At 42.3% G+C, this 288,358-nt stretch overlaps 5 protein-coding genes, 1 long non-coding RNA gene and 2 pseudogenes across 10 annotated transcripts; 4 read left to right on the top strand and 4 right to left on the bottom strand.

Moving 5' to 3' along the window:
* Positions 1-1,018: 1,018 nt before the first annotated feature.
* On the top strand, positions 1,019-2,476 carry LOC119537930 (annotated as a pseudogene).
* A 40,267-nt stretch (positions 2,477-42,743) lies between these two features.
* LOC119538058 lies at positions 42,744-56,592 on the bottom strand. Its single transcript, XR_005217502.1, has 3 exons — positions 56,440-56,592; positions 56,112-56,257; positions 42,744-43,051 (listed from the first exon to the last, which is right to left on the bottom strand). It is a non-coding gene; the product is annotated as an uncharacterized LOC119538058 (long non-coding RNA).
* On the top strand, positions 55,620-62,612 carry PLAAT4 (phospholipase A and acyltransferase 4). The gene is made up of 4 exons (XM_037840778.1): positions 55,620-55,830; positions 58,252-58,360; positions 60,007-60,275; positions 61,868-62,612. The coding sequence occupies exons 1-4, from the start codon at positions 55,822-55,824 to the stop codon at positions 61,964-61,966; spliced, it is 486 nt and encodes a 161-aa protein (XP_037696706.1). The 5' UTR covers positions 55,620-55,821; the 3' UTR covers positions 61,967-62,612.
* Positions 62,613-88,916: 26,304 nt separating this feature from the next.
* On the bottom strand, positions 88,917-121,666 carry LOC119538035 (phospholipase A and acyltransferase 3). 3 transcript variants are annotated; one of them, XM_037840732.1, is made up of 5 exons: positions 121,446-121,666; positions 120,978-121,055; positions 105,506-105,608; positions 98,555-98,823; positions 88,917-89,187 (listed from the first exon to the last, which is right to left on the bottom strand). In XM_037840732.1, the coding sequence occupies exons 2-5, from the start codon at positions 120,990-120,992 to the stop codon at positions 89,086-89,088; spliced, it is 489 nt and encodes a 162-aa protein (XP_037696660.1). In that variant the 5' UTR covers positions 120,993-121,055; positions 121,446-121,666; the 3' UTR covers positions 88,917-89,085. The 3 variants fall into 3 exon arrangements, with proteins under 3 accessions (XP_037696660.1, XP_037696662.1, XP_037696661.1); XM_037840734.1 differs by lacking the exon at positions 121,446-121,666 and adding an exon at positions 121,224-121,356; XM_037840733.1 differs by lacking the exon at positions 121,446-121,666 and adding an exon at positions 121,185-121,331.
* A 3,612-nt stretch (positions 121,667-125,278) lies between these two features.
* On the bottom strand, positions 125,279-198,172 carry ATL3 (atlastin GTPase 3). 2 transcript variants are annotated; one of them, XM_037838461.1, is made up of 13 exons: positions 198,034-198,172; positions 185,976-186,190; positions 185,695-185,838; positions 155,708-155,812; positions 155,168-155,218; positions 147,949-148,005; positions 147,012-147,104; positions 146,192-146,330; positions 139,628-139,755; positions 138,977-139,033; positions 138,094-138,165; positions 131,648-132,079; positions 125,279-129,736 (listed from the first exon to the last, which is right to left on the bottom strand). In XM_037838461.1, exons 1-13 carry the CDS (start codon positions 198,158-198,160, stop codon positions 129,650-129,652), a joined length of 1,707 nt encoding a protein of 568 aa, XP_037694389.1. In that variant the 5' UTR covers positions 198,161-198,172; the 3' UTR covers positions 125,279-129,649. The 2 variants fall into 2 exon arrangements, with proteins under 2 accessions (XP_037694389.1, XP_037694390.1); XM_037838462.1 differs by lacking the exon at positions 198,034-198,172 and adding an exon at positions 197,683-197,881.
* LOC119535830 lies at positions 171,207-172,255 on the top strand (annotated as a pseudogene).
* A 5,061-nt stretch (positions 198,173-203,233) lies between the features above and the next one.
* Positions 203,234-258,591, top strand: RTN3 (reticulon 3). Its single transcript, XM_037838291.1, has 7 exons — positions 203,234-203,558; positions 249,296-249,503; positions 252,983-253,121; positions 253,543-253,612; positions 254,105-254,151; positions 254,995-255,053; positions 256,423-258,591. The coding sequence occupies exons 1-7, from the start codon at positions 203,417-203,419 to the stop codon at positions 256,466-256,468; spliced, it is 711 nt and encodes a 236-aa protein (XP_037694219.1). The 5' UTR covers positions 203,234-203,416; the 3' UTR covers positions 256,469-258,591.
* Positions 258,592-258,597: 6 nt separating this feature from the next.
* Positions 258,598-267,260, bottom strand: C6H11orf95 (chromosome 6 C11orf95 homolog). Of its 2 annotated transcripts, XM_037838289.1 has the most exons (5): positions 266,951-267,260; positions 264,279-264,773; positions 263,351-263,737; positions 262,532-263,098; positions 258,598-262,322 (listed from the first exon to the last, which is right to left on the bottom strand). In XM_037838289.1, the coding sequence occupies exons 1-5, from the start codon at positions 267,087-267,089 to the stop codon at positions 261,865-261,867; spliced, it is 2,046 nt and encodes a 681-aa protein (XP_037694217.1). In that variant the 5' UTR covers positions 267,090-267,260; the 3' UTR covers positions 258,598-261,864. The 2 variants fall into 2 exon arrangements, with proteins under 2 accessions (XP_037694217.1, XP_037694218.1); XM_037838290.1 differs by lacking the exon at positions 263,351-263,737.
* Positions 267,261-288,358: the final 21,098 nt, after the last annotated feature.

The raw sequence follows: 288,358 nt of genomic DNA, 5'->3' as shown, positions 1-288,358 counted from the left end.
TTAAGTATGATATTTGCTGTAAGTCTTTGATCGAGTCCCTCTATAAGTATAAGGAAGTTCTCTTCCATTGCCACTATGCTGAGTATTTTTTAACTGCAAATGATTGTTGAATGTCATAGAATTTATTTTCTGCATCCAATGATATGATCCTATGGCCTTTCTCTTTTCATTTGTCAATATGGTCTGTAGTTTCTCTGATACTAATTTTTTATTGGCCTTGTACTGTGTCCACTCAGCTAAGCTGAAACTCTCTGAGAATTCCTTTCCCTGAGCAGTTCCCATGAAAAATTTGGACAGGAATTAGGAAACGGAAGTGAGAGAGCAGCCACTTCTGTGCTCTGAAGGTGGGTGTGGGGAACCAGTTGCTATGGCGACTCACGTAGCTCACCTTTGATCTGCTGGGTCACCGCGTTGGCATGGGGAGGCACCTGGGCCCGGAGCGCCTACAGCTCCTGCTGTGTTTCCTCTCGTGGTGCCTCCAAGTCCCGGGCAAAGGATGTGCAGCTCTGGGGTAAAGGGCACCAGGTTCTCCTGCACGTTCCTTGCATCCCTGAGGTCTGCTACTGGGGTAGTAAGAGACCAACATGTGTTCCAGTTTAGTTTCATGGGTTCCATTTTCATCCTCGTGGATTCCAGTTTGTCCTTGGTCTCCCTCTTCACATCCAGCTTTCCTTTCCAACTGTTTCCAGCTGGCCAGGCTGACCTAGAGTGACTTTAGACCCAACACCTAACGCAAGTTCCACAGCCTTACTTTGTCTTAACCAGCTCCTACAAATACATACAGTCTAATTTCCATAATAAATGTCTTTCTCCACATCAGTCACAGTGACTGAACCCTGACTAATTAAAAAATTATTTCCAGAAATGGATCTAGATGAACACAATCCTAAGGATAGGTTCTCATAATTGGTTCTGGGTTATCTGGAATTGGTTCTTTGAACTGACTAGATTTAAAGGCATTGATGATGCCATTTCTAGTGGTAAAAGTAACATTGGGTGGTTTGTCGCCAGAAGGAAGATGGCGGATCGGGAGGAGCAGTTGTCTGATGAGGGGAAGGTGCATAAAGCAGCAAAATTCATCCTTCATGCCCCTCCTGGAGAATTTAATGAGGTGTTTAGTGATGTTCGGTTACTGCTTAACAACGATAATCTTCTCAGGGAAGGAGCAGCTCATGCATTTGTACAGTATGACTTGGACCAGTTTACTCCAGTAAAAATTGAGGGTTATGAAGATCAGGTATTGATAACAGAACATGGCCACTGGCAGATGGAAAGTTTCTGGATCCCCAAACAGAATCTGTTTCAAATTTGATCACTTAAGAAAGGAAGCAACTGATCCAAGACCCTATGAAGCAGAATCATGGAGAACTTCCATAGAAATTGCTCTGCGAGTTTATGTAAAAGAACATTACCTGAATGGAGTGTGCACTGTGTATGGGAAAAGAAATAGATGGACAGCAAACCATTATTGCATGCACAGAAAGCCATCAGTTCCAAGCAAAAAACTTCTGGAATGGTCACTAGAGGTCAGAGTGGAAGTTTACAATCAATTCTCCAACCTCTCAAGTGGCTGGCATCTTGAAAATTCAGATTCATTATTATGAAGCTGGTAATGTTCAGCTAGTGAGTCATAAAGATATACAAGATTTCCTAACAGTGTCTAATGAGGTACAAACAGCAAAAGAATTTATGAAGATCAGAGAGTCTGAGAAAATAAATACCAGACTGCTATCGATGAGAATTATCAGACAATGTCAGACACTACTTTCAAAGCCTTATGTCAACAGTTGCCAGTTACATTCACCAAGGTTGATTTGTAACAAGATCCTTAGCTACAAGATTGGCAAAGAGATGCAGAATGCATAAGATGAACTTTGCGTGCCTGGATCATTTTAGTGTCTTTGCGTTAAAAAAAAAATTATTATTGCCAAAGTATTCAGAATTGTCAATCTGCTCATTCAGATGGACTGTTGCCATTTAAAATCACTGTAATTAATTAGTTTGGTTAGAGCACAAAGCTTAGCTAATCAGCCATTATTTTTCATTTCTTTTGTTCAAAAAATATTGAAAATCAGTTTAGTTTAAACATCTTTTACTTTCCGTTAAGCCCTTCTTTCTTACAATGAAGATATAGATGATTCTTCTAGCTTATGGTTAAAAGTTTTTGATGTGTTTCAAAAATATTTTACTTACTGTAACCCCAAAATTGTTGTCTTTTGGTTTACAAAGTGGGAAACTTTTGATATTTGCCCAACTCTTTTTAATGGGGTCAATAAATGACTTTCTAGTTTAAGGTGGTTGATAGATTTAGCCATATATGCTGCTAAAGAAATTGTCTTTTCTCCTCACCTCCTTCATGTATGTAAGACTGAGATCAGAAAGAAAGCATTTTCTATATCATGTTTAAACCTTTCGAGGAGATTATTTAGCTAGCTTAGTGTTTAACTAAACTTTTTTTAAACAAGGCCAAGGTCTAAAGCTGTTTTGAGATTCTGAAATTAAATGAAGATTATTTACTTCAGAAATGCATTTAATGCTTTTTCTTGTGAGTTATGCAAATTAGCTTGAATTCCTTATGTCTGAGTTATTTTTATCATAAAGCTACAAATGTACTATAACAGCAAATTATAATATATATATATATATATATTCCTGAACTCATGACCATGTCTCAGTTTATTTTTTTTCTTGGATTGAAAAGTACTGAAATTCAATGTACCATTAAAATGCAAATTTTCCTATTTATTCGAGTAGAAAATCACCAGTGAGTCATACACTATTTTTAAATACTTTCTTTGAATATTGTGATTCTTAAGTGATTGTAAAATAGAAAAGCTGGGAGTACATATGGTGTGCAGTAAACGTCTAAATTTTTCCATCTTCCTATGCATAAAATAAGCATGTTTGTAATATTTTAAAAAATACATTCACTGATGCTACAGGAATTTCAAGCCTGTGGAGAACATTAGTATTTACCATAGGGATGGATTTAGGTTTCATTCAATAGAGTATTGCTTATTATACTTGAGTGAAATCCTTTCATCACATACTCCTGCACACGTCTGGACCTGACAATATTTTTGTTTTTGTTTTAAACACCAATGGATTATGTACAATGAAATATTTCATTAGCTTGGAAAAAAAAAGTGACATTGGTGGTCCATGACGTGGTGACAAATGTTACTTAAATTACCACCTTTGATCAAGAGCCACAGAGGGAAAGGCAAATAGTTACTGTCATAGATCATTTTAATATTTAGGAGTAAAATAAGTTGGGTTAGTGGCTTCAAACTGCACCAGAGAGCTTGAGGAAACAGAATTATGAACCCAGGACTTTCAGACCTCATCCGATCCGTTAGGGAGAACGGCCATCCCCCTGATCTGTTCAAAACCCCCAGGGGCTTCCCATCCCATGAAGAGTGAAGTCCACAGTCTTCCCCACCTCCCCACACACTGGCCTCATCTCCTGCCATGCCTCACTGGCCTCCTGTTCCAGTCACTCTGACCTTCTGGCTCTTCTTTGAACCACTCATTCTCCTGCCTCAAGAACTTTGCACCTGCAGCTCCATCCGCCTTAAAACATTTTCCTGCAGCTACCACACAGCTAAGCCCTTGATTTCCATGGAAGATTGGACCCTTGCTCCCAATTAGAGTTGTACAGCCTCATTCTGACCGTGATTCCCTCCCCCTCCCCATGGGTGGGCTGTGTGTCCATTGCTTAAGGACAGGGCCTTGGGAACTGCCGTGGCCAATGTGCTGTGCAGGTATATGCCATGGGCCTGAAACACTCTGGTGTGCTTTGGCCTGGCTCCTGCACCCCCACGGCCTGCCACGGGAAGAGCAGGCCCCAGGAGCTGCTGCTTCCTCAGCCTGGGCCTCGGAACAAGACCCACCCAGCAGAACCATGTCTGATGCAGCCTGGAACCAATCCAGCCGAGCCCAGGGACCTCCAGACTCCAGGGACAAGAAAAATGAACGTCTGTTGTTTTTTGCCACTAAGATTTGGATACTCTATTATTACGTAAGAGTCTCAACGGAATTTAGCCTCCAAAAAGAGGTCCAGCCTTTGTCCATGTTCTTAGGGGGCAACTTCCCAAGGGATAGAAGTGGCTCTGTTATTCACTGGGGAGGGGGAGGCTGGACCACCCCTGATAGTTCACCCCAAGGAGATGACTTGTGATGGAGGCTGGCCACACCAGGAAGATCAACTGTGGGATTGAGGGTTGGGGTGTTGAGCGTGACCTCCAGGGAGGAGAGGGGGGCTGGAGACTGAGCACAGCCTTGTGGTCATTGGTTCAATCAATCCAGCTTACATAAATCCCAATAAAATTTCTGGAAACCAAACCTCAGGAGGGCTTCCCTGGCTGGTAATACACAGTGATGTGCCAGGAGGGTGGCACGTCCTGACTCCGCATGGAGTGGACATGGAAGTCTCGTATTTGGGGTTCCACCCAGACCTCACTCTATGCATCTCTTCCTTTGGATACTTATAATAAAACTTGTCATCTTAAGTATAACTGTAGTCATAAATTATCTGTGAACATATTTATATAAATATAAAGCTTTCAGTGAGTTCTGTGCGTTGTTCTAACAAGTTGTCCAATCTGACAGGGTGGTGGGAACCTCTGATTTGAAGCCAGTTGATCAGAAGTGCATGTGGACTGGGAATCCCCAAATTCAAGGCTAGTATCTGAGAAGAGGGCAGTCTTGTGGGGCCTGTGAACTTGACCTAACTCTGGGCAGAATCAGAATTGCATTGCAGTTGTGTCAGAAGTTATTGTAACAGCAAAGCTGATGAATACAACGTCCTTCACCTTTTCTGAGGGGCTGATCCTGGGTAGAACATCTAAAATAACCCCCTCCCCTCACTCTCCAATCCCTAATTATACCACATTATATTTGTTCATTGCATTTATCACCTCTTTATATGATATTTGTTTGTTGTCTTTATCTTCCTATAAAAATATAAACAGCTCAAGGGCAGGGTCTTTGTCTCCTTATTCCCTGCTGTATCGCCACAGCCTAGAACAGGGCCTGGGATTGCAGGTATTTAATGAATGTATGAGGGCGGGGTGCACCTGTGCCAAGCTGCATGAGGCTTGGGCTCACTAGGGATAAAGGGCTGAGTGCTGTCACTGTGGCCCCCACAACAGCTGTAGGAACCCCAGGAGGCAGCACCCAGGGATGGGAGTCGGGATTCTCATGGAGGCACCAGGTCCAGTGGCAGAGGTGAGGTGGCACCTTCAGGTGACTCAGGGGAACAGTGGACCTCAATGAGGACTTCAGAGAAGAGGACCGAGAGGTCTGCAGAGCCACGTGGAGCACCCCCAGATTTTACCTTTAGATGTTCACAAGATCTTATGAATCCCACACGCAGGTGGGGGTCTTTGGATCTCCAGTCCCCACCCCGGGCTGGGAAGAAAAAACAAACAAACAAAAAGCAGAAGACAGATGGGCTTCCAGAGATAACCATGGGGAAGAAGGCTAACTGGATGGTAGATCCTCTTTCTCCTGGACTCCTCTCATCCCTGAGCACCCCTGGTCCTGGGTGCTCTCCAGGAGGTAAAGGGGTCCTATCTGGGTCCTGGGTCAGTCCAGGACAGCCCGGAGGAGCTCCCTGGAGCTGCCAAAAGATCTGGGCTCAGAGACAAAGAATCCCAGATGGTCAGAGCTGGCCAGGTCCCCAGAGCTCCTCCATCCAACCCCTCATTCTGCACTTGGAGAACCAAGGCCCATAGGGGGAAGTGACCCATCTAAAAACACTTGGTGGATTAAATGTAGATCTGGATTAGAGCTCAGGTGTCCCGTCTCCCTTTTGAAAGTTGGTATCGGCATAATTTACAACTCTTCCCTTTCGGCCAGTGGATCTCAACCCTGAATGGACATTTGAACCAACACCTGGGCACATCCCAGAAAAGAATCTGTGAAAGCAAAGGCAGTTTTCTGAAACTCCCCAGGAGATTGAAATGTGCAGCTAGGCCAGAAAACCACTGCTTTAGACACCAAAGAATCTGAAGTCTTCCAGGTCTTCTTTCCACGAGCAATTGCCCCTGGGAGATGAAATACCTCATCCCAAGGCCAGCTTGCTCCTTGGCAGGGATTAGTTACACCTCAGCTGAGAACTAGACCTGAGGGACTCAGACCCAGGGAAAGGAAGAAAGCAAGTTGAGATGACGATGGCCGAGAAGTTGAGAATCAATGCATGTCACAAGGGGAAGTGTTGATTGCCAATGGATGGAGGTGGCCCAAGATTACATCGATGATGAGCTGAAGGGTGAACTGTGGTGTACACATACAATGGAACAGTGTCTGGCTGCAGAAAGGAATGAAGTCGTGAGGCATGCAATGAGGTGAATGAATCTTGAGGACATTATGTTGAGCACAATAAGCCAGAAACAAAAGGACAAATATTGTATGGTCTATGATATTGTCTGTATGTTAAAACTTCAACATCTGCTTGAGACCAAAGGAAGAGATGTTTATTTTGTTTAAAATTTAATTTCTCTGTAGCACACTACCTAACTTAATCTGTCTGGTCAGTTTATTTAAACATCCTAATTACATGGGACATGGAATAGGGAATGAAATCCTGTTATTCTATTTAGGTTAATGTAATATCCTGATACATTCCAGAGTAGGGCAGAAAATAAAAAATATATATATTTGCAAAGTCCCTTGAGGGACTGGAGAAAAAATGTGGAACTATTAAACTTTCCCACCTGAGGAACTCTTGATATTCTCTCAAACATTAGGGATTCTCAATTTAATAAGCCAAGCCCTCAGTTTTGAGGCTTGCCCTTATGAAGCTTGTTACTGCAAAGGAGAGGTTAAGCCTACTTATAATTATGCCTTAGAGTCACCCCCAGAGAACCTCTTTTGTTGCTCAGATGTGGCTTCTCTCTCTAAGCCAAACTCTGCAAATAAACTCACTACCTTCCCCCGCTATGTGGGACATGACTCCCAGGGGTGAACCTGGCCCTGGAATCATGAGATTGACAATGGCTTCTTGACCAAAGGGTGGGGAAAGAAATGAAAGAAAATAAAGTTTCAGTGCTAAGAGATTTCAGATAGAGTTGACAAGTCCTTCTGGAGGTTGCTCTTAAGCAAGCTTCAGCCAGTTATTGCAATTTGCCACAGAATGCTAAGCCCCAACCAACAATATTCATGAAAACCCTAAAGAATATTCTGGGCTTTATCTAAGACTCTTTAAAAGTTTTACTTATCAAGTTTATTTTTTTCAGAAACTTAAAACCTCCAGATTACTTCTTTGTTAGATAAGCCCTGAAACCCAGTACATCGAAGAACATCAACCAGTTTCATTCCTCTACCTCATAATGTCGACACCCCTTTTGGGCACAAAGAATTTGAAATGGTCATGGTCCAGATATCCCTGAAGATTGAAAGAATGAACAAATGAGAGGGAGGAGTTGTAACTTAGAAGTTAGGATTTAATAAATGATTATGACTACTGACTCATTATATAATATTTCTTTTTAGTTTCTAGTGCATTAGAATAGCCAGAAGGAAATACCTGAAAATGTTCAACTGCAATCCAGTAGCCTTGATCTTTAATAACGATTGTATAACTGTATAACTTTTATCTTGTAACCATGGATTGTAAAAACCTTTATCCAGTATATGGGTAGATGAGTAATAAAATAAAGACGTGCATGAAAAAAAAATAATAGGTCAGGAATATGGGGGATGGGAACACTGATACATAAACTATGGACGATAGTTAATAGTACTACTTTAATAATCTTTCATCAATTGTAATAAATGTAACTATTGTTTAAAAAAATAGAGAATTACAAAAAAGTGCTATCATCAATTGTAAAAAATTTCCACTCCAATGCAAGTGTTGGTGGTGGGGTGGTGTGTGGGAATCCTGTATTTTATGCATGATTGTTCTGTAAACCCACAACTTCTCTAATAAAAATAAAAGAGGGGAAGTGAGCTAGAACAGAAGTGAGAGGATCTCGACTTGAGCCTTGAGTGAATCATGTGACATCTTGAACGTCAGTTTTCTTCCTCAGCAGAAAAGGATAACTAATAGTTGACCCGTTCACCTCACTGCATTATCAGGAAGCTCTACCCCTGATAACAGGGTCTCACGCGGAAACAGATTTATGGTTTCCACACAGCACATTCCTGCTTGTTTAATTTTTACGAGAAACTGAGTCTCGGACAGAAACAGCTAGTCCACCATAGAGTGTTTTCTGACTTGAGTGCACATTGTTCCATATTGGAAAGAGCTATCCCAGGGGGAAACTGGCTTGAGTTCAAGTTCTGACTCTGTTACCAGCTCAGGTGGCTCGAGCAAATGATGCAGCTGTGGGATGCATCATGTCCTCCCAAAGATATGTTGAGACCTAACCCCCAGTACCTTGGAATGTGACCTTATTTAGAGATAGGGTGGTTGCAGATGGAATTAGTTAAGTTAAAACGAGGTCATAGGGAGTCGGGTGGACCCTGCATCCAATAGGACGGGTGTCTCTGCGAGAAGATGAGAAGGACCCAGAGGTGGCCCAGGGGAGGAGGCAGAGGCTGGAGCAAGGCAGCGACGAGTCACAGAACCCAGAGCTGCCAGCCAGTGCCAGAAACTCAGAAGACGCAAGGAAGGATCCTTCCCTAGAGCCATCTGAGAGAGAATGGCCCCGCTGATGCCTTGATTTCAGATTTCCAGCCTCCAGAACTGCAAGAGGATAAATTCCTGTTGTTTGAAGCCACCAAGTTTGTGGTCGTTTGTTATGACAGTCACAGGAAACTAAGACGCACGTGAACTCTCTGGGCTTCAGGGTCCCCATGTGTAAAATGTGCTACATACCAACGCTGCAAGGCTGTGTGAGCAATTATGAGACAAAGGTATTTCAAAAGCCTCTTATCTAGTTGGAGTCAGTAAATGAAGGTGCTTTGATGTATTAAAATGAGAAATTGCATGATGGTTACCCTCCCTGCTCAAAGTCGCCCCCCCACTCCCAGGCAGAACTCCGGAAGGGGAAAGAATCACCCCCAAAGGCAGGCTGCATCTTCCTGCCCTGGAGCACATGACATCTCCGAGCTGGGACAAGGCGCTGACGTTTCCTCTCTTTTTACCAATCTGCTCCTTTGCTGAGCTGATCATCTCACAAACAGGTCTTGGTTGATCCTCATGGTTCCCATAGGGGATGGTCTGTTTTCAGCCTCTACCAATGCCCTGGGGTCAGAGCTGAAGAGCAGCCATCCATTGACGGGGGCCCCCTCATGGGCAGCACAGGGGGGCATTTCTGGGGAGACTGCAGGATGCAGTGGAGAAAAGGGAAGAGGAAAAGGCAGGGAAAACAAGGAGCTCCATGGTTGACCTTTCAGTGCATCCAGGCTTTTCAGGCAGTCTTCATTTGCCTCTTACCATATAAAAAATTAATTAATATGTGATAATACAGTATAGTATTTTTGTCATCTTTTCTATTCCCTTAAGTGGCTAGACAGCACACTGTAAATACTTTCCATGCCAATAGAATGGCTGCTAACGGCTGCCCTCCTCGTATTCCATCGTGGGATAAACCAAAACTTAATTGACCAATTCTCTATTATTGGGCATTCAGGTTGTTTTCAGGTTTTCCTTATTATTAACAATAATGTAAATCTCTTTGTGCCTTTGTCTGATTAAGAAGGACATTTTCTGAGTAGTTCCCTTGTGCCAGGAACTTAATACTGATTGACTTTTTTTTTTTTCCCCTTATGTCTCAACTGTGTCCCTTTGAGCCTCCTGTCCTCCATCCTCAGATCCCATCCAGGGTCATCCTTGGCATTCAATTGTGATTGACTTTTTATCTATTTTCTTACTTGATCCCTTCCCTATCCCAGAGGTGTACGTATTACCATTCCCACTATATGAAACGGACTGTTATACCTCAGAGATGAAGTAGCGTACCCAAGGTCTCTGCTGAGAGGCAGCCGAGCCAGGATCTGGAACCGGAGTTCTAAGCTCCAAAGGAGCAGCTCTCTCTGTTAAGCCAAGGCTGACACTCTGTGGACCACTGGCCAACAAGTTCTGGTTGTGACATTTCATTTCTATCCTATCACCTGGGACATTTAGGACACATGCAAGAGGTTTACCAGAAGTTGCAACTCATTGATGTAGAATAAATCCCATTCTACTACGAATAAAGGTATATAGTATTTTCATAAAGGGAGAACAGTTAATATGCTCATCAGAGAAGATCCTAATACTGGTTAGTTTAGCAAAGGTTCACACTTCTAAACACAAGGCTAGTGTTTAAACAGAAAGCTGTGTCTCACCCAACTGGAGAAGCCACATGGACTCAACGACCGTCTTCCACCCAGATGGCCCTGTGATGGCAGCCAGGGTGACAAGTACCATCAAGTCTCCTGACTCTGGGGCTGCCTGCAAAAGAGAGCCTGGGAGATGAACAAAGGGGAAGGTGTGTGGACGGAGCCACAGCTCCCTCAGGGAGGGTCTCTGTTGTTTCCTGGGGGGATCTAACAAGGGAAGAGCTCACCCTATGTCACACGTAGGACGTTCCAACCCTGCTGTCACTCATGGGAGGGTGCCAAGGACTGGAGCTCAGACAAAGGCCCTCTAAGAGATGTAAGAGAGGAGGATTTCTCCAGCAAGCCTGTGTTTTAGGTGCAAGTATGCACCTAGCTGGTTCTGTGCGGGTTGATATGTTTCTGAGCATGTGTATACCTGGGCCTCATGCGCAAGCACCTGGCACCACCGGGGAGAATAGGGAGTCAGCTGCTTCCCCCTTCCCTCTCTTCAGACCGACCCCCAGGGCCCCAGCATGTTCCTCCTGCCCATCGTGATCTGTGGCCCCATGACATGAGGCTCCCCTCCCTTAGATTCCCTCTCCAGCCTTGGGGTGCCCATCCCCAGACGCCGATGACCCAAGAAGAAAAATTAATGGGATCTTAATGCTGTGCTCTCACCTTCACCCCCAGAAGGAGCCTCTCTTGCCATATCCAATAGGTGACTGCAAATCCCAGAAAATATTTGGTAGGAAGGGAAGGGTGCAGACTGGAGGAGACCCTGCCTCGCCACAGGAAAATCCTATGAGTGCAGGGTATTACACTGCTTTAGTGAGAACACTCCAAGTCCCTATCAGAATCTTTTTGGCTCCAACATTCAGAACTAAACTGAAAGTTGCTTCCTTGCTCAGATTTTGCTTTCTGCAAAATCTCCAAGCAATGGACTGCTAAAAGAGACCAGGCCCCTCAGAGAAAGTACAAGTTGAGTCTGGAATATATCACTATAGCAGAAGGTAAGGAAATTCTCAAAGAATGATGTAGACATATCAAAAGAACACAGATGAAATGAAATGAAATGAAGTTTCAGTGGCTGAGAGATTCCAAAAGGACCCTAGCAGTCACTCTGGTGGGCACTCTTACACACAACATAGATAACTCTTTTTTAGGTTTTAGTCAATTGGAATAGCTAGTAGCAAATACCTGAAACTATCAAACTACAACCCAGTAGCCTTGAATCTTGAAGAGGATTGTATAACAATGTAGCTTACAAGGGGTGACAGTGTGATTGTGAAAGCCTTGTGGATCACACTCCCCTTTATCCAGTGTATGGATGGATGAGTAGAAAAATGGGGGCAAAAAAAAACTGAAGGAAAAATAGGGCAGGGGGGATGATTTGGGTGTTCTTTTTTTACTCTAATTTTTTTATTTTTACTTTCACTTTTTCTGGTACAAGGAAAATGTTAAAAAAAATAGATCGGGGTGATGAATGAACAATTATATGATGGTAATGTGATCAATTGATTATAAACTTTGGATGAGTGTAAGGTATGTGAATAAATCTTAATAATAAAAAAAAAAGAACACAGAAGGGGGGCCCCACTGGCAAATGTGAGACAGTTTGTGCATCAAAATAAATAATGATACCAAGTTAACACGCATTGAACAAAAATATCCACAAGTCCATACTAATAAAAATTAATGAATGAACAAACAAATAAATTTGAGAGAAGGGAAGTTCTTCCAGTAGAATGAAAAATAATAATTATAGAAAAAAATGATGGAATTAGAAAATCACCATTTGCAACCAAAATAATCAACTATCAGTAGACGCTAAACCTAGTGTGCAAAAATTTGTGAACCATAGTTCACAAAGTATCACCCTACAAATGGCTTATTGATGATAACTTTACAGTGGAGAAACCTGATGGACACCATTTTATCCAAGTAAGCAAAGTTACTATTATTAATAATCAAAGCCATATCATGTGCCTCTGATATGATGCACTGAGGAGGACACGTGTCACTTCTGTGACATTCTTGCAGAAAATGTTGAACTTGAGTCTTACCAGGAGGAAACATCTGATGAACCCAAATCAAGAGATACACCATAAAGCAACTGGCCTGCACTCCTCCAAATTATCAGGATCACGAAAAACAATGGAAGGCTGAGGAGTTTCCAGATTAAATGAAACTGAAGAGACTTGACAATCAAGTGGGAAGCTTGATTCAGGACGGGATCCAGAACGGGAACTAGTCACTATAAGACATTATTGGGACAAGTGATAAATTTTGAAAATGGACTCTAGATTAACATAACACATGAGTGTCAAAATTCCAAAATCAGTCATTGCACTATGGTTATGTAAGATAATGTTCTCCTTCTTGGGAAATGAACACGGAAGTATACAAGGGTAAGAGGGCATTATGTCTGCAACCTACACAAAAATAGTCCAGAAAATATTGAGAGAGAGAGAGAGAGAGAGAGAGAGAGAGAGTGCAAATGGGACAAACTGAATCTGCATAAAAAATATACAAGAATTCTTTGTACTATTTTTACAACTTTTCTGTAAGGTTGAAATTATACCCAAATAAGTTTGATTTTTCCCAATAACTTGAGCTGTTTACTGTGAAGACAGTTCTTGACTCACTGAACAAGAATACCATCATGTGCAGCCTAACATAATGATTTAATCACTCTCATCTTGTCATTTTCTTAAAAAACTTAAAAATCAATAAAATCCTCTCTGCCTTACAAAAAAGCCTCCCAACACTTCCCCGCTCTCATTTTCATGTTAGAGCCTCCTCTTTCCTCTCAGATACTGTGGGGTGACCGTTCTATTAAGGCCTAGCTTAGGCCCCCTTGCCAACCCTCCCACCCCCACCAGCCCCTCTTGGCCCTGGGACTAAGCTGCTTGGTCCTGGCTAGTGCAGGCCTGCACTTCCCACGCCTCCCACTGGCTGCGTCCTGGGCCCCAAGGGCAGCAGGCAGCACAGAGGGTAGAACACAGGCTCTGGAACCAGGCTGCCCGTGTTGGAATCCCAGCCCCTGCACCCACTGGGTGTGCAACCTTGGCTAAGTCACTAAATCTTTCTCTGAGTCAGTTTGCCATCTGTGAAATGGAGATAGCACTACAAATTCCTAACGCTGCAGTTGTAGTTCCTAAGTTAATCTTCTGAAACACGTAGAACAGTGCCTGGCATCTAAGAAGTGCCATGCAAGCAGGATGGCCATCTGTCCTGTTTGCCTGGGATTGTTTCAGTTCACACTTGCTGTCCTAGAATAATTATTAATGATGACCCCTTTTATGATCAGAATTGAGAAGTAGATGATTCTCAAGTGTCCTCTGCTAAACTTGTAACTTAATTCCAATTTCTCAGATGTTCTCATTCAACATATGTTTACCAACTGCATATTGTGTGCTCATCCCTGTTCTAAGCACAGGAAATCAATAGCAAACAAAACAGCCCCTGCCCTCATGGAGATCATATTCTGATACACACACACACACACACACACACACAGAACATTCCAGGCTGTGGTAGATTAAAATTGGCCGTAAATTACTTGCAGGTTCTCCCACCAAGAGATGGAGTCTATTTCCCCAGCCCCTGAATCTAGGCTTGCCTTATAACTTGTTTTCATCAATGGAATATGGCAGTAATGACATTGTGCAAATTCTGAGCTACTTTTCCAAAGCCCTTGCTTCCGCTCTCCCTCTCTTTTGCAGCACTTTGAACCCTAAGACTACCACAAGCAAAAGCCCAGTTTAAACTGCTGAATGACATAGGATCATGTGCAGAGAGATCTAAGTCTTCCAGCTGTCCCAATCGTCCCAGCTAAGACATCAGACATTCAAACGAGTCAGCTTAGAACATATAGCCCCAGACAAGGTGACAGATGACTGCAGGCACATGAGTGTCCTCAGGCAAGACCAGCAGAGCTGCCCAGCCAAGCCAGAACCAAAGTGCTCATCCACAGAATCGACAGCAAAGAAAATGGTCATTGTTTTAAGCTACAAAGTTTGGTGTGGTTTGTTACGCAGCACTAGATAACTGATACACAGGCAGAGAGCTCAATGAGAGCCAAGGTCCCAAGGGAGATCATGCTTATTGTGTTCAAGGAACATGGAAAAGGTTGGTGTTTTTGGAATGGAGTGAGCATCAAGGTAGTGGAGAAAATGTCAGAAAGAGAGTCAGATCTGCTTTGGCTTTTGATCTGAAAGAGCTGGGAAGCCACTGGCAGGCTGTGTGATCAGAGGAGATATGTGATCTACCTCCATTTTAATGGGACGTCTCTGGTTACTAAATGGAGACTAGATCAAATGGGTTGATTGTGGATGCAGAGAGGCCAGTTAGGAGACTAGCTCAGACATCCAGGAGAGTGAGGACAGTACAAGTTACAAGGAAGGTTCAGAGAATCTGAAAGTGGATCCAAAAGATTTGCCAAGGGAATGAATGACGAGAAAGGAGTGGATGATGCCAAGATTTTTGACCTGAGCAAGTGGAATGATGGAGTTGCTGTTGACTGAGATGGAAAAGATTGTGGGAGGAATTTGGGGTGAGGGGAGAAGAACAGGAGTTCTATTTGGGTAAATTAGGTTTGCAATGCCTATTAGAGTAGGGAGTTGGATATAGAACTCGAAAGTTCTGTGGATCAATTTGGGCTGAGATATAATGGTATTTAATTTTAGGAGTCATTGGCACGGAGACATAGTGTAAATGTTGCAGTCTGGGTTCTCAGGAAGCTGAATCTGAGATAGAGACTGGTGTGTGGGAAGTTTATCAGAGCGTGCTCTCAGGATCAATACTTTTGAGGGTGGAGGAAGGAAGAAGCTGGGATGTGGCACAGTCTTTGCAAGGTGAGCCGGTTTGAATGTATTATGTCCCCCCAAACACCATTATCTTTGATGTACTCTTGTGCGGGCAGACATATCAGTGTTGATTAGATTGTAATTCTTGAGTGTTTCCATGGAGCTGTGCCCCACCCAACTGTGGGTGATAACTCTGATTGGATAGTTTCCATGGAGGTGTGGCCCCGCACACTCAGCATGGGCCTTGATTGGTTTACTAGAGCACTATATAAGCTCAGACAGAAGTAGTGAACTTGCTACAGCCAAGAGGGACACCTTGAAGAACACACAGGCACTGAGAGAGTAGCTGCAGTTGAGAGACAGTTTGAAGACAGCTGTTGAAAGCAGACTTTTGCTCCTGAGAAGCTAAGAGTGGACAAATGCCCCAGAAGCAATGGAGAGTGACATTTTGAAGAGGAGTGTGGCCTAGAGAAGAACGTCCTGGGAGAAAGTCATTTTGAAACCAGAACTTGGAGCAGACGCCAACCACGTGCCTTCCCAGCTAACAGAGGTTTTCCGACACCATTGGCCATCCTCCAGTGAAGGTACCCGATTGCTGACGTGTTACCTTGGACACTTTATGGCCTTAAGACTGTAACTGTGTAACCAAATAAACCCCCTTTATAACAGCCAATTCATTTCTGGTGTTTTGTAATCTGGCAGCATTAGCAAACTAGAACACAAGGCTTCAGCCCATGTCACAGGGAGCTCAGAAGCTGAGACAACCTTTGGGAGCTGTCCACAGTTAGGGCAAAGGGCTGAGCATTTACCCATCCATGCTGACCAGTTGTTGGATGTGCACTAACTTAGGAAGGGACTGTGACCTTGGGAGATACTTTTTTCTTCTTTGGAGGCATTCTCAGAGAAGGCTGATGGCTGAGAGCTGTAACTGACAAACGTCCCAGCAGCTGTGAGAATAAGTCCTCCAGTTCTGAAAGGTGGGATCTGGGTGGTGCAGCCCTAAATCCATGACAGGTGGTATTTAAAGCGAAGAAGCTGAATGAGACCACCCAGGGGAAGGGTAAGTATCAGTATAAATATCTGCTCTGAAAGGTGAAATCACTGCCCTCCCCCCTACGTGGGATCAGACACCCAGGGGAGTGAATCTCCCTGGCAACGTGGAATATGACTCCAGGGGAGGAATGTAGACCCGGCATCGTGGGACGGAGAACATCTTCTTGACCAAAAGGGGGATGTGAAAGGAAATGAAATAAGCTTCAGTGGCAGAGAGATTCCAAAAGGAGCCGAGAGGTCACTCTGGAGGGCACTCTTACGCACAATTTAGACAACCCTTTTTACGTTCTAAAGAATTGGGGTAGCTGGTGGTGGATACCTGAAACTATCAAACTACAACCCAGAACCCATGAATCTTGAAGACAATTGTATAAAAATGTAGCTTATGAGGGGTGACAATGGGATTGGGAAAGCCATAAGCACCACACTCCACTTTGTCTAGTTTATGGATGGATGAGTAGACAAATAGGGGAAGGAAACAAACAAACAGACAAAGGTACCCAGTGTTCTTTTTTACTTCAATTGCTCTTTTTCACTTTAATTATTACTCTTGTTATTTTTGTGTGTGTGCTAATGAAGGTGTCAGGGATTGATTTAGGTGATGAATGTACAACTATGTAATGGTACTGTGAACAATCGAATGTACGATTTGTTTTGTATGACTGCGTGGTATGTGAATATATCTCAATAAAATGAAGATAAAAAAATAAATAAATATCTGCTCTGTTATTCTTTGCCAGCTGTCAGGCCTGGATGAAGGCAATTAATTCAGCCATCTGAGCTGATTTCATTTCTGGCAGCAGTTCATTGTCCAAGGATAAATCCACATTTGTGATGATGTAGCTTGCTTGGTATCCAGTTTCTGTTTTTAAAAATGAACCACCCATAAATAATATTAGGTCAGGGTTGCTCAAAAGAATCTCTAGCAAATCTTTTGGGAGCTCAGATAACTCTGATTAAGCAATGGTGAGGTTCTTGCTCCATCTTCAAGTAAAGGAAGGAGTGTGGCTGGGTTTAGGGTGTTGCAGCAATGGATAGTGATATTTGAAGAGGAAAGCAATAATAATTCATGGTACGTTGAGTGCCTAGAATCAATAAAAGTGTCTGTACTGCAGGGGGAATCATTAAGTTTAGTGGAGACCCCAGAGCTAAGCTGGTTGAGACTCTTACAGTTTTGCTGCTCCTGCCATAGCTCGTAGATGAGGAGGGTAGGCCTTACCCCCACTAGATCTAATGAAAGACTGAAACAAACAATTGGCCTCTGGGTCAGTATAGTGCTGGTCCAGATCTTTCATGAACAAAAAGGATAAAAGGGTTTATGATGGTTAGCAACCCCAGGATTAGGGGTTATTGCAGAGTTTGCTTTAGGTTGCAGAAAGCTTGCTCATGTTTATCTTTCCAGGTTAAAGGTTCAGAGACTGAGGACTTGGTTTATTAAAATGAGCTGCAATCTCAAAAGAAATTTGGCACCCAGTGCTTGCAATATCCAGTCAGCACCAGGAATCTTTGAAGCTGCCTGTTAGTTACTGGTCTTGGAAAATTCTGGCTAGTTTTTCATCTTTAGGTAGTGAAAGATTTGCTATTTTTTGACATCTCATGGCCTAAATAATTAACTTTTCAAGCAGAAATATAACAAATACACAGACTCTATCTTAGAGGTTTGCTCATTTTTTAAACACAGTAAAAGATCATCTAAATCTTGCTTTAAAACAGAGTCATGAGGACATTGTAAATCTGTAAGCACTTGATTAAGAATTTGAAGGAAATAAGAGGGACTTCAATAAATCCCTGAGGCATAGCAATCCAGGTAAATTATTGATTTTCCCATGAGAAGACAAATAAATATCAGCTTTCTGAATCTAATGGGATACCAAAGAAGGTGTAGCATAAATCCACCACAATGAAGTGGGTGAATTCAGATGGTATTAAGGGCAAAATAATATTTGATTTAGGGATCACCAGGCAATGAGGAATTACAACCTTATTTATGGCCCTAAGGTATCACCTACTTAGTATCCACATCCATGAGGCTTTTTAACCAGCCACACTGGAGTATTATGAGTACTAATGTCATCTTATAAAGTCTTTCATAATGGACCTCAATTCTGCCTTAGCTTTCAGTTTGAAAGAAAGAGTATTGAGCAAGTTTAGGGATAAGGGTTTAGAAAAGTCCATGTCTACTTTGATGGGTTCAGCCCCCAGAAATCTTTCCACATTAGTATGCTGTTGGCCCAGAGAGTGTCAAGGACCACACATTCATTCTGAAATTGGTATTGGTTTAAACTTATTGGGATAGGGGAAGCAACATTTAACTGTACTATTAAAGGGTCATGCATGGAAGAGTCTTCAGCTATTTCTAGAAATAGTTCATCTGAGCAGCATTTGATTTGTCAGTTCCATTTACATAAAAGACCTTTCCCAGTTAAATGTACTGATGTGCTGTCACAAAAAAAAAAAAAAAGAAATGTGTGGTGACTAGTGAGAGAGTCACAAGTTGCAGTCACAGATTGGGTGATGGGAAGAGTTTGAAGATTGTTTGACATTCCTACCACCCAAACAGTGTTATTACTCCAAGAGAGATAAGTAGAGATTGTGTCATAGTTGACATTATTGTACCCATATCTATCAGAAAGTTTTGTTTTTGTCCTTTTATTATTAAGGATAGTTCTCCTGTTGAATTAAAAAAAATCATTGGAAATTGGTGTCATTTCATTATTCCTCAGGAGGGGAAGGAAGGAATCATTAGTCCCTTTTCCCTTTTTTTCTTTAAATTCAGTTTTATTGAGAAATATTCACATACCATATAATCATCCATGGTGTACAATCAACTATTCACAGTACCATTTCATAGCTGTGCATTCATCACCCCAATCTATTTTTGAACATTTTCCTTACACCAGAAAGAATCAGAATTAGAATAAAAAATAAAAATAAAACATAAAAAAAACACCCAGATCACTACCCCCCCATCCCACCCTAATTTTCATTTAGGTTTTGTCCCCATTTTTCTACTCATCCATCCATACACTGGATAAAGGGAGTGCAATCCACAGAGTTTTCACAATCACACTGTCACCCATTGTAAGCTACATTTTTATACAATCATCTTCAAGAGTCAGGCTACTGGGTTGGAATTTGGTAGTTTCAGGTATTTATATCTAGCTATTACAATGTATTAAAACCTCCCTTTTTCTTTTAACTAAGATGGGTCAGTTATTTTTTCCAGTGACTTTTTTATGGTATCAACAACTATTTGTCAAAAGGGGCATTTCTTGTTCTTTCTGGGAGAAGAGGATCTATTTAACTGTTTTAATTTAAAACCAATAGTTTATTTAATGCAATGGAGTGGTTTGCAACCAATATTTTGTTTACAGACCTCATCTGATTTCTGGCTTTAAGTAACCAACGTAAAAATATAGAAAGGGGGTGATGACATCAACATGACAACATAAACATCCCTTGAGAAAGCATCCCCAGAGATTTAGCAAATAAAAAGACAAATTCCACTTGTTTAGAACTCCTCAGCATGATAGAGACTGGAGAGCAACTCCACAAAGGCTGAATCAGAGAAACAGAAAAATCCCAGTAGGAGAAGTCCATTCTGGACATCTGGTCAGTTCTTGTTTCCCCTCCCCCTCATTCTGTCCCATACAACTTGGGAGCCACACAGAGGCAGCTCAGCCCCGGGTCCCTCTCACTGTGAATCTATGGACTGAATCACAGCGGCACATTGGAACTCAATGCATATCCAGGCACAGGGACCTAACTCCTCAGAGCTGTGAGAAGTGCTATGTACAAAAGGGTCCTCAGTGGGGGATAAATAAGGGATAGAGATGGCCATATAAAGGCTTGTAAGAACTGTTATGACTGGTCAGTTTCAGTCAGCTGGAACACCTAAAGGCAAAACAGATTTCTCTGAAGTTGATCCACCTTTCTGGTTGACTCCATCTGGCTCTTTAGGGTGAGATTCCCTAATGGGGAAGAAACTAGAGGCAGGAAAGCCTCACAGAGAAAAAATGGGAGTGGGTGGGGGGTAAACCGAATGGCTGTAAGATAGAACAAGTCCTGGAACTGAGAAGTGTGAGGAAAACAGGGCACTGAGTGAGGGAGATAATTTAAACAAATAATAGGAGCTAGGGAGAAAAGTCCACACAAAAACAAACAGAACAGATCAAGATTCTTAGAGAAGGAATAGAGAAAAGGAAGCTGTCTCTTGGTGGTGAAACAATTGCACAAAAATTACAGTCTTAAAAATCGTACCACATATCCATGGCAAGAATCATATGAAGAGCTGAGAAAATCTGAACAGTTAAACAGGCTATTCTAAAGGTCTAAAATTACTTGGACCAAGCATCAAAGAAGAGCCTTAACACAAAGCCAATCAATAATAAAGCCCTAAACCTTCTGAGTTAACCCTCAAGAGAATCATATGCCAAGACATCAGCAAAAAATCACAAGCCATACTAAGAAACAGGAAGATGTGGCTAAGTCAAGGGATCAAATTAAAACTGCAGCAGAGTTTCAGAAGTCAGAACAACTTGTCAAAGGTGTTCAACCAAATCTCCTAGATCAATTCAAGGAGACAAAGGAAAATATGCATAGAGATAAAAGATATTAAGAAGACAATGTGTGAGCATAAAGAAAAAATTAGAAAGTATAAAAAGAAACATAACAGAAATTATGGGGATGAAAAGCACAATAGTAGATGTGTCAGTTTGAATATATTGTGTCCTCCAAACACCATTATCTTTGATGTAATCTTGTGTGGGCAGACGTTATCAGTGCTGATTAGATTGGAATTCTTTGAGTGTTTGCATGGAAATGTGCCCCACCCAACTGTAGGTGATAACTCTGATGAGATAATTTCCATGGAGTCATGGCCCCAGATCAGTGGAGCCATATGAATGAGCTGACAGGCAGAGGGAACTCAGTGCAGCTGTGAGTGACATTTTGAAGAGGAGCTACAGCCAAGAGGGACATTTTGAAGAAAGCACAGGAGCTGCAGATGAGAGACATTTTGAAGACGGCTGTTGAAAGCAGACTCTTGCTCCAGAGAAGCTGAGAGAGGACAAATATCCCAAGTGCAACTAAGAGTGACATTTTTGAGGAACTGCAGCCTAGAGAAGAACATCCTGGGAGAAAGCCATCCTGAAACCAGAACTTTGGAGCAGACACCAGCCACATGCCTTCCCAGCTAACAGAGGTTTTCCGGACACCATTGGCCATCCTCCAGTGAAGGTACCCAATTGCTGATGTGTTACCTTGGACACTTTATGGCCTTAAAACTGTAACTGTGTAACCAAATAAACCCCCTTTTATAAAAGCCAATCCATCTCTGGTGCTTTGCATTCTGGCAGCATTAGCAAACTAGAACACTAGAGATTTAAAAATACACTGAAGGCATATAACAGCAGTTTTGAACAGGCAGAAGAAAGAATCAGTGAGCTAGAAGACAGGACAATCAAAATCATACAACAGAAATCAGAAGAACAGATAGAGAAAAGACTATAAAAAATTGAGCAGTGTCACAGGGATGTGAGTGACAGAATCAAGCACACATACTGCACACATGTCATGGGTGCTCCAAGAGGAAAAGAGAAAGGAAAAGGGGCAGAAAGAATATTTGAGGAAATAATAGCTGAAAACATCCAATGCATATGAAAGACATAAATATACATGTCTAAGAAGCACAATGTATTTCAAATAGAATAAATCCTAGTAGACCTAGTCCAAGACACATACTAATTAGAATGTCAAATGCCAAAGATAAAGAGAGAATTCTGAAAGCAACAAGAGAAAAGTGATTCATCTCATACAAGGAATTCTCAATAAGACTAAGTGCCAATTTCTCATCAGAAACTATGGAGACAAGATCACAGTGGTCTGATATATTTAAGATATTGAAAGTGTAAAACTGCCAACCAAAAATTTTTTATCCACAAAACTGTCCTTCAAAAATGAGAGAGAGTTTAAAGTATTCACAGATAAACAGAAACTGAGATAGTTCATCAACAAGGAACCTCTCCTACAGGAATTACTAAAGGGAGTCCTGCAGGTTGAAAGGAAAAGGCAGAAGAGAGGGCTTGAAGTAGTGTGAAGAAATTAAGATCTTTAGTAAGGGTAACTAAAAGTGTAAATGTAAAACCCAATAATACTATATCCTCAATATATAATTCTACTCTTTAATTCATATGGGAATCAGAATACAATTCAATAAGATAAAAGGCATATTTCCTGATAATGGACATGAAAAACATAAAGTGGTAAAGTGGGATAAAAACAATATAAAGAGGGGAAACAGAGGGATATGGGAGCAACTATGCTATTGAAGCTAAGTTGGTATCTTTTGAACTTCACAAGCTACAGGTGTAGGTTCTATAATATAAATCCCACACAGAAAATATTTAAAATATATACAGAAACAGAAATGAGAAAAAGATTAGTCAGACACATCACAAAAGATCAACTATACAAAAAAGAAGTTTGCAATAAAAGAAAAGACAGACAAAAAAAAAAGTATGACATATAAAAACCAAAGAACAAAATGGCTGAAGTAAGTACTGTCTTTACAGCAATAACACTGACTGTTAATGGATTAAACTCCCCAATCTAAAGACACAGATTGGAAGAAGAATGGATTTTTAAAAATGTGATCCAACTATATGTTGTTTACAAGACTCATCTTAGACCCAAAGACACAAACAGGTTGAAAGTGAAAGGGTAAAAAAATATATTCCATGCAAATAGTAACAAAGAGAGACCTGAGTTAGCTATACTAATAATGGACAAAATATATTTTAAGTCAAAAGCTGTTATAAGGGACAAAGAAGGACACTATATATTATACATAATAAAAGGGGCCAAGAAGAAATGACAATCATAAATATTTATGCACCTAATGTTGGTGCCCCAAAATACATGGGGCAAACTCTAGCAAAACTGAAGGGAGAAATAGACATCTCTGCAATTATAGTTGGAGACTTCAAAACACCACTCTCATCAATAGATAGGACATCTAGATGAAAGATCAATAAGGAAACAAAATTTGAATAATATGATAAATAGACATATATAGAACATTGCACCCCAAAACAGCAGGATAGACATTCTTCTCAAGTGCACATGGATCATTCTCCAAGATAGACCACATGTTGGGTCACAAAATAAGTCTCAAAAATTTTAGAAAGATTGAAATCATACAAAGCTTCTTTTCTGACCATAATGGAATGAAGCTGTAAATCAATATCAGGAGGAGAACTGGACAACTCAAGAATATATGGAAGTTAAATAACATGCTCTTAAACAATCAGTGGGTCAAAGAAGAAATTGCAAGGGAAATCAGTAAATTTCTTGAGACAAATGAAAACAAGAACACAATATATCAAAATTATGGGATGCATCAAAGGCAAGCTGACAGGGAAATTTATAATCCTACATTAAAAAAGAAGAAAGAGTTAAAATCAAAGACCTTCCAGCACACCTAGAGAAACTAAAAAAAAGAACAGCAAACTAATCCCAAAACAAGCTGAAGGAAAGAAATAACAAAGATTAGAGCAGAAATAAATGAAATCCAGAATAAAAAAAAATAGAGATAATTAACAAAACCAAAAGTTGGTTCTTGGAAAGGATCAATAAAATTGACAAACACTTAGCAAGACTGACAAAGAAAAAAAAGAGAGATGATGCAAATAAATAAAATGAGAAATGAGAGTAGGGACATTGCTATTGACCCCCACAGATAAAAAAACCCCACAGAAATAAAAAGGATCATAAGAACAACTGTATGCCAACAAATTAGATAACCTAGATGAAATGGACGAATTCCTAGAAACACACAAACACCTACACTGACTCTACAAGAAATAGAGGACCTCAACAGATCAATTACAAGCAAAGAGATTGACTCAGTCATCAAAAACCTCCCAACAAAGAAAAGCCCTGGACCAGATGGCTTCACAAGTGAATTCTACCAACCATTCCAAGAAGAATTAATACCAATCCTGCTCAAACTCTTCCCAAAAACTGAAAAAGAGGGAACACCACCTAAATCATTCTATGAAGCCAACATCACCTGAATACCAAAGTCAGATAAAGATCCTACAAGAAAAGAAGACTACAGACCAATTTCCCTTATGAATATAGATGCAAAAATCCTCAACAAAATGTTTGCAAATTGAATCCAACAGCACATGAAAAGAATTATACACCAAGATCACGTGGGTTTTATCCCAAGTATGCAAGGGTGGTTCAACATAAGAAAATCAATTAATATAATACATCACATCAACAAAATGAGGGGGAACAAAAACCACATGATCATCTCAATTGACACAAAAAGCATTTGACAAAATTCTGCATCATTTCTTGATTAAAAAAAAAAAAAACTTAGAAAAATAGGAATAGAAGAAAACTTCCTCAACATGATAAAGGGCATATATGAAAAAACCCCAGCTAACATCATACTTAATGGGGAAAGACTGAAAGCTTTCACTGTAAGATTTGGAAAAAGATAGTTATGTCCACTATCACCATTGTTGTTCACCATAGAACTGGAAGTTCTAGCCATAACAATTAGACAAGAAAAAGAAATAAAATGAATCCAAATTGGAAGGGAAGAAGTAAAACTTTCATATTTTCAAATGATATGATCCTACTTCAAAAGTCCTGAAAAATTGACAACAAAGCTACTAGAACTAATAAACAAATTAAGCAAAGTTGTGGGGTACAAGATCAACATGTAAAAATCAGTAGTGTTTCTATACACTAGTATTGAAGAAGAAATCAAGAAAAATTCAATTGACAATTGCGGTCGCAGTTGACTCGTCTGGGGGAGGGTGGCGGCCGGTTGCTAAATCCTAGGCTCTCAGGATTGCTCCGAGGGTACCGGCGGCGGGGGCTCTTTCCCGGAGGCGAAGGCGAGGCGGGGGACTTGGCCAGGTCCCCAGCGGGAGGCGTGCAAAGTATGGAGGGCGGCGAGAAAGGAACAGGCGGGACACGGTTCTTTTAGGGTGAAGAAACTAAGAGAGTTTATTAGGGGAGAGTACAAGCTTATATCGGGCGTTTAGAGGGCGGGGTAGCTGTAGAGGTTAAAGGCTTGGATTGGTTCTGAGAGGGCGCGGAGGTTGATTGAAAAGGGGTGAGAGTTGCTCCGGTAACGGTGTCTGGCAACAATGTATGCGCACTGGTGGTGATGGGAGTTGCACTGGCAACGGGGAGTGTCCGGGCAAGATAAGGGGGTGGGGAAAAGGCGGTTCCCTCCGGCAAGCCTCCCCTAACAGTGGTGTATTTTGGGTGAGGAAATGGGGCCTGCCTCCGGCCTCACTTTCCCAGGCCCGGGGGGCTGTAGAGGGCGCTGTCGCCCGTGCCCACTACCCTCCCCAGGGGTGGATCCGGTCCCCCAGCCCAGGCCCGCCAAGTTGAAGCACGTAATCAGTGTCCCGCAGACAATAGCATCTAAAAGAATAAAATATCTAGGAATAAATCTAACCAAGGATGTGAAGAACTTATATGCAGAAAACTACAAAACATTGCTAAAAGAAATCAAAGACAACCTAAATAAATGGAAGGACATTCCATGACTATAAGTATCATTAAGATGTCATTTCTACCCAAATTGATTTACAAATTCAACACAATCTCAATCAACATTCCAACAGCCTACTTTGCAGAAAAGGAAAAGCCAATTATCAAATTTATTTGGAAGGGTAAGGGGCTCTGGATAGCCAAAGACATACTGAAAAAAAAGAATGAAGTTGGAGGACTCACACTTCCTGACTTTAAAGCACTGGTCAAAACAGCATGGGACTGGCACAAGAATAGATGTATTGACCAATGGAATTGAATTGAGAGTTCAGAAACAAACCTTCAAACCTATGGCCAATTGATTTTTGACAAGGCGGCCAAGTCCACACAATTGGGAAAGAACAGACTCTTCAACACATGGTGGTGGGAGAACTGGATATCCATATGCAAAAGAATGAAAGAGAACCCCTATCTCACACCATAGAAAAAAATTAACTCAAATTGTATCAAAGACCTTAATATAAGAGCCAGGACTATAAAACTCCTAGAAGAAAATATAGGGGAGCATCTTCAGAATCTTATGGTAGGCAATGGTTTCTTAAATTTTACACCCAAAGCACAAGCAATGAAAGAAAAAAATATATAAATTGGACTTCCTCAAAATTACTTTTGTGCATCAAAGGACTTTGTCACAAAAGTGAAAAGACAACCTACTCAATGGGAGAAAATATTTAGAAACCAATACCTGATAAGGGTTTAATACCCAGAATATATAAAGAAATCCTACACCTCAGCAATAAAAAGACAAACAACCCAATTAAAAACGGACAAAAGACTTGAATACACATTTCTACAAAGAGGAAATACAATGGCTAAAAAGTACATGAAAAGATGCTCAATATCACTAGCTATTAGGGAAATATAAATCAAAACCACAAGGAGATATATTTCACACAAACTACCATTAAAAAAAAAAATTGCAAGTGTTGGAGAGGATGTGGATAAATAGGACACACATTCATTGCTGGTGGCAATGTAGAATGGTGCAGCTGCTGTGGAAGACAATTCAGTGGTTCCTCAGGAAGCTAGGTATAGAATTACCATAGAACCCAACAAAACCACCACTAGGTGGTATATTTATTTGGAAGGGTAATTCTAAGAATTGAATTTTCAGTTCAAGAATTGAAAACACAGACTTGAACCAATATTTTCACACTGATGTTCATAGCAGTATTATTTACAATTGCCAAAGGATGGAAGAAACCCAAGTGTCTATCAACCAATGAACAGATAAACAAAATGTGATATATACATACAATGGAATATTATTCAGCCATGAAAGGGAATGAAGTACTGATGCATGCAACAATGTGGATGAACCTTGAGGACATTATGCTGAGTGCAATAAGCCAGGCACAAAAGGACAAACATTGTACAATCTTGTTTATATAATCTAATTATAATAAGCAAACTGATAGAGATGGAATCTTGAATATAGGTTATTAGGGAATAAACTGGAGTCACGAATGAAGAGCTGATGCTTAATTTGTTCAGAATTTCTATTCAGGTTGATTGTAAAGGGTTTGGAAATGGATGGTGGTGATAGTAGCACATTATTGTGAGTGTATTAGCAGTGTTAAACTATGTATGTGAATGTGGTTGAAAGGGAAGGTTTTGAGTCATGTATGTTCCTAGAATGAAAGTTAGAAAATAAAAAATGGGACTGTATAACTCACTGATCTCTTTTGCAGTCAATGGACTGGGGTTAATAGTACAAGTATAAATAAGTTCTTTCATAAATTATAACAAATATACAACACGAATACAAGGTATTAATAAGAGGGTGGTATATGGGAAAAATACACCTAATATAAACTGTGGACTTTGTTAATAGTACTATTTCAATAGTCTTTCATCAATTGTAGCAAAAGTACCACACTAATGCAATGTGTCAACAATAGGAGGTATATGGGAATGTTGTATTTTTTTTACATGACTTTTCTGTAAACCTATGACTTCTCTAATTAAAAATCATATTTAAAAAAAAAACATTATGCTAAGTGAAAGAAACCAAGCACAAAATACTACATATTATATGATTCCATTTATATAAAATGTAAATATAAATAAGTCTATAGAAACAGAAATAGGTTAGTGGTTATGTGGTTATATAAGGCTGGGGAAGGATAGAGAGATTGAGACATGACTGCTGAGGGGTATAGGGTTTTTCTTTTTTGAGTAATGAAAATGTTCTAAAATTGTTTGTGGTGATGAATGCACTCTGTGATTATACTAAAAGATATTGATTGTAAATTTTGGATGGATTGTATGGTATGTGAATATATCTCAATAAAACTGCTTTAAAAAAAGAAGTAGAAAGGGCATTGGAAATGTCAACAACCAGAGTTAATCCTGTATACCCTCTAAAAGTGCCAACTAATCTGCCTCAGGAAATCTCTCATGCATTCATTCTTTTGTCACTTACAAGATTGAATCAAAGTCCAGTTTATTTTAGCAAGAAAGACCTGAGGTATAATTTCCAAAAGGTTCTGCCAATTTTATGTGCGTCAATGTGTTCTGATTGAGTCTAATGTATTTTGTTTTCTATGTCATTTTCTGGGTCTTTCCCAACTAAGTTCTTGCATCTCCTGGCCCACCAAAGGGTGGATTGTTGGGTAGAGGTCAGGGAGGCCTGTGTTGTATATGCCCAATTGGGAAGTCCTTAACAATTTCATGGAGATATGAACATGACCAACGCTTAAAATCTATACACTGGAGTGTGGGGCAAGATGGCAGAGTGGTGAGGTGCAGAATTTAGCCTCTCCTCTAGAGCAGCTGGTAATTATCCAGGAACTGTATGAAACGGTGTTTTCAGGTTCTCAGGTAACTAGTCACACATTGTACACAAGTTTGGAACCTGAGGTAAAGCTGAGATCACAGCAAATTCTGTAAGTTCCCCCGACCAGGGGTCTGGCTCCCCTCCTCACCAAGACCCTGTGGACTGTCTTGCAGCTGGCTCCCTGAAACGGAAAAAAAAAAGTCAACAACCTGCTGAAGGCAAGAAGGGGGACTCAACACAGTCTCAATTGCAGAATTCATTAACAAATTAATTAACTAATTTTTTGAGCTGGGGGTGCTATAGAAGGGCTCTGAGAAGGGGGGGAGCAGGCACCCATTCCTTGGCTCCAAAAAAGGCTCCCTCTGCTCCCTGAATTTTGTCCCTTCCTCTGACTCTTATCTTTTTGCACTTCTGTAGCCCCCTGCGGGGGCAGAATTGAAGTTATTGGAGAGTAATTATCAGACAATAGCCCAAAGTACATCTTTAAATGCTCTATTCTGACACTGATGAAACATCCAGGCTGGGAAAGGCTTTTAAAAGGGGCTTCATTTTTTTTCTTTTTTCTTTTTTTTCTTTTCTATTTTTTTAATTTAAAAGTAACGTGGTTATTTTCTATCAGACAGCCCAAGTTGAAGGTCTAGGCTAGTCTTGGGGGGAGACAGAGTACACAGAACTTCTTTGAATTCCAGATTCACTTCTGAAGAAGGTCTCCACCCCAGTCTTTAATTGCCAACTCAGGCTGACCAAGAAATCAAGCTGGAGTTGCCCCAAAGAGCAGAGAGGAGAAGGGAATAGTGCCCCTGGGAGACAACTGGAGTTCCTAGAATTGGGAGAGTGAAGGGAGGTCCAGCTCAACTGGCAGCTCTCCTTCTGGAAACTCAGACCCCAGGGGCTGGAATTCAGATTCCAGCTTCAGTCAGCCAAGCCCCCAACAGGACCAGAGTCACTGGGAGAACTAAAGTCTCCATACCTCCTTACACTGGTAGGGGAGCTGGGTGCTGGCAAGAGCCACCTACCAGACAGGATAGGAAAAGCATCAAGTCTAAAGGCCTCACAGGAGGGTCTCATTTTCAAGGAAATCCATACCTCCTCATGAGGCCTGGCCCCCTCTAGACTTGGAAAACCTGACTGGGGTTGACCATATCTGAGGAGACCCTCTCACAAAAAGGCTACATAGAGGCAGGGCAAGAAACAGAAAAAAACAAAAGGTGAAAAATTCTGATCAACTAAATGGAACCTAAGTTAGAGGTCTAGAATAAGTTGAACTGAACAACAAAGGCTAGAGAACAAAGCCAACCAACAAGAAACCCCTAGGTAAAAGAGTGAAAACAAGTTCCAGAATAAACTAATCAAAAAAATCAGATGCCTAGTCAGCTTAAGATAATGAGCCATACTAGGAAACATGAAAACATGGATCAGCCAAAGAAACAAACTAATAGTTCAACTGAGATATAGGAGTTGAGGCAAACAATGCTAAGTCAATTCAATTAACTGAGGGAAGATATGGCAAAAGAGATGAAGGATATAAAGAAGACACTGGATGACCATAAAGAAGAACTCATAAACTTGAAAAAACAAAAGGCAGAATTTATGGGAATGAAGGCCACAATGGAGGAGATGAAAAACACAATGGAGGGAAACAACAGTAGATTTGAACAGGCAGAAGAAAGGATCAGTGAACTAGAAGGCAAGGCATTTGAATTCATACAAACAAAAGAACAGATGGTGGAAAAAAATGGAAAAATATGAGCAGAGTCTTAGGGAGCTGAGTGACAACATGAAACACATGAATACAGGTGTTATGGGTATCCCAGAAGGAGAAGAGAGGGGAAAGGGGGCAGAAAGAATAATAAAAGAAATATTCACTGAAAATTTCCCAACTCTTATGAAAGACAGAAAATTACAGATTCAAGAAGTACAGCATACTCCAAACAGAATAGATCCCAATAGACCTACTCCAAGACACTGATCAGATTGTACAATGTCAAAGACAAAGAGAGAATTCTGAAAGCAGCAAGAGAAAAGCAATCCATCACACACAAGAGAAGCTCCATAAGACTATGTACAGATTTCTCCACAGAAACCATGGATGTGAGAAGACAATGGCCTGATATATTTATGATACTGAAAGAGAAAAACTGCCAACCAAGAATTCTATATCTGGAAAAACTGTCCTTCAAAAATGAGGGAGAGATTAAGATGTTTTCAGACAAAAAGACACTGAGAGAGTTTGTGAATAAGAGACCAGCACAACAAGAAATACTAAAGAGAGTGCTACAGGCTTATAGGAAAAGACAGGAAAGAGAGAGTTGGAGAAGAGTGCAGAAATGAAGATTATTAGGAAAGGTAAAAGGAGAGAGAGGAAAAAAATAAGATATTACATATAAAATCAAAAGACAAAATGGTAGAAGAAAGTACTGCCCTCACAGTAATAACACTAAATGCTAATGGATTAAACTCCCCAATAAAAAGACACAAACTGGCAGAATGGATTAAAAAACATGACCCATCTACATGCTGCCTACAAGAAACTCACTTTAGACACAAGGACAAAAATAGACTGAAAGTGAAAGGTTGGAAAAAGATATTTCATGCAAACAATGACAAGATAGAAAGCAGGAGTAACTATATTAATATCAGACAAACCAGACTTCAAAATTAAAACAATTAAAAGAGACAAAGAGGGACACTATATATTAATAAAAGGGCTAATTCATCAAGAAAACATAACAGTCATAAACATTTATGCACCAAGCCAGAACGCCCCAAAATTTGTGAGGCAAACACTGAGAACACTGAAAGGAGAAGTAGATACCTCTATAATAATAGTGGAAGACTTCAATACACTGCTTTCATCAATGGATAGAACATCTAGACAGAGACTCAATAAAGAAATGGAGATGTTGAATTGTCCAATAAATGAACTAGACTTGACAGACATTTTAAGAACACTACATCCAGCAACAGAAGGATACACTTTTTCTCAAGTGCTCATGGAAAATTCTCTAGGATAGACCACATGTTGGGTCACAAAGCAAGTCTCAGCAAGTTTAAAAATATTGATATTATACAAAATACTTTCTCAGTCCATAATGGAATAAAGTCAGAAATAAATAACAGGCAGAAGATCATAAAATTCACAAATATGTGGAGGCTAAACAATACCCTCTTAGAAAACCAGTGAGTAAAGGAAGAAATTACAAGAGAAACTAGTAAATACCTCAAGGCAAATGACAATGAAAATACAGCATATCAAAACTTATGGGATGCAGCAAAGGTGGTGCTGACAGGGAAATTTATTGCCATAAATGCCTATATTAAAAGAGAAGAGAGAGCAAAAATTGAGGAATTAACTGTTCACCTGGAGGAATTAGAGAAAGAACAGCAAACTAACCCAAAGCAAACAGAAGGGAAGAAATAGCAAAGATTAGAGCAGAAATAAATTAACTTGAGAACAGGAAAACAATAGAGAGAATCAACAAAACCAGAAGTTGGTTCTTTGAGAAAATCAATAAAATTGATGGACCACTAGCTAGGCTAACAAAAAAAAAGAGAGAATGGATGCAAATAAATACAATCAGAAATGGGAAAGGAGACATAACTACTGACCCTGCAGAAATAAAGGAGATAATGAGAAGGTACTATGAGCAACTATATGCTAATAAATTAGACAACTTTGATGAAATGGACAACTTCCTAGAAAAACATAAACAACCAACATTGACTCAAGAAGAAATAGATGACCTCAACAAACCAATCACAAGTAAAGAGATTGAGTCAGTCATCAAAAAGTTCCCAAATAGGAAAATCCCAGGACCAGATGCCTTCACATGTGAATTCTACCAAGCATTCAAGAAAGAGCTAGTACCAATCCTACTCAAACTCTTCAAAAAAATTGAAGAAGAGGGAAAGCTACCTAACTCATTCTATGAAGCCAACATCACCCTAACACCAAAATCAGGCAAAGATACTACAAAAAAAGAAAATTATAGACCAATCTCTTTAATGACTATAGATGCAAAAATCCTCAACAAGGAGGTGGGGCAAGATGGTGGAGTGGTGTGTTCTAGGTTGTAGTTACTCCTCTGGGGCGGTTGGTAGAAAGCCAGGAACTGCACAGACTGGACACCACAGAGGAATTTGAGATTGGACAAACTTCATACAACACTCACGGATGTGTGGAACAGCTGAGATCAGTGAAATCTTGCTGACTGTGGTGAAAAATGTACAACTATGTGATGATGCCATGAACAACTGATTGTACACTGTGGATGGTTGTATGTTATGTGAATATATCTCTATAAGATTGTAGGAAAAAATATAAATGGAGGTAAAAGTGCTGAAGAAAACATGGAAAGAGGGATGTACCTATCTACTGTTGATGAGGCAGAATGGTGTAGCCTTTCTGGAGGTCACTGTGGTGGTTCCACAAAAAGCTAAGCATGTAGGGGCCATAAGGTCCTGCAACCACATTATGGGGTATGTATTAGGAAGATCTGAGAGCAGAGACATGAATGGACGTTTGCACGCTGGTGTTTATGGAGGCAGTATTCATGATTTGCAATGCGTGGAGGTGGCCTAAGGGTACACTGACTGAGGAACAGAATGGTGAACTGTGGTGTATGCATACAATGGAATATTGAGCAACTACGAGAAGGAGTGAAGCTGTGAGACATGCAAGGAGGTGAATGGATCCTGTTAACAGCATTTTGAGTGATGTACATCAGAAACAAAGGCAAACACCATAATGCCTCACCAATATGGACTAACTACAATGTGTAAACTCAGAATTGAATCTTAGAACACAGCCTAACAAGGGAATGATTATTATAATGGTCCCTAGATTGTAAGCTCTTACAGCAGTCAAATCTATTCCTGAATTGTAATGGCTGTCTCCAAACTCTGAGATGCTGATCCCTTTGTGTATAACCTGATGGGTCTCTGGAACATTGGGTATCTGTGTTATACCTGAAACTCAGAGCTAGAACTTGGCAGATATGAATGTCAATGTTAGCACATACAGCAACTGTTGAAAAAAAAAAAAAAAGCTGAGAAAGAGCCCAGACTTCAATAGAGATATGAATGAAGCAGATCTGGTTAAGACTAGGGCAAATAGGGCCAAAGGGTAAAGGACGATACTGACTGTGTTTTAAAACTTCAACTTCTGTGTGAGACCAAGGGAAGAGATGTTTATTTGGTGCAGGATCTATATTTTCTAAACAGTATAACTTCTACAGTTTGTTCAATCACCACAATTACATGGAATTTTGAATAGGAAGTGAGATATGGTAGGTTTGTATAGGTTAGAGTGAAATAATGACATATGCCAAAGTAATTTGGGCAGAGGATAAAAATATATATGCACAGCCCCCCTGAGGAGCTGGGGGAAGGTGCAGAAGTGTTGGACTTCCTCTCCTGGACTGTTGTCAATGTTCTCACAAACATTAGGACTGGTGGTTTGATGTGCTGAGCCCTCTTTCACGGTACTTACCCTTATGAAGCTCGTTACTGCAAAGGAGAGGCTAAACCTGCATATAATTGTGCCTAAAATCTCCCCCTGAGTACCTCTTTGTTGCTCAGATGTGGCCCTCTCTCTCTAGGTAAGCCACCTCAGCAGGTGAACTCACTGCCCTCCCCCGTACATCCTACATGGGACCTGACTCCCAGGGGAGTAGATTTCCCTGGCAATGCAAGATTTGAATCCCAGGGATGAATTTGGACCCAGCATTGTGAGATTGAGAACATCTTCTTGACCAAAAGGGGGATGAGAAATGAAACAAAATAAAGCTTCAGTGGCTGAGAGATTCCAAATGGAGTTGAGAGGTTACTCTGGTGCGCATTCTTATGCACTATATAGATAACACTTTTTAGGTTTTAATATATTTGAACAGCTAGAAGTAAATACCTGAAACTATCAAACGCCAACCCAATAGTCTGGACTCTTGAAGATGATTGTATAACAATGTAGCTTACAAGGGGTAACTGCGATTGTTAAAACCTTGTGGATCACACTCCCTTTATCTAGTGTATGGATGGATGAGTAAAAAAATGGGGACAAAAACTAAATGAAAAATAAGGTGGGATGGGATGGGATGGGGGGGGATGATTTGAGTGTTCTTTTTTACTTTTATTTTTTATTCTTATTCTGATTTTTTCTGATATAAGAAAATGTTCAAAAATAGATTGGGAAGAGGAGGTGGGGCAAGATGGCGGATTGGTGAGCTGTATGTTTTAGTTACTCCTCCAGGAAAGTAGGTAGAAAGCCAGGAACTGCATGGACTGGACACCACAGAGCAATTTGACCTTCAGCATACTTCATGCAACACTCATGAACACGTCAAACTGCTGAGATCAGCGAAATCTGTAAGTTTTTGCAGCCAGGGTACCTGCGCCCCTCCCTGCCAGGCTCAGTCCCGTGGTAGGAGGGGCTGTCAGCTCCGGGAAGAAGAAGGGAGAACTGCAGTGGCAGCTCTTATCAGAAACTCATTCTACTGATCCAAACTCCAACCATAGATAGACTGAGACCAGACACCAGAGAATCTGAGAGCAGCCAGCCCAGCAGAGAGGGGACAGTCATAGCAAAAAACAGCAAGAAAAACTCCAAAATAAAAGCAGAGGATTTTTGGAGTTCTGGTGAACATAGAAAGGGGGAGGGCAGAGCTCAGGCCCTGAGGCTCATATGCAAATCCCGAAGAAAAACTGATCTCTCTGCTCCCTGGATCTTTCCTTAATGGCCCTAATTGCTTTGTCTCTTAGCATTTCAATAACCCATTAGATCTGGGAGGAGGGCTTTTTTTTTTTATCTTTTTTTTTTTTTTTCTGTTTCTAAAACAATTACTCTAAGAAGCCCAATACAGAAAGCCTGAAAGACTTGCAATTTGGGCAGGTCAAGACAAGAGCAGAACTAAGAGAGCTCTGAGACAAAAGGCAATAATCCAGTGGCTGAGAAAATTCACTAAACACCACAACTTTCCAAGAAAAGGGGGGTGTCCGCTCACAGCCATCATCCTGGTGGACAGGAAACACTCCTGCCCGTCACCAGCCCCATAGCCCAGAGCTGCCCCAGACAACCCAGTGTGACGGAAGTGCTTCAAATAACACACACACACCACAAAACGGCATGGACATTAGCCTTCCCTGCACCCTCAGCTGGTTGTCCCAGAGTTGGGAAGGTGGAGCAGTGTGAATTAACAAAGCCCCATTCAGCCATCATTTCAGCAGACTGGGAGCCTCCCTACACAGCCCAGCAGCCCAGAACTGCCCTGGGGGGACAGCACTCACCTGTGACATAGGACAGTCATCCCTCAACAGAGGACCAGGGGGTGCACAGCCTGGAAGAGGGACCCAATTGCAAGTGTCAGGAGCCATACGCCAATACCAAGGACTTGTGGGTCAGCGGCAGAAACAAACTTTGGCAGGACTGAACTGAAGGATTAGACTATTGAAGCACCTTTAAAACTCCAGGAACACCAGGGAGATTTGATTGTTAGAGCCACCCCCCTCCCTGACCACACAGACACACACCCCATATACAGGGCAGGCAACACCAACTACACACGCAAGCTTGGTACACCAATTGGACCCCACAAGACTCACTCCCCCACTCACCACAAAGGCAAAGCAGGGGAGAACTGGCTTGTGGACAACAGATGGCTCGTGGATGCCACCTGCTGGTTAGTTAGAGAAAGTGTACTCCATGAAGCTGTAGATCTGATAAATTAGAGATGAGGACTTCAATTGGTCTACAAATCCTAAAAGAACCCTATCAAGTTAAGCAAATGCCGAGGCCAAAAACAGCAGAAAATTATAAAGCATATGAAAAAAACAGATGATATGAATAACCAAAACCCAAGCACCCAAATTAAAAGATCAGAAGACACACAGTCCCTAGAGCAACTAATCAAAGAACTAAAGATGAACAATGAGACCGTAGTATGGGATACAAAGGATATCAAGAAGACCCTAGAAGAGCATAAAGAAGACATTGCAAGACTAAATAAAAAAATAGATGATCTTATGGAAATTAAAGAAACTGTTGACCAAACTAAAAAGATTCTGGATACTCATAGTACAAGACTAGAGGAAGTTGAACAACGAATCAGTGACCTGGAAGATGACAGAATGGAAAATGAAAGCACAAAAGAAAGAATGGGGAAAAAAATTTAAAAAAAATTGAAATGGACCGCAGGGATATGACAGATAATATAAATCATCTGAATATAAGACTCATTGGTGTTCCAGAAGGGGAAGAAAAGGGTAAAGGTCTAGGAAGACTATACAAAGAAATTGTTGGGGAAAGCTTCCCAAATCTTATAAACACCATAAATACACAAATCATAAATGCCCAGCGAACTCCAAATAGAATAAATCCAAATAAACTCACTCCGAGACATATTCTGATCACACAGTCAAACACGGAAGAGAAGGAGCAAGTTCTGAAAGTAGCAAGAGAAAAGCAATTCACCACATACAAAGGAAACAGCATAAGACTAAGTATTGACTACTCAGCAGCCACCATGGAGGCGAGAAGGCAGTGACACGATATATTTAAAATTCTGAGTGAGAAAAATTTCCAACCAAGAATACTTTATCCAGCAAAGCTCTCCTTCAAATTTGAGGGAGAGGTTAAATTTTTCGCAGACAAACAAATGCTGAGAGAATTTGCTAACAAGAGACCTGCCCTACTGGAGATACTCAAGGGAGCCCTACAGACAGAGAAACAAAGACAGGACAGAGAGACTTGGAGAGAGGGTTCAGTACTAAAGAGATTCGGTATGGGTACATTAAAGGATATTAACACAGAAAGGGGAAAAAATATATATGACAAACATAAACCAAAAGATAAGATGGCTGATTCAAGAAATGCCTTCACGGTTATAACGTTGAATGTAAATGGATTAAACTCCCTAATTAAAAGATATAGATTCGCAGAACGGATTACAAAAAATGAACCCTCAATATGTTGCATACAAGAGACTCATCTTAGACACAGGGACACAAAGAAATTGAAAGTGAAAGGATGGAAAAAAATATTTCATGCAAGCTACAGCCAAAAGAAAGCAGGTGTAACAATATTAATCTCAGATAAAATAGACTTTAAATGCAGGGATGTTTTGAGAGACAAAGAAGGCCATTACATACTAATAAAAGGGGCAATTCAACAAGAAGAAATAACAATCATAAATGTTTATGCACCCAATCAAGGTGCCACAAAATACATGAGAGAAACACTGGCAAAACTAAAGGAAGCAATTGATGTTTCCACAATAATTGTGGCAGACTTAAGCACATCACTCCCTCCTATAGATAGATCAACCAGACAGAAGACCAATAAGGAAATTGAAAACATAAACAATCTGATAAATGAATTAGACTTGACAGACATATATAGAACATTACATCCCAAATCACCAGGATACACATACTCCTCTAGTGCTCATGGAACTTTCTCCAGAATAGATCATATGCTGGGACATAAAACAAACCTCAATAAATTTAGAAAGATTGAAATTATTCGAAGCACATTCTCTGACCACAGTGGAATACAATTAGAAGTCAATAACCATCAGAGACTTAGAAAATTAACAAATACCTGGAGGTTAAACAACACACTCCTAAACAATCAGTGGGTTAAAGAAGAAATAGCAAGAGAAATTGCTAAATATATACAGATGAATGAAAATGAGAACACAACATACCAAAACCTATGGAATGCAGCAAAAGCAGTACTGAGGGGGAAATTTATAGCACTAAGCGCATATATTAAAAAGGAAGAAAGAGCCAAAATCAAAGAACTAATGGACCAACTAGAGAAGCTAGAAAATGAACAGCAAACCAATCCTAAACCAAGTAGAAGAAAAGAAATAACAAGGATTAAAGCAGAAATAAATGACATAGAGAACAAAGAAACAGAGAGGATAAATATCACCAAAAGTTGGTTCTTTGAGAAGATCAACAAGATTGATAAGCCCCTAGCTAGACTGACAAAATCAAAAAGAGAGAAGACCCATATAAACAAAATAATGAATGAAAAGGGTGACATATTGCAGATCCCAAAGAAATTAAAAAAATTATAAGAGGATACTATGAACAACTGTATGGCAACAAACTGGATAATGTAGAGGAAATGGACAATTTCCTGGAAACATATGAACAACCTAGACTGACCAGAGAAGAAATAGAAGACCTCAACCAACCCATCACAAGCAAACAGATCCAATCAGTCATCAAAAATCTTCCCACAGATAAATGCCCAGGGCCAGATGTCTTCACAGGGGAATTCTACCAAACTTTCCAGAAAGAACTGACACCAATCTTACTTAAACTCTTTCAAAACATTGAAGAAAATGGAACACTACCTAACTCATTTTATGAAGCTAACATCAATCTAATACCAAAACCAGGCAAAGATGCTACAAAAAAGGAAAACTACCGGCCAATCTCCCTAATGAATATAGACACAAAAATCTTCAACAAAATACTTGCAAATCGAATCCAAAGACACATTAAAAAAATCATACACCATGACCAAGTGGGGTTCATTCCAGGCATGCAAGGATGGTTCAACATAAGAAAATCAATCAATGTATTACAACACATTAAAAATTTGAAAGGGAAAAATCAAATGATCATCTCAATAGATGCTGAAAAAGCATTTGACAAAATCCAACATCCATTTTTGATAAAAAAAAAACTTCAAAAGGTAGGAATTGAAGGAAACTTCCTCAATATGATAAAGAGCATATATGAAAAACCCACAGCCAGCATAGTACTCAATGGTGAGAGACTGAAAGCCTTCCCTCTAAGATCAGGAGCAAGACAAGGATGCCCGCTGTCACCAGTGTTATTCAACATTGTGCTGGAAGGGCTAGCCAGGGCAATCCAGCAAGACAAAGAAATAAAAAGCATCCAAATTGGAAAAGAAGAAGTAAAACTGTCATTGTTTGCAGATGATACGATCTTATATCTGGAAAACCCTGAGAAATCGACGATACAGCTACTAGAGCTAATAAACAAATTTAGCAAAATAGCGGGATACAAGATTAATGCACATAAGTCAGTAATGTTTCTATTTGCTAGAAATGGACAAACTGAAGAGACACTCAAGAAAAAGATACCATTTTCAATAGCAACTAAAAAAATCAAGTACCTAGGAATAAACTTAACCAAAGATGTAAAAGACCTATACAAAGAAAACTACATAACTCTACTAAAAGAAATAGAAGGGGACTTTAAAAGATGGAAAAATATTCCATGTTCATAGATAGGAAAGCTAAATGTCATTAAGATGTCAATTCTACCCAAACTCATCTACAGATTCAATGCAATCCCAATCAAAATTCCAACAACCTACTTTGCAGACTTGGAAAAGCTAGTTATCAAATTCATTTGGAAAGGGAAGATGCCTCAAATTGCTAAAGACACTCTAAAAAAGAAAAACAAAGTGGGAGGACTTACACTCCCTGACTTTGAAGCTTATTATAAAGCCACAGTTGCCAAAACAGCATGGTACTGGCACAAAGATAGACATATAGATCAATGGAATCGAATTGAGAATTCAGAGATAGACCCCCAGATCTATGGCCGACTGATCTTTGATAAGGCCCCCAAAGTCATTGAACTGGGTCAAATGGGGCTGGGAGAGTTGGATATCCATATCCAAAAGAATGAAAGAGGACACCTACCTCACACCCTACACAAAAATTAACTCAAAATGGATCAAAGATCTCAATATAAAAGAAAGTACCATAAAACTCCTAGAAGATAATGTAGGAAAACATCTTCAAGACCTTGTATTAGGCAGCCACTTCCTAGACTTTACACCCAAAGCACAAGCAACAAAAGAAAAAATAGATAAATGGGAACTCCTCAAGCTTAGAAGTTTCTGCACCTCAAAGGAATTTCTCAAAAAGGTAAAGAGGCAGCCAACTCAATGGGAAAAATTTTTGGAAACCATGTATCTGACAAAAGACTGATATCTTGCATATATAAAGAAATCCTACAACTCAATGACAATAGTACAGACAGCCCAATTATAAAATGGGCAAAAGATATGAAAAGACAGGTCTCTGAAGAGAAATACAAATGGCCAAGAAACACATGAAAAAATGTTCAGCTTCACTAGCTATTAGAGAGATGCAAATTAAGACCACAATGAGATACCATCTCACACAGGTTAGAATGGCTGCCATTAAACAAACAGGAAAGTACAAATGCTGGAGGGGATGTGGAGAAATTGGAGCTCTTATTCATCGTTGGTGGGACTGTGTAATGGTTCAGCTACTCTGGAAGTCAGTCTAGCAGTTCCTTAGAAAACTAGATATAGAGTTACCATTCGATTCAGCGATTGCACTTCTCGGTATATACCCAGAAGATCTGAAAGCAGTGACACGCCAATGTGCATAGCACGCCAATGTGCATAGCAGCATTATTCACAATTGCCAAGAGATGGAAACAACCCAAATGTCCTTCAACAGATGAGTGGATAAATAAAATGTGGTATATACACACGATGGAATACTACACGGCAGTAAGAAGGAACGATCTCGTGAAACATATGACAACATGGATGAACCTTGAAGACATAATGCTGAGCAAAATAAGCCAGGCATAAAAAGAGAAATATTATATGCTACACTAATGTGAGCTTTGAAAAATGTAAAACAAATGGTTTATAATGTAGAATGTAGGGGAACTAGCGATAGTGAGCAATTAAGGAAGGGGGAACAATAATCCAAGAAGAACAGAAAGCTATCGTGGGTAAATTTAACGTTCTGGGAATGCCCAGGAATGACTATGGTCTGTTAATTTCTGATGGGTATAGTAGGACCAAGTTCACAGAAATGCTGCTATATTAGGTAACTTTCTTGGGGTAGAGTAGGAACATGTTGGAAGTAACGGAGGTATCTTCGGTTAATTGTCTTTTTCTTACTCCCTTGTTATGGTCTCTTTGAAATGTTCTTTTATTGTATGTTTTTTTTTTTGTTTTTTGTTTTTTGTTTTTTTAATTCTTTTATTTTTCATACAGTTAATTTAAAAAAAAAAAGTTAAAAAAAAACAAGGAAAAAAATATGCAGAGCCCCCTTGAGGAGTCTGTGGAGAATGCAGGGGTATTGGCCTACCCCACCTCGATGATTGCTAACATGACCACAGACACAGGGGACTGGTGGTTTGATGGGTTGAGCCCTCTACCACAGGATTTAACCCTGGGAAGACGGTTGCTGCAAAGGAGAGGCTAGGCGTCCCTATAATTGTGCCTAAGAGCCTCCTCCCGAATGCCTCTTTGTTGCTTAGATGTGGCCCTCTCTCTCTAGCTAAGCCAACTTGAAAGGTGAAATCACTGCCCTCACCCCTACGTGGGATCAGACACCCATGGGAATGAATCTCCCTGGCAACGTGGAATATGACTCCCGGGGAGGAATGTAGACCCGGCATCGTGGGATGGAGAACATCTTCTTGACCAAAAGGGGGATGTGAAAGGAAATGAAATAAGCTTCAGTGGCAGATAGATTCCAAAAGGAGCCGAGAGGTCACTCTGGTGGGCACTCTTACGCACACTTTAGACAGCCCTTTTTAGGTTCTAAAGAATTGGAGTAGCTGGTGGTGGATACCTGAAACTATCAAACTACAACCCAGAACCCATGAATCTCAAAGACAATTGTATAAAAATGTAGCTTATGAGGGGTGACAATGGGATTGGGAAAGCCATAAGGACCACACTCCCCTTTGTCTAGTTTATGGATGGATGAGTAGAAAAATTGGAGAAACAAACAAACAAACAAACAGATAAAGGTACCCAGTGTTCTTTTTTACTTTAATTGCTCTTTTTCACTTTAATTATTATTCTTGTTATTTTTGTGTGTGTGCTAATGAAGGTGTCAGGGATTGATTCAGGTGATGAATGTACAATTGTGTAATGGTACTGTGAACAAACGAATGTATGATTTGTTTTGTATGACTGCACGGTATGTGAATATATCTCAATAAAATGAAGATTAAAAAATAGATTAGGGTGATGAATGCATAACTATATGATGGTACTGTGAACAGTTGATTGTATGTCATGGATGACTGTATGGTATGTGAATATATTTCAAAAAAACTGAATTTAATTTTAAAAAAAACATCTATACACCAGTCAATGTCAGGCTCCCCCTCCCATGGGAGTTGCAATTTTAAGGGACACTGTGTTACCATCAGAAAACATGGCCCTAGTCAGGCCCACTGATCCCACATCAAACAGAGAAACAAGTCTCTGTTTTGATGAGAAGGAGAGTTTATTGAAGATGCATCAACAAGGAAGTAGAGGGGTTAAAAATTTTCCAAGATCAGTTCAGAGTGAGAAGAGTGGTTTGGGTTTTTATAACCCCAAACAGACCAAAAAAAAAAAAAAAAAAGGCCAGGATTCAGAAGAAAGCAGAAGGGAAAAAAAACAGAAGAGAAAAAGCTGTTTGGTCATATCTCCTATTATCTTGTAGTCTTCCCCTCATTCAGGCTTGTTTTTCAAGAAGGAACTGATTTTCAGACCACATGGTGAAATCCCTGCATCATTCTGCAGGCAATGCTGGGAGAGTTCCTGGGAATAGAAAGTAAATTGTTGTTGTTATTGTCATTGTCATTGCTGAGATTAGAGCAACAGCAAGTTATTTTAACAAGGGCTTTTTATGCTTAGAATAACTCAAAGCTGCTTGACTGACATGATCTTGATAAACTTTTTTTTTTTGGTTGTTTGGTTGGTTGGTTGGTTTTTGGCTACTGAGGACTATTTTAAGCATTTTCTAGCTAAAGAATTATATTGAGTATTTTTTCTACTTATCCAGCTATCAATTACAAGTGATTTAGAAGGAAGATGAGGGAAAGGGAAGGAACCAGAAGGGTTGAATGAGATTCTGAGGGTAAGACCAGGAGGTAAGGGAGGGGAGGGCTGTAGTTGGGAACAATTAGAACGGGTTCTTGGTAGGCCTACAAGGGAGCCGCTTTAAGTTTCCCACATTTTGCATTACCATTAGCTAAAGAATTTTTTAAGGAGAGAAGTTTTTATCCCAACTGAGTTTGGAAGCCTCCAAACTTTCATTAATAAAGGCAGACTCTTGAAACGTCAGAATTTTGTCTGGAGATCTCCTCAGCTAAGTATTCCAGGTTGTTGCTTCCAAATTCTTCCTTCCTTCAGACACCAGGACTCAATTTTGCCAAATTCTCTGCCACTTTAAAACAAGGATCACCTTTCTTCCAGTTTGCAACAACACATTCATCATTTCTGCTCAAGTCCTCATCAGAAGTATCTTTAGATTCCATATTTCCATAAACAGTCTCTTTAAAGCAGTTTTGACCTTTTCTATCAAGCTCCTCACAATTCTTCCAGAATCTTCCCCTTATCCATTTAAAAAGCCATTCCAACATGTTTGGTATTTGCAAACTCAGCAGCAAAAGCACCCCACTTCTCTGGTACCAAAATCTGTTCTGGTTTGCTAATGCTGCAGAATGCAAAACACCAGAGATGGATTGGCTTTTATAAAAAGGGGGTTTATTTGGCTACACAGTTACAGTCTTAAGGCCATAAAGTGTCCAGGGTAACACATCAGTAATCGGGTACCTTCACTGGAGGATGGCCAACGGCATCCGGAAAACCTCTGTTAGCTGGGAAGGCACGTAGCTGATGTCTGCTCCAAAGTACTGGTTTCGAAATGGCTTTCTCCCAGGACATTCCTCTCTAGCAAGCTTGCTCCTCTTCAAAACGTCACTCACAGCTGCACTGAGTTCCTTCTCTTTGAGTCAGCTCATTTATATGGCTCCACTGATCAAGGCCCACCCTGAATGGGTGGGGCCATGCCTCCATGGGAATATCCCATCAGTTATCATCTACAGTTGGGTGGGGCACATCTCCATGCAAACAACCTAATCCAAACGTTCCAACTTAATCCCCACTATTATGTCTGCCCCACAAGATTGCATCAAAGAATATGGCTTTTTCTGGGGGACATAATACATTCAAACCGGCACAGTGACCTTGTCTTAGTCTGTGCTTAGACAAAACTGTAACCTGATTTTCTTTTATCTCACTCTGTCATATTGCAGAGTGACCTTGACTGTATTTTCTGAGATTGTTTATGCTCAACAGGAGAAATACATAGATTCACTGCGAATGCCAGACCAGTTTACAAGTATCAGGGTCTGCTCTTTTTTTTCCCCTCATACTTCATTTTAAAAAAATAAACAAAAATGAAAAAATCTCAATTGTGCTATGATTGTATTTTGATAAAAGTATAACAATACAAATGCAGTTCACAGTTATCAAATAAGAAGTCACCCTCAGGAAATAATACCTCTCAAAGATTTCCCCTTGTCTCTCTCTTCTTCTGGAAAGTCAGCTGTGAAACCAAGGGCCAACAGCGAAACTGCACCAGAGTGATGCGAATGTGTGCACAAACCATAAACCACAGGAAGTAGCAAACTATCAGTGGGCCATGTGATCATTCTCAGAAATGGAGAGCCATCCCTGTTTAAAGTAAAAAGAGCAATGTTTTCACTCTAACCTACCCCTGGTTCAAAAACCCAAGGGTTGTGCCAACTCCCAACGCAGGGCCTCCTGTGCTCCCATCCATCCTGCAGAATATTGGCAGTTAGTTAATGAATATGGGGAGAGAGGCCTCTTCCGGGGGTAAGAAGGCATCTCTCTGCCTCTAAGGACAGCCCTTCCCCAGGGCAGGGTTCCCGGCTGCCCCCCATCCTTTTCCTGTCCACCAGGACCTTGAGTTTCTCAAGTAGGAACAGAGCCAGTCCTTTTCCTTATTTTTTAGGTCATGTGATCAGACCACCAAATGCAATTTTCTATGCACTTTATCAGTCTTTCAGTATTTAATAAACACTTGGTGTTGTTTTGTTTTGTTTTGTTTTGTTTTGTTTCACAAAGCCGAGAGCCAAGAGCCCCTCCCTCACGGAAACCTCGTGGTGCTAGAGAGCAGCACTCTCTGAACAAGCTAGTGGACCTCAGCCCAGCTCCAACTGGGGCTTTAATGTTAACTGCTCAATACAGACAGCGAATCCTCAACAAGCAGACAGAGGCTTTGGGTGACAACTGACCTTGGGAGAGTCAGGGGTCATATCTGTCTCAGGACAGGGAGCCCAGAGGATCAGGTGCTATCTCTGGCTGACGGGTGAATCTGGGAGTTTTCTGTCCCTTTCTCTCTCTGTGGAGAAAGCCTCAGCCATTTACAGCCCGCAGCACTTTGCAGTAAAGAAAGCCTCAGCCATTTTTAAATCGCAGCACTTTGACCGGCAGAGTCAGAGAAACAAAGAACTTACTGATATGCAGATGACTTCTTTGGGGGGGCATAGCTTCCCAAGAGGAAAGGGAGGAGCCCAGCTCTACTGCCTGCCTTACTGGAACCAGACCCCAAAGCCTGGGGGAGGAGAGCCACCGGCCACACCCCCTTACACCAGCTGGTGACAGGCTGACAGGTACACTTGTTGGGCAGAAAAGCACAGGATGCTTTCCATCAAGGAAATATATTTCCTCCTTCTGTGACCTGAGCCTGTTCTCATCTAGGAAAACCTGATTGGGGTGGCCTAGGAGGGTAGATGGCTAGACAACAGAAAACTACAACCTACACTACATAAACAGTAACAAATGTACTATACCAATACTATGAGTCAACAATTGAGGGCGGTTGGTTAGGGATATGGGAGGATTCGAGTTTCCTTTTCTTTTTTCTTTTTTCGTCTTTGGCTTTATTTCTTGTCTGGAGTAATGAAAAGTTTCTAAAAATTTAACAAAAATTAAGTGTGGTGATAGATGCACAGCTGTATGAGAGTACCAGGGGCAATTGATTGTACACTTTGGATCTCTGGATAATTGTATGGTATGTGAACAATCTCAATAAAAATTTTGGAAAAAAAAGAGAAAATATATTTTTTAATTAAATTTTTGTCCTTTAAGGATAAAATAGAAGATAAAAACAACCATTTTTTCCCTCAAGCATGCAATAATAAATAACATATACAGAACTGTAAAACATTTCATTAATTGTTGTACTATGAAAACCTGTGCAGCATATATAAAAGGTCTAAGTGTTTTAAATACAACTGGAAACCAATTTTTGATTGAAAGTCATTGATTGGTAGAAATAGGAACATATTTCTTTGAATGTAAAATATTTAACTTTAGCTGAAATCAGGTATCAAAAGTAAAAAGGAAGAACGAAACATAAGAAAAGGTAGCCAATGTGCTATAGAAATGTTATATCACAATATATAAAAAACATGATGAAAAATTGTTTTCCTTAAAATATAAATGTAATAAAATATATTTCTGTGAAATAGAATTCAAATAATATACATGAGTTGACAAAGTAGCAAATATAAGGCAAAAACTGATTAATAATGAGGCAATGAAGCTCATATAATAAAGAGAGGAGAAAATAATATAATAAAGAAAACAATGTTTAGCAAAAAATTAGATTAGAAACAGCCAAAAATTGTTATGAACTGAAAAAGAGGCTTAAAAATATCCTTTGGAAAATAAAACAAGAAACCTAAAAAGAATAAAAAGTTTATGATAGATTTGGAAACCACCAAATGGTGGCAGACAGAATTATGAATCATAAGTACTATGATAAAAGCATAACTGTACTAATAAAATAAATCCTGGATACATACAGGACAACAAGCATAAATTGAGACTTCTCTAGAAATGTTGGTAAAATCATAGTCCCTCATACAGAGGTAAATATCAGCCTGATCTCTGAATTTTTATTAAGAATATCAAATGACAGAAAAATTGAGCAATATTTACCAATATTTTAGTGTAATATATTCTAAAAAGTTTATTCATTCTGCATGTTTTAATGCCTGGTTTTGAATTAGATGTTTTTCTGGACGGTGTCAGCAGGAAACTGCAAGTGGAGCTCTCAGTGTTGCTACAAAAGGCTGGAGAGATGTCCCGGTCCTCCCCGCTGGCTTCAGTAAGTGCTCCTGGAACTTTCTATTATTAACTCCACAGTGAGTGGCTTCTCCCATTCAAATGGCTCAGCGTGGTTTGCTCTCTTGGACGGACTGAGCACAGCAGCTTGCCTTTTGAAGGCTTTCTCGGAAAACTGTATTTGTTGATTAACAGTCCATTTTCTCTGCTGGACTGGGAGGTCTTTGGGCCGTGTCTGAGTCCTCTCGGAGCCCCCAAGGTGGAGCACAGGGCACGAAGCAGGGAGCACAGAGCACATGGTGTGAAAGGGGCCCCGAGTCTGGGCTGAGGAGAGGAATTCCCAAGCGGGCCCTCATCTGGCCTGCCTCGTCTGCTCTGCCCCAAACAGCTACTCGGAGCCACCTCTTCCTCCTTTGTAAAGTCCACTCTCAGCCCAGGGCTTCTGGAAGTTCCAGGCAGGACTGTCCAGCTAAGCGGGGCCCAGCTGAACGGACATTTCAGGCTGGCCTCCCATAAGAGGGAAGCACGACATTGCCAGGCAGGGGAGCCCTGGCTTCTGGGGGAAGGAAGCACCTGGCCCCCTGCCCACGGTCCCTCCATGATCCCTGGGCCCCTGCCCCTGTTTTCTGCCCCCAGAAGGACAGCTCCCTGCCTGAGCGCAGAATCAGCTGACCTCCAGCCGCAGGTGACAGGGCCCTGACTTTGCCTTACACGGTCTGGCAGGCAGACCCTTGGGTGCCCCACGGGAACGTCTTGCCGTACTCTGTCTGGATGAGACTGAGGAGGGGTGAGCTGGGCACTAGCACTTTATTCGTCTTTCAGTATTTAATAAATTCCTCCTTTCATTCCATGCATGTTTCTTCCACATCTACCTGGCACCAAGCAGTCTCATGTCACGGCCAGGCCCGGAGATACAGGGAGGGAAGGGACCACCCCATCTGACACCCACCTCCCACCCCAAACACAGCTCAAACCCCAGGGCAGGTAGGCAGATGCAGGCAGCCACACCGTTCCCAGTGAGGAAAGTAGAGGCCCCACGAGAGGCAGCCAAGCCAGGCCGGGCAGTCAGGGCAGGCTGCTGAGGGTGGGGGTGCTGGCAGGAGGGCAGTTTGCGTTATGGGTGGGAGATGGGGAGAGACAGCACGGGCTGGGGGAACTGGCGAGGCACCTGCTGAGCCTGGAGGGCAGGTCACGGGGAGGACGGAGAGGACCGGACTGGAAAGGGGCCGTGAGCTTCCCCCAGGAGGGCAGCATGGTCAGATGTCCCCTTTGGGATGGTCACGCCAACTGTGCTCGAGACCAGATGAAGCGTGGTCAGGGCGTGTGGTGGGTCAGGAGGCTGCCGCCGTCCTCCGGGGAGGGACGGGGGTGCCCGACCGGAACCAAGGCAGGAAGAGGGGGGGGCGGAGAGAGGACACAGGAAACAACTCGCCCCCGTTTGCCCAGGACTTTCCTAGTTTTAGCCCTGAAAGTCCCAAGTCTCGGGAAACCCCCTAGACCCAGGCAAATGGGGACAGTTGGTCACCTTAGGAGAGGGAATGAATTCAGGAGAAACTTCAGGAGTTGCAATCCACAGGCCTCGGTGATGGGTGTGGGCCCGAGGAAGAGAGAAGAGTGAAGGCTGACCCCTGGCTTCTGACTGGGTAACTGGGGTGAGGGGTGGTTAGGGGAGTACCAAATCAGGAACATAGGGAGAGGGAGAACCAAATGTCTCAATTCATAAAGGCAGGGGTTTCTCGCAGTGGGCCATTGAGAACTGGTCAGGAGGTACGGGAGGGGAGGTAGAAGGGGAGACCGGGGACAGAAGTAGCCAGAGGGAAGACCCTGCTCAGCCTCTTCCTAGCTGTGCATCCTTGGGAAAATCACTCAACCTCTCTGAGCCTCGACTTTCATACTTATGAAATGGGGACAATGACTCCTTTGCTCTGGAGCTGTTGTGAGGATTGGATGCACCGGGTGAAAAGTGCCCAGCAGCAGTCCTGTTCCGGTATGGCGGCAACCACCCACTGCTGTCACTGTGGGACCCCCAGATGAAGTGGGCCTGCCTGAGCCACTGGGTTGCATTAAACTGGCTCCCAGGGACAGGCATCCGAGGCTGGGGAGGGAATCTGAGGGAGGAGAACCTCATGCGGCCATCACCAGTGCCCAGGCAGGAGGAGGTGGTGCAGCACTGAGGGCTGGTCTGCCAAGGTGGAAGGGGCTCGAGAGCTCCAAACGGGGGGTGGGGGGGGCGGCACCCCCCAAAGCAGGGAAGGTGCTTGCATGCAGGCACACATGGGCCCATTCTCAGAAGCACTTGCACATAACCTCATATAAACACATGCACACACCAACGCTCACGAAACAGACTCTCCTCTTGGGCACACCCTCCCCGCTCACTTTTCTCAAGGGATGGTTTTTCCCGGGTTCCAGCCCTTTGCACTCCCACACAGGGAATCCTCTGAGAGTGACAGCAGGGCTGGGCGACCTGTGATGGGAACTTGCCCCGCCCTGGGTTCCCCCCAGGTGAGGACAGCAGAGAGAAGGGCCTGCAGTCTGAGCTGCATCCCCCACTCCCCCAGGCAGGGTCTCTGGTGCTTCCTAAAAGGGCTCAGATTTGTCTGCGTTGAATCTGGTTTTACCATCACAGGTGTACGAAGCGCTGGAGACAGGAGACATAATTGAGACACTTGACCCTGGCCCTGAGCACCGTGCCGTCTACATAGGAGATGGCTGTGGGTCCATCTGGCTCCTCCAGGTAAGAATGAGTCTCTGTTTTGATTGTAAAAAAATGTAGCTTATGAGGGGTGACAATGTGATTGAGAAAGCCATATGGACCACACTCCCCTCTGTCTAGTTTATGGATGGATGAGTAGAAAAATGGGAAAAGGAAAACAAACAAACAAACAAAGGCACCCAGTGTTCTTTTTTACTTTAATTGCTCTTTTTCACTTTTATTCTTGTTATTTTGTGGTAATGAAGGTGTCAGGGATTGATTTTCGTAATGAATGCACAACTATGTAATGGTACCGTGAACAATTGAACGTACACTTTGTTTTGTATGACTGCATGGTATGTGAATATATCTCAATAAAATGAATTTAAAAAAAAAAGAATGAGTCTCTGTTTAAATGCAAACCTTGAGGCTTTCTATAAAAAGGGGATAATCATATTTACCCTCAGGAATATGGAGAAAAGTGTGATAATATGTGTAAAAGCAATTAGCATTGTGCCTGGCAAATAGAAATTGCATTCAGATGATTTTCTCCTAATCAGACAAGTATGCAAAGAATATCCCAAATGTACAAGGAATTTTGTAACAGCATTTTTAAAATAACGATCAAAAATGGGAAACAATCCAAATGCCCAATAATGTGGCTTGGTTAAATAAATTGTGGTACATGGTTATAAATGGAATTCCAGAAGAGGCAAAGCATGAGATGTTTCTATATAGACATGGGGGAAATATTAAGTGAATAGAGCACATTACAAATTGGATATAACATATTAAACCTTCATTAATTGTTATACATAGCAAGAGAAAAGAGAAGTATGATATACAGACACACCAAAAAAATCAAGAGTGGAGGTTTTCTTACTTTCCATCTTTCCCTCCTTCCTTTCTGCACTGCACCCCGTGGCCTCCCAATAAGGATATCTTTATGATATCCAGATGGCTACCCCACAGATTTCTCCAGCTTATCTTCAAATCTGATACGCCTGGGAGAAATGAAACAAGAACCCCTGGAAGAGGTGGTGGAGGGTCAACTTAACTGGGTCAGCAACCATTTGGATCAAGAGTTCCCACCACTTCCTGTTTATGGGATCATTAGTTCTACAAAGGAGAAAATTGATGAGAAGTTGGACTACACCCTTCTGTACAGAAACGCTGAGCGCTCTGTCACTAATCTGAAATATAGTGTGGCTTATGACAGGCAGGTATGACCCCCGCTTCTGGTGTGATTCTTTTCTTTCCTGAACTGCTTGGAGTGGTTGGAAGAGTACAGGCAGGCATCAGTAGATCCACCATGGTCTTCCTCATATTTATACCGATAATGGCCACCATTTACTGAGCTCCATCTAAGTGCCAGGCATTTTATACCTTTTGCTTGTTATTATTTCTCTCACTTTATATATAAGGACACCGAAGTTCAAAAGGTTTATGTGACTTGCCTAAGGTCATAAAATGTAAACTAGTAGAGGAGTCAGGATTTGAACCTAGACCTACCTCTTACTTTACAGTCTGAAAAAAGAAATTTCAACAAGCGTCAGTGTATAACACAGAAAAGTGAATTGCACAAAAATTCAGAAAGGACTGATTTACATTCTGGTGCTACGGCGAGCCAGCAGAATGATCTCTGCCAAGTCACGTTACCAGTCTGAGATTTAGTTTCCTCCTCCAGGTATCGAGGAGAGCACCCTGTGTTCTGTCTATCTCAAAAGGTGAGAAATAACTGGGTTATGAGATCACTCCTCCGACTCCAGCTTCCAATGTTGCTCTTAAAGCTGGCGCTTTATTTTCATTCCTTTGAATGTGATCTGTCATTTTTCTCTGGCCTCCTCTAAGATTTTCTCCTTGTCTTTGATGTTCTGTAGTTTTGCTTACAGTGTGCTACATTGGACACCTCTTGGCACCACTTCTCTTCCTTTCCACCTCACCTCTCATTATCCAGTCACTACTGCAGCAACCTGTTCCATGCAAGCTTGAACCAGCTTCTGCAGGTGCAATCTGAGAGAGCTTTGCGTCAGGTCCATGCCACATGCTTCTCATTTCCTGACCCAGGGATTCTGCTGGAATAAATGGGATGCCTGCAACCCCGAACTTTAGGGGAGTTAACCACAATGGTTGAGAGCAGCTGATAAAGAAATATTTCTTCCTTTCCTCCTTGTGTAGATGTCCCTGAGATACTCAACAATGATATAATTTTGCTTTCAGCAGTCATACATATTATAAAGGATTTAAAAGGAAAAAAAAATAGTCTATCTTATTTGTCCAGATCCTTACCACTTCTGTTGCTCTTCCTTCATTCCTGACGTTCCAAGTTTTCCTCTGGTGTCATTTTCCTTTTTTCTGAAGAACATCCTTTAGCAATTCCTTTAGTGTATGTCTACTAGTGATAGATGCTGGTGGTTTTCTTTAACCTGAAGATGTCTTTTGTTCACTTCGGTAAGTACCTAAGAGGGGTATTTCTGGGTTATATGCTACACGTATGTGTCTGAGTAGTAAGTGTATGTTACATGTGTATTAAGGGGATTGGGGATGGGCATGGGAAAAAAGGCATAGTGTAAGCAGCAGGGGGTGGGATTTGGGTGAGCCTGGGAAGAAGGGACAGCAACTGAGGCAAGTCCCTTCTCCACTGATATGTGTGAAGAAAGCATTTAATCTCAGCACACAGAAGTCTTTTTATGCACTATTTGCTAAGTAGGCCAGGGCTTTACAGGTGCAGCTGCACCATCCCAAAGCCGACAGCAGACAGGCAGTCAGGCTAATGCAATCCAAGTATCATTTGAAGGGAAGACCCAGCAAACATTCCATAATCCTCTTGCATTTCTCAGTCTCTGATACATCCCATTCTTTTAACATTTTCTTACAGTTCACAAGCCATAGTGCAAATTTGTCCAAGCAGGCACTATTCCATACCTCCATCAAATGCCCTTGGCTTTCTAGCTTAGTAGAACCCAACACACATATCACTGACTAATGGTCACCTGTCCCATGAGTCCAGGGCCCACCAGTAAATCCAATATTTCCTTGAATCCCCAACCAACACTAAGGTGGCATAGGGAGGTCAGACACCAGTCACTCTCACTGCTTGTGTTGATAACATAAGACAAATAAAACATTGAAAACAGAAAGCCAGGGAACATAGCTGAGCTCAAAAGCATGAATGGCATCTCAAGCACAAAGCATAGGTCTGTGGGGCTCTAGACACAGAAGCAAACATCGGCAGCCCAAAGTGCAGACTCTGCAGGCTCAAGGAGACTAAGATAGCTCCAGGAAGATGGGACACAAAGGAAGTATCACAGACAAAAATGTAAGATGAAGATAGGCTCTTCAACTGAGGAAGAGACTGGGGGGAAAAACCTGAGGTCAGCCCCCACCCAGGAAGTATGACTTTTAGCAACCAACAGCTTGCAGGAAGCACAAAATGCAAACACAGCCTCGTGACCAGGATCAGAACCAGTCACCAACTCAGGAGCTCTGTATGTGATATCTCTCACTCCACCATATACCAGAAGTCCAGAAACTGGGTGATAAGACCTGGCTCGGGACTGGGAACCTAAGGAGCCAGTTGGAGGCACCTGCAAAGCCACCAGACACAGAGGAGGGAGCACAGAGGGTGAGAGATAAGAAAACAGCACTCACTCAAAATAAGTTTAACTTCTAAAATCACAAACGCACAAAGCAGCCCAGGGCTAACACTGATTGAGGGCACACAGGCATCAGGCAGTGTGCTGTGCTGTGCTTAATCGGCTTTGCTGAATCATAACCCATAGACCTCACTGACTCCCAAGAGTAACCATTTATTTCTCAACCCAGCTGTGCCACATGTGTTCTCTCAACCTGGATCCAGGCTGAGGGAGCATCACGTACACAGTATGTGCCTCTCCCGTGGCAGGAGTCAGAAGTGCAAGACCACAGAAGTGCATTTCAAGCCTCTGATCAGATGTGGTGTGCACCACACCCACTCGATCCCGGTGCCGGAGCAAGTCACGTGATCAAGCCCAGGTCAATGGGTCAAGGAAGTGTGCTTCTCCCATGGAGGGAGAGCAGTCCCCCACAAATGTTTTTTCATTAATTCATATAATCCTTACAATAGTCCTGAAAAATAGATGTTATTATTATCTCCCATCTTATGTAAGTAACTTGCCCCAGATCTCAGGGCTTTTAAGTGTCCGCTCTCAGCTGCCATCTCCTATGACTGTCTCCGGGGCTCCAGGTTCACTGCCAGTTACGGCTGTTTCCTCTACCTGGAACACCTTCTCACCTGTGTGCAAAGCTCACTCTCTCACCTCCTTCAGTTCATTACTCAAAAGTCACCTTCCCAGTGAGGCCGTCCCCCAACCACACCATCTAAGATCACACGGCCCCGTCACCCTTATCACCATCCTGTTCTTATTTTTCTCCTTAGCATTTTGGCCATCTAGCATATTATCTATTTTACCAAATTTTTTGTGTTCCCCAACAAGAAAGTTCCACAGTGGCAGTGAATCTTACCCATCTTGTCCTCTGGTACATCCCGAGTGCCTATAGCAGAGCTTGGCACGTAGTGGGAGCTCAGTAAATACTTAAAAGAATACGAGGTGAGGTCCCTCTGGGTTAATCACCACGGAGTTACACTCTGCGACAGCCGGCCTCCCACTTGCTCACCTGCATAACCTCTTCCCTCCCACGCCTTATCCTCCCTGCTCTCCTGGCTGACAGGGGAACTGATTCCAGTCTCGTCTTTGCCTTATAACGAACAGGGATGATAGTAGGTGAGTGTGCCTGGTGTGTTGGTTGCCTGCAGATAGCCATTTCTCCCCAACCTCCCTAGCACAGCTTCTCCCAGGCTAAGAGGGTCCTGAGGTTGACTGGACAGTGAAAAGACCCCTGCCCCACAGATTCAGGGGGCCCAGCAGGAGTGCCCCAAGCCGGTCAGGTGGCCCGTCTGCGATTGATTTAGGGGTGGAAATACGACCCAGGACTGACCACAGAAGGGTGGAAGCAAGTCAGCCAGGGGGTGATGGAAAAGATTTTGTTCCCTGATAAAAAGAGTGAGAGGGGAAAAGAAACACATTTCTTTCCTGAGTTTGGGCACCGTCCTCTGAAAATGTTTCTTGAGACTGCTGCAGCCATATCGGACCACACAGGGAGCCACCGCTGATAGAGGGCCAGCAGGACGGAGAGACGAAAGGCCTGGGTCTCTGGTGGCCTGGGTGAGCTGCTGGACCAAACCCAGGTCACCTGCCTCCTGTCCAAGTTACTGAGGTAATGACCTTCCAGATCATGCACGCCACTTTTCGTTTAGTTCTGCATCTTGCAGCCAAATGCACCCTAACAGGGCCAGTGAGTGCCGGAGCCTCACTGGGCTAAGGCACCCACTACCTGCAGTCCTTTTCCGTGGGTGCAGGCTCTCACCTGGGCGGTCCCCATGCCCTCTGGCTCGGTACTTCCAAGTGACTGCTAGGGGGAAATGTCCCTTGTGGGTGGGATGGGGGTTGGCGTCTCTCTGCCTCTTGCCGGGCTAGGAGAGACTGTGGTTCCGGGGACCTTCAAGCACCAGTGATTCCATGGACTGATGAAGGTGCTCGAGAGCCTTTGCATTTGGAGCAAGTATTTTGCTTTTAAATAGTGTCTTTCTGAGAAGTGTTGGAAGGAAACTGAAAGTGAAATTCTCCAACCTGCTATAAAGCTGGCCCGGGAGCAGCCACGCTCCACAGACCACAGACGCCACCCTGGCTCCCAGATGGCTTCGGTAAGTCCCCCCAGAACTTTTATATTATATATCTTTTCAAGACTTTCATCAAAACTTGTTGTTTAAAAGTCCCATTTCCTGCAGGACAGCGAGATCTTCCGGCCCCGTCCGCTTCTTCTCTGAGTCAGGCACAGAGCCAGGGGAAGGGGCTGCACGATGGGAGCTGTGTCTGCCTGAGCCAGGGGGTGCAGCTCCCCACAACAAGCTGGGGAAGAACTCAGGTGGGGGACTGTGAGGGAGCCAATCCCGGGTCTGTGGGAAGCTGCAGGTCCCCTCCTTACCTGCCTCTGCTGTTAGTTGAGATCCTGTCCCTTCTTAGCCTCAAACAGCCCTTTCCTTTGTCCTTTCTCTTCCACGGCCATTTGTGCTCCCTGATAAAGTCTTGCAGAAGTTGCAGGCAGGTGGGGCCCAGCTCCCTGTTGTTCAGCTTAAAGAGAAGAAGCCGACCTCACACAGTTACTGGAAAGGGGACAATTCTAGGAAGGCATATTTTATGCTCTGAGGGGAAGGAAAATCCCCTCTCTGTGCAGCACCTGCTTCCGGGGAAGAGGCTTTACTGCCACCCAAACAAAAAGTTGGGCTCTGATAAGCAAAGAGCCATTTCCTTACCCAGGAAGAGTGCCTAGTTCAGATTTCATCTGCCACCAGCTGCGGCTGTCTGTGCCCAGGCCGGGACCTTACACATTTAGGGGACAGAATACAAAGTCCCCTCCTTCTCCCCAGAAGGAGAGCATCTCCGGGCCCTGCAGAGCCCTGGCTGACATGGCTGTCGAGCTGAGATAGAGAAAAACCTGGCAGAGGTCCTGGCCCTGCCCATGCCCACCCTTTTCTGTAGCTATTTATATCTTTGCCCCTTCCCTGCCAGGCCTTCGTTGCACCCTCAGATGCAGGGCGGGAGGGACGAGCTGGCAGGATCCTATCCTGCGTGGAGCACTAAGGGGGAGCAAGGAGAGGTGGACACCCTGGAGGACCTGGGGGCCCAGCGAGGGGCAGCCAAGCCTGGTTGGGGCCCTCAGGGCAGCTGCTGGGGGAAGGGGGTTCCGAGAGGAAGGAGACGAGGAAGAGTGGGCGTGGGGACGGTGGTGGAGGCGGAGAGAATCGGATGTGCAGAGGAGCAGAGCCAAGAGAGAGCTCTGTAGGGAGGAAACAAGGGTCATTCAAACAGCCCGGAGGGCAGAGCACAAGGAAGCTACAAGGAAGGGCAGGTCCTGGAGGGCCTGTGAGCACCCAGAGGCTGTGCATGGGGCCCTGAGGCACGGGGTGCTCTTTGGGAGACTGGTCTGGGCGTGGGAGGGGCTGCAGGTGGCGTGGGAAGGACAGGGAGGCCAGGAGGCCAGTGGGGAGGCCGCGGTGGTCACAAGGTGAGGCCGGGGACCCCTGGACCAAGTCAGCTGAAAGGAGATGGGATGAGGAAATGCATTCCGAGAGACGCCCCGAGTTGGCACTGCCGGGGCTGGTGATCAGACGCAGGGAAGAGGCAGCACTAAGGGTGACCCTGGGTTCCGACTGGGCAGCCTGGGAGGAAGGATGCAGAGGCTGTCACTCACTGAGACCAGGCACAAAGAGGGAGAACAGGAAACTTCTCAATTCCAGAAACCGGAGTGCCCGGGGGGAGGGACACAGGGAGGGGAAGGAGGTGGGGGGGAGAGGAAGGCGGGAGAGGCGCAGAGAAGCCCTGCTCGGCCTGCCTGGCCCCAGTGCTCTGGGGAAGTCCCTCCACCCGGGCCATGGGCTGGTAATTCCTTCCTCCTGGGCTGGAGTGGCGATGGCTGTTAGTGTTGGAAAAGTGCCCATCAGAGGGCTGGCTCTGTGCCTGCAGCCCACCCCCCTGGGTGGTCCCACAAGAGTCCCACTCGGAGCTCACTGAGATGCCTTCAGCTCGTTATCTCTCAGGTTGGTGGCTCCAAGGGCTGGGCAAGGGGCAGTCTGAGGAGGAGATGGTGCCTCAAGTGGCTACAGACAACCCAGGGCTGGGGGACAGGCCGAGGGTGGTTCGGTAAAGACCAAAGAAGCTCGAGACTCCACTGACGGATTGTGCTCCAGCTGGGCCCGTCTTCCCAGGCTCGGAGAAGGAGCTTGAACACACCGGCCCACATGTCAACACTCAGAGTCCGTGCCCCTTTCAGCCCTGAGTGCACAACACACATGCATAACGTACACTCAGCCTGGACAAACCTCCTCTTCCACATTCCACAAGGGCCATTTTTTTCCACATTTCTGGCTCCTGGTGCCCCATCGGGAAGAACATCTTAGAGCACCTGCCAGGCTGAGGATCCCAGGGGCGGGTCTCGCCACTGCCCAGGTTCTCACCAGGCAAAGAGCATCAGCAAGGGGGTCTCAGCCCAGCAGCGGCTCCCCCAGCCAGGGTCTCCGATGTGGCCTAGAAGGCCATTGACACCAGCCCTTGGGTTTCTGTTGCAGACACACCGCGAGCCCCAGCCTGGAGACCTGATTGAGATTTTCCGCATTGGCTACGAGCACTGGGCCATCTACGTGGGGGACGGTTATGTGATCCACCTGGCTCCTCCAAGTAAGGGCTGTCAAATACATCATTTCTATATATTTGTTAAGAGAAGAACAGTTGAAAGACAGAGCTGAGCAAGGGACATCTGATGGAGACAGGGTCTCCCCGAGCCCTGCAGTAAGCACAGAGGATTCCGGGGGTCCAGAGAAGCAGGGAAGAGGCTGATTTGCCTCCTGCAGGGAAGCTGGGCTGCTGCAGCTTTCTGATCTCCCCCAGCTTGAAGCCAGTTTCCCCTGGACTTGCTGAGTCTGAGATGACTTAAAACATCAAACTTTCTCAACATCTATGTTCTTAAAGAGAAAGGTTTCTCATAAAGAAAAGGTTTCTCAGTGCTGGGTCCTTCGTGCTGATGTGATTTCACAGAACAAGTACTTAATCCTCTGTAATTAGAGCAGCTTTCAGGGTTTATGCATTAAAAAAAAAAAAAAACCTCAAACAAATGCCCGTATCAACAGCTTATTTAACTCATTAATAACAGAAGCAGGAGGAGAACAAAACCAATTCAAAGGAGAATGCAGGAAACACAAATATGTATCGACAATGACAGAGGGAAAAAAAAACAGAATGCTGGCATAAGAATGTTACCTTAGATGCAAAACTTGGATTTCCCAAGGCTCAATGCCACACTTGGTTTTCTCTTCTGCATTGCCACAGGGGGGAATAAATCATCACTGCCAGAACAATACCTTTATATCTTGCCAGATTTTGCAGTTTACCATCTCCCCAGAGTTATATAAACATTTGAACCGATAGGGAATGGTAAATCATCCCAATAAATCCACATGACCCTGACAGGGCTTGTAACAGGAAGAATGAGAATGCGAAACCGCAGTGTCCTTTTGTGCCTTACTTTCAGGTTTGAATCATTTTTCCCAAGAGGATTTTCTTAAGAGGATTCTAAGGGCGAACAGTGAACATCAGCTTTGTGATTAGAAATACAAACCAAAACATATTTAATTATTGTTCTCATTAGCGACTGTTCCCATAAAAATGAATAACCTGGACTGACTCACTGTAGAATGGCATTTTGACACCATCGCTTTATGACCCTTTCGTGAACTTATGTGCCCAGAATGGTACAAAATCACAGGATACAAGACAGTTACGCAAAGACCTCCAGTGCAGTGGAAAGAATCTGACCTGTGCAACTTAAAAGAAGCAGTTTCAAACTCCGGCTCTACCATTTTTTCAAGGCAAAGAGCCTAGGTCTGAAACTCTCTCTGGTTCCAGTATTTGTTCTGCAAAACAGAGATGATAATATCTACCTTGAAGGGCAGAAAGAGAATTAAATTAGATAATATACGAAAAACAGCACAGCCTAGTGCTGAAGCAGAGTAGATACAAAGCAAATTTGGTCCCTTTCTAAATTACACAGGTGGACAAAGATGAAATTTTTGAAGCATCTAGATGCCCAGTAAGAGGGGATTGGTCAAATAAATTATGCCATGCATGCAATGAAATACTATGGTGATCATTGAGAATCGCAGGGTTTCTTGAGGCGAAAAAATGTTCATATCTTGTTACATGAAAAGAGCAACATCCGTGACTCTTCCAGTCACACTGGTGAAAGGATAATCACCAGCGCTCAGTAGTGGATTCCTTTTGTCCTTCTTTCATATCTAGGGCCCCCCTCTCTCCCTCCTGACTTCCAGGTGAGTACCCCGGGGCTGGCTCCTCCAGCATCTTCTCCATTCTGAGCAACACGGCCGTGGTGAAACAGGAGCGCCTGGAGGACGTGGTGGGGGGCTGCCGCTACCAGGTCAACAACCTCTTGGACCACAAGTACGTACCTCGGTCTGCCGAGGTGATCATCCATGCTGCCAAGAGTAGGATTGGGGAGGAGATGCCGTACAGTATTCTGCGCAGGAACTGCGAGCACTTTGTCACGGACCTGAGGTACGGCGTTCCCGAGTGCAGGCAGGTAAGGCCCTCTATGGGGTAGCCCACCCCGCTCTGGGTTTCTGCTTGGGGTGGGGGTTAGGTGTCTTTTGTCCAGCTCCCCAGGTGACTGGGCTGTGTAGCCAGAGGTGAGAACCACGGGCCCAGAGAAATGTGTTAAGCTGATGAAAAGTGGGCTCTCAGAGACCCATGGCTGGGAGTCAGGACACCTGAGCTCAAATCCCAGCTCTACATATAATTTGGGATGTAGACGTCTCTGGCCAGGTCACTTTCCCCTCTGGGCCTCAGATTCCCTGCCTGCAGAATTAGGGGTTGGATGGAGGAGCTCCGAGGGCCTGGCCTGCCTCTGATCCCCTGGGATTCTTTGTCTCCGAGCCCAGCCCAGAAGGCAGCTCCAGGGAGGCCCTGCCTGTGGTGGGAGAGTCTGAGCCCACCCAGGACCAGGACAGGTCTCCCACACCCCCAGAGCACACCCAGGGCCAGGAAAAAGTTCTCATATGTGGGATCTGGGCACAACTTCCTCCCCCTGCCCCTTCACAGTCTTCCTGAGTTATTTCTGGGAGGCCCCTGAGGGTTCCCACAGTTGCTAAACTGTGCTAAACTGCTGCTCTGCTCCCCTCATTAGTTGCCTGGGGGTGGGGCCCGCCCACTGCATTAGCAGGAGAATCTCACCTCCCCAGGGACCCCCAAAACCAGGAGGTGCCCATGAGTTACCAGAGGGCTCAGCCCTGTGTCCCCAGGGAGCCTGAGCCAGTTGATCAGGACTCAGAAACACTGCCCCTTCCCCCCCTCCATCCCCTTATTCAACAAATACTGAGGAAATCCCTTCCTTCTGCTAGGAAGGAGCTCAGCCTCCATCTCTGAACAACAGTGAAGAGTCCCTGCCTCAAAGGCACTGACATTTAGTGTGGGGGAGCCGACAAAAAACTCATCACCCAGTGAAATCTGGATTTCAGATAAGCAATGAATACTTCTTTAGCATACATATATCCCAAATATTGCATGGGATATTAACTAAGTATTCATTATCAGAAATTCAGATTTCACTGGGTGTCCATTCTAATTTGTAAAACGAAGCAGGGTAAGGGAGGATTTTAGAGTGGCTGATCAGGGGCGGCTCATCAGGTGAAGTGGCATCTGAACAGAGAGCTGAGAGAATGCGACGAGCCAGCCCCGGGCCAGTGGAGAGGAAGCGCAAGGCGGGGCTGAGGCGGGCGCGCCTGCCGGGTCGAGGACGAGCCGGTGGGCAGAGTGGTGGGAGGACGTGGGCGGGAGACGAGCGGGGCTGGGGAGGTGAGGTCTAAGAGGCAGCGGCGGGAGGAGGGTTTACTCTGAGGAGGCGGGGACACGTCAGCTGAGACCTGATGTGAACCAGCTTATTGCTTTAAAGGATCCCTGAGGTTGCCGTGGGAAAAACAGACTAGATAGGGCAAGGCAGACGCCCGGAGGCCGGCTGAGTGCTGCGGTAATCCCAGTGAGAGGGGTGGTGAGATGGGCCAGCGGCGGAGGGGGTACAAAGTAGTCGGATTCGGGGTCTCCCTCCCTCCGAGGCGGGGCTGAGAGAACTGGCGGCGGCACTGGGTGTGGCCGTCACTGAGACAGATGGCTTTGCAGGTACAAAATTTCTTGGTTGGAGGAACTGTGACCCTGGGCCTCGCACTAGCGACTGCCTTCACGTACTCGGTTGTGACTAGGAGACGCCAAAACCAGTGAGAGTCTGAAGGAGGAGTCACAACCTCGGGCCGTGACGCAGCCCTGGAGGCCGCCCTGGAGGCGGTCCCCGCTCCGCTCCCCGCCTGCGGACGCTGGCGCCGCCGTCTGGCTCCCTCCAGTTCACGTGGCCGCTTTCCCGCTCTCCCTGGCTATAGCACGGTCTGATTGTAACTGCTAGGTCTGGGCCCGGGGCCCCTCCCCCGGGGTCCGTCCCCCATTTCCCTCTTTTGTGAAGCCGGGGCTCCGGCGCTGCCTCCTCCCTTTCCCCACTTCGCGCCACTTCCTTTGTTCGCGCCCATCACTGCCCCCCATCCTTTCCCCCACTTGGGCGCCGGATCGTTCCTCCCTCCCTCCCCACCAGGCATTGCCAAAGTTACAAGACAAACTATGTGTAATCCCCTGTTGGCCAAAGCTCACATACCTTATGTGTCCAAGACATCCTTTAACCTCCTAATGGACAGAAAGCCCTATTAATAAAAGGAATCCTGCCACCCAACGGTGTGGTTTCTGAGCAGCCTTCCTCTGCTAGTTGGGGCCACCCTGTGACTTCTTTGAATGCACCTTTTATTGTTGCCTGCCATTTGGCTTTGTTGTCTTTGGATCCAAACTGCCTTACAAGGCTCAATAAATGTCTCTATCCCTCCAGAAAGGACTTCCACTGTGTATTTTTTAGCTTCTGACAAAAGGAAGAATGTAATATTCATGGAGCACCCGCAGATTGGGTGCTTCCAGCAGTTCCTAGCAGTGTGACCTTGGGAAAATGTCTTGAAAGTCTCAGTTCTTTCCTCTCTGAAATGGGGGTAATAATTCACTTCACAGTGGCATGAGGACCAAATAAGACGATGTGTCGGAGGCACCTAGCACAATTCCTGGGATGGAGCAGATGCTCAATGAATTTTCTATGTCATTCTGCGTAGACGTAATATTGAAGTAATTCCATGTCATTAATTTACTCTCAGGGCGCAAAAACAAAGAAAAAAATGTAATTACCTCCAATATAAGCACATCAGCTGACTTTCAATACATAGACGTCTCCCTGCATCCTTCCAACGACCTCCTTCACTTGGACTCCTTTTTAGAAAGCTTTTTCTTATTTGACTTAAGGTCTAGTCCTCACCTGCTGGTGACAACCGGAGGAACTTCTGTTATGTTCCCATGCCCAAGTTGCCATGACTTGGGCTGCCCCTTAGTTGAGGGCTAAAAATTAACCACCTCAGAATATCCCTCACTACCTCCCAGCATGCCCCCGGCGTGATCTCAGAAGTGCCCGAGTCCCCGCGTTCTCCCGCTCGAGCCTCCCCCGTGGCCTCTACCACCAGCCACCCTGCTGAATGGCCTGTCCACTGGGCCGTCCTCCGGTGGTGTCACCACAGCCACCAGCCCTCTGGCTACAGGAGTAGGGATGTCACCCTCCTCTGGGCCCCATCTTCCCAGAAATGGAAGATTCCTTTATCCCCCCAGCACAGGAGAGACCAGGCTTAACTATTAAGGCTCTGCTAGAATCTCTGCACTTTCAGAAGGTTAAAGAACAAAGAGAATAACTTATAATTGCTACTTCCAAAAGGGTCATGCTCAGATCCCAAGCTGAAATGCCAGCCTCCCTTTGGGGTCCAGAAGGGTCTGTACCCACCTTGCCTCGTGGCTACCCCAGATCAGAAGGCCTGGCTACTCCATCCTGAGTGCAGGGCCAACAGAGAGAGGGGGCGGCTTTTCACTTCTTGCAATGTAAGGCTGACTCTCCCCCAACTCATCTCCTGTCCAGGGTCCATCCATTGTTTCCAGGTCCTTCCAGGGTGGAGTCCAGCCTCCCTTCTGGTCAAATCCCCCTTTTGGGGGCCTCCAGTGTCCATGTCCCTGCCCTTCAAAGCTCTGTTCACAATTGCAGTTGAACACTGTTCTATGCGGTTGTTTTATTTGTAATCCCTCTCACCGACTAGAAGCGCAGGGACCCCCGAGAGATGGGCCTGTGTAGGTTTGCTATCTTTGCGACTCCAAGTTCAAACACAATGCCCAGGTCACTCGAGGTGCTCAGGAAATAGATGTTTACTTCATTCATCAACCCATTAACTAGTATGTACGGAAACCCAACCACTCTTCTTTGCAATTATGAGAAAAAAAGTTGATACAAAAAAAAAAAAAAAATGGTTGTACCCCTGACAACCAACATTAAAGACAAAACCAAAATAAGGCAGTATTGGTAAACATCCATAATGTTGTTAGAGAATTTAAAAATTTTAAAAAGCATAGGAAAAACATACACACCGCCCCCCGCCTGTAATGTTACTGCCCTCTAGAAGAGTGCTGCTCTGAAGTTTAAAAATATCCTGAACCAGTTCCAGGCTCCTGGCCCCTTGGCTGACTTCCATGAGCTGGCTTCAACAAAAGTGTGAAAAAAATATACAAGTAATAAAAGCATACTTCATATTTTCATAAGCTCATTAAAATGGTTGTGCCAACATCTCTGGACAGCCTTCTTTTCTTGGTCTCAGCAAAATCTTCTTCATGGTTTTAAGTTGCTTTAGAGAGCAGATATATATAGATATATGTAATATATCTATATATATTCCATAGACTATTTTTGAGCTCAAAAAAGTTTAAGATAGCTGTGACTGGTGATAGAGAAACATGACACTAGAGTGTGTGCAGAATGACCCTGGTTGCCCTTTGGATGTCACCCTCCCTACTCCCAGAGCTGCGGGACAGCTGGCAGGACACAAGAAAGCCACCAGGCTGCTTGCCCTGCCTCGTGGGAGCTGGGAGCTTCCTCTGTGTGCATCTACCAGAACCACCGGAATGTTCCAAACAGGGTTGGGCTCTGGTATGACCAGGACATAGGAGGAGCAGAGAAACTCTAAGGCTGCCAGCCATATTATCCTCCCTCTTTCTTCCTCTTTCCCTTCCCTGGGTGGCTTAAAGTCTGCTTTTGTTGCTGAACTAAATAAAGCCAATTTGAAACCTTAGTTGGGAAGGTCTTGGTTTCAACTGAAGATCTAATAAAACCACTTGGAGTCACAGGCCTGGCTCACCTGCTGGCTCCCTCACTCCCGTTCATCACCTGCAGGGAATAGGGAGCAGGGGGTCCCCTTCACACAGGTGGGAAGCCCCTCCTTTTTACTGAGGGTACTGCTGCTAGAAGTGTGCTCGAGGCGGGGTGAGGGGTGTGTCTATGAGGTGCAGCGTGGGTGGGTGTGGAGTGTGTGAAAGTGTATGGGGCCATGCACCAAGCTGGGTATGGCGTGTGTTAGGCCTGGAGCACGTGAGTGTGATTCCCAGGAAGGTCTAAATGCCTCTTAAAGGGCCACCTGCAGCTCACCTGCCCCTGAGCCATTCTTGCAAGTCGTAGAGTGCGGACACGCCAAGCCCCAGGGCCCAGACAAAGGGCTGAACACTTGACATTGTCCATTACTCCTTTGAGTTAACTCTCCTTGCTCCATTTGACAGATGAGAAGACTGCATCTCAGGAAGGTCAAGTCTCTGGCCAAAGATTCTGACCTAGTGAGAAGAGCATGATGGAAACCTAGGACTCACTGCTTCTAACATTTATGCCCTTAATGATCTCAGAAGGGCCCAGGCAGGCCTGGGGCATCTGAACTCGGGCTCCAAGCTCACACTGGGGCAAAGGATCTCAGGGGAGGGTTGGGAGTCGGCAGTGGAGTCTGTGTGAGCAGGAGGCAGTGTTGCCCTGGCCACATCCAGAGCCACAGGAGCTCCGTTTCAGGAAGTCTCAGGGGCAGCCTGCACTCCTCCTCCCCCCGACCCTGCTGGGCCAGGACCACCCTGGCCCCTGGGAGTGGAGCTGCAGCTGGGAGTGACGAGGTGACCAGTTGGGAAGATGTGGTTGAAAGTAAAGCCTTTGATGACAGGGATTGAGAATCAACCTGCCCAAGACTTGGCTCAACATGACCAAAGATGCTCAAAAGACAACTTGAGCATCAAAGAGAATAAACTACACAGAGACTGAAACACATCAAATAGGTTACAATCCATGCATTCATAATGCTATTTAGAAACTCATTAGACATCTTTGGAAGATGCAAAGGAATCAAGACATTATTCCCAAAACTGGTAAAGAAAGGAAAAGATTCAAGCATTTCCTAAATGAACTGTACTTGGAACCATATTACAAACAAAACCCAAAGCCACCAAACAATGCTTTACATATAAGGGAACTGTATCTAGATACACAAGTGTGTAGGAAAAGATCTGGAAGGATGTACACCAAGCCATGGGGAAGGGGCAGTGTCCACAATGGGGAGGGTGGTGAAAGGAGAACTGTAGCCTCAATCCTAATAGGAGTTTTGGTGTTTTGTTTTGTTTTTAAACAAGGAGAAAGTATTCACATATTTATTGTGGAATTAAAGAAATCAGTTGAAAAAAGAAAAATGAAAGGCTTGGAGTCAGAGCCACCTGGATTCGAATCCCGTCTCTGCCTCTTGAGTAAGTTACGTTTATCAGAGTATCAGTCCCCTCATCTGTAATATTGGGAGCAATTTTATTCCTACCTTGCAGGGTTGTTGTCAAGGTCAATAAAAGCCTTTCACGTGCTGTCAAGATGACGTGAGCGGCTGGGAAACGTGGCTGTTGTGAAAACTTGAGGAAAAAGGAACAAACAGAATGGGAAGAAAGGAACGGAGGGGAATGGAGAAGTCCGACACTGTTTGGAGGGGAGGAAAGACAAGAGCACCCTCCTGACAATCCCCACCACATCCCCACACAGCATTTTCCAGAACCTTCTCTCCCCAGCAACTCGCAGCAATCCTGCAGAGCGTGACTGAGGACAGGCGCTCTGGGCACTGGGCCTGGGCTGCCCTCCCTGAGCCCACTGCTCCCCGGGTGCCTGGATAAGGGCTTGGAAAAGCACAAACCCAATACCAGGGCATGTGGCTCCTGAGCCTCAGTGGTCCACACTGCACAGCAGCTGAGGCAGGGAGGCCTCTGGGCTCACGGCCCAGCTCCCTGGCACCTTCCCCTGCCCTGTCTGAAAAGCAGACACTCAGGCCTCAGCAGGGAGTGTCCCCTCTTGTGCCAGAGCTGCAAACAAGGAAAACATGCATAATCACACTAACAGGGTAGTTGTTTCTTTGAAACAAAAGCTTCAAAAACCCTTCCGGGACACTTGCCAAAATCATCCTTCTGTCAAGATGATGTCTTGTGCGTTGCTGCCTGTTTGTCCAGCCTTTTAGCTGTAAGAGTTTCATTTTCCTTCTGACCCTGCCCAGGCCTACAAATATTTAAAAACATAGGTCAAGTTTCACATAAACATTACCCTGTCTTGAAGCAAGGCTCGAGCACATGCCCAATAAACCATCAGCCAGGTAAGGAATCAGAGCTCCAGTTTCGGTGGTGGCTGAGGTCAGGAGCCTGAATCACCAAGGGTCAGGGTGGAGAGGAGAGGGGGAGGGGGGCAGGCATGGTCAGATGGGTGGAGGGCCAAGGCAGGATGGAGGGACAGAAACCAAAGGGGAAGAGTTTCTGGAAGGGTGGACCCTGAAAACCGAGCCCTGAAAACTGGGACTGACCTTTGCCAGGACATGCAAGCATTTCCACCAGTTTCAAAGTTGATGGAACTTGAAAAAACATGTCATCAGCAGAGCATGGCCCCCATGATGGCCAGTAGCATGGAAAGGACCCACAGCCCTCTCTCCCTCTTGCCCACTGTTCAGCAACACATGTTCTAGACCCACTGGAAACCCAGAATCCATTGCCCCCTCTGTGGGGATTGGGAGGGCTGCTTTTTTGAGGCACCAGAGTGACAGCCCATCCAAAGCCCCAAAAGAGTATCTCTTTTCTGACATCCATCTATAGGTTGCATCATCCTGGCAAACTGGACAGGAAGAGGTGGGTGGGGCTAGAGGGTGCCCTTAGCAGCCTCACCATGGAGCACGTGGGCAGGGAAACAAGGACCGCAAATACACCCTCCTCGGGCACTTAGCAGAAAAAAGAACAGCTTTATTGTGAGGATACATGTGGAATGGAAACGATTTAGGATTCACTGCCTCTGCAGACACAGCTCTCTCGCTCCCCAGGAGGGTCGGCCTCTCTTAGCATTTCCACTCCACTCTCCTCTGGGTTCCAGTGGGACCATCCTTGGAATATTCTCCATCCTCAATTCTAGGAGGAGATATTGGGGTTGACTTAGCTAATCTCCTTCTGCTGCCACTGGCCAGAGCCCATTGGACCCACCCCCACTAGGATGCTGGGCAACTTTGAAGAGTCAGGTGACTGTGAGTCAGGTGACCTGGAGTCAGGTGACCTCGGCTCATCCCATCGGCAGCACCCCCTTGCCAGGACACCACATTCCAGTTGCCCTGAGTGGGAGGATTTGGCCGGTGCCTTCGGTGGAAGGGTCCCTGAGTGGGGCCAGTACCGAGACCAACTGGAGTTGGGAAAAGATGTTTCTGACCCCATTCTGGGGCTTGTAGCTTTTCACCTGATCCAACCCATTCAGAAGGTCAGAAATCAGGTGGAAGAGCCACATTAAAAGAGGGTCAGCAAAGCTGGGGCAGTGGACTGGTGTGCTGTTTTGGATGTATTATGTCACCCAAAATGCCATGTTCTTTGATGCAATCTTGTGGGGGCAGACATATTACTGTTAATTAGGTTGGAACCTATTGACTGAATGTTTCCATGGAGATGTAACTGAATCAACTGTGGGAGAGATCTTTGATCGGCTAATTTCCATGGAGGTGTTACCTTACCCATTCAGGGTGGGTCTTATTAAATCACTGTAGTCCTATAAAAGAGTTCACAGACAGAAGGAACTGACAGCAGCTGTGAGTGACATTTTGGAGAGCAACCGAGAGAGACATTTTGGAGACAGCCATCGAAAGCAGACTTACGCTAGCCCAGAGTTTGCTCTGGAGAAGCTAAGAGAGGACAAAACGCCCAACAGCAACATTTTGAAGAATGCACAGGAGCTGAGACAGGAGTTGGAACACAACCCAGGATCAGCAGACGCCAGCCACGTGCCTTCCCAGCTAACAGGTTTTCCGGATGCCATCGGCCTTCCTTCAGTGAAATACTCATGTTGATGCCTTAATTTGGACATTTTCATGGCCTTCAGACTGTAAATTTGTAACCAAATAAACCCCTTTATAAAAGCCAATCCATTTCTGGTATTCTGCATAATGGCAGCATTAGCAAACCAGAACAGCGGGAATTCTTGTCCGCCTGTCGGCCTCCCAGCTCCGGGCCGGGAAATGGGCCAGAGCGTCTCAACCAGGCAGAGAGTGGGGCTGACATACACAAAGGCTACAGCCTGGAATACATAAAATCTTGGTCTTTATTTCATATATGCTTTTATTGAATAAAAGGTTCTAAGGAGAAAAATAAGCTTCCATGCTCCTCACCCCCCAGCCACCCGCTTCCTCTCCTTGGCGGCAACACTATCAAGTCCCTCTTCTCCTTCCAAGAATATCCTGGACTACATATACTTTTTAATGGGTTTCATTAAATCATACATATATGAATATTCATAACATAAGTGTAAGATATTAACAAATAAAAAAATTCCCAGGTACCAACAACCTAGCTAAAGAAATAAAAAATAACCAGAATTTTAAATCAGCCCCTTGTCACACAAAAACTTGTACACAAATTTGCATAGCAGCATTATTCACAAGAGCCAAAAGGCAGAAACAATCTAAGTGTTCGACTGATGAATGGATAAACAAAATGTGGTCTATCCACGCAACAGAATATTATTCAGCGTAAAAAGGAAATGCTGCCACATGCTACAACATGGATGAAACTTGGAAACACTATGCTAAGTGGAAGAAACCAGTCACAGAATGCGGGACACTGATTACGTGCTTCAACTTGGCGGGCCTGGGCTGGGGGACCGGATCCACCCCTGGGGAGGGTAGTGGGTACGGGTGACAGCGCCCTCCACAGCCCCCCGGGCCTGGGAAAGTGAGGCCGGAGGCAGGCCCCATTTCCTCACCCAAATTACCAATGTTAGGGGAGGCTTGCCGGAGGGAACCGCCTTTTCCCCACCCCCTTATCTTGCCCGGACACTCCCCGTTGCCAGCGCAACTCCCATCACCACCGGTGCGCATACATTGTTGCCGGACACCGTTACGGGAGCAACTTTCGCCCCTTTTCAATCAACCTCCGCGCTCTCTCAGAACCAATCCAAGCCTTTAACCCCTACAGCTACCCCGCCCTCTAAACCGCCGGATATAAGCTTGTACTCTCCCCTAATAAACTCTCTCTCTCTTGGTTTTCTTCATCCTAAAAGAAACGTGTCCCGCCTGTTCCTTTCTCGCCGCCCTCCATACTTTGCACGCCCCCGCCGGGGACCTGGCCAAGTCCCCCGCCTCGCCCTCGCCTCCGGGAAAGAGCCCCCGCCGCCGGTGCCCTCCAAGCAGTCCTGAGAGCCTAGGATTTAGCAACCGGCCGCCACCCCCCCACCCAGACGAGTCAACTGCGACCGCAACTGGCGCCCAACGTGGGGCACCTGGAATTAAAAGTCCTCTCTACGCAGCGGTCCAGTGAAACCACCCGCTCGCCCGGACGCCTCTCCAGCTCCCCTTCTCCTCGCCTGCAAAGTAAGGGCCGCCTCTCCCTTGCCGCCCCGCGGAGCCGCCCCTCCCTCGCCGCTCCACGTCTGGAGCCGCCCCTCCCACGCCACTCCGCGCCCGGGCCGCTCTTCCTTTCCCGCGTTAACCTAACTCTTGCCCCCGACTACCTTTCGTCTTCTCTTCCTATGTCCCCCCATTCCTCCTAACACTCTTCCTCCAGTAGCTTTCCCTCTTCCCCTCCATTACTTTGCTGTGGTCCTCTGTGTCTTTGTTTCTTTGTTTAGCGCGGTGTGCCTCTTTGCAACCGCCCCCCCCCCCAAACTGCTCTCGCTACTAGAGGGTCCTGCCTTCTATTCTCACCGTCTCCTTCGGCCTCGCGGCCACGGTTTACCTCATTTTCTTTACTCAATAATCAACCCCCCTTTTTTTTATTTTCTCACTCCGCTATGGGTAATCGTCTATCTGCACGCCAAGCACTCCAAGTTCGCGCTCTGGCGGGTCTCCTAGACACACATCGCTGTAAAGTGTCTGTCCGGCAGCTGCAAGTATACTGGGACCTCCTGCTGCCCTTTAACCCATGGCTCACCACTTGCCATCTTTGGGACCCTGTTACTTATGATCGCCTTATTGATCGGGTCACCAACGCCATAGAACATGAGAGCAAGCGCTTCCCTCCCGGCTTGCTCCCCACCTTAATAACCGTCCGCTCCTGCCTTCAAGGCTCCCTCCCCCCTGATCGAGGCCCCATTAAATCCAAGGAGGCCCTATCAACCCAGTCTACAGATTCAGACAGCGATACTAATGTAGACCACGATTCGGACACAGAATCCTTAGTCGAGCAAATTAACAACGCGCTCGAAGTCGCCCCCCAAAAACAAAGCAATACTAAGCCTCACCAAGATGGCGAACTTCCTCCTCCTCCTTCTTCTTCCATCGAGGGGAGGAAGTGCTCCGGCGATGACGTCAGCCCTAAGCTGGGCCGGAAACCGCAAGCGCTTTACCCCGCCCTTTCACAGGGCGGGGCTGATCCACCATCTTATGCCGTAGCCACTCCCACCGCGCCGCCGTCTTGCGACGCTTGGGGCCTCCCACTTCCGCCTCCCCCTCCAGCAAGCTCCCCCTCGGAGCCGCTACCGGCAGCTGCCGCCGCTCCTCCCACCCTGCCGACTAACAACCCCTGGCTGCCTTCTACACCTCAAGGCAACCCTTGGGGCAACGCTCCCCCTACCCCCACTCCCGCGCCAAGCCCTCTGCAAGCGCGTCCTCCTTTCTCTCGTGCCTTTCGCTGCTTTCCTCTTAACCTTACCCCCACACCACAGAAACCGTATGACTGGTATCCCATTGACTCTGATACTATCAAGCAGCTTCGCAGGGCCGTCAAGGAAGACGGGTTAGGTAGCCCATACGCTTCCCAATTACTACAGGATATCGCCATGAACTTTTGCCTCCCCCAAGACTGGGCCTCGCTTGCCCGTTCCATTTTTAACCCCGGCCAGTTCGTTGATTGGCGTGCTCACTTCCAGGCGGAAGCAGCTAAGCAAAGCGAGCAAGACGCAGCCACTGGAGTCTATCATCACCCCGAAGCCTACTTGGGCACGGGAGCGTTTATAAATGCATCCGTCTATATTAATGCGCCTGCCGCCTTTTGGCCTATCCTTCGGGGAATCGCCTTGCGAGCTTTTGCCAACTGTTCCGCCTGTCGGCCTACTAAATTCACCAAGCTCCTCCAGGAGCCAAATGAGCCTTTTGCCACCTTTGTCTCTAGGGTTGAGGAAACCTGCGCTCGAAAGGTTAATGATCCCCAGGCCCTACTGGCTCTCGCTCGAGAACTCATTCTCGAGGGAGCCAATCCCCCTTGCAAGCAGGCTATTCTTCCCTTGCGGGAGAAGAGCCTATGCGATTGGATACTCGCCTGCAGCGCCTTTGACCCAGCTGCCGCGTCCCTAGCCCAGGCCGTCTCTGGCGCTGTCACTGCCGCCTTAGCTGCCACCACCGGTTGTTTTAAGTGCGGGCAGAGCGGTCATTTTGCCCGGGAGTGCCCCAATGCAGAAGTCAACCGCCCGCCTTTCATGCAGCGTAATGGGCGCCCCCCTCCCACTCCTTGCCCATGCTGCCAGCGTGGCTATCACTGGGCGCGCGATTGCAAGAGCAGCCCCAGAGATCTTAGCAAGGATAGCTTAAAAAACCTCTGCTATCCCTGGTGCCCTGACGGCAGTCAGCGCCAGGGCACTGAGCAAGCTTTAAACTCCAAGCGGGGCAAGCCTCAGCCCCGCCCCTAAGAGGCAGCATGCCGGCCGGTTCTAATAAAACTAATCACTTCACCGGCAGTAAAACGCTTCTCTGGACAGTCCCTATCACCCCAGAAAAGCCTACTCGTAAGTTAAGAATAGAGGGGCAATGGTACACGGGCACGCTCGATTCAGGGGCAGAGGTCTCTTGCATGCCCGCTCAGTATGCCACCATGTGCATGGTTCTCGATGGTCCCTCGGTAGTGGGAGCCACTGGTTGGAATCAAGCCCAATATTATATGTGCCCATCCTCAAATCCTGGAAAACAGTACTGCAATTCCCCCAACAAATACTACTGTGCATATTGGGGATGTGAAACATTAGCCACTCAGTGGGAGACTTACGCCACTGATCATTACCTAACTCTAAAATGGGCACCCTTTAACTGCAAACCACCTCAAGAACCCATTAACTGGGGTATCTATGGAGGCCATCACCAGATTGCACCTACAGGTACCTGCTCACATTTAAATCTCAGTGTGCAGCTCCCCAATGATCCCTCCTGGTTACTCGGTCGAACCTGGGGCTTCAGAATTTATTTGAAAGGAGTCGACCCAGGTTCCCTTATTCTTGTAAAAAAGGAGGCTGTACAAAAAAACCCCTCTGCCATTGGTCCCAATAAAGTCATTAACCCCCTTTTTCCACAGCTCTCCAGCCGCACCTCAGCTCCAACCAGCCGCACCTCAGCTGCAAACGGCGCGTTGCCAACACCACCACCCCAACCTCGTCCGCCCCCCGCCCGTTACTCCTCTCCCCTCCTCAGCCTTATCCAAGCGGCCTTCACCTCAGTGAATTCCTCCAACCCCAATCTTACCTCCTCTTGTTGGCTTTGCCTCTCCACCTCCTCCCCCCTGTATGAGCCAGTTGCCTCCAACCTCTCCTTTTCAGAAAACACAGAGGACAGCCCCTCGGAATGCAATTGGAATACCTCTGCCGTCCCCCTAACCTTTCATTCAGTCTCCTTTACAGGAAAGTGCATCCGCCCTCGCTCAAGTAACTCTCCCAACCTCACAGCTTGCGCCGACTACTCATCTCCCAGCAGCTCTGCAAAATTTCTCATTCCTCATAACTCCTCCCAATGGCTCTGCTCCTCTACAGGGCTTACCCCCTGCCTTAACATGCAAACCCTCAATACAACTAATGAAACTTGCCTCCTAATTGTCCTCATCCCTAGGGTCCTATACCACAGCGAGGAAGACTTCTTCCTCCGCCTGGAAACAACTGCAGCTTCTGCCCCACTGCAAAAGCGAGAGCCCATCACCGTCCTCACGATTGCCTCCCTCCTAGGTCTTGCAGGCGCTGGCACCGGAATCGCTGCATTAGCCAGTCAAGACTCCGCCCTAACTCACCTCCGGGCGGCTGTTGACGAGGACATTCGTCACCTACAAGACGCTATTTCCCATCTTAAAAATTCTGTCAATTCCCTCTCTGAGGTAGTGCTCCAAAACCGCCGAGGTCTCGACCTTCTCCTCCTCAAAGAAGGAGGCCTCTGCGCCGCCCTAGGAGAAAAGTGCTGTGTATATGCCAATTCCACAGGTCTCGCCGAGGACAGCCTAAAAAAGGTCCGAGAGGGACTGGAACAACGCAAAAAAGGACCGTGAAGCCACCAGCTATTGGTCCCACATCTTTACCCCCCTCCTCCCATACCTCCTCCCTCTCCTCAGCCCCCTACTAATGATTATTCTAGCTCTCACCTTAGGACCCTGCATTATCCGCAGAATTGTCCAGCTTGTAAGGAAACAAACGGATGCTATTTTTCCCTCGTTCGTGCAAGTCCAGTACCAGCGACTCGCCACCTCTGACGCTCCCTACTCCGAGATGACAACCAACCCTCCGCGACCTCGCCGCCACCGGTCAACCCGCCGACCGCGAGGCCCTTCTCGATCGCCTGAACATCGCACCAACCTTGAGCTCCAGCTTCTCTGAACCTCCAACTTTAAACCCCCCACCCTCGTCCATCCCGCAAGCAGCAAGGCCCCTGTCGAGCGCCCGGGCGCCACACCAACGCCGAGCTCCAGCCTCGCTGAGCCACCGTCAACCCCTTTTCCCCTCCCCGACCTCCCCCTTCCCTCATCCCTTAGCGGACCTCTCCGGTAAGCTTCTTCCTTTAATTAGAAAAGAAGGGGGAAATGCGGGACACTGATTACGTGCTTCAACTTGGCAGGCCTGGGCTGGGGGACCGGATCCACCCCTGGGGAGGGTAGTGGGTACGGGTGACAGCACCCTCCACAGCCCCCCGGGCCTGGGAAAGTGAGGCCGGAGGCAGGCCCCATTTCCTCACCCAAATTACCAATGTTAGGGGAGGCTTGCCGGAGGGAACCGCCTTTTCCCCACCCCCTTATCTTGCCCGGACACTCCCCGTTGCCAGCGCAACTCCCATCACCACCGGTGCGCATACATTGTTGCCGGACACCGTTACGGGAGCAACTTTCGCCCCTTTTCAATCAACCTCCGCGCTCTCTCAGAACCAATCCAAGCCTTTAACCCCTACAGCTACCCCGCCCTCTAAACCGCCCGATATAAGCTTGTACTCTCCCCTAATAAACTCTCTCTTGGTTTTCTTCATCCTAAAAGAAACGTGTCCCGCCTGTTCCTTTCTCGCCGCCCTCCATACTTTGCACGCCCCCGCCGGGGACCTGGCCAAGTCCCCCGCCTCGCCCTCGCCTCCGGGAAAGAGCCCCCGCCGCCGGTGCCCTCCAAGCAGTCCTGAGAGCCTAGGATTTAGCAACCGGCCGCCACCCCCCCACCCAGACGAGTCAACTGCGACCGCAACAGAATATCACATGATTCCTGTATATGAAATGTCTGGAATGATAAAATCTATAGAAACAGAAAGTAGATTCATTGCTGTTTATGGCTGGGGCGGGTGGGGAAGGAGTGACAGCCAAGACGTGCAAGGTTTCTTTTTCATTGTTCAACGACAAACTGCAAGTTATGTTTCCATGATAACAAGGATTGAGAATGAGTTATTTTTAATTTTTTTTTGAGGAGGGGGGAGTCTTCCTAAAATTAGGAAAATGTTCTAAAATTGATTGTGGTTGCACAACTCTATGACCATTTTAAAACACATCGAGAGATTGCCAAGATCCAAGAGTAATGGCTACTTAGGGTGAACCCACTTAAAACAGGGGCCAAAATATCACTTATATTGTGAAAATAAGTAAATAAAGTGTAAGAAATAGTAACTAGGGAATGAAGGAAGAAAAGGGAAGGAAGGAAGGGAGGGAGGGAAGATGGAAGGAAAGAATTGGAAAATTATCTTAAAAATAAACTAAATTTAAAAAAATTTAAAAACTCATTGTAAACTTTGGGTGAATTGCATGATACATGGATTATATCTCAATAAGTCTGTTACTTAAAAAAAAAAAATTAACCCCATGTTCCCTTCTCTCCAACACAGTTGTAGCCACTTTCCTGAATTTCATTATCTATTACTCTTGCTTTTTAAGAATGTTTTTACACATACAAAGGTATCTGTCACAACCCAGCTTAGCCCTAGGGCCAAGAACTCGCTAGACACAGAGCTGGACATGAGTTGAAGAGGACTTACTTACAGGAGATGATTTGTTCCACGGCAGCGGGCAGGGAAAGATGGAAGTTAGGGCTCCACAAAAGCAGGGGGTGCAAAGGGATGGTTTATAAGGGTTAGCACAGGGAGGGTGTGAGAACAGAGTCCCAGCTGGGTCTCGTGATACAAGGTTGTAGTGATTGTTATCAACAGTGATCAGGGGAGGGGAGTTTCAGTGCTTTGTTAACAATACGTATTTCCTCCCCTGGGGAGGTCTGATGACTTTTAACCTCTGCCGGGGTCAAGTAGACGCCTACGTGAAATCACTATGGAGGGGAGGGGTCGGGGCCCTGGGTCCCCACAGTATCTCTTCAACGTGTATTTAGTTTCACATTTCTTGAACTTTGTAAAAGTGGATCAAGCATCATGCATTCTACAACTTGATTTTTTTTTTGCTCAAGATTAAGTTCCTAATCCATGTCGATGGGTTGCAGCCATCATTCATTCTTTTCCATAGTATTCCGTTTGTAGAATGTAACACAGTTTTATCTAGTCCCTGTCAATGGACATTGGGGTGTTCTCCGTGTGTCATCATTCCTGACAAGACATCCACAAGCATCCTTACACCAGCTTCCTGGTGTACCTGGGCGGGTGTTTCTCGAGAGCAGTGGCTTTAAAACATTTTTGCCCAGACTCAACGGTAGGAAATACATTTTATAATGCACCCAGGCGCAGCTGTGCATACATAACTTGAGGTCTATAAATAAAACAGGTCTTACAAAAAAAATCTTAGCTGTACTGAATGAGATAAACACTGACAAATTATGTTCTCTGCCATTTATTTAATTTTTTTTAAATGTGATTGTGACCCACTAAATTGAAGTTATCACTCATTAAACCTGAGTTGTTGGATTGTAGGGTATGAACTTCTTTGGTTTTCTTAGAGAAAGTAGGCAAAATTAAGCTTCCCACCAGCAGCATACAAGAGTTGCAATTACTCAACATCTTTTTTAATATTTGCCAATATCATAGCTATAGGATAATATTTTAGTGGCATTCAATTCATATTCTATAATTACTTATGAAGTGGCCCACTTTGTCATATGTTTATTGGCCTCTTTTGCCCGTTTTTCTGTTAATGTCGTGTTCCACTGAACCAGCAGCAGGACTCACCTCGAAAGAAGAAATAGGGAAAGGCAGCCGGGACTGCCCCAAACCACCCTGCAGCGGGGCCAGTTGCAGTTCCGGAGAAAGAAGCACGAAACGCCAATATGCTCAGTCCAAAGAATTTTTTAGGGGAACTTTACATAGAGAGCTGCAGAGCTGCAGCATCCTGGTGACAGACAGCGAAGTTCACTCAAGTATGTCCACACGATGACAAATGCTCTTTAGATTATATAGGGCTGGGGACAAAGGTGGCTGAATGCCAGAGGCTCGTGTGCAAGCATTGGAACAAGGTTTCAGTATGTGCTCTTTTCTCAAAACAAAATGTGCTTGACTCGGGTAGCATTCAAGGTTATAGCAGCTAAAGCTGGGTGTCTTTCCAAGGAGTTATGGAGAGATACCTGGGGGAGGGGGTTGCAGGGAGAAGGGGCGAGGTCATCCTCAATCAGGTAGGAGATGATATTTGTACCACACAACCCTCCCCCCCGAGCGGCCCTTACAATCTTACACAACCCCTTTCCAAGAGTCCCTGTGCCATGAACAAGGTGGGAGTATAGCTTGCAAAACTGTTTTTCCCACTTGTAAAGAGCTTTGGAACTAGAATCAGCACGAATAGTATATGCAAGTGCAGAGAATAAGTCCAGTCGCCACAAACCCAGGAGGGTTATCAACTATTTTCCGCCTGCTACCCCCACGCTGCGAACCAAGCCTTCAACCCACGCCACTGTGCGTCATCATTCCTCTGATCTCCGAGTCGCAATTGTCTTTGCAAGAGAACTAAGGACTTACTCGCTTCGACTTCTTCATCTGAAATGTAGATGCAGCACTCAATTTTTAATAAAGTGCATGTTCCCCTCAGGCTGTGGTTGAGATTTTGTGGCATCACTTTGCACATAGCCAGAGCTGCAGTTTCTTGATTTAGTGTAGAGAGGCTGTGTTTAGTATTCCTGAGGGCCGTGGTTACAAACTTTCAGAAGGTTTCTATCTTGAGAATGATGGCAATTTCACCTCCATGGGGTTAAAAAACAGAGATCAAATAATCCCACCAAGAGAATCTGGACCTGCTCCACCTCCCTTTCCAAATAGGCTCGTTTAAGTGCATCCAAGGGAAGCCAAGAGCGCTTCTCCCTATCCATGTGGGGGGGGGGCAACCACGCCACATGTTTGCCTTATAACCACTATGTGCCGTTAGGGGGATCCCGATACCTACTGGGGCACCTGTCCCAGGCAGCAACAAACCAGTCACTGCTGGTTAGGACACTGGTATGGGAGACATAGCCCAGATACCTAGTATTCCAGTTTGCTAATGCTGCCTTTTTGCAAAAACACCAGAAATGGATCGGTTTTATAAAGGGGGTTTATTTAGTTACAAAGTTACAATCTTAAGGCCAGAAAGTGTCCAAGATAAGGCAGCAAAAATCGGGTACCTTCACTGGAGGATGGCCAATGGTATCCGGAAAACCTTTGTTAGCTGGGAAGGCACATGGCTGGTGTCTGCTCCAGAGTTCTGGTTTCAAAACGGCTTTCTCCCAGGATGCTCCTTTCTAGGCCGCAGCTCCTCAAAAATGTCACTCTTAGTTGATCTTGGGGCGTTTGTCCTCTCTTAGCTTCTCTGGAGCAAAATCCTGCTTTTAACAGCTGTCTTCAAACTGTCTCTCATCTGTAGCTCCTCTCTCAGTGACTGTGCATTCTTAAAAGTGTCCCTCTTGGCTGTAGCAAGCTCACTCCTTCTGTCTGAGCTTATATAGTGTTCCAGTAAACTAATCAAGGCCCATGCTCAATGGGCAGGGCCACAGCTCCATGGAAATTATCCAATCAGAGTTATCACCCACAGTTGAGTGGGGCACATTTCCATGGAAACAATCAAAGAATTACAATCTGATCAAAACTAAAACGTGTGCCCACACAAGATTGCATCAAAGATAATGGTGTTTGGGGGACATAATACATTCAAGCTGGCATACCCAGTATTAATTGGTTCATGGTCTTCTGTGTGGTTTCTTTGTTCCCAACCCAGGGAGGCAGGTGATAGTAGTGTCCCATGTTAATTGTTAGCCAAATGACCGTATCCCATCACTGGGCATAGGACTCCCACTGGGGATGCTGTGCCCTCTTGTTGTCTTCTCTTTCTGAGGCTTTGCTGGAAAAGGTTAGGTTGTGCCCTGGGGTGTTTCGCTCCACCCCCCATCCCCTCCCCCATGAATTAACAGCATCACCTGTGATGCTAGCGGTGTTCAAGGTTAACGTTTCCTTCTGTTCTCAGTCCAGTGTTGGACCACCTCCCCATCCCGACCTCTAAGTGGGTTGGCCCACCAGGGGGTGCCTCCTAGCTGCTCAAAGGCATGTGGCCGCAAACCCAACAGCTGGACAGGTTGTGTGTGTCCACCATGTGGGGGGCTTAGGCTAAAAACATATATTCAGGGGTGCCCCAAGTTTAGCAGAAGCAGCTAGCCACAAAAAACAGCATAAGCCAGCAGCGAAAAGATAAGAACTTGCTAGCACAGATTGGGCTATCTCGCCCTCCCGGGAGACTGGTATCGGTTCCTCCCCCTGCAATGACCTCTGGCCGCCCCAGGGACTCGCCCTGGCTGACTGCACCACACCTTTCGTCCCCCCACGAGAGGGGTCGCCACGTCTATGCTAACAGTGTTGACAGTAATCCAGCTCACAGGAGTCATGGCCCTGCCCTTCCAGGTTGGATGCTTGCCTGCCCATTGCCACCATGTCTCTGAGGTCCTCCCTTTTGCAGGAGTGTTGGGGGGAGGGAGGACTTTAGAGTAGCAAGAGCCTCCTGCCTTATTGGCTAGAAGATCCCAATCCATCCCTTGGGTACTGTCCACCCCAGTCCCCAAGGTAGCATCTGGGGTGATGGGGAGAGGAGTTCGTATTGTTATCCCATCTCGGGGAGCATTTAGCTCCGGGCTCCAAACCTGCTCTGTCCGTTTTCAAGCTTGCATGGCTCATGGAAGGGCTGGCACTGCAAGGATCCTTTCAAAAGCTGGCTTACCTCCCTTGGTGGGCACTTCATTAGGGTTTCTGAGGGGCTTTGGTAGGGCTGCTGCGCATCCTTTTAGAGCTGTCTGTCCAGTGAGAAGCTGGATCTGTTCTTTTAGTACGCTGTTTTTCCTTTCTAGTAGGTCAGTCCCTTGAGGGTTATAAGGCAAATGAAACTGCCATGCCTTCACCTCCTTTTGTGCCCAGTCTTGTATTAGGGTGACAATAAAGCAGAATCTTAAGCTTGAGTTTTTTTATTTGGTTCTAGGTTTTCTGGAATTGGCTCTCCATTCTGATTAGATTTAAAAGCACTAGTGACTCTATGTTCGGTAGCAAAGAGGGCACTAGCAGCCCTTAACGGGATGTGGCAATACAGATTGGCAAAATACCGCTGCTGAATACTCCTAATCAAGTACTTCTAAAAGCCAGGGTTTAGGTGACCTTGTATTTGATATCTCAGAACATTTTAGTCAGTCTAAGGAGAAGAACAAGATCGGCACATTACTCCCAACTGGGCTGGAAAAAGTGGGAAAAGAAAAGAATGAGCTCGGGACTTCAAATTCCCAACCCAAGCTCTGCATAAATGACCTGAAAGCTTCTATAGCTGCCCTGAAAGAAATCTTACCTCCTGTAGCCACAGGGCTGAGTTTTCTGAAAACCTCATCCTGTGAATGGCCAAATTACAACACAAATTAACAAATCCCCTGGTATATAGGTATTGATGTGGCAAATGCTTTTTGCCTGATACCTATCAGTGAGGACCACCAGAAGCAGTTTTCTTTCAGTTGGCTAGGCCAGCAATACCTCTTCCCTGTCCTTCCTCAAGAATATATCAAGTCTGCAGCCCCATGTCACAATTTAATCTGCTGGAAACCTGGTCACCTTCCCCTTCCACAAGGCAGCACAACTGGTCCATTACACTAATGATGCTATGCTAGTTGGTCCTTGTGAGCAAGCAGTAGTAACTACTCTAAACACATTGGTAAGACATGTGCATCTTAGAAGGTGGGAAATAACTCCAACAAAAATTCAGAAAACTTTCACCTCAGTAAAATTTCTAGGGGTCCAGTGGTGGGTCATGTCAAGATATCCCTTCTAAGGTGAAGAATAAATTGCTTCTGGCCCCTCCTACAACCAAAAAAGAGGCACAACGCCTAGGGGGCTTCTTTGGATTTTGGAGGCAACTTATTCTTCATTGGGGTGAGCCACTCCAGCCTATTTACAGAGTGGCCCAAAAAAGATGATTGTTTTAAGTGGCCCAGAACAAGAGGAGGCTTTGCAACAGGTCCAGGCTGCCATACAAGCTGCTCTGCCACTCAGGCATGTGATCCAGCAGACCCTACAGTGTTGGATAGAGATCCTTTCTCAAGCCTCTGCCAGGTCACTTTACAATTTTGGAGCAAAGCCCTGCCATCTTCTGTGGCTAACCACTCTCCTTTTGAGAGACAATTTTTAGTTTGCTTCCGGGTCTTAATAAGGACTGAACAGTAAACCAGGGGCCACCAAATTACCATGAGACCCAAGCTGCCCATCATGAACTGAATGATGTCTGACCCACCAGACCATGAAGCTGAGCATGCACAGCAACACCCCATCATCAAATGAACTAGTGTGTATGAGATCCGGCTCAAGCAGGCCCTGAAGGCACAAGTACATTACATGAGAAAGTGGCCCAAATGTCCATGGCCCCTACTCTTGCCACATTACGTTTTCTATCCCAGCCCTCAGCTATGGTTCCTTTGGGACGTCCCCATAACTGGTTGACTGAGGAAGAGAAAACTTAGGCCTGGTTTATAGGTGATTCTGCATAATGTGCAGGTACCAAAAGTAGACAGCTGCAGCACTGTAGCCCCTTTCTGGGACATCCCTGAAGGACAGCGGTGAGGGAAAATCCTCTCAGTGGGCAGAAATTCAAGAAATACACCTGGTTATTCATTTTGCTTGAATGGATAAATGGCCAGAGAAGCATTTGTATACTGATTCACAGGCTGTGGTCAATGGTCTGGCTGGATGGTCAGGGACTTGGAAGGAACATGATTGGAAAATTGGTGACAAGGAGGACTGGGGGAGAGGTATCTGAATAGATCTCTGTGAATGGTCAAAGGATGTGAAGATAGTCAGATCCCATGTGAATTCCTACCAGAGAGTGACCTCAGGAAAGAAGCATTTTAATAATCAAGTAGATAGAGGACATGTTCTTTGAATACCAGTCCTGCCATTGCCCAATGGGATCATAAAAAAACTGGCCACGTTGACAGGGTTGGAGGTTATGCATGGGCTCAGCAACATGGACTTCCACTCACCAAGGACAAGCTGGCCACAGCCACTGCTAGGTGACCAGTCTGCCAACAGCAGAGATCAATATTGCATCCCTGATATGGCACCATTCCTCAGGGTAATCAGCCTGCTACTGGGTGGCAGATTGATTACAGTGGATCCCTTATATCAAAGGGAAAGGGGAAGCACTTTGTTCTTATTGGAATAGACACTTAATCTGGGTATGGATTTGCCTTCCCTGCAGTCAGTGCTTCTGCAAAAACTACCGTCTGTTTGTTGACTTACAGAATGCCTTACCACCATCATGGTATTCTACACAGCATCACTTCTGATCTGATGACAGCAAAGTGTGTCAATGGGCCCCTGTTCATGGAATTCAGTGGTCTCACCAGATTTCCCATTATCCTGAAGGAGCTGGCTTGATAGAATGGTGAAATGGTCTTTTGAAGACTCAGTTCCAGTGCCAGGTTGGTGGAAATACCTCGTGGGGCTCTGGCAATTGTCCTTCAGTAGGTTGTGCATGCTCTAAATCAGCCAGGATTCATGGGTCCAGGAATCAAGGGGTAAAAGTGGAAGTGACATCATTCACTATTACCCCTAGTGATCCACCAGAAAAAGTTTTGCTTCCCGTCTCTATGAACTTAGGCTCTGCTGGTCTGGAGATCTTAGCTCCAGATGGAGGAAATCTTTCCCCAGGAGATACAACAATGATTCCATTGAACTGGAAGTTGAGAATGCTTACTTCTCAGTCACTTTGGGCTCCCCATGCCTCTGAATTCACTTCCAAAGAAGGGAATTACTGTACTGGCTGGAGTGACTGATCCTGATTACGAAGAGGAAATTGAACTGCTACTACACAATGGAGGTAAGGAAGAGTATGCCTGGGATACAGGACTCTGGTTAAAGTCAATGGAAAATGCCAGCAACCCAATTCAGGTAGGGCTGCCAATAGCCCAGGCCCTTCGGGAATGAAGATTTGGATCATCTCACCAGGAAAAATAACCATAATCAGCTGAGGTGCTTAGTGAGGACAATGGAATATGGAATGAATACTGAAAGAAAATAATTATAAATACCAGCTATGACCAAACACATGCCCAGTTGCAGAAATGAGGGCTGTAATAGTTATGAGTATTTCTTCCTTATAATAAGCAAATATTTTTGTTTTCTCCCCTCTCTTATCCTTTATCATCTAAGATAACATGTATTAATGATAGTGTTTTGGTTTGGTAAAACTGACAAGATGCAATATATCAGAAATGGACTAGCTTTTAACAACGGGAATTTATTAGCTTACAAATTTATTATTCTAAGGCCATGCAATTGTCCAAATTAAGGCATAAACAGGATGATACTTTTTCTGAAGATCAGCTACCAGTAAGCTTGGGCTCCTCTGTCACATAGCAAGGCACATGGCGATGTCTCCGGGTCCTTCTCTCCCGGGTTTTGTTGCTTCCAGCTTCTGGCTTCAGTGGCTTTGTCTCTCAGTTTCTGTGGGTGTGTCCTTGTCTCTCAGCTTCTCTGGGGCTTTTTCTGTGAGCTTCTCTGGGATTTCTGCATGTCCTTTATCCTCCTATAGAGGACTCCAGTAAAAGGATTAAGACTCACCTTAAATCAGGTGGGTCACATTTCAACTGAATTAACCTAATCCAAAGGTCCCATCTACAATAGGTCTGTACCCAAAGGAATGGATTAAAAGAGCATGATCTTTCTAGGGTACATAACAGCTTCAACCAAACACAGATAGTTAACTCTACATCATAGTACCTTAAATTGCAGGATATCAAGGGAAAGAGTGAAGATTACCCAAGGACTTTGCAACCTCTTCTGGAGAAAGGGGTGACACATTTTCAGCTGTACACAGGATAGTTTTATCATGTCAGATTGAGGTGTGACTCTGTTAATGTCTTTATTTGGAGATTAAGCATCATTTAAGAACATGTGTGTGGATGCCAAGATGACAAGGGGTGGACTGTGATGGTCAGTTTTATGTGTCAACTTGACTAGGCTATAGTGTCCAGTTATTCAATCAAACACTAATCTAGGAGTTGATGTGAAAATGTTTTTGTAAATGTGATCTAATGTTCATAATTATATCTTTACTTTTGAGTAAAGGAAATTATTCTAGATAATCTGGGTGGGCATGATTCAATCAGTTGAAAGGCCTTAAGAGCAGAACTGAGGCTTCTGTGAAGAAGAAGAAATTCCACATGTGGACTGATTCTGCCCAGGAGTTCTAGTCTGGCCTTCCTGATGGGCCAAGCCTACCGATTCCAAACTTACCTAGATGGCCTCCAAAATTGTGTAAGCCAATTCCCTGCAATAAACCCCTTAATAGATATTTTCTTCTGGTTCTGTCTCTCTGGTTGAATCCTTACTTATTGGCTGGTGAGAGCGAGGGTCAAGTCACTGGGAGCAGGGAGTCGGCTGCTGGAAGGTGAAGTGAGCCAGACTGCAGAGGGCCTCAGGGGCCACACCTGGGTCTACCACTGTGCCCAGACCCACAGTCTCTCCCTAGAGTTGGGGCCCCCCAGTGTCTTCCTGAAGTCTGCCTTGTTCCATGGATCTCCTGTCGGTGCCGAGAGAGGCCTCCTGTGGGTCTCCAGTGCAATCAGAACCCCAAACATCTGCTGCACACCCCAAAGTGAAACAAAACAAACAGGACAAACCTCTGAGCTTCGAGAAGGACCTGTCCGGGGTGGGGGCCTATGCAACATCCCTCTGCTGGGTCAAGCTCACGTCTTCTCAGGAGCTCCCTTCACCCCAAGTCCCACTCCTGGGGCCCCCATCCAGGGTTCCCAGACTGAAAGACCCTTGGCCTGCTCCAAAGCCCCCACACTATTCTTTTCTTTATTTGTTACTGCCCGAACCCCCACACTCCACCAGGCCATGAGCTTACAGAGGCCCAGAAAGGCATCTAGCTCAGCTCTGTGCTGCCCTGAGCCCAACCCAGCCAGGGCCGGGCAGTAGAAAGCCACAAATAAAGGTTGCTGAGTTGGCCTGAACAAAGGTGACTGCTTAGAAATGCCGTATTTGTCACTAGATAAGAGCAGAGTAATCAGGTGGCTTGACTCTGAGCCCAGGTCAACAGTAATAAGATGAATGGGGAATACTTAGGCAGATGACATTCAGGGAAGGGGTGAGAAAGTTTCCAGGATGAACCTGCAGCTCCAAGGTTTCAACTCAGCTTGAGCCAGGAATAGGAATTCAGGGTGAACCAAGGAAGTGGTTTCCTTGGTGACCTGCAGAGCTCAGAGGAAACCAGCAAGGGGGTGGAGCTGAGGGCAGCCCACAGTGCTCAGGCCGCAGGAGGAGAGGGTTGGCCGGGGACCAGCTGGACATTTGTGTGCAGGCTGCAGGGTCTCAGAGTCAAACTGGCTGGGCAGAGACCTGGCAGACCAAGGGTGCCTACAGCTGCCCTGAATCCTCACTACCGTGCCCTACTCAGGAAGAAAGGCCAAGCAGAGGGAGGGGCACAGGGATGGGAGGAGTCTAAAGCCCTCTTGGGAGGTAGCTTTGCTGACAGGGAACTCGGTGTTTGCCCAGATGTCCCATGGAAGGGATCTGGCCGGCTGGGGAAGGAGAGCAAAGCCAGACCCAGGTGGGGTTCACAGGACCCACAGGCAAAAGGAAAGGCCCAGGGCCCTGGGAGATTCCGAAAACCCTAGCCTTCACTCTGCTAGTCGCGTCTAATCCCAAATAGCCCCTCTTGGAGGGCAGGCACAGAGCCATCTCCTTTCTGTCTCCTCTCTTCGCTTCAGCCCTCCCAGATACAAGCTGGACTCCTCCTGTTCTGTAGACTTCACAGGGTTCCCAGGAAAACTGAGGGTGGGCTGTGTCTTCAAGAGGCCCCCATCGTCACCCATTAGCACCTAGCACCCCTAAATCTCCCCTTTGTGTGACTTAGAAGATGGCACCCCTTCCAAGTGGAAGGCTTGGCCAATGGATGAGGAGTCTTCATGTGAAATTTCAAAATAAGCATCTTCATCTGAGCCATTGCAACCTCACTCTAGACTGCTTGGCTCGGGGAGCAGAGCAGGCCAGGATTTCAGTCCCCTGTGTCCCCCTCAGCTGTGGGGTCCTTGCGTACTGAACGCTGGTGTGAGTGGGTCCTCTCAGCATCCCTCAGCCCTAAGACCTGGCTTTCTCCTCCACCCCCTTCCCTTCTCGCTCAACCCCTCCAAATAGGCCCCACCAGCCTGAACTTTGATTCCAGGTCTGCACACACATGGGTCCACAAACCCACATCCTAATCTGTCCTGACCCCTATTTCCTGCAGTATCTGACTAGATATCATCTGCCAAATTACTGCTGACTAAATTTCTAACGATGAGTAAATGTAAATGTCTGGGAGGCACCTTAACGAGATACCAAGAAAATAATCCATCGTGACCGCAAAGGAGTGAGTGAACTTGCCGTGGTAAATGTGAGGCTCCAGGACAGGCAGGTGAAAGGGTGTGGGGTTGGGGAGCCTCAATTCCCAAACTCCTGAGTGGTGCTGTAGGTTGGAAAATGCGTCATCGCCCCCTGCCCTGCCCGGCTGGATATGCCCACGTTCTAATCCCTGGGGTGATCCCAGAGACCCGGGCACGTGGCCTTATTGGGAAGACAGATACTTGCAGGTATAATTCAGTTCATGATTTCAAGATGAAAAGATTGCCCTGGATTATCCAGTGGACCCTAAATGCCATCACAAGTGTCCTTATTTGTGAGAGAAAGGCAGTGGTTGACACTGTGACCATGCAGGGAGAGGCTGGAGTGATGCAGCCACAAACCAGGAAAGGCAGCAGCCCCCAGACGCTGGGCAGGGCAAGGAACGGGTTCCCCCAGGTCCTCCGAAGGGAGCACGGCCCTGCCGACACCTGGGTTTTAACTTGTAAAGCTGCTTTCTGACTTCTGGCCTCCAGAACTGTGCGAGAATAAATTTGTGTTGCGCCAAGCCACCAAGTCTGAGATTTGCTACGGCAGCCTCAGGGAACGAATACGGCGGGGATCCACTTCCAACAGAGGAGTGGCAAACGCCTTAGCTTCTCTGATCCAAAGCCATCCCGTCCGTGAACTTGGGTCCTGACCCCCCACCTCCCCCAGGATGAGGATCAAGCACTTTGCAAAAGCGGCTGCTTGGGTGCCAACCTCAGTCGGCACTCACAGGACCTGACTTCCCCTTCACCCAGACAAGGGCTGAGCACCTGGAGGGATCTGGAGGGGTGGGGAGTGGGTAAAAGGGGATGGGGGGGGACAGAAGCCATCTTGCTTCCCTGTCAATGTTCCCAGCTCTGCTTAATTAAATGGGTGTTGGGTTCCAATTCTTTCTTCCAGCAAAAGAAGAGGCTGGTTAGATATCATACTTCACAGAGGAGAGCTTCAGACGTCTGATCCACTCTCCCCTTGGCCAAAGCCCAAGCAGCTCAGAAAGGACTAGGGGGAGGAAGGTGCCAAGCTCAACCCCTTCCAGGAGGACATCCCACAGCAGGGATGTCCACCATGGGACCGGCCACACCCCCAGTCCCAGGAGGTCTGAGGCCATGTTTGTACCATGTGATCCTGGCCCCATCAGGCAGAGCTGAATGGTCTAGTGGGTCACCTGACCCCAGGCAGCCAATCGGTGGGCTGAGCTAGGATACGGTGAGCTGAACCAATCGGAGCCTCTCTCAGGAACCGGACCTGGGAGCACAGAGAGGCACGGGCAGCTGGCCAAGCCACGAGAGGGGATGTGGCATCAGAGACCTGAAGGGAAGCAGGAGTGCTGGGGGCATGAGGGGGTGGGAGGCAGAAGCTACAAGGCAGAGGAAAGATGTAGAGAGCAGAGGGAAATAAAGGAGGTTTTAGCAAGATTGGCAAGTGCAGGTAGAGAGTTTTCTTAGTGGCAGACTTTTTTTTTTTAACTCCAGTGGACATCTGCAGGCCACAGCTGCCGAGGCCCCAAGAGTCCGGCTGTCTGATGGCTTCTGTTGTTGAGTAACAATCAGCTCTTTCTGTCTCTCTTGCCACCTCACATGTATCACAACCAGAAGCTCCCAGTTGCTTCAGATAGCTGGAGTCGGACCTGTTTCCTTCAGGGCAAAGAGCACGAGGAACAAAGCCCTCAGAAAGAAGGTGAGAGAAAATCACAGAAGGGCCAGGGCACTATCAGGTGATGTCAGGAATAGACAGCCCAGCCCAGCTGTAGCCTGAACAGACTTCACACCAGGCAATTCTTGTGCATTTTCCCCAATAAAATCCTCCCTTGCTGGGCTTTATTTTAGTTTGCAAAAATAAGCCTTGTTATAAAACAGAATGAAATCCACAAATCAGACCCCAAAGGCTCTAACAAAATGAGATCCCCTTAATTTATAAAGTCATTGCTGATGGGACAGTCCCTTCAACTTATTGCTTTTGCCGCCTGTTTCTCGAGAACATCACTCCAATGAGGCCAATGGCCGCCAAGCCCACGCCCGCGATGCCTGCCGCCATGACGACATCTCTGACCTGCAACAGAGAAGAAAGAGGGTCAGGCTTTATGTTGGGAATCTGAGTACAGGCTGGACATCAACAAGAACATTCAGCTCAGGGAGCCTTTATGCCTCTTGGCCTCCTCCGCCAAACTTGGGAGTCAACAAATATTGGTAGGGAAGAAGGGAGGAGAGAACCAGACAGAGAGAGAAGCAGTGGGCAGAGCCTGCTGGCCTGAAATGTACACCGACCCTGTGGGTATTTAAAGCACATAAAACCCCCAGAGGGTGGCTGTGGAAAGACAGGGGGATAAAGCCAGGACAGTTGAGATCTGGGCTGGCCAACAGGGAGCCCTTGAAGCAAGTATGAAGTCAGGAAGGGACTGTCATACTGAATCCTCAGGAAACCACAACCTCCATGAGGACAAGGACTCAGCTGTCTTGTTCAGCTCTGTATCTCCAGTGCCCAGTCCTGCCAGGCACAGGGCCTCATTATGGGTTCTCAAATAAATGACTCAACCCTGAACAAGAATGACGATGTGATTAACATGATTAGGATATCTGAGTTGTATTTCTTGTAGTGGAAAATCAGGCTTTGAAAAAGTAAGAGCAGACTTCAGGGTAAAAAATGGAACATGTGTCAAATTTTTTTTCTCCTGAAACCCAACTAAAAGTAAAGTGAGGCAATTGTTTTGGGCATAATTGCACAAGGACAGAGAGAACCAAAGAAAAAAACCTTAGCAACAAAATATGGAAACTATAAAATAGATGGGACAGTAATAACTGACCTAGCAGACCCAGAGAAAATTAGATCCTAAGGCAGCAATGGGAGATGCTGAGAATCAACCCTAATTATGACAAAAGAATCCTCAAAAAGGATCATATATTAGCAACCCTAGGTCCTTCTGAAAGCATGAGAGAAGGAGAAAGAGTTTTAGCTTGGTCCCTGGACCTTCTCTCACATGTCAACAGAAGTCTGAAAGTTTATTCTCTGGAGACGGTAACACAGAAGATTTGGTGTCCTGCAAATCTAGAAGCAAATGTGATGATGTGGGTATCATATCACAAACAAAGGGATTGAGAGACCATATGCTAAATGTGAGATGCATATCTGCCTGCAGAAGTCCAGAAGACATTTCTGGGGAATCTGATTAGCCCAAGTGGAAACACCAATATTGGTGACTCCCAAACTAACAACCCCACCCAGATAACCACACAGTGAAACTGAAAGTCAACAAATCACTTCCCACCACCACCATCCCCACTCAGAGCTTCTGTACAGTATTGAGTCCCCACTCTTAATCATAAATCTACCCCAAAAGGTACAGACACCTGGGGAAGACCTCTAAAGTAGATTACAAAGAGCAAAACAGACAGAAAAAAGCAACCTGGAGAAACAGAAACAATTCCTGGAAAAGAAAACTTCTTCAAAAAAAACTCTACGTAGAGAATAAGAAAACACATTCATCCAATAGATAAGAACATACTGCTATAATAAAATATAATGTTAAAAGACTAAGAACAGCTCTTGGAAAATAAAAGTATGATAACAGAATTGACACACTTGACAGAAAGGTTGAAAGACAAACTTGAGGAAATCTCTCAGAAGGAATAGAAAACAGGAGCCAAAGATTTAAAATAAGGGACAATCCAGGAGGTCTAACATCCACATAACAGACATTCCAGGAAGAGAGAATGGAGGGGAAAAATCAAGACTGAAATAATTCATAAAAATTTTCTAGAACCAAAGGATTTAAGTATTTAGATTGAAATGGTGCTCAGCTTTACTGGATGAAAGTAGACCTACACCAAGGCACATAAGTAAAATTTTAGAACACTGGGTAAAGATATTATAGCTTCTAGAACAGAGGATAAAAACAGGACACAGAGAAAATATCAGGAATCAGGATAGTTTCAGATCTCTCAAAAGTAACATTGGAAGCAAGAAGACAATAGAGCAATGCCTCCAAGATTCTGAAGTAAAATAATTTCTAACCTAGAATTCTATACCCAGCCAAACTATCAAACTGAATGTGAGGGTAAGATAAAAAATGACACATGGGGTCTAAAAATTTACTTCCATGCATACTTTCTCAGGAAGCTACTGAAGGCACTTCCACCAAAACAAGGGCATAAACCAAGAAAGAAGAAGGTGTAAGAAACAGAAGACAGGCTCTCCAGTACAAGAGAGAATAGAAGGGACTCTCTCTCTCTCAGGATGATGGTGAAGGAAGATTCCAGTGTGCCAAATTGGTACCAGGTGTAGAGGTTAATTGTGGTAAGCAGAATAATGCCCCACCCCCAAAGTTGTCCATGAACTTATCCCCAAGCCTGTGAATATGTTCTGTTACATGGCAAAGGGGAATTAAATTTGCAGATGGACCTCAAAAGAGGGAGAGTTCCTGAATATCCAGCTGGGCCCAATGTAATCACAAGCATCCTTAAAAGATGGAACAGGAAGGCAGAAGAGTCAGTGCCAGAGTCATGTGATGTGAAGAAGATTTGTCTGGTCATGTGTGCTGGTTTGGAGCTGTTATGTACCCCCAGGAAAGGCCATGTTCTTTTAATCCATTCTTGTGGGTGTAGACCTATTATGGGTGGGATCTTTTGATTAGGTTGTTTCCACTGAGATGTGACCCAGCCCATTCAAGACGGGTCTTAATCCTTTACTGGAGTCTTATATGAGAGGATAAAAGACAAAAAAGTCAAGAGAGCTCAGATGGAACACCCAGAAAAGGCTGGGAAGAGAGAAGGAAAGACCCCCAGAGGAGCTGAGAGAGCCAATGAAGCCAGAAGCTGAAAGCAATGGAACTCAGAGTGAAGGACCAGCAGACGCCAGTCACATGCCTTGTTATCTGACAAAGGAACCCTGGATGCCAGCAGCCTTTCTTCAGAGATGGTATCATCCTACTCTTGCCTTAATTTGGAAATTTTAATAGCCTGAGAACTGTAAATTGTAAGGTAATAAATTCCCATTGTAAAAGCCAACCTATATGAGTAACGTCTCCGGGAACTTAAGGACAAAATGAAATGCAGTAACGTATGTGTCATTGGTGTCCCAGAAGGAGAAGAGAAGGGAAAAGGGTCAGAAATAATAATAGAGGAAATAATCATTGAAAATTTCCCACCTCTTGAGAAAGACCTAAAATTACGGACCCAAGAAATGCAGCAAACCCAAACAGAATAGATCTGAATAGGCCTACGCCAAGACACTTAATAATCAGATTATCAGATATCAAAGATAAAGAGAGAATCCTGAAAGCAGCAAGAGAAAAGCGATCATCACATACAAAGGAAGCTTGATAAGACTATGTGCAGATTACTCAATAGAAACCATGGAGGCAAGAAGGAAGTGGGGTGATATATTTAAGATACCGAAAGAGAAAAATCATCAACCAAGAATGCTATATCTGGCAAAACTGTCCTTCAAGTATGAGGGAGAGCTTAAAATATTCTCTAACAAATAGACAATGACAGTTTGTGAACAAGATACCTGCTCTACAGGAAGCACTAAAGGAAGCACTGCAGACAGAAAGGAAAAGACAGGAGTGAGAGGTTTGGAAAACAATTTTTGAGATAGTAGCACAGCAATGTAAGTACACTGAACAAAGAAGACTGTGAGTATGGTTGAAAGAGGAAGGCTGGGACCATGTGGGACACCAGAATGAAAGACGAAAGATAAAGACTGGGACTGTATAACTCAGTGAAACCTAGGGTGCTCAACAATTGTGATAAAAGGTACAAATATGTTTTTACATGAGGTAGAACAAATGAATGTCAACCTTTCAAGGTGTTAAAAATACAGTGGGATTCGGGGGAAAATACAATCAATGCAAACTAGAGACTATAATTAACAGAAACATTGTATTATGCTTCCTTTAATACAACAAAGGCAATATACCAAAGCTAAATGCATATGGGGGGGGGGGAGACATAGGGGAAGGGTATGGGACTGTCAGCATTGGTGATGTTGTCTGACTTTTTATTCTACTTTAGTTTAATGCTATCTTTCCTTTTGTTGCTTTCTAGCTGTTGTGTTTTTTTTTCTCTCTCTTTCTTTTATCTTTTTCTTTTGTTCCTCTACCTTCTTTGACTCTTCCGCCTTCTTTATGGAAGAAATGGAGATGTCCTTATATAGATAGTGGCAGTGATGCTGAATACATAAATATGTGACTATACAGGGAACCAACAATTGTTTACCTAGGACGGAATGTATGGTGTTCGAACAAAACCACATTAAAAAAAGTGGGATGATGAAGAAATCTTGAGGGCACTATATTGAGTGAAATAAGACAGACACATAAAGACAAATGTTGCAGGGTCTCGCTGATATGAACTAATTATAATATGTAAACTCATAGACATGAAATACAAGTTACAGGAGATAGAACAAGGCTAAAGAATGGGGAGCGGTTGCTTATAATGAGCAGAATGTTCAAGTAGGGTGAACTTAAACATTTGGAAATGGACAGAGGTGATGGTAGCATGTTGTGAGAATAACTAACAGTGCTGAATGGTGTGTGAAGGTGGTGGAAAAGGTAAGCTCAGACTCATGTATGACACCAGAAGGAAAGTTGGAGGTTAAAAGATAGGAATGTATAAAACAGTGAATCATGTGGTAGACAATGTCCGTGATTAACTGTACAAATATTAGAAATCCCTCTCATGAACTAGAACAAATGTATGACACTATAACTAGAAGTTAACAATAGAGGGTCATATAAGAAAAAAATGTATACCTATTGCAAACTCTATACTACGGTTAGTAGTATTTTAACATTCTTTCACCAACAGTAACAAATATACTATACCAAAACTATGAATCAATAATGGAGGGGGTGGTGGTTAAGAGAGGATTGGAGTTTCCTTTTTTTGTCTTTATTTCTTTTCTGGAGTAATGAAAATGTTCCAAAAATTGAAAAAAAGTAATTGTGGTGATGGATGCACAGCTGTATGATGGTACCATGGGCAACTGATTGTACACTTTGGATCTTTGGATAGTTGTATGGTATGTGAACAACCTCAATAAAAACTAAAAAAAAAATTTTTTTTAAAGCCATCCTATTTCTGGTCCATTGCATTCCAGCAGCTTTAGCAAACTGAAACAGCAGGCTAGCTTTGAAGATGGAGGAACGGCCCATGACCCAGGGAAGGCCGGCAGCCTCTAGAAGCTGGAAAAGGCAAGAAAACAAATTCTTCCCTAGAGCCTCCAGAAAGAAACACAGCCTTCCCGTCTCCTTGAGATCCATTTTGGACTTCTGACCTCCAGAACTATAAGACAATAAAGCTGTGTTATTTTAAGTTACTATATTTGTGGTCATTTGTGACAGCAGCGATAGGAAATTATTTCATCAGCCCATCAATGCTGGAGTGGTATGACTCAGATCGTGACACATTAGGGACTGTAACTGCCACTGTCCTCTCCTGCTGTTTGACCTTTCTAACCCACGGCAACTCCCATATGACATGGTCCCCCTAAATAAGAGGCCAAGCAAAGAAAGAGGAAACCAAGAGATCACAGAACAGGGACTCTTAACTCAGGAGAAAGGCGAAGGAAATCCCAAGGCTGCCAGCAAATGGAAGTCCCAGGATGACAGGCCAGGAGCAATCGCCAGATGGGAGAATGGCATCTATGGGAGGGATGTGCCCAGGGAAAAAATTCAAGAACTGATAGATTGCTTGATGTGATTTCCCTTGTGAAAGAATGTGGTGAGGGGTGATTGGACAGTGTGGGGAAAACTGGCCACAGATACAAAGAAAGCTACGTAACTAAAAAGGAAGGTAATTATTTTCAGGACAAGATTATATCTAAAATTTCTGAATACAAAGATAGTAGCCTACAGACATTATTTAGAAATAGATACATGCCAAAATAAACAGCTAAAAGAGAGAAGTATTGTTGCCTCTTGGGAGGGGGGCTGGAAGGAGAAGGGAGGGGCGGAACAGGGAACCACACATTTTGTTATAAATCGTTGAATACTAGTTGTTCTTTCAAATTGTGTACATGTATTACTTTGGAAAATTAAAAATTAAATTTCCAAAACTTTTCCAGAAAGGAGAACCAAAAGACAAAGAAACAGAGGCATATGTAGTAATCCTAAAAACTTGCTACCAAACCTTACTGCACCCACCAACATCAAACATCCACACTATGTCTACAAAATGTGAGAGGCAAGAACATGATGATGAACCATCTTGGAAATGGAGCAAAGACTATAAGCAGTTTAAGGAAAACAAGCAGTTCAGCATCCTAGTGAATGACCACAAGAGAACTTTGCTAATATATAACAGGCTACTATGCTGACACAAATAATTGGAGCAATTGACTACTGTTCTGATATTTTGGCTTTATCCAGTGGTGAGTCATTGCTTTGAGGACACACACACACACACACACACACACACACACACACACACACACACACACAGCTAAGATTTGTCCTTTACTTTGTCACCTTCCTCTTTACCTTTGACATCTGACCTTCAACCTGGTTTATCTCAGGTACCTAAAAGCACACTCAGCATCATGTGTTACTGGTGTTTCTGTTTTCAGTGATTTGTTAATTTGAGTAAGCGTCCAGTAATCAGATTCGGCATGGCAATTTTGTCCCTCAACATTCAAGTATGTTTGACATACATAACACTATTAATGTACAACTCAAGGGCCCACCTGACAGTCTGCTACCCAACTGGAGCCTGGTAGCCCGTGGACTTGAACTCCAATCTAAGCTTCAGATTCAGTGCAGAAGAAAAGTGCCTGCTGCTGGGGTTGAGGTTGCACTCCAAAGCTTAGAAACCATTTCCAACACAGAGGTCCTGGCTCTCATTTGCAGTCCAGTGGGTAGCCAGTGTGCCCAGTGGCCCTTCTCCAGCTCCTTCCCAGTCTCTTAACCATAGTGTCCTCCCATCCACTTCTCCAGCCCTTCATGTTTTATCAGACTCATCAGTAAGCAATAGGGAGAAAGTCCAGCCTCTTCCTACTTCCTGCATTATACCCAACCCTGGGGGCATCTGCTCCTGCGACAATGCAAAGAGAGGACAAAATGTCTCTTTGGCTCATGGCAATTGTTCCCAATGAGGCGCAATGCCCAGAATCAGCCAAAACTGTACTTTTGTGCACTAAAGGCATGAAAAAGGATCATGAATATGGATCAAGAAATCTCACCCTAAAACTAAGCCAGGCATTGAAACATTAAAAACAGCAAAGAAAAAGATTCTTAGCCATCATGTTGTGCCAGAAAGACCAATAAAGATCAAAAATAATATTAAAAAGAGGATGAAAATGTGGACATGCTACCCCAAATCCATGTACTTACATGCCACAGCCAAGCCTGCCCTTGCTACTTACAAGCACAGAGATTGCCTAGACAGCGTATGTGGTAGTTGCCAAACATAGAGAAGAATTTGGACATATTCTATGGCTAAAAAAAAATTCTTGGGGTGCTGCCCAGGTGTATCTGAGCCCTCGATGGGTCCAGTGTGGCTGTGTGTGATGTCAGTACACACACCAGTGTAATGATCATTACCAGGGGCCCAGAACTGAAGCTACAGACATGAGGCTCAACTCTTTCATTCTAAAAGGGAATCAGGCACGATTTTGTAGCAACCTTGGTTCTGTGGAGTGAACTTGCTGGAGAACCTGCATCAAATCACTTGCATCCAGTGATTTCCTTGCTATAAACTCTGTGTAAGGGTGGAATAAAGGGTTTACAGATAACGAAGCAGAAACAACATGTCCCTAGTTCTTTACAGAACCTCACAGTGTGAGAACAAATGCTGATGCAACTGATTCATACAAAAGATATTTTGTCAAGGAAAATAACAATAGCCTCATTGTTTGTGGCCGTGCTTTGTACTGTAGTCAAAGAGTTTGATGAAATACAAGGAGCCTGGTGGGTTCTTAAAAAATTCACCTCCCACACAACCTTTCTCAGGAAATTCTTAGAGGACCTATTCCACCAAAACAAGACAGTAAGCCAAGAAAGAGAAAAAAGTGAGCTACAGAAGACATAAGCATTGGTACAGGAGAGAATTGAAAGGAATTTCTAGGATGCTAGCGAAGGATGATGGCTATGCACGTGTGACTCAAGACACATTTTTTGAAGGTCATTATGCCTGAAACACAGATGTGCTAAGTGCCATCGTCCCCCCGAGTCCTTCGACCATTGCACCATCTTTTAACCTAGCAATATCCACATTACCTCCTAGATCAGCACTGTCCACTGAACTGCCTATGATGGTGAGAAGGTTCTAAATGTTCTACATCTGTGCTGTCCAACATAGTAGACAAGTGGTGACTTGAAAAGTGGCTAGTATGCCAGAAAATGTGGATTTTTAAAATTTTATTCTATTTTAATTTCATTCATATTTAAGAAGTCACATGGCTGGTGCTACCATATTGGATAGTACAGTCCTAGAGGCTGAGAAAGCCCATGAGGAACCCACACCCTACACGGAATCCCACCCACCCAGCCGCTAGCCTCACCTCCAACCACCTCTCTCTCCACTTTGCCCCAGAGCCCTGGGACCAGCTGTTCCCTCCACCTGGCTCTCCCTGCCCACCAACCTTCCCATAGCTGCCAACCTCTCATCAGTCAGGTCTTAGCGTCCTTGGCTCATAAGTCCCTTTCTGGCCATCTGACTGAGTGTTGTCTGTCCCTAACTGGCCCATTGCCCTGCTCAGTGTGTGCTGAGGTGTTGTAACTCTCCTTGCTGTTTATTTCTTGCTTCCCTCCACTAGACTCTACATTCCATGAAATCAAGTCCACTTTATCCATTGTATCCCTGGTGCTGAGAGCAGTATCTCCCAGCTTACACTGCTCCCTCAGCCTTTACTCTGTATTGCCTCTGTTTACTTGGATTCAATTCATTATAGGCTCAACTGAAAAAACAAGAGAGGCTCAAATCAGGTGTTCCATCTTCTGTGACTCCTTCTCTGACCTGAGCCCTGTGTCAGACCTGGAATTCCAATCCCACCTCTGCTAGTTAGCACCACTGCAGGCAAGTCCCCAAGAAAGGCAAATATGCCCTGGAGATGCCATAAAGATTTGTTTGAGGAAGTGAATGGCCATAGACAAGTTACTTAAGCTCTATGAGACTCAGTTTCCCCACATGGGGATAATAAAACCTGCCTCTAGGGTTGTGGTGAGGGCCCATCTCAGGGCAAGGCGGCGAGGTGGGGCTCAGCCATGGAGGCTGTGTTCCTAGCTGTGCAGGGCTTTGCACTGCTGACTTGCCTACCTGCCCTGCTCCCCTCACCCCATCCCATCTGTGCGGTTCTCCGGGGCAGGGATTCCAGCTCTTGTTCAAGTCTCTGTCTGCAGCCAGGCCTGGCCCATGGCAGATGACCAGCAGCGGAGGGTACAGCCTGGTTCCAGGGTAAGGGACACAGGCGGAGGACGCACCTGGTCACTGCGGGCGATTCCGTAGCGCAGCTCGTTCACGAAGTGCTCGCAGTTCTCGCTGGTCAGCTTGTAGAGCACCTCCTGCCCCACCAGCTCCAATGCCCGCTGGACAATTTTGCTGGGAGGCAGTGGCTGGTACTTGTCATCGTGTTTATTGTTGACGTGGTACTTGTCTCTTCCAGCCACATCGTACAGCAGCTCCTTCTTGATTAGGGCCTTGTCCGTCAGGGCAGACATCACACTGGCTGCACCAGCCCCAGCGATTTCACCTATGGATCCACAAAGAGGATACAGTGGGCTTGGGCAGGGCCACAAGGACTCAGAGCTGGCCTCCAGCCTGGCACCCACCCTTTGCCCCCTCCGCAAGGGCAAGAACAAGATGTGGGAGGGTCTAGCGGGAAGGGTTAGACAAACAGCTGTGCAAATCTGGAGAAGGCACGCTGGTCTCTAGGCCCTGGTTTCCTTAACTGAAATGAAGAGTTCTAGAGTTGCATACTTTGTTGTGACCTTTTTTTTCTTTTTTTTTTTTTTTTGGCTATCTATATCCCATGACACCTCAGTGACCCTCTAGATTGTGCAAACATAGGCCAAGTGCACACCCATCATTGGGGGTGGGGGGATGGGGTATGAACCTCTTGTGATTCCTGCAAGGTTACAGCTCCTTGACATGCAAAGCTGATCTCTGCAGAAAAGGTGGGTGGGTTTGCAGAAGGAGTCTCCACCTTTCTGGAAGCAAAGGGACAAAAATGCCACAGCTGCTCCCTGAGTTGAAAAGCTAGAAAGACCCCAAGGGGCACCCACACTTTCCCAGCCAAAGCCCTGGGGCTGGAAGGGGCAATGTGCCAGTTATCTTTGATGCAATCTTGTGGGGCAGACGTTTTTGGTGCTGATTAGATTTGCATGGAAATGCGCCCCACCCAACTGTAGGTGATAACTCTGATGAGACATTTCCATGGAGGCATGGCCCTACCCATTCAGGGTGGGCCTTGATCAGTGGAGCCATATAAATGAGCTGATGGGCAGAGGGAACTCAGTGCAGCTGTGAGTGATGTTTTGAAGAGGAGCTACAGCCAAGAGGGACACTTTGAAGAATGCACAGAAGCTGAGAGAGGAGCTGCAGATGAGAGAGAGTTTGAAGATGGCAGTTGAAAGCAGACTCTTGCTCCAGAGAAGCTAAGAGAGGACAAATACCCCAAGTGCAACTAAGAGTGACATTTTTTAGGAACTGCAGCCTAGAGAGGATCATCCTGGGAGAAAGCCATTATGAAACCAGAACTCTGGAGCAGACGCCAGCCACACGCCTTCCCAGCTAACAGAGGTTTTCCGGACACCATTGGCCATCCTCCAGAGAAGGTACCCGATTGCTCATGTGTTACCTTGGACACTTTATGGCCTTAACACTATAACTGTGTAACCAAATAAACCCCCTTTTATAAAAGCCAATCCATCTCTGGTGTTTTGCCTTCCGGCAGCATTAGCGAACTAGAACAGGCAACAAAGCCCCAGAACTTAAATGACTCTGAAGAGAGTCTGGGCTCAAAATGAGGAATAGGATGGCTGCGAGGGAGAGCAGATGCCAGCACAGAGACTGGACGTCCCTCCCGACCCAGCCAAGCTAGTATGGGAGCGTCCTGCTCTGGGCATGACAGCGGAACAAATGGGCGTGAACTAAAGAGATGGAACCCAGTAGCCCAGGCAGCATCATGAGAGAAGGCTCGTGCTCCCTCAAAGAGCTGCTGCTGCCCTGCAGGGACCGGGACCCCCAGGGCCCTTCCGGGGTAAGCGGCTTCCTTGGACTGGACGGGACCTGACTTCAACTTGTGACACTGTGTGGCAGCAGCAAGTAAGGGCAGGAGGGGCTGATCAGACTCCAGCTCCTGTCCTGCTTGGCTTTCCAAAGCGTATTGAACCCCCTTCGCCCAGAGTACAGTCCTGAAGTTTTGGGAATTCTAGGGGATTGGTGCTTGCAATGAATAGGGCAGGTGGTGCCTGAGGGATTCATTGAAGTAAATAAAAGAGAAGGCGCCATATCTGAGCCTTGAGTTTGTGGAGAGAGTCAGCACGGACAGAGAGAGTGGGACTAGGCGAGCTCCCGAGGCCCCTCCAGATGCAGCCCCCAGGTAGGGTGAGGGACTGAGCCGGGATTACAAGGAGGCAAGCAAGGGACTTGGGGCACATTTAAGGAGGCACTGGCTCTCCCAATTGTGTGAACACAGGGCCGGCATTTCAGAACATGGGCCTCCTTAAGTCGTGTGCAAGGGTACAAAAGTGCAGAGGCAAATGGTCCGAAACCCTGAGTTCTTCACTTAACCTTCCTGGGCCAACGCTGTGGGAGTCCCCAGACACACACTATAACTGGTCCACAAATACACATCAATACACTTGTTTAAAGATCCTTTTAAAATAAGTAAGTTTAAAAAGTGAGTCTTTTCAAGAAAATATCAATTAGACAATCATGAAAAGGGCATGTGGATACGGAAAAAAGCTGGTGACTGAATTTCAGGACACATCAGACCGAGGAGGATGGCCCCAGGGTTAAAGGCACTTAAAGGCACCAAGTGGAGAGTCAGACTGCCAGATCTAGGAACTCGGGCAAGTTCCTTGGCTTCTCTGAGTCCCCGATTCCTCCAGTGTGGGAAGGAGATAATAACAGTCCTGGTCACACAGGTTGCAGTGAGGACTCCAGGATTTGGCCACGTAAAGTGCGTCTGCAGTGCTGGGCCCAGAATAGGTTCTCAGCAAGTGTTAACTGTTACTATGATTGGAGTTGTCCTCTAAGCTTCCTCCCAACTCTAATGTCTACAAACTTCTCAGGGAAGCTAAAGTGAGAAGGTGCAGGTAGAAGCATCTCTTACCAGTAAGAAGCAGCCAACACGTGTGTCACCACTCACCCCAAGAGCCGTGACACACCTGTCCACTTGGATCCCTGTCCTGCCTTCCCCCTGACTCCAATCCCCCAAGAACACCTATTGGGTGCAGCCAGTTATACTGAAGGCCTACTATGTGCCAGGCCTTATGCCCAGAGCCAGAGACGGTGGATGCATTAGACAGAGCCCCTGCCCACAAGCAGCTCACATTCTGGTAAGGGGGCACTGACAATGAACAGCCAAACAAAAGAAGATCTTTCAGGTACTGAAAAATGCCATGGAGACGATATGTGGGGTAATAGAGGGGAAGGGGACTAGCAGACGCCACTCTAGGTCAGGTTGGGCAGGGCCACCCCAAGGAATGGGCATGTGAGTTTAGGTCTGAATGATCCTTGCCAAGAAGGAACAGCATCCCAAGCAGAAGGAACAGCAATGACAAAGACCCTGGAAGGAAAGCACTTGGCATGCTTGGGAGGCAGCAAGGAGGCTGTGCCAGTTTGAATGTATTATGTCCCCCAAACGCCATTATCTTTGATGTAATCTTGTGTGGGCAGACATATCAGTGTTAATTAGATTGAAATTCTTTGAGTGTTTCCATGGAGATGTGCCCCACCCAAATGTGGGTGATGATTCTAATTGGATAATTTCCATGGAGGTGTTGGCCCGCCCATTGGGTGGGTCTGAATTAAATTACTGGCGCACTATTTAAGATCAGACAGAAGGAGCAAGCTGCTACAGCCAAGAGGGACACTTTGAAGAAAGCTCAGGAGCTGCAGATAAGCGACAGTTTGAAGACGGCTATTGAAAGCAGACTCTTTCTCCGCAGAAGCTAAGAAAGGACAAATACCCCAAGTGTAACTAAGAGTGACATTTTTGAGGAACTGCAGCCTAGAGAGGAACGTCCTGGGAGAAAGCCATTTTGAAACCAGAACTCTGGAGCAGACGCCAGCCACATGCCTTCCCAGCTAACAGAGGTTTTCCGGACACCATTGGCCATCCTCCAGTGAAGGTACCCGATTGCTCATGTGTTACCTTCGATACTTTATGGCCCTAAGACTATAACTGTGTAACCAAATAAACCCCCTTTTATAAAAGCCAATCCTTCTCCGGTGTTTCGCATTCTGGCAGCATTAGCAAACTAGAACAGAGGCCAAGGTGGCTGAAGTCTGGAGACCCAGAAGGAGAGAAGAGGAAGACGAGCTTGAGAGAAACAGGCAGAGGCCAGAGCAGTTCAGGCCCCACGGGCCACAGAACAGAATTTGAATCTTATTCTAATTTGAATCTTATTCTTATTCTTATTTGAATCTTATTCTAAATCAATGGAGAATTTAAGGATCTGATTGATACTTTAGAACAGTCACCTGTCCACCCAGTGAAGGACAGACTGACCATGAGGGGAGAGAGGTGGAGAGAGCAGCTGGAGGCTGCAGTAGCATCCAGGTGAGAGAGGATGACAGCTAACACAGGGGTGTGGCAATGGACCTGGTGAGAAAGTCAGATATAGGAGGAGAGCCAACAGAATGTCTCAATGGATTAGATCTGGGGTAAGGAAAGGAAAAGAATCAAGGATGATTCCTCGGTGTTTGGCCTGAGCAACTGGGTGGTATCATCCCCTGAAACGGAGAAAGACAGGGAAGAAGAAAAGAGTGGGTTTAGGTTTGGTGAAATCAGGCCTTCCATTTAGAGCAAGTCAAGCTCGAGATGCTAATTAGATACCCAAGTGGAGATGCCAAGGAGGCAAGAGGTTATACGAGCCTGAAGGTGAGTGGAGGGGACCAAGCTGAGAGTAGGTTTTAGGAGACATTGGCAAATGGGTGTTGGAAGTCAGGGGACCAGATGAGGCCACCTGGGGGAGAGTGAGGACTGAGCCCCATGGAGGGGGTGGGGGAGGAGGAGAAGTCAACATAGAGACCAAGAAGGAAGGGCCCAGCAGGGGGGGACGAAAGACAAGTGCCACAGGTGCCAGGTGAAGAACAGAGCGAGAGGCCATCTAGGTCAAATGCTGCAAAGAAGCCAAGTGAGCTGCCGGAAAACCGACCCTTGGGCTTTGGCAATATGTGGGTGTTCTTTTGCTCACCTTGGTGAGAGCTGGTCCAGTGGAGGAGTCGGGGCAAAAATAAAAGCCTGGGTGGACGAGACTGAAGAAAGAATGAGAAGTTGGGAACTAGAGACGGTGATGGTTGACATCACTGTGATGAGATTTGCTCTGATGAGGGATTAGCTAGAGAAGAATGTCAGGCCAGAGTGTGTTTGTTTTGTCAACAGAAGACTTTACCATTATTTCTATGCCAAGGGAATGACCCAAAAGAGAGGGAGAAGGGGGAGGGAAATTTGAAGACAAAGTGCTTACAAAAGTGAGAGAAACAGGGTCTGGGGTCCACACATAGTGACTGGCATTTTAGATAAAGGCAGGGGCACAATTTTGCATTTTAACAGAAGAAAAGGCAGATGATGTAGCTGTAGATGTTGGTGGTTTGGTTCATTGGGGGTTGGGAAGATGAGGTCGACTCTGTTACTTCTGATTTTTCATTAAAGCACCAAGTGAGGGCATCAGTCGAAAGAGAAGTGGCTCCTGAACACTGAGAGAATGATCAAATGAGAGGGAGGAGGTGTAACTAACAAATTGGGATTCAACAAATGATTATGACTACTGACTCACTATCTAGATATTTCTTTTTAGTTTCTAGTGTATTAGAATAGCCAGAAGGAAATACCTGAAATTGCTGAGCTGTCATCCAGTGGTCTTGATCTCTGATAATGATTGTATAACTACATAGCTTTTATCATGTGACCGTGTGATTGTAGAAACCTTGTGACTGACACTCCCTTTATCAGTGTATGGGTAGATGAATAATAAAATAAAAACATGCATAAAAAAAGAAACAATAACAGGTCAGGAATATGGGAAAAAATGCCCCTGTGTATACTATGGACAACACTATAGTGCTACTTAAATAATCTTCTAGCAATTGTAACAAATGTAACTACTGTTAAAAAATAGTAGAATTATTTTTAAAGTTTATCATCAGTTATAACAAATTCTTCACATCAATGCAAGTGTTGATGGTGGGGTGGTGTGTGGGGATCCTGTATTTTATGCATGATTGTTCTGTAAACCCACAACTTCTCTAATAAAAAAAAAATTAACTAAAAAAAAAGGGGGTGGGTGGGTAAAAGACAGATTTAGGAATGTACATTGCAGCTTTATTCATGGTAGCCAGAAACTGGAGACAATCCAGTGTCTACCAGCAGAAGAATGGATGACAAATTAGGGGATTAACATATAATAGCAAACATGCACAACGAAAAAGAAGGAACTGCTGGCACAGCCAACAATGATGCCCCCAGGCGTACCGTGGAGTGAAAGGAGCCAGATACAAAAGGGCACAGACCATGTGACTCTTTCTATACCAAGTTCTAGAACGGGCAAAATACCATATGATGACAGCAGTTAGGACAGTGGTGGCATTGGGGGCCCGGAGGTTACTGAAGTGGTAGGTGCCAGGGGCCCTTTGGGGTGGTAGAGATGTCCCACAGCTGGGCTGGCATTACACGGATGGAAACATTAAAAAAAATTCCCTGACTGTACATGTTTATGCATTTTACCATCTTTGCATATACCTCAATTTAAGGAAAAATGTTAAGAAAAGGCTGAGGAATTCTCCCAACAGTTCTCCATGTTAAGTATTCTCAGCTTTGGCTTACAGATAGGGAAACAAAGGCTGGGGATGGAAACCAGATTCCTAACCAAGTCAATCTGCGGAAACACCTGCGCTCTTTCCAGGGGTTCTACACTTCAGAGTTGAACCTGTTGTCTACAAAGTCATATTCTATAAAGCACATAAAAGCAGAGCTGCCCACTTGCACACCCACCTCAGCCCCTCTCAGAACCCCTGAGGTTCCAAGGAGCAGAGTATGAAAACCATTGCCCAACACCAAACTGCCATCTGGTAATACTCAGGAACCAACTGCCAGTTGGGGTTCAGGAAGAATGTTGGGGTCACCTGCTCCCCACAGTTCCCCCCACCTCCCTCTCCTCCCAGCCTCTGGGCCCATCACAGTGGGGGGGCCTGGGCATCCTTACTTGGCGGGGCCAGGTGGACCACATATCCATCACCAACGTAGATGGCCCAGTGTCTGTAGAAAGGGCGGAAAATCTCAATCAGGTCTCCAAGCTTGGGCTCTGGCTGCAAAACCAAGAACAGGGCCGTTACAGGCAGCTCAAGACTCCAGAACCAAGGGCAGGGCTTGGTTAGGAAGGTGCAGCTCAGCGGTCCCCATGACCAGCTCCTCTGGACATACGTCCCAAGCCCTGCCTCACCAGTCCAGTCCAATGCTGGACTGGTTTCACAAGCCTGGGCCACAGACCTGCAGGAACCATGGGCCCGTCCACCTGTCATTACAAACTGCAAAGTGCAAACCTAAATATCTCTAGGAATATTATTTCTTGAACTCTTACTCTGAGCCAAGCACTCTACGAGGTGTTACAGGCATCAGCTCCATAAATCCACACGCCATCCCGCAAGGTGTGTACTATTATGAACCCCATTTTATGGATGAGAAAATCAAGTCCCAGGGGTGTGAGAGAATTTACTCAAGGTCACACAGCCCATGAGTGACACAGCCAGGATTCGATGCCAGGCGAGCAGATTCCCCAGCCCAGTGTCTTGACCACAACCCTGCCCTCCAGGCAAACCCCATGGGTTACTGGACTAAAGCTGTCCTCCCAGGATCCCTGCCAGGGGCTGCAAAGTCAGGAGGGCGTTCCACAGACACTCTGCCACTTGGCTTGGGCCCTGATGGAGAGTGCTGTTGTGCCAGTTTCGATACATTATGTCCCCCAAAAAGCCATATTCTTTAATGCAATCTTGTGGGGACATATTTATTAACCTTTCTGATTAGGGTGTAACTTCTTGATTGAATGTTTCCATGGAGATTTGGCCCCGCCCATTCAGGGTAGGTCTTGATTAGTTTACCGGAGTCCTTTAAAAGGAGCAGACCCAGACACTTACTGACGCTTTGAGATGCTGGCCCAAAGTTTGCTCTGGAGAAGCCAAGAGAGGACAAAATGCCACAAGAGCAGCTGAGAGGGACATTTTGGAGAGAAGCTAAGAACTGACGCTGATGCTTGGAGACATTTGGAAATGCAGGCAGAAGGACGTTTGGAGATGCTAAGCTAAGAGGTGCTAGCCCAGAGTGTGTTCCGGAGAAGCTAAGAGAGACAAGCCCAGAGACATTTTGGAGAAAGCCATTTTTAAAACCAGAACTCCGGAGCAGATGCCAGCCACATGCCTTCCCAACTGACAGAGATGTTCCAGACGCCATTGGCCCTTCTTCAGTGAAGGTATCTTCTTATTGATGCCTGAATTTGGACACTTTTTATGGCCTTAGAACTGTAAATTTGTAACCTAATAAACCCCCTTTATAACAGCCAATCCAAAAAAAAAATAAGAGGACATAAGTATACATGTGTGAGTGTGAGTGTACACATGGTTAAGAGAGTGTATGAGAATGCATGTGGGTAAGAATGCCTGTGAAACTGTGTGTGCAACGGCATGTATGAGAGTGAATGTGTGTGAGACCGTGTGTGACAGTGTGTGAGAGTGAGTGAGAGCGCAAGTATGCAAGAACATGTGTGCCTGTGTGCGCATGTGCATGAAAGAGCATGTGTGTAGGTTTGTGTGTGAAAGCATGTGTGAGGTGTGTATGTGACAGCATGCATATGTAAGAGAGCGTGTGTGAGAGCACGTGTGTGAAAGCATGTGTGTGTGAGTTGTGTGTGTGTGAAAGCCTGAGTATGTGAGAGGTGTGTGTATGTGAGCGCGTATGTCTGTGAGGTTTGTGTATGTGTGTGTGTGTGTGTGTGTGCCTGTGCACATGGGAAGGGGACTGCAGGAAGGGTCGAGAACAAAGGAAGTCAGCTGTAAATGCTCCCCGGGGTCCAACCCTGTTGGGAGAATGTGGAGCAGAGTCTGAGAAAACTTCTGACAGGTTCAAGATCACTCTTCCCCTATAGGAAGGAGGTACTGATGTCAGACACTGCGATATATGCCAGTGAGGGCAAAGGGTTCACACTCTGAACAGACCCAGGGGCGACAAGCGTCTGGGATCCAGGCCAGCCTTAAATCTCTAGCATGAGCAAGGAAACTAACCCTCAAGATTCCATTGTCCTGGCTCAAGGCTTCTCCACCACACTTGTGGCCGCCCTGCCCTTCAGCGCAGTGAAGTGGGGCAGGGCTGGGCTCTGGCCCGTTTGGTCCTGGGGGCAGACCCAGAGGGGTTTGTCCACATCCCACAGCCATTTCCTCCCCTATTGGCAGTGAGAATAGCCAATCACAACCCCTATGAGGCAGGGTCTTGGGCGGTTCCCTTCTAGTCCACAGAAACAGTAAAACTGCAAGCAAGCGCCACACATGGCAGGACAAAAGGAGCTTTCACAGGGATTTTTCGGATAGGTCATGTTCTCTTATTGCAGGAAGTATAATTTATCTTCCAAAAAAGAGGGCACCCAGATCTTACTAAGAACCTTTTTCAGGACAATAGACAATGGTCACAATTTATGATTCCCATTTGCTTCCCAGAATATAGGAAAAAGATTATTAATTGTTTGGTGAGAGTTAGGGGGTCTTTGAGTATACCCCCATAGGGGAACTTAACCAGGGGGCTCCCCAAACAGGCGAAGACATGAAAACAAGGCAGGGTCCCAGTCCTACCGGAAGCTGCAGGTTGAAAAGGAGACACATGATGTCAATAAGAAGTCAAGTAATAAAAATCCAGTGGCTCGCACAGCTGTATGATGGGCAATTGATTGCACACTTTGGATCTTTGGATAGTTGTATGGTATGTGAACAATCTCAATAAAATAAATATATATATTAAACCAGTGGGTACCAGACCCAAGGAACTCATTGTGTTCCAGACAAATAGCAATGAAAAGAGGCTTACACAAAGAAACAATGCAAAAAGGAAAAAGAATAAAACTTATTAAAATGACAAAAAAATAACAATTAAAAATACAACGATGAACCTCTAGAAGCTGTTGGCTGTGGGTTCTCGGTCTGGCCTGAGCCACTCGTCCTGCGCCAGGTTACTTCGAAGCCCGACTAGACCCAAGTCTACCTGGAGATTTGGGCACAAATGGTTTGACGGGCCTCATTGTTTATAAAATCAGGAGTGCTGATGAGAGAAGTAAAGCCTTGGAAGCTTCGAGCCCTGAGCCTGCTCACGGCCAACACTACCCAGCTCCACGTGGAGGGTGCGTCAGCCCAGACGCCAGCCTGGCTGTAAATGGAAGCCGGCCGTGCTAGATGGGAGTGCTGGATGTCGCTGTACACTTGTGTGAGCACTGTTGGCTACAGGGCATGAATAAACATATCTGTAAGGTAGAAAAAAATACTATGATGGTTCAGGCAGAAAAAATATTTAGTTATCTCCAAGGAACTCAGATTTTATCGCTGTAACACTGTTCTAGTTTGCTAACACTTCTGGAATGCAAAACACCAGAAATGGACTGGCTTTTATAAAGGGGGTTTATTTGGTTACAAAGTTATAGTCTTAAGGCCATAAAATGTCCAAAGTAACACATCAGCAATCGGGTACCTTCACTGGAGGATGGCCAATGGTGTCCGGAAAACCTCTGTTAGCTGGGAAGGCGTGTGGCTGGCGTCTGTTCCAAAGTTCTGGTTTCAAAATGGCTTTCTCCCAGGACGTTCCTCTCTAGGCTGCAGTTCCTCAAAAATGTCACTCTTAGTTGCTCTTGGGATATTTGTCCTCTCTCAGCTTCTCCAGAGCAAGAGTCTGTTTTCAACAGCTGTTTTCAAACTGTCTCTCATCTGCAGCTCCTGTGCTTTCTTCAGTGTCTGTCTTGGCTGTAGCTCCTCTTCAAAAGCTCACTGTCAGCTGCACTGAGTTCCTTCTGCAATGTCAGCTCATTTATATGGCTCCACTGATCAACTTAGACCCACCCTGAATGGGCAAAGCAACACCTCCATGGAAATTTCCAATCAGAGTCATCACCCACAGCTGGGTGGGGCATATTCCAAAGAAACACTCAAAGAATTATAATCTAATCAACACTGATAACATCTGCCCACACAAGATTACATCAAAGAATATGGCTTTTTCTGGGGGACATAATACATTCAAACCAGCACAAACCCCAAACACCCAAAACTAGTGGAGCGGCAAATGCATTATGCAAAGAGAATGAAGTTATACTCAAAGAGCTACATAATGTACAATTCCATTTATTCATTCCAAAATGGGCAAAACTATATGACAGAAAATTAATCAGTGACTGCCAGGGGCTGAGGTTTTTGGGGGCATGATAGAATTTGGGGGAATTAATCTCGCGATATTGTTCTATATCTTGATTGTGGTGACGGTTATACAATTGTAAGTGTTTTTCAAAACTCATAGAACCGAACACTGAAAAGTGTAAATTATATCTTAAGGTGTTTTGTTTCGTTTTGTTTTTTAAAAAGAAGGAATAATCTTTTAAAACAACGGAGTGATATCTACAGTTTGGAAAAATAAAAGTTATGATTTTCTTATACTCAGTAAAGTTGCCTGTCCCTTGTAATGGCAAAAGATACATATTCCCAAATACATATGTGCTCAAAAAATAATACCACTCAAGGAAACTTCTTTTTAAAAATGAAGTAAAATGTGGGGCACTCACCCATGGAGTGAAGCAAGGACTCAATAAAACATAGTACAAAGAATAACACCAAGACACTTACATAAATTATCGGTACACACACAAACTAAGAAGACACATCTTATGAGCACCAGGCCCAAAAAAATAATTTTTAAAAAGCAACAGCAACAACAGCAAGACAACCTTACAAACCAAAGGACACACACTAAACCCATTAGCGTGGATGCCGCTGGGGAGACGGACATAAGGAATGCTGACAAAAGGGAGCAGATAAGTGAAAAGTACCCAAGAGTAAAGATGAAGCCAGGGAGCCAAGATCTGAGGACACCAAAAATTCACTGTCTCCCACTACAATCCAACTAAAAAACCAATTCCATCATGATCCACATTTGCCACCTCAGCCAAATCAAAATTCAGAACTCAAGAAATCATGCTATCATATCAGAAGCATGACATGGGCCCACTGCCCGCTTTTCTGCAGGCACATGAACTAAGAATGGTTTTTACAATTGTAAAAGGTTGGGGAGAAATCAAAAGAAGATGACTATATTGTAATACATGAAAATTATATGAAATTCAAATTTCAGTGTCCATAGTTTTCCTGGAACACAGCCACACCCATAAGTCTACATTGTCAATGTAGACAATGTAGACCATGGCTGCTTTCACTCTGGCAGACCCCATGGCCCAGAAAGCCTAAAATATTCACTTTTATAGAAAAAGCTTGCCAACCCCTGTTATAAAAGGAGCTACAGCTACCTGTCCCTTATTTAATTGGAACCCCAAACCAAGAACTCGGCTGTGGGTGCTGTCTGGTGGCTCTGTGTGATCTGGGGACAGGCCTGTGCCAGCAGGTGCTTCCAGACGGGGGACGTGAAGAGCGGAAAGAGCTGCCTCCTCCAGGGCAGTGTGCGGTAACCAGTGCCCTCCTACGCAGCACAAGCAGTGACTGGGGCAAAGTGAGACTCGGCACCCACGGGATCTCGGAACAAAAAGCCTTTATTCCACCCACACACAAAAGCAGAGTAACAAAGCGCTGTATAACAGCCATTTTCCTTAGCAAGCAAATTGAGGAATAATTTCTGGCCTCCGATATTCATACTTGAAAACCAACCCAAATGACCATCAGCAAGGACCAGTTAAATAAATCATCCATAGTAGGCAGCCATTAGAGAGAACAAGAGGGGTTGTACGAACAGACCAGGGAATAACTGGAAAAAGCATGCTGGAAAACATTGTTATCAGGAGATATTTGGAGGCTAGAGAACAGGGGCGGGGGGGGGGGAGGCGGTTGCTTAATATGTGCAGAATGTTTAACTAGGTCAAACGTAAACATTTGGAAATGGATAGCGATAACAATAATAAGTTATTGTGAGAATAATTAACAGTGCTGAATGGTGTGTGTCTGTGGTGGAAAGGGGAAGTTTAGAGTCATGTATGTCACCAGAAGGAAAGCTGGAGGTTAAAACATGGGAACATATAACATGAGAATCTTGTGGTGGACAATGTCAATGATTAACTGTACAAATATTAAAATTTTTTTTCATGAAGTAGAGCTAAATGTACAACACTTACAAGGAGTTAATAATAGAGGGGTATTGGGGGAAAATGGACCTATTGCAAACTATGGACTATACTTAACAGTAATAACAGTAATATCTTAGTATTCTTTCATCAACAGCAACAAATGTACCACACCATTACTAGGGGTCAATAATGGGGGGGGGGGGTATGGGATGTTTTGGGTTTTCTTTTTTATTTTTATTTGTTTTGGGAATAATGAAAATGTTCTAAAATTGATTGTGCTGATGGATGCACAACTATGTGATGATACTATGAGCCACTGACTGTATACTTTGGATGGATTGTACGGTGTGTGAATATGTCTCAATAAAATTGCATTAGAATACATATTTTTGTACATTTCTAAGTAAAATTTATTATACACTAGGTGTGATCTGAGAAAAAGACACAAAACTATTATATATTATGTACAGTGAAGGGTGGGATTATAGGGCCTTTCACATTCTATGTTACATTCATTTAATGATAGAATGTTTTAAAAGCATGTATTACTTTTATAATAAAAATTCAAATGGTTTTTAAGTGGGAAAAAATAATCCCTCACATCGAAGAGTTTGCAGTTTTTTATTTGGAAAAGATAGATATCATCTGTCACCAAAACCTCTTTGAATCACCTCCCATCTGGAACCCGTGAATAAATCCATGTTAATGATGCTAAAAATTCAGTGACACTTAAATGTAACATATAAAACCATGAAATAAATAGAAAAATAATATAGATAGACACGTATCCAATCTCGTGACAGAAGAAGACACTTTAAAAATAAAGGCAAAAGAAAAAGGCATAAAGGAAAAAATGAAAAGTTTTTACAGTTTAAAAAATGTTGAAGCTCTTATTATTGAAAGTTTCAGTTATTGCCTATTATGTTCACACTCCCTTTTAAGGGAAAATGTTCACCTACAATCCCTGCTACCCAGGCAGCCATATTTTATACCATGTGACCACCACATCCCCAGTCTCAACCAATCGGAGTAGACGAAGGAAACTGCCCCAAGCAGTTCAGCATCCCCTGATCCGCCATGAAAAGTGGAGCTGGACCAATCAAATCCTTTCCCTCTCCCTCTTCCTGCCCCCCTCTCTCCTCCTCAAAAATTTCAACCAGGAAACATGGAAAGAAATAGATATTTGGCAGTAAGGGCTAAAATTGAAAAGTCATGACACAGAGGAAGCAAAAGAGACCTCAGAAAACCCCAGGCCAAACCAAAGGTGGAGGGAGGGAACAGCAACTAACCGAGTAGAAGTCCCCTGTTGGTAGTGGGAGGGAAGGAAGCAGGCACGTCAAGTGTAGCTGAGTCACAGCGACAGGGGAGCACTAGAGTGAAGACAAACACCAGAAACCAACTATCCTGAACCACCTCCCAGCTCTAGGATCTTGGAGGCCCAGCCTTATTATTAGCCTCTATTTTTAGATTTTCATGAGAATCCCCTTACCACTCCACAAGTGTCCTTAAACTTTATTTATTTGAGCTAGCTTAAGTGGCCTTCTTCTTTCTCATAACCAAAAGACCAAAATGTTCTGTGCATCAAAAAACAAAACAAAACAAAACAAAAAAAAAAAAAACCACAAACAAAACTATTGTGGCAAACTGAGAGAAAATCACAGAACAGTTAATGTTTTTAATATGTAAAGAGTTCTTATGAATCAATAAAAAGTTTCAACATTAAAATAGAAAAATAATGGGCAGAGGGCATAATAAATCATTTGCTAAAGAGAAATACCTATTGCCATCAATATAAGAAAGCATATTCTACCTCACTAGTAATCATTTAAATACAAATAAAACCAACACAATACTGGGCTGGGGGAGCAGGGATTTTAAAACTGATACCAAATGTAGGAAAAGATGCAAATAAACACGCACTCTCGCTCACACCTGATATGAGTATCAATCAATACAACCTTTCTGGCAATACAGATTACAAACCTTAAAAATATTCAAAACTTCTGACCTGGTAATTTTATTTATAGACCAGATCTGAAGGAAATAATCTGAGATGCCCATAAAGGATGCCCATCACAAAGTCACATGTAATGGCAAAACACTGTATACCTATATATCCTGCATAAAAAGATTAAATTTTGGCATAGGAAACTAGATAGTCTTAAAAATCACATGTTAAAAGACTATTTAACAATAAGATAATGTCCACAATATAATGACAAATGAAAAAAACTTTATACAAATCAGGATTTTAATTTTGTTTTAAAAACAAACATACATACACATAAAAGAAGAACAGCAGAAACACACCAAAATGTGAACAGTGGCTATTACTAGGTAGTGGGATTTGGGGTATTGATTTTTTTTTTTCTTTTCTGGTTTTCCAAAATGTTTAAATAGGCATGTATTAGTTTTTGAATCAGAAAAAAAACTTAGATTTGACCAACATCAGTGTGTTCAGTTTGGGTAATCCACGCAATCACTACTATTTGAAAAAGTTATGCACAGCAAAAAGACTGGAAAGCTACACACCAGCACCCTGAAGGCGATTCCCTCTGGGTGCCAGCACTGCGTGTTAGTGTTGTGATCATGTTGCTTCCTTCTATTTTTCAGTGTTTTCTAGCTTTCCTACAAAAAGCATATTTTAAGTGTATAGCATTCTTCCCAGCATCTTATCGTGACAATTTTGCAAACATACGGTTTGAATTTTCAAACATATAATGTTGAAAGAATTCTCATGGACCCCTCTACACCTACCACCGAAATTCTACCAATATCATCACCGCACTTGCTTTATCACAAATTTGTCCATTTATCCATGCCTCTAGTATCATATTTTTTAAACTTTTTTTTTTTTAAGTGATCAGTGTCCTAAGAGAGGCACAGGTACAGCAGGGTGGAAATCCAGGGCAAGCGGAACTAGCGTGTCTTGTGCTCTATCTCCATGCTCTGGAGCCCTCTGGGTCCCTGACCCCAAGGCTGCCTTTATCCCCAGCTCTGGTTCTCAGACTCAAGCCTGCCCTCAAATTATGGGGGAGGGGGTTGCTAACATGTAGAATCACAGCCCCTAACCCAAAAGATTTTGATCTGTGAGGTCTGGGGTAGACTCAGGAACGTGCATTTTTAACAAGCTCCCCCATCCCCAACTCAGGGAAATGCTGTAAGTGGCCAGCGACACCCCGAGAGAACCCCCCATGGTGGGGCTGCCTACCTCTGCCTCAGAGGGTCAAGGAACTCATTCATTCACTCATCTGTGCAACAGATATTATTAAGCACCTGCTGTGAGCTGGTACTGACATAGACCCTGGGCTGCATCTGAGAACAACACAGAGTTCCCTGCCCTGGGGGACCAGGGAGTACTGGGGAAACAGACAATTTTTAAAAATAGTAAATAATAATGTTACCAAAAGCAAAAAAGAAAAAAGAGTAGAGCAGGGTAAGGGGGATGGAGTGCTGGCAGGGTCGTTATAGGGGGGCTGCAATTTTAAATGGGGGCTCAGGGGAGCACTCACTGAGCAGCAATCTAAAAAGGTGAGGATGTGAGCCCTGCAGGTGCCGAGAACATCCAGGGAGGGGTGCCGGGGAGAAGCGTGTTTGGGAACAGCGAGGAGGCCAGTGTGGTGGAATGGCGCGTGCTGGGGGAAGAGCATTGGAAGGGAGAGCCAAAGAGGCCACAAGCAGGAAGGCAGGTGCTGGGGTGTCCTGATGGCCACTCTAAAGTCTGTCTCTGACTGTGACCGAAAGGGGGTCAACACAGGGTTCCGAATGCAGGTGAGACATGATCTGTGGCCGCTGTGTTGAGAAGAGAGCTTATATACATAGTGTGCAAGGAAGAAGTCCAAGACCTGGTAGAAGGCAATTGTAGCAACCGAGGAGAGAGGCAGGTATTGCTCACACAGGGTGGGAGCAGGGCGTGATGAGAACTGAAGGATTCTGGATCTACCACAAGGATTTGCTGATGCAGTGATGTGGGGTGTGAGGGAAAGAGGAGTCACAGGTGACCCCAAGGTTTCCGGCCAAAGCAACTGGGAGGTGGGAGCTGCACCCACCCCTGAGGTAGGGCAAGCTGCAGACATCAGTCCCTCGTGCCTGGGCGGCTGGGTTGAAGGACCTGTTCAACAGCCAGATGGAGAGGGTGGTAGGCAGGGTCTGAAACATGGGTCTGGAGCTAGGGGAGTGGTCATTAGTGACCTGGACAAAGCAAACAACTCCCATGGTGCTGGGAGGCAACAGCCTGGCTGGAGTGGGTTTAGGAGAGAATGAAAAGAGGGATTGGAGATGATGCTCCAAGACATAGCACTTCAGAATTTTGCTTAAGTCTTAAAAGATGAGGGAGAGCTTGACTGTGGAAGAGACAGGATTCAAACCCGGGTCTGAGGACACCCTAACCCTACTGCAATCAGAGAAGACGGTGGGGAGGAGGAAGACTTTAAGGGGTTAAGTGGAGAGAGGTAAGCAGGGAAGGGGCTGAGAGGGTATGCGGGGCAGAAGGTTCTACAGGAGCAAAGACCCAGACGTAGGTGGGGATCTTGGGATGATCAGGGGTTTGGCCAAAGCAGGATCTCTGAGTATTTTTTAAAGATTCCCAGGTGATTCTATTGTGCAGCCCAGAGAGAGACCCACAGGAGGTATCTGAAGGGGAAGGAGGAAAGTGAGACTGAAAAGCTAGTACCTCATTTGCAGGTGAGGAAATTGAGACTAAGGGAACTGAGGTCAAATACCCAGGGTCAGCCAGAAAGTGGCTGTTGGGAACTGAATCAGGCCCCCCACAAGGCATGTCCAAATCCCAAAACCCCTGTTTGTGGGTGTGGACTCATTTGCAAATAGGATTCTTCAAAGATCCTATTTAGATGAGGCCAAATTGAATGAGGGTGGGCCTTCAGCCATTATGAAGGGGTCCTTAGAGGCCCAGACGCCTGAGCAGAAGTGGGTGGGGGGGGGGGGGTGAGGAGGATAGAAGGAGAACAGCCACGGGACAGAAGGCAGAGGTCTGTAAGCCACGCCAGAACGCTACAGACTTCGGAGAAAGCACAGCCTGACCGAGACCTTGATTTTGGACTTCTAACCTCCAAAAACGTGAGACAAAAAAAATTCCTGTTGTTTTAGCCCCAGCCAATGAAGACAGTGGCAAAGGGAAAACTTGAACCCCAGCCTCTTACCCAGCAAGAAGTAAGGGGGGCTGCCCAGCTCCACAGATGTCACCCCCTCCCCATCCAGGGTCCCTGCACAATAACCCACGTTCCCGTCTGCAACTCGGATACAGAGTGAGACCCTCGGCTGCAGGCACTGCAAAGAACCAGGCAGGAAAATGAGATCATTTTTAGAGCAATTTTCAACCTAAGAGTTGAAATACAGCAAAAAGAGTGTTGTGGTTTTTTTTTTTATTTAAGACCATTTAGGAAGCATTCCAATCTACCCACGCTTGGCCCAGTTTGTTTTCTTGGGACTTTTGGGTTTTGCTTTTTTCATGAAATATTTCAGGCATGCAAAAAATACAGAAAGTAGGATAATGAATGTGACTGCTGTGGTTTTAAATCAAAACAGATTTAATTTTCAAAAACAGTATATCGTGATGACACCCTCCAGAGCCAGATAGCCTGGGTTCAGGGCCTGGACCCACTAACTGCATTGCTTTAGGCAAAATACCCAACTTCTCCTTGCCTGAGGTTCCTCCTTTGTAAAATAGGGATCATTATTGCATGTGATTCATGCAAATATCCTGAGGATCAAATGAGTTAATACCAACAAATCACTCAGCAAATAGCAAACACCCTGCCACCTGGGAAGCATTCAGTAAATAGCAGTTGTTGTTGGCAACTTTTTTTAATTTGAAAAGGTCACAGACAGTTCCAGGCTCAGCTGGAGACACTGTGGAGGCTGTGAAACAAAAACCAAGAGCAAGTGCTCCCCTGTCCTGTATTCCCAGAAACCACATGATGTGCTAAGTGTGGCAATCCCCAAACTCACTCCCTTCACTCTGACTCTCTGGGGAAAATATCTAGAAGCTGTTACAAAAGGAAAACCTGGAATCTGGGGTGAGGGTTGAGAAGGGATTTCCCCACAGGGAGTTGTAAGTATCAGTGACAAGATTTTAGGAAGAGAAGAAACGTGGGTGGAACCAGGCATACATCTAAGGCGGCATCCCCAGAATCCAGCCACGGGGGCCTCGACTGTCCTCTTTCTCCTGAAACATTCGATGGAAGCCACTCTGTGTTCAATTGCTGTGTGACCTTTGAGAATCACTTAAGGTCTCTGAGCTTGTCTGATAAAACAGCACTGTTAAGACCCAACCCGGAGGGTTTGTGTGAGGAATAAATGAGATGATGAGGGTGAAAAGGGAGTGTGAAAGCTGCAAACCCACTTATGCCTGGGAGAGGTTGAGACCGCACACCCCGCAGGCTGTGGGGGGCCAGGGAGGATGGAGGTGGAGGCCCGTCTGCCCACAAGCCCAGCTTCAGACCCAGAGAGAAGGTGGAGGGGATGAGCCGACACATCCCTTCACCCCTTCCCCTCCTGCAGCCAGCAGCTGAGGCCTCCTGGACTGGCCCCAGCCCAGCCTTTGGGGCAGGGACAGTGGCAGCTCCAGCGGGCAGCCGTCCCACCCTCAGCAGCCCAAAGGGCACAGGCATCCTGGAAAACAGAGGCAAAAGTCATCCGCCCTCCCAGGCTCTTGGATGACCTCCAGGTCCCAGTCCTGCTCTCCTACACAAAGAACCTCACCCTGCATGAAACAAAACTGGGAATCACAACCGCCACCAGCAGGCACTTCTCGGGGTTTTACACACTACCCCCAAATCCTTACAACAGTCCCATTGCACTGACCAGGAAACCGGTTTATTGATGCAGAATGCCCGAGAAGCAGTACTAGCATGCCACTGCAGGTCTGCTTGAATTCCAAGGCCAAATTCTTTCCACTACAACAAATCATTCACACTAAGGTACTGACGTTTGTTCAATAACAACTCCACTCGCCCCTGGTGAGCTTTGCCCTCGATCACGGTACTGTAGGACTAAAATGTCCCTCATCTTTCACCTGGTTAACTCCTACTCATCCCTTAACATGGGCTCAGTTTCCACTACCTCCTTGCCTTCCCCGATGCCCTACAGAGGCAGTTACTGCTGACTGGCTGCCACGCTCTGTTATTGCTGAGCTGAGCCCGTGGGAAGGAGTGATCAACCTCCACGCCCACAATGCCAGCTAGACTTGGGCTGTGTGCTGAACCACCAGGGGCCCCTCCCAGCCCAAGACCCCTCCAGGGCAAGGACGAAGCCCTGCAGGATGCTGGCAAAAGGGGGTGAGTTGTCCATAGAGAATTTAAAAACTATAATCACCAGCCAGCAGACAGTCTGCTTTATATATCACCATGTGCCAGCAATTTTAAACATCAGTGATAAAATACTACTCCCCAAAAGACAATTTATTGGTCTAAGATCTAGATAATTATGGCAGGTACTACTAAGATTCAATAATGTTATATATGTGAACCTCCAATTAGCACCTTTTTATTTCTTATTCTTTTATTTTATTTTATTTTTGGGAGTCCATTCGGAGAACACTCAGACACAGTGTTACATGGGTTTGTTTCAAGAAGAAGTTCCTATTGGTTCAGAATGGTTCGAGCCCACTTTGGGCAGGGCATCTCCTTCCCTATGGTACTCTTCCTGAATCTAAACAGAATGCAAAGGAGTCTGGTCTTACAGTGCCAGAAGAAACTAAAAGAGCAATGTTTGAAAGCCTAGAACATTTTCATCAAGTACTAGACACTCGTGCTGAAGCAATGGATCAAATAAGTGTTAATGTTCACTATCATTCAGCCATTTTCTGACTTTTGCAGAAAAAAACTTTGGGAGTTTTACCAAATACAATAAAAATTTATGATGAATTTTCTGATGAAGCTATTTTAGGGGAAATGTTTCAAATGTGGAGATATTCGAAAGCCACTAGAATTGAGATATATATTAAAAAAAAAGACATGGACAGCATGGCAATTCCTGGAATTTTTTATGAAATGGAATTTTTATGAATCTTTGACAAACTTGTCCTAATGTTTAAGGCTTTTCTTAACTATTTGTATCTCTGTTATTTCATGTGAAAGAAACTTTTTGAAGTTAAAATTAGTGTTAAATCAACTGTAAACAAAGATGGATTGACAAATCCAGCCCTACTGAATATCAAATATGAAAATACAAAGATCTCTTTTGACAAAGTCACTGATAACTTTTCAGAAGTTAAAGTTCCAAAAACAGAAACTGTTATGTTATTGTTATTCATTACTATAACCAATCTATACATAGGAATAAGCTTTTCCCTTTTTTCCAAAAGATTTTGCTGCAATTCAGAACTATGAATCCATTACTTTTCTCTGGTTTTGTACAGTAAAATTTATTTTACTTTTCATTTTTTGTTTTTTTACTGGCATGATGACATATACGAAATTCAATAAAAGGAAACTTTTGCTGCCTGCATTTCTTTCCCTGGCTATTATTGTTATTATTCATGACTATGACTGAATATAATATTGTCAGATAGAGAAGGATATCTTAAAATGACTGCTTCCGGAGTCAAATGTGCCAGGTACATCCTGATGCAAAGCACTTAAGATTTAAATAATAATAGTGAATTACGCGTGAGCAATTAAATGAGTGCCAGGCGCTGTTCTGAGCCCTTCCTGAGGGTTAAGTCATATACTCTTCAGTCTGAGGTGCAGAGTGGACTGGAAACTTGGCAGTTCCACAGCTTGCAGGAGCTGAGTGGGCACATAATCCCGGGTGGGTCTAACCCCAAAGCCCGTGTTCTGAACCTCTCTGCAGCAGGTCCTACTAGGTCGAAGGGAGGTGTCTGCTAAGCCTGAACCACTTCATAATGCTTTCTGAATCACAACAAAGGTTAGAAAAAGGAAAAGCCAGAGCTGGGGATTTGCTGGCAGAGCTGGTCAGCAGGTGAAGCAGCTGAACCCAGGAAAAGCCCCTGGGGTGAGGCCAGGACAGGGCTGGGGCAGCAGTTCCAGCCCCCTACACTCGGCCCCAGGAGCCCGTACAGGTGTCCTGGTTTGACTCAAGAAGGGGCGCACCTGACCTGGGGGGAGAGGCTCGCCCCTTTCCTTCTCCCCTATCCAGAACTCGCCGCCTTCCTCGGTACCTGTCGCGTGCGGCCCAGCCGCCCAAGCGGCCTACGCATGCGCACTAAGGAAACACCCTCAACAGGTGGCGGCTGACCCACATCTCAGGCCTGATGCCCGCAGGTGATGGAGGCGTGGTCCCCACATCCTCCAGGCTCCTCTCTTTTAAGTAATAAATCAGAATTCAGGACAAGGAGTCACCATTAAAACACGGCCCCCCACCCCTCTCCCCACGGCCGCCCCACACTTACAATGGGCGCGCGCATCTTCTTTCTCGACGTGGATCCCCAATTTCAGGCGGGATTTCGCTTTCTCAGCAGGGTAGAGGCCTGAAACAGAGGGAGCAGGGATTCATTATACATTAACAGGAAACATGCGGCCCCAAGACCCCAGGGGACAGTGGCTTCAAGCCGGGAGGGGACGCGGCGCGGCTGGTCTCTGACCCCTCCAAGTCTGACCTCACTCCCTTCAGGTTTCTCGCCCGCGCGTCCCTGCACCTTGCCCTTGGCCATCCACGTCGCGCCATTCCCGAGAGGCAGGCGAGTGGTCTGCCCCCCGCACGCGCAGCGCCCCGGAAAGTCGGCGGGGGGTCTGCCGGGGCCTCCTCCCTCCTCCAGGCCTGCAGGCTCCCGGCCTGCCTGGTTTACTCCCGCCTCGCCCCACGGCTCCATCCCCAGCACAGCCCTCGGAGCGGGGAAGAGCGCCCCCGAGCGTCTCACCCGTCCTCCAGGTCGCCGAGAGAACCCCTCCTGGCTCCTGGCGGACTCGGGAGGCAGCGCGGCCGCCACCGCCCTGGACACGGGTTTAATGGCCGCAGAGCCCCGGCCCCGCGGGCGGGAGATCACCTCGCCCCTCCCCGCGTGACTGGCTAATGAGAGCCTCGCAGAGATCCCTGACAGGACGACAGGCACGGCCCGCTCCGGCCTCCTCCGGGGACCGACAGGCCAGGATGCCTCTCCCCCACAGTCTGCGGGGTGCTCCCGCCTTCCTCTGCATCACGGAGCTCTGTGCGCGCCCGTGTACTTAAGGACGTGTTGTATATACTAGATTTCTGTACATGCTTCCTATTGGAGTGTTTACTAATCTCCTCCACTGCGGCGTGGGTTTTTAGAAGTCAGAGATGGGGTCTTAAGCCATCAGATAGCCCCAACTTTGCACAAAACCTGGCACAAACTAGACGTTCCATGAATGAATAAATGATGACCAAACATCCCCAAATGGGCTGTGACTCCACAAGAACGGAACCAGTTCTTATTCTCCAAGACCGCCCAGGGCCAAATCCTGGTCCAGCCCTGGTTTTTGCTAGATTCGTGGCCCAGAGCACATGTCCCTCCTTGAGCCTGTTTGTTCATCTGTCAAATGGGGTGATGATGATATAAGAACACGTTCCCCAGAGGGAGAAGAATGAATGAAATGACACTTTTAAAATGCTGACCTTGATGCCTGGCAGGAAGAACATGTCGGCTGTTGTAATTATTGTTAAGAAGATTGTCTGGAACGTGACAAACATTCACCACCTTCCCTATAAGGAAGTGAGGGGCATCATAAATAAATGCCAGTGCTCAAGTGCAGTATTACTCACCCAATATACTGTTGGACATATTGAGTAAGACAGTTCAAACCCAGGATGAAGGAGAGGTTCAGTTTTGAGGAAACCAGACTGATCTCTGTCCCTCAGTATCCTCTGCTTCCAGAATTGCCCAGATACGGCCTCCCTTAATTTTCTTTTTCCTGTTGCTGTGCTAGGAAAAAAAAAAAAGAAGCATGTGGGGGAGAGGGGTGTCAGGGCCACATGCTTTTACCTTCCACGCGGCTCTCAGAAGAGGAGCCCATGGGAAAGGCCCCGGGACGTACTGGGATCCAACTGTGGGATACCAACCCCCCACCATCTCCAGCACCACTGTACAGAACATCCCATACCTGACCCCAAAGCCACCAGACTTTTCCATATACCACAGCTGAGTCCCATTCTTTGTCACGTGCCAGGGGAAAAAAATATTACTTTTTAAGTATTAATCTCTCACCATTTGCTGCCCTTTAAGGACAATGGATCCTCCAGGAGAAACCACTGTTTTGCTGAGTCTCTGAGGAAGAAGCAACCCAGCTAACAGGATAGAAAATGGCACAAGGCTACATTGCTGTGCAGGCATAAGAGACCCTGAGGGGAATTCGAGCAGATAGGATGGAGTACGAGGAGGAGCAAGGCCACGGCAGAAGGGGGAAGGAGAGAGGAGAGATAATAGGCAGGCAAACCACATTTAAGGAGAGGCTGTTTGCCATGCTGTTTACACACAGGGAGCAGAATACATAAAAATATTTTACAGGAATATGAGGGTTTCCGTTGCTTCACAGCAATTTTCAGTGTCAGCCATCCTCAGTCAAGAGCTCCACTGGCTTTTCACATAAGTCCAGGCCACTTGGGTGAGGCTTTGTGAATATACCACTTTTTGGAAGGTTGTCTGACCAGAAAAATCAGAGCTTTGTGAAAGAAAAGGAATTCCCTATCACTGAAACCCTTCAAGATGCACAACTGAAGAAGAGAGAGAACAAATCCCTGAGAGGCCCTGAAGAGCTTTCACTGCTTCAATGTGCAGCACAATCATCTCTATTTCCCCTTCAAAGAACATTCCAGGACCTTTAACTGAGGAAAAGTCCCAGGCTTTCTCATTCAGTCTCCATATGTTTGTTAAATGGTCATATGGCTCCATATGTTTGTTAAATGGTCATATGGCTGGGGAACTGTAGCAGTGGACATTCATTTTTGTCTGCCCAGCATCTTCCATTTGATGACTCCCTGTGGTTTGGATGGAGCTTCTGATCAGTGTCCCATCACCCTGGCTACAGGGAGGCATGGGACCTAGGTCCCAGCCCTCAGGCTATAGTGATGACCCTGACTGGGGCATATGACCCATGCCAGACCAATCAGAAACCTCTCTGGGATGGAGCTCACATGTGTACACACACAACTTTGTGGGTTTTTTTAAAAATAGGCAGTGTGTATACACACACACACACACATACACACAAAAAGTCTCTATCCTCTGCGGACATTAAAGTGGGATGATATAAGTCTGAACTATTTGTGCCTGCCCTCCCCTGCAGCATGGAGGAAACCTATTTGCAAGAGGAGATAATGTAGTCACTGCACACCAGAGATAACCCCCATGACGTTTGAGTTCTTTCATTGCCTGCTGTCACCTTTGCCCCTAGGCATCAAGTTACATGAGCCTTTCCCAGTTTTTTTTTCTTAAGCTAATTAGAGTTGGATTTGTCTTTTGCAAATTGATACATGATGACCAAAGGAAGGAATATCAAGGCATTAAAGGCAAGCCATAGTTTGCTTGACTTCTTCCCGTCCATACATGACCACTTTCCCCACCCTGGTCCTTCCTACTCCCCAGCATCAACACTGCTGAGAGCACCCTAGTAAGAAATCTGTGGTCTGAGGATCCTCTTTGTATCAACCTGTGAGTTTGCTCCTCCCCTTAAGACTGTGATGGAGCTCAAGTGAAGCACCTCGCATGGCATCTGATATATGACCGCCATCAGGGACGGATGAATAGACGGACAGGTGAAGGCTGCTGACCCCAACCAGTATACGTTTCAAACTAGGAAAGTAGTATCTTTACTGTGCAGCTAAGTGGGGTATGCTGAACCACCAATCCATACCAGAGTAGCTGCATGCAACCTCCCCAACTCCAAGGTCACCAGCAGAAGGGAAAGCTCTCAGTAGAGGTTTGCTGGCCCCCACAAAAAGGAACTCTGGTAGACTGTATCATGTACCACAAAAAAAAAAATGTTCTTAATCCATTCAGTGTATGAGTGTGAACCCATTTGTAAATAGGACCCTTTGAAGATGCATTATCAGTTAAGGTGTGGACTCATTTGTGAGTAGGATCTTCTAAGATCCTATTTAGATGTGGTCAAACTGAACCGGAGTGGACCCGAATCTGTTTCACTGGAGGCCTTTTAGATAGAAGCCTAAGGTCAGAGAAAGCCACAGGAAGAGACCAAAGACATAGGCAGGTGATGGAGCCAAGATGGAAGTCAAGGATTGTGGCAAGCCATGACCAAAACACTACAGACTCAGAGAGAAAGTATGGCCTTACCAATACCTTAATTTGAGACTTCTGGCCTCTAAAGCCATGAGCCAAAAAAAATGGTTAACACCAACCCCATTGCGTGGTATTGTCATAGCGGCTCTGGCAAACTAAGACAGGAGCCATTTAACCAGTTGGCTCTAAATGAGGCAACCAGATGAAAGTGCTACAAACACACAGGTCCTCACAAGATCCGCATTACTATAAATGAAATTTGTGTTGGTTTCTAAGCAACACTGACAACGGCACAGCCTTCTCCAGCACTTGAGTAAGAAGCTAGGTCAGTGTTGTTTTGAAAGGCAGAGAAAGCTAACTGAAACCACATTTCCACTACCTTTGACACCCAATTATCCATCCCCTTAGGGATCCTATTATTCACTTCGCTAAACCCAATTCAATTTCTTTCACAGACCTTCCCTCAACCAAGGAAGGAAAGAAAAAACACAGATAACTTGGTATTGCAATCTTTATTCCATTAAATATCCTTACAAGTAAAACAGAAACGAGCTTTTAATATACTAATAGCATAATCTCATCCTGTTGCACTTTTTAAAAGCTATATTACATTTTAAAGTCATTCAAAGGCAAGAGTCTAGCAGAAAGTACTTTTAACAAAAATCAAAGGGACAAAAGGAATCTGAGGGGAAAATCTATATATGTTCAAGATTAACATTAACTCCTTTAAGGCTCAAGTCCGTGACAGCATTTACTTGCCTAAATTAGAAAACTTTGGAAATCAAATGCAACCTTTCCTTTGTCATTAAAACATCACATTTAAATTTTAGTTCTGGCACATTACATTCCTTCCCAAGGAAGAAACATCCCTTTCAAAACCTTTCCACCCTGGATCTATTTTGAAAATTCCTGATATGGGGTACTTTTGTGCAGGTGTCAAAGTTATGGTCCTGTTCTTTCCCTTTTGTTCACTATTTCTACTTGCAGCTTCAAGTTTTATGTGTGTGAAAGATAATTCAGGGGTTCAAGTCACAGTGCTGACTTTGGCTTTCAAAAGAAAAATAACTATAAAAAAAATCTTCAATTGTAATTACACCTGTTAGGAAAAAAGATACTTATACATTCAGTTTTCAGTGAAGGCACTGACATCTTAATTTAGAAAAACAGCTTTGAGAAGTTTATGTAATCCTGTGGATTAAAGTTCCTCCACTGCCTGCTGTCTTATTACTCTGAACATAGTAAACTTTCAGTGATTGTATCTGGCAGTAGACCACCACCCTATTCTGAGCCTTGGGTAAAAGCTGTCCACTTGCCCCCCAATAACACTGAAGAGCACTTTCTTGTTAATACTTCCCACCCCATGGAACAGACTCTCTCATTGTGGTCTCTGAACCAGCTGCAATACTGTCTATAAAAGTGGTGATCCCAGGACCACAGCCCAGACCAACTGAGGCAATCCCTGGGTATAAGGCTGGGAATCTGAATTTTTTATCAAGCTTCCCAGTTAAGTCGCATACACTCCAAGAGAGATTATAGTACCACCACCCAAAACAGAGCTACAATATGGCTTGTCATAACATAAGGGAAACTACTCAATTACAAATTAACTTTTACAATGGACTTCTTAATGCCATATAAGAAATCACACAAATAGTTTATACTTTCATAAATGACGTTTGTCTTCCTAATACCCTTGGTCCCTTGACAAAAATTTTGTTGGATCAAAATGTATGGCAGAATGATGTAACCCATATTGGCTACCTTAGATGGAAACACTAAATCATCCTCAATTACATTTCAAGACTAGTACTATGAAGACTTCCATATAAGTTACATAGTTAAAAAAACAAAACAAAACAAAGCAAAACCCTAGGAAAAAGTAAAACTATTTATGTTTTATTGCTTTTGTCTGGACTTCAATCAACTCTACTTAATTTCTCTGTAACTCATACATAGTCACCCTAGCCAAGGCACTACTTTTATAAGCCATGTAGAACATTATGTATAATCTGCTAAAGAAACAGACTGCCAATAGAGGGCAGTTATTTTTTGTTTGCCCAAAGCATTTTATTTCATGTAAGAGAAAAGAGAAAGAACAAGTAAAGCACAATCAATAGTCACAGGCAATTTTACAAAGCATACAGTTGGGTTTAATACACAAACCTCCATGGAACAAACAGATTTCTTAGTATACTGCTAAAATAAGATATGACTGTAGATGCTTTATCATCATACATGATAATTTTGTCCTCATTATTTTGTCTCCAAATCAACCTAGAAAGATTTCTCAGTATCACTTTGATTCTATTATTTTTAGTATAAGAAGTTAATTGGAAGTATAAAAACAAAAGCTTTGCAACAATGAGATTCTTCTGATATGAAAATTCTGGAAACCTCCTTTTTCAGTGTCAGTAAGTATGTGCTTCATATATTGATAGGAATGTGCAAATTAAAAATGTTTACATGGAAAGGCCAGCCAGGTTGGCAGAGCAGCAAACACTAATGTCCCTGACTCACAAATTAAAGGCGGAGGGAAGTTAAGAGGTAAAAGACATTCATTTTAACCTTGTTATAAATCTCCCCATGATTATTTACGGCTAGCACTCAGAATGCATCTTTTATCAAAAAAGTTGATATAAAATCATCAATTTACTGTTAGAAGAGAGGCCAAAGAAAACTTATAAGAACGCTCACTGAAAAAACTTTGTAAACACTTTCCAGAAGCAGAAAAAAAAGAATAATAATAATAATAATAAGGCTTACCCAGAGTAATTAACCCAACGCTACTCCTTTATAAGATCAAAACAGAAACAGTAAATCTAAACAGTAAATAAACCTTAAGATTTAATTAAATCATATATTATCAAATATTAAAAAAAAAAAAAAAGACCTAATACTTGAGTATTAGAATAAGCTTTGGACACATCATCTTTTCTCACCATTAAAAGTAGGACTATATTTGATATTTGATACTTAATTATTCCGAAACTTCTAAATATGCTTACAAAATGCATTAAAAGAATTAAGTATCTTAAAAAAATATAAAAAAGCTAAGTATCACAACAGTTGTAAGGCCTGCTAATAAGTATGAACTCTCAGGAAGATGAAAGTCCCTGAAAATACATCAAAAATTTCAGAAACAAACTTGAAATTTAACAGTCAAAACTTATCATCACTGATTAGCAAGTAAACAATTTTTAGAACAAGCCAGAATTTCTATAAGACTTAATGGCAAATGAATAAAACAGAATAAACTACAGGGCAAGATTGTATGTAAACATGAAAAAAAAAAAAAAAGAATGCTTGGAATTAATTGAGGACTTGTCATAATACTTGAGGAGTAAAAGGGTAAAATAGTCAAAAGAAAATTCTTTGATAAAGAGATTAAATGCTAAAGGAGACCTCTCCCACCTTCCATTCAGACTTCATGTATATATAATTTACACTCAGATTTTGCCTAAGCTTTCCTACCCACCTCCCACAACAAAAACTAAGTTCTCATGGAAAATTAAGGCTCATACATCTGAATGTTTGTATAGATACTTGCAGGCAAGTTTTAAGAAGTTTTAAAATCCTCACTAACTCACCATTACAAATCAAAGACGAAGACAACTAATCAGATAAAAAAAATTTTTAGCACACAATCAAGGCAAATGAAAAGAATTCTTAGAAATTTCTAGATATTGTCTATATTTGGGTAGGACTTTGGTCCTTACCAAGCCAAAGCTTTTTAAATCTACCAGACAAGTAGCAAGGAAAATTAAAGATTTTCTAAATAAAATTGACAATTGTAGCTTCATTATTAAAAATATTTGACAGTGCATAAGAGAACATACATAAACATTTTGGACAAAGACCTGAGTTATTGCTAAACTACATGAAAAAGGAAATTAATTAAAGGCAGTAATGTGTGACAATGTTTTTCCTCTAATTGCTAATAAAGTTAAGTCCTTAGGCAGCACTCTCAAAAAAAGAAAAACTCTCAAATGGCAATTGTGTGTGAGCATTGTACATAATATATACAAACTATGAACAGTGAATCTGAACAAGGCACAAGTTCAGGTGACTTATCAGAGGTCACATGGTTCATTTAAATTCAGGCCTTTTTCTTAAACTATCCAGCTCATTCCTTTAATTAGGAGCTACTCTGGCTTTTTCAGGCCTGTATGCTTTCTTTTCTAGAACAAAGGCAAGGAAAAAAGAGAGCATGCTGCAACAAAACTGTCAGCCAGTCAGGTAAAAGACCTTAAATTTCAAAGTATGGTATATTTAAATATGATATGGTTTTTCCAAACTATATGGAAAATAGGATCCTCTAATATTGTAAATAAAAATTTTAAAGTCTAATGGCATCATTTTCGGCCAGTCTTTAGTTCCCAAGCTTTTGCAAGTTTGGTAAACTTAAAAAAACTCAAAAGAGTAACATACAAAAGAACTGGCAAGTTTCACCCAAAAACAGAATCTATCATGAGGTTATCCTCCATCTCCCCTCCCCATCGGGTCCACAAAAGCATGGATTCAATCTCAAAAGGCACTAAGTGGCACATAAAGGAATTAAAGCTGTGTTTACATTTTTTTCATTTAACTTTTTCCATCATAAAGTGCACAAAGCAGAGAGTAATAAGAAAACAGACATAGGCTTGGATCTATATCAGCAAGGAAAGAAACGCTTCCAACAGAAATGGAAGTGTATTTAAGAATTCAAAACCACAGGAGAGGCTGTTTCATTTATTACGGTGCCACGTTTTAGCTCTTCCTGGATGGTCTCAGCTCCGCCGTCTCCTTGGTACCTGGACCTGTGGCCGTGGCATACACGTAGAAATCAGCAGGGGCTGGCCGCATTCTCGCCGGATCCTCACATTAAGATGCTACTGAGCTTTTTTATCCACGGGTGGTCTCCCAGCTACTGCGTCCCTCACAGCAGCCTGAGTGGAATTACCCACATGAGAGGTAGCCTGCAAAAGTCCGTTTATTCCACATGTAAGTTAATAAAATACAACACTGACATCACGAGTCTAAGTCGTTGGAAACAACTTTCAAAAGTCTGTCTCTGCGATACTGACTGTTTTAAAACTTCAAATTCCGTATGAGACCAAGGGAAGAGATGTTTATTTGGTTCAGGATCTATATTTTCTAAATAATTTAACTTGTACAGTTTGTCCAAACACCAAAATTACATGGAACTTTGAATAGGAAGTGAGATCTGGTAGGTTTGTATAGGTTAGTGTGAAACAGCGACACATCCCAAAGTAATCTGGGCAGAGAATAAAAATATATAAGCAGCTGGGGGAAAATGTGGAAGTGTCGGACTTCCTCACCTGGATTGTTGCTGATGTTGTCACAAACATTGAGGACTGCCGGTTTGATGTGCTGAGCCCTCTATCATGGGAACTTGCCCTTATGAAGCTCGTCATTGCAAAGGAGAGGCTAAATCTGCTTATAATTGTGCCTACGAGTCTCCCCCTGAGTATCTCTTTGTTGCTCAGGTGTGGCCCTCTCTCTCTAGCTAAGCCACCTCAGCAGGTGAACTCATTGCCCTCCCCGCTATGTGGGATCTGACTCCCAGGGGTGTAAATCTTCCTGGCAACGCAGGACATGACTCCCAGGAATGAATCTGGACCCGGCACCGTGGGACTGAGAACATCTTCTTGACCAAAAGGGGGATGCGAAAGGAAACGAAATAAAGCTTCAGTGGCTGAGAGACTTCAAATGGAGATGAGGTCACTCTGGTGGGCACACTATATAGATATCCCTTTTCAGGTTTTAATGTACTGGAATAACTATAAGTAAATACCTGAAACTACCAAACTCCAACCCAGTAGCCTTGACTCTTGAAGACAATTGTATAACTATGTAGCTTACAAGGGGTGACAGTGTGATTATGAAAGCGTTGTGGATCACACTCCCTTTATCCAATGTATGGATGGATAAATAGAAAAATGGGGAGAAAAACTAAATGAAAATAGGTTGAGATGGGGGGATGATTTGGGTGTTCTTTTTTACTTTTATTTTTTATTCTTTCTGCTGTAAGGAAAACGTTCAAAAATTGATTGGGGTGATGAATGCACAACTATATGATGGTACTGTGAACAGTTGACTGTACACCGTGGATGACTATATGGTATGTGGGTATATCTCAATAAAACTGAATTAAAAAAAAAAAAACTCTGTCTCTGCCTTTAGTACATCACAGAAAAGCAGAGGAATTAAAATGTAGAGGTGAAGGGAAGCTGCGGCAGCAGCTAACACCCAGGGAATGAGCTGTGCACCTGCTGTCCTAGCGGTGGGTGGGCAGCAACCCTGGCTCCACCACAAGCTTCTGACCTAACTGATCTGTTTATGATATTTAGAGAAAGAAAGAAATCGGAGTTGCAAGGATCTACAAGACTGGAGACCATGTCAAAGACTAAAAGCCGTCTTTTTTTTTTAAAGATTTGAATTGAAAAAGATGCCATCCTTTTTCAAACCTAATAGGCCTCAAACAAAAATCTTTGTTAAGTTCATATTTTTCAAAGCTCATAATTTGCAGCGAAACAAATTAATCTTGGGGGAGAAAAAAAATCACACATTAATCGTGTCTGAAGAGCATGTAATTAGTGGTTTCCTGTGAGGAGCAAAATGTGTCTAAGTTGGAAATTTTTCTGCATTAAAAGGTAGTCTCTAGGCATGGAAACAAAATATTAGGAATAAATACTAATATCCTAAAGAAGTATAATAAAACGAACACCTGTCAGAAAAACATAGCCAAGAAAAGTTTCTCTTTCTCATTCCTTCCTTCACTAGGAAATTTTACCAAACTGAGACGGACAACAGCAGCACTGTTTGCCCACGGCCAACCTTCGGCCTCCTCAGCCGGCACCACTTACCTGTTCTAATAAATAGGCTGCACCAGAATCTATGGCTCCACCCAGCTCTCGGTATTGGCCGGAATACCTGATGTACCCCCAGGTGAGCAGCGCGATCAGCAGCAGTCCAACGAGACAGTTGAACAGCTGGGCCACGACCTCCAGGCCCAGAAAGCCCGTGACGCCTGAGGCCACGTACAAGGCTGCGATGCCCGTGAAGAGCACCGCGGGGGTTCGGAAGGTGCTGAAGACGTTCTTGCTGCCGTTGTGCTTGCTGAAGTTCTCGTAGAGTTCCTTGATTTCCTCCTCCAACTCCTGCTCATAGCGAAGGCTAAAATTCTTCCCACCCATCTTCTTGATCTTCTTAAAATGGTCTAGAGCAAGCTGTTTGAATTCACAGTGCTTTTCCTCTAAAATGTCTGGTGATAAATAAGGTTTCTCTCCCCCACAAACCTAAGAAATAAAAAGACACACTACATTTAAGATCCCCTGAAACTAGGAGGGGCAAGACAGCGGCATAGAGAGCTGTGGAATTTAGTTAGTCCCCCTGGAGCAACTAATAAACAACCAGGAACAACTAGTAAATAATATGGAACAACTGCTGGGGGACAACCACGACTGTCCACAAATCGTATATCAACCTGGAAGAGGTGGAATGGCTGCGATTGCAGCATAAAAAGCTGTAAGTAAAAACTACGGAAATGTGCCGGGAGCCCCTTCCTCCATGGCAGTCTGAGCTGCAGGACCTTGCTGTGGGAGAAAGCAGCATTCTTGGAGCAAGCAAATGTAGCTCAGCCCAGCTCCAACTGGGGTTTTAATTAACAAATGTGGACTGCTGAATACAAGCTACAAACATAGCCAAACCCCTGAGGTTGCTCCCAGTGGAGAGGAGGTGGGGCTGACAGAAAAAAAAAATGTAATTAAAAAAAAGAAGGAAAAATACAGAGGATTTTAGAGATGACTGACCTTAGAAAGCCAGAAAACACCTGTGCCCCAGGAAAGGGAGCCCAGAAGACTGGGTGCTCTCTTTGACCAGTGGGCGAAACTGGAGGGCCATGACTGGTTCTGAAAGGGGACTTTCTTTCCCTTTCTCTCTCTCTCAACCTGAGTGGCCCAGTGGAGACAGCCTCAGCCATTTTCAGTTCGCAGCGCTCTGACCCAGACAGGGATGGAGTTAACAGAGTCAGAGAGACAAAAGGAGTAATTCAACTGCAAAAGATAACTTCCTAGGGTGTGTATCTTCTGTAAGAGGAAGGAGGTGGGGCCCAGCTCTAGTGCCGGCCCTCCCCTCAGAACTCAGACCCCAGGGCCTGGGAGAAAACAGTCAAAACAGAAATAACCTAAGCTAAGAACTAAAGGGGCCACACCTCCTTACACCACTCGGGAGCGACAGGCTGACAGGCTGACAGGCATCAGCTGCTGGGCAGGTTAGGAAAAGCACAGAGGCTACAGGCCTCATAGGAAAGTCTGTCAATCTTCTAAGACACAACCTCAGGGAAACGTGACTCTGAATATAGCTCCACTCTGAGACCTGAACCCGGTCTGGTCTGGGAAAATCTGATTGGGGTAACCAAGGAAACCAGATGCCTAGACAACAGAAAACTACAAATTACATTAGGAAAAATGAAGATATGGCCCAGTCAAAGGAATAACTTACACCTCAATTAAGATACAGTTGAGATATTGTTTTACTTTAATGAAACAATCAATTAAAGATTTTCAAAGAAATATGCTAAATCAACTCAAAAACCAAATCAACAAGTTCAGGGAAGATATGGCAAAAGAGATGCAGGACATAAAGAAAACACTGGCTGAACATAAGGTAGAAATTGAAAGTTTGAAAAAACAACTGGCAACTTGGCATGTGAAATCACTGCCTTCCCCCACTACGTGGGATCTGACACCCAGGGGAGTAAATCCCCCTGGCAACATGGAATATGACTCCCGGGGAGGAATCTAGACCTGGCATCATGGGATGGAGAACATCTTCTTGACCAAAAGGGGGATATGAAATGAAATGAAATGTTTCACTGGCTGAGAAATTCCAAAAGAAGCCAAGAGGTCACTCCGGTGGGCACTCTTATGCACAATACAGATAACCCTTTTTAGGTTCCAATGACTTGGAATAGCTAGCAGTAAATACCTGAAACTATCAAATTACAAACCAGAACCCTTGAAACTTGACGATGATTGTGTAATAATGTAGCTTATGGGGGGGGGGGTGTGACAATGTGATTGGGAAAGCCATGTGGATCACACTCCCCTTTGTCCAGTGTATGGATGGATGAGTAGAAAAACAGGAGCAAAAAAAAAAAGGGGGCACCCAGTGTTCTTTTTTACTTAATTGTTCTTTTTTACTTTAATTTTTATTCTTATTACTTTTGTGTGTTTGGTAATGAAAATGTTCAAAAATTAATTTTGGTGATGAACACACAACTATATAATGGTATTGTGAACAACTAACTGACTGTATACTTTGTATGACTGCATGGTATGTGAATATATCTCAGTAAAATTGAATTACAAAAAAAGAAAAAACAACTGGCAGAATCTACAGAAAAGAAAGACACAACACAAGAGCTGAAAAACGTAATGGAGACATACAACAGCAGACTTCAAGAGGCAGAAGAAAACACTCAGGAACTGGAGAACAAGACACCTGAAATCCAACACACAAAAGAACAGATGAGAAAAAGAATGGAAAAATATGAGCAACATCTCAAGGATTTGAATGACAACATGAAGCACATGAATGTACATGTCATGGGTGTCCTAGAAGGAGACAAGAAGGGAAAAGGGGCAGAAGCAATAATAGAGGAAATAATCAATGAAAATTTCCTATCTCTTATGAAAGACATAAAATTACAGATCCAAGAAGTGCAGCGTACCCCATACAGAATAGATCTGAAGAGGCCTACGCCAAGATACTTAATAATCATATTATCAAATGTCAAAGACAAAGAGAGAATCCTGAAAGCAGCAAGAGAAAAGCAATAATCACATACAAAGGAAGCTCAATAAGACTATGTGCAGATTTCTCAGTAGAAACCATGGAGGCAAGAAGGAAGTGGTATGATATATTTAAGATACTGAAAGAGAAAAACCACCAACCAAGAATCCTGTATCTGGCAAAACTGACCTTCACATATGAGGGAGAATTTTAAAATATTCTCTGACAAACAGACAATGAGAGAGTTTGTGAACAAGATACCTGCTCTACAGGAAATACTAAAGGGAGCACTACAGACAGATAGGTAAAGACAGGAGTGAGAGGTTGGGAACACAATTTTGGGTGATGGTAGCACAACAATGTAAGTACACTGAACAAAGATGACTGTGAGTATGGTTGAAAGAGGAAGGTTAAGAGCATGTGGGACACCAGAAGGAAAGAGGAAAGATAAAGACTGGGACTGTGTAACTCAGTGAAACCTAGAGTGCTCAACAATTGTGATAAAATGTACAAATACGTTTTTACATGAGGGAGAACAAATGAATGTCAACCTTTGCAAGGTGTTAAAAACGGGGTGGTATTGGGAAAAATACAATCAATGCAAACTAGAGACTACAGGTAACCGAAGCATTGTATTATGCTTCCTTTAATGTAATAAAGGCAGTATACCGAAGCTAAATGCATATAGGAGGGGAACATAAGGGATGGGTATGGGACTCTTGGCATTAGTGATGTTGTCTGACTCTTTTATTGTACTTTAGCTTAATTCTATCTTTCCTTTTGTTGCTTTTTAGCTGTCATTTTTTTCTTTTTCTTTTGTTTCTCTACCTTCTTTGACTCTTCCTCCTTCTTTGTAGAAGAAATGGAGATGTCCTTATATAGATAGTGGTGATGGTGGTGAATGCATAAATACGTGGTTATACAGGGAACCACTGATTGTTTACTTAGGATGGAATGTATGGTGGGTGACCAAGCCATCTTTAAAAAAAAACTGGTTGATGAAGAAACCTTGAGGGCACTATATTGCGTGAAATAAGTCATACACAAAAGGACAAATATTGTATGGTCTCACTGATATGAACTTATTATATACGTAAACTCACAGACATGACATGTAAGTTACCAGGATATAGAATGAGGCTAAAGAATGGGGAGCAGTTGCATATTATGAACAGAATGTTTAACTAGGTTGAATTTAAGTGTTTGGAAATGGACAGAGGTAATGGTAGCATGTTACTGTGAGAATAACTAACAGTGCTGAATGGTGTGTGAATGTGGTAGAAAGGGGAAGCTTAGAGTCACATATGTCACCAGAAGGAAATCTGGAGTTTAAAAGATGGGAATGTATAAAACAGTGAATAATCTTGCAGTGGGCAATGTCTGTGATTAACTGTACAAATATTAGAAATCTTTCATGAACTAGAACAAATGTATGACACCATAACTAGAAGTTAATAATAGAGGGGTATATAAGGAAAAAATATACCTATTGCAAACTATGTAATACAGTTAGTAGTATTTTAACATTCTTTCAGCAAAAGTAACAAATGTACTATACCAATATTATGAGTCAATAATGGAGGGGGGTGGTTAGGGGTATGGGAGGATTTGAGTTTTCTTTTTTGTTTTCATTTCTTTTCGGGAAAAATGGATGCACAGCTACATGATGGTACCATGGGCAACTGATTGTGCACTTTGGATGATTGTATGGTATATGAACAATCTCAATAAAATTGAATTAAAAAAAATTTGTAAAACAAGTGCCAGTACTGGCATAAGGCTAAACATACAGATCAGTCTAATAGAATTCAGAGCCCAGAAATAAACCCATACATTTATAGCCAAGTGATCTTTGACCCAGATGCTAAGTCCATTCAATGGGGAAGAACAATCTCTTCAACAAATGGGGCTGGGAAAACTGGACTTCCACATGCAAAAGAATGAATGTGGACCCCGACTTCACACCATATACAAAAATTACCTCAAAATGGATCAATGACCTAAATGTAACAGCTAGAACTATAAAACCCTTAAATGAAAACATAGAGGCAAATCTTCATAGCCACAGATTTAGCAATGGATTCTTAGTAACAACACCAACAGGATGAGAAACAAATGAAAAAAAAAAAGAAATTGAACTTCATCAAAATTTTAAAAGTTTGTATATTTAAGGACATTATCAAGAAAGTGAAAAGACAATCTACAGAATGGGATAAAATAGTTACAAATCATATATCTGATAAGGGTTTAACATCCAGAATATATAAAAGAACTCCTACACCTCAATAGCAAAAAGACAATAAAACCCAATTAAAATATGGGCCAAAGACTTGAATAAACATTTCTCCAAAGAAGATAAAACAGTGGCTAATAAGCACATGAAAAGATACTCAACATTATTAGTCCTCAGAAAAATGCAAATCAAAACCACAATGAGAAACCACTTCACACCCACTATGATAGCTATCATTAAAAAAACAGAAATTAACAAGTGTGATGAGGAGTAGAGATATTGAAACCCTCACGTATTGCTGGTGGGAATGCAATATTATACACCTGCAGTGGTAAACGTTTGACAGTTCTCAAAAAGTCAAGCACAGAATTACCATATCACCTGGCAATTCCACACCTAGCTATACACTCCAAAGAAATGAAAACAGCAACTCAGACTGTTGTACATCAGCGTTCACAGCAGCATTACTCACAGTAACCAACACTAGAAACAACCCAAGTACCCATCAAGAGATGGATAAACACGATGTGGTGTATATCCATACAACAGAATTTTATTCAGCCATAAAAAGGAATGAATTTTTCATATACACTGCAATATCAAGGAACCTTGAAAACATTATACTAAATGAAATAAGCCAGACATAAAAGGACAAATACTGCATGATTCCACTCATACGAAATACCTAGAACAGGCAAATTCATAGATGCAGAAAGTTGATGGGAGGGTACGAGGGGCTAGGGGAAGTGGGGAATGAAGAGTTATTGCTTAATAGGTATGGTTTCTGTCTGGGATGATGAAAAAGTTTTAGAAAAAGACAGTGGTGACGGACATACAGCACTGTGAATGTAATTAATTTCACTGAATTATACTCTTAAAATGGTTAAAATGACATTTTATTTATATTTTACCATAATAAATTTTTAAGTGTCAAATAAAACAAAACAAGTGAAAAGATAATGAAAAGGTTAGGTTAGAATATTTTAAGGTATTAGTAATTAACTGTAAAATGATGGCCAAGACCAATAAAGCTTAGGTTCACTTCATCTGAAAAGCACATTAAAATAACCAGGGTGGTACCAATCAGAGAGCAGTGATACTGGAAGAAAGCCTTGGTTGGACATGATAATGACTGGAAGACGCCAATGACCAGGATGACCTGAAAACAGCTTTGATGCCTCATCGGCTTAAGATACATTACAAAAGGGATGGTGTTTGCCTTTGGAAGTCGGCAATGATGCTCAAGTTACAGATATCTCAGAATAAGGCATGTGCCCCACATACCTCCTCCATGTTGTTATAATAAATGTCCTTGGCAGAAGCTGCAGCTGCTAAATTGTTGGCTTCAGCAGTGGCCTTGTAAGAAAAGAAAGCATGAACTATAAATTCTTCCTCTTTTAACACTCTTCCACAAATAACCAAGTGAAAATTTCCTCTCACTGTATAACCTATTATTCCTTTTTTATTATCCTTCTGCTATTTTTTTGGTTTCCATATAGCCCAATTTGTGAAATAAAATCTATATCTTCTGCCAAAATTTCTGAAGAAATATCTATTCTTAGACGTAACAATCTCTAGCATAAATTAAACCTCCAAAAATCAATGAAAGCATAATTTTCTTTGCTTCAATTCTAAATACAAGAAATAGATGTGAAGCAAAAAAGAAGAAAAAAAATTATCTTTGCGATGTTAATTCCAGGCCCTAACTCCCTTTGTGAAAATGTTTTGCTACTAAACAAATCACTTGATAATAACTGGCCTTATATTCAGCATAAGAAAGTCAGAAATTACGTATATTAACAAAATGACATTTTCTAGTCAGGGGAAAAAAATCTCGATTAGAAAATAAAAATATGTCAGGACCAAAGTAGACAACAGATCAAATAATAGGGTATGTTTTACCTAGGTGTAATAAGACAGTGTTTTCTAAAGTATGTGTAGTGGGAAGACCAGACCCAGTGAGGTCATTCTGTTTTAAATGCACCACCATAAATACAGACAATAAGAGCTGGAGGCAGCCATAGTACAGCAAAATGTGCTAAAAACGAACAGGCCTCAGGCTTCTCCTAGCCTAACAGGAAAGGAGGGCAACAGCATTCTCTTCTTAAAATCCTCTGCTTACCGAGTAATCAAAGACTATCATTTAGGACATTAAAGACTTGCTTACCTGAAGCATGGATTTAGGGTGAGGCAGATCTTCCCCTTGGTAAATTTTAATATATGCCTGATAATGTAAACATAAAAACAAGTATTTTACTCATACTCTAATTTTTAGAAACAATGACCATCAAAACTGCATTTTCCAAAAGACTTAGATCAACAACCAGGAATTAGCAAAAACACAGCACACCTCTGAGCACGTGTTAGCATTTTTAGCTAACCACAAATGTTCTCAAGCAGCACAAGCCCACAAAGGCTGGGATTTCCATCAAACTGCCCCGCGCACACTGGCCTCACCACTACCTGCGGGCAGAGTGAATGTCTGCCTTGTCAGATCTAGATGCCATGTCCTCCTACGCACAGCAACTTCCTAACCACCTCCTGTCCACATCATCTCCGTTGAGAAGCAATCTTCCTTTAGCCATGATAATTATCTCTTCTAAGAGAGTGCAAAGAACAGCCATTTGGTGCTTAGATCCACACTGCCACCCAGTGGCTCATTCCTGGAAAGACACTGAGGTCTCTGAAAAGAACACTCACCTTCTCCCCCAGGAAACTTTTCCCCCAAGCTTTAAAATACAGAAGTTTAAGTTAGTCTACCACCTAGATCAGTTTTTACCAAAAAGCAAACATTTTAATAATTAAAACCCATATTTACCTTAAAATACTCCAGTAGTCCCCGACAGGTGACTTTTGAGCCATTGATCTCCTTTTCCATTAAGTTAGATGGGTCTAATACAAATGGAATCAGTACCTGTAACTGCTCTTTGAATTCACTGGCAATATCTGTTCACAGGACCATGAAATGAAGAAGGAAACAATAAGCCAAATAGCCTTGTTCAACTGAAGTGAGCATAAAACTTTGTCTAATCATTTTAACATTTGCTAGTTGAAAATGGGGAGAGACAGTACATATTTGAAACTTTCTGGTCATCATCAAGTTACTAATGAATCTCTACAAAGTACTTTATTTCTCGCCTTCCTTTCTGCAGTAGAAAGGTCTCAGAACAGAATATGCCAAGGACACTTATCCTGGTTTGCATTCTGGCATACTCAATCTACTCCCCGGCCTTTCAAGAAATTTCACCTGTTGGGGAATTTCATAAACAAGGTCTTCAAAAAGCCCAACCATCAACCCCTCAAGTTGTCTCAGGCTCTTGCTTCACCCTCACATTGCCCCTTAAATAAATTAGAAATCACTGTTCACCCTGTTGCTTTATTTTTGTTAATTCTTTAATGTCAGAAGTAGGAGCATCTGTGCCTCATGATATTTATTTCCTGTGTTCTGCTCAGAGGTCCTCTGGGCCACCCCAAGGTCCTATTGACTGAGAGGACTACCTTTTCAGAAAACGTGACAGATGCTTTGCAACATCTACAAAGTCTCCGCAGAAGATTCGGGAGAGCTATTAGGCAGAGCTACTTATTTCCTCATAGTGAGAACTAGCTAGTCCAACTATGAAGAAACGGGAATAAAAATCCAAAGAATCTAATCTATTTAATCACCTAACATCTTCCTGGGCTCCCAACCAACTCAATCTATCAACTGAAATCTTGAATGGGTGGGGTCATATCTCCCTAGAAATGATCTAATCAAAAGGTCCCACCCACAATTGGGTGGGTCACATCTTCATGGAAACAACTTTACAAAAGTTCCCACCCAACAATAGGTCTGCCCCCACAAGACTGGATTAAAAGAACATAGTCTTTCCTGGGGTACACAACAGATTCAAACCAGCACAGTGTCTAATGCATGGTTTAACATGATAGACACAATGCATTGTGTAGCTACAGTTTTCTGAAAAAGACAATCTTTTAGGAATTGTTTTACAGATCTTCAATAAATCTTTTCTTTAAATTCAAAACAAAACAAAAAAAACACCAAGCATTTTCCATGCTCTTAACATAGTCTTCACAAACATCTTAACAGCAGCATTTTAAAAACAGCATGATGTAGTGGTTAAGAAAATGAATTCTGGCATCCAACTGCCTGAATTCAACATTTGCTCTGCCACTTACAAGCTATGCAATGACACTGAACAAATTAACTCACTCTGTGCCTCAGCTTCCTCATCAGTTAAACAGATGACAATAACAATAACTAATTCATAGGGTTGTTTAAATTATTTAATACATATAAAGCACTTATACCAATATCTGCCACACTGTGTGCACTATAAGGGTGTCTGCTATTATTGTTGCTATTACTGTTATTACTAACCATATAAAAATACTCTCTAGCAGATGTACCATAATAATTTGCTAACCCTTTTCTTATCACTGGTTATTTAAGTGGTTTCTAAATTTTCCCAATTACAAATATCACCACAAAAAAATCTCTGTAGAAAAAAACTTCGGTTACTTTTATTTCTTTGCATTATATGGTCCTCTAAGAGGAATTACTAAATCAAAGGTAATCAACATTTTTTTTCCAGATTATAATGACAATGTAGACTTTGGGAAAATATTAAAAGTTATAAAAAATAACCACCTATAAAGCTCATCACCAGATAACTATTAACATTTACAAATATTCCCCTTCATTGTTAAGGCTCTTATATACTGCTAAATTGTTTTTGTAAAAGATTTTACCAATTTATATCCCCACCACCAATGAATGAGAAGACCTGCTTACTGTACTCTAAATAGAACTAGAAACTTTTTTTTTTTTTTAAATCTTCACTGACTTGATGATGAAAAATGGTATCTCAAGACTTCTGCTTCTATCAGTACTGCAGACTGGAGAATCTGAACCTCCTTCTTAACATTATCCTACAAGAAATATATTTTATTACATTGCTGGACTTAGAAGTAAGAGATCTATCTGCAAGGGGTTGAGCAGGTGGCAGGAAGAGTGAATAGTAAGCTAAATACATGTGAAGCAGTGGCTGGTTTGCAGACATACACTGCAATGGGGAGATTAAACTTTGAGTTAAATTAACCCCGGAAATGAAACTATAAAATTTTAAGAAAAAATAAAACAGGACAATTTCTTTATAACCTTCGAATGAAAAAATAAAAAATAGTATACATAATATGTTATCTGTGTATATTCATATTTGTGTGCATATACTAAAGAAACTCTGGAAATCTGCAAAAAAAGGAGGAAAAACCTTTCACTGAATATCTTGTAATCCTTTTTGGGTTTTCAAACATGTGAATATAATACCTATTCCAAAAAAATTGTTTATATTTTTAAGGTTTCAACTTTCATCTCACTGGAAGTTCAAAAATATTTCACATGAGGGAGTAGGAGGATCCAGACACTGCTAATGTCTATGTAGGCTGCACTAAAATATCAGCTTTAAAATCAGAATGGACAAGAACTGTCTCATGACAGGGACGACCCTGATCTTTCATGATGTCAAAGAAGTCTGTGTTCTACAAAACCTTTCTGTTTAGTCTCTAGCTGAACTACTCAGTACAGTTACTGTTTTAGGTCTCCCTGCTATGGTAAATAAGAAGAAAACCATTTTCTTTATGCTGATGACACAGTCATCTTTTGTCTGATGAAAATGCAGCTAATCTCCTAGCTAATTACTGCAAGAAACAGTAGTTCAGTATTGATTACACCAAAACTAAGATCATCAGGTTTGGCAGATGTTCACTTCTGAATAAATGGTCAATCTTTAAAAAACAAAAACAAAAGAACAGTTCCTAATTTATTTGAAGGAGCATTTTGCAAAAATAGCTCCAGAATGTAGTTCATATTTAATTTAAATGTTCTACGCTAAGGACTTTTTATGGATTAGCATTGTCTCTTCCGTGTTATATAGAACAGAATTGCAGGATCTCAACCAAGTAATTGTATAAGTACATACCTGAGAAAATATGTCTAGGTTTTTTTTTTTTAACTCTGAAAAATACATCAGCTCTACTTACAAGTTCCCCACAATAAAGTTTGTTTGATTCTCTAACACCTGCCAAACACACACAAACCACCTGCTATTTGCAATTTAGCATCCAATTTACCCTTCACTGAAAAGAGTAAAAGGTTCTCTAAAATTACAAAATATCACCTTTGAAGCCAAAAAGTACATAAATCTTGCAGAGCTAATGAGAAGTTTTCATGAACAATACTTGTAATAACTGTAGTTCCTTAAACAGACACACAAGGGCAGACTACTAACATTTTTAAAGTGAGGGGAAAGAAAAGTTTCTGCACTCTTTCCGTTTAAAAACCTACTTTTAAATAAATATTTCTTAAATAGGATCACACAACATATGCTACTCAGTAATCTTTTTTACATGTAATAACATATCACAGGCATTCTTCCACATAAATACATACAGATCCATCTATCTGTCTTATCCTTTTTTAATGGCTGCATTTTATTCTTTTGTGCAAAATATACCATGATTTAATCAATCCCCCCCAAACATACATTTAGGTTGTTTCCTATTGATTCCTATTATAACAATGCTGCAGTAACATACATTCTTGTACACATATTTTTGCCCACTTATTCAGACGGTTTCTTAGGAAAAATTCCTAAAAGTAGATGCTGGGTCAAAGGATGTAAACATTTAAAATTTTGATACTGTCACATTACTATCCATAAAGACTACACAAATTTATGCCTGTACAGTTGTGCTTTCTTGGTTATTTGTGATGCTACAGGTAGTATACTCTATATATGCTATACTATAGCATATAGGTATGTAATGACCATTTGTATTTCTTCTTTATGGATTTGGCTATTCAAGTAAGAAAAGATTTTAACCCTATAAATATAACTTATTATAGTTCCATCATGAATGAGGGAACCAAATAGTTCATAATTATGAGATCAAAGGTTATTTATAGTTTGTTCTCTATTCTATAAATGTAATAAATATGAAATCGGGCACACCTATATTTAGTGATAAATCATTATCTGTAAACATATACACCCAAAAGTGATATGAAATACAAAAGTAAAAGTTACAGAATTAAAAAAAAAAGCTCTCCCTATTTCCTGGAGTAACATGATAAACATAAGACTGAATTTGAGAACAAAATGCTTTGAAATATTAAAATGCTTGAAAATCTGGAGGAATGCCATTGGCACAAGAGGAAAGGAATGAAAAGCCACTTGTGCTGGTTTGAATGTATTATGTCCCCTAGAAAACAACATATTCTTTGATGTAATCTTGTGTGGGCAGACATATCAGTGTTGATTAGATTGTAATTTTAGTGTTCCATGGAGATGTGACCCACCCAACTGTAGGTGATACCTCTCATGAGATAATTTCCATGGAGGCATGGCCCCACCCATTCAGTGTGGGTCTTGATTACCGGAGCACTATATAAGAGCTCAGACAGAAGGAGCAGTTTGCCACAGCCAAGAGGGACACTTTGAAGACGCACAGAAGCTGAGAGAGGAGCTGCAGATGAGAGACAGTTTGAAGACAGCTGTTGAAAGCAGACTCTCGCTCTGGAGAAGCTAAGAGAGGACAAATATCCCAAGAGCAACCAAGAGTGCCATTTTGAAGAGGAGCTGTGGCCTAGAGAGGAATATCCTGGGAGAAAGCCATTTTGAAACCAGAACTTTGGAGCAGATGCCAGCCACGTGCCTTCCCAGCTAACAGAGGTTTTCTGGACGCCATTGGCCATCCTTCAATGAAGGTACCCGATTGTTGATATGTTACTTGGACACTTTATGGCCTTAAGACAGTAACTGCGTAACCAAATAAACCCCCTTTATAAAAGCCAATCCATTATGGGTGTTTTGCATTATGGCAGCATTAGCAAACCAGAACACCACTCTAATCCTCCCTCTCCTAAATATCCTCATTTAAGAATCCCACTGATGTCTCCCCTTCCAGTGAGGAGCAAATCAGTTTAGGTTTAGTAAACCTGTGTGCCTGGTAATGGAGCAGAATCCCAAAAGAATATATCACCCACAGACATACACATACAAATACATACTACTGTCTCTCCATACTCAACTCTGAAAATTCACTCAACTATTGTTGCAGTAAAAGGTTCTATCTAGCTCCAGCGCTTGCCTAAACAGATTTCTCTCCCAAATCCAGGTCTCAATCTTTGATTTTTAAATTGCCATATATCAACAGGCTCTAGAGTGTCCTGCTCCAGAAAGCTGCCAACCACATAAAAATATCATACAAATTAGAAATAGCAGAAAAAGGTATTTCTCAGACTCAGTTTCTTTTGCAATATTAAGACCAACCAGAATATAAATCTTGAGTTGAACAATTATATAAACTTCCTCAGATCAACTGAATCAAAAAAATTGAAAATGATGCATATTATGTTTAATATGAAGCTGTGAAAAACTTCTACTCCAAAGAGCAAGCATTTTTCCCTAGTAACTAAACAAGGCATATCCTTCAAATGACTTTCCTGATACAACAGAAGAAATTCTGTTTTAGCACAATATGGCTTTGGGGCGAGAAGGACATGGATATGAATCTCTGCCCTATGGCTTAACTAGCTGAGCACTTTCAGCAAGTTACTTAACTTTCCTAAGCCAGTTCCTTCATCTGTAAGATAAAGGAAATATTATCAACCTCATGGAATTATGAGGAGCACCAGATATGAAAGTACCTAACACAGTGTTGGGAACTCACCTGGGTCTCTAAAAATGGCAGCTATTATTATTACTACTATTTTACTGGAAATCTGAGAAGTTCAGAGAAGTTTATAAACAAAAACGCTCAGTTTAACACCTGGGTAAACTGAGGACCAGCCATTACATGACTCAAGGCCCAGATGAATAAGGAACAAAAATAAGAAAATGAGACCCAAGGGTCCCAACACTGACTACATAACCTACCATCTAGTCAGCACTTCCTGTAATAACTCATGACCCAGCCTCAGATGATGCTACAATCACAACTAAGATGAAAACAATAGTTATGCCATGCATCACATTACCTTTCCTTGGGAAGCAAATACTATTTGATAAATATCAGCTGACTTACGTTTTATCTTCCCTTATTTAGCATTTTCATCCCCTTATAAACCAATAACCATAATCGGTGTCTTGGAAAGATCATTAATGGATATTATCACCACCATTTCAGATAGACAAACCAAGGGAAACTAATTTGATGGCCAAAGTAACACAAAAGTAAAACTTGAACGAGATTTTAAATACTGCTTTTTCTAAAAGACCCTATTTCTCTTAAGAATTCACTAGATTCATAACTGACATTTTCTGATCATTCTAAATTCCAAAGATCAAATCACATGTTTAAAACAACAGCATCTGTAACACACCTTTCAACTTCCCATCAAAGTCAGGGCTTGTGGCCACCTGGAGTCCTGGATGTGGTAGGAGAAAACAGTTGACATTGGAGAAACATGAGTGAATGTGATTCCGGACGTTCTGAATTTCTTCATGTTGATGCTCCTTCACCTGCCAAGGAAGAACAAAAAAGTCCATTTCTTTTCCTTCATTAGGAACCACTAGTATAGGATAAAGGAAAGGAAACTTTTCAACTCCAATGGATAATAGTAGCCTATGTTTTGTCCGGTGAGAAACTCAGCACCGTAAGAAGCAAGAAATGCACACATTTAATTAGCCACAGCTTGGCTTCTTTAGTGAATAAAGGGTAGGTACTAAAGAGTTTCTGAAAAAGAGCATTGCACAATACTTAGGAAGAGCAAGGGAAGGTTTGTGGGCATGAAGAAGGATCAAAACAATTAGTAGTGAATGACAAAAGACTTTTATTATGATTCTGGAGAACAGGCTAGACCTGTTTATATCCATTCCAAAACATATAAGAATTTTGGATAAGAACAGAATTAAAATTCTGAATGGGACACTCTAAAGGCACAAATACAATCTGGTATAAAATGTGAAATGGAAATTACACTCAAAGCTTGGGCTTTTGCTCAAAGTTCTCTACAGTCCCTATCATTATATACCCAGGTCCTTTAATCAAGCCACAAATAAATTAGTTTATGCTAAGATACTGTGTAAGTATTTAACACATTTAATGCAATTTTCAATAACTGGTAAAAAATACTTTATCTAATGAGAAAATACCATCACCTACCTTTAGGTAATGCCTCAGAAGGTTATAGTGCCACTTACCTGTAGACGCTTATCCAAAAAAGCCATTCCCCCTTGTTGTCCATAGTTGTATTCATAAGGGAAACTCCAATCTCGAACCAAAAACATCAGTGTCTACTTAGAAAAAGAGTAGAACATACTGTAACGTTGCATGAATGCATTTTCAAGGTAACTATTGCAATACTTCTTTTCATAATGCCAGGGCTTCTTCAAAGGGAGCAAGGAAAAGTTCTGAAGGATTTACCCATTCTGTGATGTCTTAGAAACCTTACAAACACTACAAGGGCACCTTATATTTGTATAAGCCAAATATGAGGTCAACACATTCCATCTGCTGTTTTTGTTCCCACAGGTTAGAAGGAAGAGATTGATGGGAAAAATTAAACTCAGGGCTCAGCCCGAAAGGCAGGTATGGGGAATGTGGTAAAGGACGAAACAGAAAAACAACACACAGGACCAATTAATAATAAAAGCAGGTCTACATTTTACTTAAGAAAGGAAAACTAAATTGAATAGTGCTCAAATACTTAAAGCACCTCTAATCTTATCAAGTTTTCTATACATTCTCATTCTCAAGAAATGATTCGCTAAAGCAGGGGTCAGTAAACTTCCTCTGTAAAGGGCCAGAGAATAAATACTTTAGGTTTGGCCAACCATACATCCTGCTGTAACTACTCCATTTTGCTGTTGTAGAGAAAGCCACCACAGACATTACAAATGAGGGTGGCTGCGTTCCAATAAAACTTTAGCTATGTACACAGAAATCAGAATTTCATACAATTAACAGGTCATAAAAATTCTTTTTTTTTTTCCTCAACCATTTAAAAATGTTGAAATCATTCTTAGCTTGCATGTCAAATAAAAACAGACAGCAGGCTGGCTTTGGCCCATGGGCCATAGTCTGTTAATCTCCAAACTAAAGCAAAGACATGAATTACAATCATAGTAAATACTCTACCTGGAAAGGTTTCTGGAAAATTTCATCCATTGCCAGACGACCATATTCCGTGAAGAGCTTTAAAAAAAAAGAATTATGGTTGGTAAGGTAAAATTACTTAAAATATTTCTATGGCTTATTCTTCAGCAGATTGAATACTACTTATGTTGAGACCAAAATTCTACGTTTTAAAAGTCCACAGGGGCCATGAACCATAAAATAACCTTGGTTACTCTCCTCTCTCACATCCCACATCCCAATCTTTCAGCAAATCCAGAATCTGACTCCATACTACTTCCCTGTGGCTTAGAACATTGAAAAGCTTCCTAACTGGTGTCCTTACTTCAGCCCTCTACTCCATGCAAACTATTCTCAATACAGCAGCCAGAGTGGCTCTGTTATAAAGTTTGAGCCTCTGTTCAAAATCCTCCAACCTCATTCAGTATAAAACCCAATCATTACCATGTGACTGGCCACACTGGCCCTCCTTGTTATTCCTCAAATATGTTGGGCACGCTGGGGTCCTTCCTCAGCCTATAATACTTTTCCCCAAAATATCTGTATGACCTGCTCCCTCACTTCTTGAGGTCTTTATTCAAATAGTTCTTTCTCAATGAAGTCTTCCAAGGCCACCTACCTAAAAAGATTACAACTCTGCATACAATACCTCCGATCCCATGTCCCTTTTAAATTTTTCTCCTAAATACTTATCACTATCAAACATACTGTATATTTATTTACTTATTTATCTGAGTAGTGCCTGTCTTCACTGCTAGGATTTAAAAACCATGGGGGCAGGAACATTTGTCTGTTTTGCACACTACTATATCTCCAGCAGCAAGAAGAGTACTGGGTCCACAGCATAAATGCCACTCAAATGATTGAATGAATAAATTCTTTAAAGTTAGGGTTTATGTGCACATTTATCTCTATTTCTTCAAGCAAGATTTAAAAGTTATATACTCACAAGGACAAAGAGGAGAGGAAATAATAGGACAGCAGAGAAGAGTTGTCAAAAACAATCTGGAAGGGAACAGAAAATTATACTTGTCTTGGGTTTTGCCTTTCTCTGCTAAGAAATCTGGAGACACAGGGACAAATAAGAAATAAGTACTGACACCAGGACAGACATATAGACCAATGGAACAGAACTGAAAGTTCAGAAAAACCCTCACTTCTATGGCCAACTTATTTTTGACAAAGGTGCCAAGTCCACTCAAGGAGAAAGAACAGTCTCATCAACAAACAGTGCTGGGAAAACTGGATATTCGCACACCAAAGAATGAAGTTGGAAGTCTACCTCACACCATATGCAAAAATTAACTCAAAGTGGATCAAAGACCTAAATATATTAACTAAAACTATAAAACTCCAAGAAGAAAAATAGGGAATCATCTTCAGGACCTTCCCTTAGGCAATGGTTTCTTAGACTTTATACCCAAAGCATGAGTAACAAAAGAAAAAAGATAAATGAGCTTATCATCGAAGAAGTTTATCATAAAAATAAAAAGACTTCCTACAGAACAGGAGAAAAAGACTTCCTACAGAACAGGAGAAAATATTTAGAAACCATGAATCTGATAAGGGTTTAATACCCAGAGTATATAAAGAAATCCTACAACTTAACATCAAACCGACAAATAACTCAATTTAAAAATGGGAAAAAGACTTGAATAGACATTTCTCCAAAGAATGTATTCAAACAAACAATAAGCACATGAAAAGATGCCATTAGGGAAATGCAAATAGGAACACTCATTGTTGGTGAGAATTCAAAATGGAGCAGCCACTGTGGAAAACAGTTTGGTGGTTCCCCAGAAAGCTAAGTATAGAATTACCATATGACCCGATCCCACTTCTAGATGTATGTCCAAAAGAACTGAAATAAGGACTCGAACAGATATTTGCACACCAGTGTTCATAGTGGCATTATTCACAATTACCAAAAGATAGAAGCAACCCGTGTCCATCAAAGGATGATCCATACAATAAAATATTATTTAGTCATAAAAAGTTCTGATGCATGCTACAACATGGATGAATCCTGAAGCCATCATGTTGAATGAAAGAAGCCAAACACAAAAGGACAAACATTTGTATGAGTTCACTAATATGAAATAATTATAATATGCAAATTCAAAGTCAGAAACTACAATATAGGATACCAGGGGCTGGGATGGGGGTAGGGAATGGGAAGTTAATGCTTACCTGGTACAGAGTTTCTGTTTGGGGTGATGGGAAAGTTTTGGTAATGAACAGTGAGGATGGTAGCACAACACGGTGAATGTAAGTATCACTACATAATTACATATTTAAATATAGTTAAAAGGGGAAAATTATATATGTTACCAGAATAAAAAATTTTAAAAAACTCCAGAATTCTACTACACAGTGAATCCTAATATAAATTATGGACTATAGATAATTGTATAATTATATTAATAATGTTAAAAAAAAAAAGGCTCAAAAATTAGAAGCACCAGCTATCGTGAAGAGTGGGGCTAACAACTAAATATAGGTTGAAAGTCTGTGGAGAGAGCCCTTACACCCACAGAACCACCCCCATCTTCATCATGACCTCGTAGATGAAAAGTGTACTAGCTAGAAAATAACCACCAAAAAATAAATAAATAAGAGGGAGGGAAAGCGGTATGGGATGTTTTGGGTGTTATTTATTTATTTATTTATTTATTTATTGGAGTAATGAAAATGTTCTAAAATTGATTGTGGTGATTAATGCACAGCTATATGATGATACTGTGAGCCACTAAAAATAAATAAATAAGAGGGAGGGAAAGCGGTATGGGATGTTTTGGGTGTTATTTATTTATTTATTTATTTATTTATTTATTGCAGTAATGAAAATGTTCTAAAATTGATTGTGGTGATTAATGCACAGCTATATGATGATACTGTGAGCCACTGAATGTATACTATGGATGGATTATATGGTATATGAACATATCTCAATAAAATTGCATTTAAAGAAAAAGTGTACTGTCTGAAGAAGTTAAACCAAAATAGAATCTAGACTTGGATACCAAGCTCAGTTGAGGATAGAAGTCAGTCCCCTGACTTACTGGAGAAGGGGATTTAAGTCAAAGTCTGCATAGGGAACAGTGGAGCCCCTCAGCCTGACCCCCTGCTGGGCACCACAGCAAGCTTCCATCTACCTAGGTGGGAGTTTAAAGGATGCTTCTCTGGGGAAACTGATGGCCCAAGAATAAAGATCTGCAAATACAGACATTTAGGGATTGGCAACAAAATGGCTAAATAATCTTGTGATCATGTTAGACCTCTCTTGAACTGATCCTCAGCTTTTCCTCCCCCTCCCATCTCTCCCTACCTCTCTCTCTCTCCAGGTTTCTACTCTTTGTCTCCTTGTCACTTCAACAGGCTCCTAGAGAAATTTATCGTCTAACTCCTCTACTGAATTCTCATTTTTTCCTGTCATAGTTTTAATTTCAAGGAGCACTTCTTTGTTTTCTAAAAGTTGCTTTTTAAGAAGTTTGTTGTAATTTCTTGGTTGCAACAGTTGCAAAACCTTATCTTTCTGAAAAGATGAATTTACAAAGAATGAAGAAAAAGGTAACATTAAGGTGCACAACTATGACAAATCATAACATCAGGAAAAAGATCTTAAAAGCTTCAGAAAGAAACCAAAAAGTTGCATACACAGGTCAGTAATCAAACATTCTGGGACTTCAGCTGCAACAATGGAAGCAAAGCAATGCCTACACAATTCTAAAAGAAAATGATTTCCATCCTCCATTTCTAGGATAAAACAAAAGTAATATCAGGCTCGCAAGACCTCAAAAAAGTTACCTCCCACATGTCCTTTCTCAGAAAGCTACTGGAGCATTAAGTAGTAGAATTAAGGAGAGAATGAATAAATAAAACATTAAGTGGGATCCACAAAATGGAATCCAACAGAGGACATTTCACAGTTAAGTCCATGTGTCATCTTGGCCAAGTTATGGTGTTCAGTTGTCTGGTCAAGCAAGCACTGGTCTGTCACTTTGAGGACATTCCGTGGATTTAAATAGTAAGTTGATTGCATTTATGGCTGATTACATCTACAATCAACTACGGAGACTGTCTTCCACAATGAGAGTCTCATCCAATCAGTTAAAGGAGAAGTGATGATTTCAGCTGTCAGAAAGGAGAATTTCCATCTCTAATTCAGCCAGCCAGCTCCTCCTGGGGAAGCCATCAAAAACCTGCATTAGAGTTCCCAGCCTGCGGCCTGCCATACAGAATCTGGACTTGCCCCCACAGTCGCATGAGACAATTCTTGTAAAAATCTCATAATATTTACATAATATACGTGTATCTCCTGTCGGTTCTTTTTCCATAGAGCACTCTGAGTAATGCAGGAGGGAACTGAAAAGAAATTGACAGAATGATGGCAAAGGAAACCACAGGGTGACAGGCAGCCCAGACTGGAGCAGGACACAGTGACTAGGAGTGAAAAATAAAATAGAACCTAAAGTATTAACACCATACTGAGAAGTTTTCAGATTCTATCCATTTGCAGAATGCATTCGTGATAAGCTCATAGAAAGCTAAACTGAAATGGAAAAGGCAATAAAGGTAATTAATCACAAGAAATGCAATCACAGTTCAAAGTGGGCTTCAGTTGCAAAGAACATATTTATCCACATAATAAGGTAAATATGATTTTTTTTTTACATAAAAATTGTGATATAACTAATGAAGGAGAATGAGGGGAAGGAAACCGTGCATGTGATGGGATGAGGGTTGGGCAGTGGTAAAGAGAACTAAATGCTAATTTTATCAAAGACTTTGGTGCCTGTCCCAGTCTTCTCCACCTAAGTAGGCACCTCTGTTTAATCCCTGCCATTCAAATGCTTGTTCTCTGACCCCCAAAAATCTTCTCCACTTCAGTATAGCCAAGCCCTGGACTGTTGCCGCCCATTACAGTTCCACCTCCAAATCATAATTTCAAAGCATTCTTCTCTGATTACAACCTCCTCAACCTTCCTGAATTACTCAACTCTCTCTACTATTGCTATTCTTTGATCTTGCCAGGAATTTCATTCCAAAGACCCCTCTCCTTACCCTTCTAAACACAGGTCCACTTCCAGAATTCCCTCTCAATTAAAAGAACCCCCAACCATTGACAGACTTACAAGTAATCCATAACACCTGTTTCTCCTTGAGCTTCCAAATCCTTCCATCACCAACTCTATAACTGTTGTATAAACCTAAAACAGTATTTTTACTAGATTACTTATCACAGAGAAAACCATCAACTCATTTTGATTGGGAGTCATCTTCAAACTTCAATATATATTACCATTATAATTATTCCCAAAGACTTAGAACTGTATTCAGTAGGGTAATGGGATTTCAAGAATATAGGTAGTATCAGAGCTACAAAACACTAGTTCAGGAAATTCTTATGGAAAATGTGGTTTTGAATTGAGACCAAAGAAAGGAAATAATATAACCTAAATGTAAGTAAAATGGGTAGTAGAGAAAACAAACCGCATATTTCAAAAGTTAGAAGAATTAGGCAAGTTAAATTCTGTGAAAACAATGCATGATTGCTTTACTGGAAGAGTGTTTAAGCTAGAATGCAATTAAATGATAATGGAAAGGAAACTAGAGCCATGTTTAAACCAAAGCTTGGATTTAATGCCATGGGTAATGTGGAAATCAATACAGTTTTGAGAAGACGGTTGCATGATCCTGATGACCCTTTAAAAAGATGATTCAGCAGAGTATAAGACAGTTAAGACAGTTTGAAGATAGGAGAAACTGGAAATAGGGAAGTCAGCTGGTAAGCTGTTATAAGACCAGATACAATGTTAACACAATCAATGCAGGAGATGTAGGACAAAATTAGAAGAATCAGGAAAATTTGATGTTGAAATGATTATGGGACAGATGCGCTTAAATTTATCTTGGGTTTGAGAAACCAGAGGATGAGAATAGTATCAAAGGAGAATTATGTCATTGTACCATAATTTCCTTACAACCCATACCTGTTCATTTATGTATATTTCTCACTAGACTATAAAATCCATGAAGGTAAGAACCACATCTACTCTAATTGCTATTGTAATTGATAGCACTTGATACAATGCCTCATACAAGGCAGGCATTCCAAAAATATGCATGAAAGTAAGGAGCTCAGGAAAGAACAAGTTTCAGGGGAAAATGATGACAAGCCCAGGTTTTGAGGGAGATGTTTCACAAAGCAAAAGCTCTCAGCCACTGAGTCATGGCACTGGTATAGAACCAGTAATTACAAAGTACAAGTAATTGCTACTAGTAAATTAAGTACAGGAGTGATTTTGATTTTTGAAAAGACTATAAATTAGAACTAATTCAAGGTAATCCCTAGAATAACGACACCCTCAGTCACTTTCTGATATGCTTTCTTGAATGTCAGGGTAGGGGGGAGTGGAGTTAGAAGAGCATTCAACCCTGGAACCTACAAGAGAATGTTTTGAGGGGAGAAAGAGATAAGAATTGCTGCTGTGGAGAAGCTAAGTGGCTGAAAAAGAATGATGATAGTAGTAATAGTAAAAACAATGCTGGCTAACTTTTATTAAGCATATACTATTTGCCAGGCACACAGTTCTATGCATCTTACAAATATTAGTTTATTAATTCACCCAGATTATTCCAATAGCTTCGTAAACAGTCTCACAGAATGTGTCACTGCCCTCCTAAAATCTGTTCTGAACATGGCAGCAAAAGTGATCCTTTTGCAGTATGTCCAATCATATCATTTCTCTGTTCCAAATCCTCCCCTAGCTCCCATCTCACTTGGAGGAAAAGTCCAAGTGCTTACATTGCCACATGGCCCAGCATGATCAGAACCTCACTGCCTTTCTGACTTCATCACTTAGCCTCCTCCTCATCGCACCCTCCAACCCACCCACTGGCCAACCTGCTGTTCCTTGAACCTGCCAAGTATGCTCCACCTCAGCGTCTTTGTTCTTGCTGTTCCCTTTCAACCCTCTTCCCCCAGGTACCTGTAGGCCTTATTCACCCACTTTCTGTTCCCTGCTCACATCAGTAAGGTCTTCTCTGACCACTCCTGTTCCACCCCAGCAATGGACACTGAGTATAGGATGACTATGAACCAAAAATCTTCCTCATTTCAATCTTTCATTAAAAACTACTCAATCCTAAAATTTCTCTTAGTCTTAAAACTTTTAAATAATATATTATGATATTAAAAATTTTTATGAGGAATATTTACCTGCAGCTGTTGAAGATCATCTTCCTGAATGTTCTGGGACAAATTATAAATCTAAAAAAGAAAAATCCAGATTGATGTTACTTGTAGTTCAAATGAATCCAAAACAAGCCTAAAGCACTGAACAGAAGCGTTGTACAATTAAAGATTTGCATATAAAAATATGAGACCTGTTCAAACAGTAGTAGCATCTGTCTTCTGGAAAACTATGCATATAAGATTGAAATCACAAAATTCTCCCTTTACAGGTTTAAATCTATTTTTCCTATGTTCTTACCAAATCTACATTTATTATATAATATAATGGATATAATTTCCATCATCAGATGCTTCTTGGAGCATTTTATATAAAATTATGATCCAAGTAGAAAAAATAGTTTAGTTCCTTCTTGAGCTTGTAAGAATTTAACTTACATCTATAGTCTAAAAAGGACATTTACATACCACCATAGGTATTCTGATAGCAGAACAATGACTGAAACTAGATGCACCCCCTTTATCTGATTTCCTCTGCAAACTTTTTTCCTAGTCAAGAGGTTTTACCTGAACAGAACTAGTCATAGTGCTTAGAGCAAAGATGGTAGCACAATCTTTCACAGTTGACTGGCTGTCAAACGCCCCCTGGGTATCCATCAGAACAACTGCAACCTAAACAAAAGGAAAGTACAAGCAAAATACATTTAAGTGAGAAAGGAAAAAAGGAAAGGAGAAATGGAAAATTACAGTTAGCACTTGAATGAACCATAAGCACCTGCTTATAGGTTCCATCAAAAAAGTGCAATTATTTTTGTGCCTTGCTTTGACCAATGAAGACTCTGCTAGAGATTATTTGCTCTGGTCTGGTGTGTTGCTACAAAACAGAGGAATACAGAGTGTGCTAGTTTGTATGTATTACGTCCTTCAGAAAAAGACATATTCTTTAATGCAGTCTTGTGGGTGCAGATTGATTAATCTTTCAGATTAGGGTGTGACCTCTTGATTGGATGTTTCCATGGATATTTGACCCCACCCATTCAGAGTAGGTCTTGATTAGTTTACCGGAGTCCTTTAAAAAGGGGCTGACAGGCCCAGATGCTTGCTGACGTTGATGCTTAGACATGCTTGGAGATGCAGACAGAAAAACGTCTAGCTAAGAGATGAAGCCAAGAGTTTGCCCCAGGATATGCTAAAACAGGACTCCCAGGTACTTAGAAAGAAACGTCCTGGGAGAAATAATCAAGAACGCACAGGGGCTGAAAGAGAAGCTGGAACACAACCCAGAATCAGCAAACGCCAGCCTCATGCCCTCCCAACTAACAGAGGTTTTCTGGACGCCACCGGCCTTCCTTCAGTGAGGGTATCATCTTGTTGATGCCTTCGTTTGGACATTTTTATGGCCTTAGAACCATAAATATGTAACTTAATAAATTCCCTTTACAAAAGCCAATCCATTTCTGGTATATTGAGTAACGGCAGCATTAGCAAACCAGAACACAGAGTATTCTAGTTTGCTAATGCTGCCAGAATGTAAAACACCAGAAATGGATTGGCTTTTTAAAAGGGGGTTTATTTGTTTACACAGTTACAGTCTTAAGGCCACAAAGTGTCCAAGGTAATGCATTGATAATCAGGTACCTTCACTGGAGGATGGCCAATGGTGTCTAGAAAACATCTGTTAGCTGGGAAGGCACGTGCCTGGTGTCTGCTTGCCCCCAGGATGCGTTCCAAAATGGCGTTCTCCAAAATGTCTGCATCAGCTTCTAACGGCCGTCTTCAAAATGTCTGTCTCAGCTCCAACTAGCTATGAGCTTCTTCTGTCTGAGCTTATATAGTACTCCAGTAAACTAAACAAGGCCCATGCTGAATGGTGGGGCCATGCCTCCATGGAAATTATCCATTCAGAGTTAATACCTACAGCTGGGTGGGTCCATGGAAATTATCCATTCAGAGTTATCACCTACACTTGGGTGGGTCACATCTCCATGGACACTGAATCCAATCCACACTAATACGTCTGCCCCCACAAGAATGCATTAAAGAATATGGCTTTTTCTGCGGGACATACATATATAAGCTGGCACACAGAGCAATATGGAGGGAGGGGAAACTGACCTGCTACAAAAATGTTAAAATGTCGAAGCCAATTAGCTCCTTCACCCAAATAGCTCAGTCACCAATCATTTCAGATTAATATTTTTTGTTCAAAAAGAAATTAAAAATAGGAATTTATCTTAGTTTAAACATAAGGATAGTCCAATAAAAATAACACATTATGGGCTGGGATATTTTTGGCATTTATCTGCAAGGCTGCATTCATCTCAAACTTTTCTAGGGTTTTCTGATTGCTTGATAAAAGAAAATTATCATTTATTACAACCTTTGCAAAAGACAGACCACACCAAAGACACAAAATGAAATCGGGGGGTGCTAGGCTATGAATATGCTCTATATAAATAGGCTTCATGAAACCTAATGCTTTTCAAAATGGCTAATGACCCTATGCATTCCCACCTTAAAGGCAAGATTCATGCAAGCTGTAAGATAAGAAACAGTACCTCATTATCCTTATACAACTTGCTAAGATTTTCAGTCATACAATTTAAAATTTTTGTTCAAATTTGTGCACAATGTAACTGGTTCCAAGAGAGGATAGAGTTTAATATGTTCAGAAAGACAAGCAAATTCATCAGTGAGTGTCTGATTCTTTAGCAACACCTGGATTATTGCAATAGCCAACAGAGATCCTTTCTACAAAGCTCTACTGAATCCAAGAAGAGAAATTCCCTAAGGTAAATCCCAACAGTAAAAAAAAAAAAAGTATGGATAAAATTTATGGTAATAAATAACAAATAAAAATATTTAAGGTATTTTTATTCTTAGAAATAATCACATAATTATCAGTAGTTAACATTCAAGTCCTACTCATCACATCATATTTTGAGTTTATTTCCAAATATCTAACCAACCATTATTGTCCAATAGATAATCTGATATCAATTCAAGCAAAAAAGGGTACAATGCAGAAAACAAAGATAAATCCCAAACAAAAACAGTTTCTAGCCTAAATGCACTGAAACCTAATGCTAGCCTTAGAAGGCTTTATCCTATCCAGACTTTATCTATTTTATTTATTATTATTTTTTTAATCTTCATTTTATTGAGATATATTCACATACCATGCAGTCATACAAAACAAATCGTACATTCGATTGTTCACAGTACCATTACGTAGTTGTACATTCATCACCTAAATCAATCCCTGACACCTTCATTAGCACACACACAAAAATAACAAGAATAATAATTAAAGTAAAAAACAGGAATTGAAGTAAAAAAGAACACTGGGTACCTTTGTCTGTCTGTTTGTTTGTTTCCTTCCCCTATTTTTCTACTCATCCATCCATAAACTAGACAAAGGGGAGTGTGGTCCTTATGGTTTTCCCAATCCCATTGTCACCCCTCATAAGCTACATTTTTATACAATTGTCTTCGAGATTCATGGGTTCTAGATTGTAGTTTGATAGTTTCAGGTATCTATCACCAGCTACCCCAATTCTTTAGAACCTAAAAAGGGTTGTCTAAATTGTGCGTAAGAGTGCCCACCAGAGTGACCTCTCGGCTCCTTCTGGAATCTCTCTGCTACTGAAGCTTATTTCATTTCCTTTCACATCCCCCTTTTGGTCAAGAAGATGTTCTCCGTCCCACGATGCCAGGTCTACATTCCGCCCCGGGAGTCATATTCCACGTTGCCAGGGAGATTCACTCCCCTGGGTGTCTGATCCCACGTAGGGGGGAGGGCAGTGATTTCACCTTTCAAGTTGGCTTAGCTAGAGAGAGAGGGCCACATCTGAGCAACAAAGAGGCATTCGGGAGGAGGCTCTTAGGCACAATTATAGGGAGGCCTAGCCTCTCCTTTGCAGCAACCATCTTCCCAAGGGTAAAACCTATGGTAGAGGGCTCAACCCATCAAACCACCAGTTCCCTATGTCTGTGGTCATGTTAGCAACCATTGAGGTGGGGTAGGCCAATACCCCTGCATTCTCCACAGGCTCCTCAAGGGGGCACTACATATTTTTTTCCTTTTTTTTTTTTTTACCATTTTTTCCTTTTTAAATCAACTGTATGGAAAAAAAAATTAAAAAAAAAAACAAAAACAAAAAAGAAAAACATACAATAAAAGAACATTTCAAAGAGACCATAACAAGGGAGTAAGAAAAAGACAACTAACCTAAGATAACTGCTTTACTTCCAACCTGTTCCTACTTTACCCCAAGAAAGTTACGTAATATAGCAACATTTCTGTGAACTTGTTCCTACTATATCCATCAGAAATTAACAGACCATAGTCATTCCTGGGCATCCCCAGAACGTTAAATAGCATATCTGTTCTTCTTGGATTACTGTTCCCCCTTCCTAAAATGCTCTCTATTGCTAGGTCCCCTACATTCTACATTATAAACCATTCGTTTTACATTTTTGAAAGTTCACATTAGTGGTAGCATATAATATTTCTCTTTCTGTGCCTGGCTTATTTCACTAAGCATTATGTCTTCAAGGTTCATCCATGTTGTCATATGTTTCACGAGGTCGTTCCTTCTTACTGCCGTGTAGTATTCCATCGTGTGTATATACCACATTTTATTTATCCACTCATCTGTTGAAGGACATTTGGGTTGTTTCCATCTCTAGGCAATTGTGAATAATGCTGCTATAAACATTGGCGTGCAGATATCTGTTCGTGTCACTGCTTTCTGATCTTCCGGGTATATACCGAGAAGGGCAATCGCTGGATCGAATGGTAACTTTATTTCTAGTTTTCTAAGGAACTGCCAGACTGACTTCCAGAGTGGCTGAACCATTATACAGTCCCACCAACAATGAATAAGAGTTCCAATTTCTCCACATCCCCTCCAGCATTTGTAGTTTCCTGTTTGTTTAATGGCAGCCATTCTAATCGGTGTTAGATGGTAACTCATTGTGGTCTTAATTTGCATCTCTCTAATAGCTGGTGAAGCTGAACATTTTTTCATGTGTTTCTTGGCCATTTGTATTTCCTCTGCAGACAACTGTCCTTTCATATCTTTTGCCCATTTTATAATTGGGCTGTCTGTACTATTGTCATTGAGTTGTAGGATTTCTTTATATATGCAAGATATCAGTCTTTTGTCAGATACATGGTTTCCAAAAATTTTTTCCCATTGAGTTCGCTGCCTCCTTACCTTTTTGAGAAATTCCTTTGAGGTGCAGAAACTTCTAAGCTTGAGGAGTTCCCATTTATCTATTTTTCTTTTGTTGCTTGTGCTTTGGGTGTAAAGTCTAGGAAGTGGCCGCCTAACACAAGGTCTTGAAGATGTTTTCCTACATTATCTTCTAGGAGTTTTATGGTACTTTCTTTTATATTGAGATCTTTCGCCCATTTTGAGTTAATTTTTGTGTAGGGGGTGAGGTAGGGGTCCTCTTTCATTCTTTTGGATATGGATATCCAACTCTCCCAGCCCCATTTGTTGAATAGACCATTATGACTCAATTCAGTGACTTTGGGGGCCTTATCAAAGATCAGTCGGCCATAGATCTGAGGGTCTATCTCTGAATTCTCAATTCGATTCCATTGATCTATATGTCTATCTTTGTGCCAGTACCATGCTGTTTTGACAACTGTGGCTTTATAATAAGCTTCAAAGTCAGGGAGTGTAAGTCCTCCCACTTCGTTGTTCTTTTTTAGAGTGTCTTTAGCAATTCGAGGCATCTTCCCTTTCCAAATAAATTTGATAACTAGCTTTTCCAAGTCTGCAAAGTAGGTTGTTGGAATTTTGATTGGGATTGCATTGAATCTGTAGATGAGTTTGGGTAGAATTGACATCTTAATGACATTTAGCCTTCCTATCCATGAACATGGAATATTTTTCCATCTTTTAAGGTCCCCTTCTATTTCTTTTAGTAGAGTTGTGTAGTTTTCTTTGTATAGGTCTTTTACATCTTTGGTTAAGTTTATTCCTAAGTACTTGATTTTTTTAGTTGCTATTGAAAACGGTATCTTTTTCTTGACTGTCTCTTCAGTTCGTTCATTTCTAGCATATAGAAACATTACTGACTTATGTGCATTAACCTTGTATCCCGCTACTTTGCTAAATTTGTTTATTAGCTCTAGTAGCTGTATCGTCGATTTCTCAGGGTTTTCCAGATATAAGATCATATCATCTGCAAATAATGACAGTTTTACTTCTTCTTTTCCAATTTGGATGCCTTTTATTTCTTTGTCTTGCCAGATTGCCCTGGCTAGCACTTCCAGCACAATGTTGAATAACAGTGGTGACAGCGGGCATCCTTGTCTTGTTCCTGATCTTAGAGGGAAGGCTTTCAGTCTCTCACCATTGAGTACTATGTTGGCTGTGGGTTTTTCATACATGCTCTTTATCATATTGAGGAAGTTTCCTTCAATTCCTACCTTTTGAAGTGTTTTTATCAAAAAGGGATGTTGGATTTTGTCAAATGCTTTTTCAGCATCTATTGAGATGATCATTTGATTTTTCCCTTTTGACTTGTTAATGTGTTGTAATACATTGATTGATTTTCTTATGTTGAACCATCCTTGCATGCCTGGAATGAACCCCACTTGGTCATGGTGTATGATTTTTTTAATGTGTCTTTGGATTCGATTTGCAAGTATTTTGTTGAGGATTTTTGCATCTATATTCATTAGGGAGATTGCCCAGTAGTTTTCCTTTTTTGTAGCATCTTTGCCTGGTTTTGGTATTAGATTGATGTTAGCTTCATAAAATGAGTTAGGTAGTGTTCCATTTTCTTCAATGTTTTGAAAGAGTTTGAGTAAGATTGGTGTCAGTTCTTTCTGGAAAGTTTGGTAGAATTCCCCTGTGAAGCCATCTGGCCCTGGGCATTTATTTGTGGGAAGATTTTTGATGACTGATTGGATCTCTTTGCTTGTGATGGGTTGGTTGAGGTCTTCTATTTCTTCTCTGGTCAGTCTAGGTTGTTCATATGTTTCCAGGAAATTGTCCATTTCCTCTACATTATCCAGTTTGTTGCCATACAGTTGTTCATAGTATCCTCTTATAGTTTTTTTAATTTCTTCAGGATCTGCAGTTATGTCACCTTTTTCATTCATTATTTTGTTTATATGGGTCTTCTCCCTTTTTGATTTTGTCAGTCTAGCTAGAGGCTTCTCAATCTTGTTGATCTTCTCAAAGAACCAACTTTTGGTGATATTTATCCTCTCTATTGTTTTTTTGTTCTCTATGTCATTTATTTCTGCTTTAATCCTTGTTATTTCTTTTCTTCTACTTGGTTTAGGATTGGTTTGTTGTTCATTTTCTAGCTTCTTCAGTTGATCCATTAGTTCTTTGATTTTGGCTCTTTCTTCCTTTTTAATATATGCGTTCAGTGCTATAAATTTCCCCCTCAGCACTGCTTTTGCTGCATCCCATAGGTTTTGGTATGCTGTGTTCTCATTTTCATTCGTCTCTATATATTTAGCAATTTCTCTTGCTATTTCTTCTTTAACCCACTGATTGTTTAGGAGTGTGTTGTTTAACCTCCGGGTATTTGTGAATTTTCTAAGTCTCTGATGGTTATTGACTTCTAATTGTATTCCATAGTGGTCAGAGAATGTGCTTTGAATAATTTCAATCTTTTTAAATTTACTGAGGCTTGTTTTATGTCCCAGCATATGATCTATTCTGGAGAAAGTTCCGTGAGCACTAGAAAAGTATGTGTATCCTGGTGATTTGGGATGTAATGTTCTGTATATGTCTGTTAAATCTAATTCATTTATCAGATTGTTTAGGTTTTCAGTTTCCTTATTGGTCCTCTGTCTGGTTGATCTATCTATAGGAGAGAGTGATGTGTTGAAGTCTCCCACAATTATTGTGGAAACATCAATTGCTTCCTTTAGTTTTGCCAGTGTTTCTCTCATGTATTTTGTGGCAGCTTGATTGGGTGCATAGACATTTACGATTGTTATTTCTTCTTGTTGAATTGCCCCTTTTATTAGAATGTAGTGGCCTTCTTTGTCTCTCAAAACATCCCTGCATTTAAAGTCTATTTTATCTGAGATTAATATTGCTACACCTGCTTTCTTTTGGCTGTAGCTTGCATGAAATATTTTTTTCCATCCTTTCACTTTCAATTTCTTTGTGTCCCTGTGTCTAAGATGAGTCTCTTGTATGCAACATATTGATGGTTCATTTTTTTTGATCCATTCTGTGAATCTATATCTTTTAATTGGGGAGTTTAATCCATTTACATTCAACGTTATAACCGTGAAGGCATTTCTTGAATCAGCCATCTTATCCTTTGGTTTATGTTTGTCATATATATTTTTCCCCTCTCTCTATTAATATCCTTTATTGTACCCATACCGAATCTCTTTAGTACTGAACCTTTCTCCAAGTCTCTCTGTCCTTTCTTTGTTTCTCTGTCTGTAGGGCTCCCTTTAGTATCTCCAGTAGGGCAGGTCTCTTGTTAGCAAATTCTCTCAGCATTTGTTTGTCTGTGAAAAATTTAAGCTCTCCTTCAAATCTGAAGGAGAGTTTTGCTGGATAAAGTATTCTTGGTTGGAAATTTTTCTCACTCAGAATTTTAAACATATCGTGCCACTGCCTTCTCACCTCCATGGTGGCTGCTGAGTAGTCATTACTTAGTCTTATGCTGTTTCCTTTGTATGTGGTGAATTGCTTTTCTCTTGCTGCGTTCAGAACTTGCTCCTTCTCTTCCGTGTTTGACAGTGTGATCAGAATATGTCTCGGAGTGGGTTTATTTGGATTTATTCTATTTGGAGTTCACTGAGCATTTATGATTTGTGTATTTATGTTGCTTAGACGATTTGGGAAGTTTTCCCCAACAATTTCTTTGAACACTCTTCCTAGACCTTTACCCTTTTCTTCCCCTTCTGGAACACCAATGATTCTTATATTAGGACGTTTTATATTATCTATCATATCCCTGAGGTCCGTTTCGATTTTTTCAATTATTTTCCCCATTCTTTCTTTTATGCTTTCATTTTCCATTATGTCATCTTCCAGGTCACTGACTCGTTGTTCAACTTCCTCTAGTCTTGTACTATGAGTGTCCAGAATCTTTTTAATTTGGTCAACAGTTTCTTTAATTTCCATAAGATCATCCATTTTTTTATTTAGTCTTGCAATGTCTTCTTTATGCTCTTCTAGGGTCTTCTTGATATCCTTTGTATTCTGTACTATGGTCTCATTGTTCATCTTTAGTTCTTTGAGTAGCTGCTCTAGGTGCTGTGTCTCTTCTGAGCTTTTGATTTGGGTGCTTGGGCTTGGGTTATCCATATCGTCTGGTTTTTACATATGCTTTATAATTTTCTGTTGTTTTTGGCCTCTTGGCATTTGCTGAACTTGATAGGGTTCTTTTAGGATGTGTAGACCAATTGAAGTCCTTATCTCTAATTTACCAGATCCACAGCTTCGTGGAGTACACTTTCTCTAACTAACCAGCAGGTGGTGTCCACGAGCCACCTGTTGTCCACAAGCCAGTTCTCCCCTGCTTTGCCTTTGTGGTGAGTGGGGGAGTGAGTCTTGTGGGGTCCAATTGGTGTACCAAGCTTGCGTGTGTAGTTGGTGTTGCCCGCCCTGTATATGGGGCGTGTTTCTGGGCAGTCAGGGAGGGGGGGGTGGCTCTAACAATCAAATCTCCCTGGTGATCCTGGAGATTTAAAGCTGCTGCAATAGTCTAATCCTTCAGTTCAGTCCTGCCACAGTTTGTCTCTGCCACTGACCCACAAGTCCTTGGTATTGGCATATGGCTCCTGAGACTTGCAAGTGGGTCCCTCTTCCAGGCCGTGCAACCCCTGGTCCTCTGTTGAGGGATGACTGTGCTATGTCACAGGTGAGTGCCGTCCCCCCAGGGTGGTTCTGGGCTGCTGGGCTGTGTAGGGAGGCTCCCAGTCTGCTGAAATGATGGCTGAATGGGGCTTTGTTAATTCACCCTGCTCCACCTTCCCAACTCTGGGACAATCAGCTGAGGTTGCAGGGAAGGCTAATGTCCATGCCCAGTTTTGTGGAGTGTGCCTGTTATTTGAAGCACTTCCATCACACTGGGTTGTCTGGGGCAGCTCTGGGCTATGGGGCTGGCGATGGGAAGGAGTGTTTCCTGTCCACCAGGATGATGGCTGTGAGCGGACAGCCCCCTTTTTTGGGAAGTTGTGGTGTTTAGTAAAATTTCTCAGCCACTGGATTATTGCCTTTTGTCTCAGAGCTCTCTTAGTTCTGCTCTTGTCTTGACCTGCCCAAATTGCAAGTCTTTGAAGCTTTCTGTATTGGGCTTCTTAGAGTAATTGTTTTAGAGAAAGAAAAAAGGATTAAAAAAAAAAAAAAAAAAAAAAGGGCCCTCCTCACAGATCTAATGGGTTATTGAAATGCTAAGAGACAAAGCAATTAGGCCCATTAAGGAAAGGTCCACAGGGCAGAGAGATCAGCTTTTCTTCGGGATTTGCATATGAGCCTGAGGGCCTGTGCTCTGCCCTTCCCCTTTCTATGTTCACCAGAACTCCAAAAATCCTCCGCTTTTATTTTGGAGCTTTTCGTGCTATTTTTTTCTATGTCTGTCTCCTCTCTGCTGGGCTGACTGCTCTCAGATTCTCTGGTGTCTGGTCTCAGTCTATCTTTGGTTGGAGTTTGGATCAGTAGAATGAGTTTCCGATAAGGGCTGCCACTGCAGTTCTCCCTTCTCCTTCCCGGAGCTGACAGCCCCTCCTCCCACGGGACTGAGCCTGGCAGGGAGAGGCGCGGGTCCCCTGGCTGCAAAAACTTACAGATTTCGCTGATCTCAGCAGTTCCACATTTTCATGAGTGTTGTATGAAGTATGCCCAAAGTCAGATTGCTCTGTGGTGTCCAGTCCACGCAGTTCCTGGCTTTCTACCTACTTTCCTGGAGGAGTAACTAAAACATACAGCTCACCAGTCCGCCATCTTGCCCCGCCTCCTATCTATTTTATAATGAGGACACTGTCACACTAAAAGAGCAAACAAGACTAATCATAACTGGGACAACTAGATATACACATGCAAAAGAATGATGTTGGACTCCTACCTCACAACCATATAAAAAAATTAACTCAAAATGGATCCAATGGACCCAAAAGATTGATTGATTGATAGATTAGACAGAGAGAGAGAGAGGAGGGAGGGAGGGAGGGAGGGGAAGAAAGGGAGGGAAGAAGGGAGGAAAATGAATGAACAGATGTAGCGAAATGCTAGAAGTTGGTAAATGTGAGTATCTGGAGGAGGGATATGCTGGAGTTCTATATATCATTTTTATATTATTTTTACAACTTCCCTTAAGTTACTTCAAAATAAATTTTTTAAAAATGGATCAAAGACCTAAATATAATGCACAGTAAAACTATAAAAGTCTCAGAAGAAAACATAGGTATAAATTTTTGTGACTTTGGATTAGGCAATGGTTTCTTAGATATGACACCTAAAGCATAAGCAATCTAAGAAAAGATCGATAAACTGGACTTTATCAAAAGCAAAAATGTTTGTGGTTCAAAGGATATAATTAAGAGGGTGAAAATATAACCCACAATAAGGGAGAAAATGTTTGTACATTATACATCTAATAAGCATCTAGTAACCAGAATATATAAAACAACTTTTACAACTTAATGATAGAAATGCCAATCAAAACTACAATGAGATTCCACTTCACATCTACTAGGATGACTATAATAAAAAAGATGGACAACAACAAGTGTTGGCAAGGAGGTAGAGAGACTGGAGTCTCGTGCATCGCAGGTGAGAATGTAGGGTGGTATAGCCACTTGGAGCAACAGTTTGGCATTTCCTTGAGAGGTTAGACATATGACCCAGAAACTGTATTCCCAGATATATACTCAAGATAAGTGTACACAAATGTTATGGCAGAACTATTCATAATAGTCAAACAGCAGAAACAACCCAAATGCCCATCGACTAATGAATGGATAAACAACATGTAGTATATCCATACTGTGAAATATTATTCAACCATGAAAGAGAGTAAAGCACTGATTCATGCTACAACATGGATGAACCGCAAGGGTACTTGGATGGGTGGGGGAAGTCAGACACAAAAGACCACATATTTTATGATTCCATTTGTATGAAATGTCCAGAATGGCAGACAGCTCCATGAAATAGGAGAGATTAGTGGTTGACATGGGCTAGGGGACGGAGCAAACAGAGAGTTGCTTTCTGGAGTGATAAAAATGTTCTGGAATAGATGGTGGTAATAGCTGGACAGCCTTGTGAACATACTAAAAACCACTGAACTGTATAATTTAAAAGGGTGAAATTTATGATATATGAATTATACTTGCTAACTAAAAACTGAAGCTAAATAGAGGAAACAAGGAAAAATACTAAAAAGAAGTTCTTTTAGGAATGGGAGTCATGTATGTTAAGATCATGTGCTAGATATTAGGGGGCTATGGTATTTTCATGCCCTGTGATGGGCTAGCAAACTAACTAAACCCTTTCAAAAACAATTTAGCAGTATATAGAAAAAAGAAGAAATGGCATTCTCAGACCGAGCAATTCCACTTCTAGATGTTTTTCATTTTAGACTGAACCCACACTAAGAAATACATTGTACATCAGGACCAAATACGCTCACACAAAAAAATGGAAACTAAATTTGTATATGCATTGCACACTGATATTTTCTACTGGTTCTTTTTTTTCTGTTTTAAATACTGGTCACAATCCAATTAATTGGATTTCTCTACCCCCTCAATGATAGAGAACTCCAACCTGAAGCAATGTTTGCATACTTGCTCAAGGAGACATTTATCAGGATGTTCACTGCAACTAGGATTGTGAAAATGAAAGGAAAAAAAAATCAGAAACCATCTAAATGTCCACCAGTAGGAAAATGAGCAGTCTTTTCATTGTAATTATTGCATAATAGTTAAATGGAATAAACTAGATCTACATATTTAAGAATATTGAAAAATAGTAAAAAGCAAAACAAATGAAAAATATATGAGAGCAAATGATAAAGCAAATGAAGCAAAATGCTAACAACTGATAAATAAGGTAACAAGTATACAGGAATTCTTTCTACTACTCTTATGATCAGGGGGGTAAGTTTGCATTCTATCAAGATAAAAAGTTATTTAAAAAAATAAAAATTATGCGCTCCTTCTTAAGATAATTAATTCTAAGCTAAAATCCCACTATAACATTAAAATAAATAAGCCATTTATGATGAACTTCTTTTTGGCTAATGTCTAAAGAATTGCTTAGCAATCTGAGATTTATCCAAAATTGTATTGACTTTTTAAAGACACTAGAGCCTGCAAGATGTTTGAACATAAATGGTTTTTAAAAGGATAGAAAACCTAAATGACAAACAAAATATTGGGAGCTTTATAGGGGAGTAAATTAGAAGGGAGTCAATTCAGAAGCATAAAAAAATGAAAAAGCTATAAATGTTACTTAAAAACAAAGCTTCATGACTACGAATATTGCAGAGATTTTGTAAACTACGAAGAATTATTAACATGCCCGATGCTCAGAGAATCAATGTAATCAATAAAAATAAAAATAATTAGTCCTCACCAGTTCTATAAAAAGAGATTACAATGTCAAAAATCATTATATATTCCTAAAAATGAATTATGAAAGCATCTACTACACAGTTTTAGAAACAGAACAGGAGAAGAGCACTGAACCAGGGGGCCCGTGCTGTGACGCTGCCTCTCCCAGCACCTGGCTCCATGGCCAGCAGCACAACCCTGACTTCACTGGATCTCTACCACCACACCTAAAATGGGAAAGCTGGACTTCCACTTTCAGCAAAGATGGAGTAACAGAGACTGGATGTACCCTCTCATTTAAAACCAAAATATATATGAAACACTCTTTAAGACACTGGACATCAGGTAACAAAGGATAGTGATCCTTAAGAGAAGGGAAAACAAATGAGGTGAGCCCTACGATTGTGCCACCTTCCTGCTCAAGGCACAGGGAGGGGGCACACAGGCAAAGCCCAGCAGACACCATGCACTGAGGAAATCCTGCTGAGAGTCGGAGAGGCAAAGGTAACTGGAGCTCGCAGGCAGAGCACCTGAGAGCTTCAGAGAGAAAGAACCCCAAAGATCTTCAGCTGAGCATGTGAGGACGCTCCCTGAGGCTGGGGCAAAAACCATCCAGAAGGTTTAGAGGACAGTACCCACTGCTCATACAGGCCAGGAACAGCACCTGTTCCCTCCATGCAGACTGGAAAATCTCACAATCCATGGAGCATCAGGGAGAGTACTCAAGAGTCTTGCCTTAGTAGTGGACAATAAATAGCCCTAGATTAACTGCTGCCCTGATACCATCTAACAAACCTTAAAAGCAAGACAAGAAAGTATCAGTTTCCAGATTACTTAACTGTGTCCCCCCAAAAGCATAATATTTATAGGAATACAAATAATCAACACCCAAGAAAGTCAAATTCATATGTCAGGTATCCAATCAAAAATCTGCAGGCATGCAAAGACACGGGAAAATATGATGCAGTTGAGGAAAAAATATCAATCAATCAAAACAGACTCAACTGATGCAGATATTAAAATTAACATACAGTATTAAAACAGTTCAACTATACTCTGTATGCTCAAAAAGCACTGAAGAAATAGATATAAAAAGGTACAAACTGAAATTCTAAAGATGAAAATTTCAATATCTGAAATGAAAAATGCACTGGATTGGATTAAAAACAGACTAAACATAGCAGAAGAAAAGATTAGTGAAAAGACCTAGTAGTAGAAACTGTCCAAAAGGAAAACAGCGACTTAAAAAGCTTAATAGATATCAACTAGTCCTGGGACACCACTAAGCACAGTAATAAACATGTAATAGGAGTCCCCAAAAGGAAAAGCGGACAAAAAAATTTGAAGACTAAAGGGCCAAAAAAATGTCCAAATATGATTAAAATTACAAATCTGCAGGTCCAAGAAGCTCATCAAAACCCTAATACAAGAATCATTAAAAGAACTATACCAAGACACACAGCCAAAGCGCTCAAAAATAGTGATAGAGAGAAAATCTTAACAATTGCCAGACAAAAAAGACACCTTTGTATATACAAAACAAAGGTAAAGATAACAGATTTCTCGATAGAAGCAATGTCAATGAAAAGAAACCAGAGCAACATCTTGAAAGTACCGAAAATAAACTTTGTCAACAAAGAATTCTATACCCAGCAAAAATATGTTCAAAAACAAAGGTGAGGTAGATGGAAGACTGGGATGGGGTGGGTGCGTGTATGTTTCGGCGGCCAGAAGGGGACCTGCGCAGTGGAGGTGACCGGGTGTTCTGGTTTGCTAATGCTGCCGGAATGCAAAACACCAGAGATGCATTGGCTTTTATAAAAGGGGGTTTATTTGGTCACACAGTTACAGTCTTAAGGCCATAAAGCGTCCAAAGTAACACATCAGCAATCAGGTACCTTCACTGGAGGATGGCCAATGGTGTCCGGAAAACCTCTGTTAGCTGGGAAGGCACGTGGCTGGCATCTGCTCCAAAGTTCTGGTTTCAAAATGGCTTTCTCCCAAGATGTTCCTCTCTAGGCTGCAGTTCCTCAAAAATGTCACTCTTAATTGCACTTGGGATATCTGTCCTCTCTCAGCTTCTCTGGAGCAAGAATCTGCTTTCAATGGCCATCTTCAAAATGTCTCTCATCTGCAGCTCCTGTGCTTTCTTCAAAGTGTCCCTCTTGGCTGTAGCTCCTCTTCAAAAGTTCACTCTCAGCTGCACTGAGTTACCTCTGCCTGTCAGCTCATTTATATGGCTTCACTGATCAAGGCCCACCCTGAATGGGTAGGGCCATGCCTCCATGGAAATGTCTCATCAGAGTTATCGCCTACAGTTGGATGGGGCACATTTCCATGCAAACAACCTAATCCAAACATTCCAACTTAATCCCCACTAATATGTCTGCCCCACAAGATTGCATCAAAGAATATGGCTTTTTCTGGGGGACATAATACATTCAAACCAGCACACCGGGGATCGAGCATTTAAGATCTGCTTGGTATACCCAGGGCGGCAACATGCTGGCTACAAGGTCTGTGTGTCTCCGGACACTGCCTTCCAGGGCCTTCCACCCAGCTTTCACTAAGGCCTCCCCAGTCTGACGAAGTCCATCACAAAGAACCAATGGCTCTTAACACCTAGGAGGGAATATGCCAGCAAGACAAGAATTGGGATCTAGCATGAGAAAACTGGCCAGAACTCAAAGATGCAGCACTGGAGTCATCGGTAGAAAAAATATTTAAAACTGATCCAATGGGAAGACGGTTTGTTGCTGGAGAAGCTGCTGTTGGTCTTGGAACATTGTGCTAATATGGCTTGGGAATGTCTAATGAGATTGGAGCTATTGAAAAGGCCTCAGTATGTGAAGGATAGAATTCATTCTACCTCTATGTACTCAGCAGGAAGTATTGGTTTTACAGCTTTGTCTACCTTGGCAGTGAGCAGATCTCCTGTTCTCATGAATTTCATGATGAGAGGCTCTTGGGTGACAACGGGTGCAACCTTTGTAGCCATGACTGGAGCTAGAATGCTGGTACAATCAATACCCTATGACCAGAGTCCTGGCCCAAAGCACCTTGTTTGGTGGCTACACTCTGGTATGATGGGTGCAGTGGTGGCTCCTCTGGCGACACTCGGAGGCCCTCTTCTCATTAGAGCTGCTGGGACACAGCCAGCATTGTGTGCACCCAGCAAGAAGTTTATGAACATGGGCGCACTCCTGGGAGTGGGCCTAGGTCTCGTCTTTGTGTCCTCACTGGGATCTGTATTTCTTCCACCTACCACAGTGGCTGGTGCCACTCTGTACTCAGCGGCGAATTATGGTGGATTGGTTCTTTTCAGCATGTTCCTCCTATATGACACCCAGAAAGTAATCAGGTGTGCCGAAGTAGCACCGTTATATGGAGGTCAAAAATATGATCCCATCAATTCGATGATGGCAATCTACATGGATGCATTAAATATATTTATATGAGTTGCCAGCATGCTAGCAACTGGAGGCAACAGACAGAAACGAAGGGACTTCTCTTCTGGCATCTCTAATACATCAGATACCTTGCTTGTTTAATAGGGGCAGATATTCATTAAATAGTTTGTACAAGCAGCTTATGTTGAAGTTTAGAAGACAAGAGCATGGCAACATGTTTAAAATGTTCCAGTATAATGTGAAGCTTCAGATCTGCTTTTTCTTCTGGAGAATAAATTCAGTAGTTCGCTTCCAAATAAGCACAAAAATTTCTAGTTCTCATGTTTGAGTAATTAAAAATGTTTTAATAAATATGAAAACTAAAAACAAAACAACAAAAAAATAAAAATAAAAAACAAAGGTGATTGGGGATGTGGGGTATGGAAGGCCAAAAGTAAACTAAAAAAACAAAACTTTGAAACACCTTTATCAGGGACAGTTAAATATAACACTCTATTTTTTTCTTCTTTCTAACAATGATGTAGATCAACAAAAGAAATCTGAGCTTTTTCAGATGACTTTAAATGTATTTTGTTTTTTAAATGCACAACTGATTCTTCTATACTATAATGCTCCTTTGCTGAGGCTGGGAAATGGCCAGACTGCTGACTGTGCCTTTAAAACATGTCCTGCTCTGACAGTGGCAGTCCTTCCGGTGCTGGAGAAGATTCACCTGCAGTCTCATGTGCTTTTCAAGAAATAATTTTCTGCCAAGACCTTGAGATACTCAAAGTGGCATGCCTTAGGCCCGGACTAAACATTAAGATCTTTTACATTGCAAACAAATTGTTTCAAATAAAAGTGTTGGAAAATATGGTAATGACGAATGGAAAAAAAAAACAAAGGTGAGGCCGAGATCAAAATGGTAGAATGGGAAGCATCAGGGCTCCATGGAAGCTTTGAACAACCAGCCATAACTGACAGAAACATCTTTTTAAAAGCTCCAGAAACAGTAACAGGGATGACTGCCCAATCAAGAAAAAGGCCTCTTAAAAGTGACAGGATCTCCTGGCACCTTGGCTGGCACCCGCCACTCCCCACCAGCATGGTGTGAAACTGGCCCACGCTCCCAGTGCAGGTCAGTGCAAGTCTCTATCCCAGTTTCAGAAGGAGCAGAGTAACCCTTGGGCACATACTGGGAGTATATATGACCCGATCTGTCTGGTGATGGCCTAAGGGACTCACTATCTCAAAACTTGCCCTACGTGTAGAAGAGGGCTTGCAGAGCTCTCCTACAGAACACTGAGAGAGCAATCAAGTAACAGCCTGAGGCAAAGGAATTCTGGTTTTAGGGCCTATAGAGTAGTGCCCGGGCCCACTAGGAAACTGTTTCCTAGGGAAGAAGGGATATTCATATCAGTGTAAATGGGGGAAATCCTAGGGCCAAACACACATAGCCAAGACAAGGTACTCAAGCAAAAAAGACCACGGAAGCCCCTACTCTTTGGCCTGGAGCTGTCCTTTAAACTTTGTATGGATAAGCTCTTAAGGAGAGCACTTTCACAGGTCAATCTGTAAAGACTGAGAAAGGTGTTTTCTTTTTTCCCCTTCTTTTTTTTTTTTTTCTTAGCTCCTAGCATCCAAGAAACGCTGTCATAACACTAGCTACACACAAATTACCAAACTATAAAGAAACAGGAATTGATGGCCCAAGCAAAGGAGAGGATTAAAGCATGAAAAAATCACAAATAAGAAGTATCAGACTTGGGAAATTCCAGACAAAATACTTTTTAAAAATGGTCCTAAATATGCTCAAACAGCTGAAGGAAAAATGAAAACATGGACAAAACAATTACAAGAAATCATGAAAGCAACTGATGAACACAAAGAGAATAGCAACAGAAAGACAGAAATTATGCAAAGGAACAACAAAGAGCCAAAGACCACAGGAAGAGAAATTAAAAATTCACTAAAGCAGTTCAACAGCAGATTTGAGCTGATGAAAAAAATCACCGACCTTGAAGATAAGACAACTAAAATAATCCTGTCTGAGGATCAGAAAGAAGAAGGAATAAAGAAAAGTGAACAAAGCCTGACAGACCCATGAGACACCATAAAGAAAAATGATACATGCATTGTGGAAATCCCAGAAGGAAAAGAGAGAAAGGGGCAGAGAGAATATTCAAATACATAATGGCTAGAAACCTCCAAAATTTAACAAATGACACAAAAATACACATCCAAGATGCTCAACTCCAAACAGGATAAACTCAATTAGACCTAATCCAGGCCATATTATAATCATATTGTTGAATGCCAAAGATAATTAAAGAATTCTGAAAGCCACAAGACAAGCAAATATGTCACAAAGAGAGCCTCAAAAAGACTAAGTGCCAATTTCTCACAGTAAATCATGGAAGCAAGAAGGCAGCGGGATGACATGTTTAAAGCACTGTAAGCAAAAATTCTCCAACCAAGAATTCTATATCTGACAAAACTTTCTTTCAAAATTGAGGGAGGGATTAAGACATTCCCAATTAAACAAAAGCTAAAGGAGTTTGTCACCACTGGACCAGTCCTACAAGAAGTGCTAAAGGGAGTTCTACAGATTGAAGGGAAAGGGCACTGGAAAACTGACTGAAGCCACATGAAGCAATAAAGCTCTCCATTAAAGACAATGACATGGGTAAACATAAATGTCAGTACTATAGTATTGTTGAATTGTAACTACACATTTTACTTCCTCCAAGATCTAAAAGACAAATGCATAAAATGTAATGATAATTCAATGGTTTGGGACTCATAATATATATGTATGTAATTTGTAACAAGAACTACCTCAAGGTGGGGGGACAGAGGGGTATAGGAGCATAGCTGATGTTTGCTATTGACATTGTTAAGTTGGAATCAAAGCAAAGAAACAAGATTGTTAGAGATGTAGGATGTTAAATTTAAGCCCCGTTGTAATCACAAAGAAAATATCATAGAATATGCAAAACCACAGAGAGAGAAAGTAGAGTATAAGTTACCAGGGGTGAGGGACAGGAGCAATGCAGAGTTAATGCAAAATGAGTGTAGGGTGAATGGAAACATTGGGGTGAATGGAAAGTTCTAGTAATGGATGGTGGTGAGGGTACTGCAACACTGTGAATGTGATTAATTCCCCTGAATGGTATGCTTGGGAGGAGTTGGGATGGGAAGATTTATATAATATATATGTATCCAAAATAAAAAAAAAAAATTTAAAGAAAGAAAAACTAAAGATAACGACAATTAAACGCAATACATGATACTGGATGGGATCTAAGAATGGAGAAGAAAAGACTCAAAAGGACATTATTGGGACAAAGGGAAAAATTGGAATATAGAATGTAGTTTTATATCAATGTTAAATTTCTTGAACTTGATAACTGCACTTAAGGTGATTATAAAAGTGAATATCCTGGTCCATAGGTCATATACATGAAAGTATTATGTGTTCAAGGAGTATAATGTGTGCAACCTACCCTCAAATGAAGGAGGCAAGGAGAGAGGGAAGGAGGAAGGGAGGGATGAATGGATGGCAAAGGTGACAAAACGTTAAAATTGGTGGATCTGGGTAACTGGGGGAGTGGGGGTAGGTTAGAGCTCTCTGGATGGGATCTGTGGTTGGTTTTGGTAACTGTCCTTTAAGTTTAAAATTACTTAAACATATAAAGGTAAAAAAAAAAAAATACACAACGACAGCTCTACTCTATGTACACACTTCAGGAAACTGTTTAATTACCTTAATTATCACTTATTAACAAGGAATAGTTTGCTAACAAACAAAAGGGGGCAAACGTCAAATAAAGACTTTACAGATATATGAAACCTGAAAGAATTCATTACTACCAGACCAGCACTACAAGAACTATTAAAGAAAGTCCTTTGGGCAGAAGAAAAAATGAGGCCAGATGGAAACAGAGAACAACACAAAGGAATAAAGAGCACAGTTAACAGTAACTACGTAAGTAAATATGTAAGACTCTTCCTTAATATGAAATATCTTTAAAAGATAACTGTTTAAACAAACAAAAAAACAACGTTATCAGTGTAAAAAATTGACAAAAATACCATAAAAGTTGGAAGGAAAGAAATAGAATGTCAATTATAACTCAGAAAAGCTGTTCAAAAATTTAAGTTGGGAGTCACGTCACCAAGATCATGACATAAGACATCCCTGGGAAAGTTTCCCCTTACAGACAGCTAAATAAAGGGCAGATTCACCTCACTTGGAACTCTGGAGGACAATAGAGACTGGAGAAAGTCTCCACAAATACTGACTCAAAACTAAAAAAAAAAAAAAAAAAAAAAAAACATAGGGGAGCAGTTCAGACATACTGTCCAGACCCATCCTATGCTCAACCCCTTGTGGTTCGAGACACCCAGAGGCTGCACTCCAGCCCAGGCACCTCCTGCCATGACACTTCAGTGAAAGTGTCCTTGGGCAAAAGATTACTTGCTTTAAAACAGAAGAGAGCACCCAGGAGGAGAAGAAAGTGAACACAGCCCAAGAGACCTGAGGGATACCGTCAACTATACCAATATCCGCATTGTATGAGTCTGAGAAAGAGAAGGAGAAAAAGGGCAGAAGGAACATTCAAAGAAATAACAGCAGAAAACTTCCCAAACATAACAATGACATGAATGTGCACATTCAAGAAGCTCAATGAACCCCACACACACACAATAAACTTGAAGAGAACCACACCCAGACAAATAGCAGTCAAACTGGAGAATGTCAAGGACAGTATGAGAGTTCTGAAAGCTGCAAGAGAAAATCAACATGTTATGTACAAAGGAGTACCAGTAAGATTAAATGCTGATTTCTCATGAAAAACTATGAACGCAAGAAGGCAACAGGACAAAATATGTTAAATGCTTACCACCCAAAATTTTATATAATTATGTCTTCCAAAAATGAGGGAGAGATTAAGACATTCTCAGATAAACAAAAGCTGAGAGACTTCATACCACTAGAGTGTCCCACAGGCAATGCTAAAGGGAATTCTTCTGACTCAAAGGAAGGACAGTATACAGTGGCTGACAGCAGCATAGAAGAATAAAGACCTCCAGTAAAAGTAATGACTTTGGAAGTTAAAAATGCCAGTACTGGAGAACCCAAGATGGCGGTTAGGTAAGACAGGGCAAAAAAACACCTCCGTGAAAAATACTAGTTAAAAGCCAGAAAGTGACCCAGAACACCAGTTCCAGTGATGCACCAGCCAGACAAGATCTGCTAAATCCACAAGGACCATGCATTTCGTGAAACCGGGAGTCTGCATTCTGAAACGAGCGAGTGAGCCGGATGAAAGTCCAGCGGCCACACTGCGGTGTGGGGAAACCATGGGTTGGCGTTTGGAGATGGACTAGTTCTTTTTAATTAAAAAAAAAAAACACCTGAGACCGATTGCAGATACAACGGTAAGAACCACTCAGTGAAGCACGGCAGGAGCGGGCTATCCCAACGTCTTGGTGTCTGGCGTGGAGGATAAACCTACCAACACCCACTGATGATTGTCTTGGAGCCGGGGGGCAGAGGGGAGACAAAAGGAGAAAGAAACCGCGCCCCTTGCAACCATCTCCCCCGCAGGCTGGGGACACTCCCGCCCAGGGCCGGAACCACAGCCCAGAGCCGCGCCAAGAAACCCAGTGTGACAGGGAGTGTTTCCCACAGCACCACACACATGCCACAATATCAGCCATGGACAGTGGCCTTTAGGGCACCCAGAGCTGGGAAGGTGGATCTGTGCGAAGATGGGGTAATTAACACACCCCATTCAACCATGTTTACAGCAGGCTGGGAACACCCCCGCATGGTCTGGCAGCCCAGGGTTTCCCTGGAGGGCTGGCGCACACTTGTGATGTGGCGCAGCCTTCCCTCGGCAGGGGTCCTGGAAGAGCACGGCTGAGAAGGGGGACCCACTTGGAAATCCCAGGGACCCTATGCCAGTGCCAGGGACTTGTGGGTCAGCAGCAGAGACGATCTGTGGCAGGACTGAGGTGAAGGCTTGGACTCTTGCAACAGCCTTAAATCCCCGGGAACACCTAGGAGGTTTGATTATTAAAGCTGCCCTGCCTCCCTAACCGCTCAGACACACACCCCACATTCAGGGCGGACAGCACCAACACCACACCCAAACTTGGTGCACCAACTGAACCCCACAAGAATCAGACCCCCACACACCACAAAGACAAAGCTAGGGAGAACTGACTTGAAGGGAATAGGTGACTCACAGACGCCATCTGCTGGTTAGTTAGAGAATGTGTACGCCACCAAGCTGTAGATCTGACAAATTAGAGATTAGTATTTTGTAGACCCTGAAAGAACCTTATCAAGTAAAGCAAATGCCAAGAGGCCAAAAACAACAGAAAATCTTAATGCATATGATAAAACCAAATGATATGGAGAACCCAAACCCAAACACCCAAATCAAAAGATCAGAAGAGACAGTACTTGGCGCAATTAATCAAAGAACTAAAGTCAAACAATGAGAGCATGGCACAGGATATAAAGGACATGAAGAAGAGCATGGCACAGGATATAAAGGACATAAAGAACACCCTCGAAGAGCATAAAGAAGAAACTGCAAGAGTAAATAGAAGATCTTATGGAAATAAAAGAAACTGTTGGCCAAATTAAAAAGACATTGGATACTCATAATACAAGATTTAGAGAAAGTTGAACAATGACTCAGTGTCCTCGAGGACCAAAGAATGGAAAATGAAAGAACAAAAAAAAGAATGGGGAAAAAAATTGAAAAAATCTAAATGGATCTCAGGGATATGATAGATAAAATAAAACTTCCAAATTTAAGACTCATTGGTGTCCCAGAAGGGGAAGAGAAGGGTAAAGGTCTAGAAAGAGTATTCAAAGAAATGGTTGGGGAAAACTTCCCAAACCTTCTACACAATATAAATACACAAAGCACAAATGCCCAGCGAACTCCAAATAAGAGTAAATCCAAATAAACCCACTCCAAGACACATTCTGATCAGACTCTCAAATACTGAAGAGAAGGAGCAAGTTCCGAAAGCAGCGAGAAAAGAAATTCACCACATACAAAGGAAACAACATAAGACTAAGTAGTGAATACTCAGTGGCCACTATGGAGGCCAGAAGGCAGTGGCATGACATATTTAAAATTCTGAGAGAGAAAAATTTCCAACCAAGAATACTTTATCCAGCAAAGCTCTCCTTCAAATTTGAGGGAGAGTTTAAATTTTTCACAGACAAACAAATATAGAGAGATTTTGCTAATAAAAGACCTGTCCTACTTCAGATACTAAAGGGAGCCCTACCAACAGAGAAACAAAGAAAGGAGAGTGAGATATAGAGAAATTTAACAGACATATATGGAACATTACATCCCAAGTCACCAGGACACACATTCTTCTCTAGTGATCACAGATCTTTCCCCAGAATAGACCATAGGCTGGGACATAAAACAAGCTTCTATAAATTAAAAAAAAAAAAAAATTGTATTTATTCAAAGCACATTCTCTGACCACAATGGAATACAAATAGAAGTCAATAACCATCAGAGACTTAGAAAATTCACAAACACATGGAGGGTAAAAATTAGGGGGAGATGAAAACATTCCCGGATAATCAAAAGCTGAGGGACGTCATCACCAGTAGATAAGCCGTATAAGAAATGCTAAAGGGAATTGTGCAGGCTGAGAGAAAGGGACACTAAACAACTGACTGAAACCACATGAAGAAATAAAGATTTCCAGTAAAGATCACACGGTAAATATAAATACCAACATTACTGTATTTTTGATTTGTAATTCCACTACTTACTTTCTATAGGATCTAAAATACATAAACTGTAATGATAAATCAGTGATTTTGGACTCATTGTAAAATATGTACATGTTGACAAGAACTACATAAAGGTGGGGGAATGGAGGAGTAAAGGAACATAAGTTTATGTGCCCTATTGAAGTTAAGTTGGTATCAAAGAAAAACAAGGTTGCTATAGACTTAAAAGGTTAAATTTAAGCCCCACGGTAAACACAAAGAAAGTATCAGAAAATATGACCACAGAGATGAAAAGTGGAGTATGGGTTATGAGAAGTGGGGGAAAGGGCAATGGGGAGTTAAGAAAGGAGTGTAGGGTTTCTGTTTGGGGTGAAGGGAAATTTCTAGTAATGGATGGTGGGAAGGTGATAGCATTGCAACATTCTAAATGTGATTAATCCCACTAATGGAATGCTAGGGAAGGGTCAGAATGAGAAGATTTAAACTGTATATATGTTTCCACAAGTGAAAAAAAAAGATAGTCTAAATAGACAATGACAATTAAATGCCAAGGATGATCCTGGATGGGATCTGAGGATGGAGGAGAGGAGGCTCAAAGGGACATAGTTGGGACATAAGAAAAAAAAAAAGGAAATATAGAATGTAAGCTTTGTATCAATGTTGAATTTCTTGAACTTCTTAGCTGCGCTTAACGGGAATGCATAAAAGAATGTTCTTGTTCATGGGAAATGTATACGTGAATTATATTGTTTGTTCAAGGATGTGTGCAGCTTGCTGTCATATGTTCAGAAGACAGAGCAATAGATGATGGATGATAGACAGGGAGGAAGGGAGGGAAAGAAAGAAATGGTGGTGTGACAGGATGTTAAAGTTGGTGGATCTGGGGTATCAGTGGAGGCGGGTTGGGGTATGCTGGAGTTCTGTATATGGGGTTTGTATTGTTTTTGCAACTGTTCCATTTGAATTTATCTCAAAATAAAATTAAAAAAAAAAAATGCCAGTACTATTACGTTGCATTTTTTGGTATATAACACCATTTTTTACTTCCTGTGGGCTCAAAAACACAAATTACATAAAAAGTAATGATAAATCTGCGGTTTGGGGCATACAATGTATAAAGATATAATTTGTAACGAATACAACAAAAAAGTAGGGGACGGAAGGATTTGGGAACAGTGTATGTATATGTTATTGTGGTAGTTAGTTGGTATCAAATCATATGTGATTATTATAGATTTAAAGTTTTAAGTTTCATAAGTTAAAATATATGAAAAATATATACAGAAAGGAATGAGAAGGGACTCAAAATGTTACAACACAAAAAATCAAATAAATATGAGAGTACACATTAACAAAAGTATCAAGGGACAAAAAAAGTATGTGATGTACAAAGACCAAATAGCAAAATGGCAAAAGAAAGTCCTGCATTATCAATGGTTACTTTAAATGTAAATGGTTTAAACTCTTCAGCCAAAAGGCAGAGTGTCAGAATGGGTAGAAAATCATCACCCAACTATATGCTGTTTCCAAGAGACTCACTTTAAATTCAAAGACACAAGTTGGTTGAACGTGAAAGGATGAAAAATATATATACCATGCATATGGTAACCAGAAGAGAGTTGGGGTAGCTATACTAAACTGAAATAAAATAGACTTTAAATCAAAAACTGTGGTAAGGGACAAAAAGGTCACTATATACTAATAAAGGGTCAGTTCAAAAAGAAGACATGAAAATTTTAAATATATACATATTTAAATATATTTAAATATATTTGTGGCAGAACCCCAAAATATATGAAGCAAATATTGACAGATTTGAGGCAGGAAATAAGACAGTTCTACAACAGTATTGGGAGACCTCAATACACCACTTTCAATAGTAGACAAAACATCTAGACAGATCAATAAGGATACAAGACTTGAACTATACTACAAACCAACTAGACTTAACAGACATACATAGAACGTTTCATGTAGCAGGAGCAGAATATAAATTATTCTCTAATATGCATGGATCATTCCCCAGGATAGACCAAATGTTAGGTTGCAAAACAAGTCTCAATAAATTCAAAAATATCATAATTTTACAATGCATCTTCTCTGACCACAATGGAATGAAGCTAGAAGCCAGTAACAGAGGGAGTACTGGAAAATTCACTAATATGTGGAAACTAAACTACTCACTCTTTAAACAACCAATGAGTCAGAGAAGAAATCACAAGGGAATTTAAGAACTATCTTGATGCAAATGCAAACAAAAACAAAACATACTAAGACTCATGGGATATAGCAAAGGCAGTGCTGAGAGGGAAATTAATAGCTCTAAATGCATGTATTAAAAAAGAAGAAAGTTCACATATCAGAGACCTATCCTCACAACTGAAGGATCTAGAAAAAGAGTAAACTAAACCCAAAGCAAGGAGAAGAGGGAAATAACAAAGATTAGAGCAGAAATAAATAAAAATAGAGATTTACAAAAAAAGAGAGGATAAATGAAACCAAAAGTTGGCTCTTTGAAAAGATCAATAAAATCAACAAGGCTTTAACTAGACTGACAAAAAAAGAGAGTAGATACAAATGATTAAAATCAGAAATGAACCCCACAGAAATAAAAAAAAAAAAAAGATTATAAGAAGATACTATGAACATCTGAATTAGATAACCTAGATGAAACAGACAAATTCCTAAAAATACACAAACTACCTAAACTGACTCAAGAAAAAAACAGAAGATCTCAACAGATGAATGACAGGTAGAGACTGAATCAGTCACCAAAAACCTCCCAAAAAGGAAAGCCCAAGACCAGATGGCTTCACAGGGTAATTTTACAAACATTCTAAGAATTAACACCCATCCTGCTCCAACGCTTCCAAAAATTTGAAAAGGAGGGAATTCTCCCTAACTCATTCTATGAGGCCAACATTATCCTAATACCAAAGCCAGATAAAGATACAAAAACAAAACAAAACAAAACAAAAACCCTATATAAACAAACACCCTTATGACTAGAGATGCAAAACTCAACAAAATACTAGCAAACCAAATCCAAAAGCACATTAAAAGAAGTATACACCATGATCGGTAGGATTTACCCCAGATATGCAAGAGGGGCTCAATACAACAAAATCAATTAATGAAGTACACCACATTAACAGAATAAAGGGGAAAAAAAGACTCATCTCAATTGACACAGAAAGGCACTGGACAAAATCCAGAACCCCTTCTTGATTAAAAAACTTGGAACACCAGGAATAAAGAAACCTTCTCAGCATGATTAAAGGCACGTATGAAAACCTACAGAGGACATCATATTCAACAGTAAAGAATAAAAGCTTTCCCCCTAAAATCAGGAATAAGCCAAGGATGTCCACTGTCACCACTGTTATTCAACATTGTGCTGGAAGTTCCAGGCAGAGCAATCAGGCAAGAAAAAGAACTAAAAGGCAACCAAATTGGAAAGGAAGAAGTAAAACTTTCCCTATTTGCATATGACTTGATCCTCTATATGACTTGATCCAATATGACTTGATCCTTTATATGGAAAATCCTGGGAACTTCACAACACAGCCCTAGAGCTAATAAACATATACAGCAAATTGGCAGGGTACAAGATCAACATGCAAAAATCAGAGTTTCTGTACACTAGCAATGAAAAACGAAAAGCGACAATCAAGAAAAAAATTCCATTTACAGTATCAATGAAAAGGATCAAATATCTAGGAATAAATTTAACCAAGGATGGAAAAGACTTGTACACAGAAAACAACAAAACATTGCTGAAAGAAATTAAAGAAGACATAAATAAATGGAAGGACAATCCATGTTCACAGATTGGAAGATTAAATATTGTTAAGATGTCAAGTCTACCCAAAGCAATATACAGATACACCACAATCCCAATCAAAATTCCAAAAGACTTCTTCGCAGTAATGGAAAAATCAACCATCAAATTCATATGAAAGGGTAAGCAGCACCAAACAGCCAAAACCACCTTGAAAGAGAACAAATTTGAAGGACTCACACTTCTTGATTTTAAAACCTTTTACAAAGTTACAGTAATCAAAACAGCAGACTACTGACAAAGGGCAGACATAAAGATCAATGGAATCAAACTGAGAGTTCAGGAATAAACCCTGACATCTTTGACTAACTGAACTTTGACAAGGCTAGGAACTCCACTCAGTGGGGAAAAAATAATCTCTTCAACAAATGATGCTGGGAAAACTGAACAGCATTTGAAAAAGAATGAAGGTGGATGCCTACCTCACACCATATACAAAAATTAACTCATAATAGATCAAAGATCTAAAAATAAGAATTAAAACTATAAATCTCCTATATAATCTCACTTATCTGAAACAAGCAGAATATGCAAATTCATAAAGTCAGAAACTAGAATACAGGTTAACAGAGGCCAGATGGGCAAGGGGAATGGGGAATTAATGTTGAATTGGTATGGAGTTTCTCTTGGGGTGATGGAAAAATTTTGGCAATGGATAATGGTAAGAGAGGCACAACACTGTGACAATAACACCACTGAATTTTACATTTGAAAAGGGATAAAAAGGATAATTTTAGGTTGTATGTAAGTTACCACATACAAAGAAGCCTATAAAACAGTATAACACAAAGAGTGGACCATAATGTGAAAAGTGCACTAAAGTTAATAGCATAATTATAATAATACTGTTATGTCAACTGTAACAAAAGTACCACACTAATGCAAAATATTAATAATTGGGAAAACTGTGAGAGGAGAGTATAAGGGAACTGTACTTTCTGCATGATTTTTCTGTAAACCTACAACTGTTCCAAAAAAATTTTTTTAATTAAAAGTTTGGATAAAAAGATATTTAAAGATCTTTCCATGAAAACTGTTATATTTTAATATTATAACTCCTTATTCTCCTAGATTCTATTTTTTTAGATGCATTAACATCCCCATTTTGCTACACATATTTTTATGTATAGAAAAAAACTAGAGGTTCTTCTAACATACCTTCCTCCTGAAACCGCATCAAAAATAAGAAAAATGAAATGAAAACTAATTTAAAAAGCACAAATTCAAGGAAAAAGAATAGGAGTTATGAGAACAGCAGTCAAGAGTTGTGTATTCACTCTCCAGCTTCCAAAATATTTAATGACACCATTCAGAAAAAGGCTGCAACCAAACAGCTTGAAAGTGAGATCTGAAACCTCAAGTCTGGAACGACTCAAAAAAAAGAGGCACAGATAGCTGTTAAGGCATGCTTGTGGGATGGGGCTAAAAACAGAAAGAATAAGTTCAAGTCTGTAAAAGGAACAGTTATATCTCCAAATCCCTTCCTCCATTTTAGGAGGCAACTTACAAAGAAGTGTGTGGAGAGGCTGAACCCGAGAGGCACAGATGCCAGCCTGGAGTAAGATGCCCTACAGACAGCTGTGGGAGAAAGTGGAAGCCTGCCTTCCAAACAATGAGACCTCCCTCATGCCCTTCCCCTGCTCAGAGTTCTGAACAATGGCAGCCAGGCCTATGCCACCAAGACTGGAGTAACGAAGCAAAGAGCAGAAATAATATGTAAAAGGAGTTTAAAGTGATGGCCTCCAGGAAGTGAAAAGCAGACAGCGGGAGGAATAGGGCATAAAACAACTATTTTGTTGTTGTTATTGTAAGCCTTAAAGAATTATTTGACCTCTTAAACTATATTCACATATTATTTTTTAAACCATGAACTTATAGCACCAACAAAAATTATTTTTAATTGAATTAACACCGTACCTATAAAAATTCTCATTTTTTTCTTGTTAACTTGTAATTCTTTTTCTTCCTTACCTTCTTTCCACCTGGCTTTTCCACCGTGAATACTTCACTCCAGATCTGAATCCCAGTGGTTTCTGGGTCAGAACCCCCTCGCCATGAAAATCCTGTTAATGGTTCTTCTGGGTCACCCAACCAATTTGAATGGCCACCTTCCTTCTGCAGAAGAAATAAGAAACTAACATTAAATCTTAAATGAGTCATTTTATACTTCAAGGATAGTCTGTAAGATTATTTTGCTCTTTTGGACATAAAAGTTTTGTTTTCTATTTTGAAATGAAATAATTCTACCTTACCTGAAAATATAAATATCGTAGCATAAAGTCCAGAAAGAAGGACTTGCCCTTTCGGAAGGCACCAGCCACTGACACCACCACCACATCAAGATCTCGGATGTGGTCCTGCAAGAGGATACCGGCCAAGGCCTTCTCTTCTAGCTCAAAGGAATGTTGGTCTTTGTGAACTGAAACAACCTGCACCGGTCCAGGCTTTTTGCTCTCCATGGCATCACCTATGTTCATGTGGAACAAAAAAAAAACTTTCAATTTTTTTAAGTACATATTTTGAACATGGGGAGAGCAAAAACTTCTTAAACAGGACACAAAAGCACTAACCATAAAACAAAAAATTACAAATTAGGCTCCATTAAGATTAATAATTACAGTTCCTTAAAAGACAGCATTAAGAGAGTAAAAAGACAAGCCACAGAATAGGAGAAAATATTCACAATACATATATCCAAAAGACTCATCTCCAGAATCAATATAGAAATTTATAAGAAAAAAAAATTCAATTTAAAAAATAAAGACTTTGAACGGGCACTTCACAGAAAGGTTATCCAAAATAGGCAATAATTAGATGAAAAAAAGTGCTCCCATAGCATTACTTATCAGGGAAAGGTAAACTAAAACCACAGTCAGATACCATTTCATGCCCATCTGAAGGGCTAAAACTTAAGAGACTGGTAATATCAACTATGGGAAAGAATATGGAGCAACCGGAACTATAATATATTATTAAGAATATAGCCACTTTGGAAAACTGTTTGACAGTAATTAGTAAAATTAAACATATCTATGATCCAGCAATCCCACTCCTAGGTATATATCGAAGGGAAATGAATACATGTGTTCACCAAAAGGCATATTCGAGAATGCTCACACCAGTTTTATTCAAAGTAGTCCAAACTAGAAATAACCCAAATGTCCATCAACAGTAGAAAGGGTAAACAAATTGTGGTATACTCAGAAAAGGGAATATTACACAGCAATGTAAAAGAACAAACTACTGATACGTAGATCAACAAAATGGAAAAATCTCAGGCATTACATTGACAAAAGAAGCCAAACACAAGAATGTACACTATATGACTCCATTTATATAAAATTCAAGAACAAGCAAAACCAGGTGGTAGTGATAGAAGTCAGAATAATACTACCTTGGTGGGAAGAGTTTATTATCTAAAAAGGAGAAAGAGATACCCCCTGGCTGCTAGAAATTCTCTATACATGTATCTTAATCTGGGTGGCTGTTATATGGGTAAATGCATATGCAGAAATTCACCAAGCTGTACAATTAAGATTAGTGCAATTTATTTCTTTACCTTATATGTGTTATACCTCAATAAAGTAAAACTATTAAAAATTTTTAAAAGAATACACACACAGGCACACACACCTATGTACACGGCACATAATTTAAAGGGGAAAAGAGGATCTGGGGGGAAAAGCAATTTCCAATCCTATCCTCCAGACACCTTGTTCCCTTCCATAGAGACAATTAATATTACCAATTTCTGGTGTATCACTGCAGAGATTAGTCAATATTATTAGAAGAGCACTTTCATTGCACAGATCCACATTCAGTTCTAGGAATGAGCTCAAAATGCTAAATATACATAAAAAGCAAAAATAAATCATTGTAGTAAGATGTTAACAAGGGAAACTACAGAAAGTACGTAGGAACACCCTGTACTATCTGCTCAATTTTTCTGTAAACCTAAACTGTTCCACAAAATAGTCTATCAATTAGAAAAAATAATACCATTTTTTTAAAAAAACATAAATCATAGTAATAGCTATCACTTAGAGGGCATTTTGTAAGAGCCTGGCACTGCTAAACACTTTATATACATTATTTTATTTCATCTTCAGTACAAGCTATTAGGTAAATCATGTTGCCCCATTTTAAAATTAAGGACACTAGGCTTACAAAGCTTAAGAATCTTGCCCAACAGGTCCTGGAGATCAGCTCAAGATCTCTAGGTGGCTGTGTTTTACAGATCACTCTTAACAATCTGGTCAAAGTTCAGCGGTAATTAATTCTATGACTCAAAATTAAGGACTAACTAGTAGTTTCCACACCAGAGTTAAGAGCACAAAGATAATAATTATTTGAAATTCAGAGCCACTTTGTAGCTGTGGATTTATGGAGAACTTTCCAAAACCTGCCAGTGGGGACTAGGGAACAAGGCAAAGCACTATTTCCCTCAGTGTGGTACTACTGGTATTAAAGGAGATATTTTTTAAGCAGCATTAAGGCCATTTTTTTAATAGTCGTGTGTCCTAATGTGTATTAGAAGACACCAAACCCATGTTTCAGGGGTTATTGCTCAGAAGGAAACTAAGTTCAAAAAGTGAACAAATTTAAAATAAATTTAAGGACAAATATTAAGTAAGGCATGGTACAGACAGGCAGATATGACCAAATCCACAAAGATGGTCCCCCAAATATTTTAGTCTGAGAAGCACTGGAGATGGCATGATCACAGGAGACAGAGCCAACTGTTCACTTTCTATGCCTAAAATATAACGGAGTATCAAAAGGTTTCTCGCAACTTTTTAAATTCTTTTGAGGCCACTGGAAAACAAGTTATAAACACAGGTTAAATGTCATACTACCATTCTAACAAATGCATACGCAGACTTCTCTTTCTCTGTGTTGCCTGGATAAAAACAAAACATTCTGCAAATAACTGTCTTAGTATTGTTCTTATTGCCACAGAAATAGGTGAATCCAGGACCTAATGACCCTCAGTCTTCCACAGAAAATAATTAATTAGAAAAATTCATTCAGACCATATGAATCAGCCACAGTGTTAATTACCATGCAGTATACAAAGTACAAAAACACAGCCACCGATTGTGGCAGAGATGGCTGGTCGTTCCCCTAATATCCATTTCCCCCTCCTGCCGTGGTAATGGATTGTTAGCTGGGCATACATCTGCCCAGAAGAAACACATTTCCTACCCAAACTTGCACGTAGCGGATGACCATGTATCTAAGCTCTGACCAATGGGATGTGACTAGAACCGATTCTGGCAACTTCTAGATCACGCCATCCCCCCCTTCCTGCTGACTGGAGGCAGAAGCGGTAGTGAGTCATCCTGGGCCACACACACGAGGGCAACACCCTAAGGACACTGGAGCAACAAGAAAGGTAAGGCCTAGGTCTCTTGTAGCAGAGCTGCCAGGCTGGTTCACTTTTACGTGAAAGAAAAAAGTTGGGAGCTCTGTCAGAAACAGCCAAACCTAGTAACTAACAAATGAGTCTCCCACCCCACCCCCCACAGGGCTTTAAATAAAGCTAATGACACTGGCTGTTTCAATTTCACCATTAAAGTTTGCCGAGCAGTATGAATATACTGACACAGAGCAGACATAAGCAACTAACTGTACAATGACTGAGTGATGTGTACTACAACACAGTGGAAGGCCACAACCCCAAGGAGGCAGGTGGCACTGTCAGAGCGACAGGCATAGAAGGGAAAGGAACATGGGCTACCGGCAAGACAGAATAACTCAATGACAAAAATTTATGCAGCTGTGCACAATGAACTGCACTTCAAGAGAAGTTGAAGGTCACTGAGAAGGACAGTGGAAAAAAAGGATACAGCCTTTATTCCTCTCCTGCTCACTTCCTGCCTATAGGACAGTGCCTGTAGTAGGCTGAATTATATACCCAGAAAACGTGTTCTTAATCTGCATCCATTCCTATGGTTGTGAACCCACTGCAAAAAAGGACCTTTTTATTAAGGTTTGGCCAACTGAATGTGGTGAGGCCTCAATCCTATTACCAGAGGCTTTATGGAGAGAAGGCCATGGGAACGAGCTGGAAGCCAGAAGTCAACAGAACACAGAATGGAAAGGAGAGGACACCACTGCATGCATTACCATGTGACAGCAAAGCAAGGAGCCCAAGGATTGCCAACTGACCCCCAGGAGGAAGCAAGCCTTCTAGCCTCTTTAACTGTAAGCCAATAAAGTCCTGTTGGGAAGCCAACCATTGCGTGCGATTTGTTTCAGCAGCCTGGAGACTAAGGCAGTACTCAAGAATAAAGGAAGAGAACTAGTCACTTGCTGGGTGTGGGGGGCTGGGGAGATCCTGCATTTCTCCTCACAAAAGTGGGATGAGCTCCTTTATCTATATCCACTAGATTAAACAAGATGTTGTTCACTGACCATGTTCCTTTGTTTGGATCTGCTTAAGGGAAAAAAATATTTTGAACTGTGCACATCACCAACAATTCTATTTCAAAAGACAGAGAGCTGCTCACTTTTTACCTCACCATCTTTACCTCCTGTTGCTTCTTAAAGACCAGGTCACTTGCAATCTCTCTTGCCTATTGGGTTGATCATCCAAGTCACCATCCGAGGTGTTGCTCTGATGACATCACTTCATCCCTTCCAGCTGAACTCTTCTACTTCATTACAGCACATAAGCTTATCATAAAACACTATCAAAAATATTTTATGGCTTGATGAATCAAAGCCTTTCACCCATTCTCCCTTCTGTCTTATTTCTTCTAATTCCTTATTGCCCTCATGCTCCCAGGCAAATTTATTCTCACCGGCATTTCTACTTGAAGAAAATTAGGATCCAGGTCCTGCCCTGTATTGATTCTAAAATTTTGAATCTACAACCTTTTCAACATTTAGTTCCCACAACCTGAAATGCTTCTTCCCCCTTAACTCTAGGCAAATACCAGCTCATCCCTCAATACTCACCTTCAGATAAAGTCATCTCTTCACCCTGATCATGCCACCCCATCCTCTCAGAACCTATCCTTTACATGGTTTGATGAAAAGAGGCACCAAGACAGGGCAGGGCCTGAATCCTTTTGTTTCTCCTTTAGAATGTAAGTTCCATGTGCTTGTTTGAATCTATTATGTCCCCCAGAAAAATCATGTTCTTTTAATCCAACCTTGTTGCTGCAGACTTAACATGGGTGGGATTTTTTAATTAGGTTGTTTCCATGGAAATGTGACTCACCTAACTGAGGGTGAGACCTTTTGATTAGATTATTTCCATGGAGGTGTGACCCTGCCCATTCAAGGTGTGTCATGATTAGTTTACTGGAATCCATAAAAGAGCTCAGGGGCCAACACACAGACCGGGACACTTGGAGATACAGAAAGACGTTTGGAGATGCCAAGCTAAGAGATGAAGCCCAGATTTTGCCCTGGAGAAGTCAAGAGAGGACCCCCAGATATTTGGAGAGAAATACCCTGGGAGAACAAGCAAGGATGCACAGGAACTGAGAAAGAAGCTAGAAGACACAGAAGCCCAGAGACATTTTGGAGAAAGCCATTTTGAAACCAGAACCCAGGAGCAAAGGACCAGCAAACACCAGCCACATGCCATCCCAGCAGACAGAGGTGTTCCGGACACCATCGGCCTTTCTTCAGTGAAGGTATCCCCTTGTTGATGGCTTAATTTGGATATTTCCATGGCCTTAGAACTGTAAGTTTGTGAACCAATAAACTCCCATAGTAAACATCAAACCATTTCTGATAATTTGCATTCTGGAAGCTTTAGCAAACCGAACACTCCAAGAGGGCAGGAATTTTTGTCCCTCTTTTTCAATGCTGTATCCCCCAAACATAGTAGGCATCCAGTAAATATTTATGTAATAGAAGAATAAATTTCACCACACTTACTCACAATGTAACTCTGGGTAAATTTCTAACCACCTTATAGATCTACTATCCATCTCAAAGAACTGTAAGCACAGTATTTGAAACATATTGTGGACTCAGAAAGTAACAGTTTCTCCTTTCTACTCTCTTTTTTCCACCAAAATCTTGTACATAATATATGCCATTATGTTTTGTCATCCTGGGGAGTAGGAATACTGCCACACTCAGCCCCAGTATTTAATATAGTGAGAATAATAGTTTCCCAGTATTATGAAGACTAAACCCAACGGCACATGTAAAACACCTCAATAAAAATCAGTTTCTTCCCAACCCTCTCCTCTTCTTTCACTGTCAAAACTCCTTGAAGGTATGTCTTCATTCACTGCCTCCACTTGCTTTCTACTTATTCTCTTAGTTCATTGCAATCTAGATTTCATCTCAATATCTCTGTTGAAACTATTCTCTGGTTTACCAATGATCTCTCTTACCAAATCTAATGGCCCTTTCTCAGCTCTCATTCAGCATTACCTCTCTGTGTCATAACACAAGTGCCACTCACTTCTAAAACATCTTAAAATCCTTGTATTCTGTAACAGTCACATTCTTAGTTCTCTTTCCTTTTCTTTATCATCTCCTTTTACTGGTCCTTTTTCTTCTTTCATCCCCTGTGGATATACAACAATGCTCTGCTTAAGCCTTTTCCAGTTTTTAGTCACTCCCTCAATGAGCTCTTTTTTCTTATAATTTCAACTACACACTCTATACTGATGACACAACCTCATTAGATCTAACTGCAATCGGGTTCTAAATGCCTAAGGGACAGACTCACCTAGATGCTCCACAATTGCCTCACTATCAGGAGTCAAGTGTAGAAATAAATGGGCCTGAGTGTCAAGAGACAAGTTCCTATTCCAGTTCTATCACCACAACCTGTGTGATTCGGGGCACGTCTAGTCTTCAGTCTCATTGGTAAAATGAGTCAAGTTTCAAGTACTGAAACTCTTCAGTACTAACATTTTACTAAGTTTACATTTAGTGATATCTCCAAAATAGATCCTCTCACTTACCCCACCACTTCTCTCAATGCCCCCACCTTTCTATCTCCATGGCCAAACCTTTTTCCCAAGTCCATCTTCCCTATGAGCTGTATCACCAAATCCTAACATTTGTCCTTCCACGATTTAAGTTCCTGTTTTGGCAAAGGCTGTTACTCCAGCAAGGCAGTATGTATAGGAGAAAGAGCCTCACTGACAATCAGGAAAGGCCAGAGTTCTGGGCCCAGTTTTGCACTGACTGTAACAGCAGGAGTAAGTCATTTTATTTCTCTGTGTCTCAGTTTCCTCTAAGAAAAATCAGGCAGTTGGATTAAGCTACTTTCTAGTTCTAAAATTCAATGAGTCTTGAACAAACTGAAAACTTCCTGATCAAACTTGCTAGGTAACTTATTCACCTCCTGGCTTAATTTAATCTGTTACAGATCTGGGTGAAAAGCAGATCAAAACTTATGACCATAAAAAGATTAAAGTAACTTACTCAGTAAGGATCCACCTAAAAGGTTTTAAAGTTTTGGTGTTTTTTTGGGGGGTTGGGGGGGTGGGCAGGGAGGGGTTGAGGGGCTGGTGCTTTCTTTCCCCTCCCCCCAATTGCAGTCAAATTTCTCCCACTTCTCAGGAATCTTAAACTCTGGAGATCAAACCTAGAGGGATGTTACTCGAAATACCTTTAAGTGGCAACCCTACAGGCCTTCTCCCTTTAGAGAAGCAATTATTTTGCAAGATACAGATCTGTATACTGAGACAACAATAATTAATGCTACATTACATTCACTTGTATGAATATGAATGACAGCTGTGACATTTTTGCACAAACACATAAATATGATCTGACCATTGTCACATCTGTTATCCACACATGTAAGTGAACTTAAAAGTTATGTAACTAAAAGATGAGTGGTAGAAATACTGTATTAGACTGCTAGTTCTAATAATTATTATGAATAGATGATGGTAATACTCTATCAGTCATCATTTCAAATATATAAAAATGTTGAAAATCTTTGGATAATAATTTTGAAGCTTTCCAGCTGCTTATGTGGAACCTACAATCATTTATTTTGTTACTTGTAAAGTACTGGTTTGTCTTTTACTTTTGGCAAAACACACCTAATCCAGTCTGATCAAGAGGCTGAAATATGCCTGCAAATCATCTCTACAGTAATTACATTTGATAAGACTAGTTCTGCACTAAAATGACAAAGAAAACCCAAGAAGGCAGAACAGAGTTAAAAGACTCAGAGGTGAAATTACTATTGGGAAGAATTTGTAGAAATCTGCACATATCACAGCACTCACTCTTCCTAAAATTAACTCTTAAATCTGAATTTTTAGAAACCTAAAAAAAAAAATGTAGTTCCATCCAATTGCAATACAAGGAGAAAAAACAGGATTGTATATTCTGTAAGTTTGCACAGGTTGAATCAAAGTGGATAAGACTACTGAATCATAGTTGGCCTTTAGGTCCTACGGGATAACACAAATTCTAAGAAATAAATTCTATCAGAAAAGCATTGTGGGGAAAAAGTTTCAATGTCCCTCAAAGATTTGAAAAGATTGAACAGTGATAAATTTAATGAAACTAGCCAGTTGGAAGTACTTACAATTGCTATTTCAGAAAATTAATACAGAATTTAGTCAACCAATTTGTCAGTGTAGACCAGGATTTCCTAACCTTGGCACTACTGACATTTTGGACCAGAAAACTCTCTATTATAGGGGGGCTATCCCGTGCATTTAGCGGCATCCCTAGCTTCAACCAGCTAGCATGCCCGTCTCCCCCACCCCCAGGTTGTGACAACCAAAAAATGTCTCTGAACATTGCTAAGGGTCCCCAGGGGGTGGGGCAAAATTCCTATGGGTTGAGAACCATTAGGGTAGAGCCAGGCTCAATGCTCCATCCAGCAAGTTCCAAAAAGCAAATTAAAATTAACTAAAGTTAAAGAAACATTTCACTGAGTAGAGAGCATGACTCAGGGCAAAATTATGACCTAAGTTTTCCACTCTTCTTTTGAAATACCACATTCTCTAAAAGGCAAGAACAACACACTCAAAAACAGAGGCATACCATTTTTATGCCTTGTTCTTGCTGGCAGTCTTTTAAACTTCCTAATTCACAAAGCCAAAGAAAACACATCAGCATATATGCACGGTTAAGTATACTACGTTCTCAAACAACTCCAGAACTGCTGGGTGTGGTTCTCTTTTTTTGGAGAAGGAAGGGGGCTACATACTCTATTTTGTCTTAAAGCAGTGAGTGTGCTTGCACATCTATTTTTAAGCTTGTTTCAGTGAAACTACTAGTCAAACCCAACAACCCAGAATCTTGGGGGAAATTTATATTCCAATTAATTAGAGTTTAACATGAAACTTGATCTCAATTCATCTGCTGTAGAAAATATTCTGCCTTAGAGTACTGAACAAAATACATTTTCTTTGTTGACTAAGAATTTTGCTGTGCTTCATGGATTTATGAAGATCAATTACAACCAAACAGTCTGAAGATTCAGAAAGGGCAAAGACTTCAGCTAAATCTAAAAACACTTGCAGGCCAGACCACAGAAAAAAAAATTTTAACAGAAGGAACCCTATGACTGATATTACTTGCCTCTTTCTTAAACGTGAGGACATCACCAAAATCAGTCTGGTTACCTGAAGGTTGTAATTAGCTACATTCTAGTCAAAAAAAAAAAAAAAAAAAAAGGCTTTCTTAGAAAGCAATATTTATTTGACTTCATTTCCCCTTCAGAGTATGAATACACTTACTCTACTCCTTTGCATATTCACCTACTATACCAGTAAAGCTTTCTTCCTTATTCATAATATACTTTAGCTGTGAAATATATGTAACAAGTTCTAACAATCAAAATGCATGCCAATAAAAAGCAATTTTTAGTAATGTACACATAAGTGCATCAACTTCTCAATACAAATATTGAAATTATTTCAAAATAAGTTTAAGGGAAAAAATATTGATAGTTACAAATTATACTGCCTTTAAGTAACAAACTAATTCAGATTTAAGTAACCACCTATAAGGAAATGTGATTATATACTAATATGCAAATTACAATTACTTAGGGATTTTTTTTTAACTGTTGCTGGGCCCCAGAATGAATTAAATCAGAACATGTGAGTGCATGTGCGAGGCACTCAAGCACTGGAAGGCTTTAAAGTCCCTGGGTAATTCTAATGTGCAGCAGTAATGAGAGCCACTGCTCTAAAGCAACTTGACTGAAAGCCTTTTTTTTTGAAATAAAATCTTCTCACTTTTTCCCCTTGGTGTTAGTTAGATAATATGCTCCCACCACTTCAAAGATAACTCAGGAAAATGTTTTTTAAAATTCAAACTAAAATGTAGTTGTGTTATGTGAACACTTTCTCCATATGAAACACAAGGCCATAAAGAATTATAACAGGCATGCCTGTCATTATAGGTAAATGGGTTCTTCAAGGGACTTCATGGGAATCTTAAAATATATGGCCAAACTGTTGATAATGGACCCATCTGTAGAACTGGGGAGTTGGAGGTGATTTTGTATGTCTTGCTTCATGCAATTCTCTATTATTTCATTTTAAATAATCAGGGTGGGCATGTTCTTTGTTTTATGATTGCTACCAAAAATATGTTGCACCATAGAAAACCCATTTTTTAAAAGACCTTTTAAAAGGCCTATTCTGAATAAGCCTTATTTAGTGAAAACTAAGAAAATTATGTTATCCATCAGTTATCCTCTATCATTATTTTTATTAATTTCATATACGATAATAAGCAGTAGATAGTAAAACAATTTGTAATAGTGTGATGCTTCAGCCAAGGGCTTTCCTTTACAGGTGTTAAAGCACTAACAGGAATTTCTACACCACAAGCTAGTTTCTGTAGGGCAGGGTAAAGAACTAATTTAAATTTCAGGACTATCTTGCAATGCTGAATACTGGACACACATTAGAATAACTACGGAGGTTCTGTTTCTCAACTAGAAGAAACAGACGTGGAATGGCACGGATTTTGTTTGTTTGTCGGGGGCTGGGAGAGTGGGAGCGGCAGCTCCTGATTAGTTTTTTTCGGCTTTTCACAACGTATTTCTCCCAACTCCGAATTCAAGTCTGACTGGGATTTACTTAAAAGACTGTTCAAACACTCTTTTTTTCTTTTAGATTTATTTCGCAAGTGAAACTTCTGGGCATTTCAACAGAGCACAGATTAAACAAAACTAAAGCCTGGTAAAATGACAGCCGAAGTTATAGCCATGAATTTTTGGTTTTTTATTCAATTCCTTTCGGGTTTTTATTCAATACTTTCCCTCTGCTTTATGTCTTCAAGAGAGCAAAAGAACAACGTTCTGTACTAAACGTACTGAAAGGACGTACTCAAAACCCATTTAGGCCACATTCTTTTATCTCCTTTATGGAAATAAATGTGGGTTGAGAACCAAGTTTCCTAACACTTCTTGGTGCCAGCGCCTCAAGGTCGTTGGGATAAAAATAAAGCTCCCAACTGCGAGACGCTTCGCAGCCCTCCAGCCCCTCAATAAATACTGAACAATAAAGCATCTACCTTCCCGCTCCATCCCGGTCCGTTAAGGCTCAAATTTCCCCGCCCGAGAGCGTGCGAAGGGCTGAAGCAGGGAGCGGGCAGGAGCCCCGCAGCTCCGGATCCGCCAGGGCGCGGCGCGGCGGGGCCGAGGACCCCCGACTCAGCCCCCGGGGACCACCGTCCCCGGGCGCCGTCCCCGGGCGGGTGCGGGGGCCTCAGGCGGGCGGCGGCAGTCCGGAGCAGCGCTGGCGGCCTCCCCGCGGCGGCGGACACGAGCCCCGAGGCCGAGGAAGGCGCCGCCCGTGCCCGTCGGGCCGAGCCCAGCGAGAAGCCCTGGCGCGGAATTCTCCAGCCGAGGGATCGCGGCGAGGAGCCGTGCGGTCCCCAGCCCCGGGACGCGCAAAGACGGCGGCGCGGGCGGTCTCCCGGGAGTTACGGCAGGAAAGGCGGCGGCGGTGGCCACGGAAAGGGTCCGGGGGAAATTGGGCGCCTCACCTGCTCCTCCCAAGCCAGCCGCTACCGCTCGCTGAGGGGACAACATGGATCCTCCGCCTTCAGCAGAAGCAGCAGGGGCGCAAAGGAGAAGGGCGGGCTGGGGCGGGAACGAACCAAGCCCTGGAGGCGGGAAACGGGCGGGGCCTGGGCTCTAGGAGAACCTGCAGGGACGGAGGCGCGCGCCGAACAGCAAGGGGGCTAGGGCAAGGCTGGCGGGCAGGCGAAGCCCAACCGACGGCGCCGGGCGCAGCAAGGGCCGGGCCGGTCCCGCCGCCGCCCGACAGGGGTGCGGTTGCGCGGGTGCGCTTGCGCGTGCGCGTGCACGAGACCACGAAGCGCGCCGCAGACTACCTGGAGCTAGGCGCTGGAGGCGATGGTCCGTTGGGAATTGTAGTCCCGCGCTCTCTGGATCCCGGGTCTGCGCCCTCATCCCGAACAGGGAGGAAGCCGAGGAGAGGGGCGGGGTTTGGTGCGGCATTCTGATGGCTGAACTACAACTCCCAGCAGGCGGTGCGGAAGCGTGGAGGGGAGGGCCGGCCCGGGCCTGGGCCCGGGCCCTTAACCACCAGCCTCCGGGTATTGTTGGCCGTGTTTGGGGCAGTTTCGGTGTTTAAGGCTGGCGGGGGTCACAGATGGGCGGCACCCTGCCCTAAGGACCAGTCAGAGGTCTCAGCCCCTGATGACGTGAATGGCATTGAATTTTTAATGATTTTGACTTCACAAGGAGAGGAGCTGGTGACTTCATTATCACCACCATCAGGAGCAGCCCATATCCTTGCCTCTGACTGAGCCTGATGGTGTGCCATCACCGCTCTAGTAGGGCTCAGAACAGCTTCCAGTGAGACTCCTTCCACCGGTTTTGTCCAGCCCAAGCCACAACCGTCTTTTGTAAACCTCAAGTTTCCGGGGGCTTGTCATGAAGTTGCTTCTGCAAACACAACTTTTGAACAAGGTTCTCTGAAAATGCTTTTATTCATACTATACATGTGATTGAGAAAACGTTAGTTGCCACTGTTGAAGAATATTGTTTTTAGATTTGTTGGGTGGGGGTGGCTTGGGGCTAAATAGCTGGTGGAGCTTACCGAAGACTAAAGCATACATTCCCCAGCCACCCTCTTGGCATCACCATTGCCGCGTTCATTCGACAGATTATTCTACTTATTTCTGCCTTTGCCTTGACTATTATAACCTACCCAGGAGCTCTATTCAGCTACCTCTAGGCCCTGCCAAGCCCTTGAAATACTTTTTATTCCTGAGTGACTAGGTCAAAGGTGAAGAAGTAAACATAATTTTCCCTAATCCTACCTAAAGAGGTCCTTCTTTGATTTCTGTATCCGTGACCCTTCTGATTCTCTCCAAACTGAAGATTATTTGAATACCTTCCTTCAGGCTTTAGATTTAAAAGTCTAGATCAGATGTACACCAACTCGGGCCAGCAAACAACTAGAAGTGAGTATCAGGGCAAATGGTTACTGTGGATTCACATGGGTATGGAGAAGGCAGGACCTATAGGGTGTGACATCCTGGGCATTATGTGGCATGCTCAGAAAGAGAAAGGAGGGGCCAAAGGTCAATGACTTGTCACAACTGCAAATTCTTACACTGTGTAAGAATTTAATATTGCACACACACACCCCATGATTCCCTATTCACCTTCCCTGCTTTACTTTTCTCCAATAAGATTTCTTACCCTCTAACTTATGTCTTACATATCGTTTTGTATGTCTCTTCCTACTTGAATTTAAGTTCCAAAAGGATAGGAATTGTTGTCTGTTTTGTTCACTGCTATATCCGCCATACCTCAAACATTGCGTGGGAGATAGTAGAGACTCAAGTATCTGTTGAACAAATGAATGAAGAAGGTATATGTTACACCTAACATGGCTCATTCACTTTCTTATTCCTTTAGTATCAAGTATCTAACTTTTACTTTAGAACAAAATGCCCTGTTCTATTTTGAGGGCTTCTGATCCATCCTGTCAGGAAGTGACCAGCAAATACATTATATCCCAGTACGACGACACCATCAAGGTCAATGCTAAGACTGCATCAGAATTCCCCATACCTGATTTAAGCTTTCCAGCATTTAAAACAACATGGTGCGAATTATAGGTGAACTTTAAGATTAGTCACAGCTTAGAAAGCAAACCTTGTAAACAAGAAATGTATGTTTTTGTTGTTGCTCTTATTTCCTTCTCAAATATCCAAGAACATCAAAACAATGGGCGTGCAAAATCCTAAATATTGATGATACTGATCACAGCCCTTCTGCCTTCAGCCATTTTACTCTGAATTGAATCATGTAGTATGACTGGGAGCCTTCTTTGTTGTTCAGAAGTAGGTGACATGTAGACATGTTTGAATGGTTAAGGCCACAGGCTCTGGGGTCAGAATGACCTAGCATTGAATTCTGGCTCTAACACTCACTGGGCAACCTTGGGCAAGTTACTTGACTTCTCTGACCCTGTTTCATCAGCTGCGAGATGATTCAAAGAGTTGTTCCTGGTTAAATGACATCTAAGTGATGTAAATGATGACAGGTACATGGTTAGTGCTCAAAAATTGATCTTCATATTTATGGAAAAGCAAAACAAAGTCATAGATATTCATGACACGCAAGTATTTTATGAAGTACAAAAATAGCAAACTTATTTTCTGCAGTAAACATTCACAATGACTCAGGTTTCAAAGCTTTCCAAAAATAGGGCACTTTTTATGAGCCAGGCACAGTGCTGGGCAGTAATGCTGCAACAATGCGTAAGACACATTCCTATCCTCTGGGGCTCATGGTCTGGTGGGGTAAACTGTCAAGTAAATAAAGGATTATCACCCACTGTGGCTGTGCTGGTGCACGGTTCTGCCTTCTCTCCTATCTCCTATTTGCAGAATCAGTGTTTAAGCAATAGTCTGGGGCACTCAGAAGGGATGGGCTGGAATGCTGGCATCCCTGGGCATCAATTAAACATCTGTCCTTACTTTGCTTGTATATAAAATAGTGTAAAGAGATGGCCTAGAAGCTGAGGTGGGAAATGAGCTGTGTAAATACCAGGCTTGTAAGGACAGGGCCAAGGAAGACAAGTCCTAGCACAGTGCTTAAACTGTACAAGTTACTCAGTGGAACTCCTGAGAGGTGGATGCTTCAGGGAATACTTACGAAATCCTTCTGAGTGTCCCCAGCCCAAAAACTTTCACTGAGTCCCCTTTAGCTCTAAACAAAACCTCAATGCCTTAATGCAATATTAATGCTACTCCATACCCTGGCCCCAACATATCGTCCCCATTTTATCTCCCTCTTATCCTGATTCAAGTCTTCAGCTTCAGCCAACCTGGTCTAACCACACCCCAAACATCTTACACCCAGTCCACACTTCTGAGCCTCCAGCCACAACAAATGGAGGTGCAGTCTGTAGCACTAAGGCAGCTGATGGAGGGGAGGGGCAGGAGGGGATGGAACCAAGGCTCTGCCAGGCAAGCCAGCATAGATCTGCATTCGCTGGGTGGAAGGGGTGCATAATTTGTAATTCACCTGCCCAGAGAAGTGCTTTTATCACATACTTGCACAAAAGCAGCCCCTCCTTTTGCTCCACACCATCCTCTCCTGCCTTTAATGACCTCTTCACCATTCCAAACTCCTATCCATCTTTTAAGATTGAGCTTCTTCATAAAACCTTCCCAAGCGACTACAACTCAGTAGTGATCCCTCCCCTCTTTTAAATTCACACCATTCACTTGCCATCTTATCATTGCCTTGTGGTTTTGTGTTATTTGGGGTTGTTTTTGGTTTCTATTTAATTTGTATGATTTAACTTTACGTGAGTAAGTTGTAAGTCCCAACTAGTTTGTAAGCTCATTGAAGACAAGACAACATATTGTTTTTGGATCCTTCCAGAGTGCCCAGAATAGTGTTACACTCACAGCACGTGGTCAGTAAACATTAGAACAAATTATATATAACATATATGCAAACTTCCCAAGCAGGAATTGGGTCTCAGGGAATTTGACTGGTACAGAAAGAAAGAGCAGGAAAGAAAGACAGCTTCAGGACTGAACCTATCACAAAGGCCTTTGAATTGTGGGAAGAGATCACCAAGACCACATTACTGTCTATTTTTGGCTTCTTTTCTCTGCTTCTAGACTTCATGGGAACAGGCTTCCTTGCAAGCCCAGGTCTCCAGATTCCAGCAATTGTAGTCAGGATTAGGGGCCAGCATCATTCATTTCCAGCACCTAATCGCATAGATTTTTGTTTTAATTTATGCATTTATCAGAGTGTATATGTAACTGGCTTGATTATCAGATCGGTTTGTACTTCCCTTTGCCACCTAAAGGACAGCTTGCTGCATTATCAACTGATACTGTAAGTGCCAGAGTAAGGTATTTGCAGCGAAGTTATTTTGGGAAATTTTCTTCTGTCTTTTTCAGAATGTTGCAATGGCCAGGAGTTTTTTGTGCGTTGTTGTTCTCTCTGGGTTTTACCTGACCTTAAAAACTATCAAGGGCAGACATAGTCCACTGCCTGTGTTCTAGAAGATTTCCACTGGTCAGATCGCTTTTCCCCTCCCTGGCAGCCTAGCTGACTACCGCACTCCCCCCCCCCCCCCCATGAGCTTGCATCTTTACAGGATCTGTTGATTCTGCAATCTTCCTTCAGGTCATTGATTGCTGCTTGAGCAATAACAAAACCTACAGTCTTGAATTTTATTATTTTCAAGATACATTCCCCTGTTTTAAAGGATTATGTACCTTTCAAATATTTTCACCAGATGTAAGAAGGATTTGAATTTGGCAAGCCAACCAGCCTAGCTTACCTTTTTTTTCCTTCAAAATATGTCCTATCCGAGAGGCTATTCAGAGGAGAGGACAACCATAAGGCCTACAGTGAACCCCTCTTTGGAACAGTAACAAGATAAGAATAAGAAGCAAGTTCTGCGGCTGCACTGCAATGTGACTGGAATGAGAAATCGTTTTTCACTCTGTGTACAGCATCGTCTTTCACCAACCAAATGAGAGACCGTGCCTTCCTTGTCTCATGGTGATCCGATATTATGACACATCCAGATCAATTCATATGACACCTTGCAGAGTGGTCCTACTCAACACTGTGGTTTTCGATTTTCATAGTAGTCCCAAGAAAGACTCCCTCTGACAAGAGACATCGTCTCTGGAATTTCTGGGAAAGATATTTTGCAGCTGATGGAAGCAAAATGAAACTGCTCCTCTTCAAAATATAAAAACAGTCGCCCCTAAAACATTTACGTAGATACGAAGAAACTAATCCGCAGGCCACCCCACCCCACCCACTTCGATCGCAGCCGTGGGCGGGGCTTGGGGCTTGGCCCCGTCCCCTGCGTCTGGTCCCGGAGTGGCGCGCCCCACCCCGACTGCTTGGGCAGGGCACTGCGTGAAGCCAGTTTTGCCCTTCTTTCCCAGCGGGAGCGCGGAGGCACAGTTCTTGCGCCTGCGCCCTGCGCCGTTGGGTGCCTTGCCGTGGCTTCTGTCCGCCTCCGCCGCACGCTCGCGGATCGTTTGTGCGCCTGCGCGCTCACGCTGCCGCCTCCTGCGCTCCCGCCCTCCGGCTTTGCTCGGCTGAGTCAGTCAGTCAGCCGGAGTCTGTCCTCGAAGCGGGAGGAGTGAAGGGACTTCGGAGAGCTCGCTGCCCGATAATTTTATTTCCCCTCCCTCTCTCCCGCCCCACATCTCTCTTTACCCCTTTCCCGTCCTTCCTCGTGCAGCCATGGCGGAGCTGTCGGCGGCCACTCAGTCCCCGTCGGTCTCCTCGTCGTCCTCCGGGGCCGAGCCCTCGGCGCCTAGCAGCGGCGGGAGCCCGGGAGCCTGCCCCGCCCTGGGGGCGAAGAGCTGCGGGTCCTCCTATGCGGGTGAGGAGACCCTGGGGGAGACGGTGGGAATCCACCCCCCACCCCGCCTTCGGGAGGGTGGGCGAGCCGGGGCCGGGGGCCCTAGAGCAGGGACTGTGGCGAGCACTGAGGGGGGAAGGCAAATTACCCTCGACTGCTGGTGGATTCAGCCCCTAAGGACGAGCGTGTGGAAAATGGGCAAGGGGGGAGGGGAGAGTAAGGTCGTGCAAGCGTGAGGAAATAACGGGGTGTGTGGAAAAACAGGTTGGGGGCGGGGAGGTATTCTAAAGAGTGGGCGTTAACGCCAAAACCTGGCAGGTGGGGGGAAACACCCGTTGAGGGGAGGGTGGGATTAAATGGAGAATTGTTAGCGTGAAATGAACCAAGTTCCGAAACGCGAAAGAGCGATCCACGAAACGGGGGTGATTTTGTCGAGGAGGATTAGAGAGACTAAGGGGTATGAAAAGGACTGGTGCAGATTGGTTATAAGAGAAGTAATTAGGCACGATTTTGAGGCGGCTGGTGCTGGAAGGGTTGCCTTGCAGATTTGCGGACAGGTGTTGACTTAAATCAGATATTCAGGGAGGGTAGTCTTCGATTTTTTTTTTTTTTTTTGGTCGCCCGTGGGGTGAATGAAGGAGTTTAATGGAAACATTGTAACATTTCTTTGCTGTTTTCATCTGCCTTTAATTTTTGTGGATAGATTCTGTAATACAGGGTCCGATTTTTCTGAGGCTCCGAGGTAAGAGGACGCGTGATGAGAATAGCTCAGGAAGATTTGGGAGGGTGCTGTTGATGGTCCGTCCAAGATGGATCCGTGGCTGCATCTGCAACACAGCCTGCTCTTCACTGGCACGGCGTGGGGGTGGGAGCTTGCAATCAGTCGCTTAATATTCTAGAAGATAATAAATAGGCAGTAATGTCAAGCCTCCATTATGTTTTGATTTCGTATTTACTTTGGGCTGTTATTGCCCGCAGTGCAACAAAAGAGGGTGTTTACTGCAGAATGGGGGGAGGGAGGAGAAAATTCAGACAAAGCAGGGACTGGTTGAACCCCCTTCTCTACATGTGAAAGACAACGAGAGAAGCTGCAGGCCGCCTTTAGTCTCCATTGTATAGGCGTCTGCCTACTGGTGGGAGCTGGCTGGCAAGCTCCCCTCGTGCAAAGATCTGCAGTGCAGATGCCTTCTTGAAGAAAAAAAAAATGCATCATGGGCAGGTGGTGGTTCTTAAAGGAACTGAGCCTGTGAATTAAAAAAAAAAAAAAAAGGCATGTTGTCAAAGAAAGGTCCCAGATGGGGACAGTACAGTTAATTTTGCTCTCTAGTGATTTATGTCAAATGATTTGAGAGGTTTTAAAATGCTTTAGTGTCTCCTTTGCCAGAATCTTGAGCTGATCTTTCTAAAGAACAAAATATTTCTGATCTTAGCTTTCAATATATTTTCTGTGTTAACATTGGATTTCCACCTGTTTAAGAGCTTTGGTACTCTGTTGGATTTTACAGTGTGGTTATTGTCAGTAGACATAGGAAGCTTCTGCAGGTCAGGATTAGCTGTCCTGATAAAGGAATGAGGCAGCAAATTTGGAATCCTTCTTCCCTTTAAACCACCAGCATTTCTCCTCCAAATTTTTGTGTTCTGGGCAAAGGTCCAGATGAACAGCAGCTTCCTTATAACTTAGCAACTTGATTTGGCTTTAATCACTTGTCACTGCTTACTGTTTGGCCTTTTTGTGTATACCATTTGGTTTTTCTTGATTTTCAATTTTTGATTCAGGTCTAAGTTTTAGGAATAGGCCCTAAAGTTAGGTTAGACCAATGGTTAAGTGGTTAAGTGGTTAAGTGTTAGACCAATGGTTAAGTGTTGAGAAGTCATTCTAGTTAGCAAGCATTAAAATTTAATCCTAATATTTTCAGCCAAATGGTGAAACCATTTGGAAATCAACTTTTTTGTTGTTTCTTGCAGTGTTATGGATGAATTAATAAGCCCATAAAATGAAAATATTTTTTTTCACAGATACCCCACCACCATGCAGACTAAGTTGGAAATACAAATTTAATGACATAACATATATTTATTTCCACTTGGCTTATGTATTTGATGATATTTATCCTTGTCACAATTTTTGTTTATTATTGGCTTTTCTTGCTTTGTTTATTTACTTACCTATTTTTGCATTCCTCTTTATGGTGATGAAAAAGACACTGAAATTATGTTTGCAGAAACAGAATTTACATTCTGGTGTGTTGTTCCAACTATATGGGTTTTGCATTACATTTCCTAATGCTATTAAATGACTCAACCTTTGCTCATTATTTCTTAGTAAAATTTTATTACAGAATTGTATTTGTTAGGTCAGCTGTAGGCACATTGATGGCCACCACTGGCATTTAGAACAATGCCTGACATATTGTAGTACTTGGAAAGTATTTGTTGAAAGAATCATCAAATATGCAAGCTGGAAAGGAATACTTGAAAGAGGAACTAGATAATGCTTTCTCTATCTTACACCCTTCTTCAATGCAAATTTGTATTTGTTTGTCTAAAACCATTAATACAATTTTGGTGGGCCTAGTACAAGATCCTCGTTTGTCGTAAAAGGTTAAGATACTGCAGTGTCTAGTCATCATTTCATTGCAGAAGCCCTTCCTCCTTGCAAAATGGTTTCTCCATCTCTCAAAGAAAAGGTCTCAGGTTTCTGTATTATGAAAGTAAGATGAAGTTTGTTTTTACAAAATTTAACTCATTTAAAACAAAGGCTAAATCTTCCTTGATTGTATAAAAAAATCTACCAAGTGTTGCTGTCAGCTTTCAGCATCATGTTCTTTTACCAATCTCCTCTTGGTTTTAGTGACTTCAAAAATTAGGTGGTCTCTTGGTGTCCTGCAGGAAACAGTTTTGTTTTGACTGACCTGTCCAGCAATGAATTTAGAAATACTAGTTCCTACATAAAGGGAATAACTGGTTGTACTCTTTGTTCCAGTGCCTCAGGTAGTGGTGCAGCCAACAGTGTAGTACACTTAGAGAAGCAAAGAAAACAGAAGATTTAGGCAGAAATTTGAGGTTGAGGTACAAGAGACTCAAATATTTAATGTTCTTTTCAAAATGGGAGTTGTTGTGATGAGACACCAGGTATAGATACATGTCTATTGTCTGAACTTTAAAAATGCTTTAATATCTTACTGTTTATATAATTTTGAAATTTTGCAGCTTGTCAGAGATGACTCTATTACTATCATGAAAAGCATGGTACTGAAATAAAGCCACATTTCTTGTATCTGTTCATGGAAAATGGCTCAGAGCCAAACAACTTGAGTAATTAAGAAAGTTTTTGCTTAAATACCTCTTTCGTCACTCACAAGATTTCGATGTTCTATGTACTTTTAATGGCATCCTTTTCACATCTTTTTCCTAGCATGTCGATCAGATGGGAGTATGTATGTTCCATGTACTTTTAATGGCATCCTTTTCACACTTTTTTCCTATTATGTTGATCAAATGGGAGTATGTAATTTGCATTTTCAGTCAATAAAGAGGAATCTGACCACCTGTTCAACATTGACAGATTATTAGTGGCAGCATAATATAATGTTAAGTAGCACAGATTTGAGCCCTAGAGACACCTAGATTTCAATTCTGGCTCTGTCTCTTTAATAATTGTGTGACCTTGTACAAATTAAACCTAAGGTTCAGATTCCTTCACTTTAAAATGGGGCTGGTAATAGTACCTACCTCTAAGTTCGGGTGAAAATTAAATGAGATAACACATCTAAAAGGCTTAGCATAGTGCCTTGCCCACAGTAAGTGCTTAGTTAATAATACTACCATTAATTTGAAGAAATAAAATATAGATCAGCAATGTGACTTAGCAAATTTGCTTTGTGCTCTAAAAACCTGACTTTTATTAACTAACAATACCTAATATTTTATACTGCCTTTTTTAATCTTCATTTTATTGAGATATATTCACATACCATGCAGTCATACAAAACAAATCGTACATTCGATTGTTCACAGTACCATTACATAGTTGTACATTCATCACCTAAATCAATCCCTGACACCTTCATTAGCACACACACAAAAATAACAAGAACAATAATTAAAGTGAAAAAGAGCAATTGAAGTAAAAAAGAACACTGGGTACCTTTGTCTGTTTGTTTGTTTCCTTCCCCTATTTGTCTACTCATCCATCCATAAACTAGACAAAGTGGAGTGTGGTCCTTATGGCTTTCCCAATCCCATTGTCACCCCTCATAAGCTACATTTTTATACAATTGTCTTCAAGATTCATGGGTTCTGGGTTGTAGTTTGATAGTTTCAGGTATCCACCACCAGCTACCCCAATTCTTTAGAACCTGAAAAGGGTTGTCTAAATTGTGCGTAAGAGTGCCCACCAGAGTGACCTCTCAGCTCCTTTTGGAATCTCTCTGCCACTGAAGCTTATTTCATTTCCTTTCACATCCCCCTTTTGGTCAAGAAGATGTTCTCCGTCCCACGATGCCAGGTCTACGTTCCTCCCCAGGAGTCATATTCCACATTGCCAGGGAGATTCACTCCCCTGGGTGTCTGATCCCACGTAGGGGGGAGGGCATATACTGCCTTTTGTAGGTTATAGACTACTTGCACATAGATACAGAATAGCAGGTTGAATTGGAAGTGAGAAATAACAGTCCTCCTCACAATGAAGGTTTTTATTCCTTTTTCCTTATTCCCAAAAGTTAGTCTGTTGTTCCAGCTTCTGACCCCTCACACTAATGCCTAAAAGCTGCCATCCCTTCACTCAGCTGGTTTGTTAAAGAGGTGGGGAGAAGGGCCAGAGTACCTCAGAGATGGCTTGGCATAACGCATCAGGATGCTCAAATTTTCCCACAGCATTCTGGTCATGGTAAATGATGCCCCTATGAGTGGAGAGAATACAGAAGAGAGAGCAAGAATGGTCGAGGCAGTATGTCAACAAATGTCCATTGACTTGGATTTATTCCCCGGGAGTAAAAAGTTCTTTTCACTGCTGTTTTCTTTTAGAGTCAAATTCACAAGTAATTTAACCACTCCAGTCACATTTAACAGCCAGTGTTCATATATTTAATAGATGCCACTTAACCCTAAATTGAAATCTTGTGGAGGATTATTTATGAAGTTACTGGTGAGGGCATTAGTGTTTTTATTATTCATATGTTAGAGATGGTCTGAAAACAAAATGAAACTGTTGGAGTTTTTATTGTGTATTCCGTCAGTGAAGAAATTATGTAATGGTTTTGATATAGAATCACCTGTCCTGTACATGTTTCAGGCACTTATAAAATCAAGTTTGGTAGTGAAGAAGTTGGTGGCATGTCATTGTAGGGAGAAGGGAAAGTTAAGCTTTCCAGTTTTGTATGAGCCAAGAGGTTGTTCTTTAGCTAGGCATTTCTCTTCAGTATACTCATAGAATTTACCATTTTATTAATTCTGAGCAATACTACAAAGGCTCTAAATAAGTAGATTTGTAATATAAAACATCAACTATGCTTACTTGTGTTCAGCTTTATTGTTAATGATGAATTTAGCAACCTAAATAATACATACTTGTGAAAAATGTATCGATTTCATAGCAGAACTTGATAGATAAAAATTACCAACTTGATGCTTTGTTCATATCACTCAGAAGTTGCCCAGGAAAGTGACTTACCATTTATTCTGTTCATTTACAGCAGCTATTGATTTTAGAGTTATTTTGGGTCATTGGGTATGTTAGAGATGTTAATATATCAGTATTGCTTGTGATTGCATCATTAAAGTCTTTTACTACATATCTGTGACTTACATAAGACGTATGATTTTGCAACTTCACAGAGAACAACCTCTTTAAATATTGTGTAGAATTTGCAGTTCCAGTTTCCTTTTGTGGGAGGGGGTTAATTGTCAGCACGTAGCCCCACTCTTGTGATGGTCTTTTTAAATTTCAAAGAAATACTCTTGTCTATTTTCTCCAGTCATCTGATTCATTTTTCCCGGTCAGCACATTATGATAACCTAACAAAGAAGGGAAAGGTGAGGTTTTTGACATGTTGTTCTTTGGCAGATTGGTAAGCTTGCCTTTTAGGATATTGAAGGGTATACTAGAAAACTTTTTTTTTCTTTTTAGCAGAAGAGTCCCTTTCCTCTTGTTACCTGAAAGCATTTCAACAATGAGCATGTCTTCATTTTACAATTGAGATAGAAATAATTGATTTTTATAATACCTTCATTTGTGTATTGATTTATAATTTAGTTGTGCCCATACATTAACTTAACAAATGTTTGAGTATGCATTAAAACTTTTTGCTAGGTTCTAGATAGAAGGGTAGATAAAACTTAGATCATCCCTGAAGAGGCTATATGCATAGGAGAAAGACTTGTATTAAGCTTACCTGAACTCTTAACTACTATCTGTTTGGTAGCCAGGAAGCCAAATTTAAAAGTCTCTTGTAGGTTGGTTTTCTTTGACGTCCAAGCTTCCATACTCCCTGCCTTCTATATGCTGGCCACTGCATTCCCTGCCTTAAAAAAAAAAAAGGATAAAGGGATAAATAAGATGGTCCTTAATCCTAAAGTACTTCAGACAAGCATAACAGCAAATAAGCTGCATTTATTTAACTAGATATTAAATCTTATCTAGGTTTATTGGTTCCAGTGTACCAAAACATTACTAACTGGTATATTTTTACAGTAGTTATGTTAGCTCAAAATAAATTTTAGAAAAATCATCCTGTCAATTTATATAGATTTCCCAGACCCTTGCCAAGGTGGAGCTTAACTCCCCGTCTCTTAAATGTGAGCTGCTCTCAGTGACTTGCTTGCAGAGAGTACAGTATGGGAGGGTGGAGGAAGAGTGACCATGGTGGAGAAACACTGCCTCAGCCAGGGGCTCAGGTTAATGTCATCAGTGGTAAGTCATATTGAGAGTTTGTATCCTTGATAAGAGGTGGTGAGGGTGGGTCTTCACCTCAGTGGTGTTCTTCCCCAAAACCCCTAACTCCAGTCTAACCGTGAGAAAAACATCAGGCAAATCCAAATTGAGGGACACCTGACCAGTACTCTTCAAAACTATCAAGATCACGAAAAACAAGGAAAGGCTGAGAAATTGTCAAAGTCCAGAGGAAGTAAGCAGATGTGACAACTAAGTGTGATATGGCATCCCGGATAGGATCTTGGGACAGAAAAAGGACAATAGGGAAAAATTAACATAATCTGAATGAAGTATGGAGTTTAGTTCATAATTAATAATAGTAATATTGGTTCATTAGTTACGACACATGTACCATGGTAATGTAAGATGTTAGCAATAGGGGAAACTGAGTGCAAGCAACTCTCTGTACTATCTTTGAAACTTTTCTGTAAATCTAAAACTTCCAAAATATTTTTTTAAAAGAAAAAGGGACTTTAATCTTGAAATAGGAATTGCTTTCCCCATAAAATTGGGAGCATCATTGAAGTCCACTCTTGCCACTTCTATTCAGAAATATGATGAAGATTCTAGCCAGTACAAGAAGGTAAGAAAAAAGGAATAATGGCATAAAGTTTGGGGGATGGGAGAATCAATGTGTCATCCCTGGAGCTGTTACAGGAGGGAACAGTTGTATATCAACTTGCCCTGAGGTTATACAAGTTGCCGTTAAGAATTGTGGATGTGACAAAAAGTGGAAAGACTTTTTTTTTTTTTGTATTTGTTTTTGGCACCCTGGCCATCAAGCAGAAAGGAAAAAATGTACATTATTTTATGTTTTAATATTGGAAAAGATGTTAAGAGAACTGATTAATTTCTAATTTTCATTACTGGTTTTAGAAAAAATTTGAAACAGTTTCTTTTTCCTTGTATATTGGAAGACGCTTTAATAATCTAAAGAAACTTAACACAAAGGAAAAGGCTTTGGGGCTAAATACAGAAGTCATTCCGCAGAAGGCAATTCCTGAAAGTAGCTTGTTTCTCTTCTAAAAATATAGTCTGTGTTCTGCTGCTTTAGAAGGATAGTTATCAGCAAAATGAACAATTGATAACGGTTTATTTTAGTGGGGAAGAGAAAATTGATTTATTTAGTGAATTTTGTCTCACAGTCTAAATCAGAACTTTAATCTTACATCCGTTCCAAAGCCGTGTCCCTCTTCCCTACAACAGCACATCCGGCACACGGTTCACGCATACCTTTAAGGAAAGGTAAAAGCTTGCACGAAAATCTCAGGATGAATCTTGATGCTGACACTTTACTTACCAACTTTAGTTTTCTTATCTGTAAAATGGGGTTTATTATAGCTACCTTCCTGCTGGTTGTAAGGATTTGATTTAATATGTATACAAAGTACTTAGCTCAGTATCTATCATATATATTCAGTGCTCGGTAAGTAAAAGAGGTGGTTTTGTTGGTTTTGTTTGTTTTTATAGTTTTGACAGCTGTTTGCATCTTAAGGTATTATGAAAATTGAAAATCCAGTGGTGTGAAGACTAAGAATACTCACTAGTTTTATTGAAGGACCTGGTAGAAATCCCATCTTAGGTGTCTTTCTTCACTGAAGTAGCTAAACCTTTCCACCTAGGTGAGAGGAGTGAATATGTGTTCAGATATATTAAGAGAAATACATATTCATAATGGAAAAATTTGGAAAAATAAAAATATAAAGAAAATTAAAAATCACTGAATACCATCACCTAGAGATGTAACCAAGGCTCACATTTTCATGTATATTCCTTTAATTTGTAATTAAAAAAAAACTCTTCTTTAAAATAAGCAATACAAGTTCATTACTTTTAAAAAATAAAATATAGATACGCAAATTAAAAGAAAGATTTAAATTCTCATAATTCCTTTTTCTTTGTGCATTATATGTATTTTTACCAAAATGGGATCTTATTATTTAAACTATTTTTGTAGTATTTTTTTTTAATTCAGTATACTATGAACATCTTTTAATGGCAGTACCATCTCATCTATGAAACAATAGTGTCCTATTATATGAATATACCAAAACTTATTTCACCAGTCCCTAATTACTAGACCTTTATTAAAATTGTTTCCTTTTTAAAAAAAAAAAACTATTACAAAGAATACTGAGATCTTATAACTACATATTTGCATAGATGACTGGTTATTTTTTGGAATTAGACTTTCAGCTGGTCCACCTGTGCTTTTTTATCCCTTCTAGAAACTTCCTGAGCTTTGTTCCAACAATTTTTGCTTCTCTTTTTATTTGAAGTTTTAATTTTTATTATTTTTTTAATTTCTTTTTTATGTTTTTGTTTGTTTGTTTGCTTGCTTCTTTCTTATGTGTCATCAGATTTTTTTTTTTCCTCTACTGGCTTCTTCCTTTCTCTCCATAAATATGCTTAAATCATTTCCATTCTTAAAAAACTCCCTCAACCCTGCCTTTCCCACTGACTGCTGCCTAATTTTTAGTCCTTCCCCTTATCACCCATCCTTCCCATATTTCTTCTTATCAGTGTTTATTTAAACTTACAGTCACTCCTCAGTCTTCTGTGTCTGGCTCCTCCCCTCTACCATCAATCACTCTGTGGTCATCAATGCCAGTTTGCCAGATTGCTTAATTTCGGTGATCCTTTTCAGTCTTTCAACTTGATCATTCAATAACTTTTGACAGTTAATCACTCTCTAAGTGCACCATTCTCTCTTATGGGCACAGACTGTCATCTCTGTATTCCCAGTGTTAACACAGTGCCTTGGGCTTACCTACTTAAGAAAATGTTTGTCTTAGTTAATAGCATTTGAGGATTAAGGTCACTATTCTCAGGTTCACGCCCATGTGGCATAATGGGGTACAAATACAATGTGTTTGTTTGTTTTTTAAGAAGACCTTATGCAATGGGTGTTGCAAACTGTTACTGCTTATCTGTATTCTTTATCAGAATAGATGCTGTGCATAAAAATTTGCATGTTGAAATTTTCCACTAGGAGGGGTTGTTAGGTGGAAATGAAAAGGCAAGACAGCTGGCAAGTTAGTAGGATTTCATTCCATTATATGAGTCTATCTTAATTTTTGGCATTGGACTTCCATTTGGTTTTTCAGGTTTATTCAGATTTAAACTCAGTAGTTGGCAGAGATTTAATACATGTAGAAGTGAAGCCATCTAGAAACATTAAAGAAATAGGTAAATGCACTTATTTTAAGAAAGGAAAGGAATGATAAGATGTTTTTCAGTTGTAGAAATAAATGTGATGCTTCATTTCAAGATGATTAAAAAGCAGTGAATTTTTAAATTCTGATCTTGAGTTAGGAAACTACTGTCTGTTATCCACTCAAACTCTGCCTCAATATTAATGTGCTCTATATTTGTTTACTTCATAGCTTTTTTCAAATTAGTACTTACAGATGTAATTATGGCCCAATCCTTTAAAACCATCTTCTAGTTTTAAGTATATTTCTCACATTTGTGAAAACATTTTTATAATTATGAGAAGAAGGGAGTTAAGCCATAAAGATCAGTAAATTTAGGGGTATTTGGGGAGGATTTTGTTTTTCATATGACTGTTTTTATTGACTCTTATATACATGGTTTTTAAACAGGTCTAAGAGTAGAAAAAACTAAGCCCTACCCCTTGTAGTCCTTTTTAAAAAGCTGGAGACGTTGTTGTTGGTTAACACTTATTTTAAACAAATGGGGGCATACTTTGCTTTCATACTTTGCTTTTTTAATTTATAAGCTCTTGTTCCACATCAGCATATATAGCTATAACTCATTCTTTTTCATGAACAGTTATTCCATTGTATGGATATAACAGTTTCTTTAGTCCTCAATTGATGGATGTTTAAATTATTGCTAGTATTTCTAGCCAGTGCTATTATGAATATACCTATACACATGTCTTTGTAGTGTATTTGTACATGTGCAAATATATCTGTAGGATAAATTCTTAGAATTTATACAAGAAGTATAATTTGTGCATTTTAGAGTATGTGTATTTTAGAGTCATAATATATACTGCCAAACTTAGAAGTGTATAATTTTAGAAGGTGAAAATTTTTCATGTAATCCTATTTTTCCAGTGGATTAATTGTGATTTTTTTTCAAGTATTATTCAAGATTAGCTTTACTTATTTGCCAACTATATGTTTTTAATTGTTTGCATTAGTGATGAAAATGCAGTTGAAAACGGTTAAAAGCAAATATTAATTAGTTCTCAAATACATATTTTCCCTTTCCCACACAGACTAGCAGGGAAACATCATCTGTTCTTAAAGTTATTCTTGTTTAAAAGTGCTAGAGGTTCCTTTTTTCTTCCTTTGAAGATGAGGATGTTTGACCCTTCAAAAATTGAATTAACTTTTAGAAATGCTTCTTGAAAATGAAGTAAGGTTTTGCTGCCAGGTGAGTGAAAACAGTAATTGGAAATAAGGATTTGGGTTTTCCCCCTCTTGTTAAACCCAATGAAATCATGATGCTTGCTCCCCCCAAAAAAAAAAAAAGTTAAAGTTAAAATTCCTGTGTGAGGTTGTCAGATTCTCATGCTGTATATTTTCTTTCAGATTCCTTTGTTTCTTCCTCTTCCTCTCAGCCTGTATCTCTATTTTCGACCTCACAAGGCAAGTCTGTCATTTTTTGTGCATTAATAAAAGAAAAATGTTGAGAAAGAGGCTGTAACTGGGAATATGAGACACAAACTTTCTGTAGCCCCCTAAATCCCTTAAAATAAAAACCAATAACAAACCAGTTCTTTATTTATATTTAGCAATTTCTAATGGGTTTCCTCTAACATTTAATAGGTAGAATGAAGCTGGGTGGACCCTTAACAGATAGCATTAGCTTTAGGTGTAGTTTCAAGTGTTTCTTAAAAATTAAAAACTCACACAGAATTTGGAGCAGACAAAATCGTAGCTCAGAAAACACCCACCTCCAGAATGCACTTAACATATTGATTTGCAGTTATATGTAACTGGTTTGGAGAGATCGTGGATTTGGAATAATAGTACAAAAGTGTGCTTCCACTGAACTACTAAAATACCAACCTAGTTCAATTCCTTTACTGTAAACTTACCTGAGATTTTTCCCAAGAGCTAGGCTAGTTCCATTTTGCCTACTAAATATTGAGCAAGTCAGTTAACTTTTTGGCAAGCAACACTTGTTGTCCCAGAGATTAAGTTTTGCCTTTGTTTTTTCATTCTGGCAGGCAGTGCAAAAGGGGATTGGAGAATCATAGCTATATGTTTGGGGAAAGGCTGGGAGGAGGTACACTGCCAAGGATCTGGAGGAAAAGGAACTGTGCACTTCATTAATTTGCATTAATAATAAAAAGTACTGGTTCATGTGTACAGATGTACTAGACCTCAAATATAGGTCACTGGAAAACCCTTATTTAAAAATAAGGAAAAGAAAAATTAGGTAATTAAAATCACTAACGATAGGTTTAAGGAGCCCCATGCGAAACAGTTTATTGTCCCAGCTGGAACGTTCTAGCTGCAAAATCAGGATGCTGGTTTGTTATGAAGATTTTTACCTTCTAAGAATAAAAACAAAATGGGATAAAATGAACATAGTAAAATCTTCACTTGGTTTCATCTGCTTCTTAGGAAAATGGTAGACAATTTGTTGTTTTTAATTCAGTCTGAGGACGGGTGACATTAGATCTCCCAAACCCTTTATGGTATGTCTCATTTGTATAAATTTGGACATCCCATGGGCCAAGGCGTGACCTTGGAAATTAACTTGTTTGCATTAAAAGATAGATACTTTGTGAATGTTAGAAATTAACCCCATACAAAGGGGTGGTTAGTTTTCTGACATCTGAAATCCAATCAGATTTATATTTTTAAGGTGTTTTTTTCTCATGAGAAATTTAATAACTTAAGCAAATAATTATAACATTTATTTTACTCTGAAAGATAAATTGGTTAAAATAGCAGTGTAAATTTAAAAAAATATATATTATATTGTCCCTATTGTATATATTTCTGATCTTTAAAAATGCATTCTTTGTAGCTACAACTTTAAATCACTTTTTTTCTTACAGAACTGGGATAATATCCTAAATATAGAATATAGTACAATAACACAAACCAAACAGAACATAACTAAGCTATGAAATGTTGAAAAGATAACTGTCATGGCTTAAAAATTATTTTAATCCATATTAGGAAAAATAAGTATACCAAAGTAGAATGGAAATAATAAAAAAAGGATATTTCTAATTAAAAATAATATGTAAGTAGGCTTCACTTTTACAGTATTAAAGAATATACATTTGTCATTCTACCTTTTTGCTTTATAAAAGTTATTTTGATAAATGCAGCTTCAGGATAGTATTGTTGAAAGGGCATTTAAAGAGAGAGTTGAAAATGCTTTATCCCTGAAGGTGTTGCAACCTAGCCTCTATTAGTAGCATTTTCCCCTGCAAAAAACTCATTATGGAAAGTAGCCCAGTCGGTGCTCTACATCATTAACAGGTCTAGAGGCCAGCTTGATAGATTGTTTGAATGAACATCTTGGCAAATGATTAAGTGGGCTCTAGGGTGGCCAAGACCGGTAGCTTCTAGTGTGCCTTAATAAAAATAAGGGAAGGGGGAATTCTTGGTGTACTTGGTCCCTGCAGTACCCCTGAGGCCAGTTTGGCCCCCCACAGACCTGTCTGAGTGACTGCTGCCACCGGCAGGCACCATGAGTCCACATTGACATTAACCCAAGTGTCTGCCTCTGGCTTCTATATCCCTTGGCCATTTAGCCTTGGGGAAATTGTGTCTTCTTTTTATATACCTAAACCATGTTAAGCAATATGTAGCAATAATTAGATACGACATTTTTAGATTTAAGAACATCTTATAATGGATAGCAGTGGCAGTGGCACAACACTATGAATGTGATTAGCACCACTGAATTGTATACTTGAAAGTGGTTAAAATGGAAAGTGTTGTCTTGTACATGATACCGTAATAATTTTTTTAAAAAAAGAGAATGAATTATTTTAATCCTGAAATATATATTCATCATCGTTGGGTTTCAGGGAGATGAATATACAAACAAAAGTGTCTTAAATTTGGACTGAGAAGAGATCAGTTAAGTTTTGAAAAATAAATTATCATTGCTCAAAAAAAAAAAGTAATTTTTGTGATATTTATTAAATTGTACTACTTTGAAGTATATAGCTCCATAAATGAGAAAATTAAGCTTTTTGATAACTAATGAATAGATTTATTATTAGAATGTTAATGGAATAATGAGTTCCTTCTTATATGAGTTGTGCTCCCAAGAAGGTCCTTTGCAGTTTTACTTACCGATTCCTCTTTCCATTTAGAAGAGTTAAATTTCAGCCTATCTCTGAGAGTTTCAAAATAGGAGAGTAAATTTAATGACATTCTTCTGTACTATAAACTATATAAAGATATTGACATAGGTGTAGATGTAGCATATAGCTAAATTTCATTGAGCTTTTACTGTGCTCAATATTTTATGTGAATCATCTCATTTAATCCTCATAGTCAATTCTTTGGAGGAGGGGTACTTGATTTAAAACAATGAAGTAACTTTAACTTGCTCAGGTCACAAAGCGAAATGTGACAGACTAGGAATCCAAAATCCTTGCTCATAGCCACTGTACCTACAGTGAAAATGGTTAAGTAAAATAGTTGCATTTTGGAGTTTAGAAATTTTTTTAGAGATACCATTTTGAGGTTAATATTAAAATTGTTAGAGCAGAAGGGACAGAAGTTACCATTTTAACCATACTACCACTATGAGTGATGTAATTTAGTATTGTCTGGGGGATATTCTCCCTCCATCAGATACAATATCAAACTGAAATTTGTTTTCTACTTTTGAAGCCTTTGATAAAATGGAGGCCAGTAAACGCTATGATTTTCTTTAGAAAAATTGGAGGAAGAAAAGTAGGTGAAAAGAGAGGACACATCCACAATTTTGGATTTAGAAGAATTGGGAGCATATTTGCACCAATGAACATTTGCATTCCCTTTGACCATTTTGACTTGTACAGTGGGCATCTGGAATAGGAAGTTACAACACTGAACTTTGGGGCAAGCATTAAAGAAAAAAATTTGCCAGTTACAGCCTTTTTTTTTTTTTTTTAACAAAAGCAAAACATTTTTCTTTGTACCAAAGAGACTTTTTGTTTAGGATCTAGCTTGGCTGCAAAGTGTCTGCTGGCTAACTTCCTATTTTGATGCTGTGGCTGAAAGCTGCTGATTCTGTTTTGCACGATAATTTGTCTTTTCTTGTTTTGTGAACATGAGAAAATTCAAGTGTAGGAAAACCTATACCTGAATATTTCAAGCCTCTTATGAATATGCGTAGTATGTATGTGAAAAAGTAACTTAGTGGCTGCTGCAGGGTGGCACCCTTTCTTCACCAATGTACATTGTATATCCTTGTAACAGGTGTCCTTTTAATTAAAAGTAACAGATTTTCCTAAGGAGGGGGAGTAGCAAAGTATATAACAGGTATAACAAAAGAACTATTCGTTCTTTTTAGAAAGAATGCTTTGATACAAGGTACAACATTCATTATTGTTAACCTGTTTCTAGATCAGATTATATACTCAGTAATTAAATTATTAACACTTGAACAAATGAGTTTCTAAGAAACAGTTTGGGGAATGAAAAAGTAAAGAGAACCTATTTTGAAGGATAAACTGTATATGAAGGTTTTTGAAATTCAAATATATTTACTTGGTGCAGACACAGTATTCATTTGGAAGTTTTTTTTTTTCATCGTTTTAACCCCACACCTTTCTCTGTGAGATAAAATACTGGAACCATAGAAGAGAAAAAATTCTTCCTCTATTCCTATATCAGATTCTGTAGTCAAATGGAGCTTTTGTTTTATTTCAGCCAAAATTTAGAATTGTTTTAAAATTAATATATATGCATCTAGAAGTATTTAAAGCAGGCACAAAAGGATCACCACTGCTCTATGCCCTGCTACCACTGAGTTATGCTCCCAGACAAGACAATCTGTAGAGAAGAGAGGCATTGAAGAGCGGCACTCAACTGTGGGAGTTTTACAGGACTAGAGAGTTCCGAAGTATACAGCTTTGCTTTTTCTGCCCTTCTAAAACTTGTAAAGTCCAGTAAAGCTGTGATTCTCAAACCAGGTTCATGACCTGGGAACCTTGTAATACAGATTCCTGAGCTCTCTTTCCTTCCAGGAAATTGAGTCAGTAAGTCAGAGATAAAGCCCATGAAATGTTAGTAGTAGTTCTAAAGTTTAAAAGGGAGAACCTAGCACAGTTCTTGGGATATAATAGGCATTTGGCTTATACTAACCGATTCGAAGGTTGCATCACTTAAAATTTTGAAATAAAAGCTCATTAAACTATATGTTATTTATGAGTGGTAAGAGAGAAAGTGCCTATACTCTGAAAAAGGATTTTCTGTACTGTATACCAGATGAAGGTGGTTATGATTTGACAATATGCTTTCTTTCTCTCCCCCAATTAAAAAAAGTGTATGGTTTTGGAGTCTTTATCAGGAGAGATTTTTTGAGAATGTGGTATTTGGGGACATTTATTGAGCATTTACTAAATGCCAGATACTGTTCTAAGCACTTTACATGTATTAACCTATTCAGCCCTCACAACAACACTTGTTAAAGTGAGATTCTTTAGTATCCCCATCTTTTAGATGAGATTAAGCAACTTGCCCAAGACGTGTAATTAGTAAGTGTTACAAAAGGATTTTGCATCTTTAAATAGGAATTTTTGGCTTGGGAGAGGTCTAGAAACTTAGACTAGGACTGCCAACATAATTTCCTAGTCTTATTTCAGATAATACACCTGAAATGAGACTATTCTAAATATTTAGAGTTTAAAGAAATATGTGTAAGCATGGAGCTCGGTACTCAATAAAATTGGGAACATGCTTATAATCGTTGTAGGGTTTTAATTTTATTTTACCCCTTACCATATATTGGTTTCCTTTTTAACAATTCTATTAGATATATAAGCTTTGTTAATAATTAGAGTAGCACCATGTTTTTAAATGATTAGAACTCTTGATAATGATATGCTTATTAAATACCATTATATAATTTTTTAATGTTCTTAATGAGAGTTTTGATGGAGGTTTGTTTTGAGTAATGGTGAAAGTCTCTTGGAGTGAGCTGTAAAAGTATGATAGATCTTTTGAAAAAGGAAAGATGGTAGACATTTTCCAAGATAAAAGATAGTCCAGAGTTACTCTACCAGGTAGTTTTAGTGTGTGGCATTTTAAAAATAACTCTCAAACTTCCTGGAGTGCTCTGCCATTTTGCCAGGCTTTTGGGAGAGTCTTTGTTTATGGAAGCTGTGCTAAAAGGCTTATTAGATTCTGGACTTTTTAATATAATATTTTCATGGCTTTATAAACTCTTAATTCCAGCCCAATGCTTTCTGTTGTCTTAATATGTCAGCACTATCCAAGTTTGTTTGGGTTCCAACTAGTCACAGAAATTTCATTTGCTGAAATTCTTAACAAGATCACTTAAAGTATAGATGAAGATGCTAACTTATTTGGCTATATAGGGGAAAGTTTGACCATCATGAGGAACAAGTGCAACATCATGCTCTTTACCCTTGAATTTGCCCCCCAGAAAAACAGTATCTACCCCAAATATTAGGAAGCATTATTAAAGTTATTTTGGTATATATAATAGATATGCCATATTAAAGAATCTTTAATAGAATGTTTGAAGTCTATCAGGAAATCATGGTGTTTAGTACAGGACTTGTTGAAACTCTGGGAATAGGAACTTCTAATCTAGTTTAACCTCAGATTATTATACACCTTACTGGAGAGGAGTATTAAGAGTTCAAGGAAGATAGGAGAGAGGCAAGACTTGGTAAACTGATAAACTTGTGTCCTGGCAAAGCTTAGAATGTTTTACCATGCATTTCTTTTGTAATGTTTGCATTCTTTGATTAGCATTCAATTTAGGTTTCTTTCTTTTGTATTTCATCAAGCACCATCACCACCCCATCCTCATGATCAGTTTACTTATTGATATTGTTTATTGTTTGTCTCCCTTCTGTATTGTAAGCACCACAAAGGCAAGTATTTTTTTCTGTTTTGTTCATTGCTTTAAACTCAGTTTCTAAAACTGCATCTGGCACATGGTAGGGAGTCAATAAATATTTTTTGAATTATTACTAATTCATTTTGTCTCCTTTTGTCTACTCTATAAAGCATACAAGCTGATCTTTCCCTGTGGGGTGGAGTCAGTTCTGCGCACCTCAAAGTTCCATTCCTGTTTGGAGGAAGGAGTTACCCAAATCTAGTCCATTGAATGTTTCCTTGTAGAAATGGGATCAGTAAGTTCAATAACAATGCATAGCTTAGATTATGGGGTATTTCTGATTTAAATGTAGGCTATAGTACTTTAAACTTCAGGTTTTTTAGCCTTTCAACCTTCAGCATTGGGCTTCATTTATATTATACTCTTAATCCAGCCATTCTGAGTCTCCCACACTATATTGATGGCTATAAAACATGCTTTACCGTGTTAGAACTAATTAGGATTTATAGCTTACTTCAAACATTTTATATTCCAGTATACAGTTTGTACCACCAAACTTTTAACTATTTTTCCTCAATTATGATGATTTTTCCCCCAATACCCAAGATTATAGTTATACTATTCTAAAGGTCAGACTGTATTACATCAAATTACAGTGATGTGTCAAAAAAGGGGGAACTTTCTGACATTTGAAAACATTTTTATAATAGTGGGCTTTTGCTTATTACAGTAAGATCATTGATTTTTTTTTTCATCTTTAATAAAATAATTTTACATAGTCATAATTTTGCTTTTGTTTAATATTATTATTCAGCCTCTTCAAGCAAAAGAGAACATAAGCTGAATAGGGGTGATCTCAAAGGAATTTTTCTTTCATATCTTCCCAATCTTTCTTTCATACTTAAGGTATTGCTGCCCTGAGTGTAAATGTATCTCACTTGACCAACCTGAATCTTTGATTCGTTCATTTGAAACTACTTATTTAAGACCTAGTTTGCTCCTGGTTCCAGGGATACAACAATGTGCAAGAAAGACTAGTGCCTCCCCTTGGGGTGATTGCTTTGATGTTTTTCCCCAATTAAAAGAAGTTACTAGTTTGGAAAATTGGAAAACGGTAAATTGTGGTAAATGAATGATTACTGTGGTATTAATAACTGATAAGGCTTAATTAAAGTATTACTTTTAGAAGGATGTTGTAAAAGAATTTCTGGAAGTTAGGCTGTCTTAACCAAAGAAACCAAATTGCACAGTTCAGTTTTGGTTAAAATGGCAAGTTAGTGCAAGAAATTTTGGAGCAGACCAATTTTTCCAGTACCATTGAAGCCACCTGTACATGAATGGATTGTTCCTGTGGATAGATTAGGATCATTCTAGTCTCATTTTTAGGCTCAGGAAGGGTTCTCTGTACCACCTAGAGATCAAAAAGAACTCTGGCCACTTTTTTTCTTCTCAGATTATTGTCAAACTATAGCAGTGGATTTATAGAGACAGTGTGTTCTGAATGGTTCAACTGCAGATGAGGTGTCAATGCTTTGTAATATCATAATGTTCATTTTGTATGGATTATGTTGCTTCTGTTTAATAGCTCCCCCCACCAAAGAACAAAAACCAAAACAACTTCCCCACATCTCCCACTCTCACTACCCTTGTTTATGCTTTACCTTGACAGTGAAAAAAAATGGATACAGATTGAAAAGTATTTGTTATGAAAATTTTTTGTCATTTGCAATTTGTAGCATGATATGACTTTTCTGTTTCACTCTTGGCAATGTTATGCATGTCTTTTAGGGCAGCTGTGGATCATTGTTTTGTTACGTATTTTGACTGTATATATACACCCTTTGTGTTTTTTTGTGTGTGTGTGTGTGTATATATGTATATACACACATAATTTTAAAAAACAAAAGCATGCTGCTTGGCCTGACTAACTAATGTGTAATTGTACGCAGTAAACAATTTTTTTCTTTCAAATTCTGACCATAGAGGGATTGAGCTCTCTCTGCTCTGGTGAGGCACCTTCAGAAATTATGACTTCTTCCTTTTTTTCATCTTCTGAAATACATAACAATGACCTTACGACACTACATGGAGAAAAAAGTGATGTATTAAGCAGCCAGCCTATTTTAGCCAAAGAAGGGAAAGACTGCATAGCTCTTCTAGATATGAAAAAGAAGGAAAAGCCTCAGGGGACCAGTAAAGACATAGCCAACTCTCCAGTTTCTACTGAAGCAGGAGTTCATCTTAACCATCCTTCCATTCCAGCCAGTTTCCCAGAGCATCCTGCTTTCTTCTCAAAGGAATTTGGCCAAATGGAACAGCAAGTAAATAAAGATCAAGAGTCCAAAAACCCAAATGAGGGACCAGGTAGGGATGATAAAACTGCATTTGATGCTGATGACAGGTTCACTTTTCTAACAGCCCAGAAACCACTCACTGAGCAGTCTAAGGCAGAAGGTGTTCATACATATTCCTTATCCCCATGTGAAGTTTCAGGAGGTGGTATTATTGAAAAAGATTCCCCTGAATCACCATTTGAAGTAATTATTGACAAAGCAGCATTTGACAAAGAGTTTAAGGATGCATATAAGGAGAACACAAATGATTTTAGTAGCTGGGCAATGCACACTGAAGGAGAATCTTCTGCAGACAATACAGAGAGTAATGACAAAGTATATCCACTGAGAAATAAAGAGGTAGGGCGTTACCCAACCTCTGCATTGCTCACTAGACAGTTTTCACATACAACTGCAGCCTTGGAAGAGGTGTCCAGATGTGTGAATGATATGCATAATTTTACTAATGAAATATTGACTTGGGATTTGGCACCCCAAGTGAAACAACAGTGTGATAAATCTTCTGACTACATCACAGAAACTACAGGATTGGACATGAGTGGATATAATTTAGAAATGCCAATTATAAATCTTAACACTCATCAGAAAATTCCTGTATGTTCCGTTAATGGGAGCAGTCCCATCACTAAATCAACAGGTGATTGGGCAGAAGCATCTCTCCCACAAGAAAATGCTATAATTGAAAAATCTATACCAGACTGTCTTCATTCCACAAAGGAAGGGATGCAAAGCAATGTGCAGAAACAAGATGACACCATTTCAGAGTTACGTGGGTCTCCATTGGAGAAATGTGTGCCTTTGGATTCTGGGATGTCCACAGTGAAAGTGGTTTTACCTGATGACCACCTGAAAGATGACGTGAACTGGCAGAGCTCTAGGTTGGGAGAAATGACAGTGGCTGATAGTTCTGGTGAGTCCGATGACACAGTAATAGAGGTTATCACATCAGATATGTCATTTGAAAGTAACCAAATTCAGACTGAAAAACCTGTTTCTAGTCCAAGTGCTGTTTTAAAAACAGGTGAAAGAGAAATCAAAGAAATTCCCAGTTGTAACAGGGAAAATAAAACATCTAAAACCTTTGAAGAATCCATCAGTATCTCTGGACCACAACAAGTTCAGCCTGATATCCTTGGAAGGATTCCAGTTGGTGAGGTGGCATTTTCACAAATACCTGATGAGAATGTCCTATCAGAAAATGTGAAGAAGTCAGCTAATACGAGCAAAGTTGCTCCTGGAAAGCCTGTTATAACCAAGGACTCAAAACTTTCTTCAGCAGCATCTCCAAATGTGATGACTTCTGCCTATTTGAAGTCCGTACAGGGGAAAAAAATTGTTAAAGATGAAGATGATTCCTCCCTAGAGGAGCTGGTAGCAGCATTTACAGAAACCAGAAAGAAAGGAATAGTGTTTAAAGATGAAGGACGTGCCTTTGAAGCAGTATCAGAGAAGACAGACTTTAAAACAACTCTTCCTGTAGAAGTCTTGCATGAAAGTGATTCAGCTGGTTCTGAAGTTAAAGACATTAAAAGCAAATACTCTAAACAAAGCAAAGTGACAAATGGAAGTGAGCATCAGGATTTTTTCCCTATCCAAGGTACTCCAATAGCATCTCTTGATTTAGAAGAGGAAAGGCTCACAATCAAAGCCCTTAAAGAATTAGGTGAAAGACAGGTCGAGAAGTCAGCTTCTGCACTGGATAAAGTAGAATCTGCTTCTGAAGAACTACTCAAGCAAACTTTATCATTTGCTCCGGAAACTTCCTGGCTGCAGAAATCATATGACATCCTAGAACACACAAATGTCAAAACTGGATCTGATCTTGAGATTTCCAAGAAGCCTACTATTATCAAGGAAACGACTAGGGTAGATATTATTTCCAGCCTTGGCAAGACTGAACTGGTAAACAAGCATATCCTAGCAAGACTTCTGACAGACGTCTCAGGTAACCATTTACATTAGAAATATTGCATGTGGTTAGTTCTGCTAATACTTATCAGAGTACTATTTTTCTTAGTCTCTGATATATATTTACAAAATTAGAACTCATATGGAAACACTACGTGGGGAAAAGAAAGATTTTTTTTTTTTAATGGATGCTTGATTGGGTTTCCCTAAACTTATTATTTCCCCACACAGTAGACCACTTGGTAAAATTGATCTTTCCTTTAAAAAATTTTTTTTATTTTTGAGCTCCAGTTATGTTTTAAGGTTCTCCTTTCCTTATATAGGTTGATATAGGATGATTGCTGCTTTTAAGAATATCAAGCTCTTATTTGTTTATAAAGCATCTTTTAAAATCTCCATTATACTAGCACTCCTTAGCATTTGGGGTTTTTTTATGTGAACCTTGTGAAATCTATTTAGCAATCAAAGATAAAGGAATTCCTGTAGGAAAAGACACAATAAATGGAACTTTTAATTAATTTGGTCATATACCACAGAGATTTTATGTTCTGAAAGTAGGTAACCAGTACTGTAGTACTATTTTGTGAGTAATACTTAAGAGACTGTATGCATCCTTCTATTTTGGACTTTATATTATTCTTGGTGAAAACTCATTATTGGATGGTAGTAAAAGCACTTCCCCTGTCCTTTATTTATTTGAATAATCACTTTCCTAGCAGTTTGCTTTCAGTTAAATTACTTCAAATGCTGTCTGTTCTATGACCTTGGGAAGTACAAGAAACAAAAGACATTTAAAGTTCTCCAAAAGGGGTCCCACCTCTAATCTAATGCAAAGCCCCGTGCTTACTGTAAGTTCAGTTTACTCTGTGTAGAGATCTATGATTTTTTAACTTCTTGACAATAGATCTTTTTTTTTCAAATGAAGTCAAATGTGGAGCTATAATATTTAAAACAAAAATGAGGTTTTTGGTAGGGTAAACTTATAATAAGTTTGATTATACCATTTACTTAAAGCATTCCCTTACTGAAAACCATGAACAAATTGCTTAATCTCCCTAAATTTTTACTCTATAAAATAAAGATAGTAGTTTTACTTATTTAAGGTAATTCAGGACCTACTGCATAGTAAATATTCAGTCAGATTTAGCACCTAGTATTACTGACATATAGTAGGTACTAGGTAATTATTTGCTAATTATTACCAATGAAAACACAAAGGCTTTTTTTTTTTTTTTTTTTTTTTTTTTTGATAAACACGAAAATTTTAAATGGCAGTTAAGGATAGCTGTTATATTCTAGTAATTACATTGAACTTGGATTAAGAAGTGCTGGAATAATATAATTCTTGCTTTACTATGCCTAGAAGTATGACCTTGAACCAAGTAAGTTAACATGTAATCTTTCTGTTTCCAGATAAACTGAGGCTGTTGTAGTGGGTGGTATTCAGTGTCATTTCAATAATATGATTCCCTGACTATAATACATTCCAGGTTTCTTCTTCCTGAGTTCTTGTCATAATTCTTTGAGGTAGTTTTTTGTGTTTTGTTTTGTTTTGAGTAATTAGACTGCAAAAACTTCAGCATCTAATTCTGGCAAATTCCCGCATTAGTGTGACCTTAGACAACTAGCCTAAGTGGCTTGGATTCTTCCTTGTTAATATGGTAAGGATAATTATTTTGCTCTTCTTTATAGGCTTATAGGAAATAAAGTACTCTGTAAATACTAATTATTAGTAATTCTCAGCTGAGTTATTGACTATTTGTAAGAGATGAAATCAGGTGTGGGAGTTCAGGATATTTGTGACTAATCAAATTCTATAATTAGTAGATATTTTTTAGATGATAACTAAACAAGACTGGTATAATTAGACTAGAAGCTGAAAGATCTTTGCAGGTTTCAAAATTGAAAACTTTTAAAAATTGTCTTCATGAATAAATCTTTTAAAATGTAGACCATCTCAGTAAAATGTATCAATCTCTACTTTTAAAAAGTGTATCTGAATAATTTTCCTTTCTACTGTAAAAACAGTTCTGCAGTTATGTTCTGTGTAAGTTGTTAGGGAAAATAAGCAAAAGAAAAAATGAAAAAAATTAATGATATTTTGTTTTTCATGGTATTTTGTACACAAGTTCCCAATGAAGCCTAAGTTTCATTCCTTTTAAGATGAAATTACTTGTTCAGTAATTCTGATAGGATAGACTGTAATTATTTGGACAAAGAAAGTAAAATTGGATCCATGGCTCACACATCCAGTTGGGTGAAGACAGTTTTTTTGAGTTTTAGTATCTGGATTGTCAAGGCTACAAGGAAGCAGGAAGGTACAGAGCTTGGTGATAGGTATGTAAATTGTAATAACCTTTCTGGGAGGCAGTTTGGCATTATGTAACAAAGGCCTAGACTTGACCTAGCAATTTTGTTTCTAGGAATTTATTCTAAGGAAAAAATAATTTATGCACAAAAATAGCAACAAAGATATTTTTTGTAGCACTCTTTGTCGTAGTGGCAAAGTTAGGTAGGCTCAGTTCTTAACAACTGGAGATTGAGTGTGTTACAACATATCCATACAATAGAACACTATGCAGCTGCTGAAGTTACTATAAAAGTTTTTTTTTCCTAAGAAATGGAAAAGTATAAAGACATACACTCATATTTCTATATATAGAATTAACTTCTATTACTTGTTAACAAAAGGACGCATTTATTGCCAGCCGCCCAAATCCCTTCTCCCCTTCCCTAAGGCAGCCACCATCATGGGTCTGATGTATCCTCCTAGTTTATTTTAAATAATTAAGTGCATGTGTACTATTGTTTTGCAAGTGCTTTTTAATACTAGCATGTTTGTAGTGCAATTTTTTTCATTCACCTTAGGTTTTTTAACTCCTTGCATGTTGAAATATATATATAGTTTTTTTAATAGCTATATAATAATCTACTGCATGAATATGTCATTATTTCCCTTTTGATGAGGATGTAGGTTATTTTCCATTTTTTACTATTTAGACAGCACGAAAATTATTAACATCCTTGTACTTGTCTGTTTTTACACATTTATAAACATTTCTTGGGTCAGTGTGTCACTAAGTATATGCATTATGAGTTTTTCTAGTTACTGTCAATTTGCTCTCAAAGTTGGAATGTCTACTGTTGTTAGAAAATGTTCATAATTTATTAATAAAAACAACGTATTGAGCATCTAGCAGAGTCTTCAATATATGAGTATTTAAAATGGGAGAAAAATGAGTTATAAAACAGTATATACAGAATAATTCCTAAAAGTAAACCTGTACTCACACAAACACATACAGTGAATCTAAATTAAATTTCAAAAAAAGATTACAATGGTTTTGCTTTTGGTATAGCCAAGTAAGGTCTTACTGGACCCAGCCTTCCCACAGATAACTATAAACTCTAGACAAAATTAAAAAAAAAAAAAAAAACACAAAGACCTGAGGGCTTTGGAGAGTGAACAAAAGCAAGCAGATTTTGAAAGAGGGTTACACTTGTAAGGAGAGACAGCATAGAATTAGTTTCCCATTTTTACTGCTTTTTCCCAGAGAACAGGCTGAAATTGGCACAAGGCAGGTTGGCTAGGACTCTGGTAGAAAAAGTACACTCTAGCCTGAAGAACTAGAGGACAGAGTTCAGGTCAAAAACAGCCAGTCAACCACTGGAAAGTGAGGGGGCTGTGGGGAGAGGAATCCTAGAAAGGAGCGATCTAGGGAATGAGAGCGTCTGTAGTAGAAATTCTACCCAAACCTTTCTCTATTTGATCCCTCAAGCAGCTCAACTAAAAATAAAAGAACTAAGCTGAGATTTGAGCTGCTGCCCAAGAGTCAAGATTTCAAATTTAATTGCATAACTAAAAGAAAAATAATAATACTCTTCAGAGGAGCAAGACAGAGTCCAGAGTCTGAACAAAATATTTTTCACAATGTCCAGGATAAAATTGAAAACTGCACATTTTAAGAACCAGGGGAATAATGGACCTGTCCGAAGAGAAAAGACAATCAACAGAAATTAATTCCCTCATGTTGGAATTAGGAGCAGCCATTATAACTGCTGGGTGAAGTAAAGGAACATATGCTGGCGTTGAATGAAAATAATGGAAATTTCAGCTGAGAAGTAGAAAAGAGCCAAAAGGAAGTTCTAGAACTGTAAAATACAATAGCTAAAATTAAAATTTGCTCAGCATCCTTAGCAGCAGAATGGAGATAACAGAGGAAAGAGGCAGTGAACTTGCTGATATCCAGTCTGAAGAAGAGGAAAAAAGAATAATTTTCAAAAATATCAGAGCCTCAGGGATCTGTGGAACAATATCAAAAGGTCCAACTTGTATAATTGGAGTCCTGGAAGGAGAGGAGAGTGAGAGAATGGAAGAGATTGTATTTCAAGATAAAATAGCCTAAAATTTCTCAAATTTGTTGAAAAACAAATTTAGAGACTAAAGAACCTCAGCAAACACCTGCTTGGATAAACACAAAAGAAACCATGCCTTGGTACATGTGCTCAGAGGTCCCCAAGATCACCCTTAGGTTCAGTGATTCACTAGAAGGATCCACAGGTCCCAGAAGCTGTTATATTTATGGTTATGACAGCTCAGCAACTATGTGTGACAATATGTGTAAATTGTTGCCAGCCAGAGAAGTTCATCCAAGCATGCTTCCCCACCCCTCAGCAAAAACAAGCACTTACCATAATCACATTGTTAGGATAAACTTATTTGCCCATGCTGATGCAGCATGGCCCAAGGCCTTGAGCATGCAAAAACAATTTTATTAGGCATATCCAAGTGTTTGGTTATTCTCTCCCAGGAACCAGCCAAGGGCCACCAGCCTTTCTTTGGAATGTGCAGGGTTTAAGAAACCCAGGCCTGTTGATTTAATCCTTTCGTGTACAGTACATCATAGTCAAATTGCCAAAAACCAAAAATAAAGACAATCTTCAAAGTGGTAGAGCAAAATGATTGAGGGGAATAATCATTAGAATTGGATTTGACAACTTATCAAAAACTGTGGATGCCAGAAGACAGTGGAGTAATATCTTTTTAAGTGTGAAGAGGGGAAAAAGCTGATAACCCAGCATTCTATATTCAGCAAAAATATCCTGCAAGAATGAAGGCAAGATGTTTTCAGAATACTGAGAGAATGTGTTGTCAGAAGACCTGCACAACAAGAAATGCTAAAGGAACTTTTTCAGGTTAAAGGAAAATGATACAAGAGAGAAACTCAGACCTTTAAGAACTTTGGTAATGGTAAATAGCTGAGTAAATATAAGAACTACCTTTTCCTCTTGATTTCTTTAAAATAATAGGACTGTTTAAAGCAAAAGTTATAGCATATGTGTGGAGATTATAATGCATATTCCATAGATAATTATAGCAGAAAGGACAAGAATTTATGGACCTGTACTATAGCAAGGTTTCCACATTTTACATCTTGTATGAAATATTAACTTTAAATAGACTTAAAAGTTCAGGATGTATATTGTAACCCCTAGAACAACCACTAAAATAATAATGCAAAGAGGTATCAATAAAGAAGATTTTAGAGACTCAGCTTTTTTAGAAGAAAAGAAATAATATTGTCATATATTGTTGTAGTCTAAAACCAGGTCACTTAACTGCATTACTTAAACTATCAAAGAAGCGAAAAATTCAGGTATATCATAGAATGGTTATAATAGGTTGCATAAAATTACTAGCATAGAGTGATGAAGCAGAAATAAATGGATTCAAAGGGCATCAAACTACTTTTTAAATTTGAATTTTCACAATCATTAGCAATTAACTAGTGTTTAAGATTGAGTCTGATGCCTTCTGCAGGCTTAAAAAGATACCATTTCTTAATTGGAGAATTTTGTAGTTGTCCAACATGTGCAGAACCAGCTGGACCTGGTAGGGAAAATGAGCAAAACCTAAAGCCAGGGTTTTATGTTTTCACTTTGTCATGATTCAGTATTACATTTTAAGTTTTCATTATATCTTTTAGATGACTAAGTTCAAAAGTTCACATTCATTTTCAGATCCATTCAGCTTTTCTAATTGGGGAGCAGTGGTCAAGGCTATTTTGTTTTCTGTGCTTTATAAATCTGAAATTGAGGGCAAAGGAAAGGGTTAACTTATTTTAATGAAAGAAAAACTTTTGTCTGGAAGTCTGGAAAGAATGCTAGCTTGAAAGAGGTTCCTACCCACTTTTTTTTTTTGTCAGTGATGCTTGTGTGCCATTTTGAGGAGGGGTGTTTGGTTAAGGATAAATCCATGGTAGAGTAGACTTATTTACCCATTTCAGTAGCCACAAATTTGGATCTGGGTTCATAAACACATCCTTCCATCAGAGAGTCTTTTGCAACGCAAAAAGTGACTCCGTTTATCATGAACTATTAATGTAAAATAACCAAAGAAAAATAATCAGCGTGAAATTGCCAACATCTTCTTTACATAAATGTTCCTATAAAAAACTTAACTACCTATTTTTCCTTCATTAATGAACAGTTCTCTTTTGTGTTCGTAAGGTCTGGCCTTTGTTTTTAAATTACTGGCACATTTAAGTTTTCTTAGAGATGTGTTATATATGACAAGTTTTAAAAATCTGTATGCAAGGCAGATAGAATGTATCATTTTGGAATGCAATCTTCTTGAGTTGGAGATTTGTTTTTCTTAAAAAATGAAGTGGAAGCTGATTGGCTACTAAACATTGAAATTTCTTTCCCATTTATTCTTTTTCAGAATAAGCATTTAAACAACCTTTCTTTTTTCTACCTTTGAGGTATATACTTGGGAGAGTAAACTAAAGTCTGTTAACCTTTGGGAATGACTGGAGTTGGAGTCAAACCAAGAACTTTCCCCCCAAAAATTAAGTAGTAAATATTTAGGGAGTCAACAAGGTGTTCTGCTCTTAACTTGTATTGGCCACAGTGTGGTTTTTTCTTGGATTGCCATTGGAGGTATTAGTGCCCTCTTTTGGTGTAAAACAGGTTCTGCAGCTGGCGTCCTTAAATAGTATTCTGGGGCTAGAGGTAGACATCCTTTAAATTTTGTTAAAATAAAAGTGACATAACATTACAGAAGATTTGGAAAATGGAAGGAAATAATCATAATTCCACCAGCAACATAAGCACTTTTGGTGAATACAGACATTCTTTGATGCTTGTAAGTAGAATAAAAACCTGAGAAATGATTGATTTCACTTACATAAATTCATAAAATAGGCTATAATATGTATTGCAATGGATTGTAAGAAATAAAAGGCATGATTAGTACATCACTAATTTATCACAAGACTTTAAACTTATTGAGACTCAACTGGAAAGAAGTAAGGGTCTTTCAAATGAAAATAAATTTTAGGTAGTGTGATATTAAAGATAAAGACCTGAAAATGAAGCATTGGCTTTGCTCTTGTGAGGACATTTGGCTTTTCATTTCTCCAAAACCCACTGAACTGGCTTGGTTCTGTAATCTTTGGGACTTCATTCTGTCTCTATAAAATTGTGTACTATTGTGGCCATAATCCATTGGTTCTCAATTATTTTCTTCTGTTTTAGAACACCCAAAGTATACACAGTACATCCAAGGAAAAGGATATTCCCTGTCTGACCAGTACAACTTGAGGCATATGAGACTCTCTAGAGAGGTAGCAGTTTGTTCACAGCTTTAAAAAAGGTCACATTCTTACACTGACCCAGGTGTCAGGACTTAACACCTGTTCCCCATCCCACCCCCAAGTGAAAGTCACTAATTTGGACTGTCTTCTCTAAATTGTTTTGTTTTTATAGTTGCCTTAGGATTTATAGTATACATCTAACTCATCACAATCCACCTTGAACTGATACTATACCTCTTCCCAGATTATATTAAAACTCTTACAACAGTATACTTTCATTTTTTCCTCTTAAAAAAAAAATAAGATTTAAAAAAAATCTTACATATTTACTCACATAGTTACTATTTCTGGTACTCTTCATCCCTTTGTGTAGTTTCACATTTTTTTCTGGTATCATTTTCCTTCCTTTTAATTTCCTATTAAAAGATATTTCTGGTTAGTGCGGGTATGCTGGGATTAATTCTGTCTCTGTCTTTAACTTAGCATAATGTTTTCAAGGTTCATCCAAGTTGTAGCAAGTATCAGTAATTTGTTCCTATTATGGCTGAATAATATTCCATTCTATGTATTTCCCACAATTTGTTTATCTGTTCCTCTGTTGATGGACATTTTGGTTGTTTCTACCTTTTGACTATTACGAATGATGCTTCTATAAACATTTGTGTACAACTTTTTGCCTGGACATCCGTTTTCATTTTTCTTGAGTATATACATAGAATTGGAATTGGGTCAACTGGTAATTCTGCTTAATTTTTTGAGGAACCGCCAAACTGTCTTCCAAAACGTCACACTGTTTAACATTCCCAGCAGCAGTGTACACATCCTTGCCAACACCTGTTGTTTTCCATTGTGTGTGTGTATGTGTGTTTTAAATTTAAAGCCATTCTGGTGGGTATGAAGTGCTAATCTCATCATGGTTTTGATTTGTATTTTCTTAATGACCAATGGTATTGAACATGTTTTCATGTGCTTGTTGGCCATTTGGATATCTTTGAAGAAATATTTATTCAAGTTCTTTGCCCATTTTTAAATTGAATTGTTTGCTTTTGTTGAGTTTTAGTAGTTCTTTTTATATTCTGGATTGTAAACTCTTATTAGATATATGATTTGCAAATATTTTCTCCCATTCTGAAGGTTGTTTTCTCACATTCATGACATTGTTCACTGCAGCACGAAAGTTTTTAATTTTTATGAAGTCAACTTTATTTTTTTTTTCTTTTGTTACTCATACTTTTGGTGTCTTATCTAATAATCCATTGCCAAATCTGAGATCATAAAGATTTACCTGTATGCTTTCTTCTATATTTAGGTTGTTGATTCACTTTGAGTTCATTTTTATATATGGAGTGAGGTAGGGGTCCAACTAAATTCTTCTGCCTATAGATATCCAGTTGTCTCAGCTTGTTGAAGATAGTATTCTTTCCCCCATTAAATGGTCTTAATACCCTTGTCAAAAATCAGCTGGCCATGGATGTTTGGAATTATTTTCAACTCTAGTCTACTTCATTGGTCTATATGTCTTTCCTTATGCCAATACCACACTGATTTGATTACTGCTGCTTTGTAGTAACTTTTGAAATTGAGAGTCCCTTGCTCTGAAACGACCGTCCAAAAAGGTCATTGGAATTTTGATAGAGGTTACATTGAATGTGTTCATTGCTTTGGAGGGTACTGCCATCTTAACAATATTAAGTTTTCCAATCCTTAAGCACATGGGCTGTCTTCCATTTATTTAGATCTTTAATTTTTTTCAGCAGTGTTTTGTAGTATACAGTGTATAGATCTTTCACCTCCTTGATTACATTTATTCCTAGGTATTTTATTCTTTTGGATGCTATTGTAAATGAAATTGTCTTCTTAATTTTCCTTTACAGATTATTCATTGCTGGTGTATAGAAGCACAACTGATTTTTGTGTTTGTTCTTTTGCCTATAATTTTGCTGAATTTGTTTAGCTCTAGTAGTATTTTTGTGGATTCTATGGCATCTTCTATATATGTCATCTGCTATCAGAGATGGTTTTGCTTCTTTTCCAATTTGGATGCCTTTCATGTCTTTTACTTGCCTACTTGCTCTTGCTCTAGATAGGACTTCCTATACAATGTTGGATAATGGTGGTAAAGCAGACAACATTCTCTTGTTCCTGGGATCTTAGGAAGAAAGCGTTCAGTCTTTCACCATTGAGCATGATGCTTGTTGTGGGTTTTTCATAAGTGCCCTTCATCATGTTAAGGAAGTTCCTAATTTCCTATATGTTTTTATCTTGAAAGGGTATTGAATTTTGTCCGTTTCCACCGTCTTTTTGCTGGTATTGTTTCTGATGAAAAGTCTGCTGTACATCATTTTGTACATCATCTGTATATAATGCTGTGTTTTGACTGGCTGCTTTTAAGATTTTTCCTATCACTTTCTGATTTGATAATGATGTGACTTAGTATAGTGTTCATGTTTCCACTGTTTGGGATTCATTTCATTTTGGGGTTAGTGGGTTTGTAGTTTTCATCAAATTTGGAAATTTTTCAGTCATTATTTCTTGAAATTTTTTTTTCCACCCTTTCTCCCTTTGGGGACCATATTTACATGTCTGCTAGGCTTCTTGAAGTTATTCTATTGCTTACTGATGATCTCTTGTCTTTTTGGAAGCTTCAGGTTCACTAATCTTTTCTTCTAACCCCATCCAGTTTATTTTTCATTTCAGACATTGTAGTTTTCATATTCAGAAGTTTGATTTGGGTCTTTAAAAAAAAAAAAAAATCCGTTACTCTAATAACATACTCAAACTTTCCTCTAGCTTTTTGAACTTATAAAATAGAGTTATCGTAACTTTTAATGTCCTTAGCTGCTAATCCTATCGTCTGTGTCATTTCTGAGTCTGTTTCTATTGGTTGATGTTTCTTCTCATTAGGGGTTGTATTTTTCTGCTTCTTTGCATGCCTGGCAATTTTTTTTTAATGTTTATTTTTAAAGTTTTATTGTGATATATACACATACCCTGTAATCCATCCAAAGTGTACAGTCACTTTTAGTATAATAACAGAGCTGTACATTCATCACCACAGTCAATTTTAGAACATTTTCATTACACCAAAAAGAAAAATCCATACCCCTTAGCAGTCACTTGTCAATCCCTCTATCCCTCCCAATCCCTACAAAATCACTAATCTAATTTTGTGTCTATATATTTATTTATGATTCGTACTTTATACAAATGGAATTATTCTATATGTAGTACTTTGTGTCTGGTTTCTTTCACATAGCATAGTCTTTAAAACTTATGGTTATTATTTTTTAATTAGAGAAGTTGTAGTTTTCATAAAAGTCATAAAAATAACATCCCTGTATACCTCTCTGTTGTTGATGCTTTGCATTGGTGTGGTACCTTTGTTAAAATTGATGAAAAAAAATTAAAATACTGTTAACTTGGTCCATAGTTTGCATTAAGTGTATTTTTCCCATATGCCACCCTATTTTTTTTATGCATGTCTTTATTTTATTACTCATCTACCCATACACTGGATAAAGGGGATGTCAGTCTCAGTCACAAGGTTTTTGCAATCACAGTCACAGGATGAGGGCATAAGGGCTATGTAGTTATAAAATCATTGTCAAAGATTAAGGCTACTGAATTACAGTTCAACAATTTCAGATATTTCCTTCTGGCTATTCTAATACACTAGAAACTAAAAGGAAATATCTATATATTGAGTCAGTAGTCATAATTGATTGTTAAATCCTAACTTCTCAGTTACAGCTTCTCCCTCTCATTTGATCATTCTCTCAGTCTTCAGGGATGAGATTGAGACAATGGTCATGATCTGGGCCATGACCATTCTAACTTCCTCATGCTGAAAAGGGTTGTCAGCATTATGGGGTAGAGGAATGAAACTCGTTGATGTTCTTGGAGAGACTGGTACCTCTGGGTTTCAGGGCTTATGTGGCATAGGATCAATCTGGAGACTTTAAGCTTCTGAAAAATAAACTTCCTAAGTAAAACTTTTATAGAGTCTTGGATAGAGCCCAGAGTATTCATTAGGGTTTTCAGGAATACTATTAGTTGGGGCTTGGCATACTGTGGCAATTTGCAGTATCTGGGTGAAGCTTGCTTAGGAGTTACCTCCAGAAGGACCTCTCAACTCTATTTGAAATCTCTTAACCACTGAAACTTGATTTTGTTTCATTTCTCTTCCACCTTTTCGTCAAGAAGGCATTGCCAGTCCCACGATACATGGGCCGGATTCATCCCTCTCCTGCATTGCCAGGGAGACTTATACCTGAGAGTCATGTCCACGTAGTAGGAAGGGTAGGGAGTTTATTTGCAGTGTTTGGCTTAGAGAGATAGGCCACATCTGAGCAACTAAAGAGGTTCTCTTGGGGTGACTCTTAGACATAATTATAAGTAAGCTTAGCTTCGCCATTACAGAAATAAGTTTCATAAGGGCAAGCCCCAAGATTGAGGGCTTGGCTTATTAAATTGGGAGTCCCTAATGCTTGAAAGAATATCAGGAATTCCCCAGGTGGGGAAGTTTAATAGTCCACATTTTTTTCTCCAGTTCTCCACGGGACTTTGCAAATACTTTTTTATTTTCTGCCCAAAATACTCTGGAATGTATAGGGGTATTACCGTAACCTGTACAGAATAACAAGATCTCATTCCCTATTCTAGGTTCCATGTAATGGGGTTGTTTAAATAAACTGACCAGACAGGTTAAATCAGATAGTATGCTACAGAAAATGTAAATTTTGGACAAAATAAACATCTCTTCCTGTGGTCTCACATAAAAGTTGAAGTTTTAAAATACAGACAATAGCATCCTTTACCCTGTATTCAGATTTATCTTAGTCCTAACCAGATCAGCTTCATTCATTCTCCAGTTGAAATCTTATCTCTTTTTCTGCTTCTTTAACAATTGCTGTATGGAGTAATGCTGACTTTCGGAGCTGCAGAACTCTTAAGTCTCTGGTGTCGCACAGATACCCAAAGTTCCAGGGAACTACCAGGTTAGACATAAAGAACACCACATCTCAGAATTTAGAGATAACAGTTAAAACTCAGGAGTAAATGTGACTGCTGTAAGAGCTTACACTCTACGAACCTTTACAGTGAGCCTTATTGAACATTCTGTGCTCCTTAATCATCGATTGCCCAATCTCTACCCATTTTCTATCTCTGATAACCTATGCTCTAGAAATTAATTCTCAGAGTTTTCTCATTAGTTTATATTAGTGAAACCATTCAAAATTTGTGCTTTCGTTTCTGGCTTATTTCGCTTAACATAATGTCCCTAAGTTCATTTACCTTGTTGCATGCCTCACAACTTTGTTCATTTCTGCAGCCGCATAATATTCCATTGTATATATATACACCACAGTGTGCCTGCTTTCTGTTCGTCCAAGTATATACCTAGTAACTGGATTGCAGGATCATTTGGCAGCCCTGTACTTAGCCTCCTGTGGATCCACCACACTGCCCCTGGCAATTTTTTACTGGATTCCAAACGTGAATCTTGCCTTTTTTGGTGCTGAATATTTTCATATTCCTCTGAGTATCCTTGAGCTGTTTTTTAGAAAGCAGTTAAGTTACTTGAAAATAGTTTGATCCTTTCTGGTCTTGCTCTTAATATTTGTTACGTGGAACAAAAGCAGCATTTAGTCTAGGTTTAATTATTCCCCACTGCTGAGACAAACCCTTCTCAGTACTCCCTCTAATACCCTATATATTAAGAAGTTTCCCAGTCTTTTGTGGGAACAGGCACTGTTACCAGCTCTGATACTTCATCTCTATTCCTTTCACATGGCTCTTTCCCTGGCTTCAGTTAGTCCCCTCACATGCATGCACTTATCAGTATTCTGATGGATACTCAAGGGTGGGGAGGTGACAACCTTGTTAAAATCTCCCCAGTCTGCTGGGATCTATCTACTTATGCCCCAGGCTGCAAACAGTAAGCCAAGGCAGGTACAGTGTCATCTCATTTGTTTCCCATTTCTTGGGACTCACTCTCCTGATTTCTGTTGCCTTGAAAACCACTGTTTATGTATTTTGTCCAGTTTTTTGGTTGTTTCAGATGGGAAGGTAAATCCAGTCCCTGTCACACCATCCTGGCCAGAAGCAGAGGTCTCATTTAGCAATTTGGTTCATTTGGGAATAACTTTTTTTTTTTTTAATAATTCAGTTTTATTGAGATATATTCACATACCATGCAGTCATACAAAGCATACAATCAGTTGTTCACGGTACCACCATATAGTTGTGCGTTCATCACCAAAATTAATTTTTGACATTTGCATTACAACACACACAAAAATAATGAGAATAAAAATTAAAGTGAAAAAGAACAATTAAAGTAAAAAAGAACACTGGGTGCCTTTTTTTTTTTCCTTCCCCCCATTTTTCTACTCATCCATCCATAAACTAGACAAAGGGAAGTGTGGTCCATATGGCTTTCCCAGTCACATTGTCACCCCTCATAAGCTACGTTTTTACACAATCATCTTCAAGATTCTTGGGTTTTCGGTTGTAGTTTGATAGTTTCAGGTATTTACTGCTAGCTATTCCAGTTCATTAGAACCTAAAAAGGGTTGTCTATATTGTGTGTAAGAGTGCCCACCAGAGTGATCTCTCAGCTCCTTTTGGAATCTCTTTGCCACTGAAGCTTATTTCATTTCCTTTCACATCCCCCTTTTGGTCAAGAAGATGTTCTCCATCCCATGATGCCGGGTCTGGATTCCTCCCCGGGAGTCATATGCCACATTGCCAGGGAGATTCACTCCCCTGAGTGTCAGATCCCATGTAGGGGGGGAGGGCAGTGATTTCACCTGCCAAGATGGCTTAGCTAGAGAGGGCCACATCTGAGCAACAAAGAGGCATTCGGGAGAAGGCTCTTAGGCACAATTATAGGGAGCCCTAGCCTTTCCTTTGCAGCAGCAGTCTTGCCAAGGGCAAGTCCTGTGGTAGAGGGCTCAGCCCATCAAACCACCAGTCCCTTATGTCTGTGAGCACATCAGCAACCATCGAGCTGGGGAAGCCCAACACCCCTGCATTCTCCACCAGCTCCTCAAGGGGCTCTGCATATTTTTTTCATTTTTTTTTAATTAACTCTTTTTTTAAATCAACTATATCAAAAAACATACAATAAAAAAAACATTTCAGACAAACCGTAAGAAAGGAGTAAGAAAAAGACAACTAACCTAAGACAACTACTTCCAACATGTTCCTACTCTACCCCAAGAAAATAACCTAATATAGCAACATTTCTGTGAACCTGTTCCTACCATACCCATCAGAAATTAACAGACCATAGTCATTCCTGGGCATTTCCAGAATGTTAAATTTAGCCACGATAGCTTATCTGTTCTTATTGGGTTATCATTCCCCCTTCCTTAATTGCTCTGCATTGCTAGTTCCCCTACATTCTACATTATAAACCATTTGTTTTACATTTTTCAGTGTTCACATTAGTGGTAGCATATAATATTTCTCTTTTTGTGCCTGGCTTATTTCATGCAGCATTATGTCTTCAAGGTTCATCCATGTTGTCATATGTTTTACTACATTGTTCTTCTTACAGACGCATAGTATTCCATTGTGCGTATATACCACATTTTATTTATCCACTCATCTGTTGAAGGACATTTGCGTTGTTTCCATCTCTTGGCAATTGTGAATAATGCTGCTGTGAACATTGGCATGCAGATATCTGTTCATGTCACTGCTTTCAGATCTTCCAGGTATATAACGAGAAGTGCAATTGGTGGATCGAAGAGTAACTCTATATCTAGTTTTCTAAGGAACTGCCAGACTGTCTTCCAGAGTGGCTGAACCATTATACAGTCCCACCAACAATGAATAAGAGTTCCAATTTCTCCACATCCTCTCCAGCATTTGTAGTTTCCTGTTTGTTTAATGGCAGACATTCTAATTGGTGTGTGATGGTATTTCATTGTGGTCTTAATTTGCATCTCTCTAATAGCTAGTGAAGCCGATCATTTTTTCATGTGTTTCTTAGCCATTTGTATTTCCTCTTCAGAGAACAGTCTTTTCATATCTTTGCCCGTTTTATAATTGGGCTGTCTGTAGTCTTGTCATTGAGTTGCAGGATTTCTTCATATATGCAAGATATCAGTCTTTTGTCAGATAAATGGTTTCCCAAAATTTTTTCCCATTGAGTTGGCTGCCTCTTCACCTTTTTGACAAATTCCTTTGAGTACAGAAACTTCTAAGCTTGAGGAGTTCCCATTTATCTTTTGTTGCTTGTGCTTTTGGTGTAAACTCTAGGAAGTGGCTGCCTGATACAAGGTCTTGAAGATGTTTCCCAACATTATCTTCTAGGAGTTTTATGGTACTGTCTTTTATATTGAGATCTTTGATCCACTTTGAGTTAATTTTTGTGTAGGGTATGAGGTAGGGGTCCTCTTTCATTCTTTTGGCTATGGATATCCAACTCTCCCAGCCCCATTTGTTGAAAAGGACTTTTATGTCCCAGTTCAGAGGCTTTGGGGGCCTTATCAAAGATCAGTCGGCTGTAGATCTGGGGGTCTATCTCTGAATCTCAGTTTGATTCCATTGATCAATATGTCTATCTTTGTGCCAGTACCATGCTCTTTTGACAACTGTGGCTTTGTAATAAGCTTCAAATTCAGGAAGTATAAGTCTTCCCACTTCGTTTTTCTTTTTTAGAGTGTCTTTAGCAATTCGAGGCATCTTCCTTTTCCAAATAAATTTGATAACTAGCTTTTCTAAGTCTTCAAAGTAGGTTGTTGGGATTTTGATTGGGATTGCATTGAATCTGTAGATGAGTTTGGGTAGAATTGACATCTTAATGACATTTAGCCTTCCTATCCATGAATATAGAATATTTTTCCATCTTTTAAGGTCCCCTTCTATTTCTTTTAGTGGAGTTATGTAGTTTTCTTTGTATAGGTCTTTTACATCTTTGGTTAAGTTTATTCCTAGGTACTTGTGTTTTTTAGTTGCTATTGAAAATGGTATCTTTTTCTTGAGTGTCTCTTCAGTTTGTTCATTTCTAGCATATAGAAACATTACTGATTTATGTGCATTAATCTTGTATCCTGCTACTTTGCTAAATTTATTAGCTCTAGTAGCTGTATTGTCGATTTCTCAGGGTTTTCCAGATATAAGATCATATCATCTGCAAACGATGACAGTTTTACTTTTTCCTTTCCAATTTGGATGCCTTTTATTTCTTTGTCTTGCCTCAGTACCGCTTTTGCTGCATTCCATAGGTTTTGGTATGTTGTGTTCTCATTTTTATTCATCTGTATTTATTTAGCAATTTCTCTTGGTATTTCTTCTTTAACCCACTGATTGTTTAGGAGTGTGTTGTTTAACCTCCAGGTATTTGTGAATTTTCTAAGTTTCTGATGGTTATTGACTTCTAATTGTATTCTATTGTGGTCAGAGAATGTGCTTTGAATAATTGCAATTTTTTAAAATTTATTGAGGCTTGTTTTATGTCCCAGCATATGATCTATTCTGGAGAAAGTTCTGTGAGCACTAGAGAAGAATGTGTATCCTGGTGATTTGGGATGTAATGTTCTATATATGTCTGTTAAATCTAATTCATTTATCAGATTGTTTAGGTTTTCAATTTCCTTATTGGTCTTCTGTCTGGTTGATCTATCTATAGGAGAGAGTGATGTGTTGAAGTCTCCCACAATTATTGTGGAAACATCAATTGCTTCCTTTAGTTTTGCCAGTATTTTGTGGTACCTTGATTGGGTGCATAAACATTTATGATTGTTATTTCTTCTTGTTGAATTGCCCCTTTTATTAATATCTAGAGGCCTTCTTTGTCTCTCATAACATCCTTGCATTTAAAGTCTGTTTTATCTGAGATTAATATTGCTATTCCTGCTTTCTTTTGGCTGTAGCTTGCAAGAAGTATTTTTTCCATCCTTTCACTTTCAGTTTCTTTGTGTCTCTGTGTTTAAGATGAGTCTCTTGTATGTAACATATTGATGGTTCATATTTTTTGATCCATTCTGCCAATCTACATCTTTTAATTGGAGAGTTTAATCCATTTACATTCAGTGTTATTACTGTGAAGGCATTTCTTGAATCAGCCATCCTATCCTTTGGCTTATGTTTGTCAGATATATTTTTTCCCTTTCTCTATCATTATCCTTTAATGAACCAATATTGAATCTCTTTAGTACTGAACCTTTCTCCTTATCTCTCTCTTCTTTCTTTGTTTCTCTGTCAGTAGGGCTCCCTTTAGTATCTGGAGTTGAGTAGGTCTTTTATTAGCAAAACTTCATAGCATTTTTTGTCTATGAAAAATTTAAGCTTTCCCTCAAATTTGAAGGAGAGCTTTGCTGGATAAAGTATTCTTGGTTGGAAATTTTTCTCTCTCAGAATTTTAAATATGTCATGCCACTGCCTTCTCACCTCCATGGTGAGTCTTATGTTGTTTCCTTTGTATGTGGTGAATTGCTTTTCTCTTGCTGCTTTCAGAACTTGCTCCTTCTCTTCAGTATTTGACAGTCTGATCAGAATATGTCTTGGAGTGGGTTTATTTGGATTTATTCTATTTGGAGTTCACTGGGCATTTATGCTTTGTGTATTTATGTTGTGTAGAAGGTTTGAGAAGTTTTCCCCACCATTTCTTTGAATACTCTTTCTAGACCTTTACCCTTCTCTTCCCCTTCTGGGACACCAATGAATGTTATATTTGGACGTTTTATTTTATCTTTCATATCCTTGAGGTCCATTTCGATTTTCCCCCTTTCTTTCTTTTCTTCTTTTTCGGTTTTGTCGTCCTCCAGGTCGCTGATTCGTTGTTCAGCTTCCTCTAGTCTTGTATTATGAGTACCCAGATTCTTTTTAATTTGGTTGACAGTTTCTTTTATTTTCATAAGATCGTCTGTTTTTTAATTTACTCTTGCAGTTTCTTCTTTATGCTCTTCTAGGGTCTTCTTCAGGTCCTTTATATCCTTTGCCATGCTCTCGTTGTTCGTCTTTAGTTCTTTGATTAATTGCTCCAAGTACTGCGTCTTCTCTGATCTTTTAATTTGGGTATTAGAGTTTGGATTATCCATATTATCTGGTTTTTCCATATGCTTTAAAATTCTCTGTTGTTTTTGGCCTCTTGGCATTTGCTTAACTTGATAGGGTTCTTTTAGGATATGTAGACTAATTCAAAGACTTACCTCTAATTTGTCTGATCTACAGTTTGATGGCATACACTTTCTCTAACTAACCAGCAGGTGGCATCCGTGAGCCACCTATTCCCCTCAAGCGTGTTCTCCCCAACTTTGTCTTTGTGGTGTGTGGGGGGTCTGATTCTTGTCGGGGTCCAATTGGTGCACGAGGTTGGGTGTATTGTTGGTGCTGCCCGCCCTGAATGTGGGGCCTGTGTCTCAGCAGTTAGGGAGGGAGGGCAGCTTTAATAATCAAACCTCCCAGGTGTTCCTGTAGATTTAAGGCTGTTGCAAGAGTCTAAACCTTCAGTTCGGTCTTGCCACAGATTGTCTCTGCCACTGACCCACAAGTCCTTGGTATTGGCGTATGGTCCTTGGTATTTCCAAGTGGGGCCCTCTTCCAAGCCATGCCCTCTTAGGGCCTCTGCTGAGGGAAGGCTGTGCTATGTCACAAGTGCACGCCATCCCTCAAGGGAAGTTCTGGGCCGCCAGGCCTCATAAGGGCATTCCCAGCCTGCTGAAAGGATGGCTGTATGGGGCGTGTTAATTTCCCCCTTTTTGCACAGCTCCACCTTCCTAGCTCTGGGACAATTAGCTGTTGGTGTGCCTTTTGCCCAATATTGTGGCTTGTGCTCATGATGCTGGAAACACTTCCCGTCACCCTGGGTTTCTTGGCGCAGCTCTGGGCTGTGGCGCCGGCGTTAGTGCCAGGCAGGAGCATTCCCAGCCCACTGGGAAGATGGCTGTAAGGGGCATGGTTATTTTCCCTTTCTGGCTCACCTCTGCCTTCCTCGCTCCGAGACAATTAGCAGCGGGTGCACGAAAGGCTATCGTCTATGCCCAATATTGAGGCATACCTACAGCCCATTCCTGCGGCGCTTCACTGTGCGGTTCTCGCTGCCGTATCCACAGCCGCTTTTGGGTTTTTTAAAAAAGAACTAGTCCAACTCCAAATGCCAACCCACAGTTTCCCCACACCTCAGCGTAGCTGCTGGATATTCAGCAGGCTTACTCATTTCAGAACGCAGACTCCCAGTTTTGCCAAGTGCATGGTCCTTGTGGATTTAGCAGACCTTGTCCAGCTGGTGCATCACCTAGAACTGGTGTTCTGGGTCACTTTCTGGCTTTTATTTAGTATTTTTCATGGAGGTGTTTTGTTGCCCTGTCTGTCCTAACCGCCATCTTCCAGAAGTTCTGGGAATGAGTTTTAAAAATGCTGTGAGTTTCTTTTAAACTGATGCAATGGACACCATTTTTACGTGTCCAAAATTCAGAGATATTTGAATCATAGTTCAAATGATTGGGGATAGTTGACAGATTAGCCAGCTTTTCTCAGGTTCTCTAAAGTATTTAATTCTGATGTTTTGAAGAATGGCACTTGGCATTACTCCATATTTTTTTTTACAGCACTGCACTGAGCATCAGAAGACTTAGATTCTTATCTTGACTGTCGCATTTTTTAGCAGTAGAGAGACATAATTCCTCCCATGGAAGCCGTGAGCATTTGGCTCTTCAAGAACAGATAGGTTAAGACGCTCTCTCATTTTCTCAAACAACTGTTTTCATTATTTCCATAACTTTTTCTCTCTTCTCAAACCTTCTTCGCACACGCACGCACACACACACCTTGGCTCCTTTTTGTTGAGAAAATGCAAAAATTAAAAAAGAAATCCCTGTCTTCCAGTCATCAGATCTATGAATTGGGTGTGTCTTTTCTCATTCTTTTCACTGCTGTTACTCTAATCAGCACCCCCTACACACCTGGGCTCTGGATCTCCAGCCCTCCCTTCTCCTGTACCTCACTGCTTCTGCTACCTCCTCCCAACCAACTCCCCTGCTTCCTATCTTTAGTCTCTCCTGTTTATTTCTGCATGTAAGTATGCATTCGTCTTTCCCATCTTAAAAAACCATCCCTTGCTCCAGGTGTTTTTGTTCCCTTTCATAGCCAAACTTAAGCATTTTTCTCTCACGTTGCCTTCACTTCCTCACCACTCACTCATCTTCACCTCTCTCCAATTAGCAATGTTCCTGTCACTCCTCTCTTCCTCTCGTCTTTCCTAAGTTTCTGTGTTACCACTCTCTCCCGGATACCCCTACCTCCCTGGATATTTTCCACTCAGTTTCTTTTCATTAACTCCTATCTCTTACTCATCCACTATATATTTATTAGAGTACCTCAGAACTGAGACTTGGGCCCACTTCTCTGTAAATACTAGATAAGCTCATCCATTTCCATGACTTTAAATATTACTGTGTCCTGGTGACTTTCCACACTGGCTCCACACTAGTCTATCCAAGTGCCGCCTTTAATGGTAGAAACCTCTAGCTAACCATTCCAAAGTAAACATCCTCTATACTCTGTTCTTCCTCGTCTCAGTAAATGGCATCACATACATCCATTTGCTCAGGCCCCAAACTTCTGTCTCCCTCTAGTATCTGTCTCCTCCCACAGCCTATCCTTCACCAAGTTCTGCCTTTTCTACCTCCAAAATATAGCTCAAGTCTGCCCATTCCTTTTCATCCTGACTGCCCTCATCCTAATCTGAATTACCATCATCTCTCATTTGAACCCCCATATTAATCTCCTACCAGAAACCTTCCTGCCTGCACTCTTGCCCTATCCTAGTCCATTTTTTGTAAAAGTGTTCTTGGTTAATCCAAGTTTTCCAGAGAAGCAGAACCAACGGTATATATGTAAATATTAGGAGATTTAGCATAGAAACTGTCTCACATGACTGTGGAGATTGGCGAGTCCAAATTCCATAGAGCAGGCCACAAGTTGAAAACTAATGATGTGGAAGTTTAATTACCCAAAAGAAGCTGACTGGCTGAAATAGAAGTAGAAATTCTTTCTTATTTCTGAAATCCTCAGTTCCAGCTTTTAAGACCTCCAACTGGATAAGGAGACTCCCATCATTGCTGAGGGCAGTCTCCTTTGTTGGTTGTAAATGCAATCAGCTACAGATGCAGTCAACCGAATATAAATCCATCTATGAAAAACCCTTACAGTAACAATCAGGCCAGAGCTTGCTTGACCAAACATCTGAACACCATAACCTAGCCAAGTTGATACATGAAATTAATCACTATATGTTCTTCTGTTGTTGTTTTTGAATATTACATATCATGTTACTCCCCCCACTTGACATTCTTTTTCTCATCTGTAAAATGAAGAAAACAGTATCTAATTCCTACAGTTGTTTTAAGGTATACATGAAGCTAATGCATGTAGAGTACCTGGCATTATGCACACCATGCAATAAACATTCAAATTTTAACTATAATTAATACAAGGTTAGCCTGGAAGACTGTGTTTGGGAATAGAGTGAACTTGAGTCTGATTCAAGTCAACCTAATGGTGCCTAGTTCTTCCCCATAATCAGCTATAAAACTCTCCTTCTCTGAAGTTTATCCTTGCTAGAGCCAGGTTAAGCGATAAATGCTCTGAAGAAGATTAAAGCAGGATAAGGAGATAGAGTGATGGAAAGAGGGTATGTTAGATAGGGTAGGCAGAGTCTCTTAGAAACCAGGGCTTGAATGAAACAAAGGAGCAAGCAGTGGGAAGTTGTAGAGGAAGAGCATTCCAGACAGGTTTGATATATTGAACCATCGTTTCCAGGCCATCTCTCTGTTATGAGTCAGTACGTCCCTTATATTCTTCTAGCTCAGATCCTTCTATACTATTATGCAGGTTGTGTACTGCCCACCTCTAGGGGCTACCATTTGCATGTGTTGTCCTTGCAAGTTAGAATATTTCTTGTGGCAGTTTTCCAGCAGATGACTTTAAAGTGTCATGAGTACAGGGTGGCTTTTTCTGATTACACAAAGGTAGCAAACAGTCTCTTCCTATCTGTTTATCTGTTGTTCATAAACATGGACCAAGCTAATGACTTAAGAGTCAGCATTGCCACAACTTTCATTTGCTTCCTAACAAACTCCCTCAAACTATCAAGTTTCTGCACATGAAAGCTATCAAGTATAGCAGACTAAAGATGCTGAGTACAGAATACCAAAGAAAGGAACCTGGCATCGTCTTTGGAAACTTTTTCTTCTCTGATCCCTTGGGGAAGGAGTTAGGAGGATGGGAAAAAAAAAAAAAAAAATGTGAGAAAAAGTCAAGAAATGGGGCATTTGCCAGAAGGTTAAAATGTGAAACATAGACTTGGTTTTGGTGTTTATTTTATAGCCAGGAAACCAGCAAGAAGTTGCAATATTTCCTTCCATGAAATTTTCTTTTTGTTCTCTTCTACTTTCATTCATCTGCTAGATAATTCTATGATCATCCTGCCTGAGTTCTCTTCAGATTAACCTGGAGACTGGTATTTTACTCTCTGTCCCCACTACCCCAATTTATACATTTCATTAGCTTTAATTTTATAGTCAGTTGATCCAAGTGATTTATAAACATGGTTTGCTTAATTTAGTCAACAAGATTTTGCCACACTTTATTGTTTCTGCTGAAACATTTAAAATAAATATTTTACCCCAGTGTATTTCGGTAGCCATTTCTAAAACATAAGCCCATATGTTTTTGGAAGCCTATCCTGAAAACTGAACTTGTTTTGAAACTGAAATGTTGTAGAAGACGTTTTTGCAGTGCGAATCATCATCACTGATATAATTTCATTTTCATTTATCAGATTCTCTTAAATTGAGGTTCACCTCTAATTGTGTGCAGTATAATGCTTCGCAAGTATGCAGGACACAGCCAGAAAGCAGTGCTGGCATTGTGACTTGTGGATGTTCTTATAACTTATGTACCTTTTTCTTTTGGCAGTGCATGATCTGATTTTCTGGCGAGACGTGAAGAAGACTGGTTTTGTCTTTGGCACAACGCTGATCATGCTGCTTTCCCTGGCAGCCTTCAGTGTCATTAGTGTGGTGTCTTACCTCATCCTGGCTCTTCTTTCTGTCACCATCAGCTTCAGGGTCTACAAGTCTGTCATCCAAGCTGTACAGAAGTCAGATGAAGGTCATCCATTCAAGTGAGTAAAAGTATCAAAAGTAAATTTATACGTTTTAGTAAAGGGCAGCCTCAGTGAATTATGGGGCCTAATGAGCTGATTGATGGCATGAACCATCATCTAGAGAACTTGATCATCTAAAGAAGCAACCAGATTATGAGCCAAGAACTTTTTTTTTTTTTTGCAATTTTATTGAGATATATTCACACACCATACAGTCATCCAAACTGTATACCAGTTGTTCATAGCACCTACCACAATTTTTTGAACATTTTCATTACTTCAAAAAATAAAAATAAGAATTAAAATAAGTAAAAAAGAACACCCAAAACATCTCATACCCCACCTCCTCCCTACCATTCATCTACTCCCTGTCCCCATTTTTCCACTCATCTGCCCATACACTGGGTAAAGGGAGTGTGAGCCACAAAGCCCTCACAATCACACAGTCAGATCATATAAGCTATACAGTCACATGATCATCTTTAAGAATCAAGGATACTGGATTGCAGTTCAGCAGTTTCAGTTATTTCCTTCTAGCTATTCTAATAAACTAAATAAAAAGGGATATCTATATAATGTATTAGAGTTACCTCCAGAATGGCCTCTCAACTCCATTTGAAATCTCTTAGCCACTGAAACTTTATTTTGTTTCATTTCTTCTCCCCCTTTTGGTCCAGAAGCCTTTCTCAATCCTATGATGCTGGGTCCTGGCTCATCCCTGGGAGTCACGTCCCACATTGCCAGGGAGATTTACACCCCTGGGAGTCATGTCCCATGTAGGAGGGTGGGGGGGAGGCAGTGAGTTTACCTGTAGAGTTGAGCCAAGAACTTTTTGGCAGTCTAGAGGTTCGCACTTCAAGATCCAATAGGACTCTCTAAATTCCTGAGCAAGGTAGAGAAAGAAGACCATTTAGATGGGATCCCAAGTACATATTTAAATCTTGACATGACTTTGAAATCTTGCTGTTGAGGCTGTTCTCTTGTGAATATTTTATATCGGAACTCAAAAGTCCTTACTCTTGGTTTTATTTCTTACTGATTTCTCCTCTTTCTTAATACTGCGGGTGGGGGGGCAACTCTTGATGAAATCAACAGATCATAGACTTTCTAGAATCCAATTTCTAGCTTTTCTGATTGTGCTGTAATTTAACAAATATTTCTCTCACACTTTTCCTCTTGGAAGTCTTCACCCATGAAACATTTTTATGTAATGTTAGCAAATTTTTTTTTTCTTTTCTTTTTTAAACCCTTTTCTCATAGAGAAAGAAGCCCTGCTATGACCTCTCAGGGCTATAACAGAACATTCTGCATGTAGTTCTTGTCCTTGTATTTCCTCTTTTAAAAAAAAAAAATTATTTTATTTTTGTAAAATTAAAAATAGTAGACATATATATATATATAGTTCTAGTTCCAGAGCAGAGCAATACAAATATATAAATATTGCAGTTTTAAAAGAAAAGTATAACAGCCAAATAGTGTCCAAATAAGCTTTTTTTGAAACCAACTTGGTTTTTACCACAGCAGCTCCATTTTGTTTTTCTAAATGTCTTAGCACAATTCTGTAATGTAAATTTCTAACACCAAAGAGATATTAAGTTCAACGACCATAGCATATGATACTCAGATTTAAAGTAGCAAGGTCAATACAACACACTAGTAAACATAGGAATGACATTTAATAGAAGTCACTGTGTCGCCTTTTGGAGGTAGTGGGATGGACATCTAGACATGTTGAAGGAAGCAAGAAATACATGTTCACTAAAATTCCTTTTGCTTTATGTGCAGTTGGGGGAAGTTCAAGTAATACCTTTTTATTAGGGTTGGGGGAGAAGGTTGAGGAGGACAGTACTCATTTCCATGATTTTTTCTGTTTCGCCTTGGTAAGCTTACAACTGTGGGATAAAATTCAGTGTACTATAAGGTATTAGTAATATGACTCTTTAATTTGAATATGGAAAGTATGTATTACAAACTAGGTGTTTTAAAAAAACCACTCAAAAGCCTGGGACTTGCTATGATGTGGTTCATATTAAGGTAACCATAGCCAGAAGTTGCTTAATAGGTTAGACTGTGTTATAATAAGGGCAGTTATGAAAGGATGAAGAGATGTGAGAATACTGAGATATGAGACGGAGCCTTGTCATTCCAAATACGACATTATAGCCCTCCTCCAAGATACCTTGAAGCTGTGCATTCCAAGCTGCCACTGTTATGCTAGAGACCTGTACCTTAGGACCCCGATAAATTAACTTACCCTCCTGTATTCTCTTGGTGAAATTAGAAGGAATAATTTAAACTATACTGTGGCATTAAAAAATTATTGCAAATTAGTTTGAACAAATCAGTAGTTGAAAAAGTGCATACATTTTGCTGTTTTACAACAAGCTTAGGTGTTTAAACATTTTTTTTTCTTTTTTGCATACCATTGTGGATTTATAAAATGTGTTTTACTAAGTTTACTAATAATTTCAAACACCTAATTCTTGTAACTTTTAGGTATGGTGGTATATGTTTTCTTAATAAACAGAAAGGAAAGACGTTCCTGTTAACTTTTCTGTTTCCCCTACAAGGCTGTAGGCCCCTTAAGGCAAAAGTGGTCCTATGGTTCTTGATATCCCCAGCACCTACAGTGTGTGGTACACAGTAGGTACTCAGTAAACATTGAGAAAATTACATATTGTGAGCACATAGTTATATCTCAATTCTATAGTGCATCTGGGAACAGAATGCAGACCTTTGTGTCTTTTTCTGGTGAGTGACTCATAGTTTTCAACCCTATCAAACTCAATTTTGCTACCTTCCTTTTTGTTCTTTTTTTAAAAAACAAATATTTTATAATGCCTCCCGTATCATTTTGAGATGAAATTCATAGATAATATAACCTATATACAAACATAATTTTCCCCCAAAATTAGAATCTAATTGTAATATAAAGAAGTAATAAAGTAGAAAGCCATTAATAATAAAATAGTATGTATTTCTGTTATTTAATTGCTTGGACATGAAAAAAAAATTTAAGAAGCTGCACACTTGGACAACATGTGTAATCACCAATATAGTTGTGATTTTCCAAAATGGTAGAAAAAAATTTTAGTCAAGTTTCAGTGTAAATAAATATTTTTAGAAAGTCAGGATATATTTTTATGCTGCCAAAAATATCTTGTGTTTATATGGTCTGGGTTCTTGAAAATTATAAATAGGTTTATTCACCTTCATGAATATCCAGTGAGGCAGTAAAATTTATGCAGGACATAGGACAATTCCTTATCGTGAAGGGCTGCCCCACACTTTGCAGGAATACAGTATCTGCCTCTGCCCGCCAAGTTACAGGGTTCTCCCCTCCCCAGCCTCCCCCTTGACAACCACAAATATGATCCTACAGATTTCCAAAATGCCCCTTGGGGGCAATTGCATACCCTAAAGAGCTGCTTTGCTAACTGAAAGACATCTTCTCCTTCCCTTGTCAAATGTGTGACTGTTGTTTCTTCTTCCCGAAGAGCCTACTTGGATATAGACATTACTCTGTCCTCAGAAGCTTTCCATAATTACGTGAATGCTGCTATGGTACACATCAACAGGGCCCTGAAACTCATTATTCGCCTCTTTCTGGTGGAAGATCTGGTTGATTCCTTGAAGGTTAGTTGTTTCTGCAGCTTCTGATGGTGAGGCTGGGAAAAACCAGGTACTGAGTTATAATTCAGAGGAAAAGCAGAAATAGGGTTTCGTCAGGCAACAACTAATATATGCTTATTTCATTCAGCCTATAAAACTGGGGATGAATCAGTAGAAAGGGTCAGTCCTCCTATGGAGGACTAACACCAAAACAGTAATAATGTAATTCACAGAATTGCAACTACAGTTTGTCTTTGGGTCTAAGAAAACTACAGAGTTCTGTTATACACCCTCGATTGTATAGTGGGGGAACCTTCATTTTGAAATTATGGCATGTATCACTAGACTTATGCAGATTTAATTAACCGGGAGAGAATGGCCTCAGTTAGCCTGAGTCTTGCATTGTGGTTATTCCTACTTAAGTCTCTGGCTTTTGCATTCACAGCTGGCTGTCTTCATGTGGCTGATGACCTATGTCGGTGCGGTTTTCAATGGAATCACCCTTCTGATCCTCGGTAAGGAAGCAAGGAAACGTTCTTGGGTTCATTGAAGTAATTGGTAAGCACATAAGTAAAGAGAGTGCCCACCTTGGTCTGCTCCTTCCAGTTGGCCCTACCTGTAATATTTTTTGAGATTTTGAATTAGATGCTGAAGGGACTTGTGTTGTTCCACTTGTTTACCAAATGGTCTCAACTCTAAATAGCTGGAAATAAAGGAAAGTTGTCTAGATTTGGTTTAAATATGAGATGTTATTTATAGAAACCATTTTCATAATTTGGAAATTGTTATTTGTGGGTCAAAGAAGGCAGCCTGTGTAACTGGGGAGGCTTTTTTATACCACCCTAAATTAACTCACTTTATCTAACTGTCCTTAACTGAAAACCATAGCTGGAGTTCTCATTTTGAGGAAGGTCTATGTTTCCCTATATTTTATTAAGAAAAATGTATCTGTCTTTTGTGACTGTCTCACATTTATACTTGCCTTGTCCCATGATTCGGTCTTACAGCCGAACTGCTCATTTTCAGCGTTCCAGTTGTCTATGAGAAGTACAAGGTAAGCGTTTGTCTTTTCCAAACTAGATATGCCAGGAGATGTATAATTGGTTTCATTTTTTAAGGCATTGCAAGTTCAGAGTGGTCTTTTTATAACCATCATTTCTACAGTCTGATTTTATAAGTCAGGTGCCTGGAAGAAGCTTTCAAGAGTGGTTTTCTCCAAGGAGAGAAATTGAATATCTGGGAGAGAGAGAGGGATAGGAAGGAGACTTATTTTTTTATACCTTCTTGTGTGCCTTTTGAATTGTTATCACACGGATGTATTATCTATTCAGAAAAATAAGTTGAAAAAAATCCTTAACTAAATAAAAGTTGGGTGTCTAAGAAACGTAAACTGTAGGGCGTTACTGGAATCCATCAGTTTACCCAGATGCTTGCATTGTGGAATGGTGTATACAAAGTGTCGTGGATGTGCTATGAGGTTGTTCTTTATGGATTAAGTTATCCGTCAACATCAGATTTTATTTATGGCTTTTGGGCATTAAATGAATTAGCTTTACTCAGGAGCCATAACAGATTTGTAATTTACAGAATATAAGACACACAGTTTCTAATATTCAGAGAATGCTGTACTCCAGTAGCTCTAAAGGAAATACCTAACAAATAAGAATAACCTCTGCAGAAAGAAATGAGTGATTTTTTACTTCAACAAAGTGTGGGCATTTATGGGATAATTTGACGTCTAAACCTTTTAGGTATTTTTTAAAATGGGCGTTATTTTCATTTTCCAGAATATTCAGTAGAATTAAAAAATGACTAAGCTAGACAAAAGAACTATTGCCTTTAGAAATATAGTTAATCTATATGTTGCTACAGCTGAGTTTGCTTTTCTTCCTTAAAGACCCAGATTGATCACTATGTGGGCATCGCCCAGGAGCAGACCAAGGCAGTTGTTGAAAAGTAAGTACATTTAGGAGCCACATTTCATCATGACATGTGATCTTTTGCTCTGAGTATTTTTAATCCCCTATATGAAATGCTGATGCCAAAGAAAGTAATTTTCCCCTTGAAATAAAACCTTGGTTAATGGAGTTTGAATTTACTAGAAATTGTTTCAACTGCTTCTTAGAAAAACATCCTTTATATCTTAGATTGCAAAAGGGTCAGTGGAATCAGGACCACACTTCTGTTTGAACTGGCTTTTAAATGTTCTTGATGGCCTCTCCACCTTCGTTGATTTTTCAGTGTGTCAATTTTAAATCAAACTCTTCCTGCCTTTTTCAGAAATAGAAGTTTTAGTAAATAAATGACTTTAGGTTCAAAGCCAACTCTTTAAGTTAAGACCTCCAGATCTCTCTGTTTTCCTTTTTTTTAACCAATTAAATTTAATATTTAAATCAAGTAATAAAATATTGATACACATATGTATGACCTCTATATAATGAAGGAACTGTTTTCTTTGCTTTTTTATTTTTGAATTATTTATAGCAAATATTTATGAACCCAATACTTAGAAGTAAAATGTTAACATTTTTCCTAATTTTCTTCATATATTCTTTAAGAAACAAAACTTCACAAACAGTGGAACCCCCTTTGTGCTTTGCAAGTCCCTTTTTATACCACAGATTTTAGTGCTTTTTCCAACTTCATCAAGAAAGAATTGTGAATATACCCAGAGAGCTCTGGCTTGATGCCTGGATCTTTGCCTGTTTTTTTACTTTTTTTAGGTATACATTGGAGCTAAAACCAGGCAAAGATGGTTTGCACAAATATATATCTATTTACCCCTGATTTGTGAAAGATAGTCTCAGTTTAGACCTAATGCCTTGATTACCAGTGTTGGCTGACTCAGGTGCCCTGCTCCGCTGTGTGCCCGAGAAAGCAGGTGGTGTGTCTCCTTGGCTGACCCTTGACTCTTGGTTTCCTGTGTGGCCCTAGTAGCTGTCCTGACATTCCTTTATCTGTATATCACAAAAGTCAGAGAAATGGGAAGCAACATCAGCTGCCTTCTGATGACTGCCAGTGGCTAGGACGTAGTCAGCAGGCATCCCCTGTACCCTCCGGAACCCCATGAGGGTTGAGGTGGTTCTGGCAGTGGAGGACAGGCAGCAGGCCTTGTAGCCATGTGTCTTTGTGGACCCCTCAGGTGGTCATCCCAGACCCAGCCTCTGCTTCCTTTCATCCAACGTAAGCCCTAAGAAAGTGGGAGAGTGTTTTTCACATAGCCCCCCAAAATCAAGGACTGCCTTCTCCTTAATCACAGTTAAAACAAAAACCTAAAACATAGGCTTATGTTTTTCACCTTCATTTTTTTTTCTTTCCTTAATAGGATCCAAGCAAAACTCCCTGGAATCGCCAAAAAAAAGGCAGAATAAGCCCATGGAAATGAAAAATGCAACAGTTACTAAAACATCATTTAATAGTTGTAACGTTGTTACTATGAAGGAACATGCTCCTTGTCCGCTGCAGCCTGCATTCCAAGCTTTTTGTTTTTAATTTGGTGTTCCCCCCCCCTTTCCCTTTACCCTCAGTATCAAGCAAAGAATTGTTGAACAAAAAGGAAGAGAGAAAAAAAGGACATCTTAGAACCCAAAAGAATAAAGAAAGAATCAAATTAATAGAATAAATCAATGCCTCTAATGGGGGTGGAGCTTTTGCTTGTAGCTTGAAAGGGAAAAGATTGAATGAAGGTAAGGGGGGAGATGGAAGATAAAACATATCTCTTAAGTTCTTCTATCCAATTTCCAGGTATTAATTTTACACAAGTTTCCCATCACAGTTATACCCTTATTTTAAAGTTAAGATATAACGATTAACTTACGTAGAAATTATTTGAGGACAGGAGTGGGATTCTTTCCTACAGGTTTTTTGAGCCTTCTGGTCCCATCTTCCTGCCCCATGATGTGAGCAGCTATTCCTAATATTCCTCTTCTTTGCTTAATTATATAACTTTCAACTCAATAAGAGCGTATAGGCAATAGTGATCAGTCCTGGTTCCCAGAAAGCCTTATGATTAAAATTGAAAACAGAAAGTGGGACTGGAACGGGAGTTAAAAAGGAGCACTGCTGTGAAGGCCACTCCTTCTCCCATTTATCCCTAGGAAATAAAAAGCTCCGCCATTTGGGAAAGTGGTGTCTGCTTCATTTCTTTTGGACACCATTTCTGAGCTTTAGTTTGAGAACTCATTCCTGAGATGTGCTTTCTTCCCTCTTCCCTATCCACCTCAAGTTTAATAAATATGATTGTACTTCTTATTATGAAATAAATGTCTGTAACTGCTGTACACTGCTGTAAACTTGTTATAGAAAAAAACAGTCTGCATGTGGGCTCCTCAGTCATTGAGTTATTGTAATCCTGTATCAGTCCATGGGGGGGGGGGGAAACAGTCTTAAGAAGTTAACTGCAGAAACACAAAAATGTTGTGTGTTGTTTTTTTTTTTCATCTTTTCCCTACAGTTTCCTTCTTCTCATGCTACATCTTTAAAACTGTGCTCATCTTTTTACCCTAAGGACCAAAGCCGATCTGGCTTGAGAGATGTTATGTTTGTGGTTAAGAGATCACAATTAGTGTAGGGAAGTGCATTTTGTGGTTCATAGGGAGTTTTAACTGCTTTGAGACTAGCTTATGGGTATGTGTTATGGTTTCAAGGTTCTTCTCATTTTCAAACACATGAAATGCCTTTGCCATGGCTCTGGGTGCCCCTTTTGCGAGTTTCTCAAGAAATCTTAGGTAAGGGTGATCGGTGACCAGACAGGGCCAGATTGTATTGATGAGCTCTGTGTACAATTAAAAGACAACAGAACAATTTGTTGACATCAGGTGAAGGGCGATTGGGAATTTTTGATTCCTGTTTGAGACTGTTACGTGTCTTCCTCCCCTTCCACAGGAATATTCAGTAAACTTGGAAAAGTCACCCTGAATTTCCTTCAGGTTATAACTGAAAGTCATAATCCAGAGAGAATATGCATTGGTGACTTCAAAGTAAGGGCTACAATATTTGACAGTCCCAAAACGCTGCAACTCTGTAGAAGGTCCCTGTGGAAGGAAATTCTCTTTCACTTTTTTTGGCAGATTACTTAGGAATTTAAATAGGTAACGAGTACCTTTGCCTTATTCCATTTTCTTAGTCCACTTTTGAGTTTTTCAACTGATTTCATGTCATGGTAGGAAATACATTCTCCATCTTCATCCTTTGCCCTCCCAGGAAGTCAATGTACTGATTGTATTTTTGGGCTTCTCCTCCAAAGGACTTCCTGCTGCACTGGAAGCCTCTGCACCTAGCTCTTTTGTTTTGCTACTGCTGTGTTTAGAAATTGGACAGATAATTGTGCCATGCAGGATTTTTTGAAACCTATAGATGAAAAATTACTAATGAAACTGTGCGTGTATGTGCGTGCAACGTAAAAACCCAGTAGCACCTAAGGAGCTTAAATTTCAGTTCCTGTAAAACTTCAAATTGATATGGTATTAATAAAAAAGAAAAAAATACACAAGGACTGTGGTGTCATTCTGCTAACTTTATTCTCTATACACAGCTTGGGTAAAGTAAGAACCAAACAAGGCTTTCACTCCTCCCATCCCCACTCCACTTTTGAATCTTTAAAAAGTAACTAATAGTTGATACTGGTAAGGATTCCAAGATTGCCAGATTTCCATAGTAGAGCAAAGCTGTGCAATTGGTTTCTGAAAGATGAAGAGTGGAAGGACCAGAGGGGTCTGTTGTCCCAGCTCAGCCTCACACCAACCTAGGAGAGTTCCCCACCTGCCACATGGAGCAGCCTATAAACCACACATAGCCAGATAATGCACTTAAACTGGGAGAGTCAATCACCTTGAGAAATGGAAATTAAATATACTGGGTCACCTTTGATTTTTCTCTTCCTGAAAACTAAGGCTGCTGAGACCTCTGAGCTGGATTTTAAGAATTTGTTCAACATACCTCTTTAAAAACCTTAGGTTGAATTTTTTTTTTTTAATGATGCAAACAACTTCACAAATACACATACAAATGTTCAAATAATGTCACTAACATGTTATATAAATATGTATTCGGAGTAACATATTGGCCATAATAGCAAGCATACTGTTAACAGAAAAGAATTTTCATGAAGAAACTTCATCTGTTCATGTCAGCCTTACTGAAGTGAGGAGGCACACCTAAGAGATGGAAACTGCCTGACCCACGACGCCGTATCTTCAGTCAAAATACGAATCACTACAGTGGCCCTTCCTGGATCACTGGTGCTCAGAACGTCAGCGTACATGGTGATCCCTGGAGGGCTCACCAAAGCAGGTTACCACATCCTGGCCCAGTCTGCTTCACTTAGGCATGGGGTGGAGCCCAACAATTTCAAACAAGTTAAAAAGGTGATGCTGTTCAGGAGGCTACACTCAGAACCACTGGAGGGCTTGGGGCTCAGTAAAGAAGACATCCAATCCACTCCTGTTCTACCTCCCTGTTTATTCAGGGAAAAGACAACCCATTCTGCCCTGGCTTACCTGAACATTGGCAGTGGGCCTGGGTGATTAAAATTGGTTGCTCCACTTTGCCTACTGTTTTGACCTGGCAGAATAGCCAAATTGGCAGAATACTCATCCTGGAACTGAAAACAACATGCATGAAAGAAAGAAAAAGGATGGCGGAGCCCAGCCTGATGCCATCCACAATCCCTATTCACAAGCTTTTAATACTGTCTCCAAAACCCTGGAGGTCCAAACACACTAGGAATTGACTTTGTCAATTGGGAGACCGATTGCCAGTCAACTGGCAGGCCATTCGGAGTCTTCCTGAATTACAACAACGCCAGAGCCCCTGCCCTGCTGTGGAGGCTGAGCCCAGCGGCAGTCCGCTCCACTTCTGGAGTTTTAAGGCTATCGCCCAGACCTGCCAGCTAAGGCCTATAGTGCTGAGAGCTGCCTTGTCGAGGTCCGTATGCTCATTCCAAGAATTGTGCAGCTCTTTATCACTCCCAGGAGACCATGATTCCATTGGGATGACCTGCAGCCCCCAGCACAAGCTAACCTTTGGAAGGCCTAAGAGTGACAGAAATGTTAATAACTTACCAGAGATCAGGAGGCAGTGTGGTGTAGTGCAAAGAACACTGAACTGGGAGTTGAGGTTTTTATTCTAGTGCTTTTCCTGTTCCTACCTGGCTGTGTGACAACTTCCTTCTCTGGTCTTCATTTTACCTATCTGTGACCAGGAAGGAGTGCAGTCATTAGTTGATCTCCAGGGTCCCTTCCAACTGTGACAATCTTGAATTATATAAAAATGATATAAAATCCATGGTATAAAATTCAGCTCCCAACCAGAAAGTCAAGGAGGCTGGGCCTGAGGCACTTGAACCTTGGGCTCTGGCCTGGGGAGTTGAGGGGCAGCTTCCTCCATGCCATCTGCTTTCCCACCAACAAAGCAGCCCCTCACCCTCCAGACCCAGCCCTCAAGTCCACCCTCTGACTTTACCACCAGCTCTGACTTGAGACCAAGGGAAGTAGTCCTGCAGTGGCCTGGCCTTGTGAAGAGCAGACACTGGGGCCCAGGGACATTTGAAAGCAGGACCCAGAGTCACATATTAGTAGGGGGTGTCTGGGGTCCTCCCACCCTCACCCCTCCCCACTCCATCCAGTCCTTTCTCCTTCCTTTTAGGTCCTTCCTCGACCACCTCACAGCTTATCTCTGATACACGCATAATAAATAAGACATTTGCACATAAGGGTGATCGGGACAGCTCTCTCCCCGCCCCTCCCCCCTTTCATATAAAAGCATTAAATACAGTTTCAAAATAAAATACAAACAGCCAAAAGGACCTGATCTCGAGGCCACCTGTTCTCCACAGGAGAACGATATCTACACATCCCTCTCGGACCTGCCTGGGAGATGGCTGGGGCCCCTTCCTGCTCCCACAAGGCTGGCGCCGCCGAGGGAGGGAAAGGAAGGTCAGGCCCCAGGCCCTGGGGACTGAGAACGGTGGCGCGTCCACCGCGGACAAAGCGGGGTAGGAGGGGCGGGAATACATCGCCAACTGCCGGACCGCCAGAGCCCTGGGCTCGGACCCACCGGGAAGCCGAGGTAACAGCCGGCACCCGACTCGGAGCTGGAAGGGAGAATGGAGGCCTTCGAAGCGGGAGAATCAAAGGGCGTGCCCGCGGCCTGGGAGGCGGATGAGGCTGTCGCGGAGACCGGCACGGGGGCCGCGGCCACGCCCGGCTCCGCGCCCCGCCCCGCCCGGGATCCTGCCGGCCTCTCCCGCCCGGCGCCCCGCCTCCCGCCGCAGTCCAGTCCCCCCAGGCCTCCCGGCGGGGCCAACCTGCGGCATCTCTGCAAGGAACTGGGGCCCCCAGCAAGGGCCAGGGGGCGGCGCGTCCAACCCGTCCACCTCTCCGGCCCTAATACTGACTGACGGTGGCTCCCCTCCCCGACCTGGCAGGGGACAGGGGGGCCCACCTGGTGGGCTCGGCGGGACACTGCCTGGGGCTGGGGGCTCTCCCTGCTAACACTTTGAGGCCGCTTTGGCTTCTGGGAAATCGTGGGGGCCCTGCGCGGGGAGGACCAGGGGAGAGTGCGCTGCAGGAGGCGGCCAAGCTCAGGGACCTATTTGGCACCGAGCGGGAGGCGCGCGCCCCTCCCGGGGGTGCTGGTGACCCCACGCAGTCCCCGATGCCGCCCTGAGCCGTCTGCGCCCTGCCCGGCCAGCGGGGGACAGCAGCGTCCGGGGTCGGCCGAGCACGGGATACCCGGGGGGCCGTCCCCAGCACGGCCGCGGAGAGCGCTATGCGCGGCACACGGCGCCGGGCTTGAGGTCCGCGCCCCCGTCGCGCGGCGCGGGAGCGGGCGGCCCGAAGCCCTCGTGGCCGTAGCAGCGCAGGGCCGCCTCCTCGTAGGCCTCCAGGATGGTCTGGCGCTCCTCGGGCGTGAAGTCCATGGAGAAGGGGTGCACCTGCAGGATGTGCCGCTTGATGGTGCTCACCTTGAGCGTGGCCAGCGCGCCCCCGCACACCATGCACACCAGGCCGCGCCGGCTGCCGTCGTAGTCCATCAGGTACTCGCCCCGCCAGCGCGGCTGGTAGTTCCGCCGCTGCTCTCGGCTGCGGGGAGGCGGCGGGGGAGGCGGCGGCGGCGGCGGCAGCGGCGGGAAGGCGAGCCCCCCGGGCTCCGGACCGTCCTCCTCTTCCTCCTCGTCCTCGGCCGGCCGCTCCGACGGCTCCCCGGGGGAGAGCGGGATGTCGCCTGGAAAAGGACCAAGGCCCGCATTGGAACCGATGGGAGGAAGCAGGCTGAACGCGGGTCGCACGCCGTATCCCTCCTCCCCCAATCTCCCCTTCGACCTTCCACTCTCACCAGCGTCCTGGCCCGAGCAAATCGCTCCCCGCCTGGCCCGGGGCCCTGCCCACCGCGCTCCCGGGACATCCGCTGGCTCTGCCCCTCCTCCAGCTCACCCCACCACTCCTCCTCCTCCTCCTCTGGCTCCTCCTCCTCTTCCCCTCCCCCCTCCTCGGAGGCTGCGGCTGTGCTGGGGGCGGCTGGGCCCCAGGGGGAGTCGGGGCAGGGCAGTCCCAGGGCCAGCAGGTGCGCGGCCTTCTCGGTCCACTCCTGGGCGATGAGCGCCTTGACGGGCCCGCTGAGCCGCGTGGAGCCCGGGTGGCGCTGGCGGATGTGCCGCTTGATGGTGCTCATCTTGAGCGAGGCCAGTGCGCCCCCGCACACCATGCACACCAGGCCGCGCCGGCCGCCGTCGAACTCCATGAGGTACTCCAGCCGCCAGCGCTCCTGGTAGTGGCGGCGGTGGTCGCGACCCCGCGGCGCCCGGCCCAGGACCCCTGCCCTCTCGCCCTTGCCCTCCTCCAGCTCCTCCTGCTCCTGCTCTGCCGGCCTGGGCCTCTCAGGGACCCAGCCAGCCTCTTCCTTTACGTCTGGGGGGCTGAGATCCTGAGAGGAGGGGGTTCCGGCAGTGGGGGCCGAGTCCCGGCTCTTTCTGGTCAGGTCCTGGGGCACGAGGTCGTCTTCTGTTGGGGAAGGGGTGAGGGAGAGGGGCTCAGCCTGCTGGCCGGGTAGCCCTTACCCATGCAGAGGGGGTCCCTTGTTCCTCACCCCAACCCCAAGCTTGAGGCCCCAGCCAGTGTGTGTGTGTGTGTGTAGTAGGGAGTGGTGAAAGGGGGGTCGTCCTGGCCTTCAGCCCCCAGCCAGGAGTCCCTGCCTCCCGGTTTGGGCCACAGACCCCACTGTGCAGCCCTAATGAAGGAGTTTCAGCCTCGCACCTGGTGGGGGGTGGGCAAGCTCAGGCAGCATGTCGGGCTGGCCACCCCAGGCCTGCAGCAGGGCGCTGCGCTGGGGGCCACTGAGCCCCAGGGAGCTGGGGTGCACTTCCAGCACGTGGGCACGGATGTCATCCAGGTGCAGGCTGGGCAGTGCCTGGCCACAGGCCATGCACACCAGCCGGTTCCCCCGCGGGTCATAGTCCATGAGGCACTCGGCCCGGAACCAGTTCTGCAGGGACTCCTTCAGCCTCCGCTCCAGGCGCCGGGCCCCCAGCCCCCTGCCGCCCCCGGCCCTCCGGGAAGCACAGAGGCGCCGCCGCCGAGCCCGGGGTGCCACTGGGCCCCCTCGCCGCTGGCGCCGGCCACCCCCACCAGCCGGGGCTTTGCCTGAAAGGATTGGAGGGAGGGAAGGAACTGAGATGCCAGCCCTCTTGGGGATCCCCCACCACAGCCAGGTCCTCCGCAAGCCTCTCTCTCACCTTGCTCTGACTGAGTCCTGTGCCTGACCTCACTTCCTTGCCCTCCTCTTCCTCTCCCCTCAAGTCCTAACCCCTTTATCTCCCTAATCCTCAGGCAGATAAACCCTGGGCCCCACCCACTCCTCCCCCAGACCCAGACTCTAGCTCTCCCACCCCCAACTTCTTCAGCCATATTTCCAGCACCTTCTATTCGCCTCACTGAGCCCAGCGGCCCAACTCCCAAGCCCTCCTGGGCTGATCACCCCCAGAATCTTAACTTGATCCTTCTAAAACCACAGAATTTCAAAGCTGTCAGGGATACAGGAGACCCCTGGATGTACTGTCCACCCCCCACGGTTGCACAGTGCAGTAAGCAGCCCCCACCCAGGAAGGAGCAGTAGTGACCTGCTCAGAAAAATCGGATAGTCCCATCGCCACCCAGGCCCCTGCCTCTCCATGTCCAGCATTACCTGGACCCTTGGGTGGGCAAGCTGGGAGGCTGGCCCCCTCCTCCTCCTCTTCTTCCTCCTCCTCCTCTTCTTCAGCTCCCTGGGTCCCCAGGCCCTCGGCCTCGCCACAGGCCCCCAGTCCCAGGTGGGCATCCCAGCTGTGGCTGATGACTTCCTTCTCCCGGGGACTCCAGTGCAGGGAGTAGGGGTGCTTTTGGCGGATGTGCCGCTTGATGGTGCTGAGCTTGAGGGTGGCCAGGGAGCTGCCGCACACCATGCACACCATACCGTGCCGGGCAGGATTGAAGTCCATCAGGTACTCCAACCTCCAGTGGTCGTGGTAGTAGCGCCGGTGGTCACGGCCGGGAATGCGGCTCTTCCCAGGCCGGGAGGCCCGGGCCTCACAGTGGTCTGAGTATTTCCTGCCTGATGACGCCGTTCCCCTGGCCCTGGGGGAGGGCAGGGGGGCACTCCCCCAGGACCCCAACGCACCCCCTTCCAGCTGCAGATCTTGCCCTGAAGAGGGGAGGGAAAGGGGAGACAGTTTTTCAGTCTCCGAATTTCAGGCCAAGCACCCAGGGCTTTGATTTTGCAGCTTGAGCAAGGGCTGTGGGGGAGGGGCTGGCTCCGGGGCCGGAAAGGAATGGAAACAGTAATAAAAGGGATGTGGGAGAAACAGGGAGTCAAAACATTGGTCCTTTACAAAGAGCGCGGCCCCTTTAAGAGAGGATCAAGAACAAAAGGAGATGCAGGGCACTGGGAGGGACTCTTTAAGAAATAAGGTGAGGACCGAGGAGGAAGCCGGCTCTATAAGGGGCCCTTTGGGGAAGAGAGCTGCAGGGGTCAAAGCCAGGAGAGCAGCTTGTCGGGCACTTCCAGCAGCGCACAGCGGGCAGCGGGCGGAAAGAACAAAGGGGGCGTCTGTCTGCATCCAGGGCTGCATAGAGGACCCAGCCGCCGGGGGCCCCAGCCTGAAGGGCCCCACCCAAAGGTTGTCTCCCTTTTTCCAATAATGCCTATATACAGACTCCTGAGAGTCCCATTTTAGGCGGGGCTAAGCTGTGTCAGATCCCCAAATATAAGTACCCATGGTTGTCAAAGCTGCCAACATCTCCAAGGGAAGGGAGTTCCTTGTCGAGTCGGGGAGAGCTAAGGACCCTGGAAGCAGCAGGGCCACCAGCGTGGCTGGTGGAAGACACTGCAACAGGGAGTGGCCACCACTCCACTGGAGCCCATTAAGGCTTTCTGGGGATTTATTTTTTTGCTCTGGCAGGAAGCCGGCCCACTGTCCAGCAAGCAGAAGGGTGGACACCAGGGAGGCCCAAGCAGAGCCCACTAAGCCAGTGGTGTTTCTTTCTGAAACACAGATACAGAGACAGCGTGCAGGCCCCACCTTCCCTAATGTCGGGACCCTATTTTATTTAGAAAATAGTCTCTTGGCCACATTGTCTGAATGGCAGATTCTGGGCATTCCCCCAATGGAGAATCCTAGGGGTCAGGGAGACAAAAGACCAGAAAGGGCTCCCGTCAATTTTTTTTTTTTTTTTTTTTTTTTTTTAGTAGATCCATAGAGAAAGCACTAGCTTCCAAGTTAGACACCTGCATTCAAGTCCTGGCTTCCCTCAAAACTTGCCCTGTGACCTTCTGTGGGCCATGTCTGCTCTCCAGGCTGGGGTGTCTTTGTCTGAAAAGGACTGGCTAGCTAGTTGGTCTCTAAGCATCCTTCCAGAGCTGGATCCAGGCTAGTCTAAGGCGGACTGGCCCTTTAAGAGCCGAAAAAGGGGGAGGAGCTGAGATTCTTTAAAAACAAAAGGGGCTGGGGAGTTAGCCTGAAGGAAAGGGGAGAGCAGCCCGGGGCTGCGGGCATAGTCTCCCGAACCGGGACAGAACCTTCCGCTGGTCTCGAGGCGTTGACCTGTGCATCAATGCAATGAGGAAACAGCTTCCTCTGAGAGCGAAGGAGGGCTGGCGGGTCCCACTCTAGCTGCCAAATTGGGGCCAAAAAAGAGAGGAAAAAAAAATCGGAAAAGAGGGGAGGAGGTAACACGCAAGCAGGAGGGGGTGTCTGCCTTTGTGGGCGAGCCCCTCGTTTTCAAAACTGCCCGCGGCAGGGGGAAGGGGGTGGCGGGCCCCCGAAACGCCAGCGGTGCCCTCTCCAGGGGAGATCGAAAAAGGGTGCCTGGCCCCAAGCAAGGCCACAGGACGCGAGGGGCAGCCCGCTTCCAAAGAGCGGAGTTCTGGGCTCGGCGCCTCCGGGGAAGCGCCCCCAGAAGGGGACCCACGGTCTGGATAGACTTTTAAGAGACGAGCCGGCTAAGCAAGACCACCGTGGGGTCTGAAAGCGAAAGGGGCGGGGGCCGCGAGTCCGCCCGCCTGGAGCCCGCGCCCCGTCACGCGGGACCCGGCCCTTCGGAGACCCCTCCCGGCCGGGCCCTCCAGGCGGGGCGCCGCGGGGAGCGGCGGGGCCCCTTAAGGGGGAGGGGAGTCGCCCGAGCCCCGCGGCCCGACCCCGGGAGCCGCGCGGGGGGCTCTCCCGCTGGCCCTGCAGCCCCGGTCCGCGCCCGCCAGGTGGCGCCCCCGGCCGCCCTGCCCGCGTCCCCCCCTTTGTTCCGCGGCGGAGAGGGGCCCCGAGCCGCAGCCCTCCCCTCCCCCACGCCGGGGCCCCAGCCCGGGCCGCCGGCCCCAGCTCTTACCGCCGTCGTCCTCCTCGGGCTCCGCGCCGCCGCCCGAGCCGGCGGGCGGCAGCCGTCGGCCCCGCGCCGAAGAAGCTGCTGGCCCGGGGCCGCCCCTGCCGCCGCTGCTCCGGCTCCGGTGGTCCCCGCCGGGCTCCATGCGCTGCGCTACGGAGCGGGGCCCCGGGGCGGCGGGGCGCGGGGCCGCGGGGCCGGCGGGCGCCCGCGCAGAGCGCTCGGTGCGCGGGGCCCCCGGGCGCGGGGCGCATGCACGGGGCGGCCGGCCGCACGGACGGCTGGCTGCTCGCTCGGCGGCGCGGGCTGGACCGGGGTGGGGATTCCTGTCTGGGGCCCCTGGGGCTCCTTTAAGGGCTCCTGGGTAAATTTAAAGGGGCCGCGCGCTATTTCCTCCTGCCAGCTCGCGGGGGGCTGGGGTGTAGAGGCGGGAGGCGCCGAGCCCGGCCGGGGCTCCGCAGCCGGCGCCCGCCTCGGACGCTGGGAACGCGGACCCTGTCGCCCTCGCCGTCCCGCCCCGCCGCCTCCGGGGCTCCGCTCCCGGCTCCCAAAGGGTCGCCGAGGTGGCCAGGGACGCCCGCGTCCGCAGCGACGCGCTTCCACCCAGGGTCGGCTCGGAGCCACCGCCCCCTCGGGGCATCACAGCACCCGGCTCCCCGCACCGGCGCAGGCAGGGGACCTCCCGGTGGGCAGCCCCGGGCCCCGGCCAGGCGCTGCCTCCTCCCGCGCGAGCCGGACGCGAGCGCGGCGCGGGCCCCGGAGTGGACGCGACTGGCAGGGGCCCCAGATGGCTGCGGCCCCGCCGAGAGGGTGGAGCCGCGGGGGCGGCCGCGCCCCCTCCCTCGGGAGCCGCCCGGGAGCGCTGGGAGCTTCGGGCTTCTCCATTGGAGGGGCGGACGGGCGAGGCTCCCCAGGAGCCGGCTAGGGGCGTGGGGCGCGGCCGCGGAGAGGGGACGCGCAGAAGCCCCGCGGAGAGCGGGCTGCGCCGGGGCCCGACGCTGCGGGGAGGAGGTGGCCCCGGGATGGAGGCCGGGAGAAGATAGCGTGCGCGGCCGTGACTCAGGCTGCGGCCCCTGCAGGCCCGGGAATGCCAGTCGAGGCCCTTGACGCAGCCCCTAGACCCCCGCCCGGCCCGAGGAGACGGAGGACGCTGGTCCCGGCGGGGTGTCGGGCAACTGGGGACGCGCGGCCACACGACTGGGAATCGCTGGGGCAGATCCTGGCTGCGAGCCCCGGGGTGCCTCGGGGCCCCCAGTTCCCAGAAAGTGGAGAATAAAGGACCCCGAGAGGCAGCCGGGGGTACGGCTGCCTGGGGTCCTTCTGCGAGGACCGGCTGGAGGAGCAGGTGCTTGCTTTGCCACAACAAAGGCAAGGCGAATCCTGGAGATCCAAATGCCAGCGTGCGGGAGGCCATGGAGGATCCTATTATCTGCAGGCGGGTTTTATTCTCTTCTCTGGGGAGGAACCGGCAATCCGTGAAAGTCACGGGTGGACAGATTCATTCACTCCCTCACTACCTACTGTGTGCCAGTATTCTTTTAGGCCCGGACATACAGCAGTGAACAAGACAGACAAGACTGATACTAATTGTTTTAGTGACTTAGGCACCCGCGGCATATATAAAGGAAATCATTCCAGCCCTTTGGGAGCCATGGAAATATTAAATTACTTGGAACACGGGAAGCCTGTCCCCAAAGTGTTTGTGAGGAGGGGATGGGAAGTCAGATTTCTTAAGTACTTTATGGTGTCTGTAACCTCGGAGATATTTTCCCATCTCTTCCTCAGTTCCCAGGATGACTCGGGAAAGACATCACCTTTGGTAAACTGAGTCTATACTTCCTTTCACCCACCTTGAGGTCCCTGAGGGGCAGGGGCCCCAATGCTGATGGGGTGAGGTGGGGTCCAGCCAAAGCCATGAAATGGGGGATTCATTCATCCACTATGTCCTCCGCTTATGTCAGGCAGCGACACCAAGGGAAAATAAAACCAGACCTGGCCTTCACATGCTTCTAAGTATGGCTAAGAAAAAGAAAAAGGCCGAAGGAGCCGGTGACCTAAAGTGAAAGAAGCTGTTCATCCAGGGCTAAGGGGCCTTGTACCTTATTTTAGTTTCGTTTCTAATTACAAAGGTAACCCAGGCACTTTGGTGTCTGTCCTTCTCTGTATGTGCACATTCTGTTGGTTACTAAGAGAAAGGTATCACAGCTACCTGGAGATAATTCCCACACCTCTGACCCTTCCTTCCTCTCCCACATCCAGCACAGTCCGAGAATGCCTCCAGGCTCCACAATGTCAAAACCTTTTCCCACGCATCATTTGATCCTCAAAGCAACCCTCTGAAGCAAGAGTTTCACTTTTCAGATGAAGAAATGGAGGCTCAGTGAGTCAAGTGTCTAGCCCAAGGCCATTCATTCATTCACTTACTCAACCACTTATTCAGAAAGCATTTACTGAGCCTGCCCTGAGTGCCACACACTGGGCAGGGAATGCAAGGATTCAAAAATGATATATAACAGATCCCCGCCACCCACCCACCCACCCACCTCATTCAAGGAGGACGCGGCCTACTGAGGAAAAGGGGAAATGATTGCAATCGGGGCCATGTTAGAGTTTCATGAGTCCCAGGCAATTTTGCCTTCATGGGCAACTTCCTCTATAAAATAAAATAAAATAATTTAATAGATTTTTATGGACCCTACAAATCCCATTGTGTATTACTGTCTGAGAGAGAAAAATATCATTTTCTTTGACCCTTAAAGTTCATTTGTTCTTCTGATTTTAGAAGAAAGTACAACATATTTATGAACCCCTAAAAGTACCATGGGCGTTACACACTGAGCCTTCCAAGGGTTGCCAACCCCGATGGCAACACAGGGCAGTAAGTGTCAAGGGCAAGGGAAACCCAGGGAGGGTCACCCAATCTGGGAGGGCTTCCTAGGGAGGGTGTTGCTTGAACCAAGTCTTGACCAGGAGGTGTTTCCAGCCAGGAGGAGAGCAAGGGCTTCCCCAACAGGAAGGTTCCAGGTAAAGGAGGGTTCAGGTGCAAGAAGGAGAAGAAATGGGAATGAGCAGAGGCAAGAGTTTGAGGGGTACCTGGGACCACTTTGCCGAGCACTCAGAAAGCAGCCCTGAGAACATGGTGAAGGGAGAGAAGGAGAAAAGGGCAGTGGAAGCTGGTAGAGGCCACACCACGACCAGAGCCTCAATTTAGGCAGCAGCGGCGGCAGCAGGGCCAGTGGCAAGGAGGCAGAAGACATGAGCCAGGCCAGGGCACATCCTGCTGCAAGCTGTGCTACTCACAGGTGTCCACGGACCGGGCGATGGGAGGGGAAATGCCACCTGCACCCCCTGCTAAGCCCTGCACATGGGAATCTGCCCAGAGGATAGGATACCTCTTCTCACCAAAGAGCTATTTGTTAGCAAAGCTATGTACCAAGACTTCACATAGAGGGACACGTTCTTCTTAATTCATTAGCCCAGAGGCAACTCTTTTAACTTCTAACAAAGAGGCCTTGAAGGTGAGCAGTAGTCCTGGTTTGAGCCATTTTAAGAGGGTAGAATCTAGTAAGGGGGGCTGGATTGCCTGCTGTGATTGGAGAAAAGCCAGGCTAACTCCCAAGTATCTAAATCAGAGGGCCAGGGATATAGGAAGAAAAATAGATTGGGGCAGGCAGGGCTGGAGAACAGAGTGCCGTCACAAACTGGAAACCCAGACCTCCTCATTTTTCCGCCTCACCTCTTCCCTTCCTTTCCTTTTCTGACTCAGACTGTTGGTCCAGAGTCAGTGTCTCCAGCCACAGAGCCTGTGGCCCCCTTGGGGTCACTGATTCCAGCCTGCAAGGGCAGAGCCCCCTCACCCGGGAGTGGCCTAGGAACCAGCATCCCAGTGCTTCCATTTCCAGGGCTCTTTGGTGGCCCCATCAGTGGGAGGGCCTCGCAGGGGGACAGATTGAGCACCTGTGACTAATGTTCCTGAACAGGGTTTTTCAGGAGGTGGATAGGTGCACTAACCCTGCTGGTTGGGGATGGGATCGTGGTTCTCACAAAGGACATCTTAGGTGCCTGTGGGTGTGAACCCATTTGTAAGTAGGACCTTGAAGATGTTGTTTGTCAAGGTGTGGATTCATTTGTGAATAGGATCTTCAAAGATCCATTTAAACAAGGCCAAATGGAAACAGGATGGGTCTTAATCCTTATGGTTGGAGGACTTATACCCAAAGGAAATGTGGAGGCAATCAGTAAGCAGTCAGAAGAAGCCAGAAGTCAGTGGAAACAAGATGACCAAACGCAAGGGCAGGAGGAGAACCCCAAGGAACCCCAAGGATTGCAGCAATCCAGCATTAGAGCTACAGACTCTAGGAGAAAGTGCAGCCTGTCGAGACCTTGATTTTGGACTTTTAACCTCCAAACAGCCAGTCAATAAATTCCTGTTGCTTAAGCCAACCAACGTGTGATATTTGTCATAGGAGCCCTGGCAAACAAAGACACCGCTAGAACCAAATTTGGCCCAAAATCTGGATTCTATTTTTCAGTATGTCTCTGTACTTTAAAACAAACATAAAACAAATCTCAACCAGTCATATAGCCTGTGAATGTCAAAGGGACTTTTGATGTAGATTGTAAGGTAAATTATCCCTTATAAAATTCCAAAAGAATTCCAAACATAAAGATTATATCCGAGTGTAAGCCAATATGTGTGTGTTTGGAAGGGAAGGATGCAACTTCAACCACAGACACTTACATTTGAAAATAAAGCAGCCCTTAAAGTTTTTGTTTCTAGAAAAGAGAAAATTGGCACAGTGTTTTCCAACACTAACTCAATCCAATGCAGGTGAATAGGATGTGACATCCTACCAGGGACAGTTACAGATGAGAAATGAAGTGACTTGTCCCAACAGAGAGCTAGTAATTGGTGAAGAGAAGACTAAATCCTGAGCTGCCAGTCCCCAAATCTTTAGTTTCCAGGCTACTAAAACAAATACCATACAATGGGTTGGTGTGACAACAGGGATTTATTGGCTCAGGGTTTCAGAGGCTAGAAGGCTGGCTTCCTCCCGATCGGTATCTTCTGGCTGGCTGGTGATCTTTGTGGAGTTCCTTGGCTTTTCTGGCACATGGCAATGCACATGGCAATGCCTTCTCCTGGCTCCTCCAGGTTCCATCAACTTCTGGCTGCTCCCCATGGCTCCCACTTTCACTCTGTTTGTAAAGAACTCCAGTAATCTGGATTAAAGGCCGATCTGATTCAGTTGGGCCACGCCTTAACTAAAGTAACTTCTTGAAGAGCTCTTATCTGCAATGGGTCCACACCCACGGGAATGCAGAGTGAGACCAACATGTCCAAACTGGGGTGCACCATTCAATCCACCACACCTTGACACTTATAAAACATTTTTTTTATTATAAAATATTTCAAACACAGAAAAATATATTCTATATATGTACATTTATGTATGCACATTTCTCAGCTTGAACAAATATCAGCATTTTGACATTCTTGCTGCAGAACTTTTTTTTAAGAAATAAATAACATTGGAGGGGGGGCTGAAGCCCCCTGAAAATACCTTCCTGCTCCAAGCTCCTCCCTCCCTCCTTTCCCAAGTTAGTCCTTCCTGAAGCTGGTGGTGGCTGTTCCTGTACAAGTTCTTATTCTTTCACTAGCCACATATCCATAAACTATATAAATCAATGACTTCAATGTTTTTTAAACTTTAAATAAAGGATGTTACTTTAGGCTTATAAATCTGGAACTTCTCAATCTCTTGCACTCAACACACTCATTAATTCAGTCATTCTTTTATTCAACTCATGTTTATTGAACACTTGTTATAGATATCTCCTCTGAGGTTAATGCACAGATAAAAACTCTCTCACACTCTGATTTCTGATTCTCTCCTTCCCCTGGAGGAGCTGGTCCAATGGAAGCACCCTTTCTATGCCAAGGCTGAACCAAGCATTTACTGGGTGACAAGATCAATCAAAAATAGAGGATATGCAAAAGGCCACAGTAAGCCAAGCCCAAATCAACAGTAGACCTGAAAATCCTAAAGAGTACCCAGGTCCCAGTCTGAGACGCTATGAAAGTTTCACTCACTAAGTTTGTTTTTCAGAAATATAAAACCTCCAGATTGTTCCCAATGCTAGATAAGTCCCAAAACCCAGAGGCCTCTTCACAAACATCAACCAGCTGCCTCTCCCTTCTGCATAATATCTACACCCCTTTCCAATATGAATAATTTAGAGTGGTCATTGCCTAGACATCCCTGAAGATTGAGACAGTGATCTCAACCTCAATCTCAAACAATCTCAATCTCAAAATGAGAGGGAAGGGTAGCAACAGACAAGATAGGATTTCACAAAGGGTTATGACTACTGAATCATTATATAGATTTTTTTTTTTAGTCTCTAGTGTATAAAAACAGCGAGAAGGAAATAACTGAAATTGCGGAACTGCAACCATACTATACTTTGACATTTGCTCTACAACTGCATGTTAAACCATACTTTGAAAGTTATCACTTTTCTGTATATATGTCAAATTTCACAATAAAAAATGTTTTTAAAAAAATAGAGGGTAAACTTCCTGCCTGTGTCTGTTGGTGCCAAAGGAAGGATGATGCATAGGGCCAGGGCTCAGGGGTCCTGAGTTTCCTCCGATGCAGAAAATCCCAGGTATATCAGAAGGGTGGTGCTCGGAAGCAGCCTTGGATGCTGGCCTGTCGCTGGGTCCCCAGCCTCTGTGGGTGTGGATATCTCCAGGATGGTCAGGAGACCTCAGCCCCATTGTCCCACCCCCTGATCTGTCATAAACATTTGAGGGTTTTAGTCTTCCCTCCACCTCTCTCCCCAACTAAAGAAGGACAGTCCCGCAATGGACCAACTCCTTGATCAGGCCTTGAGCATAGCTGAGGCACAGGGAGGAACTGGCCAGTAAGTCCGTCACTCCTGCCCCTCTTCACGTGTGCCAATACTGGACATTTGGGATTTCGCTGTCATACCAATGGTTGCTTAATGTTCCACTAATCCTCTCTCTTTGGATGAGTGGTAAATGACAGAAAACACCACCCAAACCGGCTTAAATTTTAAAAAGAAAGGAGTGTACTGGTTCACAAGACTGAAAATACAGGAGAAGAGCTGTACCTCTCCAGATGTGGCTTAATCCAAGGCTCAGGCAGTGTCACTGTGGTCACAGTGTCTGTCTGTCTGTCTGTCTGTCTCCAGCTCAGCTCTGCTCCCCTCTTTGCTGGCAGTTCTCACCCTCTCAGGCAGGTCTTCCCACAGGATGGCCCCCAGCACCTCCGGGCTCTCAACCTCTCCCCTCCAAGGCCATCAGAAAAGAGAGAGGTCTCTCCTCCAGCACCATGAACAAAATCCCAGGTCTGACTCTCATTGACCTGAATCAAGGCACGTGCCAATTACTGCATCCATACAGCCCATGGGCTACGCCCTTCTCTAGAGCCTGGGGTGGGATGTCCAAGCCACGTGGACCAAGAAGGGCAGTTTCTATAAGGAAAAACTGGATGAGGTTAACAAAAGAAGAAACGACAGATGCTTAGTCACTCATGTTAAGAACATATTGCCATTTCAATTCATTGCAAGACACAAGAAATGCAAGGACTGAGGCACGTCTTTGGGGGTCGGCACGTCTTTGGGGGTCGGCACTTCCATTGCACCCCGTCACAGCCCAGCAGAAGATGGCTCTCAGCCCAGCTCTCCCAGGGATTTCCCTGAGAACTGCCCCACCCCACCCACCCCGGGCCGTGGGCGGCCCATCTTTCCTCGACTCCGCCCAGGAGGCTCCAGAGCGGGCCAGTAGGCGTGGTCACATGACCCGCGTGAGGCCAATCAGATTGTCTCTTCCGAGACTCGCTTTCCGGGGCAGCCAGGTGGTCTCGGCAGGTGGTCGGAACTGCAGAAATCAGAACTAGCCTCTTCTCCCATGAGGGACAAAAGCAAGGAGACCCAGCCTGTGGAAAGAAGAGAAGCTGAGAACCAGAGGTGGGAGAGCACTGAGAATGGCGGGCACCTGCCAGCCTTCCCTTCCTGGTTCCGAGCCCCAGAGAGGCGCCTTACTCTTCCTGCCCTTGGGTCCCCGGGAGTAACGGTATCCCTCTCTCCTACCAACATACTCCCTTTTTCACTTCCTCAGATGAGTCTCTGAAACTTGCAACAGAAACCACCTACTATGTGCCAGGGGTGACTATAACTCATTACCCTTCTCCTCACAAAGTTATAGGACCCCCAAAATCAATAAGAAAAAGACATACTCCAGGTGAAAAAAAAAAAAGGTCAAAAGCTAGGAACAGGCAATTCACAGCCCAGGAAATACAGGTGGCCAGAGAATACACGGAAAGAAGCTGAATTTTGCCAGCATTTGGGGTTACTCATCTGATTCATATTCAGTTCAACAGGTCACTCCTCTGATGGGTAAAAACTGAGAAGTTTGATAGTATCAGGGCTGGGGAAGGATTGGGGAAAGGGGAACTTGCAGGTGGGTCTGTGTAAATGGGTAAGGCCACTTTGGAAGGTAATTTGCCAAATCTGTTTAAGTCTCAAATGCACATGCTCCTAAATGCAGTGTAGTATCCTGGACTGGATCCTGGAACAGAAAATCTAGTGGAATTAAAATATAGCCAGGAGTTAAGTTAACAGTAGTGTGTGAATATTGGGTTCTGATTTTGACAAATGTTCCATGGTCAAGTAAGACATTAATGTTAACATTAGGGCAAACCGAGGGAGGGATAGATATGGAAGCTCTCTCTACCGTATTTGCAAGTCTTCCATAAATGTAAAATTTTTCCAAAATAAAATGTTTATTTACAAAATGCACATACCCTATGAGTCAGCAATTCTATCCTAGAGAAACACTCAGGCACAGGTTGCTGTGGACAAAGGGGTTCCCCGTAGTGTGGTGGATGTTACAGACTGAATCATGCCCCGACATAGATATGTTCAAGTACTAACCTGGGTCCTGTGAGTGTGATCCCATTTGTAAACAGGATCTTTGAAGATCCTGTTAAGATGAAGTCTGACAGAATCAGGGTGGGCCTTAACCCAGTAAGACTGGAGGCCTCATAAGCAGAGGAAATTTGGCCATGGGGTAGGAGGCAGGAGACAGATGGCCATGTGGTGGAGACAGAGATGAAGTTATGGATTGCTGGCCAGCCACCAGCAGAGAAAGCATGGCTCTGCCAAAACCTTGATTTTGGACTTCTAGCCTCCAAAACCATATACATTAAAGCCAACTAGTCTGTATGCTTTGTTACAGCAGTCATGGCAAACTAAGACAGTAGATAATAGTGAAAACCTGGAAATTAGCTGAGTGTCCTTCAATAGGGGAAGAGCTGAGTAAAAACCACAGTGTAGCTGTTCTAGAAATACTATGTGGCAGTAAAAACAAGAATAAAATGGAGTTATATGCACCAACATGATAAAAGCAAGTTGCAGAAGGAGTTAAGGCATTCGAGAATATATCACATGGCACAGATACCCAGAATTACAGGGACCAACCAGCTCAGCATCTCAGAATTTAGAGATAACCATTACAACTCATGAATAGTTGTGACTGCTGTAAGAGCTTACAATCTAGGAACCTTTACCATAAACCTTCCCCAGACAACCCACGCTCTCAGATTCAATTCTCAGAGTTTGCATATTATAGTTAGTCCATATTAGTGAGGCGTTATAATGTTTATCTTTTCAATTCTGGCTTATTTCACTCAACATACTGTCCTCAAGCTCCATTCAGCTAGGTGCATACCTCACAACTTCATTTCTTCTTTCCGCCACTCGGTATTCCATTGTATGTGTACACCACAGTATATCATTCCATTTATCAGTCCATGTACCCTTAGGCCACCTATGTCCATTGCAAATCTTGAATATGGTTGCTATAAACACCAGTGTGCACTGTCCACTCATGTCCCTGCTCTCAGACTCTTCAAGTATATACTCATAACAGGGTTGCAGGACCGTATGGCAGCCCCATAGTTAGCTTCCTGTGGAACCACCACACTGCCCTCCAGCTGTGCTGGGCCATTCTACTTCCCTACCAACAGGAAATAGGTACACCCCTCTCTCCACATTTTCTCCAGCATTTGTATCCCTCTGTTTATTTTTTTAACAGTTTTATTTACATACCATACAATCTACCCCAAGTAAACAATCAATGATCCCCAGTATAATCACATAATTACACATTTACCACCACAATCTATATGAGGACATTTCCATCTATTCTCCAAAGAAAGAGGAAAAGGAGGGGAAAAATGAGGAATAAAAATACAAAATATAGAAGAAAAATAAAAATAAAATACAATGAAAAGATCAGACAACATCACCACCACCAAGAATCCTGTATCACTCCCTTATAGACCCCCTCTTATAGACATTTAGCTTTGGTATATTGCCTTTGTTAACAATGCTACCATTAACTATAGACTCTAGTTTGCATTGATTGTGTTTTTCCCCTATTTTATCCAATTTTCAACACAATGTAATGTTGACATTCATTTGTTCTCCCTTATGTAAAAACATTCCTATATTTGTGCATTTAATCACCGTCATTGACCACTCTAGGTTTCACTAAGTTATACAATCCCAACCTTTACCACTATCTTTCCTTCTGGTGTCATACATGCCCTTAGCCTTCCTCTTTCTATGGTGTTCACACTCATCTTTGTTCAGAGTACTTATACTATTATGTTACCATCACACACTATTATGCTATCCATTCCATTTTATTTTTGTATTTTCTTTTCTCTCTCTTTTCACCCTTACTCATAGTCTTCATTTCTATACTCTTCTCCAAACCTCTCTCTCCTGTCTTTTCCTATCTGACTGTAGTGCTCACTCCCTTTCTTATTTCTTGTAGATCAGGTATCTTGTTCACAGAGTCTCTCAGTGTCTGTTTATCTGAAAATATTTTAAACTCTCCCTCATTTTTGAAGGACAGTTTTGCTGGATGTAGAATTCTCGGTTGGCAGTTTTTCTCTTTCAGTATCTTAAATATATCATACCATTGCCTTCTTGCTTCCATGGTTTCTACTGAGAAATACGCACATAGTCTTATCAAGCTTCTTTTGTATGTGATGGATCACTTTTCTCTTGTTGCTTTCAGAATTCTCTCTTTGTCTTTGACATTTGATAATCTGATTATTAAATGTCTTGGAGTTGGTCTCTTCAGATCTATTTTGTTTGGGGTACGCTGTGCTTCTTGGATATGTAATTTCATGTCTTTCAAACAGATGGGAAATTTTCAGTTATTATTTCCTCCATTATTCTTTCTGCCCCTTTTCCCTTCTCTTCTTCTGGGACACCCATGACACATACATTCATGTGCTTCATGATGTCATTCAGTTCCCTGAGACCCTGCTCATATTTTTCCATTATTTTCCCTATCTGGTCTTTTGCATGTAGAATTTCAGCTGTCCTGTCCTCCATCTCCTGAATCCTTTCTTCTGCCTCTTTAATTCTGCTGTTGTATGTCTCCATTGTGTTTTTCATCTCATCTATTTTACCGTTCAATCCCATAAGTTCTGTCAATTGTTTTTTCAAACTTTCGAGTTCTTCTTTATGTTTGCTCAATGTCTTCTTTATATCCTTTATCTCTTTTGCCATATCTTCCCTCAACTTGTTGATTTGATTTTTGAAGTGATTTAGTAGATTTGTTTGATTAATAATTAGTTGTTTCAGTTCCTGCATCTCAGTTGAAGTGTAAGTTTATTCCTTTGACTGGGCCTTATCTTCATTTTTCCAAGTGTGATTCATAATTTTTTGTTGTCTAGGCATCTGGTTTCCTTGATTACCCCCCAATCAGATTTTCCTAGACCAGATGTGCCCAGGTCTCAGGAGGAGGCAGTATTCAATATCAGGTTTCCCTGAGGGTGAGACCCAGCAGGTGGTCAGACTTTCCCATGAGGCCGCTAGACTCTGTGCTTTTCCTATCCTTCCCAGCAGGTGGCACTTGTCAGCCCACAGTTCCCAACAGGCATAAAGAGATGTGGTGTATTTAATTCTCAGTAGACCCTGTCCCGGCCAGGGACCAAGGTTGTCAGAAGCCAAGCTTAGGCAGTTTCTGCTCCCCCACCACCCTTCAGGCCCTGGGGTCTGATTTCTCTTAGGGAGGGCCACCACTTGACCTGGGCCACACACCCTCTCTTTTCATAGGGAAGATAAGCCTTTTAGGAAATTTTCTCCCACACTTGAGTTTTTCCTTTGACTCTCTGACTGTCTAAACTCCACCTTTGCCTGGGTCAGTGCTAACAATAGAAACTGCCTGAATCTTTCTCTAATGAGCTACTTAGAATTAGAGAGAAAAAGGAAAACAGCAAGAATTCCCCTTGCCAGTCCATAGCCCTCCAATTCACCAGGCAAGAACCAGAGTTGTCATCTGATTCTGTGTTCCCCTTTTCTTGGGAAAAGCCCTTTCCAGTGTTCTGATCTCAGTGGACTCCAAAAATCCTCTGTTTTTATTTATTTGTGTATTTTTTTCTCATCAGCCCTGCCTCCTCTCTGCCAGAATAAACCTCCAGTTTCTTTTCCTGCTTGTTCCAGGTTTATCTGTGTTCTTAGCATGTATTCAGTAGTCCAAACTTGTTAATTAAAGCCACAATTGGAGCTTGCTTAAGCTACATTCCCTTGCTTCTGGCAGGGACTGCTTCTTTTTCCCACAGCCAAGTTTTGCAACTCAGTCTGCCATGCTGGTGGGGGAGGTGCACCATCTCCACAGTTTGTGGAGCTTTACTTACAGTTCTATGCTGCGATCGCAGTCGTTCCACCCATTCCTGATTGGTGTACGATGTTATCTGGTCACGGGTGTCCCCCCATCAGTTGTTCCAGACTATTTTCTTTTTCCTTGGCTATTTACTAGTTGCTCTAGGGGACTAACTAAATTCCACACTTCCCTATGCTGCCATCTTGCCCTGCCTCCCTAGAATGGTCTTTCTAAAGCAAATCTCTTGCTTTGCTGTCTCTCCCTGGCTCCAAGCCTCCAGTCCTTCATTGCCTCACTTGCCTGCCCCACCCTCATCACTCACCACCAGGGCTTCAGTTTGCACATGAGGCTCCTTCTGCCTGTAAAACATTTCTCCCTCTGTTCCCAATTCAAGGGACATCATTAGGCCTCAGATTTGCCATTTTTATAGGCCTCCCAGATCTGGGGTAGGTGGTCCTCCATAACACCCAGTCAGAGAAACACAAGAATATAATTGCTTTATTATTTGTATATCAAAATATTCTACAGAAATGTTCATTTCCCTTTTGTGCTCATGGCAGTGGGAGGATTAGTAGGCTGGGTGTTTTGTTTTGTTTTGTTTTGTTTTGCAGGAGCTATAGCTTTCTTTCTTTTTTTTAAATTCAATTTTATTGAGATATACTCACATACCATGCAGTCATACAAAGCATACATTCAGTTGTTCACAGTACCATCACATAGTTGTGCATTCATCACCAAAATTAATTTTTGAATATTTTCATTACCACACACACAAAAATAATAAGAATAAAAATTAAAGTAAAAAAGAACAATTAAAGTAAAAAAGAACACTGGCTGCCAATGTTTTTTTTTTTTTTTTTGCCCCCATTTTTCTACTCATCCATCCATACACTGGACAAAGGGAGTGTGGTCCATATGGTTTTCCCAATCACATTGTCACCCCTCATAAACTACATTTTTATACAATCATCTTCAAAATTTGAGGGTTCTGGGTTGTAGTTTGATAGTTTCAGGTATTTACTGCTAGCTATTCCAGTTCATTAGAACTTAAAAAGGTTTGTCTAAATTGTGCGTAAGAGTGCCCACCAGAGTGAACTCTCGGCTCCTTTTGGAATCTCTCTGCCACTGAAGCTTATTTCATTTCCTTTCACATCCCCCTTTTGGTCAAGAAAATATTCTCCATCCCACGATGCCGGGTCTAGATTCCTCCCCAGGAATCGTATCCTGCGTTGCCAGGGAGATTTACTCCCCTGGGTGTCAGATCCCATGTAGTGGGGAGGGCAGTGATTTCACCTGCCAAGGTGGCTTAGCTGGAGAGAGAGGGCCACATCTGAGCAGGCCCGGTTTTGAAAGCCTGGGTTAATGGAGGCAAAGTAACAGGATTGTCCCAGAGAGGAAGGTCCCAGGGATTGAAGGAGGACCTGGCAGGATTCCAAAAAAGGGAAGAGATGCTTCTGGGTCTTGAAAGCCATGGGGAGGGGCTCTGTGGACTGTAATCAAGGAGAAAGGTGAGGTGCTCTGAGATAATATAAGTGTGTGCTGGTTTGACTGTATTATGTCCCCCAGGAAAAAACATATTCTTTGATGCAATCTTGTGGGGCAGACATATTAGTGGGGATTAAGTTGGAACATTTGGATTAGGCTGTTTCCATGGAAATGTGCCCCACCCAACTGTGGGTGATAAATCTGATTGGATAAGTTCCATGGAGGTGTGGCCCCACCCATTCAGCGTGGGCCTTGATTAGTTTACTAGAGCACTATATAAGCTCAGACAGAAGGAGCGAGCTTGCTACAGCCAAGAGGGACACTTTGAAGAACACACGGAAGCTGAGAGAGGAGCTGCAGATGAGAGACAGTTTGAAGACAGCCATTGAAAGCAGACTCTTGCTCTGGAGAAGCTAAGTAAGAAGAAATGCCCCAAGAGCAACTGAGAGTGACATTTCAAAGAGGAGCTGTGGCCTAGAGAGGAACGTTCTGGGAGAAAGCCATTTTAAAATGCAACCTGGGAGCAAGCAGATGCCACACATGTGCCTTCCCAGCTAACAGAGGTTTTCCGGACACCATTGGCCATCCTCCAGTGAGGGTACCCGATTGCTGATGTGCTACCTTGGACACTTTATGGCCTTAAGACTGTAACTGTGTAACCAAATAAACCCCTTTTATAAAAGCCAATCCACTTCTGGAGTTTTGCATTCTGGCAGCATTAGCAAACTAGAACACAGTGGTTGAGGATGGTCAGGGAAAGCTCACCTGAGAAAGCCAGGGTTATGGAGAGATTGAAGGAAGGGCAGGAGTCAATCAGTGAGCAGAGGCAGGGAAGATCGTCCCAGGCATTCCAGCACATGCAAAGGCCCTGTGGTAGAAGGCAACAAGCTCGTACAAAAGGAAAACCACATAGATGAGGCATGCCTTGAGGCATGCAGTGTTTTGAAAACCTTGTCCGGGATTTAGGACCTTATTCTAAGAGCAATAGGAGGTAATTGAAGAGCTTTTCAGTGTGTGTTTATGGAGGCAGAAACAGATATAAGTGACATGATCAGATTTGCACTTTGTAGGGATAATTGTGGAAATATATTGCAGGGGACAAAGAGTAGAGGTCAGAAGATGGGTTAGGCGGTCACTGAGTTAAACCAGGAGAGAAATGAGGAGAGCCTGGAATGGGGCAGTGGTGGTGGAAAAGCAGAAAGAAGGCAGACTCCAGGGTTACTGAGGAAGTTCAGCAGAATTGGAGGATTGACAGGGGAAAAGAGGGGGGTTCCAGTGATGACATCCAAGTTTCAGGTTTGGATGAAGGAAAAGATGGTGTGTCATTCACCGCATTGTGGGACGTTAGGAGAGAAGTGCTTTTTGGAGAAGGCATCCATCAGTTAGAGTGCATTTGGCTGCAAGTAACAGGAGGCCCAGGTGAAACTATTAGGGTATTTATTGCTTACTTAAGATGTTTGGGGGTTGGAGATTCCACTCTTCAGCTCCATTTTTTTTAGCATGTTGGCTATTTATTCTTATGTATGTTGTCTCATGATCAAGAGGTGGTCACCACAGCTCCACATATTAGGTTTGTTAATTTTTAAAATTTTTTTCAGTTTCTGTTTATTTTTTCTATTTGCTCACTCCTGCAGCCCAAATAAGATGAAAGGTGCAGGAGCAAAGGGCAAAAGTTTTCCCTCCTGAGGCTCTGTCTTTTTATCTGGGAAGCAAAATCTTCCCCAGAACCCCCCGGGCAAATTTACCTTTACCTCTTACTGGCCAGAACTGGTTGCACGGCCAACCCTGGCTACAAAGGAAACTAGGAAATTCAGGCATTTGGCAAAAGAAGAAGGGATTATCATTGGTAATTTATATTAATCATAATTCATACCCTGAGCCTGTGTTCCTAAAACTGAGGGATCTTACCTATTCTCTACACCGAATGGAATCTGTTAGCAGGGATAAAGGAGCTGGGAAGAGCTGATGGGTTGCAGTGGACACGGTGTAGACAGAGATGGTCGGGGCCCTCTCTCACTTGAGTGGTCCACATCCATGTTTCCTTATGGAAACAGCAACTCCATTTTTCCTATGGAATTACCCTTCTTCTCATACTCAGACCAGGTGGTTAGGGTGTGGCTGATCTCATCCCCCATACTGAGGAGGAGTTTGCACATGACCCAGGTAGGATTGCCAAATAAAATACAGGATGCATACTTGGGACATACTAATCCTAAAAATTTATTCATTGTTTACCTGAAATTCAAACATAATTGGGCATCCCATATTTTTATTTGCTACATTTGCCAACTCTAGACCTAGGCCAACCAATAGGATACAATAGGAGGTTGGAAACAGCATGAGTCCTGAGCCAGGCTGATGCGAGTCACCCTTCAGATATTTGCTGGAGCTCTCTGGAAAGAGGCTGTCTCATTCCACTGGGGTTGCAAAGCTGGCAGAACACAAGACCAGCTATGGGGGTGGGCCCAAGACTGAGACCTGGCCCATCAGCATGCTCCTTTCCCTGATTACAGTGACTGGTTCATAGCTGGACACATAACCCAGCCCAAGTCAGCAGGACTCAAACAAGGGGCTGATGATGGAATTTGAGCTGCCAGTGGTCATCTCACCTCCATGCAAGAAAGATTGGCCTAAGAGTGAAGGCAGCAGGGAGGAAAGCAGAAACAAGTGTTGGAGACACAGATGCCAAGACTTGTCAATATCATTTTGAGCCCCTAAAATCAGCCAGGCCTAAAGTCACCCTACTCCTGGGCCTTTCAGTTTACTGAGACAATAACTTTTCTTTATGGCTTAAACCAGTTTGAGTTGGGTTCTGCCACTTGCCACCAAGTGAGTCCTCATTAGGAGAAGATCCTGGCCTCAGTTTTAGACAAGTTGAGTTTGAGATGCCTCCAAGTGGAAAGTTCAAGTAGGCTGTCGCAACATGCAGATCTGAGCTGGAGATGTGAATTGGTAACACCATTTGTATAGATGGTGGTTCAATTCCCAGTGCCTAGAACAGTGCCTGGCACATAGTAGGGGCTTGATGAATGAATGAATGAGTGAATGAATGAATGAAGCAGTATGATCATTTTGAGGTATCCTTTATATCAGAAAGGCCCACCAGTCCAGGAAGATGGGATAAATAGAATAAATACAGCTGAGGAAAACACTAGTGAACTGGAAAAACAAATTAAATAACTTTCCTGGAAGAAGGAATCAATGAACAAAAATTAGAAAACAAAAAAAGAAAAAATATAAGGTAGAAAGAATAGAGAAATGGAAGTGAAAACATCCAGAAGATGAGATTTCAGAAACAGAAACATAAAAATGGAGAGGAGAAAATATTTGGAGCAATAATGAAGATAAATTTACTAGAATTTAAGAAAAGAGCAAAAAGTCTTCTGTTTCCAACTAGGGCATAGAAGTTTCCAACAGGCCAATGCCCCCACTGCAAAAATTAGAAAAGAAAAGGAAAAATTGCAAAAAATAATCTTTTTAAAGGCAGCAGACAGCTGTGGATACAATAGGAATGAGATCAACTAAAATTCCAGAGGGAAGAGCCCTTCCTTCCTGAATGAGCTGAGGGTCACAGGCCAATTTTTTTTCCCCAGGAGCAGTTATGGGACCTCGCTTGGGCAAGGCAAAGGATCTCTACTGGGGGAAAGAGCTTTTGGTGGTCCTGAGAGGTTGGAAGCAAATGAAAGCTCCTAAAAAAAAAAAAAGAAAGAAAGAAAAAGGCAGGATGAAATTGTCTACAGTCTCATGATGTTTAGGAGCCAGAGTCCCACTAGAGGGAGTGGGCTTATCTCAAACCATGACGTTTGCTAGATTTTGAAGATACAGGGGGCATGAGGCTAAAGAGCTTAACACAAAACCTCCAGCAGTCAGAACAGTCTCCCACAGACATTATGGATTTAGGAGACAGAGACCTGTTAGGTTCTCATTCAAAAGCCCAGAGGTATCATACCTGAAAAACAGGGATGAAACAAAGGTAGATTGAGTCTCAGTAGAATTAGCACCCATCTCCAATCCATCTCAACCCCTCTGACTGTATCAACCTAACAGAGCAACGATGGAAAATAAAATCATCTGTATACAAGATAGTGAGGTTACCAGGGGCCAGGGGATGTGGGGAACAGTGGGCACCTGCCTAATGGCTCTGGGGTTTCTCTTTGGGGTGATGAAAATGTTTTGGAACTAGATGGAGGTAGTGATTACATAGTGAATGCACCAAATGCCACTGAATTATTCACTCTACAGTGGTTAATTTTATGTGAATTTTACCCCAATATATTTTTTTAAAGAAAGTGTTAACCAGCCCTGCACAGCCTTTACCTGGCACTTAGGTCACCATAACTGAAAGTGATAAAACTGCAATAATCGAGGGAAGAAAGATAATGCATCTTTTATAGAAAATGTCCAATGCAGTCAACATTTAATAGACATGCAAAGAGGCAGGAAATTATGACCAAGAGAAAAAAAAACAAAACAAACAGAAAGTTGAAGCAGACTCACAGATAATCAGATATTACAGTAATAAGACATGGATCTTATTATGTTTTTTTTAAATAGAGGGAAAGAAGGGAAACGGTTAAAAAAAGATGCAGCAGAATTTCCATAGAGAATCAGAATCTATTTATAAAAGCGAATGGGCATGCCAGAACTTAAATACATTAGATCTGAAATTAAGAACTCATTGGATGAATGTGGTAACTTTGTGTGGTATATTTGGTATGTACATTTCCCAAAATCTCCTTTCCTATGGGTTTCTGGGTTAGAGCTGGGCCAAAGACACATGTGAGAGATTGGGAAGGCAGTAGCGAAGAAGCAAAGAAGCAGTCATTACATCCTGGTTAAAGGGGCCAACTCTTCCTTCTAACTGTTGGCCCTATTGACCAGCAGTGACTCCAGCCAGGAGATGCAGAGACAACAGCCTTCCCTAGACACTTGCCCCAGCTATCCTTTCCAGTCCCACTCTGGCAGCTGTCTGTGACTGGCTCCCCAGGTTCCTATGGCACGTGCACTAATACATCTTCTCTCTCAGCCTGTCTCCGTAGCCTAGGATAGTCCTATGACCAGCTAACCAAGGAAGAAAATCTTTGGGCCTGCTCTGCAAATGATTCTGCATATTATGCTGGCACTTCAGCACCAAAACCATGGTGAAGGGAAATCTTCCCAGTGGGCAGAACTCTGAGGACAGCTCCTGGTGGCTCATTTTGTCTGGAGAGATGGACAGAGGCACAGATCTGCACTGATTCATGAACGGTCTCTAATACTATGGGTGGATAGTCAGGGACTTGGAAGAAACATGATTGGAAAATTGGTAAAAAGGAAGTCTAGGAAAGAAATATGGAATGAACCTCTCTGAGTGATCACAGAACGAGAAGATATTTTGCACCATGTGAATGCTCACTTGAAAGGACAAACAATCCACTAAAAATGGGCAAAAGACTTTCACATGTTCTTCAAAAAATAAGATATTCAAATGGCCAATAAATATATGAAAATGCATTCAAAATCTTTAGTCAATAGAGAAACACAAATAAAAGCATTATGAGCTACCGCTATACACTGACCAGAATGTCTTGAATTGAAAAGATTGGCTAAAAAAGTGTTGATGGTGATAAGGACAACTGGAACTCTCTTACATTGCTAGTGGGAGTGTAAATTACTACAGCCACTTTGGGAAAATGTTTAGAATAACATATTATAGCCAAAATACCTATACCCTATGATCCAGCAATTCCACTATTGGGTTCTAATTCAACAAAAATAACCACATATGTCCATAAAAGACCTGTATGAGATTGTTCAAAACCATTTCATACTAATAATTCTAAGCTAGAAACAGAAAATTTACATCAAAAATGGAATGGGTAAATAAATTTTGCTGTATTTATGAAATCAAATATCACAGAGCAATGAACAAGAACAAAATACAGCTGCATACAATAACATGGATGAAATTCAAACACATAATGTTGAATAAAAAAGTCAGATGCAAAAAAGTACACACTTATGATTTCATTTACATAAAATTTAAAGACAAGCAAAAGTAATCTATGGAGCTAGAGGTCAGAATAATGGCTATTCTTTATGTATGGGCATGACAGCATCTTTTGGAGTCTTGGAAATGTTTTATCTCTTAAGCTGATTTGATTATACAGCTGTACATATGTGTAAAAATTAATCAAGCTATACACCTAAGAATTGTGCACTTTATTGCATGTAAAATTAACTTCAATTTTAACAATAAAATAAAATTAAAACCCTACAGCACACATCATCCTAAAAGGAGAAGCATTAGAATCATTCCCCATGAAATCAGGAGTGAGACAAGGATGCAAATTATCACCCCTTCTATTTAACACTGGATTAGAGGTCCTAGACAGCACAATAAGACAAGGAAAAGAAATTAGATGTGTAAGAATTAGAAAGGAGGAAATAAAACTGTCATTATAGAGTGATGTCATAAACATGGTAACATAAGACATCCCCTGAAAAGGCCCCCCCAGAGATTCAGCAAATAATTGGACAAGTCCCGCTTGCTTTGAACTCTGGAGGAAGATGAGACTGGAGAAGAACTCCACAAAGACTGAATCAAAGAAAAAAACTACCAGCTATGGAATTTCTGCCCCAGACCCAACAGTCTGTTCCCCTCCCCCTCACTGGGTCCTGCACAGCTTGGGAGTCACATGGAGGCGGTGGCCCGGGTCCATCCTGCCATGGACACAGACTATATAACCACTCACACAGCAAGGTAGAACCCCACACATATCCAGGCACAGGCACCCAAGTCCACAGAGAACTGGGTGGAATGCAAGCTCTAAGTCATGCTGCATACAGAAGGGCCCCCCGGGGAGGGGGAAAGAGACTGAGGCAGATCTGTTGGCAAAAGGTGCACTCACCAATCCAGTTTCTGTTGGCTGGACCACCTAAATGCAAAACTGAATTTTCTGAGTGACCCACTTTTCTGGATCTATCCCATTTGGCTCCTTGGGGTGGGTTGACCTAATGGGGAAGAAACTAGAGGCAGACAAGTCTCCTCAAAAAGGGGGGGTGTTAAACTGAACAGCTGTAAGACAGAATGGGCCCCAGAAGTGAAAAGTGTAGGGAAAAGGGAACACTAAGTGAGGGAGAGAATTTAAACAAATCATAGGTGTTGGGGAGAAAATTCTGCACAAAAACAAACAGTCCAGATCAAAACTGCTGGAGAAAACAATTAAACAGGC

This window comes from Choloepus didactylus, chromosome 6 (assembly GCF_015220235.1).
Source record: "Choloepus didactylus isolate mChoDid1 chromosome 6, mChoDid1.pri, whole genome shotgun sequence".
Classification (NCBI taxonomy): Eukaryota; Metazoa; Chordata; class Mammalia; order Pilosa; family Megalonychidae; genus Choloepus; species Choloepus didactylus.
This window is presented reverse-complemented; position numbering and strand designations above follow the sequence as displayed.

Excerpts from the sequence above, each read along its gene's own strand:
- C6H11orf95 (XM_037838289.1), bottom strand. The coding sequence starts at position 267,089 with ATGGAGCCCGGCGGGGACCACCGGAGCCGGAGCAGCGGCGGCAGGGGC. Across the intron at positions 263,738-264,278 it reads TTGCCCACCCAAGGGTCCAG|GCAAAGCCCCGGCTGGTGGG; the intron begins GTAATGCTGGAC and ends CAATCCTTTCAG. Across the intron at positions 262,323-262,531 it reads GGAGGAGGAGGAGTGGTGGG|GCGACATCCCGCTCTCCCCC; the intron begins GTGAGCTGGAGG and ends GTCCTTTTCCAG.
- LOC119538035 (XM_037840732.1), bottom strand. Across the intron at positions 98,824-105,505 it reads GGTCCACCTGGCCCCGCCAA|GTGAAATCGCTGGGGCTGGT; the intron begins GTAAGGATGCCC and ends GTGGATCCATAG. Across the intron at positions 89,188-98,554 it reads GAATCGCCCGCAGTGACCAG|GTCAGAGATGTCGTCATGGC; the intron begins GTGCGTCCTCCG and ends TCTCTGTTGCAG.
- PLAAT4 (XM_037840778.1), top strand. Across the intron at positions 58,361-60,006 it reads GATCCACCTGGCTCCTCCAA|GTGAGTACCCCGGGGCTGGC; the intron begins GTAAGGGCTGTC and ends CCTGACTTCCAG. Across the intron at positions 60,276-61,867 it reads GCGTTCCCGAGTGCAGGCAG|GTACAAAATTTCTTGGTTGG; the intron begins GTAAGGCCCTCT and ends ATGGCTTTGCAG.
- RTN3 (XM_037838291.1), top strand. The coding sequence starts at position 203,417 with ATGGCGGAGCTGTCGGCGGCCACTCAGTCCCCGTCGGTCTCCTCGTCG. Across the intron at positions 253,613-254,104 it reads AATCACCCTTCTGATCCTCG|CCGAACTGCTCATTTTCAGC; the intron begins GTAAGGAAGCAA and ends TCGGTCTTACAG. Across the intron at positions 254,152-254,994 it reads TTGTCTATGAGAAGTACAAG|ACCCAGATTGATCACTATGT; the intron begins GTAAGCGTTTGT and ends TCTTCCTTAAAG.
- ATL3 (XM_037838461.1), bottom strand. The coding sequence starts at position 198,160 with ATGCCGCACCAAACCCCGCCCCTCTCCTCGGCTTCCTCCCTGTTCGGG. Across the intron at positions 186,191-198,033 it reads CCTCCAGCGCCTAGCTCCAG|GTGATGCCATGGAGAGCAAA; the intron begins GTAGTCTGCGGC and ends ACATGAACATAG. Across the intron at positions 139,034-139,627 it reads GACTACTGGAGTATTTTAAG|GCATATATTAAAATTTACCA; the intron begins GTAAATATGGGT and ends TTACATTATCAG.